Genomic DNA, 279,462 nt, shown 5'->3' with positions numbered 1-279,462 from the left:
AAGCTTGTTGTTGAATCAATGATTAAGATAGCCATACAAATTAGTGTATATTTGTGAATCATTAAGGACTGAAAGCTTTAGAAAAGTAGGAACTCTATTTAGGTATCAGCATAAATAATCCGTATCACCCAGCAGTTTACAAACAATTAATTTATGTTACTTATTTATTATTTACACAACTAAACTTGACATATAATCTGAATCAGAAGTTACCTATTTTTTGCCTCCTTTTATCTTGCAGATTTGTAATATGTTATTAGCTCACAAATTCAAAATGCTTGGAAAGTGTCATTATATTATAAATCAAAGATAAAGGGACATCAACTACTATTAATAATATAAAAATCAGAACATTTTTATTACTGTACTAGTTTACTGTGTCAAATTTTGATTTAAATTTTGATGCAATTTCATAAAGTCCTTTCACATTCTTTGAAAATTCTTTTACTCTTTTTATTGTATCAAAAGAAAAATGGGAGCTGTAGTCACTTATTTTAGATGAGTTCTCTACATAATGTAGGTATTAATAATCTGCTGACCAAAGACTTAATAAAATGGCTTTATTCAGTGAATTATATCACTTTAAGGACTAGGTTCTAGTACAAAAACAGGAAGTCAGAAGTAACCTTTCAGATGACTGTTTTGTCATTAATGCTTTTCTTCATTCGTATCTTCATTAACTCTTTCACCAGTCCTTGAACAAACTCTAGGAGGCAGAATTGAACTGGTTTGTCCTAGGTAGGTTACACAACATGGAAAAGCCATCGTCTTAAATCAGGAATGGCATGGTGATGAAAAAGACATATATATATATATATACATATATATATATATATACACACACACACACATATATATACACACACACAAGACATATACATGTATATATATATATACAATTATATATATATATAATTGTATATATATATATACACAATTCAAATGGTCAGTTGTAATATCGGCAAGGTAAGGTAATATAAATCACTTACGTATCTGTTGGCCATCAAGGTCAGGGTGCTGCCGAATCTCCTTTATGTAACTAGCTTACCTGGAGGCCATAACACTGATCCATGGACTAGATAAGCCACAAGGTATTCAACTCCTTAAAGGAAGTGGCTTTTTCATTTGTTGTTTGAGGTAAGATAATTGACATATGTAGAACTACTCTTCATTCATAAAAAAAACGTTGCATTTGATAAACCATCCACCTAAGCCCTTAAGTTACAAAATTTAAAAAGTGATTATTCTTTCCCTCAAGAAGTTTACTATCAAGTGGAGCAACTGAGCACAGAAGCTGCCTCCTAACTGATAACTGCCTCCATAATTTACCTCTCTAATATCATCGCCACACCACAGCCAAAATGATTTTTCTAAGCCACAAATCTCAACCACCACATTATCCCTTCCCATTAAAAACCTCGTTCCAGCTCCTGGAGGCCTCCCTCGCATGGTTTATACCTAAGGCTTCATGGACTGGCCCTGCTTCTGTGTCATCTCTCAGTCCTTCACCTTGAACTGGGAATTCTAGCCCAAATGAATTTTTCTTTTCCTCAAGTTCTCTCTCACTTCAAGCCTTAGGACATCTGTTCCCTCTGCTTGGGTACTTCTGCCATATTACCCCAGCTAGTGTCAACCTTCTCTGACCCATATGTGCTACCCCTAGCATCACATGTTTACTGTCATGGCTTTTACATATTTTACTTCTCTGAGTCCCCTATTACACTGTAAGCAACATCAGTCAGAGTGTCTAGCGTATGTGACACTAGCTCCCCAGCACTGGGTACACAGTAGACATTCATTCATTCATTCATTATTCATTATACAATTGTTGAGCACTTAATGTGTGACATGCTCTCTACAGTCAGTGATAGGGACATGTATCAGTGAACAAAACAGACTAGGATATGGCCCTCTAGCACTGTTGGTAAATTAACTACAGCAGAGCCAGTGCACACGGTATGGCAAAGATACCGGAAATCATCAGGGAAAGCACGTCTGTCTCCAGGTGGGAGGGAATAAGGAGCAGAGGAGTCACCCCATTAAAATAGGGTCTTACCTGAAACTTCAAAGATGAGGGTACAAAGGCGTCTGGGGAAAAGTTGAGGCACAAGTGCATTCCAGGAAGAGGAAACAACAATCAAAAGGCAATAATATAGAAAATGTTGAGCGAAGGATGTGGAGGGAAGTGGAGAATTGCATGTGGTTCAACACTACTAATGGGCAATGGGGTGACTTTTGTAGTGTAGCATTTGCCTACTAGAGTAACATGAGATGAGGCAGGGAAAGTTGAGAAGTACCAGGTCACAAATATTTTCTTATAAACAATAGGGATACATTGGATAAGTTTAAATGGGGTAGGTGAATGCAAAAGAGATTAACAAGAAGGATTTGAAATGGGAAAAAAGAGGCAGAAGGTAAGATTTGTGACTGTTTAAAAGTGGGGCCAACCAAGAGAACGGTCTTCTTATGCTTTGGGAAATATCAGGGATCAGTGTGGCCTTGGGATGAGAAAAGCTAGCTCCAAAATCTGCTAGCAATATTGTGCCACAAATAGCAAAATTTTTAAAACCTCCTTAAGATTATCTTGTCAAAGTGTAAATGTGTTTTTACCTAGCTTTTCAAACTTTATTTATTTTCCCATATGCTCACTCTTTAAGTAATCAGGGTATGCAATAACACCTATGAGTACCTGAATGTTTGTATCTGCCATAGTATTCTTATGCTCCAGGGTCTTTGGTAAACACAAAAAGAGAAGAAAACAGGCAGGAAGTATATATCCTGTTTTATGTTGTCCTAGCAGTTAGAAAGATTGGTAATGGCCTTCTTTGCTTTCAGTATTGCTCTTCAAAATAATACAAAGTTTCTTTCATTTCCTTCTTTTTTCTTTTCTGAACTTTTTTCCATATTCTTCATGAATTATTTTTATAATCTGAAGAAAAGTATATTTTAAGAACAATAATACCCCCAAAAAAATCAGTGGCGGCAAATGGGAAGTAGTAAAAACAAAAACATACCCACCAAATAACTATTATATTAAAAAATGTAGGGTAGATATGAGAAAACGTGTTTGTCATGATACTGTACACACCATCCGTATGAGCCCAGCATAAAAACAATGCCTAGTATGTGGCTACAGCTTGAACATTTCATGCTACTGAACGGAAAAAGCACCACCACTCCACTGGGTTAAGAAACGTGGCTTTTTTTTTTACAATTAAGACTTTAAGGGACACTGCAGAGAGGTGGCCTGCTTTTATTCTATGAGCTACAGCTCTCTACATAATATATGGGTAAGTTTACTCAAAGCACTTTATCAGCTGTCAATCTGTTTCTTAGTTTGCATTTGGCTACATTTCAGGTAGCAAAGGAGAAAGCAGGGATTATTGCATAGTTTTTACCCTGGCTGCGGGGTGGGGGGCTAATTGTTGCCTATTGCTTTAGTGAATTGTGTGTGGAAGTAATTGTTGTTCCGCTATGTTCTGTAGTGTTATTCACGTAACTCCCGTATTAAGCTAGATCTATATACAGTCTACTCAGTTTAGTCAAAAGTGGATGGTGTATGTATGCAAATACCTGGGTAGCTAGAAGTGGTTGTTTGAAAAACTGACAGATGTCATCCATGCTGAGACATCCATGAAGGTATGTTGAATTTTTCCTCTTGGAGCCTGTCCACTGTGTCTGTTCATATTCTACTGTGAACTAAGAATTTTATGCTATGCATTGCTTTTCTTCTCTATACATTGAACGCTAATTTCTTGTTATTCCCATATCAATATCTTACTCCAAACTCCTTTGTGAATGAGTTTCTTAAATTTCAGTGAGGATTTTCAAAAACAAAAACTATTCTACTCTCTTTCTTATCTTTTTTTAACTCTGTCACTGAGGTTATTGTAAGGGTGGCCCATAATGGTGGTAGTGGTGGGGGGGAGATACACGCATTAACCAACAGTTTTCTTTTATGAACAAGAAAATTGGCCGTTTTCTTATTAGCATATGAGAAATCTAAGAATGCCCCTTGTTGTCAAGGCAACAGCTGTTCCTTAGGTAGCTGCAATAGAAAAGAAGCCAGAAGCAATCTTTATAGGATCAAGTCTTTTTTATCATCAAATCATAGAAAGGAACCTTGAGAGTCTACCCAGCCTATTCTCCTGCCTTTAGTTAAGACCCACTAAAATAATTTGAAACCAACGCAAAAAAGTCCTGTTCTAAATAATTCTGAAGAGAGATCACATAGCTTTCCTTGGTAATTATTTGTACTGTTTTACAGTTCACACTAGTAATAGTTTTTTTTCCCAATCATTCTAACTTAAATCTTTCATACTGTAGTTTGAAATTCACTTCCTATAGTTGTATTCTCAGTGGAAATAAATGATTGTACACTTTCCTCTCAAGAGAATCTTGCTCATACTTAAAAAAATAAAAACATCACAAAATTGTCTGACTTAAACTCCTCAAAGTGAATACTGCTAAATCCTTTAATCCTTCCAGCCATTGGTATTGCAGGTGTCCTCTGACGACATCCTATATTCTGCAAAGCAATTAGGAAGCCAGTCCTGCCTTGTTATTTTTATAGAAAGCTAACCATTGGTGCCCCCAAAAGAGCAGGACACCATCCAGTTCTCAGTCTACTCACGTCTTTTAGGTTAATTTAATCCGCAGAATTACATTCATAGTAAGTTTTTTTGCACAAACTGGCAAATACCGTGTTTCCCCGAAAGTAAGACCTAGCTGGACCATCAACTCTAATGTGTCTTCTGGAGCAAAAATTAATATAAGACCCAGTCTTATTTTACTATAATGTAAGACTGGGTCTTATATAATATAGCATAATATAATATAATATAATACCAGATCTTATATTAATTTTTGCTCCAAAAGACACATTAGAGCTGATGATCCAGCTAGGTCTTATTTTCAAGGAAACACAGTCCACCTTTTATGCCTAATTTGAACATAATCACTCATTCCCTACCTGGTACTTGGGCAACTGTCTCTTTAAATAGACAACTATCCCTTTTCCTTGAGAATTGTATATTCTTGGTTCTTTCTTTCAAGATGAAGTGCACTCACTTCCTCCCTCGCACTGGCAGGTTTAATGAGCATACTTCCTATCCCACTGTTCATGTCACTAATTAATATATGCTGAGCACTAGCCACAGGAAGGTACCTGGAAATATTTTTGAAAGATACCCATATTGATCAGCCAGGCACAAAATATGTATCACCTAAGACCAGACATTTCCTTTTTCTTACTGAATTTCCTGTGTCATTTTGACTTATAACTTCAATGCTCAGCTATGTATGCTGTACTTTGTGGACCTAATTTTTTTTATCTTTCAAATGAAGAAACTACAAACAGACTAACAGTTAGCATTTATTGATCTGTTTTTCAATGCTAGGCCTTAAGCTAAGCACTCTATTTCTGTCATTTCAGCTTCACAGCAATCCTATGAAGTAGATATTTATTGTCATTCCCCTTTTACAGAAAAGAAAAGTAAAGTTTAGTATGGTCAAGGTCACCTTATCTGGCTCCATTATCCAGTAGTGATGTTATTTTGGGAAAGTTACTTGATCATGTTAAGCTTCACTTTTTTTTTCTTGAATATGTCTCTATTTTTCGTTCTTTTTTTAAATGAAGCCATATTTCTTTAGTAAATAGAAATTGTTGATTTAAAAGAAACATAAAGAGATTGTAATAGAGTGTCTCTGGGGTCTTTTTGACAGTGGGTGGTGCTTACATTGCATAAGTTTCTATTTGGTACAAATTTTAACTGGAAATCTGGTCTCCCTGGTTCATACTTTATTGACATCAGGCTAGCAAACAAGGAGGATAGTTTAATTTGCCTTAATGAAGATTTTATATGTTCTAGTGAACAACCCCCAGTTTATGAATTTGGAAAACCTTGCCTTAGATCCACCAATATGAAAAGACTTTAACTCCTTTTGCTACATCTCTGTGTTATGCTGTAGGTGATTGTTATTCCAGGATAGAGCCAAATCCCAGGGATCAAGACTCTATAAGTTGCATTCCTTATTCTAGCTGTGTGACCTTGAAATCTCTAAGCTTCATTTTGCTCATCAGTAAAATGGGGATACTAATAGCACTAAGTATACAGTACTTTTGAAAGAATTGATCTAGATAATGTGTGTAAAACACCACTGTGTCAGATATGTAGTAGTTGCTCAGTAAATGGCAATTGTTTTTACTATTACTATTTATTAGTTTAATATTCATTTAAAAAGTACATTTGAGGTTCACTAGTAAAAGTTACTGTACACTTTCTAAGTGGTAATTCCTCAGGTAATTCCTCACCTGAGGAATTTAAAATTTTCTTTCATAGGAAGATGAGAAAAAGCAGGGCATCACCTAGGATCAGATCTATTTAAACTGGTTAAACTGTCAATATTTTAAATGATCTCTGTGGTTTTCTAAGGCCAGTTTTCATAATCATTGTGATTACAATACCTATATTAATTAATAATAATTTTATGAACTATTATCCATAAGTAGAATCCACAGTCACTCTGTGATTGTTTGACTATGCCATAACTATTTGCTTTTGCATACAGTTGCAGTTTCAAATCAAGATATGGACCTTCATACACCCTCATCCTCATAAGACACCTATGCTATATTGTTTAACTACTACTGGTTTCTATGGGAAAGAAATATCAGGTCAAATTCTGTGTATTATGGACGAGAAAAATATCAGTGAGATCACTTTATCCCATAGCACTCTATGACTCTTTCCAAGAGAGGCTTCTTCCATGTTTCCATGGCAGTATAGGGAGTAATAAATGATTGCACACACATGTGCATACACACATATGCTTAAATCTTTTCCAAGAAAAGCAGTTATGAGAATGGTATTTACATCCTTCTAACACTGTCTCCTCTGGATTCAAAAGAAAGTTTTGGGAAAACTCTTGCTGTCTTTTGCCAATAGAGCTGTTAAACCAAAATCTAAACTGGCTTTTCAACTAGATTTGGTCATGTGAGTCAAAGCAGAGCTTGTGTTGCTGTATGTCTCCCTGCCTCTTCCTGGATTCCTCACATTAGTTGAGCCTCACTGCTCTTCACCATAATCCTCTCAACCCCACTCTGCACGTTGGTTGAGCCTCACTGCTCCAACAAGGAATGCACTTCTGACACAATGGGGGACAGCAAGGGCAGTGTGGGGAAAATCGGATAATGCAGATACAAGCTTGACAGACCTGCTGCCTTTCCAGTGCCACATTATGAACTGGCCAAGTGAGACATGAAGGCATTATCCTGTCTTATCTGGAGGTTGAAAGGGGTGCAGCCTCCTTTAATGGTAAGGTTTTTGGCTTGTTGCCAAAAGATTCTCCTTTTAGCTGATTCACATATTCACCCAGAGGCTGTGTCTTCACCTCTGTTAGCTGTTTTGACTCGAACCTACTTCAGGATGAGAGACAAGAATTTATCAGGACCAGGTGATGTCTCTGCCAAATGGATTACATAAAGAGCAGGTCAATTCTGAAGCCAGTTTAGAAATGTGTGCAACTGTAGACTGAGTTTAGGGACTTCGGTTGCCTTGAAGAGAACCTAGATTTCATAGGGTTTCTCACAATCATGCTCCTCCACAGGACTGGCTGTAGTCTTCTCCCAGGGAAACCTGTCATTCTTGGATCATTATCTTTCTATCTCAGAGAGGAGAGTGTAAACACACACACATGTCCTTCAGATTCAGAGTCTACATGAAATAGTTCTAGGGTTGACTTTTTCAACAAACTTCACAAGTGAATCTGTAGTTTGAGAATGACTTCCCACAGATTTCCTGTAGTCACATCTAGAGACAAACTCAAGGGCTAACTATTTACATTTATGAACCACTCTGATAGAGCAAAAACACTCTGAAGTTGAAAGTTCTGCCTACTGCTGACAATAGTTAATAATAATAAAAAACATATAGCACTAGTTTTGAAAAGATAACCAAAATGGGTGCCTCGTTTTTATTAAATGTTTTAAGTAAATGGCTTAGTTTACCAGAACCAAAAATAGTCTTTTTACATCATAATTCTACAAAGACCAGCACACAGACCATCATCCAGCTATTGTTTGTGTGACCTTAAAGAAAATTGCTTAAGGTATCTGAGGTTCAGTTTCATTATGGATAAAATGTGTTCTGTCTATCTCATAAAAAGTTTCTAAGAATTAAACATAAAGAGCCTGACCCAACATCCAATTGGTGAGTACTAGGCTTTCTTCCCTTCCCTATTTCTGTGCCTCCTTTATACACAACTAGACTTTGCATTCCACTGGATCAAAGACCTTGATTTACTTACTTGTTCATGATGCTAAATAACCACTTTATTTCAGGGCTCAGGAAAGTAATCCTAGGAATTCAAAGGTGTTTACAGGTAATATTTCATTAAACCACATAAAAGTCCAATGTTGAAAAAGGCAAAGATTCTCATGTTCATTTCACAGGCACTCGAATTTTTTGAGGTTGTGTGTTTCCAAGAAAACAACCAATCTGTGACCAAGATGTAATTAAGACCCACAATTTCTAATTCCCAGGCTTTGGCTCCAACCTCTGAAAATGCTTCAATTCAATGAACCTAATGGCACTTTGGTCTCTGGAATTAGATCCTGTTATCAATGACTTCCACATGGACAGATCATTCCAAAATGTGTAATTAACCAAGAAAATGCAAATAAACCAATTTGTACCTGCTATTTAGAGGTAGGACGTAGAAATGGCTTGAGTTCATTATTTGAAAATGTAACCTTTTTGTGTTTTGAATGTCGCTCATGTTCTCCTGTTGTCCATGTATATTTTTTTTCAAACATTACATTTTCAGTGAAATATTTTAGATTATTTGTAATTCGATTACCAGGGCAGAGCTTGGAATGAAGAGAGAAATGCATGTCATCAGGCACAATGGATAGAAAACTCTTCTTCCAGTGACCTTTGGCAATTCAATTTAAGCATTGTTTGAAGCTCTACTGTGTACCCGGCCCTGTGCTGAATGGGGTAGGAGTCAAGCTCACAGTCTAGCACACTCAGGAACACAGTAAAACATGGTCGGTGTTACAAATGAATGAACCTAGTGAAGTAGGTAAATATTTAACTACACCTTCTAAAACATAGACAGTAATCGTATAGTACCATTAGAAAGTATATTCTCATTGAGAAATAATAAAAGCCTGAACTAAGGTAGTAGCAGTGAGGGTAGGAGGAAAAGACAGATGCAAGAGATATTTAAGACAGAGAGACAAGAGTTCCCAATATTTTTTCAAAGAATTTTAAATGTGGAAGAATAGCAAGACATCTAAGAAGATTCTGAGATCAAGTTGATCCTAAGTATATATAGGAGAAAAACCTGGCTAGAAGAGAACAGATTATGTTTTATGTAAAGTGGTTATTGGTGTGAAACTAATATAATATTGTATGTCAGCTGTAACTGAAAAATAAAGTTAAAATTTAAAAAAAAATAAAGTACGTGTTGAATATTCAAGTGGAGTCATCCAGTGAGTTGAGAATACAGTTCTGGTGAACCATACGAAGGTCACAATAGATATATAGGCTTGGCGCCACTATATCTATACCCGTGTTTATGCCTCTGGAGTGAATGAGAGTGTTCAAAAACAGTCCATAAAGTGAGGAATAAAAGATGGCAGACTACGAACCCTTTAGATTTGAAAACATCAACATTTAAAGAGTAGGTCTTTGTTGATGCTCCCTCCCTCCAGACTACTCTTTTTCCTTTGTCTTCCTTATGAATGAATATCTATCTGTAACGACATGATACAATCATAACAGCTCTCTGAGGTTTTGTTGGATTTTCCATTCTTCAACTTCTAATAGAACTAAATACTTCAATCTTTGTGCCAGGTCCCTGGAAATTTGTATAATGATATTATTATTATTATTATTATTATTATTATTAATAGTTCTAATAATAGAAAAAGTGCTACATACCTCACTGCTGAATATCACAAGGGTCACCTTTGAAGTACTCCCCTTGGGAAGCTATGCGCCAATACCAGCACCTAGCACACCTTTCAAAGCAATTTTGGAACTCTTTTTCTGGAATGGCCATCAGAGTTGTCATCGTATTAGCCTTGATGTCCTGAATGTCATCAAAATGTCTCTTCCTTTCAGTATTTCCTTTGTCTTTGGGCAAAGAAAGAAGTCATTGGGGGCCGGATCAGGTGAGTAGGGAGGGTGTTCCAATACAGTTATTTGTTTACCAGCTAAAAACTCCCTCACAGACAGTGCCCTGTGAGTTAGTGCATTGTCGTGATGCAAGAGCCATGAATTGTTGACGGAAAATTCAGGTCGTCTAACTTTTTCACGCAGCCTTTTCAGCACTTCCAAACAGTAAACTTGGTTAACTGTCCAGTTGATACAAATTCATAATGAAAAATCCCTCTGATATCAAAGTTAGCAACATCATTGCAACAAGTTTGCGAACTTCATTGTCACACCTCCCATTTGTGTTGTATAGCACTGGGCACAAGCACACAGACTTCAGATTTTGACAAACCTGGGTTGAATTTCTACTCTATGATCCACTAGTTGTGTGGCCTTTGGCAAATCATCTAACCTCTTTTGAGTCATGATTTTCTCCTATGTAAAAAAAAAAAAAAAAGGAAGGAAATTACCTCCCTTACAAGGTTGTTTTGAGAATAAAGGAGAGATTTATAAGGTTCTTACTAGTATATAGAAAACACTAGATTCATAGTAAATATTATTTGTTTGTAGATCTATTTCTACTTCCCAGACTTCTTACTCATCTTTTTATCTCTGTTCTCTGACAAAATGTCAGGCACCTGACAGCCTCAGGAAATGAATACTGAGTTTAGGTTGATGCATAAGTAATTGCGGTTTAAAAGGTTAAAAATAATTGCAAATCAGTTTTGCATCAAACTAATAAAAAGGCAGAGAAGTAATAGAATAATCTCACTCATCTCTGGGGCTTTGTACATTCTAGTCCCTATGTCTAGAATGCTTTTTCTTTCTCCCTTTCCCATTATGCCTAACAATCGTTGACATCTGGTGACCCTCCAGGTCTTAGCGGAGATAGCCATTTCTGCTGGAGGTTTCCCTTGAACTCTTCTTGGTCTGTGTAATATACCCTTCCACTTGCTTCCATGGCATCCTATCATAAGCATTTATTGTATATTATGGTATCAGAAAGTATGCTAATATGGTGTACTATATTTTATCATTATGTACCTATTTGGTTCTTTGTGTTTGTTTACTTGTTTAGATTTATTTATTGTTTGGTTGGTTGGTTTGTTGGTTCACCCTAACTGTAAGCTCCTTGAAGACAAGTGCTCTATCTTATTTACTTTTATAGTCTCAATGCTTATCTCAGTGCCCGATATATAGTAGGGGCTCAGTCATATCATAGAATGAGTAAAGGGACAAATGAATGAAAGCATGTCAAAGCCAAATCAAGCTGTCTCTCGGGTTACCCACTAGACCTGGGCTAGCACAGGTAGAGAGCAGCCATTATTCCACTAGCAGCAAGGAGGACTGAGCACACCCTTTTATATAAAACTGTTTAAGAAAAGAAAGAAATGAATGTTAACTAATAAAAATGTGTTTGGCTATCTTTAAAAATATCACTCATTCTCTTTCATTAAACTAAATACCTTTCTCTTCTCTTTACAAGAATTTGAAGTCATTCATATTTTCTTTCTTGTGATTTCTTTAAATTTGTTCATTGTCTTTTCATTGCAGAGGCGATGTAGTACTTTATGACTGCAATCCCCAAAAAGACTTTCTACACACTCAGTGACCCTTGGTATGTACTGTGGACAAAAAGGGTCTGGGCCAAGTAACTTTGCAAAATGCTGCTTATTATTATTCCCTGCCCTTAAAAAGGCACAACACCGATGCACATAGTAAAGGCTGAGGAAAATTTGTTAGGTTAACTTTTGAAGCCTGAATTATCAAACCAGCTTGAGCTTAGAGCACAAGTAAAACAATTTAGAAAATGCTGATATATGGGTGGAAGACTAGATTCAAGGTCAGGAGACCAAGTTCCAATCTTGTCTGTACCTTGTAAGTCACTTCAGTTCCAGAGCCTCGGTTTCCTGATTTGTAAAATGAGGAAATTACACTAGATAGTGTTGAAGATCCCTTTCAGACTGAAAATTCTGGTTTGATCATGTCAAATAATTTGTTGATATGCTTTGCATGAGAGATACTTTAAAAATATATGTAGAAGATTATTTAATGTAATCATAGAGGACTAAATTTTATTATACTTACATTCTGCTTTTTAATTTTACATCATCGTCTAGATCTCTTGATGGACATTTAGATAACTAAAAGCTATTTGATCCTCATTCATGAAAATAAAATATAGTTAATTTGGTCCTCTATGCAATGGTACTCTTAAATACATAGTGCCATTTTCTTCTTTTCCCTTCTGATAAGTAACTGAAATAAAACTAATGGATATACAAGTACAAAGATATCATAAGGTTGGGACCTCTAAGTCTGACAAACAAAAAGCCGATTCTACGTCTGTAGTTTGCTGTAGACACATCTGGCTTACTTTAGCTCACAATGGAGTAATATGAATTGTGCTAAAAAGCACTATTTGTGAAAATGCAAATAATATTCCATCTGCTCAGGATTTTTTTTTTCTTATGTAGCTTTTGTTCCAGTGTGGTAAAAGCCTGTTTCTTTCCCCTGAAGTGCTCCTGCTGATGAAGAGTGAAGTACATGACAATGAACTAAAATCCATTATCAAACAAATACAGTGAGCTTTGCAGGAAGTCATCACAGGGAATGTTGCCTTTTTCTCTGGCATTAAGTTGAAAGCGATTTGTGCTCATGCAAATAAGACAAAGTGGGGGGGTTAAAAATGGAATTCTCTCTCTCTCTCTCTCTCTCTCTCTCTCTCTCTCTCTCTCTCTCCATACACTGTAGTTTGCTTTGTAAATCGTCCATTTTTATCTGTCTCTTGGTGGGGGAGGGCAGCAGAGAAGCATTTTGGTCGCCTTCTTTAGATTTCCTTATGGTTTGAGTAGTGGTAAGTTCTCAAAGAAGAATTTGGGCTCTGCCTTATGCCATCTTGAATAAATTACTAGGGAATTTGGGAGAACTGATTTCCCACTCCTGAGAAGAGCCCAGGGCAAGTTGAAAGGAAACTTAACCCCTGTGCTGCTGAAACCAAACATAGTAAGTTTCAAGAGATCCAACTTCAGGATTCGCTGATGGTGACAAACAAAGGTAAATCGTCCAAGTTCAATCTTCAACATTTCTGAGTGCTCATACATTCCTTTCAGTGCCCTGGGCCTTAATCTGAAGGTTTTGTAAAAGTTATACTCTTGCTGAAATTAATAGCCATTTCTCTATTTTCAGGAAGAATATAGATACGAGTGACAATTATACTACGAACTACTATGCAAGGCATTGATAAGCCAACTCCAGAGAACAGTCGGATTTGGGAAAATGTATTCAGCCTTCTTTTCCGTGCACTTGGCCCTTCGCTTTGCCCTTTGTTTCGCCTTCTTGTCCCTTCTCTTAAGATCTGTGATTTCTATTTCGACAAAACAGAGAAAAAAGCAAAAGAACTTGATCCTTTCTTACTAAGATCAGAGAAGTGGAGCAGAAGAAGATTATAAGTTGGTATGAGCATAAAAACACTTTCATTTTACACAAAAATTGAAGTCTTATTTTATAGCATTTCTAGTTGCTTTATTTATGCCTGATGATTTTATGCAATATTAGCTGGGTTGTAAATAATCCAACTAAAATTTTCTCTTTGAAATTTGAAGAATATTCTTTTACGGAACAGAATTTTGTAGGTTTGTCTTTTTTTTATAATTTTTATAGTTTATAGTTTCAGATTATGCATTTCTCTTTTAGATTTAAGTTTTATAATGCTATTTTTCAATTAACATTGATTTCTGAGCTTGAAGCACATAGAGTGGTGTTAAGATATAATGAAATAATAGATATAAAAGCATTTGAATTGTTAGAGAAAAAGTTGCTGTAGGCATCTAAATTGTTAATGCTGTAAATGCATATAATTTTTAATTCTGAGAGAAAAATAATTGCCAGAAAATGAACAGTATTTTTTTTCTGGAGTACACTGTAAACATCAACAGATGTTTTACAGATGATTATTTCCTTATAGCTTACTTTCTATACATATATTAAACTACTTTATACAGCCCAAGTAAAACCTGAAATGAAGCACTGGAAAACACAATTGTGCTACACCAATGGTCTACCTGCAGATATTTACATTATTCCCCAAAGAGTTCAATTTAATAGCTAAAAATGTGATCTGAAATGAATTAGTATTTTAGAACCAAAAGCTACTCAAATACAGCAGTTATCTTGGTACAGTGTCTATAATTATATTTACAATCTTGTGGTGTATTTTAGAGCTACTGAGAATTATAAAGAGATAAAGTAATATTTGCCCTAATAAGGCCACTTTTATCAAAGGTGATTGCCTTTTATGTTAATGCAAGATAACTTTTCACTCTTCCTGACTTCAAAGGGAAACGCATTATTCCAAATATGTTTTAAACTTTTAACATAAAATCCTTACACATTAAACCATTAATATACGGTTGGTCAGGAAAATGTCTCATTCCACTCTCAATAATGTCTTAGTTTAATTAGATCCTGAAAAGTAAAGGATTTAAATTCAAATCCTGGCCAGCATTAATTATAGAATTCTTAATATTGTAGCATGCCCTTTACTAAGTTCCTAGGATATGTCCCATGCAAAATAAAAAAGGAAATTAGCTTCTGGGGACAAAGGACTGGTTATTATAAAATATTGTATATATTGATATGTGGTACATTATCCTAAAGTCCTCTCTCCAAATTCAATGAAACAGAACTTGGAAGTCCTGGACTTTTAAAGAACTGGAACTTTGTTTCAGTGTTCATTTTCCACATGGGCAGGGAGCCAAAGACCTGCTGTTTCTAACAGCCATGAATCTTGAATGGTTTTTTTTCCAGCCTAGTTAGTAGGGAGATGACTCCCTTTGTCACTCTTCTGTGGTCCCTCCTTAATTCTAGTTAAATGGAGAGTTGGTCCACATATAGCAGCTACCGCCACTGCCAGGAAAGAAGCATTCCTGAGCCATTTCCTGGGCAGTAGAGACGGGGCCTACCATTGATGGAGAAGGAAAATGCATAGGCACATGCCAGGTCCTCTCCAGGCCTATTCTGAGATCCTTGACAACTTCTTCTCACTTCAGCTAGAGATGACCTGCTTCTTAATCAATCAATCAACAGATTTCTATGAAGCTTTCATTTTCATATCAGTTCTATAAACTGAACCCTCAGCCAGCATTCTGAAGGGCAAAAAGCACCAACTAGATTCAACATCACATCCCACTTCTGCAATTACAAGCCAACTATGTGATCTCTGTTAGTCCCTTAGTCACAATCTTCATGTGGCTCAGCTTTCTCATTTGTAAAATAGTAATAACACCTGCCCCATTTACCTCTTGGCATTGTTCTGAGAGCTAAAATCATTACATTATGGAGAGAATGCTTTGGAAATTGTAAAATACAAAGCAGACAGAAAGTAGTAGTATTTTTGGACTTCATTCTGTGAGATTAGTAAATTTCTATAACTTCTCAAAGTAGAGGTCTTAAATAATTTCAAAATTGCAGGAAAATCTATTATAAAATGCACTTCAAATAGCAAGTGAACTCTGGTAACCCTAATTTTGGTAAATAGTCAAATAATTTAAAAGTTATTATGGGACAAACAATAAATGCATTTTATTTAATTTAATATTTCATTCATTTATTTCTTAATTGCAGCCAAAAATTTAGACAATAACTCTGAGAAATCAAAAAGAAACAATTCATAGTGAATTAATACTTTGTTATTTGGTCTTAAAGGAATTACGAAAATTTAGTAGGGTGTCACTAGTGTTCATTGCAGGATTCCTTCCTGATATTCCTTAGGATGTTTTTCCAAATTTCATAGTCTGAGAAAAAAAAAATCATTGAAGAAGTTGGAATAACAGGAAAGGCATTATAATTATACTTCATGATTTAAGGCTTGACAGTCAATACAGAGATGTGGCAGGTTTAAAGGAATCTGCTGCCATCAAGTCAAAAGCAGCAGAAGCTGTATGCCTGAGCATTTTATCCATTCTGTAGCCTTCTCACCAATGCCAAAGCCAAAAAAAAAAAAAAAAAAAAAGAATGAAAGAAAGAATGTTAAGAAATCAAAATGTATATTACAACACCCAGGCAGGAAAATTTACACACTGCTTATAGGAGAGAACTTAAGTCAGTAATCAAAACCAATCTAGTCTTTAATGGATATTTCTAACTTGTTTCAAAGCCAAACTGATTTGAAGCAGCAACTTACAAAGGGAGAGAAAAACTGTGGAAGGCTATTTCCTACAAGCAGACCTTAGTTTATTAACAAGAAGTGGCGATATAGAAGAAAAAGAAAAAATAGACACATAAAAAGAATTTTAAAAAGGAAGCAGTATGGCTCCACTGAAGGATGTGGCAAATAGTCTTACACTCTTTACAGGAGTCCTCTGTAAACAGCCTACCAGACTCTTGGAAATTGTTGCTTAGTTAGTCCATAAATGGTTGAAAGCCTTACTAGGAAAATTAAAATATAACACGATATTGATTGTTGAGGGTTTAGTTTTTAGGAAGCAGTACAATTTGGCTATACAGCCTATCTCACTTGCTAAGAGTTCGGAGTGCCCAGATGTCACTATATTTTTACCTTATTTTAAAACCAGCTGAATTTGTTTTACAAATAAATGATAAATTTATTTGTCAATAAATATTATTGACTCTCTATTGATATGGAAAGCGTTTAATCTGATACTTCATGTTGTTTTGTTACTGCATACCTCTTAACTAGCAAAAGTGATCTCATTGATTTAACATTGCTTTTCCTCAATTTCCATGTTAGCACTAGCTACTCTTTTGTGGTTGTGACTGTGATTCCAAGGGTTGTGATCAATACTCTGGTCTCTGGTCATAATAACAAAAGCCACTGCATTCATAACAGTTTATCTACTAGAATAGTTTATTGCTTAGGATCTGTTTTATAATTGTTTTGACATGTTATTTCATGATGACTGTTTTCGGGGGGAAAAATTTTGTACGAGTATAGGCTTTGTTAATTTTCTTTTGTAGCAGCTCACAATTGGTACCTAACCAATGAATTGCAATGTAGGGCATTCATAAACCAAGAGGACATAAGACAACCCGTTGCCTAATGACAAGAAGTAATGAGTTTATGTTTACGTTTATCTTAAAAAGGAATAAAATAAACCCAATTAGTATTTAATACACAGTTGACACTGACACCCTAAATTGGTCAAACTGTCATAAAAGCTTTGTCAGTTTGGCTAAGGGAAGTGTGTCATTTTAGCAATGCAGAGTGGTAACAGGAAAGGCCTAATCTATCTATAAATTTTCAGCATATTATGATCTATTGTAATCTGTATGTGGGGCTAAATATACATACAGATATTACTTTAAAGAGTAGAATCTTTACAATATTGGAAGTTAATTTAGGAGTAAGCATGAAAAACCTGGTCTATTACTTATGTTTACTGGTAGTTTCTTCAAAAAGTACTTAAAAAAGTGGTTGAACTGAAAGGAGAGTTGTAACTATTTTTTAAAGACAACTGTTCAAGATTTGTTGACATTTTCTAAGATGATAAGTATTTAGCAATAGGGTGTTATCTAGCAGATACTTTTATAAAATAAATTGAATAATGGTGATACTGTTAGCGAGAAAGAAGGGTTTTCTGTAAAACAAATAAGTGAATAAAATATTCCAAAAGTAGTTATTTTATTTTTACCTCTTCCTAGTTCCTTCCGAATTTTGTGAATTTTTATAATATATATAATAATAATATGCTGTTATATATTATATCTAATATACATTTTTGTCTATATATCACATTTTTATGTACAGGAATGCATCTAATAAATAAATATATTGAAGGTGCATGCTCAAACACTTTTTGCAAATAGAGATGTGTGAACAATTAACTCGTACATAATGACAGCAACATTTTCATACCTAACAATATCTTAATTACAACAGCCACATATTGCCATGTTCCTGGTGATATTCTAAAGCACTATGGAATCATGCTTTTATTTGCTCATCACACTAAACTTGAAGAGGTAATATGTATCCATCAGGTTGCTTTCCTAACCCTAACCCTAACCCTAACCCTAACCCTAACCCTAACCTGCTAGAGGTAGTGTGGGCTTCAGGCAAAGGGATGAGGTCCAGGTTCCACTTCATGTTATTTTCTCAGCTTTTCCCTTCTCTTTGAGTCACCTTTAGTCCTCAAGCTGGTTTACCTCATAATCTTAGAATGATTGCTGGTAGTAGACAGGGAAACGGAATCCCCTGTTCATGCTTAAGGGAAGAGTATGTGTGTGTGTGTGTGTGTGTGTGTGTGTGTGTGTGAGAGAGAGAGAGAGAGAGAGAGAGAGAGAGAAAGTATTCCTACCCATTTGTGAGGTACAGGAAGCTTCTTTTCCAGAAGCCCTGAGCAAGACTTTTCTCAAGTCTTATTGGCTCAAATTAGCTTAGAGAGGAATTTATGCAAACAATCTCTGTTAAGCATAAGACCATCATAACTGGCCACTAAAGAGTTGGAGTGGAATGCATATTGAGGACTTAACCACAACGTCCACTAGATACTATTCTCCCCATTTTACAGATCCTTCCCACTTTGCTTACCACAAATGGGGTATGTAGCTTACCCAAGGTTACCTAGTAAATAAGTCATTGGCTTGAGTGAGTGATAATTCTCATCCTCATCAAATTTATCATTTATTGTAATTTTATTATTGCCAAAATAATGATAAAATAACTAAGATTTGTGTTGCATAAAGAAGCATAATATTTGGGGGAAAGTACCTACAGATAAACAGATCTAACAGAGAACTGAGAAGTAAATCAGAAAGTGTTATAAATCCATGAGGTAGGATAAAAGGTGGCCTGTTATAAGCAAAAACTAAAACTAACTCCCTGTCTCTTCATAAATAAAAAATAAATTTCAGATGGTTTGTGTAAAATGTAAAAAATAAGGCTATAAAAATAGAATTAATTTTAAGCAATAATTTTTCTACTCTCTAGGAGTGAAATATTTGGAAATAATAATTATAAAAGTATTGAAATTTATAACATTACAAACAAAGGAAATGATTTATTTTTACTATAAAAATGTAAAACTATATAAATTTTAAAACATGTTAAAAAGCCAACAATAAATGCAAAATGATAAAGGGTTTATATTTTAATATATAAATAGTTCTTATAAGTCAATAAGAAAAAGATAAACACACCAATGATAAATGTTAAAAGAATGAGAAAAGATAATTCATCAAAAAAGACAACTCGAATTCCAATAAGCATAGAAAATAAATATTCAAATTCACTAGCAATAAAACAAAGTCCTAGTAAAAACAAATATACCTTTGATTAAAAATAGCCAAAACAATAAAATTCTTTGTTTTGTTGATAATGTTCAGTGCTGATAAGGTTTACAGAAAACTGGTATTCATACACTTTTTATATAAATTAAATTTTTCAATTATTAAATTCACAAAAGTTTTGAAAAATAACATGTTTAACTTACACAAAGGCGATTTGAGAAGGACCTTCCTGCATTTTACTCGTGGGAATATAAAGTGCTCTTTTGTCATTTGGTATTAAATTCCTAAATACCTCAAAAATGTTTACATTCATTGACAATTATCTAACCTAAGAAAATAACAAGAAATTCATACAAGAATTTATGTTAAATAAATAAACTTATGTAGTAGCCCTAAATTAGAAACAACCTAAGCTTCTAAAAATAGTAAATATTTTGATAAATTATTGTTAGATCACTCAATTGAATATTTTGCAGTCTTTAAAAATTATGCCTACATAAATATTTAAGTCATGAGGAAGCACTAATGTGTTAATAAATGAAATGTGTATCAAATCTAAACAAATATAATGTGATGTCAATTTTTTAAAAATATGGATATATGTGTAGAAATAATCTGAAAAGACAACATATTCAAATGTTTTTGGAATGTGGAAAGAAAGATTTCCATTTTTCAATTTATATTGTTCTATAATTCCTAAATATTTTACAATGAGCATCTCAAGTAGTTCCTTGTTTAAGAATGTACTAAATCCTTTGTATTTTCAAAGTCCCTGTCCTCTTTTAAGGAACAAGTATGTGGAATCTAAAGAACAAAATAAACGAACAAACAAAACAGAAATAGACTCATAGATACAGAGAACAAACTGATGGTTGCTGGATGGGAGGGGCTTTGGGGGCTGGGCAAAAAAAAATGAAAGGATTAAGAAGTACAAATTGATAGTTACAAAATAATCACGAGGATATAAAGCACAGCATGGGGAATATAAAATAATCAATAATGCTGTAATAACTATGTATGCTGCCAGGTGGATACTACACTTATCAGTAGGAATCACTTCATAAATTCTATAAATGTCTAACCATTATGCTGTAGACCTGAAACTAAAATAAAATAACATTGAACATCAACTGTAATTGAACAAAAAGTCAAAAAAGAAACAAGTTCTTCTCTGCTTCATTCATGAGTGTACATACTGAGGAGTTATATGTGGAGATCATACCAACATAATACAAAAACATATATAAAATTTTAAACACAACAACAAAATATTTTTACATACCTACAACTGACTAAAAGAAAAGTTATATATGGAAATCATACCTATACTACAAAAAATGTATACAATCTGAAGCACATTTTAAAAAATCTTCCATACCTGTAGCTGACTAAATACATTAAAGAAAGCCTACTGTTTATTGAGCACCTACATACTCATAAATCAATCATTTTCATACATGATCTTATTCAACCCTCCTAACAAACTATGAGTAAGGTATTATCTCATTTTTATAAATGAAGAAACTGAGGCGTAAGTGAGGTTATGTACCTAGCCAGAATAACATAGCCATACAATGCTATAGCCAAGTTTCAAATCTAAGTCGGTCAGTTTCAGAAGTTCCTAGCTTTTCACAACCCCATTTGTGCTGCTTTTCAAGCAATTTATGGAGAAACAACTGATCAATTAAATGACAAATTAATTCAAAGCAAGCAGTCTGACAGGAAAAGCAAGCTACAGTTTTTGAGGAATCGAATAATTTGTTTTCTATTTTCAAATTAGATTTAAATTTCTTCCTAGTCTACAATCCTTAGAACTGACAAGAAGCTGTGTGTACGCAATGCCAACTATTATGCTGATACCTTCCTTAAACTGTCTGAAGGAATAGATGTTTCTCTTTTCATGCAGGTGCTAAACTTTATTCAGATGCCTAGGGAATAATGACACTTTATTTTGTCTATAATGGGATTTTTTTGGCTCAAGCCATCATTGCCAGTGTAAAAACAAGACATCTAAGAAACTTCAGCTAGTTAAACATGTTATAAACAGAGGATTAACATACCACGGTTCAAGTAGTTGCCTGATCTCAAACTCTGTATTCTGTCTTTTTGAGACATCTGACAAAACTCTATTGCTGCTAAATTTCAACTTGTAAATTTCAGAATAGATTTATTTTGAAGTCATTATAAGACCATATAATAACATGCCGAATTTTAGAATTAATAATGCTGGACACATAAATAGCCTTTTCCATCCAGTTCTCTGAAGAACAAACACTTTGCCATTAAACCTTGCCTGGAGGAGAGATGACTTGACCCTATTTGAAAAATCACCGTGATGGACCTGAAAATGATATTTTCCTCTGGTATCTTACAGCAGCAGATTTTGGAAATCATTTGTATGCCTTTTAGTTGTGTTGCTAGGTTTTGTTTGCTTGGTATTCTGTTTGAACATCAGTGTGAGTATTTTTGTTACATTACTTTGAAAGATTTCTCCCAAAGAGGAAGAAAAATGGCTGGTTTGGATTCAGGGCAGAGATGAGAGGGAGAGAAAAAAAAAGAGGTATGTGTCTCCTGTCCCCATTCCACCATACTTTCCTAAGACTGCTCCACTCCCACCCACCGCCATACACACACCATTAAGTACTCATTTGTAATTTTATTTGTATTAATGACTTAAACTATCAAGATGCTCTTTTAAAAACTCCATTTAGTTATGTACAAAACGTATACCAAAACACTATAAAGATCTTAATAACAGAAACTGATGAGGATATATTTTCCAGAATTGGGTTAAAACGCCATTTGAGTAATGTAAACATCCTCCCCAATGCAGGATGCAATTGTCTTTAAAAAAAAAATGATCCGTTTATATTGAAATTTTATGAAATGGCTTGGAAGTGTTCCTTATTTTATCTTTTTCAATATGAACTGCAGTTGAGGATGCTTTTCAAAATACTGTTTTGATAAGTCTTTTAACACCATGGCATTGAAAGGGTAGAGCCTCATCCAAGTTTATTCAATCTTCAAAGACATGGTCACCTGATACTCTCTTAAAAAAAAAAAAAAAAAACTTGTGATCATAATTGAACAAAACAAAATAGTGAACAGAAATTAGTCTAGTGATTTGGAACTTTGGACTTCAAAACCCTCTAGAAATAGCAACTTTTCACCTGTCCTTAAAAGCAAGAGGTCAAGTATTCACTGACCAATAAAGACCTCTCATCAGCTGGAAAACACACTTTGAAATCCAATTAACTCTTTCAAACAGCCCTCATTTTCTATTTTATCAGAAAGTCAAATTTGCCATTCTATACTCCAATAAAAGTTAAGTTGTTTTGATCTGATAATTGTAAGATGTACTGTATGTATCTTAATTTGTAAGTTTTTAATGCTAAAGCTCAAAGCTGTGCAGATATAACAGGAGTGCTGGAAATGAGGTACAAAATGCTGGAATTCAAATTAACCAATAAATATATTTTAATATATATCAGCAGGACTCTAGAGGATTCCATTAATGTTGAAAAATAGAAAGGATTTAGGTTAATTTGGTAAGAAGGCAGGTCAGAACGTTTACAACAGTGGTATAGAATTGTATAGAGATGCAAAATTTTTCAAGAGAGCAGAATTTTTTCAAAAACGCTGACTCTAGCTGTCACAGCCCTGCCTTGGCTAAATCCAGTGGAGAGATAGGAAGACTTTCTAATTTGCTTTCCCTCTATTTTAATAATAGCTGTGCATAAGTAATTTATGAAAGGCCAACCAGGCAGTGGGCAACAGAAAATTAAACTCATTTTATCTGAAAGCAGGTGGATTTCTATATATCATTAGCATGCATAGAATTCTCACAATGTTATTTCTCATACTGATGGAATGTAACCAAATAATATATGAGTTTTTTGCTTATGCACAAGTGAAATTTTTAGATAAAAGTGCCAGCCCCAATGGCAATTTTCTGCAAAACGAAAACTAATTCTGCGAAGCTTCTTATTACTGGAAAGACTCATTTGGCTTGCATTAGAGACTGACATAAGTGACTTTAGGATTTTACTAACAGATTAGATGAGATGTGCCACATACTGTAATATCATTAGAGAATGTAACAGCACTGGAACGCTTTAGGGTACTTATTACGGGTACTGGCACAAGTAAATTGTTTTCCTTTATGACTCAGGCTTTTGAATTTTTTTCTCTGATTAGAATGCTTTATTTTTATGGATTTTTTTTCTGACATTTAAAACAACTTTTATTTTACACTTCCCAAAGTTGCACACAAATTATGTTTTGCATGATTCAGCTCAGTGTTACTAAATGCATTATCTATGCCTTATTTCATGAATATCACCTAGGCAGAGGGTAGATATGTATTAAGAAAACAGCTTACACAATACTAAAATCAGAACTCTTCTAACAGAATATTATCCTAACTTAAAGCAAAGACTAATCTTCATGGCTTTGAGGAATTTTTTGCTATTAGTGTCTTTCACTAACTCAATGTTTGAGGGTTCTACTCTTAGCTTCTAACAAAATCTTATAATTGGATCATTAAAAGTAGTCATTATAATGTGAATACTCACTGTTCTGCTTAACTTCCACCCTAAAATTTATTCAAGTATGTGAAATATTATAGTTTTTTATTCTGATGAATCTTCCCTTATCAAAAATTATGTATCGAGCACAATATTTCTTGCTATGGTTGGCAAAAATGTAGGGTGAAGATGGAAATGCTTGTCACTTTATGACAGAAGCTAAGGGAAAAGCATGCGAGATATTTGGGGAATGATTTTATGCTCTTTTTTTTTCCCTGAGTTATCTTCTCCTGATATATTTTTACCTCTTCCTGGGTATAGAGAGTTTGTTTTTTCTTTTTTCCCCTTAAAAGTCCTTTTATATTTTATCATCAGAGAAGGAAATTAATGAGAAAATGTACACACAATGTTCTCTAGAGAACAACAGCCATAGGAATGCATTTGGGAACCAGCTATTCTGTGTCCCAGTTTGTAGAAAGGTGAGGTGAGGGGCTGTGGAGTGAGACAGATGGGAGATTAAATCTCAGCTCTGCTATTTTACTACCTGCCTGACTTTTGACCAATAACTTCCATCCTCTGAGTTTTTATTCCCTCACTTATAAAATGGGATTGTGATAGCACTGACCTCAAAGGCTCTCTGTGAGGATCACGTACCACTGGAGCACCCTGATGTTCATGTTCTACCTTCACCCTGGAAGGGCAGGCACCTGGAAACAGAACATGGCATCATTTAATGCATTGAAATTTATGTCAGACCAATTCTGGTAGATGCTCCTGATTTCTACAAGAAGAATTCAAGATTATGTTAGTTAAGAAACAGAATGTGAGAAATAATCAATGAGACAATCCCCTATGAAGCATCCTGAGCCAGGGAGGGACTCTTCAATTTAGAAATGATTCAATTAGAAATGATTGGTCATTCATTGCCATGCTCAAAAGCCACCTCCTCTAAGAACAGGGCTGGGCCGAGTTAGTTACATTCATCTGTGTCGTCCCAATGCTATTCTTATTAGCACACTTATTGCATGGGTAACATATTTATTTACTTAAATATCTTCCTCACATCTTGACTTTGTCTTTTCGACTTTGTAACTCCAGCTGCCAGCACGTTGCCTGATACTTAGAAGTCAACAAGGTGAGTTTCCAGGAGCTTTCCTTGAACTTGTAAAAATATTTGAGACCTGAAAAAAAATTAATAAAATATATTTTTAAAAAGCTTTAAAAGTAAATTAATAAGAGCTTAATTAAATTCCCACAATCTGTCATGTTAATATCTTCTTTATTACCTGTGAAATTTAATATTCCTAAAAACTTCATTACATTAAAGAAAAGTAAGAAAAGAAAAGTACTGTCCCATCATAAAAAGTTCTGATCAAATATATGGTAATGGAAGGAGAACTGACTCTGGGTGGTGAACACACAATGTGATTTATAGATGATGTATTACAGAATCATACACCTGAAATCTATGTAACTTTATTAACAATTGTCACCCAAATCAACTTTAATAAAAATAAAAATAAAATTCTGAGAATGCACAATGGTTACCAAGAAATCATAATCAATTCTAAAATAAACAAGTTATACATAGCTAAATAATCTTGCATATATAAGTAGTACAATCCTTTCAAATTATTTTTACATTAAAAAAATATATAGTTAATGTGAGATGTCAGTGCATTTTGATGTGGTATGAGTGGGATAGGGCCATAAAATGAAGAGGGCCAAGGCCCTGGGAGGTCTTTAACAGCCTGATAACAGTGGAGGAGTGGGCAGGAATTTAAACAGGCTGCCTGCAGCGTGGTGAGACTAATCAAGAAAAGCTTCTTAGTGGAAGTTTCCCTGCTCTTCAGTATAAAGTGGGGAGAGAGAGATGGTTTGGAGAAGAGGAGTTATGCCTCACCAGAACTAATCTTATAAGTAAGAAAAGTAAGAAACTGGGAGTATTTTCTGATGTGCTGGACAAGATCCCTTGACTCACCTGCACCTCCACTCCCCTGAAAAACTTTTCCAGTATGTCATTTGAGACCTACAAGTCTACCAATGAAGAATAATGTCATTACCTAAAACTTACGACAGCTAGTAAATGTAGATGTCCTTCAGACATATAACACTTTAAACAATATAATTGATTTAGACCATATGGAGTTTAGAAAGTTCTTTCTTGGAGTTAGATTTGGTATAAAAGCACTAAATGACCAAGCAGGGATGCAACTGGAGAGGAGTAGGGAGTCCAGACATCAGGAACTAAAGGTTCGAGCAGTCTGCTGTGGACTGCATTTGAGAGAGCTTGCATTTTTGGGCAGAACCCGAGATAAACACAAATTGTACTGAACTGTCTGTTGGAGAAGTATGAGTCGTATTGCATTCAAAAACCACTTAGGGCTCATGAGTTGTGGAGCTACCTGGTCAAATAGCAAGAATGGACAATTACCCGAGCCCAAGAAAGGAACAAGAATACATACAACCAACAGTAGCAGCCACATTCTTGTCGAGCCACCACACAAGAAAAACATGGATTCATCCTTAAGAATACTAAAGACAAGACAGTTAATGTTAACGTTTCTAGAGCTAGTTGTTTTATATATTTAATTCTCAGAGATTACCCATATGTCCCAACAAATAGATGGACTAAAATGGTCTCTAGGAGAAACCTAGCAATGTTTATTGGCCACTCTGAACTTGAATGCATGTGTAATTTTCAAAGTTAGTAACATCTGGGAAAACACTCTATTAAGACACCACATTTTTAAAAAGAAACTTAATTTAAGCTAACAAATAGAACAGGCAGTGTAATGCCAGGAGACTAGCAGACAAAAAGTAGTAATAAGAGTATTTGTGACTCTTCATGTGTCTCAGAAAATTCTAGAAGGCATGGAAATACTCAGACCTCACTGTTGGGGTTGACCAGGAATTCACAGCAAGTCTTTGAGCTCATAGCCATATTTCTTATTAATACCTAAATGTCTTTTAATCTTACTCTTAAAATGGAAATCTATACAGTAGTTGAGAAAAGAGCAGTTATTTTTACTTTGTTTTATATCATATTTTTATCCTGTATTTTCCATGCGTAGAATGATTGATACAAGGTAGTATCAATGAATTCCCCATTCTTCCCACAACATTCTACTTCCTAATATCCTTTCTCTGTTCTCACTATAAAATGCTAAATCCTATACCCTATCATATTTAGACAATTTCAGCTCAAACTGAGGGAAGGATAGAATTATTCTGCTACTGTTTGCCTCTAACCTATCTTTTAGATTAGAGAAGATTTGAGGAGGAGTCTAATTCCTGATCTTCAAAGGACCTTTACAAATGTTATGAAATGGGTTAATATTTATTTTCGGAGGACTCATCAAGGATCTTATTTAAAATAATTTCATCCTTTCAAAATTAGGGAATAAAAAAAAACATAATATTTTTTCCAAGTATGAATGCCAAAGGGTTTCTTACATGGATTCATTGCTTATAGATAAAACAACTTAAGCTGATTTTTGTTGTTTATAGAATAAGTGTAAAATGTTCCACCAAAATAGGTAATGACACTTTTCTGCCCATAAATGTGCATAGAAGTCCAATTATGTATTTGTTGCCGTTTAAACATCGCTACCATTATTGAAACGGAAGTGCCAGTACTAATTCTTGCTGTCACATTTTCCAAAAATGAAAATAAGGCTTTTAAGTAAAATGTTAAGGTTTTCAATGTGAATTATTTATTCTTTGCATGGCCTTAGCTGAACACTCTCAGCAAAATAGCTAAACAAAAGCCTACCAGGGTTCTGGTTTCTAATCTGGTTAAGAAATACATTATAGGATTTTTTTCTTAACTTCACAGTTAATGGAAAAGTTTTCTTTTCCTAAAACTCAGCAAAGAGTTCAAGAAACCTTCTCTAACTGCCACAGCCTCTATCTAATTGAAGCACCACGAGCAGACCTTGAAAACAGTGACATTAGTCACACAGCTAAACAAACTACCTTTGATGGTACCAGTCGACCAATCAGAACCATTCCCCAGATGATCTTTGTGGGAACAGCAATCCATTAATAATAAGTGAAGCAATGATCTTTCATGCCACCTTTCTTTCATGTGAGACCACTCCGCTGGTAATCTCTTAGGGAAACTATTAGCTACTTCAGTGTCCTTTATAGAGGGCACTCTGCCTGTTCCAACATTTATATCCACTGTAAGATTTTTTTTCTCTCTCTTCCACAGAAGTGCCTTTTAGAAATTAAAATAATTCTCACTGTGGCTCTAGCAGGTAGATAAGTGGTGGAAAGAAAGGAAGGAAGGAAGGAAGGAAGGAAGGAAGGAAGGAAGGAAGGAAGGAAGGAAGGAAGGAAGGAAAGAAGGAAGGAAGGAAGGAAGAATAAATGAGTTAAAAAGAAAAACATCTTTTCCCCCACACCTAGCCCTGAATTTCAAAATAATCAAAGAAAACTAATGCACAAAATTATATAATGCACAAATTATAATAGTGGTTCATCTACACTACTCTTTGCCATTAATGAGAATACATCTATTTGTATCTAAATGGTTCAAACTAATTATAAAGTTTGGCAGGATTTTCTTACCCCTGATCTTAATACATATAAGCTGGGAGAGTGAGACTGAGACTAATCAGAGTCCAGGTAGTACCCCCAGCTGCTAACCATACCATGGCTCTGTATATTACCATACCATTGGGGTCTGTGTATTGTTTGTTTTCTCTTGTCCAGTGCCTTGCACAGCATAGGTACTCAACAAATGTTTTATGAATAAATTCTCTGCCCTAAGAGGACAAACCAGCGATGAAGTCAGCCATTACATTGCTAAACATTCTGTAGCTTTCACAGTAGCTGCCTTTGCCATTATTGATTTTGGCATGAACATTACCACTACTTTATCTTAATACTTACTATGTTTTATACTGACCATCTTCTTTCTTTTACAGTAGCTTGTTGCATTTTCAAGAGTGTGGTTAGATCAATTTCTACAAACTCTCAGCAAATGGAGGCCATAATTTTGTTGACATTTCCCATTAGCTGAACTGTATAGAATAACTCATATTGTGAAATCTCTACCCCATTACCACCCCCAAAGTAGCTGGCAAACTGATTGATGAAAAAAAAAATCCTCAAGCCTACAAAATATTTTAGCAGTTCCCATATCACTTTCACATCTAACATGATGAATAAATAACCTAAGGATATTAGAGAAGTGTCAATGATTCACATTTTAGCTATATTAACAAGATCTCTCCCTTCCAAGAATATATTTTATTCTGAGACTCTTCTCACCTGGTCAGAATTATTCAGGGAAGGAGGGATGACCAAAAAGAATACAGAGTACAGAGACATTCAGTTTTTGTTTTCTGACTGCTATAACAGGCTCTTAGAACTCACAGCATTTTAAAAAAATATTTTCATTGTGGAAATTCTCAAACAAATACAAAAGCAGAGAGACTAGTATACTGAATTCTTATGTATGTACTACCTAGTTTCAACAATTATCAACTCAAGGCCAGTGTTTATTTATCTACACCCTTACCCATTCCACTTCTGCCCTGAATTTTTGGAAGCAAATTGCGGACATCATATAATTATACCCGCAAATATTCAGTATATGTCTCTCAAAGATAATGACTTTTTGTCATTCCCTCTTTCACACCAGTCTATTTATTGCCCAAAGTGTATTAACTGGAAGAAACTCCTTTTTTAAAAGAATATATAACCATGATACCATTATCACAGTTAAAAATTAAACAATAATTCTTTAATATCATCAAATACCTAGTCAGTCACATTTTTCTGATGTCCTCTTAAAAGAAACACCAAGCTTAAAGTATTTAAAAAATATAATCTCTAAAGGATCGGAACATAAATTTTATCCGTTAAAAAAATTGGAAGGAGACTAGGTGAAGAAACATACCATCTCACCCCAAAGGCTAGAGGTTTTCCAGACTGTGGAAAGTAAAGGGAGTGAGGGTAGGAAAGAAAGCAGTAGAGCTAGATGTTTTGAGTGGATTGGAGAATGAGTCCTGCACCCAACTCTTTGAGCCAAACCCCAGAAACTTGGTAAGTGCCAGGTAAACGCTCGATGCAAATCTGAATTAAATGGAAATTGAATTGCTGCCTCTTAGAGCAGATGTTAACTGAACCTATAGACAAATAAAGTGCTTTTTGGCACATCTGGGTATGTAGTCTATAAATTTATTCTCAATCCACTTGGTATTTTTCTTTAGGTTGAGAACTAGGAGTATAGGTTTGATCTGCTCTGCATGACTGGCCAGCCTTTTGGAAGACATATAAAAAATATTCAATGAATAGCTCTCCTGGAAAACTTGTATTCTTTCCTGAGCCCCCCAAATAAAACTACTACTACCCCTGAAAATAGTAGTAGTTCCTTTGGGCCGTATAAAATAGTAGTTCCTTTGGGCCGTATAAAAAAAGTTTCTAAATTCTAATTCCTAGGATTATTTGGTTTCCTGGTTTTAAATTCCATGTAATATCAAAGTAACAGGCAAATATAGATAATACCATATTTCCCCGAATATAAGACCTAGCCAGACCATCAGCTATAATGCATCTTTTGGAGCAAAAATTAATATAAGACCCGGTCTTATTTTACTATAATGTAATACCAGGTCTATAATATAATATAACGTAACATAATATAATACCGGGTCTAATAATATAATACAATATGATATGATATGATATGATGTGATATGATATGATATGATATAATACTGGGTCTTATATTAATTTTTCCTCCAAAAGGCGCATTAGAGCTGACTGTCCAGCTAGGTCTTATTTTCGGGGAAATAGGCTAATAGCAATAATAATAACAATGATAATTAATAATAGCTGTCTCGATAGGTTTAGGACACTGCTAAGCACGTTATGTGGGTTACCTCATTTAATTTTCATAAAAGCCCTTTGTAGCTGCTATTATCCCCAATTTATAGAGTAGAACATCAAAGTTACACAGCTAGTGAGTGGAAGAGCCAAGAGATTCACTCAGCCCAGTGCGTCACGCATTGGAGCCTACAGGTCTGGGCACTATACAACCCTGCATTCCTCTCTTGGTAGTGTTTTTAAAAATCTATGGTCTCCAGAAGTGACATTTTCTCAAACTCTTAAGTATTCATCGTTTTATCTTGAATCCTCCATTTAAAGCTTAAAGTATAGAATGAGAACAAAAGATGCTTTGAAAAATTAATCCTTCAGAATCCTAACCTATATTGGTGCTTTACTATTGTTTTTTTTTTTCAACTACAATAAGCTTTGTATTTTATTATCAAACTGCCTTTTCAAACTACAAGTATAGAATTTGACCTGGTATTCATGACCAAGGTTTCTGTAATTTCAAGTCAGAGTTATGAAAGAAAATTATGAGACAATGGTTGATAATATTGAAAAAACTCCATATTTACAGGAGATTTTTTCGAGTGACTTACTATGATGTCTATTCATGGGAAGAAAGCATTTGAAAAGACAAGTATATAAAGAAGTTATCCTACAGTGAACAGAACAAAACCCATTAATGACAATGATGCGAACATTCAAGAAATTATTAAAAGAAACTTTCACTTTGAGGGAAAATTAATTTACCCAGAATTTAGTGCAATTATTGAAATAAGAAAATCAGGGAGGCACGGAAGCAGACCTTGTGGCTAAAGTTTTGCCTAAAGCAGTAGCAGTTGTGAATGAAACAGCATCTGCTTTTCTCTTTTACATTTTGTCAAAAACCGCTGGAGGTATATACATTAAGTGACTGTTAATATTCCTATATCTTTAACAGCATAGTTTTTTTCTGTCAGAACTTAAATAATTAATAGGTATATAAACTTTTATCTTTGTTGCATCCATACATATTTTAAAACTCCTATTTCCAGCATTTTAGGGAAAAACAGCTTTATTTAATAAAATTTGTTTTTCTTTTTAAAATATTTAAATAAAGCATTGTAGAAAAGAGGTAGATGTTTAGCAGGGACACTTGCCTTGAGGTAGAGAGATGGCTTCTCTGTCTGGTTGCCTTCACGTTTAGTAACCATTTTTGTCCAGGAAATAGCTTCATAGTTCTAATTCTGCATGGGTGCTTCTCTCCCCAAACTAACCAACAAAACAACAAGGGAAAACACTGGAAACCAAGGAGGATAAAAAGAGATAGTATGCATGTCCTTTGACTTCAAATTTCATATAGTCTCCCTCACTTAGGGAAACAAATCCTATTTTCTCTGTCTGTCCATCTATGATTATATTGAAACCTTGGACTCCATTGCTCCAGGGAAGAGAGGACACAGTCAAAAAAATTAGCAAAGAAAACAAAACAAAACAAAACAAAACAAAACAAAACAAAACAAAAAAAAAAACTAGGCTAATTCTTGTGTTTTGAAGTTTGGAGTGCTCAGACCCTATCAATTTAAATGTCAATTTAAGAAATTTTTAGGATTAACACCCATATAAGAGTCAACTCTAGTGAATGAATTGAGTTGTGTGTCAAATGTTTTCTTTGGCCCATAAACAGTTCATAAGTTCAGAAAAAGATGGCCCTGTGGACTACAGTAGTAAGGAAAAGTTTCACCCTCGGTGTGCGTGAGACTTGAACTTCTCTTTACAGGATGAATTGATTTCAAATAAAAATATATTGGCAACCTGATTCAAGAATCAGTGTAAGCAGAGAGCATAGATGATACACTCAAGACCCATCGGGGCCACTCAAAACCCACCTAGAAAGAATCCATCAGGGTGACCACAAATCCCATTAAACTCCACGATCGACAGGGTATTAAGTACTGACTTCGTTCATAAATGTCACTGTGTCATGGATGGAAAACAGCTCTTAATTATAGGGTGGATTTAGCATCATTGTTTTAAGAATTTACCCCGAGTCCTTTACACCATAAAAGAGCCATATGCTCCCGTTAAGTATGTGTGCTCTTTGCTTCCAGCTAAAAATAATCTGTCCTCTAGAACTTCTACCTTTCAAGTTTCTAAGCCTTTGCATTTCTGCAAACCTTACTCCCTCAAGAATTAGCTGAACCCTTGGGGATGCCCTATTAGCTCAGTTGGTTAGAGCATGGTGCTAATAACACCAACACTGCCTGTTCAATCCCACATGGGCCATTGTGAGCTGCATCCTCCTTGGAAGGAAGGAAGGAAGGAAGGGAGGGAGGGAGGGAGGGAGGGAGGGAGGGAGGGAGGGAGGGAGGGAGGGAGGGAGGAAGGAAGGGAGGAAGGAAGGAAGGAAGGAAAGAAGGAAGGAAGGAAAGAAGGAAGGAAAACTAAGCTCAACCATAACTTTATACCTGAAATCTTCCTGACAGCTCCAATTCCTGAAATACTGCCTCTCATTCTCTGTAAGTGATATGTGTAGCTTAATTAGCATTCATACCACACAAGCATAATCATCTGTTTACCTATATTTCTCTTTCACTAGAATGGTTGTTCTTCAAGGACATAAACAATGTATTGTTTATCTTTCCATTTCTAGCTCCAAATCTAGTGCCTGACATATGTTAAATATCCAATTAAAGTTTCTCTTTTCTTGGAAAAGACCTAGGTAATGTCAATTAGGCAGATCAGAAGCTATGAGGTAAAGGTAAAAATAAGAACAGAGAAAGGAAGTATGGGAGGTGCTCCTCTGGCCAAGCAATATTAGACTGAATTGTGACTAAGGCATTTTGACTTTGAAGATTTCTCACTATGGCTTCCACCTCTAGGAACTCTGGTACCATCGTGACATCCTTGGCTATTGTGAGCTTCTCACTTGGACTTGCCCTGCCCAGGCTTGAGCCCGTGTCCCATGCCTTTCCCTGTTTGCTCTCCCCAAATCCACCATTCTAGCATCTCTCTTAGCTGACAGTTCTCTGCTAGCAAGTCTAACACTTTACTGTGTGGAAATATGTCATTATGTTTCCTGTGTTCTGTAGACCCACATCCCCTGAGATGTTTTATTAAAAAGGATTTTCCTATTAAATTTGGGAAATGTTTATACAAAACCCCTCTCTTGTAAACTCAAATTTGCATTAAGGTTTTAAAGGCTCTGGGAAGTCTTGAGCTAAAGAAACTTTATTGATTTTGTTTAATCTAGTATTTCCCAAAATTATTTTACCATGAAATCTTTTTGTAATACCACCTTTTAATGTCCCATAGGACACCTGTTCCAAAAAATATACTTTGAGAAACACCAGGTAAAGATGAAAAGTTCAAGTGACTTACTTGGAGCACAACCGGTATTTTCTAAAAACAATGTTTTAACCCAAAGGCCTGATTTTTTGGTAGGAATTTTGAGTGCTTACTTTTGATGGAGCTTTTGGGTAAATAGTCACTATGGAGCACTTCAAATGATGCATGACCCAGAAATTTTTTTACATGCTTATTAAGGGCAAAACAAGGTACTATATGTTTTCACACATAGTGAAAAACAAGGTACTATATCTTTTTCCATTAATAAAAAAAAATCCCATGAGGTAGTTATATGTTTACCCATTTTAAAAATGAGAAAACAGTTCAGAGGTTAACTAGCTTGCCCAAGTTCACACAGTTAATAAATGGTAAAGATGAGTCACATCCAGTTCTTATAGTATTAAATTCGATATTCTATCAACATCTTCATGATGCCTGAATTTCTAAGTCAATATTTCTCAAACTTTGGTCTTAAGATGCCTTTCAAAAATTCAAATTCCTAGGACCTGTTCCAGTTGTACTAAGTCAGAATTTGGGGTATGGACCATGAACAGGTGTTTAATAAGTGCCTCAGTTAATTACTATACAAACTAACATTTAAGAACCACAGTTCTAGGTACATAGTATTTTTACTACATTGCACTACGATCATCTAACTAAGTAATCCATCTAACTAAGTAATGTTGGTCTTGACTCACATTACTTGACCGTTAAGGCCCACACAATCAAGTCTCCATCCTACATTGTCTCCGAATATTACCAGCTTCGCCTGAGTAAGGCAACCCATACCCTGGAAATGAAACAGATAACATATGAATTTCCTGACATTGAAAGCAATGTTCTTGGTGATGTCACAGGTGAAACACAATGACTGGAGTTAGAATTGCCGTTTTGGGACATGAGATAAATTCAGAATGGCAGAGCAGCAAGAACACAGCAGGTGGAGTCCCTGATGATGACCATGGATGGAGTCATTATGATGATAATGGAGTCATCCCTCAACTCATTATCTCCAAGTTAATTTTACTTGAAAGAGAAACAAATGTGTAATCTTGTTCAAGGTCCTCTAACTTTGGGCTTGTCACCACATGGAGCTAAACCTGTGCTAACTGACACAGCTTCTATTCATTCAAGGTATGCATACAGCATGGTTCTGGTAATGAATTTGTTGTGATGTGAATAAATAAAACAAAAGAGATCCTATCTGTAATGCTATTATTGTTTAAAAATAAAAAGTCCTAGTTATCTTAATAGGATGTTCAATTCACAGCTATGGTTTGGTGATTCTTCAATGGAATTACCTTGAGGGCTACAAGGTACAGGAGATTGCAAAAGAAGCTGTGAACATTCACATGTGATTTAGACAACTTTTTCTTGCATAAAGTGAATGTCTAAATTGACTCAATTTTAAGTTTAAACTAGATCACTGCTATTCCTAAAGATCCTTTACCTTGACTTTTTCTCTTCCATTTTAAATATTATGTTTCTGATAGCAATTGTGACACTTGGTTAACACTGAAAATTTGGAAAACACAATCATGTTTCTTTTCCTTTGTTTTTCCTTGCCCTGTGTTTCTCCCAGGAGTACACAGCAAAGGCAAGGAAAATGCCAAAATCTAAAGGAAGTTTTAGGGAACCCAAGGGAAAAGAAGGGGTGAAGCCTCAAAATCCTTTATATACCTCAATTGTCATAAACTGGGTAGCGGTTTGAAGAGGAGCAGTTAACACGCCAGCTCTTTCAGAGCAAGCCTCACAGTAGCACCTTACTCTCTTGTTTTTCCTAAAATTTTTCAGCTCTTGCTTCTTATGTAAATATATAAGTCCTGCACCCCATTTCATGCTTTATTATTCCCAAATAGCAAACGCATTAGGCCCTTTGATTCATCTGTGGAGAATGCATTTTGAAGCAAAGCTTAATACCCTAAAATGGTTAGTTCATGGGGTTTTAATTTTAGGAATATCAGAAAAGCATTAATTCATAGTTTTCAATTGGCACAAAACTCAACGGATCTCCTCATGGAAAATCCCCCCCGCCCTCCTTTGCAGGAGACTTAATGTAAATGAAAACCCTCATAAAACTTGTATGCTACTCTCACTTCCTGGAGAGTCTGTCTGGACCACAGTCTTGAAGAAAACTGTCTCCATAACGGAAGAGAATCCTTGAAGTCTTATGGTGGTCACCCAAAAGAAAACTGATACCCTCTCTGGGTCTTCCAAAATGTTTTTATTAGAGACACAGTTTTAGTCGTATGGCCAAGGGCAAGGCCTGTAAACCCCAATCTTATTTTTATTTTCTGCTCTCTGATTAGTTGGCCTTTTTGTGAAAATGGTGTTGGCAGCTGCATATCACAGGAATATTAACTTAAAATAGATGGTGGCTCATTAAAAATTGCATAATGCAAATGGTAATTTTGAAACTGTTATTAACCAGTGGGTCATTTTTTTCTCCACCTGCATAAGTATAACTTTCAAGCAAATAATCCTACCATGAGAATAAATAGTTTCATAGTAAAGAATAGTTTGAAAATAATTACTGGAAAAAAAAAAAAACAAAAGGATTGTTACTGCTTCTCTGAATTTTCTCAATGTAAAATTAAACTTCACTAGCAAAAATCCTCTTAAACAAATTTAGGGGAAAAAACAAGGAAGGCATTTTTAATAAAGTCAGATATTGTATGTCTTTTGATTTATGTTTCTAAATGGGCTCCACGCGTATATTATTTTATCATTCAGTATAAGCCCCCTCCCTACCCCTCCCACCCCCTTACCCGCCGCTTATCAACTATAGAAACAGGGTTCCTTAGATGTTTCCTGGCCAAAGTCAGGATTGGGCTCAGCTTGTTTTAGAACTCATGCTAAGGTTGGTCTAGGTAGGGACAATTTAAAAATCCTAGTCCATTGTCTTTGGTGTTTTGTCCCTTGATCTTGGTCCCATTTCTAGTAATTAACCATCTGTCTTGACCAAGCCTCTACCTTGTACCCCTGATCTGAGTTCTGACTTCACACCTCATTCTGTGTTCTTACCTTGACACCTGTTTCATTCTCCTGTCATCCAGAGTTCTGAAGGCTTGTCCCTGAATGCCAGTCTGGAGATGGTGACCCAGCCACAGGCTTCCACTTTGGCCTCAGGCTTCTTCCTGAATCTAGACATAATTCCTAGCCTGAGATTCTCTATTGACCTCTGAAAACTCTCTTGCTACGCATATCACCTAATGTTGCTGTCTAGCCAGATTACCCCCTACTGACGTCTCCATTCTCTCTGAATATTATAGTCCATCCAGCTGGACTTCTCCAAGTTCCTGTACACTCCACAAGTCACGTAGATTTCCCAGGCCCCCTCTGCCCTGCCTGGCTGGACTCTAGGCTGCCCACCAACGTCTGGTCCTAACACTGATTCCTTAAAGAAATGTTTTTCCCTGTGTCTGTCAGTTTTTTAATTTTAGGTGTTTATTTCTACAAAGGAAAAAAATAAAAAGCTGTTATCTTAACCTAACCTCAGGATTCAAATATCTGGTACAAAAAATAAAAACAAACAAATAAAATAAGCAGAAACTAATCATTTACTTTAAAAATCTCAGAATCCCAGAAACAAGGAAATATCTTACATGTGATCTTGTCTATTTTCTTACTTACTCACTACAGACATCCTTGATAGATGAGCCAAGGATGTCTGTAGTGAGTAAGTAAGTACTGTAGTGAGTAAGTAAGTGAGTAACTTTTCCAGACAACCTGTTCCATTGGTAGGTATTTCTTCTTTATATTGAACTGAAATCTGTAGCACTAAACATCCTATCCACTAATGAAAGATGGAAACAAAGAGCCTGTGAAACTCCATAATCATTCATTCATTCATTCAATGAACATTAGTTGAGTACCTACTACGCAGGTATTTCATTACAGTTGCTAAAGAGGAGTTACAGGGGAGAAAGCTGGAGGCCAGAAAATTCTGTCAAATGAGAGGAAAAGCTAAGGTTTAAGAATGGGGCAGGTTACTTTGGGTGAGATGGGAAACTGGGAGAAGAGATCTTTTGAATCAGGATGGAGCAAGGAACTGTCCCTTTCATTTCCCAAGGTTCATAGTAATGGCAGATATTTCTACATCAAAAGCCAGACACTTCATAGGAAATTATGCAGAGCTACTGGGTTTGGGTTTTTCTTGTTCTTTGTTCCCTCAATGCCAATTTCCATTGCAAATCAGTTTTTTCATGTCATTGGTAAAGTCGTAGTTTTTAAAATGTAGATCTAATTGGCAATTTTTTTGAAGTAAAAATTACCGAAACTTCAATTTCTTCAGCTTCGAAGAAAAACAACCAGAAGTCAGAATAATAATAACTAGATCCAGACTGTAGTCCCAGATTCAGTAGGATCTTGAAAAAACCATGTAACCTCTCTGAGCCTGAATTTCTCCAACTGTAAAAAATTAGAGTTAAAATATGTCTTACCACATCATAGAGTTGTTACTAAGCTACCAAAATAAAAAGCACCATTCATGTAATTCAGACTCTGTCTGGGCAAGACTGTAAGCACCACAATTTAGGTGCACTACCTCATAAATCCTCACAACAGTACTGAATTATAAAAACCATTCTTTCCATTTTCCAGATGGATACACTCAGGCTTCCCAAGGTTCAGCAATTTTCCACTGGAACTTTAATCCACACATATCTGACTCTAAAATCCACTCTGTGAATTAGGTGCTAAACTTCAGGCAAGATTAGCAACTGTAGCTCTTCTGTAAGTACATGAAAGGAAATGTTAATAAGAACGTTTATCTTCCCTACATAATGTGCCTTCTTTATATGAGTTAGACAGGGTTTCTTGTTACTATTACTTTCACCACAAAAGAAAAAAAGCCAAATTTTCATAAAAAAATTCAAGGAATACAGAAGTATGAAAAGTAAAAACTTCACATGTACACACACACAAACATACACATACACTCTCCAACCTGTCAATCTCAGTTTTGCTCTACTTCCCATGAGTGGAGCACACCCATTTGGAGGTGTAAAATTCCAGAGTTGTTCTAGGCACTGCACACAAACATATAGAGGTTTTACATAAAAAGGATTACACTACACTTATTCTGAGATTAGACTTTTTTTCACTAATCAATGGACCTCTTTCTACCTATAGATACATCTCATTAATAAATATCCTATGTGTTGATATACCGTATTTGTAATCCTAATTTGATAATCTTTTAGTATATTTCCAATTTTCTGTTATTACAAGAAAGGTTGTCATGAACACCTTTATACGTATATCTTTCAACACGTGCAAAATATATTCATAGAATTGTTTTTAGAAGAATTGTTTCATAGAATTGAAATTTTGCTGGGTATTTTATCAATTCACATTCCACCACCGTAAATGAGTATGCTCTTTATATCCTCACTAACACTGGACATGAGCAGACTCAAATTTCCACTAGTTTAAGGGATAAAAAATGGTAACATTCTCATTTGCATTTCCCTGAATGCTAGTGAGATTTTACTACCTACTTTTAGTCCATCTTCCAGGAATGAACTGCCTGTCCATATCCTTTGTTCAATTTTCCATTGGAGTATTATTCTTTTTATTGTTGGATTCGTAGAACTTCACATATTGTGGATATTACTCTTTTGAATATCGTATGTATTGCAGATATTTTCTTCCAGCCTCTTGCTTTTCTTTTAACATTTTTTTAAATGGATCTTTGTTTACAAAAATATTTTCATTTTTATGTTGTTAAGCTTGTCCCTGTTTTTCATTTATGACTGGGTAGTTTTGTGCTTTGCTTAGAAACTTCTTTTCTGGTTAAAGATCATTAAAAAAAGTCTCCTATATTTTCCTCTATGGTTTTTATGGTATTGTTATTTTGTTGGTATTATTTTGTTTATTTATGTGTTTGTTCGTTACATTTAATTATGACTCCTTCTGGACTTTTTTGCAAACAGTAAGAATCTGATTGAATTTTTTTTCCAAGTGAACAGCTAATTATCTCAACACGTGGACTGAATAGTTCATCTATTTGACTGATTTGAAATGTGTTTTTATCATAACTATAATACATACCCATGTATTCGTTGATCTTATTCTAGACTTTATATTGAGTCCCATTGATTGCTTGGTTTACTTCTGTATCAATACCCCTCTGCATATTAGCATATCTTGACTAGCACATCTTCTTCATTTGCTACTGACAAGGCAAGTCTCCAAACATTGTTCTCTCCCTAAATTTTCTTGGCTATAAGTAATGGTGCCAAGGGGTCCATATATATCTTATGTGGTCATTTACTCTTGGAACTTTGCTGAATTCATGAGGAAAATAGAGCTGCTTCTGATGAAAACATCATTACTGCATATCATGCACACACAAAAAGAAACCCCACAACTTCTGTAGCAAATTCAAGCACTACATCTTCATACCGAAGCCATTATGTTCCTGATTGAATAAGCCTAAGAACTCTAGTCCTTACATCTCTCCTTTTTTCCCAATAATATGGTCAAGAGAATAATGTCTCTCAAATCTTGTTCCCTTGGAAAGACAGAAAATTGATTTTAAAAATCCTGATTTTCATAAGTGATAAAATATATTGACATATTGACCATGTAATTTGGAGCATTCATTTTAATACACATTTTTAAATAATGAAATCAAATAATTGATATATTTAAATAATTAGAACCAGAGAAGTCCAATGATTTAAATTATGGGCTTTATAATCCGACACTTGGACTCAAATCCTAGATTATAGTAAGTTACTTAACTTCTCTGGAGACTTGATTCCCTCATCTATAAAATAAAGATTAAAATGCCTACTTTGTCCTCTGTTTGTAAGGATTAGAAATAATGTATGTAAAACATTTAAATATTGCAGCATTTAGTATGTACCCAATAAATTGTGATTGTTTTCATTACTATTCTGTTGTATCTTTCGCATGTATATAGCAGTTTTCTCTTTTCAAAGTGCTTTTGTGGATCTTTTCTCTTCATGTTGTTTTTATGGATAAAACATGGACACAGGGACATTAAGAGGGAGGACTGATGGCAATCGTTCGCTGCTGTTGAAGGAAGCAAGGGTGAGCATGAGAAAGCTCTGTACACTATGGAATCTCAAGGACTTAGATGCCTCCTGCATCCCCAGTCAAGGCCTAAGAGGCAGAGCTCCTGTGAGAGCGTTTGGGGGTTAAAAATGTATGAGTTTTTATAAGATGATCCATTTAAGCTAGATCATATTTAATCCCATTTAGGATCTGGTTTAGATGAGCTTTTCTATATACCTATTATGAATGAAAAATACTGTCAAAATTCTAACTTCCTTACATTTACACAAAGTCAGAGAGAAAAATCATTTTGCATCATTTATTTGATCTTCATTTTAGTCCAATAAATTACATATTAAAAATCCTCCAGTGTGTCTGAATTGCTTACCTGCTAACAAATTGGTTGTGCTATAACCTTTATTGTGGGTATTGGTTATAGGTAAGCTTAAATGGCCTGATGTTGTTTTCAGTTTAAACGATGAACAATCGTATTTTTTCAACATTGTAAAAAAATTCACTTTCTATCCATTTGCTAAGAATCATTTGCCTGAATATTTTTTTCCCACCTCTAGAGCATTGATCATTATGCTTTGGTATATGTGTGATTTAGCAGAGAACAACAAGGACAATAAAGAAATAAACCTCAATTTGCTCAGAAACAGGTCATTCTGGGACCAAGACAGAGAATACGTCTTTGGGGTGGGGAGGTGTGCAAAACAAACATGGTATAGATATTAATTATTGTTTATTTCAAAGTAGAGTGTTACTTTCTGGGACTCAATGCTCAATATGGATCCTTTCAAGGCATAAGATTATACGAAAACTGACATCTGACGTAAAGTGCAGAGTGAATAATACATATTTTTGAAGTTTGCTATATAGTACCTGAAATGTATTTGAATCTATAGATCATTTTCCTTGTGAATGGTAATGTGATGAAAATATAATTTTAAGCCCGTTCTTAAATGGACAAAGCAATAACTACATTTAAATGAAAAACAAATGAACACTTTTCAAAATTAACAACACAGCCACTTGGTGCATATATAACCATATATTTTTACACTTTGCATTTGCAATAATTGAAGTCTCACATGGATTGTAATAATTGATACTGATTTTTAGTATTGGGCAAAGCACAAATACAAAATGTACTTGAAGCTCAGCTTTAAGTAGATTAAGAACATTTAATATAGAATGTTATCATAATATTCAGAACACCAAATTGCAGACTTCTGTCACCCACTTTCAAGCATGCTTCTGAAGATCATAGTTAATTCTGCTGATTTATGGTAATGCTGCAGCATTATCTGCCACAGCATCAGAAACCACTAACAAGCTTAGTATAAGCTTGGGCTGAAATGGTTTGAGGTTTAAATTTCTATAACGATTATAAAGTAGAAGGAGTAAAATCCCACTTCAGCAAAAAAAAAAAAAAAAAAAAAAAAAGCTGCATTTCTGCTCAATATCACAACCATCCCCCACCTCCCAGTAGCCTTTCCCATCTGCCTCAAGAAAAGTCACTTCTAATGGACTGGCATTTAAAATTTTCCATAGTCTTTTTGGAATGGTAATATTCCTAATTCAAATATCTACTGCTCATAGTTTTTCCTTGTTAAAAAGACTGCTCTAAAAGAGGTTACCGTACTCTATCTTCTTTTTAAAACAAATCTCATCCTGGAAGCCCCCTTCTTGAACATTAATTTACATTACATTCAATCCTCTAGAAAATGGTTAGGAATCAGAACATTTTAATGGCCATTATCCTCTTCTGACCACATGATTGTACGGTGTTAATGTGTGGCCCTTAAGCAGATGAGACCCATTTGTTGTCTTCTTGCTGGCGAAGTCAAAGGAAGCCCTAGCTTGAATAAGCACAGTGAAATGGGGGCTTGTCTACCCAACCTTCTCCGCTAAAGGTGACTGCATCTTTGCCATTGAACATAATGAACAGATGCTGATCGCAGCAAGAGATTTTAGCTCCGAGATCAGAAATACAGTACCGTCAACACCATCCCTGCCACAAGACAAAAAAAGCAATTCCCTTGGTCACAAACCGATTTCCAAGAAAGTAAACTAAAGGAAGAAGCCCTTGTCATATGCTTGTGGCCATATCCTCCTGCTTGGACTAAGAAAGAAACGGATTAAACAAGAGTTGGCCTCATGTTTTCTATAAGAAAGTAAATTTATACTACTATTCAAATCTTTAGCAAGTGTCTTCCTATGAAAAAGCCAATCCTTGCCTTTTGTTTCTTGGGAAACAGCCACAGTTGAAAACTGGAGGTTGGGATGGGAAAACCCTATGTTCCACAAAGGTGTTAATGATCTGGGGTGGGGCAGGTTTGGGCACAGATCCACCATGAATTCTTTCTGAAAGAATAAGAGATGTTCTAGCAGCATGTACCTCACTGAACTCTAATTTGAAAATCAACCAAAAAACAAAACAAACAAAAAAACAGGCTGGCACTTAGGACACAGGAAAAAGACACAAGTAAAGAAAACAGAATAATAATGTGTATTTGTTTATACTGTTCATCTCCACATCAAAAAACAAATAAGAAGGAATATCACTTGTTTTCATTTGAGAGAGAAATTTTAGTATCCCTGACCAGATTTTAGTATCCCTGAAGGCAAAATCTTGTTCAAGAAAAAAAATTTTTTCTCTCTTTTAAGAAGGTAATTTTTTTTTTTATTTGGAAGGTGGAGGTATCTCTTCAGAGTCTACCCATAAAGCAAAGAACTCTGACCCTGAGGAATAGCAGTTGATGGGAGTGAATGAGACTGAAAGAGTAAAGGGGTGAAGTACAGTTAGGTTGGTGGAGAACTAGTGAAGTAAGAAAGGAGATGGAAGGGTCTGTGGGGATTTGGTAGGATGGATACCCAACAAACTAAGCCTTTGTGAATTCTAATGATCCTACCAAGTCAGACAGGAGGTCAGTCGTGAATTTTCAGTGTAAAGTGGGTGATGGGTCAAAACAAACAAGCAAAACAAGTAAATCCACAACGGAAAGTAACTGGTAATTTCACATCTTTTAGAACCCAGAGCAAAACGGGAAACCACAGGTCTCCCCTAAGATTCGGGATGGCTCATCTTCTGAAGTTCAAACACCGACGCCTCACTACCGCTTTCTTTTCAAGATGTCATTCTCCCGCCTCTACACTCACTACCAAACAAACATAGAAATCTACTACTGTTCTCCCCATGCACTCCATTTTCTTCCAATCTGAGAGCCATTTGTGTGTATAATTGAAAATTAGCAGTGCAGCTGTTTGAAGAGAGTAATTTATCACAGCGCATTGTTCGTGCCTGACACTTTAGACCTGGCTCTAACAAGCCAGTGGTTGCTGGGGGTTGAGCTACAGAAAGTGATTCGGCTGTAATGCTGCGTTTCCCCTGCTTTGTTGCTAATTGTAGCCTCTTTTTCTCCATTGAATTGGGAGTTGAGTAAAAGAGCTTGTTTGCTCTGTGCGGTGAGGCTGCCAGGGACGCTTGGGCTATTATCACAAGATACTCTTGATCTTTTGAAAAGCAGGAAATAGAATTTTTCTCCAACAGGGAAAGTAATTTGCGATGCGTCCATTAGTTCTTCATTAAAGCAAGATTAAATTGCACAGCAAATCACATCTGTGTTTGGATGATTAAAGGGTGGCATTTTAGAGGCCAAAACTAATTACTAGTCAAAATGAATGGGAGTGAAAAAACAGTCATGTTTTTACATTAGATAGTGTGGCTTGTAATTAGATTCAAGCTAATTCCACTATTTCTTCTCTTTTAATGAGATGAGCCTGTCCTCATCTTTTTCTAGGCCATGCTAACAGCCCCAAATGTATAATTTTGATAATACTAAGAGTTTACTTTATTGAAATTTCTTTGCTACCTGCCACAAGTGACTGTTCTCTCCAGTGGTACTTCATTATATAGAAACACAAGCTACTCAGCAGTATAGTTTACAACAAAAGTCATTACTACACAAAAAAGAGTAATTTTAAATGAATATGTATATAGGTAAAAAAATGTATATTTTTAAATGTTATTGAAACCAGCCATCTCCAGAAATTTCTGCAAAACAAATCTTTCTCAGTTGGACAAGTAATACAAGTATCTTCCGCAATGAAGAGTAAGGAGTGAGGTTACATGCGAAAAGGTTTTGAAGGGCTCCAAATTCAGTGTGCATTTGGCCGTTGTTTTTTTCCTGCCTTGCAATATAATTTTTCTCATCTCTTTTGTATGTTTTCACCTTCTCCTATGATTAAGGCATGTTATGATGGATTCCCTCTGAGTTCAGTTTTTATTTTTATTAAAAAAAATAGAAATTAAAAGCTACATATACAGTCTAAGGAAAAGAAACATATACAGTCTAAGACTCTTTAAGCAACAATGCCATTTCTCAAAAGTAGATTAAATTTGCTCTCAGATATATGTTTGAGTTTTTGATGGTGGGAAAATGGTAATTTCTGAAATAACCACAGATAATATTTAGGTAAGTCAAGCAGTTATTGAAGGAAAAAAGAAGTAAGCAGACATTTACTCTGACCTAGGTGCTCTTGGGTATATTGCATTATCAGAAACACCTTAGGAGGATCAGAATCCATTTGACTCTCTGGACACAGTTTTTGACTACACCAGCTTAAGTGGCCTCGGTCAAGTAGAAGCCTGTTAAACAGGACAGCACAAAGCTTTCCCTTTCTGGCAATTAACTAAGACTTTGACATCAGAACTTCCAAATCTCTCATAATTAAGACATTATTTTAATAAAACTGTGTAGCAAAGTCTCCATTGCATCTTCAGGCTAAAGATTGCACCAGTGCAAAGATTCCCCAGTGTATTTCCAGAGCCTAGTACTTTTCATGGCAATGGGATAAGGGAATAATTGATCAAAAGGAGAGAGAATGGATGGATGAATGAATGAATGAGAAACAATCTTTGCAAATCAAATTTTCCTCAATATTTTGCAGTAAAATTTATGAGACATGGGCTGTGCTTCCTATGGTGATATAGACAGACAACATACAGCATTTTAAAACATTGGAACATGTAATTTACACGTGCTGCCAGCACAGAGATAAGAACAGGAGCAGGTTTCCTGAGATCTAGTAATTGTACCAGACACGTGGATTTTTATATTAACCACTTATTTGTCCATTTACTCATTCATTCATTACATTTGTCATTGAATTTTATTAGGTTATTGCATTTTTTTTAACTTTTCATACTATAGTGTTCAGATAACCAACACTTTAAACATGTTTCCTAGACAACAATAATTCCTGTCCCAGTTCCTATTTTGCCCTAATCTTTTGTATCTTGTCACAAAAAAAAATGTCACAATGGCACAGACAGGCATTCAAAAGACTTTTCTGGTGCAAAGCAGGAGATACACAGTGCAACAAATAGAGGCTGTCACAATAGAGCAGTTTGCATACTTGTTGTTCATGTGTTTCATGCTGTTTTGACTGTGGTACAAGTGAGTAGAGATGATTTAATTTGATACCAATTCAAGAAAATGGATAAAATCAAAGTTCATAATCCATGGTTTCACATGAACAAGTGGGTATTAATTGGTGTTCTTGTTGGCCATCTCAGGAGAAGTGGTTCCTCAATCAAATCTCACTAGAAAAAAGACTGAGGCAAGTCATCTTTACATGGATCTGTGGAGAGCTCTTTTCCCTGGTACTTTGGGAACATGTTTCTTACCTCCAAGGAATTTGAACTGAGGATCTTTGTTGGTTATTTTTTAAAAAACCCAAAAACAAAAAACCTAGCAGATTACTACACATAATATTAAAATCTCTTTTTTATGGTTGAGACCCTTGAAAGCTGTGAAGCGTCATCAGTTGTCATTCTACAAATATTTACTGAGGGCCTATTGTGTGCTAAGTACTAGGCATATAGCAGTGCATAAAAAAGTTTCTACTATCATGGAGCCTATAAAGCATAGGAACAAGTAACAAAAATGTAATTATCTTAAATAAGAACTAAGAGGCCTTTAAAACACAAGTACTGCAGATAAATATACCATGGTACTTATTAAGCATGACATATCCAGTTCATTATGGCTTCTTTATGACATCCAATTCAGGTGCAAAAGTAATTACAATGTTGTGGCTTTGTTTTCATCACTGCTGCTCACCTCAGCTCACTTGGGCTGCAGGGACAATAACTGAATCCTTAAAGAGGGAAGAAGAGCAATTGTCCTCTTACTGTGTAGTAACTGGGGGGAAGAACCATTGGTTGTCCAAAATACCCAATCCTCTTTCCGCAGAGATTGAATACTAGTTGGGAAAAAACAGATTATTATAAAGGGTAAGCCTGGAAATAGGTAGTCAACCAGAATTTTAAAAAATATATATTTTAAAGACCTGGCAAGTTACTCTGAGGCCAAAAATTGGACAGAGTGCCAGAATCCCTATTTATTCCACTCTGTAGGACTAAAACGCTCCTTGCTAGTCCTCCTTGCAACTTATTCTGGAAGATACAGGATGGCTGCCGGGAAAACCCATCCTGAAGCTTCTTGTACTGTGATTTTCCCAACTAATCTGATACTTGAAAAACAAACAAACAAACAAACAAACAGACAAAACTATTCGTTAGCTCCCAAGTACCATTCAATATCGTAAAGCCAATTTGGATGTGATTATTTTCCAATTATTGGCTTAATCAGAACTGTGAACACAAATAACTGCTCTGTGTATCCTCAAGAACAAGAGGCCGTAAACCTTAAATTGTGGCATAAGTAACTTGTTTTGAAATATTTTTTAAGTGTAGTTATTACAATGACTGGCTGTTGGGGGCAGAATTCAGTGAATGCTATGACAAAGACTACATCGCTCAGCTTGAACCTTGAGTTGTTTGACAAGACACAAAGCCAACAGACAAGGATAAAAACTTTCGAAATAAATACTTAAATTATTTCTGATTTTAAATTTTTTATTACAGTTGACATACAATATTATATTAGTTTCAGGTGTACAACACAGTGATTAGACATTTATATAACTTATGAGGTGGTCCACTCTAGTACATCTAGTACCCATTTGACACAATACACAGTTATTACAATGTTACTGACTACATTTCTTATGCTATACTTTACATACCCATGACTATTTTGTAACTACCAATTTGTGTTTTTAATTCCTTCCCCTTTTTCATCCATCCCCCCAACCTACCTCTCATCTGGCAACCCTCAAAATGTGCCCTGAACAATTGTCACCCCAATAAACTTTAATTTAAAAAACAAGTGCCCTGTATCTATGAGTTTGTTTCTGTTGTGTTTGTTTGTTTGTTTTGTTCTTCAGATTCCATATATAAGTGAAATCATTTTTCTTTCTCTGTCTGACTTACTCTACTCAGCCCAATACCTTCTAGGTCCATCCATGTTGTTGCAGATGGCAAGATTTCATTCTCTTTTTTGGCAGAGTATCATTCCATTGTATATATGTACCACCTCTTCTTCATTCATTTATCCATTGATGGACACCCAGGATACCTCCATATCTTGCTATTGTAAGTGATGTACATGTAGCTAGCTTCCAAGTAGGGTTTTGGGATTCTATGGATAAATATCCTGGAGTGGGACTATTGGGTCCTTCCTTGTCTCTTGTTATAGCCTTTGTTTTAAAGACTAATTTGTCTGGTATAAGTATTGCTACCCTAGCTTTTTTGTTGTTGTTGTTTCTATTTTCATGAAATAATTCTTTCCATTCCTTTACTTTTAGTCTGTGTGTGTCTTTTGATCTGAAGTGGATCTCTTGTAGGCAGGGTATGTAAGGATTTTGTTTTCCTATCCATTCAGCCACCCTATATCATTTGATTGGAGCATTTAATCCATTTACATTGAAAGTAATTGTAGATGGATACGTAGTTTTTGCTCTTTTATTATTTATGTTTTGGACCTTTTATTTTCTTCTTTTTAAAGAAGTCCCTCTAGCATTCCTTGTAATATTGATTTGGTGGTGATAAACTCTGTCAGCTTTTTGTTGTCTGGGAAGGTCTTTATCTGTCCTTCAATTCTAAATGGTAGCTTGCTGGGTAGAGTAATCTTGGTTGGATTTCTTGCTTTTCATCACTTTAAATATTTCATGCCAATTCCTTCTGGCCTGCAAAGTTTCTGTTGAGAAGTCAGCTGACAGTTTTATGTGAGCTCCTTCGTAGGTAACTAACTCCTTTTCTTTTGCTGCTTTTAAGATTCTTTCTTTGTCTTTAACCTTTGGCATTTTAATTATGATGTGTCGTAGTGTAGGCCTCTTTGGCTTCATCTTGTTTGGGATTCTCTGTACCTTCTGGACTTGTGTGCCTATTTCCTTCACCAGATTAGGGAAATTTTCCATCATTATTTCTTCAAATAGGTTTTCAATTCTTGCTCTCCCTTTTCTCCTTCTGGTAGTCCTATGATGTGAATGTTATCCCAGAGGCCCTTTTAACTATCCTCATTTTTTTGGATTCTTTTTTCTTTTTGTTGTTCTACTTGGGTGTTTTCTGCTACCTTATCTTCCAAATCACTGTTTCGGTCCTCTGCTGCATCTAAGCTACTGTTGAGTCCCTCTAATCTGTTCTTCATTTATCTTATTATATTCTTTATTTCTGACTGGTTCTTTTTATGTTTTCTATCTCTATTTTTATATTCCCTAACTGTTTGTTGAAGTTCCCCCTGAGATCACTTAGCATCCTTATAACAAGTGTTTGGAACTGTATATCTAGTAGACTGCTTGTCTCTATTTTGTTCTTTTTCTGGAGCTTTGTTCTGTTCTTTTATTTGGGATATGTTTCTTTGACTCCCCATTTTGGTTGCCTCCCTGTGTTTGCTTCTATGTATTAAGTAGATCTGCTATGCCTCCAGTCTTAGTAGAGGATCCTTATGTAGTAGGTGTCCTGAGGGGCTCAGTGGTGCAATCTGCCTGGACACCAGAGCTGGTGTTCCAGGTGTGTCCCTTGTGTGGGTTGTGTTTGCCCTCCCATTATAGTTGAGCCTTGGTAGCTGTTTGTACATCAATGGGAGAAACTGACCATCAGGCTGATTGGTTGTGAGGACTGGTTGTGATTACAGTGGAGGAGCTATTGTGCAGGGGTTGGTCCTACAGAGCAGGACTCACTTTAGCAGGACTCTGATGCCTTCCCAGGGTGCCCGTTGGGTGTGTCATCCTCAAGGGCAGCCACCTGATGCTGTGCCTTGGTTGCAAGCCAGCCACTTGGTGTGCTGCCCCCCCGGGACCACCTGGAATGAGCCACAAAGCAATCCAAAGATGGCCACCAACCACACTGGGCTTGGAGGTGCCTAGGAGAGGCTAAGCTGTGAACCAAGGCCAGCTGCCACTAGTGCTGGGCTGAGGGCTACTTACTAAGAGGCATGGGGCATTCTAAAGCCAGATGTTGCTTGTATGGAGCTTGTTAACCTTTGGGAGATTTTAGGAAAACCTGCTGCATGAACAAAGACTGGCCATTTTTATGAAAAAGTGAGTGGAAGGGGTTGGGGTTGGCCTTCAAGTTGGGTGGAGTAGGGTTTCAAGGAATCACCATGATGGGACAAACGTTGTTAGCCAGGTGGATAGAGACTCAGATATGGCAGCTGCCTAAGTCTGCATGCTGGGAAGGAAGAGGGTTCAACCTGGAAACTATGGCTTCTGCCAGTACTTCTGTCTGAGACAATGCTACCCCTCCAGCCCTCACCCTGTAGCTACACAATTGAGTTCTTCTCTTTATGTCCCTGGTGACTTTTGAGCTACTACCCCAGCACTGGAACTCAGAGCAATCGAGTCCATCAGCGAGTAAGTCTGCATGCAAGGTCTTTGAGAGGAACATCTGGTATTCCAGCCACCCTCTGTCTCACTCAGCCACAATCTCCACTGATTTTCAATCGGATGTTATGGGGAGTTTTCTCCTCAGCATTGAAACCCTGGGCTGTCCCCAGGTATGGGATCCCTCGCTCTTCTAAGGGGGGAAGCTCTGCATCCCAGAGACCCCTCCCAAGTTTTAACTACCGCATGCAGTGTGAGACCCAGCCAGTCGGTGTCTCCATCCTTCCTACCAGTCTCGAGCCAGGTTCTTCTGTATATGCTTAGCTGAACTCCTGTTCCGCTAGACTTCAAGTCATTCTCAATGATGGTTGTTCTGTAGGTTAGTTGTCATTTGGATGTGGTCATGAGAGGTTGCAAGCACAGTGTTTACCTATTCTGCCATCTTGACCAGAAATCTTAAATTATTTCTTAAAAAAAAAAAAGAAACTTTCTCCCTTCCACTTGTTAGTTCCCTAAGGAGTAGAGGAAGTAAAAAAGGAAATGGCAAAGACAACACCTAGGCAATGATAAGAGTTTTCCTGCCCAAACTCTACTCGAGGTAAAACTTAGTAATGAATGAAACTATTGGCAAATTTGAGAAAAAGGTTCTTAGCAAGGTTTTTCAAGGCCTGCCTGTTGGGAGGTAGGGAGGACCAGGAGAGGCAAGGAGGTTTAAACGTGTGGAATTACTTTTTTTAAGGACTGGAAGCCAAAAATTCTCCTGTAATTTTAGGTCCAGCCACCCTAGGATCAATTACACTATCTTATACATATATTACCATATATACATATATGGTAATATGACACCACTTTTAGCAAATATGTATATATATATGTATATATATGTGTATGTACATATATATATACACATTTACACACAAAATCAGATAAAGTTAAGAGTACATATGTAAATATATATAATTATATATATATACTTATAAAGGCTATATATATAAAGGCTTAAGGATATGTATAGAGGGTTCATATATACATATATATATATATACACACACATTTTAAGAAAGAAAAAAACTGTATTAAAATTGTAATAATATATACTAACAATAAAAGATGAATAAAAGTCATGTGTATACATTTTTTTGGTATCCCCCTCCCCCGTATTTATATTTTTACATATATCAACATACATTGGTTATTTCAACAGTGGGGAGGGGGACAAATATGAAAGACTATCTAGTTTGGGATTATTGTTTTTTACACGTTTGGTTTTGCATTAATATCTTGCAATGTCTATGCTTTACTTTTTTTCCTTAAGAGCAGAAGTGAGGAATTTATCTCTAGCACTAAAGTGAAGAACTGGAGAGTATCTTTTGCTCCCAGGTTTTGGCCAGGATACAACTCTAAATAGTCTGAGGCCAGGTCATTTTCTGATGCTGTGAGGAAAGCTCTCAGAAAGCCAACCTCTGCCCCTGTAAAAATTGCCCTAGAGAACCAAATTTTCTGCAGGCCCTAACCTCAACTTAAGAGTCTGGACATGGACCTGCCTGGAGAATAATACAGGGACCCAACTGCTTCCACTGTGCCGAACTGCCCAAGGACACTGCAGAGACCTCAGCTTCTTTCCAAAAGAATTCCGCAGGAGGTAACCTGACCCACCCAAATCTGTCCTGACCTTTTCTTGAAAAACAGCCTGCAGTTAGCAATATTCCTCCCCTCAAAATAACTTTTAAAATGCTTGCATAACAGAAAAAGGCAAGCGTGCACAGAATGAAAACAATTTAAGGGAGCAATGACAAGGCGGTCTTAACCATAGTGTAAACTGGTTACGTAGACAGAACTCCAATTTTATTTCTTATATATTTCACACACATTCACATGAGGACCAGAAGAACCTTACACAGACTTTAGAATCCACTAATCATTGGCACTTATAGTGAGAAATAAATGTAGAGTCAGCATTGTTGCACGTGAATGCAACAAGTGGGCTCTTCACTCCCTTGACCTCTAATTCTCCCAAGTCTCTGCTTAGCTTCTGAGGAAACTGAGTCGATAGGAGTAAAATTAACCATTTAAAGTCACAGAGTTCAACTAGGTTTAAAATCCAAATCTATCTAATGCAAAATCCCATATACATTTGCATTAACACACAATTTCTCCAAAAAGAAGCTACTGCTTTGTGATAATGGTGATGATGAGGCAATTAAATGTAATTTTTGTTATTGTTTAAACTAAATAACTGACACAATAGTTGAAGTGTTTGTCTTCTTTACAGCAGAAATACAGAACAGAACTCTCCGACATGCTGATGGAAGACTGTACATGAGACTGAGAAACCATGCTCAGCAACCTTACCAAGTGTGAGGCAGAAAATATAGCAAATTATTTTTTAAGTAATAAAACTACCTTTATTTCTGTCATCTAGAAATAAGCACTCTATATTTTGATTTATTTTCTTCTAGCCTTTTAAAAACATACGTTTTATTTATCCAAAACCAAGCTTGCAGTGTACTAACTGATTTTTGTCCTTGCTTTAAAATGTTTAAAAGATAGCATAGGCATAATTAATTAAAATAATCTAAATGTCCTTCAACAAATGATGGTACCAAAAAGAAATTTAAGTAGCTATTAAAATAATAAAATAGAACCACAGGAACTGAATTGGAAAGCTGTCCAAGATGTGTCATAAAGTGAAAAAAGTGCATATTTGCAGAACTACATGGAATGTATAATTCCATTAAAACCAAAAAAGAAACTACACTGTGTGGTTTTGTGTTTGTATATGTCCCCTTCTCATAAGTGTTTGTGTTGGCATAGGAAAAAGACTAGAACAGTGGTTGTCTCTGGGGTGGAAGTAAAAAGACAAAAGGGACCACTTTCACTATTTTAGACACTCATTTATATTATTTACATTTTTATTGTAAGTATGTGTGTTGTAGACTAAATGTATATGCTCCCCCCAAAATACATATGTTGCAGCCCTAATTCCCACTGTGGATTTATTTGGAGTAAGGAAGAAATGAAGACTACATGAGGTCATAGAGTGTGGTCCTGATCCGATAGGATTCATGTCTTTACAATAAGAGACCTTAGAGAGGTTGCTTTTTCTCTTCTCTCCTCCCACCTCCCTCTCCCTCAGGAGCATTTGTAAGCTGGCTCAGGCTGAGTGTGGGCCAAAGTTCATGGTCCTGGTGGAGAAAGAGAAGATTAACCAAAGTTTGGTTAACAAGTGTTTTGTTCTGATTGATCAGTGGGGACAAGCAGTTCAACTAGTCATTTATGAGGCAAATATAAGGAATTTTGAGAGTCTGTGTCTGGCTTTGCTACATTTAAACAAGGGAGACATCTGTGAGTCTTATTGAGTCATTTTCCAGAGCACAAAGGGTAGGGAGATTACTTAGCCTTCACTGTTTTCTGGAACGAGAGGGCTCACATAAAATTTAACACTGTCAAATTCTGCAAATGTCCTCTTTTTGAGAAGTTATTGGCTACCCTTAGTATTATGCTGGGCATATTCCATAAATATTTTTATAACTTTTGTAACATTGATTTAATTTTATAACAAGCCCTTAAAGTAAGTGCCACTGTCATTATTTTCACAAATAGAAACCAGGTTCAAGGACTGTAACGTTCTCAAGGTCACAAGACAAGCCAGTAGGGGCCACAGGTCCTAAACCCAGGTCTTTGTGACTCACTTGGTTCCCTACGCCCCACTGTTTTCATGAAGATACATGGAAGAGTTTATAACTAAAAAGTTGATGGATTCCTTGATGATCTTTAAGGGGTGCATACATTTAAACAACATTCTCTTGGAGTTTATATAGTCTGAGTGGAAGATGACTTAGAGAAAGAAACTTTATGTGACAGAAACAATACAGGTTTTCACATCAGGTTACCTGTCTCGGAGTCCTGGTGATATCTTTTCCTCAATAAGACATTTTAGATGAGTCTCTTAATTTAGTTGAGTTTCCGTTCCTCCACCTTTGTAAAATAGAGATAAGAACAGGATCATTTCAAGGTTAAATGCTTTGCAAATTATAAAGCACCAATACAAAGTTAGTTAGTTAACCTTCATTGCCCTTCCTAATGTTATCAAGCAACAAAGTGTAAGATGCTGCTATTAAGCAGATAGGACTCATCAAAGTTGGCTAGAATTTTCTATAGAGTTGTTGACATATTAAGTTGAAGCTGTCATTTACTTCTACAGATAAAAATGCAGAACATTTCCAACAAGAGAATGATCGAGGGCTAATAATGTAAACCTGACAGGGTAATTTAGGATTGTGGTGCTTCATAAGCTGAAGATGTGTTAAACAATCATATGAAAAGAAACAGGGAAACTCACCGGAGTACTTGACCAATAACACTGTGCATAAAAGCGAGGAGTGCTTTACTGAGGTAGTGAAAAGATACACTTGCAATCGTAATATAGCAATGCACTCAATCCTCATTATATAGTGTTGCTTACAAATGCTGTTAGAGTTTATTCTAACTCTGTTTCCATTATAATAAAACCCCACTTTTGAGGATTTATAATTCAGCCAAAATAATTTACCACAGGAGTGTTTCAAAAGACCTTTTTTATAACCCTTTGAATAAAACCTCAACATCAGAAATTCTAAACAATAAAGACCCTGCTACTTCTAAAGCAGTTGTTGTTGGATGAGTGTTAAATTTTTGGTCACGTGGGCTTTATTTCTTCTATTATATGAAGTTCTTCTAGATCACATCTTACTTTAGTTAATAGGCACTGATAGGAAATGGAGGGCTTCAAAACAGGTTTCTTTGGTATACTTTTTATTAAAAGAACAAACAGGAAAGGTATTTGCATATAAAGAAAGAAAGTTAATGCTTGTTTGCTAGGAAGTCACTTAGTCCAGCCCTGATAATTTAGATTTACAAAATATAAATATTTTATTTTGCTTAAACTATAGTAAAAGACGTGCTCCCGAGGAAGTTCATTAAATTTTTCAAGGTACTCAGGGGATATTACTCAGGATAGTACTCAGGGTAACAACTACTATAACAGAAAAATCACTTAATTCTAGATTTCCAAATTTTATTCTTAGGAACACCAGATGTTAATAGTTGGCCTACCCTGAAACAAAACAAACTCAATAAAATAAACAATAAATTAAATTCAGTGAGTTATGTAAATTTGGAATATTCTACAAAACAAACAAACTGAAAAAACAAGCTCTCCTTAGAAAGTCACAAAGCATCATTAGCATATTAAAAATTCTGAAAAATATATTTAAACCTATTTAATATGTTTAACTCAGCATTGCCCAAGGGTAAATTACATTTACCCTTTTCACAACCAACGACTGTTAATCACAAAACATTACAAATCAATGAATTAATCCATAAAGCAGTTTCTTTTCACAGGTGAGAGATTACTGCATCAGAACCCCTTGTTAAAAATGGATTCCAGGGCCCCAGCCCCTGACTCAGACTCTAGAGTTCAGGCCGACATTCTGCATATTGACAATCTGCCCCTGTCCCCGACCCCCATCCTTAGAATTCTTATGGCACACTAAAGCTTGACCGCCACTGAGCTGGTGTCCAATAAGACATCCCAAGGATGTAATATTGGTTTCTATCAAACCTTCAAAGACCAGATAGTACTAATGCTTCATATGTTGCTCCAGAGCACAGAAAATTAAGTAAACCTACCCAATTCTTTTAAAGAAGGAAATACAGTATTGGTAATTACATCTAAAAACAGTACACAAAATGAAAACTACACACTAGCATCAGTTATGAATATCAATACAAAAACACTAAATGAAATGTCAGCCAGCAGAATGCAAAATCACAGGAAGAAAACGACACACGTTGATCAAGTAAGATTTATTCCAGAAATGTAAGTTATGTTCCATATAGTGAAATCCATTAATACAATAGACTATATTAATAGATCTGAGGGAAAGTGTATTTGGTTGGCTTCATAAATGCTGAAGAGAAACTTTGACAAAATTTAACACTTATTTCTGATGAGAAAAGTTATTCCAGAGAATAAAAAGTGATGGATATTTTCTTAACTACCTAAAGGATATACACCTTAGCCTTAAAACATCTTACTTAAAGGGAAAAAATGAGGCATTTCCACTAAGATCAGGGATAGGCAAGGATGACAACTATTTCCATTACTAATCAACTTTGTACTAGAGGTATTAGCCAATGCAAATAGACAAGAGGAATCAACTGGAGGTATAAGAATTGTTAAAGAACAAGTAAAACTATCTTAATGACGTGGTTGATAGTATGCATAAAAACCCGTAGAAGTTCAAGATATAACTGACTCAAACAAGAAAAGAATTCATAAGTTAAGATATAAAATTAACATACAGTAATCAATAGTTTCATATACACAAATAATAACCAGTTAGAGAACATACTGGTAGAGAAAACCCCAATAACAATACCAACAAAAAAATTAAATACTTAGGAATAAACTAAACAAGAAATGTGCAAAACCTATGTGAGGAAAATATTAAATCAATCCTGAAAGATGCAAAAGAAAACAAAAACAGAACATCCAAGAACTGTGGAACAATTTGAAAGGTGTGAAATGCATGTAATAGAAGATAAAAGGAAGTGCTCAGACATAAAACACAATAATGGGAGTATGTCAACTGACACAGGAGCCAATTAATTGAAAGAATTCCCAATGGCCAAAGCTGGAATAATTTGAGCAAAACAAAGAAGTATTAGGTTATAACCCAAAATATAAATATCTACCAATCCATAATGATATAAATAAATGATTGAATAAACAAACAAACAAATAAGAAAACTAGATAAATCTCCAATAAAGAAGAATTCTAAATAATTTATATAGCTATTCAATCCTCAAAAAGGAGTGACCTTTAAGTGTGACTGGTGTATAGTGGATCTTACATAAGAACCCTTGCAGCTCAATAATAAAAACTTGAAAATAATAAACCCCCATGACTTCAGCCCAGTCATGTGAAAAACATCAGACAAATCTCAACTATGGTATCTTCTACACTATACCTGGGTGGTATTCCTCAGAATGGTCAAGGTCATCAAAAACAAGGGAAGTCTGAGAAACTGCCACAGCCAAGTGGAAACTAAGACATAACAACTAAATGTAATGTGGTGTCATGGGGAGCATCCTGGAATGGGAAAAGGACCTTAGGTAAAAATCAAGGAAATATGAACAAAGTATGGACTTTCGTTAATAATAATGTATACATGTTGGTTCATTAACTGTAACAAATGTACCATACTATTATAAGATGTTAATAACAGAATAAACCAAGTGTGGAGTGTATTGGAAATTCTTTGTACTATCTTTATAATTTTTCTGCATGTCTGAAGCTATTCTAACATGAAAAAGTTGTTTTTTAAAAGTTTTCATGGAAACACAAAGATTCGAAAATAGCCAGAAAAACACCACAAAAAAAGAAAGAAAGAAAGAAAGAGAGAGAGAGAGAGAGAGAGAGAGAGAGAGAGAGAGAGAGAGAGAGAGAAAGAAAGAAAGAAAGAAAGAAAGAAAGAAAGAAAGAAAGAAAGAAACAAAGAAACAAAGAAACAAAGAAACAAAGAAACAAAGAAACAAAGAAACAAAGAAACAAAGAAACAAAGAAACAAAGAAAGAAACAAAGAAAGAAACAAAGAAAGAAAAAGAAAGTCTATGAAGGGTACTAGTCTTACCTGATATTAAAACATACTACAGAGCAGTGTGGTACTGGTGCATAAATAGACTAAGAGCAACGAAATTGAATAGAAAGCCCAGAAATAAGTCCAAATACATCTGAAAATTTAGTATATGATAAAAGTGTCATCTTAAATGACTGAAGCAAAAATTTAACAAGTAGTGCTGGGTCAACTGGATAACCATTTGAAAGATAATAAAATTAGGTACAGACCTCACACCATATACAAGCATAAACTCCTTAGATTGTGAATTACCACTAACTTTAATAAAATTATACAAGACTGAAAAATAAGAGGGCATGAATAAATTCCTCTGCAAATCTCATTGTTGAGAGTCCTCCTAATGATGACTCAAAAATCAGTGGCAATTTTTAAAAATTGATAAATTTGAATACAAATCTTATTTTTTTTTAAATAAGCTTTTTTCATGGCAAGAACACCATTAACAATTTCAAAAGACAACTCACAAATGGGGAGAAAATATTTGAAACATAATTACAACAGAGATATCCCTAATGTAAAAAAGAAACTTTTAAAATTTGAGGGAAATATTCAGAATATATGAGAAGCCTTACAGCTCAATACTGAGAAATCAAACAATCTAATTTTAAAAAGCATTTAAACAACACCTCACCAAAAAGTATATGCAGAGGGCAAATAAGCACATGACAAGATGGTCAACATCATTAGTCATTAGAGACATGCAAATTAAAATCACAATGAGACACCATACCCATTCACTAGAATGGCTAATATTCAGAAGACTAACAATCGAAATAAAATCTTGGCAAGAATGTGGAGCAAATGGAAACCTTAGTGATACAAATGCAAAATGATACAGACCATTTGGAAGATAGCTTAGCAGTGCCTATAAAGTCAAACATATTTACTATATGATCCAGCAATCTTATTCCTAAGTATTTATCTAAGTGAAAAAAATATGGCCACCCGAAGACCTGTATGAAAAAAATATTTATACCAACTTTATTCATAATAGCTCAAAACTGGAAACAACAAAAACGTCTGTCAACTGGTAAATGGATAAACAAATTGTGGTATACACCCAGTACAATGGAATACTACTCACCAATAAAAAAGAAGAAACCTCTACTACATGTAACATGTATGAATTTCGAAATATTACGTTAACTGAAAGAAACCAAGCACAAAGGCTGCATGCTCTATGATTCCAATTGTATGAAATTCTAGATAAGACAATGTCTCTAATGTGTATTATGATGACAAAAATGAAGAATTAGAAGTAGGAGAAACGGCAAAGAGTGACACTGTGGCAACTGAGACTAAGACAAAGTTTACATTCAACAAATTTTATTTTAAATTTTGGTTGTTATTTTTCTTTTTCTCCCCCATTCACTTCATTTTTGGAGAATAAGTCCTTTCTGAACCTGCTTGACACCCAGTCCCGAACCCATAACTACTTTCTTCTGTTTTACCAAAATAATAATAGTCTCTTTAATTCTCAAGTTTTTCCTTGCTTCGTTGTAAAAATAAATAAATGAAAACCTGTAATGTGTAACTTTAAATAGTAAAATTGTAATTACTGTTTAAACAAGCTGTACTTTTAATATTCCATAACAAACTTTTTTTTATTAAATCACGTTTTGTACAAAACAGCATTATATTGCAAAGTCCATGTGTCTTTGCTTTTGAAGCATGTGTTGCGTAATTTCAATTTTGTCTATCCCTTCCCCTTTTTCTTTTGGGGGAGAGGAAGTCCTATTTTCTGAGGTTTCAAATTGTCTAAGAATTCTCACTTTGCCTTACCCTTTTTTCTCCAAATACCCACACAGCTTTCTCAGGCTAACAGATAAGGGGGAAAAAAAGTAAAACCCCAACCACATGGCACCCTAGGAGTAATACAGGTACTACCACTGCCTCTCAAAGTCTAGACTTTTTAACAATTACTATTTCTATAACAGTTATAATCTGTCATAAATGATTACATTAAAAAGCCATCTGAATTTAAAATGAAGTTTCAGATTTAAAAAATGAGACCTTTATTTAAGAGCAGTTATAAATATTTCTGTTTATGAGACTTTAATTTAGAAGTACTTGTAAATATCCCAGTTTATAGATGAAAAAATAAAAAATATAGAGTGGCTAATAGACTTAACCAGGATTCACTCTTACAGCTTTGCACCCTTTATAAATTTTAAAATTTTAACTTTTTATAAACATTTACTAGTGCCCTCTGGTGACAACATAGATAAGAATAAACAGTGTGTCACAGGCCTCTCTTATAATGCTGCCTTTCTTTTGAAAATAGATATGAGACTAAATGGATAAGCATGGAACAACCTTCATTTTTCTTTCCCTGGTCCCACTGAATGAGTCAGTGTGATTTCTTTTCAATTTTTTTCTCTCTTTCATAATTCTGAATATTGAATAATCAGATTAAAAATGGTGCAGTGATACCAGGAATATCACTTGCTACATCTTCCACCTTCAGCTTTTGTTTCTTTTTCATTCTGCTTCACCTTCTCATTTCATTCATGAGGGAAGGACAGAGGGCATGGATGTTGTTCCTCTTTTTATCCCCGCTGACTTTTACACTGCAGACCAGCCTACTGATCCCAGGCTGCCTTCATTTGAATCAATAGTGTCTCTGCCATGCACCCCTGGTCCATGCTCTATAGTCCAATCTGAGTTTTGTCTCACAACAACGAAAACAACAGCAACAAGAAAAAAAGTGCCTTAGATTTACCACACAGGAGCAGTGACAATCAATCTGGAGGAACATTATAAAGGATCTTCATTTATTTGTATTCCTTTAATAAGATGTTTGTTTTAAGATCTAAAACATCAGTACATGGTTAGAAAAGCAATGAGAGTTAAAATACCACTTGTACCATTGTAATCCTGTGGAAAACAATAATTTTATTCACCTCGTCCAATGAGGAACAAAAAATCAGATACTAGCCTGGAATTGTGAGCAGAGGGAAAATTAAAGAACGTGAGGGCCACTCATGGGATAAGCCTCTTCTGACATGGAATTGGTGTGCATTTTTTCACTCTGGCAACAACCAGTAGTATTCCATAAATAACTGTCTCACTGGTAAGAGTCACATATCTTCTGTATGCCAAGTGGGCCTGCCTCCCTGCTTTCATCTGATGCATCAGCTGAAATTACCTTATGGTTTGATTTTCTTTAGAGTGGTTTAAGACAGAATAGGGATGCGAGAGAATACTGAGGATATAAAATAGTTCTCCTATTTTTTAATTGTTTCAACTTTATATTGTTTAAAACCTGTCATGTACTTTCTTTTCTTTATTATTAAAATGATTGGGGTGACATTGTTTAGTAAAATTATATAGGTTTCAAGCGTACAGTTCTATAATACATCATCGATCTATTATTGCATTGTGTGTTCACCACCCAGAGTCAGTTCTTTTTTCATCACCATATATTTGACTCCATTTACCTTCTTCTACCATCCCCCTTTCCCCTTACACTGTGGTAACCACTAAACGGTTGTCTGTGGCTGTGAGTTTTTGCTTGTTTGTTTGTCTTGTTCATTTGTTGTTTTCAGTTTTATATGCAATATGACTGAAATCGTATGGTTCTCGACCTTTTCTAAGTTATTTCACTTAGCATGATAATCTCAAGATCCACCAATGTTGTCGCAAATGGCAGTATTTCATCTTTTCTTATGGCTGAGCAATATTCCATTGTATTCCATTGTACCACATCTTCTTTATCCAGCCATCTATCCAAGGACACTTTGGTTGTTACCATATCTTGTCCACTGTGAATAATGCTGCAAAGAACATAGGGGTACACATATCTTTACGGATAAATGTTTTCAGATATTTTGTGTAGATACCCAGAAGAGGCAGTGCTGGGTCATGTGGTAATTCTATCCTTAATTTTTTGAAGACCCTCCATACTATTTTCCATAGTGGCTGTACCAATTTACATTCCCACCAGGAGTGGATGAGAGTTCTTATTTCTCCACAACCTCTCCAATACATGATATTACTTGTCTTATTGATAATAGCCATTCTAATATGTGTGCGGTGGTATCTCATTGTGGTTTTGATTGGCATTTCCTTAATAGCTAGTGAAGTTGAATATTTTTTCATGTATCTGTTGGCTTTTTGTATGTTTCCTTGGGAGAAGTGTCTGTTCATGTCCTCTGCCCATTTTTAAATTGGATTGTTTGTTTTTTCTTGTTGAATTGTATGACTTCTTTATATATTTTGTATATTAGCCCCTTATCAGAGGTGTTATTTGCAAATATCTTCTCCCATTCGGATGTTTGCCTCTTTGTTTTGTTAAAGATTTCTTTTGCTATGCAGAAACTTTTTAGTTTGATATAGTCCCACTCATCTATTTTTGCTTTTCCCTTGCCTTACAGGTCAAATTTATAAAATCCTCTCTGAACCTAATATACATTAATTTAGTACCTGTACTCTTTTCTATGCAATTTATTGTTTCAGTTCTTATATTAAGGTCTTTGATCCATTTTGAGTTAATTTTGGTATATGGTGACACATAGTAGTCTAGTTTCCATCTTTTGCATGTGGCTTTCCAATTTTCTCAACACTGTTTATTGAAGAGGCTTTCTTTTCTCCATTGTATGTTTTTTGCTCCTTTGTCAAAATTATTTGATACACAAATACACACACACACACACACACACACACATATATGTATATATTTGTGGGTTCTCAATTCTATTCCATTGGTCTGTGTGTTTGCTGTTTTGATGATTGTTGTGCTGTAGTGCAACTTGAACTCAGGGAGTGTGATACCACCAGCATTAGTCTTTTTTTCTCAGAATTGCTTTGGCTATTCAGAGTCTTTTGTGATTACATACAAATTGATAATTTTTTTGTTCTATTTCTTTAGAAAATGCCATTGGGATTTTGATGGGGATTGCATTAAATCTGTATATTGTGTTGGATAATATGGCCATTTTAACTATGTTGATTCTTCCAATCCATGAATATGAAATATCATTCCATTTCTTTATGTCTTCTTCAATTTCTTTTAATAGTGTGTAATTTTTAGAGTATAGGTACTTCACATCCTTAGTTAAGTTTATTCCTAGGTATTTTTGCTGTTGTTGCAATTGCAAAAGGAATTACTTTATTCATTTCTTTTTTCTGAAATTTAATAATATATAGTAGAAACACAATGGATTTTTGTACATTGATTTTGCATCTTTCAACTTTACTGTATTTGTTTATTGTTTCTAATAGTTTCTTGGTAGAGTATTTAGGGTTTTTTATATAAAAAATCATATTGTGTGCAAAAAATGACAATCTGACTTCTTCATTACCAATTTGGATGCCTCTTATTTCTTTCTCTTACCTGATTGCTCTGGCTAGGACTTCCAATATTATGTTGAAAAGCAGAGGTGATAGGGGACATCACTGTCTTGTTCCTGATCGCAGAGGGAAAGCATTCAATTTTCCCCGTTAAGTATTATATTGACTGAGGGTTTGACATACATTGCCCTTATTATGTTGAGGTGTTTTTCTTCTATACCCATTTTATTAAGTGTTTTAATCAGATGGATTTTGTATCTCGTCAAATGCTTTCTATGCATCTATTGATATGATCATGTGATTTTTATCCTTTATTTTGTTTACGTGGTGTATCACATTGATCGATTTGCATACGTTGAACCATCTTTGTGATCCTGGAATGAATCCCACTGGATTGTGATGTATAATCGTTTTAATGTGCTGTTGTATTTGATTTGCTAGCATTTTATTTAGGATTTTTGCATCTGCATTCATCAGAGATACTGGTCTGTGCTTTTATTTTTTTGTTTTATTCTTGTCAAGTTTTGGTATCAAGATAATGTTGGTCTCATAAAATGAGTATTGCCTCTTCTTCAATTTTTTGGAAGAGGAGGACAGGTGTTAAATCATTTTGAAGGTTTGGTAGAATTCATTTAGTGAATTCTTTGGTGAAGCCATCTGGTCCTGTACTTTAGCTTTTGGAGAGGTTTTGGATGAATGTTTCAATTTCCTTACTATTTATCAGTATTTGGGTTTTCCAGTTCTTTGTGATTCCAGGAAGGAATCCAGGAAGGTTATATATTTCTAGTAACTTGTCCATTTCTTCGAGGTTATTCAATTAGATGGCATATAGTCCTTCATAGTATTCTTGTATGATCCTTTGTATTTCGTGGTATTCATCATAACTTCTCCTCTGTCATTTCTGATTTTGTTTGTGTCTTTTCTCTTTTTTTTCTTAGTGAGTCTAGCTAGGGATCTTACAATTTTATTAATCTTTTCAAAGAACCAGCTCTTTGTTGCCTTAATTTTTTCTACTGTCTTTTTGGTCTCTGTTTCATTTAATTCTGTAGAAGCAGCTGGAGAGGTACTTCAGGATAGAGGTAGCAGACATGATGAGCTAGAGGAAGTCTGGAGAAACATAGTTGGTTATTTGGGAATCCAGAAAGAGCAGCCAGGTAGGTCTAATGTTTACTACCACCTCACCCTTATTTATCTACTGTGGAACAACAGAGCGCTCTTGTCTGAGACAAAAGCAACAAGTGTGGAACCCTTAGCTCAGAGAGCAGGTTAGTGCCCAGTGTTGACTGCAATTCTCTGAAGGAATAAAGAGCTCCCATACCTAGATTGCTCCACTCCATCTACTGCCGATGCCACCTCTCCCCCACAATCACTACAGTCAGGTTGGAGTTAGAAAAAGAAATGCACAGCATTCCCAGATGGAACAAGAGAGATCTAAAATAAGTTTCTAAAAAAAAAAAAATACATCAAATATTTGAGAAAAACTAATTCTAGGCCCCACAACGACAGGAGCAAAATCAAATGTCCTCTGGAGGGTCATGTCTTTACCCTAAACAACTGGTGGAGTCTTCAACTTGATGAAATCAGTAGTGGTCACTGACTAAGGTGTAGTTTTAGATTTAATGTAATAATATAGTCATGACAGCTGCTGTGAAGACATTTTAGGAATACCTTACCAATTTATCTTGCTTACATTTTTTTCTAAGTATGTACAAGAGTGATACATAGTAAAATCTATTTTAAATAAACCAAAAAAGGTATTTCAATAAACAGTTTTAAAAGTCTCAGTGAAAAAAGTATTACATCAGTCTCATTGGGCAGCATTTTTGTTCTTTCACAGTGATATATAAAATAAGATTTTATAATATACAACAGATGCAAAACTAAATCTATCAATATATTAAAAGGTTAATTTATTATATCTAAGTTAGGTTTATCCAAAATTGGAAGATTGTTTCAATTTAAGAACTCATACTAATATAACTCACCATATTAGAAGATTAAAAGAAAAATAGCATTTGATCTACTAAATGCAGAAAAGTACTTTTGATAAAATTCAACATCCAGTCATCATAAAACTTATTGCAAATTAAGAATAGAAGAGAATCTCTTCAATTAATGAAGGGTATTTACAAACAAGCTACTACAAACATTATGCAGAATTTAAGCCTTACAGAAAATAACTTGAGTGGCTATTTTCTCAATTGTCCATTTTAGATACTTAGACGAGAAATTAATTATCCTATACAATGGATGCCCCAGGGCTTAATTCTCTCAAGGAACACAAGTTAAGAAGGAACCTCTCAGACAAATCCAAAAATCTTGTAAATAACTAGGCCATATTTTTTCAAATATGTTAATTACCTCCCCATCCTACCCCCCAGAAAAAGACCAAAGAAAAGACTGAGAAACTTTTTCAGATTCAGGAAGATCTATCAACTAAATCAATATGTGATTCTGAACTGAAATCTCTCCTGGAGAGAAAAAAATGTTATGAAAGACAATATTGGGACAATTGACAAAATTACAATACAGACTATGGAATAAAGTACACTATCAATGTTAAATTTCCTAAATTTGATAGCTATACTGTTGTCATATAAACAGAATATCGTTTACAGTAAATATGCACTGAAGAAATCAACTTTATTTTAAAAAATAAGTACAATATTGATGGTCAGCCTCCCTGGTTAACTTAGAAACGCAAGTTAAAGCAAGATACACTATTACATTGTTTTGTGCATCTGAAACTAATAAAAAAAAAGTTTAATAAATAAAAATTAAAAATAAAACAAGATACAATGTAACACTCAAAAACGACAAATATTAGGCAATCAGAGGTTGTTAAGGATGTGGAAAATGGTAACGCACATGTACTACTGGTGAAAGTTTAGACTAGCACAGAAATGTTAGAGAGCAAACTGACAAAACTTAGCAACTCACACTCAGATCCATTTAAAAAATTCAAATATATCAATAATAATCCCAATCACTAGGACTAAATCCTCCAGTTAACAAAAATTGTCAGAGTTGATACAATGACAAAAAAAATCTATCCATATGCTATTTAGAGAGCCATGAAATATAAGGAAAACAATGTTCGTAGCTCATCTTTTTTAATATTGGGGAAAAAATCAGAAAACAACTCAATGTCCATCAACAATCAAATAAAAAATAAATTATGTAAATTAATATCTGTAATACTTTACAGCAATTAAGATGAATCAATTATAGCTATCTTACACGTTGATATGTAAGAATTTTAAAACATTTGAGGGTAGCAAATCAGAAGAGTGTAAAATGTAATACAGACTGTGGAATAAAGTACACTGTCTGTGTACTTTGTGCTTTCTAATCCCCTCACCTTCTCCCTCATCCCCACCCCCTCCCATCTAGCAACCATCAGTTTTTTCTCTATATCTCTGAGACTATTTCTGTTTAGTTTGCGCATTTATTCTGTTCTTTAGATTCCACATAGAATAATATTGAATGTCAACTATAATTTAATATATATATGGTCACAGGATGTGGAGTACAGCACAGGGAATAGAGTCAATGGAATTGTAACAGCTATACACTATGTCAGAGGAGTAGTAGATTGGGGGTCGGGGTTATCACTTTGTGAGGGGTATAAACGTCTATTATATTATTTTGTACACTTGAAACTAATAAAAAAGTTATATTCCATTTATATAAAGTTCAAAAACAGGCAAAACTAAACAATATATTGTTTCTTATACATACATGTGTAATAAACCTCAAAAAAAAAGTGAAGTAATGGTAAAGACAAAAATTCAAGATAATTGCTAGCTCTGGGGAGAAGGAGAGGTCACAATTATGGCCACATATAGGCCAATAAAAAAAATCTCAATACATTTGAAAAGAAGACAGACAGCATACAGACTAAATTCATTTATCACAATGCAATAAAATTAGAAATTATCATAATAATAGCCAAATGTATATGTCTATTTAAAAATTATAAAATCCCATTTTAATAACTCTTGGATTAAAGAAGAAATCAAAGGAGCAATTAGAACTATTCTGATATGAACAGTAACAGCACCATATATCAAAATGTGCAACCCTTAAAGATGTCTCTGTCTTGACATAACTACATCAAACTTTTTGAATGATTTATCCATTAAATTGATAGCCATCAGGTGACTGAAAATCTCAATACATAGGAAACTTATCTTGGAATCAACATCATTCATTGCTTTTAAACATTATACTGCTGCCCTCTATATTTTCTTATTGTCTTCTGTAATTTTATTTCATTTTTAACAATTGGTGAAGGGTATAGGCGTGGTCATTGCACTGTTCATTAAAATATTCTGCAGATATGAAATTTTGAAAAATAAAAAAGTAAAGAAAAAAAGACAATGTTAAAGAAATTCATTAAATAAAATTTAAAAGTGTATGGCCCTGTGGATAGGAACTGAAATTCCACTTAATTATAGACTAAAAATATAATTTTTTCAGAATTTTAAGAAAAATTATATGTATATTAGCTTGGAATAAGGAAGACCTTAATTAAATAATACATGAATTGCAAAACCATAAAGGAAAATGTTGGTAAATACTGAAAACATGATTACATCAATATGAAAATCTTCAGTAGGATGAAAAACAACATAAAGTAATTTAAAAGACAGGTCACAAATATCAACCAAAAAAGGATACAATACTGGGAAAACTTAACAAGTAATATGCAAGCTTTATATGAGGAAAACTTTAAAATATCATCATGGAACATAACAAGAAGCATGAACAAACATGTTGGCATACCATGTTCTTAATATACGAATACTAAATTTCAAAAAGATGTTTAACACTCCCAAAAACAATCTTTAAATAAATTGCAATCCCATTTTTTAAAAAAACAACTGATAGTTTTTTTAACCAAATAAGCTCTAATTCATTGGGAAAATAAGGAAGCAAGAATTGGTAGGATTTCTTTTCTTTTTTTTTTTTTTTTCTTTTTGCAAAAGCAAGAAGACTGGTCCTACAAAACACTTACTGTAAAAATAACAACGCTATTGCACTTGCATATGGATAGACAAGCAGCTTAATAGAACAGAAAAGGATGTCCAGAAATAGACCAAAAAGCATAAATAAATTAGTATGTGATTAAAGTGGCATTTAATTATGAATTATTTAAAATGAGTGAGTCACCTGAGTACCTATTGGGGGAGGCAGTTGGGGAGCAAAGTAAATTTTAATTTATTCCTCACATCTTACTCCAAAATAGATTCCATATAAATCAAAGATTTAAATGTAAAAAATGAAGCCATGAAGAACTATAAGAAACCATAGAAATATTTTTTCATAATTGTAGAGTAAAAGGGGCCTTTTATGTTTTACAAAACCCAGAAGCTGTCAAAAAAATTAATGATTTTGACTATGTGAAAAGTTTACAATTTATTCATGGGGGGAACAAAGCAAAAGTAAAGTTAAATAAGAAATGACAAACTGGGAAAAATTATTTGTAACTCATATCATTGGAAAGAGATAAATTCCAAAACATATATTTAGGCTCTATAAATCAGTAAGAAAAGGAACCAAAAACATAATATAAAAGCCAGGCAAAAGATATCATCAATTCATTGAAAAATAAGTACAAATGGCTCTTAATATATGAAAAAATGCTCATCCTCTCATTATAAGAGAAATGCAAATTAAAACTATGTTAAAACACAATATTTCACCTATTTGTTTGGCAATGTTATAAAAAATTAACATGTTATTGAAAATACTATGGGGACAAGCCACTTTTAGACATGGCTAGGAAAATGCAACGTGGTATAGCCACTATGGAAGGCAATTTAACATCACTGTCAAAATTACAAATGCACGTATTTGTTTTTAGGAATATATCCCAGCGATATAATACTCCTAAGTGTGTAAAATGACATCTAAGCAAGGTTGTGTATTGTATCATTTTTTGTAATACAAATTACATATTGAAGACAACCCAAACATTTGCAATTCTGGCAGAGAAGGACTTGTCCACTGAGTGAATAGGCAAACTACCATGTTCCCCCAAAATATTAATTTTTGCTCCAAAAGACACTTTAGGGCATATTTTCAGGGGATGTCTTATTTTTTCATGTACAACAATCTTCATTTATTCAAAAACAGCCATGTCATCTTCTTCTGGAACATTATCATAACATACTAAATGCGTCCGTCTGGCTGACAATCTTAACTAGGGCTTATTTTCGGGGTAGGTGTTATTTTTGGGGAAACATGGTAGGTGAGTACGTTATATAGTAGTAAGAGACTAGAAAAGAAGCTTTTTTTCAAAAGGATCAGAGTGATAAACAGATTCAAATACTGATAAGTGGTCAAGTAAGATGAGAATAGAACATAGACAATAGATGTTGGGAAGATACGTATCATTGGTCATCTTTAAAAACTAGTGGTGGTTAGGACAGAACGGAATGGTGAGATCAAAAATCTCTATTGGAATAGGTTAAGAAGAGAACGGGAGATGAGGAAGTAGAGGCAATGATATGTAGGTGGTATCTGGAAAGTTTGGGTATTTTTAAAGGTGGATGATGGTATAGAAATGGAATAATGCTATAGAGACATAATAATTTACACCTCCTTCATAGCTAGTTAGAAGAAAGAAAACAAGTAAAAAAAAAAGGAAGGAAAGGAGAGAGGGAGACAGAAGAGTTTATAATTGTATCCCATTTAGATTAGAATCATTAATAGTCCTTCAAAGAAAGTTGATTCATGTTAAGATCCTTTAACTATTATTGAACCTAGATCCGTTGGACTTTTTTTTCTGATGGTCTTTTATAAACAAAGATTGTTAGTAATGAGTATTATTAGAACTGTGTATATTTCTGATTAGTAAAAATAGAAATTCTTGCTACATAAACTTTATTGTCATTCAGCTGACCTGTAGCCATTCCTCAGGTCTCCCACGGGATGTACTTCCTGTTCTTCTGTCACCATGTCAGCAGGGCCTCTCTGACATTGCTATTTTTTATCAGCAGTAAATGTAAATGGTGCTGTTTTTTAAGGTTTAGATTTGGCCTGATTTGGCCTTTGTAACTTCCTTTTTTCATTGTTGCTGTTGTTGTTTTACTATTTGCTGCACTGATTATTTAGATATTCAGTTACCATCTAACTAGTCATGTATTTAACTACTCCATGCTGAGAAAAAGGAAATCACAGCTTCCATGCTGGTGACATGCCTGCACTTCAGAAATTTATTATGGTTTGTTCAAACATGTCATCTAATAAGAGGTATGGCTTAAGTAATGTTGATGATAGTCACAGCAAATTCAAATCTTATAACTATGCAATAATTTGAACATTACTGTTTTTTTTGTAGACTGCCCTATTTGCCTGAATGTTATGCCACTATAATAATATTCCACATTTTTTTTGAAGATGGAGAAGCTCATATAAATTTTAAAAGATGACACTATTTACTCATTCTTATGGATTTATTCAAAGCTTACTTATGAAGTATCTACTCAGCATAAGGGCTATAATAGTTATTGCCCTCAGAAGCCTCATAACCTAATGGAGTAGATAGACAATGAAACAATTACTATCAAGTGAGATAGACACTTTTGGTGAAGTTCTGGATGCAACAGGAGCACATCACAGTCATCAGAGAGGGCTGCTGCAGGGCATCTTTTGTGTGTTAATATTGACATTTCACGTGATGTCATCATTTGTAGAGTTATGAGCAAAGTCCTCCTGAAAGCCATATGCAGAGGAACTAAACTGGGTAAGTCCTTAAGAGTTTATCATTTTATTATTTTTTTTAAACTTTTATTTATTTTAAGAATGTGTTTCCAGGACCCATCAGCTCCAAGTCAAATAGTTGTTTCAATCTAGTTGTGGACGGCGCAGCTCACAGTGGACCATGTGGGGATCGAACCGGCAACCTTGTTGTTAAGAGCACCGCACTCTAACCAACTGAGCTGACCAGCTGCCCCAAGAGTTTATCATTTTATTGCCATTTGGGTCTGAATGCATTTAACCCAAACTGTCCCAACATAAATGCAAAGAAATAACAGGTCACTCATCTAGTTTATGTATTCTTTACACCTGAGTATAAATACATTTATCGGATCTTGTCCAGAAAACACATTGTGAGGAGAAGGAAAAGAAAGCAACTTCAGGCCTAGGAACCTTGAGGAGATACTGGCAAGTGGGAGGAGAGGAATCAAAAGGGGAAGACAGAAGATACCTTAGACAAACACTGCTTATTCACAACTGGACCTGAAACAGATTATGGTTGTATTGCTAGATTCACAAATACTCATACATAGTGGAGTACCACTTGTGCTAGTATGAGCTCTGAAAAAATCCCTCACTACTGCGTTTCCAATTCATTCTGGGTTCTCTGCACTGCTTGGTTGAGATCTATTTCCTTTGCTTCACTCTTACTCTAGATGGCAGCAGTAGAACATTTAGAGGAGAAATACCTGTTTTCAATAAAATTTCTTCTTCTGTGTCTATTAGGTAAAAAATGTCTCAAGATATTATTTGAAATAAAATATGCCCTTTAAATTTTTTCTTTCAATGTAGAAATACATCAACAATATTTCAAGAATTAAAAACCAAAAACAACTGTCTTCACAATTGTTCAACTTGTCAGGCCACTGTTGCTAAGATATTTGCAAAGAATCTTTCTTATAATAAAAATACCTCTGTGAAGACTCACTGTTTATATTAACAAGTTTACATTTGGAAGCTGAGATGTCAAATTTTAATATCAAATATACTTTTAAAATTAATAGAACTTCATCCAATAAAGAGCCAGATAATCTCTAGCTGAATACATTAAAGAAATAAAATTTTACTGTCTTTAATAAATTTATGTTTTTAAAATTGTTTAAGATAAACATATACACATGAAAATGGTTTACATATATGTCAAAATTACAAATAGTTTATAAATATTTCAAAAGAAATAATTTTATTATAAAATGAAATTTTCCACCGTCACTCTGTAAGCTCAGATTTATGATCCCAGAACACAGTTTGTAGGTGAGATTGCAAACACATTGGAAACATAATAAAATCAAAGAGACCTGAAGAGAAGCCAGGAGATTAAAAGGAGGATGAAGTAGTAATAATTTTCAAAAAGAGGCTTCCAGAAAACATAGTCTGCTTAGATTAACATATGCATATTCTCACACAATTTTAGGGTGGATTGAATGGAGGAGTTTCAAGGAGTTGGAAAATACAATTGTCCAGGTTTTGTGTCTCATGACTCTAACGGATGTAATATATATAATATTTAGAGGGTGCCCAAAAAATGTATACATATTTTAAGAAAGGAAATAACTGTATTAATTGTAATATTCAATATATACCGATAACAAACGATGAATACTTGTCATGTTTGACTTCTGCAGTTAAAAGAGGTGCTCAAAGTGGTTACCATCAGCATCCAGACACTTCTGATTACGGCGAACTACTGCTTGAGCATAGATAACATCTCTTAAAATGTGTATACATTTTTTCGGCACCTCCTGTATATATATTTATATTTACATATAAATATATATTAATATATATATATATTTATGTATTGATTAAGTTATTTTTCCTGCAGAAGATTTAAAATATCTTGGGGAAGGGTCATTTTTTTTTCTAATTCACACAAAAGTGGCATTTGGATCAACAGTGAAGCTGTTATGAGTCAGAGGCTTCATTAATTAAAGCCCTAGAAAACTAACTTTTTTCTTGTATTAGAATTATTGGCTTGATAAATCAGAATTAATTAATCAGAATCTTTATATTACCGTTGTTCAATCATTTTTTTAAACTCCATCAATAGAGAGGCTACATAAAATTGTTTTGAGGATCAGGCTTTGAGTGGAGGTTTTAGTTGGATTTGTAGCTCTGCCATTACTCATAGGTCCTACTGATGTTTGGGTGGATTGGAAAGTAGTCTGGCACCATGTAATTGGAAACTTTATATATTTTTGTTTTCCTTTTGAGCTAATCATTGCATTCAAAGAAATCTAATATGAGGGGGAAAATCAAGAAGGTGGATAAAGCTGTATTCATCATTGTGTGATTTACAGTAGTGAAGAATCTATAAAAGGTGTATAACAGAAGAATGATTAAGTAAATTTTAAGATATATTAAGATTTAGTAATCAAACAAAGATTTATCAGCAGTTTACTAACATGCTATGTATTCTGCTAGATACTGAAGATTTCAGCAGTAAGCATGATAGATATGGTACCTGACTTTCCTATAATAACAATTTAATGTCAAATTTTTAAAAAGCAAGAAAACCCTTGTAATACTATAATATTCTACAATGCTATAAAGCCCTTATGCTATCCACTATATAATTTATTTATGTATATATGTGGAGAAAAACAGTAGAAGAAAATACATCAAAATGTTAATAACTGTTATCTCCAAGTGATGGTAACACAGTGATTTTTTTCAACAATTTTCTGCATGTTCTACAATGAGTATGTTACTGTTAAAATATTTTTTTAATTATGCAAAATGGCATTATACCAAACGTGTGCTACGATGAAGAAAATGATATCTAATAATGTACCCAAAAGTCAGGATCACTTCGTGGTAAGAAAAATCCTTAAATATATAAAGACAAATTACACTGTCTATTTTTGTGTTTTGATTTCCATCAGTGTTCTTTGCAAAGCCTGCTGCCTCTTCAGAGTTGGGAAGATCTGTTTTTAGGCAGAGAAGGAATGCTGCCAACACATTCCTCCCGGGTGACACAAGGGGGTGCACGGGCCCTGCTTCCAAATGCTTCCCTTTGTTTTATAGAAAAAAAACCCCAAGAAACTGACATTTCATTTGATTTGATTCAAATGTTTTAATAGGCTTACATATACAGTCTACAATGTGTTTCTAAGCTGAGAGACCTTTGTGGGCGTTATTGTTTGTACAAACCACCTCTATGTTCCCACATTTATTTCATAAGAAAAAATATTACAGGAGAAAGAGAGGCCTGTTAAAACACAACTAGGAAAACTGGAGACAGCCTAAATGGCCTAGAATAAGAGGTTGTTAAACAAATTATGGCACATCATAAACAAATTCGAAAATAACCATTAAAAAGAATATTGACATGGAAAGACATTAAAAAGCAATTTTTAAAAAGCAATTTAAATAAAACATGTATAACGTGGCCTAATTTTTAATTTAAATGTATTATATGCATAAATAGAAAAATCTTGAAAGATACACCCCAAAAATATTAGTAGTCATCCTTAACAGGTGAGTGACAGGTGACTTTTTTATTCCCTTCTTCCTGTATATGTACTTTTTATGTACAACAAATAAAGATTTGTTTTTAAAACAACTAGAGTAAATGAGTACTTCCAAATAAAAATAAACTCCAGGTTTTATGACCTTTGTTAATTAAATATACATAAATCACTATAAATTACCCAGAGATATGGTGACAATACTGCCGTATTTGCTGAAGAAAGTTCCACTTTATGATTGCTGTTCTGGTATCACTATTAATAGTGCTCCTTTCACTTTAAAAAGTTTAAATAAGTCACTCTACAGGTATATTTTTAAATTTTTTCCAGGAAGTTAGCAAGTCTTGCAACTTTTCCCCTTATGTCAGCAGCATGCTTCTAATCCAAAGGATCCTAATCCTTTTCTCTACCAATGTGCTAAGATGGAAGGCTGGCCCAGAAATCCCGAGATTCAGTGGGGCCAGGGTATACTCCAAGACCCATCTGGATCATAGTCAAAACAGAAAACCTTTTTGACACCCAGCTTGACCCCTTGGCTGAGGTGCCCTTAAGGCTGACTTATGCATCAAGCACCGGGAACTCTCCATGGGAGAGTGACATGACACCTACCATCACAACACCTCCTGACAAGTTTTTTGGGACAGAACGCTGGTGTTACTAGGATAGAGAGTATTTTTTCAAAGCACTGCTATATGTGTAAAACCAACAACCCTACTATCTTGCTGAAAATTCCATGGATTTAGAAGTAACACCACCACCAAAATATCAAGTAAAACTGGAAAATGTTCTAAATTAATCTAAAGGTATCTTCTGGGACTTAGAGCATAGAGCCCAGCCAAACCCTACCTAAGACCAGAGCCCAAACGGAAAGCACAGATAATTTCCTTTCTCTTTTCCTTTCTTTTTTCTTCTCTTCCATTTCCTCTTTCACTCTATGGGATCGCATATCTCTGCTTCTTTGAGCACAGAGTGTCATTCATTCTTCTCACTCTGCAGAAGTGCTTATTCTGCTAATTCATACACACCAAAGACAGCCATCCTGAGTGTCCCTGCATGTCCTCTCAGGTCTAGCTGCAATTAATTCGTGTTAGTGTCTCTGAGTTCAAATTCCAAATTCCCAAGAGACAGATTCTTATTTATATAAATGAATAGATTGGTTTATCCTGAGTCAGGTGTCCATTCTGGCTCAATCAATTACGAGTGGAATCACGGCACTAAAACTGGCTCACTCATGTGGATTAGGGAAGAGGAACATACTCTGGGTAGAAAGCCCCATGAGAATCTGCTAGCTTTCCCTCCTTCAAGGAACTTGGCAAGTTTCTCCTTTTCAATGATATTCTCTGACTAAACAGGCAGAAAAGAAAGAGCTCTTAGTGATTCACATCCACACACTACAGGTATTGTGATGAAACTTCCAATGACACTTTCAGCCATAGTTTCCACCATAGCTGCTTCATATTTTCTTAATCCTATTGCCAACTTCCAAGGGACTAGGAACATAGCCCTTACCCACTTTCTTCCACACCTTAAATCCTATGATGAAGAATCATGAGGAAGTCATGGGTCACCCATTTGGAGAGCACAATCTTTGTTGCTTCGCCTCTTCATCCATTCATTCAACTAACAAACATTTATTGCATTGCTATCATAAGTTAGGGACTGTGCTCAGTGCTGTGGGAAGAGATAAGACACACTCTTTATTCACAAGCATTCATAATGTACTGACAGAGTCAAAGAGATAAAAGAATAATTATGTTACAATGTGATATGACCTACAACAGAGGTATATACAAAGTGCGCTGAGTGCAGAGAGAAAGGGTCTAAATCATCCTTGGGGAAATGAAGAAAAGTGTTGAAAAGATTTTATTCCATCTGGGTGCTGACAGAATAAATACTTATCCTGATGGAGATGAAGAGGAAAATTCCAAGCTAAAATAACAACAATAATAAATAGCGGCCACATACTTAGCATTTACTGCATATACTCATATATACTCTACCACATGTCATACATGGATTATCTTGTTAGACCTTGCAACCCAGCTGGTCTCTCTGTCACTCCACTATGCATCTATATCTCAGGATCAGTCACTTAGAACACAAGAGCCCCATGAGGACAGAACTGAGGAACTTTAATAAATGCCAGTTGGTAAACTGACAATATTCCTTGTTAGCATTTGTGTGAGGAAACAAGCACTCTTACACAGAAGTTGTACACAAGTACAACTTTTATCAGTTGATAAAAGTACAACTTCCTGATGGACGGTTTGTCAAAATGCATCAAAACTCACTCTTAGAAATTAACCTTAAGGAAATAATTGACAATTTAGGCAAAGTTAAAACTACAAGGATGTTAATCACCATATTGTTCATAATAACAATCTATAATGTCTAACAATGTTGCCATAAAAACATTGTTAGACATGATGTTGTAGAAGTATATTTATTGAATGGAAAGCTGTCCATGACAAGTTTTCAAAAGTCAATATATAAGCAAAATATTTTTAAACATCTCAATCATTTTATTTTATGTATGTATACAAACATATTTAGTATTTATATGGGTATATAAGTAAAAATACACATACATTTTAAATGTGCATATATATGTCTATAGATGTATATGTTTTATTTAGATATATGTTTTATTTATATGTACACATATATATACTTATATGAAACACTAGAAAGATATACACTAAAATGTAACAGCGATTTCTCTGGCCAAGAATTTGAGGGTTGGATAATATTCCTTTGGTTTATCTTTTTTTTTTTAATTGTTCTACAATGAGCTCATATTATTTGTGTAAGCAAAACAAAAATGAAAGCTTAAAACGCCACTTATTTATAATTAGTTATTTAATCACTTGTTTAAATTTACCAAGTCAAGAACAAGATCTCAAGGTGTGACCTGCATTGAACATAAAATTACTTTGTATTTATATAGCAGTGGTATTTCTGAAAGTTGTAAAATTTTGCGTCTTTGAGCAATATTTTCATAGAGATTATTTACATATCCAAATTGTCTCCTATTTCTACGAAGCCGAACAATCTAAAATAGGGAATTTCCGTCTGCCACTTACCAATAATTTGAGCTTTGGTAAATCACTTAACCTCTCTGAGCCTCAGACTGATTATCTATAAAACAGAAATTAATCACCTCTCTTACTAGTTCTTATAAGGATTGAATGCACGTATCTGTGCATACTTTATAAAACTTCATAGTACTACGATTCAATGGAAATTTAACAAAGGTCAGACGTTAGGTCTTTAAGTTCTTTTGGAATGCTTCTGATTTTTAGAATGTCCAACATCTTTATAGATCACAAAGTTATGTGCAATGTGCTCTTTGTAATTCAATCATATGCAATCCATGAGGTACTGCCAACCCAGGAAAGCCATGTTGTTCTCTTTAGTAGGTTTGGCCACTGCTCTTACAGCTTTAGATCTACCATAAAGCAGGAATTTACCTTGCTAGGTGAAACTTTTGTGAAACTGATTCAAGCTTCTCAATCTACTTTATACAGCAACATACTAAGTCTGACAAAATAGCCAATAATAACGTTCACGCTAATTTTAACTCCCTGGTCTTTTTGAAACCATTCGCCAAAGAGTCCAAAAATAAAAAGTCACTCTTCTCCCTAGTATGGTCAAAAGTCAGTTATTTCAGTCATTGGAACTCCTTTTCATTCTAGCTCCTTATGACCTCCCTAATCTGAGATATCAATTTTAAACTTGCTGACCGTGTGATTTGATTTAACCCCCATTTCATCTGTTGAGTTCTATCTCTGTCTCTTATGGCTTCATTAGACACCTGTTTCCTGTACATTATTGGAAATCACAATGTAATATAACATTAGAGTCTTTACTTATAGAAAACTATTTTCCTTACTATAAAATTATTTTCACAAACAAAGTTCCTCTTTCAGCTCAGCTTTTGACAAATACAATTATTTGCATTAAATCGTATTGGCAATGCTGGCTGGCAAGCATATTCCCTTGGAGAAACTAAGGAAATCCTAATTTTGCAATCTTGAAGTCTTTTGGCATCTCCTTCTGGTACCTTTATAATACAAATGTTGGTATGCTTGCTGTTATCCCAGAGGTCTCTAAAACTCTCCTCATGTATTTGGATTCTTTTGTCTTTTAGCTGTTCTGATTGGGAGTTTTCAGCTACCTTATCCTCTAAATCGCTGATTCGCTCCTCTGTTTCATCTAATCTACTATTGATTCCCTCTAATGCATTCTTCATTTCAGTCATTGTATTTTTTATTTCTGACTGGTTCTTTTAGTGTTTTCTATCTCAGTTTTTATATTTCCTATCTGTTTGTTGAAGTTCTCCCGAAGCTAATTGAACATGCTTATAACCAGTGTTTTGAACTCTGCATCTGGTAGATTATTTGTCTCCATTTTGTTTAGTTCTTTTTCTGGAGCTTTGTTCTGTTCTTTTATTTGGGACATTTTTCTTTGTCTCCCCATTTTGGCTGCCTCCCTGTGTTTGCTTCTATGTATTAAGTAGATCTGCTATACCTCCCAGTCTTAGTAGAGTGGCCTTATGTAGTAGGTGTCCTGAGGGGCTCAGTGGTGCAGTCTCCCTGGACACTAGAGATGGTACTCCAGGTGTGTCCCTTGTGTGGGTTGTGTGTGTCCCTCTGTTGTAGTACTACAACAGGGCTGATTGTTTGTGAGCACTGGCTGTGACTTCTGTGACTAAAGTAGAGGAGCTGTTGTGCAGGGACTGACCTTATAGAGCCGGATTTGCTTTAACAGGGCTCTGGTGCCTGCCCAGTCTGCCATCTGGTGTGTCATCCTCAAAGGCAACCGGGTGATGCTCCTGCTCTTTCCAAAGCTGGCCTCCAGGCATGCCGGTTCCCAGGGCCTTGCTGTAGGCCAAGTTCAGTCACAGTCTGTGCCTTGCCCACTACCACCTGACATGAGTTGCAAAGCAATTCACAGATGGCTGCCACCCATGCTGGGCTTGGAGGGGCCTCAAGAGGCCCGCCATAAACTGAGGTCGGCTGTGGCTAGTGCTGGGCTTAGGGCTGCTCCGCAAGAGGTACAGGACATGCAGAAGCCAGATGCTGCTTATCTGGCTTTTCTGAGCCTTTCAGAGATTTTAGGAAAGTCTGCAGCATGAACCAAGGCAGCCTGTTTTTACAGAAAAGCACACATTGGAAGCGGCTTGGGTGTGCCCAAAAGTTGGATGAAGCAGGATCTCCAAGCATTACCTGAAGCAGGGTGAAAGAAGGGTTAGCCAGGTTGATGGAGACTTAGGTATGGTGGTCATCTGCGTTTGCATGCCAGGAGGTGGGAGGGCTCAACAAAGAAACAATGGCTTCCGCCAGCTCCTCCATCAGGGAGAAAGCTACCCTTCCAGCCCTCACCCTGAAGCTAGACAACTTAGTTCCTCCTTGTATGCCCCTGGTGCCTTTCAAGCTGCTGCCCCAGTGCTGGAGCTCAGAGCAAGTGAGTCCATCAATGGGTAAATCCATGTGCGGGTACTTTAAGAGGAGCACCTAGGACTGCAGCAACTCATGTCTTATTCAGCCACAATCTCCACCGGTTTTCACAGTCAGAAATTATGGGGACTTCCCTTCATGGGCTGGGAAGCCTGGTGGGGGGCTGAGACGCCTTGCTCCTCGAGGGGGTGGGAACTCTGCAACCAAAACATCCTTCCCAATTTTTAACAGTCACATGCTGGTGTGAGACCAGCCTATTCCATGTCTCCTACCAGTCTCAGGGTGCCTTAGTTGTAGGGCTTCATTTCATCTAGACTTCAGGTGATTTTCAATGATAGTTGTTCTGTAGTTTAGTTGTAATTTTGATGTGATCATGAGATGAGGTAAGCACAGCATTTATCTACTGTGCCATCTTGACCTCCCCCTTCATTTTTGGAACACAGTTGTAATAGCTACTTAAAGTCTTTGATAATAATTCCAACATATATGCCATCTTAGCATCTGTTGATTGCCTTCTTCCTTATAAATTGAGATTTTCCTGGTTCTTTGTGTGCCTAGTAATTTTGTATATTTTAATATTATGTATAAGACTTTGGGTCTTTAATTCCTAAGGAGAATGTTGATGTTTTTGTTGTAGTAGGCAGTCAACCTATTCAGGTTGCAAATTCCGATCTGTTTTCTACGAATTGTGGTTCCATTGTCAATTCCATTGTCAAAACTTTTGCCATACTAGTCTAATTTGTCCCACAAATGCACTATACAGTGACTAGTCTGGGAACCGGGCAGTGACCTACTCATGGATCAGTTCTCAAAGCCTTTGATACTCTGTGTAAGATCAGATCAATTCATCATACCCCAGAGAAGAGCCCAGGAGTTCATACACCATTTTATGGTATTACTCTCTTGAGCTCCCTTCTCTCCACAATCTATGTGACATTTTCCAGCTCACTGAAGTCCTTCCTTCTGGTCCTTTGTTGAGAAAGCTAGGGCTTTAGTTTTCTCAACCTTCCATGCACTTCTCATGACTAAGCAGCAGAGACCAAGCAGCAGTATGACAGAGAAAGGAAAAATGCCATGGAGATTTGCTCTCATGGTCTTGGACCACATTTCCTCTGGTCAGAGGGGATTCCTATATCCCTGTCTACCCACCACTATCTAATGTAAAACTAAATTGGTTCCGAACAAGGGCTTCTTTAAGAATTAATGAGTTTTACCTTCAGCCGCGGCAGCCATTGAGGAGCAGCAGCCATGGCTCTGCGCTACCCCATGGCCGTGGGCCTCAACAAGGGCCACAAGGTGACGAAGAACGTCAGCAAGCCGAGGCACAGCCGCCGCCGCGGGCGCCTCACCAAACACACCAAGTTCGTGCGGGACATGATCCGAGAGGTGTGCGGCTTTGCCCCCTACGAGCGGCGTGCCATGGAGCTGCTCAAGGTCTCTAAGGACAAGCGGGCCCTGAAGTTCATCAAGAAAAGGGTGGGGACACACATCCGAGCCAAGAGGAAGAGAGAGGAGCTGAGCAACGTCCTTGCAGCCATGAGGAAGGCAGCAGCCAAGAAGGACTGAGCCCCATCCCCTGTGTGTGTAATAAAACCTTTTCGGTGGAAAAAAAAAAAAAAAAAAAAAAAAAAAGAATTAATGAGTTTTAATAATAAGGAATTTATGCCATATCTTAAGTTGTAAAATAGTCTTATTTATGTTTTAGGACTGATTGCAGTTGTGTTATGGATAATCTAAATCTCCAGTGTTTTCTATACTAATAGGAATTACTTTTATAATCATAAACAATAAATATTATTTAAAAATAAAATAGCTGTACAGATTGTTAAGAGACTACTCCTAAATCTGTGATGCTGGTTTAATGTAGCTGCTAAAGTCACAGGCACATACTGCCACTGTTCCCACATAGACACCTGACCTTCCTAGGCTTGGTGCAACACATGACTGAGATCAAGTCAAAGTAAGCGACTCAAAGGAACCCTCTAACTTTGGGAAATTTTATGTCCTCTTTCTACCTACATTATTATGGCTGTTCACAGTGAGAAATAAAAGGTTACGACTTTAGCTTTCAAAAAATCAACTTGGACAAATCAAGATAAATACCATCCTGAATTCATTTTCATGATGGAGTCCCTTGTCAATTCATCCAGACTGATGTCCTTGAGGGGAGTCTGGCATGTGCACAAAAATATTACCATAAAATTCATCTTTAACTGCTTTTATTTTCCTGTTCATGGTTGAAGTTCAATGGATCAGAGATAGGTAAAGAGTTAATGGTTTGATCTTATGGAAACTGGTTAATAAAAGTCCACGTTTTGAGAAAGAGAAATATAATATCAAAAGAATATTTTCCTCCCTTTAAGAAAAGAACTTTAATTAAAGGGAAATCATAAAATAAAGCAATTCACTTGATACTAGCTGGCGTGTTTTTTTTCCAGACACTTTGTCATAAGGCTCTGTATTGATGAGAAAGCTAAAAGATATGGAATACCATCTAAGGCAATAAATAAAAATATTTAGACAATTCTGCCTCTGCCACAGGAATACTATTGTTATCTCAGATTTTAGGTGATATTAACTCAGATAATATATGTGAAAATTGACTAAACTACAAGGACAAAAAGTAGATCAGCGCTTGCCAGAGGTTGTGTGATCCTTAAGGCGAAATTTTTGGAGTGATGGAACTGTTCTATAATTTAATTGTGGTGCACTTGTGTGCATTTGTCAAAAGTTGCCAGGTGACTATTACTATACTTAAATTATATCTTAATAAAAAATATTTTAAGTGCCTGGCACACAGTAGATAGTCAACAAGAGAAATATAGAAGTTAGTTTTTGCTTTAGATGATGTGTTATGTTCTAGAAAATGGAATGAATGTGAAGCTCTGTTCACAAATTTCATACTCATATCTTGAAAGCCAATATGATCAGTCTCTTAAGAGTTTGGATGCCTATAAACCTTGTTTCTATTCTCTGTTGATAAGATATAGGAACGAGGTTTTAAAAGGGTGGCTCTCAGGCAGACCCTGCCAGGTCTGTCTCTAGTTTCAGAGAAGAAACAGGAATTTTTTTGAGTAAAATGATTCAGCAGGAATGTATTTAATGGGACTTTTAAAATTGAATGCTATGAGCTACAGAGTCATAACACTGGGTTATAATCCCATTGGCCAGTGACATTTGAATAAATGAAGCATGAGATCTTCCCATAGCCTCGGGCACTTTGAAAGACATGCTTCCACAGATATGTGAGTATGAAGGGGACAGAACATGAGGCATCTGGTAGCCACTGAAGTGGACAGTAGTGACACAGGGCTAAACAACAGAGTACTTTGTAAGCTAAAGTTTTTGAAATATTATAGGTTTATTCACTGCTAATAATAATAAAAATTTAACATTCTTGGGTTTTTACCTATAATGTCAGGAGCATTGCTAAGTGTTTTACATTTATTATTCAGAATAATCTATTACTGTAGGTATTATTATTGCCTCCATTTTACAAATGTGAAGACTGAAGCTAAGGGATTGAGTTACTTGCCCGAAGTCACAGAATAAGCAAGTATGGCAGAGCTGGAATTTGAATCCAGTCTCTCATACTCTCAACACGTGTGCCTAATCACTGTCATCCAATGCCTATTTGCTCAGTGGAAATGCTTCTGAGCAGGGCTTTTAATAGCAATAAAACATTTGTTGAAGAAAAACATTCCTTTCTTTTATAAATTGCTTATTATAGACAGATCTTGTGGAGGACAGATGGATTGAAAATTCAAGGTATTTTAGATTTTTAAATAAGGGCTTAAGAGCTTACATTTTTTAGTCCGAGGTTTAAATGTGGCTTTTTTTCCCCCTAAGATAAAATAGCAAAACACTGTGGAGATTGGCGCTTTCCTCTGAGGGTCCAAGGACTGAGCTTCCAACATCAACACACAGCACTTTGACGTTGCCCTGAAACACCAGACAAGGCAGAAACCAAGGGCTGGAAAGCCATGCCTTGTACAAATGGGATGGACAAGCCAGAGCCTTGAAAGATAACTGAGCAAATATTGAGGTCAAGAACACTACGCGAGTCTTATTCTAAGTTAAATTCAACATCTGGAAATCAAATTCTCTATTTCTTAAGACTAGCAATTATCCTCCGCTTCTTAAGGCCAATTTGTGAATTAATAAAGTGTAAGCATACAGACCTTTATTATTTGATGATTCAACCTTGATGAAAGAAAAGCTCTAAAGAATCAGGACTACTTTCCTCTGTTCAGAAAAAAATTAAAGTTTATTTCAGAAACTGTACTTTCTCTGGTAAAGGGACCGTTTTGAATTTGAACTCACCATGAATCATTCAATAAAATTGTATTTAACCTTGTGGAAAATAGTAGGACTAAAGTCTACAGTTATTTTATTCCCTTTCTAATAACACATAAAAGTTATTATTTGTGCCCTTGAATATATGTGGCTTAAATATCTCATTGACACTATTCTTTAACTTCCCATCTTCCCATCTTTGTTGGCCTGGCCTTAAGCTTTTTGTGGGAGGAAGAGTCAAATATTTCTTTGGCAGTGAAACATGAATATTTGCATAAAGTGGAATAAATAGATTATAAACAGTTCAAGTCAAATTTTACTGCAATCTAGTTACCAAAACCTTTTGTTTTTAAACAAATTTTTGGATTTAAGAATTACCGATACCAGTTTATGAACCTATAATAACTATGAAACAAAGGAGTTTTATTTGTGTTTACTGAATAGTAGTTATATTTTTAAAACCAATAAGTTACAACACTAGGCTTAAAAATATACACATACATGTACACATAATATGTGTACATACGTATGCATATAAATTGCAAACGGTACTAAAATAATTTTCTTATCTAAAGCCTTAAATGGTGTCAGATAGGTACTGGACTTATTGGGGTGATCACTTCACTAGTTATATAAATGTCTAATCACTATGTAATATAATATCATATGTCAACTGTAATTTAAAAATTAAAAAAATAACTAAAAAATAAGCCTTAAAAAGAGCATAGATATATGCATTCACGATATTGAATCAGAGATTTGTTTTGAGAATGTTGATGCTATTAGCAGGATAATAATCTATTACACCCGTATATTACTTTATATTCTGTCAAATAGACTGCCCTCCATAATGTGAGTGGACCTCTTCAAATCAGTTGAAGGCCTGAAATAAACAAAAAGATCAGCCTTTTTGAGCAAGAGGGAATTCTCCAGCAGACTGCGTTTGAACTTCATCTGCACCATTGCCTCTCCTAGTCTCCAGTCTGCTAGCCTTTGGACTACAACTGCACAATTGGCACTCCTGGGTCTCCAGCCTGCAGATTTTGGATTTGCCAGCCTCCATAATTGCATGAGCCAGTTTCTTATATTACATTTTTTATACACACACGCGTGCATGCACGCACACACATCCTATTGATTCTGTTTCTCTGGAGAACCTAATACAGGGTGGGGGACACAATTTAACCCATAACACAGTCCCAGGGATACCCTAACAAGTTGAAAAGAGACATACATTATAGAATTTTAAAACTTCTACCCTATTATTATAGCATACCGCCTGCAGTGTACTACAAATTAATTTTTTTTATAAATTCAGTAATCATCTTGTGAATGGTACAATTATATTGCATTGTATTTTTGGTGTTTAAATTATAAACAGATGTCTTTGAAATATACCATAAGTTTTGCAGCCTTGTTTGGAATTTATTTCTATTTTAATACTCTGGAAGTTTCAAAAATTAGAAACAGCTTAGGTCTTTCTCAACCTCTGAGAGACTCTACTTAGCTGTCACTTCTCCACTTAGTACCTCTCCCACCTGCTTCCTATTGCCAGGAAAGCCTAGCTAATTCTCACTTATTGGCCTTCACACACACTCTCCTTCCGCTTTCTCTCCACCAGGTCACGTTCATCACCTGCTCTAAAAAGTCTTCCCAAATAAACTCCAGCCTTATTTAATCATTCTTTTCATTAATTGCATGTTTAATTCATGCTAGTGTGAGAGCAATTTTCTCCTTCCGTTTTCCACACCATATTTCCCAACCTGTTTACACCTAAGAGTGATTTTGTGAAAAAGTTCTCCCCAATGGCCTATCTAAAGAATTTGGAATGTCAAGAACAGTGGTAAGCCACTAGAGAGAGTACTAGCAGCAGGTGAGTGAAAGGATTCCATTTTTATTGGAAGGGTTCCTCTGGCTTATCTGTAGAAAATGGATCAGAAAAGACAAAATGGAGTGAGAAGACAAGACAGGATATTAATCCAGATGGAGGATTTCAACTTTAACTGGGATGGTTGCAATGGAGACTGAGAAAGAAAAAAATACTTGGCAACTGGTTAGATATGGGGATTGAGGCAGGAAGGAGCTTTCAGAAATGTCTAATGGGTAAAAAATGATAGTCAACATCACCCATAATAAGATAAATGCAAATGGTATCTATAGAGAGAGAACATTTCTCACTTACTTAGGGGAAAATCCAAAATTTGGGTAACATACTTTATTAGTGAGAGTTAGGGAAACAAATATTCTCACTTAATACTGGTTGAAATGTCAATGGCACTACCTCTTTGGAGGAGAATTTAGCAACATAAGCATTTATCCTTTGATTCAGTAATCCCACTTCTAAAAATCTATCTCAAAGATATACTGGCAAACATACAAAATTGACACATGTACAAAGCTATTCATCACAGCAACATTTGTCATAGCAACCAATGAGTATACTGGAACTGGCATGCAGTGCTTACAAAAATTGATTGTTAAATTTCAGAAACTTTGCAAGCTAGTTGTTAAATATAGTGATTGTTTAAAATTAAATTATATAAACTTACAATTAAATAAATTATATTTAAAAATACTAGTAGTTAGTACTCAAAATTCATCGTGTTATTTTACCGTATCTAAGCTCTTCAGGGTATTTACATGTATTACATCTGAATGGTAGAAATAGTATATAATGATTGTATATCACTTCACAACTTCACAGCCAGTGACATGATGTTAGTAGCTTGAAATCAGCCATGGTGGCAGCATTTCACCACATAGAAATTTGCAAACACTCCAAAATAAGAGCTTTTTCCTCTAGAGAAAGCTGATTGTCAACCATTCACCAACACACAATTGGGAAAAAAATCAAACACCTATCAAAAGTGTTCTGGTTGAATAAACCATGACACACCCACTCAATAAAGTACAACACAACAATAACAGAAAATTGGGCTATTTTTATATACAGCTATAAAAGTGATTTCCACAGTATATACCATGTTTCCCTGAAAATAAGACCTAGCCGACCACCAGCAGTAATGCATCATTTTGGAGCAAACATTAATATAAGACCCAGCATTATATTAATGTTTATTATATTATATTATATTATATTATATTATATTATATTATACCTGGTCTTATATTATATTAAAATAAGACCGGGTCTTACATTAATTTTTGCTCCAAAAGATTCAATAAAGCTGATGGTTCGGCTAGGTCTTATTTTCAGGGAAATATGGCAGACAAGTGAAAAAAGCAAGTTGAAGAAAAGTATGTATAATGTACTACTTTTTATGTTTAAAAGGAGGAAGGATACAAATACATATATGTTTTTGCTAAATTTTTTAAAAATAGGCCAAAGTGAAAAAGTTGTAAAATGACTACATATAGGGAAAGGAAAGAAACTGTAAGACACATAGGGATAGATAATAGACTTCTTTAAATATACCTTCTTTGGTTAGTTTCTTTGAAACCATATAAATGCATTATATAATTAAAAATTAAAATTTTGTTAAAAAAAATCTCTAAAAATAGTAAGAAAAATGCAACAAATCAATCTATTCAATCTATTCATCTACCACGTTTCCCCGAAAATAAGACTGGATCCTATGTTAAGTTTTACTCCAAAAGACACATTAGGGCTTATGTTCAGTGAAAAATCATTCTAGGGTTTATTTTCCAGTTAGGTCTTACTTTTTCGGGGAGACAAGGTATGTGATGGCGTAATCAAATAGAGAAGAATTATTTCAAATGAATTGAAAACACAATAATTTTATTTGCCCAGTAGGATATACTCTGAGGACCAAAATAAATAAGTGAAATGTAAAAAAAATCTTGAACAATTTCTAGTACTCACATTGTTAGTGATAACATTGGTCATGTTATTCTGAAACTATGTATACAATCTAGGATAAAAAAAATGAATGATTATGTCTATACCATTAAGAAACAATATTTTTATAGTAGTAGAAAATGGCGTAAATATATAATCAAAGAAGTAAAAACATTTTAATCTTAAATTTAAAATATTGTGAACTCATATTTTCCTTAAAAAAATATTTATGTATTTCCTAGGTCTGTACACTGAATAAGCCTTGAAACAATGCAGCAGCAATGAGCACTCCTAAAATCCAGACTGTGGTCTCTAAATACCATTTAGCAATACTGGACTCCTTGGAGAAATGGATGATCTCAGTCCTGGAGAAAGAGATATCTAAGATAATCTTGGATTATTTTATCATACCAGAAAACAATGAGGTTACCACCAAAGACTACTGAGGTTTGTCAAAAGGACTCAGGAACCAAATTGAACAAGTTTCTACAAGTCAAAGGTGGAAATTTAATAATAATAATAATAATAATCACCACAATGGGTTGAAACACATAAGAACATTTTTAAAAGTTCATTGACCACTCATGAAATATGATATAGAATCAACGCTGAACACTGATAAACAAAGGAAAAGAATAGAGTATTTTATTTTTCCTATATGAAATATACTGTTAGGTAACGAAAAGTTGTGAAAGAAGTTTCTTTTATCATTTGGGGTGTGTTGCAGTGGGTGAGAGTGTAAATGAAACAAGATCCTCCAGGCTAATTGTTGGAGCCATGTATTCTCTTTATTTTTGTACACGCTATAAATTTCCCATATAAAAAAATCAAATTTAAAAATATATGACTATTCAGTTTTTGTTTGAGCTGGGGGAATGAAAATACTAATTACTGACATTGTAATGTTCTAAGGAAGACCTAATTGGGAGTGGGAAAGAGATCGAGAAAGAGGGAGATTAATAATTTAACTTTCAATTCTGAACATGATTTGAAGTATCTGAAAAACATCCAAGGGAAAATACTGTGTAGTAAGATATATACAAGTACAATGTCTGAACCTCAGAAAAGACATCTGGATTAGAGATCTAAATTTAGGGTTTACCAGCATATAGGTGGGTATTGATACAATTACTTAGGGAGAGAATATATTGCAGAATAAAAACAATTAAAACATACTCAGTACCTATTATGTACCAGGCAGTATTCTAAATTCTTTAAATGTATGTACTAATCCTCACAAGAATTCCTTGAAGTAGATATTATTATTATCTCCTTTTTATATATTAGGAAACTGAGGCACATAGGTTGTAATTCTTGTTTACAGAGAGTTTAAGCATTGTAACCAGGATTCAGTCTGACTCTGTGTACAAATAGAACAGTCCCAGGACTGTGACATAAAAAGCTCTGATATATAGAGGTAGAGAAGGAAAAGCCAGAAAAGGACTCTGAGGAAAAGCAACCAAAGAGGTAAGAGAGAAACAGTTGAGAGAACCGTCACTATAAGCCCAAATAAGAACACATTCAAGAGAGGAAGGGGCCGGTAAATTTGAATGGTACTGAGAGGTCAAGGAAAATGCATGCTGAAATGAATTATATCACTGGAATGAAGCTCAGCCAATAACTCACATTACAGTTTATTTCTGTCAGGATACTTTTCAAAAGACTTATGGTGTGATTCTAACTTGATAAATAGTCAGGAAATATTAGCTTCTATTATAGTACATATAAATATAAAGCTTCTCTTATAACATATGTTGCCTTAAAATACCTGAGATAAACAAATTCAGACACTCAAAATAAAATTTAGAGAGGATTTTTCTGTGGCTAACTACAGAATTTCTTACTGAAGTGATTAATCTTACAATTCCTTTATATGGGATTTCTCCTAATACATTTAAAATGTAATTAAATTTTCAAATCTGTTGGACATGACATTTTACAGATACATCTACTGTACACCTGATATTTATGTTTTATTGTTTGCTAAGGTTAGGAAGAATTTAAACTTTCAGTAAGAATAAAGTTTAAAAGCTGTTCAATAAAAATGATTAGCTTTTTCTACCATTCAAAAATTATCATCTTTAAAGTTTCAAATCTTATTTTCAGTTTCCATGAATAAATTGTTACCATTTATGTTCATGGGTTCATAGGAAGAATCTTCACATTCTCAAGAAATTTATATTTGTGACATGAATAATAGTGAAAAACTCCATTTTCATCTGCATATACACACTTCTTAAGGAATTTTCAAGCACCAAGTACGTTGCACATAGTAGAAAATGAGTTAGAGAGCTTCCTCTCAAATAATCTATTTATAACCAACAGTGTATTATTAGCTTATGTTTTCACATTCATGAAAGAAATACTATACCACACAAAGTATTTTTTTGACTTGAATTTTTTAAACTTTGATAACAATACTAGAAAATGGGAGGTGCTTCCTTTCCCATCTACGTTTGTTTGATTTTAAATGTTGGCCTATGAACTGAATAATCTGAGGAAGCCTAATGAAGATGAATGTACTTCTCTTCCCTAGTATCAAGTGAGAGAAAAGGAAATAAATACATTGGAGCTGCCAACTACAAGACCACAGCAGGCTCGTCACTTAGCACAGTGACAGTTACACAGCGGGTGTTCCGTAAATTAGTATAGACCAAACAAATGAATAACAAATGAAGCACCAATAATGAGAAGCAGGAGGCAGTGTGTTAAATAATAATAGTCAATTTGTACTGCACTGTTATCGTGTACCCAGCACTGCAAATAACTTTAATAGTCAAAGTTCAATTACTACTTACCAGGTGCTCTACTGCTTATGAAACCATTACTGATTGAAGCCCCAATAGGTAGCATTAGCATTATCATCTCTCATCATTTCAACTTACATATAAGTACAATGAAGCACAGAGAGGTTAAGTAATTTATCTCAAATCACAGAGCTGCGCAATTGTAATTCTGGGCTTTGAACTGTTTGCATTCAAAGCTTGGTCTTTCAATCACCAGGTCATGTTGCCTACATTTAAAAGACCCCTACTTCTTGTGTTTGTTAAAATCCTTCCAGTTCACCCAAATCCTATGAGTGCATGTTAGTACTAACCCCTTTCAAATTATCTGTGCAGACTGTCTCTACTACCACCAGCCATCTGCCACTCCTGGAATATGTTGGTCTTCAGAATCACTGACTTTCTGAGCTGAGTAGCAGCACAGAGATCAGTATAAAGCAGTGGCGAAGTCCATGGGCTTTGGCCTCAGGCTAGACCCAAATCCTGGCCTTGTCCCTGTACCAAGAATTTCTTGAAATACTATTTATGATTATCCCACCTTGGAAAAAAAGCCAAGTATAATGAGAAGAATGTACTGCTTACTGCTTTGTGTACTGCTTACCAGCAACTGACGACATTTGTTCAAATTCTTACTGTTGTTAAACTCTGTCTTACTCAGCAAGACAGAGCAATCTAGTCATTACGGAGTGGGTCCCTGCTTCTAATGAGTGAGCCTCATTGTCAATGATTCCTTACTATTGATGAAGCAGCTTTGTGGGAAATGGAGCAGTGAGATGCGGTCTCATTCTTTTTACAACAAGAGAAGGGGAAAACTCATGACTATAATAACACTGAATTTAGTCTTGCAGTTTTCTAAATGCAATCTGTATACTCCTGGGGTCTCCAAGATCCCTTCAGGAAGTCGGCAAGGTCAATGCTATTTTTATAATAAAACTAAGATGTTATTTTTCTTCTTCACTATAATAATGCTTACTAGTGGTGCAAAAGCAATGGTGGATAAAAGTGTTGGTCACTCAGGAAGAATTAAGGCAAACTGCACTGGTAGTTATATTCCTTATCATCATGCATTCGCAATAAAAACAAAATGTTAGGGTCACTTAAGAATGTCCTTTTTAAAGTAATAAAAATGATTAGCTTTATTAGATCTACACTTATAAATATTTTGTAGCATAAAATGGGAAGTATACATAAAGTACTTCTGCTGCATACTGAAATATAATGGCTGTCTCTAGGCAACGAATTTTATGCAATTAAGTTATGAGCAGAAACAACTTATGTTCTCACGGAACATCATTTTTAGTTGGAAAAAAACTGACAGACAAATGATGGATTATCAGATTGGGTATTTGGTAGACTTTTTTATTTTTTTAAATGAACAAGTGAAACTGTCACTTCAAGGAAAACAACAGATATTTTTTGCCTCTGAAACATTTTTTTTTTAAGATTTTTTTTTTCTAATTGGGGAAGGGGTACAGGACTTCATTGAGAAACAGTGCGTAATTCTAGGCCTTTTTTCCAAGTCAAGTTGTTGTCCTTTCAATCTTAGTTGTGGAGGGTGCCGTTCAGCTTCCAGCTTCAAGTTGTTGTCCTTTCAGTCTTAGTTGTGGAGGGCGCAGCTCAGCTCCAGGTCCAGTTGCCATTGCTAGTTGCAGGGGGCGCAGCCCTCTTGTGGGAGTCGAACCAACAACCTGTGGTTGACAGGATGCGCTCCAACCAACTGAGCCATCAGGGAGGCAGCTCAGCTCAAGGTGCCGTGTTCAATCTTAGTTGCAGGGGGCAGAGCCCACCATCCCTTGCGGGACTCGAGGAATTGAACTGGCAACCTTGTGGTTGAGAGCCCACTGGCCCATGTGGGAATCGAAGCAGCAGCCTTCAGAGTTAAGAGCATGGAGCTCTAACCGTCTGAGCCCCTGGGCTGGCCCCTCTCTGATAAAATTTGAGCCGTGAAGAGAAAATTAAAATTTTGGAAAACTTGAGTGTACCATGGTGAACTTTACAATTTCTCAACACTTAAAGATTTTTCTTATGAGATTGGTGGTGATATTAATAAAAAATGTTTTATATTGTGTAATGAAAGGAGTCAACATCTGAAAGATCTGAATAAGTCAGTAAACCACTATTCTCCTAATGATCAATGAAAGATGTGGCAAAACACACATTAGTAAAAGATCCATTCAAAGTTCAAGATAGAGCAGTAGATTTTAATACATTATGATTCAAATTCCACACTGCCATTAACCTTTGGGAAACTACCCCTTGTAGGGGTTTGGTATAGTATAAAAGATAAAAACAAAACAAACAACAACAAAACAACAACAACAAAAATCAGGAACAGACAGAGTAAGTGAATTGCCCAATATCAGAAATAAATTGTTGAGGGTCTGAGATGAGAACCTTGGGTCCTAAATCCCTACCTCCCAAGAAAAAGTTTCTAATAATATCACCCCTTTCTTAGTGGTAGATAACCTTATTAAGATCCTGAAGAAAGACATGTCTCCAGCCTGATCCCTAATTATCAGAACTTAAAATTTTAGAAATAGTTTTCAGCTTTTTAATGCTAAAATATTTTGAGCATGTCTATATTTAGTACTTATATTTTAAGTAGCCACTGAAAAATGCTACAAGGAATTATATTCAGTCTCCTGGCAATATGTGGTATACATTTTGATTTAAAGGACTCCTTCCAAGGATCCAAATCCTGCAAATTGGAGTTCAAAGACCTTTACTTTTGAAACAGATGATAACAGGGGTAGCCCTCAGATTCAGACTAACACTGGAGGCAATAATTTGTGCCAACAGCAGTGGAGAAATCAGAAGTGTGTGAGTTTGTGTGTGTGTGTGTGTGTGTGTGTGTGTGTGTGTGTGTGTGTGTGTGTGTGTAGAAGGGACAATCTTCTCAGGAGGAGCCTGTCTGATGCCTTCTCCAAAATTCTAGCAGTTTAGGATTGGTTGGAGAAACAGGACTCAGTTTAATCTCCCTTGTGAAGCTGGCACTACCCTGGCTTTAACTAGTGCTCCAGATACATCTTATTTCAACTCAGATATAACAGCACCATATTATTCTATTGCCAAGCTAAACCTAGAATTGAAGCAGAGAGGAGGTGCAGAGTAAAAATGACTATGTGCAAATAGAAGGTGTTTTCAGTGTTCACACTCTGCCCAACATTTAGATTCAGAGAATCTCAGATTCAGCAGAAATCTTACATATCATCTAGCCAATCCTGACTTTTCAAAGATAAGAAAACTATGGCCCAGAAAAATTAAGCAGCTTGCTCAAGTTTTTACAGTGAATTAATGCCAGAGATGGAAGTGAAAACTGCAAGCTTTTCTCTATACCATAACTTGATCATCTAATTGCTTTTCTCCTTGATTGTCAGTTCCCTATCTCTAAATCTAGACTGAGGTTTACCTAACCACAACAAAAAGGACACGGTGGGCTAAAGAATTGGCTAAATAGAATCAAGGAACACTATTTAATTTCCAAAAGAGAGAAAGGTTTGTTAAATGCTAAGAACATTTATAATAGTATAGTCAGTTGACACAAGTTCTTAGGTTTCAATTACAGGAAAACATTATTTCCAAAGTCCACAAGTGCTATCTTAATTTTTCAGATTACTTCCTTGGAAAGTGTGCTTTTGATCTGTTCTTCCAAAGAAGAACAAATGTGCAAACTTCAATGCTTAATAAAGTTGAAAGCTCCCTGGGGTAACTGAAATTTTTATCAAAGGGGCAATAGACCTGGTTGCAGCTGCAACAAAGCAGTGCCATATAAAGCCGAGTGAAAAGCAGTTATCCATCACTGGTGGTACAGAGCCATTGAGCATGGTGATATTAATTGGAATCCATTGCACAGGACATTCCACTACATGCTGAGCAAATGACCCTGAAAGTTTTGAGTCTCTCTGGTGTATAAAAAAAGTTCAGATGTAAAAATAATCACACAGATGGTGAATTCTCTATCCTTGAATGAGTATAGCTACCCTGAGATCTGGGTGGCTGGAAAATTTCTTTTTTAAAATAATGCCCTTTGAGTGAGTCCCCCATATATGCATCTTCTTTTACAACCATTTGAAAACTTGTCTTCTAATAATTTCACACAGAGCTTTCAGCACAGCAACATTCAAAAGAATAAAACCAATGAAACACAGCAACTTTTACTTTTTTACTTTTGTGCTTTGGGAAAATTCCGATTAAAAGATACGAGGCAGTTCAAGTTGGAATTTTTTTATTGCTCCCAAAATGAATAACTTCTAATCTAACAGAAAAATTAGAGAGATTTAAAGCCAAAGTAATAAGGAACATGTTTCAGATACATCAGGATGTAACTCTTATACACTTACGATTTAAATTCTTATATTTTTCCTGATTGCAGGTTATGTGTAAAGAGCAATCACCCATTGCTGAGCTTCATCACAATCTCTTTATCCTACTCTTTAAAAGTTAAAAGAAAACTCCACAATATGCAATAATATCAATGAATAATAACCTTAAAATGTCAGAAATATTGTCAGGATACAGCCAACTGATAAGAATAATCTCTTGAATTCCCAAAGTTTGCCCAATTTTATAAGTAAATTGTCTAGAATACAAATCATTGAAAATGTAAGCCCTAGCTAGATGATGGCTGGTGGACGAATGTCCTTTAAAAGTATAAACTTTCATTTACTTGAAACTGAAAGCCCCAAATTCTCCTGTACATTGGTCTTTTTCATCAAGCCATACAACACATGCTAAAACGATGCTAAGTGTATATTACATTCAAGTTTTATTTTCCCCCAGGGATCAACACATAATGTTGACTAGATTTTTGATTAACATCTTTATCTAAAACACAACATTCATAAGAAGTCCAAACATAGACATCAACACATTTACAAACATCTTTTCTTAAATTGATTAAAGCAAACAGAATAGCTATACTTTTTTCCTTCCATAACCATAACCAGTATCTCCTCCATGTTTATCCTTCTATAAACAGGTCAAATTCCAATAATATCTACCTTTCACAAAATGATCACTTGAGAATCTATTGGAGTCCCCCAAAGGTTGGCAATAATATTGCCAAGGAGAACAGGGAGAATATTTACAATAAGAACTCCTTAGATGCGAGAAATAGGTGGATAACCTACCTATTCCTAAGGGTCAAATATCAATGAATATATTATTTAAGTAGAAGAAACATGAGCTCTTGAATCACAGTCCATTGGGTAGAATAGAAATGATGAAAGACAAATGACAAATGAAAGAGTATGATATTCCACTGTGGGCTTTGTTTTCCCCTGAGTAGTGTCTTGCATCGAGCAAGAGCCAGAACCAAGATTTAATTGGAGAGTACAAAAGAGGCACGGTAGACCTTGCCAAATTCTCTCCTTATACTAAATAACTCTGGTCATTGCTAGTTTCATTAATTATTATAGTCATAATCCAATGTGATTATCACTTAAAAAAGATTAGCAGGACATTAAATTAATCATTTTCATACCAAGTCATTATGTTGTCCATAATACTTTCTCCCATAGGTCTCTACTAAAATTGATGTGGCCATAATATTATGTGAGGGGCATGAGCAAGCCCTATTCTGTAAGTGATCTCACCATAAAACACAACAGTAGGTAGAAAGTTGTAATGGGAATCTGTTTTTCCTAGATTATCTACAATTTATCTGTATGCATATTGGGTAATCAAAGTAGAGGATTTTCATCCCCAGAGTACAAAGATTTTCAGACAATCACGTTATTATTGTATTATTTTTCTTAATGAATGGTAAACCGTGATCATTTTACCTGCCTAAAAGGCCTACCAGAGAGATTTGAGGACTGTTTGATGGTCCACTTAAATAAAAATCAATCACTGACAATATAACAGAGTAGGTTTAGAATCAGATAAACCTAATTTGAATTCAGACTACAATACATACCAATTCTGCAACTTAGATCAGGTTATATAAATTCTCTAATCCTCAGTTTTTTCATTTTTAAAATGAAAATTATAATACTTTCAATATAGGGTTGGTATGATTAAATGTGATAACACATTTAAAACCTTTAGCACAGTGTCAGACACATAGTAATTACAGAGATAAATGGTAGCTATCAGGGCCACCACCAGACTTGATAGTTCTTTTGAATTAGAAAAAGCTCTGTGGGTATCAACTTGGAAAGCAGAGCATGAACTGGATTTTAGCCTTCCCTGGCCAGTTCAGCCAGGTGCTTCTGTTCAGTGTACAAACTGCACAACTCTACTCAGAGGCCTTGGGAGCTACTATCAACCTTGGGAGCTACTATCAACTATAGAACCTGAAATTTCCATCATTTAAATAATTCCGTGTTAATAATGTTTTTTTCCTCTCTCTAAGAAGCACCTGCTATTTAGACATTCAATGCAAATAAGAAGGTGATAAGATAGATAATTTCACACACACTATTTCAGATATCAATAACAGAAAAATGCTCTCTTTCTTTTCCACAAGTCGGCGGAGCAGCCTCCCCAGCAGACATAGAGATGCAGATCTTTGTGAAAACCCTGACGGGCAAGACCATCACACTCGAGGTGGAGCCCCGTGACACTATTGAAAATGTCAAAGCCAAAATCCAAGACAAGGAGGGCATTCCACCTGACCAGCAGCGTCTGATTTTTGCGGGCAAACAGCTGGAGGATGGCCGCACTCTCTCGGACTATAACATCCAAAGACAGTCCACTCTGCACTTGGTGCTTCGTTTGCGGGGTGGTATCATTGAGCCTTCCCTCCGCCAGCTTGCCCAGAAGTACAACTGTGACAAGATGATCTGCTGCAAGTGTTATGCTCGCCTGCATCCTCGTGCTGTCAACTGCCAACAACCTACACCCCAAGAAGAAGGTCAAATAAGGACCTTCCACCACCTCGGCTCACAGGGTGGCCTCCTGCCCAAACCCCTTGGCCTAGGGGCTTCAATAAAGTTTCCCTTTCATTGAAAAATAATAATAATAACAGAACAATATCTGGAAAATCCTACTAAATTTGGAAACTAAAAAACATACTTCTAAGTAACCAATGGGTCAAAGAAATCAATAGGGATATTAGAAAGTCTTTGCAACTAAAATAATTTAACATTTCAAAATAAAATATTTCCAAAAATGTACCTTAAACCGTACTTAGAGGGGAATTTATAGCATAAAACATTTATCTTAGAAAAGATAAATGGTTTCAGATCAATGACCTTAGCTTCAATAATAAGAAACTTGAAAAACAAGATCAAATGAAACCCAAAGTAAACAGAATAAAGGAGATAATAAGAAATCAATAAAATAGGAAAAAGAAAAACATTAGAGATCAATAAAAACAAAAGCTTGTTTTGTGAGAAGAGCAATAAAACTGACAAACCTATAGTCAAACTGACTGATCAGGAAAAATGAGAGAAGACAAAAATGACCAAGGTCAGGAATGAGAGAAGTGAATTAACTTCAGATTCTACAGATATTAAAAGTATAAGAAGAAGAAAACTAAAAAGAGAAGAAAAATCCTGAAAAAAAAATTTAAAGATATAAGTATAATAAAGGCATATTATGAACAACTTTATGCTGTTAAATTCAACAACTTAGATGAAAAATTTAAATTCCTAGAAAGACACAAACTACCAAAGCAGTTCTTTTAGAAATGCCATTTTTGTCCAATAGGCAAAAGCAGGTTAGCATATAATTGAAAGAGAACAGAAGCAACATGGAAAATTATAGGGCATAGTCATAATGATAGTTTTTAACACTCGAAATTTTTAGTTCCTTTATGATCACTTCTTTAGCAAAAAAAGGCATCAAAATCTGCAAATATAATTTTAAATGTGTCAGAGATGTGATGGGAAGCATTTGAGGTTTTTAAGGCCTAAAAAAAGTCACAGAATTTTATATATTTTTAATGTACAATCCTAACTAAAAAGTAATTTTAATGCAATGAATAAAGCAAAGTGAATGATTTCTCATATTCTCCAGAATTATCTTTTCCTTTAGGATAAGATATGTGCAATCTTCATAAATGTGGGATACATTTATGAAGGATAACTATGTGGCAATCTTCATAAATGACATGAAATAAATATTTATCATTATATCTATAATAAATATCTAAAATAACTCAAATATATAACAAATTAAGAAAGATAAATGAGTCTGTAGGAAAAAATGATCAAAGGATATTGATATTGTGACAATTCACAAGAAAAAAATTACAAAGGTCTACAAATTAAAAAATATTAAAACATCTTCACTAGTTGTTAGAAACATACAAAGTGAAACAATGAGATAGCATTTTTCACCTATTAGATTGACAACAAGAAAAGACCTTAATAATAATCATTGCTGACAATGAAGAAATGAGAATTTTTATACTTTCTTTTGAAAATACAAATTGCTATAGCTTGAGAAGAGCAATTTAGCGTCATCTATCAAAATTTAAAATGCACATATCCTGAAGAAAGGATATAACCCACATGATCACCTCAATGAATGTGACAAAATCAAACAACATTTCATGATAAAAAATATTCAAGGAGCGGCTGGGTGGCTCAGTTGGTTAGTGTGAGCTCTAAACAACAGGGTTGCTGGTTCATTTCCCGCATGGGCCAGTGAGCTGCACCCTCCACAACTAGATTGAAGACAATGAGCTACCGCTGAGCTTCCGGAGGAGTGGCTGGATGGCTCTGTTGGTTAGAGCACAAGCTCTCAACAAGGTTGCCAGTTCAATTCCCACATGGGATGGTGGGCTGCATCCCCTGCAACTAGAGATTGAAAATGGCAACTGGACTTGGGGCTGAGCTATGCCCTCCACAAGATTGAAGGACAATGACTTGGAGCTGATAGGTCCTGGAAAAACACACTGTTCCCCAATATTCCCCAATAAAATTTATTTTTAAAAAAATTCAAAAAACTAGAAACAGAAGAGATCTTTCCCTAGTAAATAAAGGACATCTACAAAACAAACAAACAAACAAAAGCCTACAGCTACCATCAACTTAATGGTGAAAGACTGGATGATTTTCCTTAAGATCAGAAAGAAACATCTGCTCTCACCATTTGTATTAGCATTGTACAGGAGGTTCTAGCGAGGACAATTAGGCAAGAAAAGTAAATAAAAGACATCCAGATGAGAAAGGAAGAAGCAAAACTATCTCTACTTGAAGATGATATAATATTGTATGAAGAAAGCCCTGAAGAATCCACTAAAACATTACAGGAACTAATAAACAAGTTCAGCAAGTTTGCAAGATACAAGATCAACATACAAAAATCAATTGTATACACTAGCAAGGAACAATCTGAAGCAAAATTAGTAAAAACCATTCCACTTATAATAACATCAAAAAGAACAAAATACTAAGGAATAAACTTAATCAAAAAGAAAAAGTCCAAGACTTACACACTGAAAACATTATTGAAAGAGATAAAGAACTAAATAAATGGAGACATCCCATGATCATGGATTGAAAGACTGATTATAATTAAGATTGCAATATTTTCCAAATTGATCTACAGAGTCAACCCAATCTACATCAAAATCCCAACTGCAATTATCGCAGAAGTTGACAAGCTAATCTTAAAAATCAATGTGGATGTCTTATTAGGGAGACCACTTCATAGGCAGTGTAGATGCCTGATCACTGCACTGTACACCTGAAGCTGAAGCCGAATAGTGTTGTATGCCAACTATAATTTAATATATATATATAGTCATGGGATATGGAATACAGCATTGGGATTGAAGTCAATGGAATTGTAATAGATATATATGATATCAGAGGGGCAATAGATTGGGGGCGGGGGTTTATTACTTTGTGAGGGGTGAAATGTCTAACCATTACATTGTTTTGTACACCTGAAACTAATAACAAAAATAAATAAATAAAAATAATAAAAATCAATGTGGAATTTCAAGTGACTCAAAATAACTAAAACTATCTTGGAAATATGAAAAAAGTTGAAAAACTCACCCTTTCTGAGTTTGAAGCTTACTACAAAGCTATAGTAATAAAAACAGTGTGGTACTGAAACAAAGACATATAGGTTAAGAGAATATAATTGAGAATGCAGAAATAAATGCTTGCATTTACAGTTCTTGATTTTTGACTTGGGTGCCAAAATTATTCAATGAATAAAAGAATGGAAAGAATAGTCTATTCTTAGACCAATCACTATTTCCATAGAGATGGACCACAATGATTTGTGGGGTCAAAATTAAATGTGCACTGCTGAAGTCAAGAATTCAATTCTGGAATAGACTCCTCTGACATCCACCCACACAGAGTGGGTGAGGAGCAGTTCCCCCCCACACACCCCCAAAATCTTTCTAAAATACTGGAAAGATACAAATTATGGATGTCAATTATATCAAACATAAGCATTTCTTTTTCTGGAAGTCTGACTTTGAAACAGAGTTGAGAGAGAAGTCAGTATAGCTAAAGCGGAATGCGGAGACAAGAGGTTTGTTAGATTACAAGTGACTTGAGTATGTTTAAGTGCTTGTGCACAGTAGTCACTAGGGAGTGAATAACTAAAATACAAAAGAAATGGAAGCTAATCAATGAATCCAAAGAGATCATTATTTCCAAATCTCCATCAGGAAATATATAAAAGAAAAGAGTTTCTCCCTGGGTCCTTGGAAGATAATCCAGGCTCTCCCTTAACTTTCCTCTTCATGTTTGGATAATACAAAGTTGAACCACCACTTTAAATTACATTATACAGCCATTGGGACCTGAAATTCCAGTGTCCAGGCCATTATGTTAATCAGTACTTTAATCTTCATTAATAATAGGATCCTCTCCACTCACCACTTTACCAAGCGAGGGCATAATTGCAGGCAGGTTACCTGTCTTTACAAAAAGGGATTTGGTAAACTTCCTTGCTTGTTCACCTCCCACATTGTCAGCTACTGTTGCTGACTCCTCTAAGTTGAAGTACTATGAAGGAGGAGAGAAAAGGAAGGCAGAAAACTTCTTCCATGATTGGTACTATTTTAAGATGACTTTGCACTCTCTGTTTTGGCAGATGTTTAAAGCTGTCATTCTTAAAGATAGTTTTATGGATTCTTTGGAGATTATCCTTCCAATTGCAACTCCCATGACAGGTTATTCTTTCTCTACTTATAGCTACTGATCCACCCTTAGCTGCCGCTGGATACAACAGCCCACTTCTCAGATTCTCTGTTGGAGACCATCACCTTCCCAAGCAATCTTCTTGGAAAACGTCTTGCGATGTAATGTTAGACATTTTCTTTAAGACAATTGAGATAATTTTTAGGTTATCTGCAAACAAGTCACCTTTACTGATAATAGTGACTTAAATTGTATTCTCTTCTTCCTTGTATCCTGCTTATTTTGTGGGAGGCGAGTTGCTGATTGTGTGTGAGTTCTCTTTAGGAAATTTCCCTGATCCTAGTTTGAAAGCCCTAAGCTTAGTGCCTTCAGAGCTTCAGAGAATACTGAGAAAATTAATGAATTATGATTACGAGTAAAAATTATAATAAAGAATTGTTTTTAAAGGTCTTGAGTGCCTTATCCCAAAACAAACTAAGGGCAAGATTCCCAGACCTCTCTCCTTAGACATCCCTAAGTGATTTTTTCTGAAATCGACAGGTTTTATTTTCACCATATTTTGGAAATTAGAATGCCAGCATGTTTTAAGCAGTAACTCTAGTATACTTGCCTTAAAAACTGAGAAGCCAAAAGAACTAGAACAAAGAGCACTAATTTTGTGCCCAGCTGCATGCTAACAACACAATGAACCAATCTGAACCCAAATGTAACTGCTATTTTCAGATGTTTGTTTAATTTCATAAGTAACACATAAATATATTCTATTATTAAAGATTCAAACAATCTCACATTTCCTTTCCTTTTTGTAAGTATTTGAATACATATACCCATATAACTTTAAATATTTTACATAAATGGAGTCATTGTAAATACATTGTTATGTGGCTTGCATTTTATTTAATAATTTGTTTGGAAAATTTTTCCAAGTCAGTATACAGAGCTCATTTTAACAACTGCATAATATTCAATAGTGGTGTGCATATAATTTATTTAACCATATATATTAATGGATTTAGTTTCCTTCCAATTTTTAGTCCTTAAAAACAATACTACAATTAACTATAAACATTCCTATACTCATATTTTCCTATAGCATTTTTAAAAATCAATTGAGACATATATACATGGAACATCAAAATATTCTCTGAATCAGTCCCATATGTTTGCTTAAAGTTCTTGCTTCAATTACATATAGAGAATTGTCTAATGGGTTGTAATAATATACCATTTGAACAAATAGATCACTGTCTGCATGGACATTACCTAAAATAGCACGCTTAATAAATGTCTCATGTCTCAAAATGGAACTGCAACAGACAAGTTCACGAGCTGACTAATCTAATTGGAAATGCAAGCTGACTTTAGGCACGGTTTATTAGACCAAATTTCTTTCCTTCCTTCCCCTTCCTCCATTTCCTTCTTTCCTTACTTTTGCTAACTGAAAAACAATATTGACTAGGTGTTTCATTACCAAAAAGGATTTATTCTGGAAAAATAAAAGGGTTGCAACCCATGCAGACATGGCAAGTCACGTGCATACTCTAGCCTGAATGCCAACATGGAGGAGTATTTATAGAAGGCAAAAGGAAGTTAAGGGAAGGGGAAGTTAGAACCATAAAGCTTTATTATAAACATACAGTTCTTCCTGTAGATGTTTCTTGTGTAGAGTTCTTGTGATTACTTAGAGTGGGAGAAAATGCCTAAGCCCTAGTGTCATCCATAGACCTTCCCAAGTGATTATGTTTGCTTAGAGTTCCAGTTCATCTTCCTTCCTTCCTTCCTTCCTTCCCTCGTTCCTTCTTTCCTCCTTCTTCTCACATTTGTAGATATCAGTTATTTATGAAATATTTTAGATTACACCTTTCAAGTCTTGGTACTTCCATTACCCATTGAGGTATAACGATTACATATGGGCAACTACTTAGAAGTGTTCTAATTTTCACAACCAGTTAGAACACTAAAGGATCAGTTTTGAAAAGTGGTCCTCTCTTAAGCAGTTACAGAATTACACTTGTCAAGCTGTTTGTGTTTCATTACAAGGGAAGACTTGCATTATATTTTTATTCCTGAAAGAAAACCCTGCCGTGCTTTTTATATTGTCATGTAGTCTATAAATAGATTTTCTCATTCAGCAGAAAGGAACCCGAAATTTGATAAGTTTTATATAAGGTATCAAATATTCCTGTGGTTCATGGATCAACAAACCAAACAACACCAAATCTCCCTCACATATTACCATCTGCATTAGCAGTAATTCTTAGTTTGGCAACCTAAGAAGAATATTGTAACAGAATCAAGGTCTGAAGGCATCAGCAGGTATTTTTAGACTTCTGCAGGGTCATGATCTGCTTTTTTTAGGTGTGGATTTCATGTATTAAAATTCAATAACTAGTTTTCCCAACTTCAGAAAGCCCTTAAGGCAAAATGCATTATGAAAATTTCTGTGGGGTCCAGAACATTAACAAAAGATATATTTATAATTTTAATTCCAATATCGTTTTCAGTAATTATTCAACTAGTTTACTGTAGTGACTTGGGTCTTCCTAGGTAGCCAGTTGTAAAAGGCTTCTGTGATTTGGCAGTATAAGAGCCCATAGAGGAATGAACACTAAGTTATTCCAATTAGCACAAATACCAGATCAGATATCAATCAAGTGCAGACATAGATAACATTCCTTGTGTGTGTAAGGAATTTTGTTAAACAAAACTTCCTTCCAGGTTGAATTTAAATTGACCATTCTAAATAAAGAAAATTTTTGGAGACTTTGTAAATAGATTTCTTAGAAGCCTATACAATTTAATTAAATATGTCAATTGAGTCCTTTAAAAAATCTTAATTATTTTCTCTCAGCATTTTCATGCTAACATCCAAAGCAAAATTAGTCTTCTTATTTTGACTAAAAATTGTTTTAACATGTAACAAGTTAAACCAAAAATAAAGCAAAACAAAGAAACAAAACAAAATATTAAAAAATACATAAATAAATAAAATATAATGAGTTAGGATCAAATTTGCATTTGTATCTGCAAAGGCTCTTATGAAATTAGGGAAAAAATTTTAAATGCATTAGTAAATCACAGAAGATTTTCATTCTAATACTGATTCACTGTAAATAATCTTAGGTAGCTATCATAATTATTTCATACCATTTGTGATTTATAAATCATAAATGCTTTCTCAAATTTTGATCATATAACATAGCATTCCATTATTATTCAAATTTTTGAAGTGTGTATTTAAAATGATTTTATTAAATTACACATAAAAAAGGGACTATAGTCATCTCTTAATTTTGTAGCATACGCAATTTATTGGATTCTTGCTCGGTGATGTATGGGATTGGATCCTGAAAGGTGGCAATTCCATTCATTATTAATTTTGATGACCAAGATCTGCCAAACATTCACCACTAACCCGCTGGCTACTTCCATTTTATAGACAAGGAATATGAAGCATGGAGATGTTATTCACATAACACTTTAATAACAAATCAGACTTAGCTTTCTGGAAATTTCAGGATGTGAAAATTTACCAAATGATCTTAAAATATCAATTCAATGATTGAAGATAGAAATGAATTACGTATAGCTGCTGCCATAGAGCAGTTGTGTGGAAGCTTGTTGTATTTCACATTTTTCCTAAGAGGAAAAAAGGCAAAGTATATAAACAGAATAAGAGATATAAATAGCCAATTAACATACAGAAACATATACCCTCACTAAGAACTAAAAAAAAGTAATACACATAGGAAAAGGTCTGGATACATATCACCTAACAGTAGTTATTTTGGGGAACCAGGATTGTGCAAGGAAAGACTTTTATTTCCAAATTTAAACATTTTTGTATTGTTTATATTTGTCACACCCAAAAAATATGACAGTCAACAATTATTGGACTTCTACAGTGGATCACAACTGTATTCGGAATGTATCAGTGAACAAAACAAAACTTCCCATTGCTATGAAGCTTGCATTTAGCTTCTGTTACACTAGAGTTCAAAAAACAGCTGAGGAACCTGTAAGTTTAATTCAAACAGCTGCAGCATTATAATTTAACAGAGGGAACTCCTGTCTCAAGCAACGTAAGTTATATCAAGGTGGACTTGTTCTGTTTGTTGTTTTTAATGACTAGGAGAACAAAAGACCCATGTGAAGGTTGGGAAAATGGGACAAAACAAACAAAAACAGAATATAGTGATAGACAATATAGCAATATCTTTATCTCTAATACTAGCCATGTTTTTTTATTTCAAAAAATTATCTAAATCATGAATCACAAATTTTAAAGTGAACCAAGAATAGGAATTAGAGTTTTATATTTAATAGAATACGGTTTCTGTAGCACATTTGGAAGAACTTTTATCTTTTTGTAACTTGGGTATTAGATGACGGGAGGAAGAAATCTATGAAGAAAATGAGTGAATCAAAATACAATCTGAATTGGGACTTTAATCCTAGCCCAACTAGTTCAGCTAATTTGCTGAACAAGGTATTGTAAAGGTTCCAGAGCAGGAGTATTTACTACATTGCAGCTGAATAAATCAAGGTTAAAGTGATTGCTTCAAAATCTCCCTTTAATTAAAAATTAATGCCCTTCTTACAAGGATGATTCACATTTCTGATTAAATATTTTCAATTATCAAAAAGGTATTTATGTTTTAGAAGGCACTGATTCTTATTTATGAGCACATATACATTTTTCAAATGTCTTTCAGACATATATTATACATGAATACCATACCATTCATGGTGTGGTTTCAATCATGTTTAATTGTTAAAGGTTCTTAAAGTTATACTTGAAGATTTTTTTCTGCTATATGATACATTTTATTTGAATTTGATTTTGGATGCTACAACAAAGTTTTCAAAGTGCTGTACCTGTACTTTATCAGTCATACTGAAGAAAACACTAATTTCCAAGTACTCAGCCATAACAATGGCTACATTCTGTTGAATACAATAAATTACACTATAGAGAGTTATTGCACATATGAAGGAAAATTCTGTGTCATATATTCATTCACCTTCCATTCTGTCAATCTTGGATTCTTGGAAATATATATTTTCATATATTTATATATAATATATATTATTAGAGAAGTATTTTATATAGCTATATATCACTTACATTATTTGTATATTGTATGTATATAGTTTTTTTTCTTAAATTATTTAACTAGTAAATAAGATAAGAGTCAACATAACACCAGTGGAGAATGATTTCTTAATAATTAGAAGAAAGCAATAAATATTCTTGGTGTATTTAATATTGTTATTCCTTAAGTGTTAACAGTTACCAGTTAAGCATTGCACATTTTAAAAACTACATTTTCCTGGGAGTAAGGTGAATTCTTTATTATAAAGTGAATCAAAATACTCTTCTTTTACACATGATTCTTCTAAAAGTTTCTTGGTAAAGTCAAAGTCATCTAAGAATTTGTAAACAGGTTGTTTGGAATTCTCCATAATACTTTATTGTTAAGTTGACTTTTATTTTTACCTTCTCAAACCAGAAGTGCTATTTTATGGAGTATGAACTAAATTAATATTGAAAATCTCGAATTCATGCCTAAAACTCTGAATTCATGAAACACAAGCACTTGGACTGGTTGGAATGATTAATTTTTCTGCGGTGTTAGGAATCAGAAAGAGTAGATTTTAATTATCTTTCAAATTCTAAATTAATGCAATGTCAATGAAAATACACACAAAATAGTTACATGTTGTTTTAGTAGTCTTCAATAAAGGGCAAAGGAAAAAAGAAATAAGTAATAATTATTGAAGACTGCAATTCTCTGAAGGAATAAAGAGCTCCCATACCTAGATTGCTCCACTCCATCTACTGCCGATGCCACCTCTCCCCCACAATCACTACAGTCAGGTTGGAGTTAGAAAAAGAAATGCACAGCATTCCCAGATGGAACAAGAGAGATCTAAAATAAGTTTCTAAAAAAAAAAAAATACATCAAATATTTGAGAAAAACTAATTCTAGGCCCCACAACGACAGGAGCAAAATCAAATGTCCTCTGGAGGGTCATGTCTTTACCCTAAACAACTGGTGGAGTCTTCAACTTGATGAAATCAGTAGTGGTCACTGACTAAGGTGTAGTTTTAGATTTAATGTAATAATATAGTCATGACAGCTGCTGTGAAGACATTTTAGGAATACCTTACCAATTTATCTTGCTTACATTTTTTTCTAAGTATGTACAAGAGTGATACATAGTAAAATCTATTTTAAATAAACCAAAAAAGGTATTTCAATAAACAGTTTTAAAAGTCTCAGTGAAAAAAGTATTACATCAGTCTCATTGGGCAGCATTTTTGTTCTTTCACAGTGATATATAAAATAAGATTTTATAATATACAACAGATGCAAAACTAAATCTATCAATATATTAAAAGGTTAATTTATTATATCTAAGTTAGGTTTATCCAAAATTGGAAGATTGTTTCAATTTAAGAACTCATACTAATATAACTCACCATATTAGAAGATTAAAAGAAAAATAGCATTTGATCTACTAAATGCAGAAAAGTACTTTTGATAAAATTCAACATCCAGTCATCATAAAACTTATTGCAAATTAAGAATAGAAGAGAATCTCTTCAATTAATGAAGGGTATTTACAAACAAGCTACTACAAACATTATGCAGAATTTAAGCCTTACAGAAAATAACTTGAGTGGCTATTTTCTCAATTGTCCATTTTAGATACTTAGACGAGAAATTAATTATCCTATACAATGGATGCCCCAGGGCTTAATTCTCTCAAGGAACACAAGTTAAGAAGGAACCTCTCAGACAAATCCAAAAATCTTGTAAATAACTAGGCCATATTTTTTCAAATATGTTAATTACCTCCCCATCCTACCCCCCAGAAAAAGACCAAAGAAAAGACTGAGAAACTTTTTCAGATTCAGGAAGATCTATCAACTAAATCAATATGTGATTCTGAACTGAAATCTCTCCTGGAGAGAAAAAAATGTTATGAAAGACAATATTGGGACAATTGACAAAATTACAATACAGACTATGGAATAAAGTACACTATCAATGTTAAATTTCCTAAATTTGATAGCTATACTGTTGTCATATAAACAGAATATCGTTTACAGTAAATATGCACTGAAGAAATCAACTTTATTTTAAAAAATAAGTACAATATTGATGGTCAGCCTCCCTGGTTAACTTAGAAACGCAAGTTAAAGCAAGATACACTATTACATTGTTTTGTGCATCTGAAACTAATAAAAAAAAAGTTTAATAAATAAAAATTAAAAATAAAACAAGATACAATGTAACACTCAAAAACGACAAATATTAGGCAATCAGAGGTTGTTAAGGATGTGGAAAATGGTAACGCACATGTACTACTGGTGAAAGTTTAGACTAGCACAGAAATGTTAGAGAGCAAACTGACAAAACTTAGCAACTCACACTCAGATCCATTTAAAAAATTCAAATATATCAATAATAATCCCAATCACTAGGACTAAATCCTCCAGTTAACAAAAATTGTCAGAGTTGATACAATGACAAAAAAAATCTATCCATATGCTATTTAGAGAGCCATGAAATATAAGGAAAACAATGTTCGTAGCTCATCTTTTTTAATATTGGGGAAAAAATCAGAAAACAACTCAATGTCCATCAACAATCAAATAAAAAATAAATTATGTAAATTAATATCTGTAATACTTTACAGCAATTAAGATGAATCAATTATAGCTATCTTACACGTTGATATGTAAGAATTTTAAAACATTTGAGGGTAGCAAATCAGAAGAGTGTAAAATGTAATACAGACTGTGGAATAAAGTACACTGTCTGTGTACTTTGTGCTTTCTAATCCCCTCACCTTCTCCCTCATCCCCACCCCCTCCCATCTAGCAACCATCAGTTTTTTCTCTATATCTCTGAGACTATTTCTGTTTAGTTTGCGCATTTATTCTGTTCTTTAGATTCCACATAGAATAATATTGAATGTCAACTATAATTTAATATATATATGGTCACAGGATGTGGAGTACAGCACAGGGAATAGAGTCAATGGAATTGTAACAGCTATACACTATGTCAGAGGAGTAGTAGATTGGGGGTCGGGGTTATCACTTTGTGAGGGGTATAAACGTCTATTATATTATTTTGTACACTTGAAACTAATAAAAAAGTTATATTCCATTTATATAAAGTTCAAAAACAGGCAAAACTAAACAATATATTGTTTCTTATACATACATGTGTAATAAACCTCAAAAAAAAAGTGAAGTAATGGTAAAGACAAAAATTCAAGATAATTGCTAGCTCTGGGGAGAAGGAGAGGTCACAATTATGGCCACATATAGGCCAATAAAAAAAATCTCAATACATTTGAAAAGAAGACAGACAGCATACAGACTAAATTCATTTATCACAATGCAATAAAATTAGAAATTATCATAATAATAGCCAAATGTATATGTCTATTTAAAAATTATAAAATCCCATTTTAATAACTCTTGGATTAAAGAAGAAATCAAAGGAGCAATTAGAACTATTCTGATATGAACAGTAACAGCACCATATATCAAAATGTGCAACCCTTAAAGATGTCTCTGTCTTGACATAACTACATCAAACTTTTTGAATGATTTATCCATTAAATTGATAGCCATCAGGTGACTGAAAATCTCAATACATAGGAAACTTATCTTGGAATCAACATCATTCATTGCTTTTAAACATTATACTGCTGCCCTCTATATTTTCTTATTGTCTTCTGTAATTTTATTTCATTTTTAACAATTGGTGAAGGGTATAGGCGTGGTCATTGCACTGTTCATTAAAATATTCTGCAGATATGAAATTTTGAAAAATAAAAAAGTAAAGAAAAAAAGACAATGTTAAAGAAATTCATTAAATAAAATTTAAAAGTGTATGGCCCTGTGGATAGGAACTGAAATTCCACTTAATTATAGACTAAAAATATAATTTTTTCAGAATTTTAAGAAAAATTATATGTATATTAGCTTGGAATAAGGAAGACCTTAATTAAATAATACATGAATTGCAAAACCATAAAGGAAAATGTTGGTAAATACTGAAAACATGATTACATCAATATGAAAATCTTCAGTAGGATGAAAAACAACATAAAGTAATTTAAAAGACAGGTCACAAATATCAACCAAAAAAGGATACAATACTGGGAAAACTTAACAAGTAATATGCAAGCTTTATATGAGGAAAACTTTAAAATATCATCATGGAACATAACAAGAAGCATGAACAAACATGTTGGCATACCATGTTCTTAATATACGAATACTAAATTTCAAAAAGATGTTTAACACTCCCAAAAACAATCTTTAAATAAATTGCAATCCCATTTTTTAAAAAAACAACTGATAGTTTTTTTAACCAAATAAGCTCTAATTCATTGGGAAAATAAGGAAGCAAGAATTGGTAGGATTTCTTTTCTTTTTTTTTTTTTTTTCTTTTTGCAAAAGCAAGAAGACTGGTCCTACAAAACACTTACTGTAAAAATAACAACGCTATTGCACTTGCATATGGATAGACAAGCAGCTTAATAGAACAGAAAAGGATGTCCAGAAATAGACCAAAAAGCATAAATAAATTAGTATGTGATTAAAGTGGCATTTAATTATGAATTATTTAAAATGAGTGAGTCACCTGAGTACCTATTGGGGGAGGCAGTTGGGGAGCAAAGTAAATTTTAATTTATTCCTCACATCTTACTCCAAAATAGATTCCATATAAATCAAAGATTTAAATGTAAAAAATGAAGCCATGAAGAACTATAAGAAACCATAGAAATATTTTTTCATAATTGTAGAGTAAAAGGGGCCTTTTATGTTTTACAAAACCCAGAAGCTGTCAAAAAAATTAATGATTTTGACTATGTGAAAAGTTTACAATTTATTCATGGGGGGAACAAAGCAAAAGTAAAGTTAAATAAGAAATGACAAACTGGGAAAAATTATTTGTAACTCATATCATTGGAAAGAGATAAATTCCAAAACATATATTTAGGCTCTATAAATCAGTAAGAAAAGGAACCAAAAACATAATATAAAAGCCAGGCAAAAGATATCATCAATTCATTGAAAAATAAGTACAAATGGCTCTTAATATATGAAAAAATGCTCATCCTCTCATTATAAGAGAAATGCAAATTAAAACTATGTTAAAACACAATATTTCACCTATTTGTTTGGCAATGTTATAAAAAATTAACATGTTATTGAAAATACTATGGGGACAAGCCACTTTTAGACATGGCTAGGAAAATGCAACGTGGTATAGCCACTATGGAAGGCAATTTAACATCACTGTCAAAATTACAAATGCACGTATTTGTTTTTAGGAATATATCCCAGCGATATAATACTCCTAAGTGTGTAAAATGACATCTAAGCAAGGTTGTGTATTGTATCATTTTTTGTAATACAAATTACATATTGAAGACAACCCAAACATTTGCAATTCTGGCAGAGAAGGACTTGTCCACTGAGTGAATAGGCAAACTACCATGTTCCCCCAAAATATTAATTTTTGCTCCAAAAGACACTTTAGGGCATATTTTCAGGGGATGTCTTATTTTTTCATGTACAACAATCTTCATTTATTCAAAAACAGCCATGTCATCTTCTTCTGGAACATTATCATAACATACTAAATGCGTCCGTCTGGCTGACAATCTTAACTAGGGCTTATTTTCGGGGTAGGTGTTATTTTTGGGGAAACATGGTAGGTGAGTACGTTATATAGTAGTAAGAGACTAGAAAAGAAGCTTTTTTTCAAAAGGATCAGAGTGATAAACAGATTCAAATACTGATAAGTGGTCAAGTAAGATGAGAATAGAACATAGACAATAGATGTTGGGAAGATACGTATCATTGGTCATCTTTAAAAACTAGTGGTGGTTAGGACAGAACGGAATGGTGAGATCAAAAATCTCTATTGGAATAGGTTAAGAAGAGAACGGGAGATGAGGAAGTAGAGGCAATGATATGTAGGTGGTATCTGGAAAGTTTGGGTATTTTTAAAGGTGGATGATGGTATAGAAATGGAATAATGCTATAGAGACATAATAATTTACACCTCCTTCATAGCTAGTTAGAAGAAAGAAAACAAGTAAAAAAAAAAGGAAGGAAAGGAGAGAGGGAGACAGAAGAGTTTATAATTGTATCCCATTTAGATTAGAATCATTAATAGTCCTTCAAAGAAAGTTGATTCATGTTAAGATCCTTTAACTATTATTGAACCTAGATCCGTTGGACTTTTTTTTCTGATGGTCTTTTATAAACAAAGATTGTTAGTAATGAGTATTATTAGAACTGTGTATATTTCTGATTAGTAAAAATAGAAATTCTTGCTACATAAACTTTATTGTCATTCAGCTGACCTGTAGCCATTCCTCAGGTCTCCCACGGGATGTACTTCCTGTTCTTCTGTCACCATGTCAGCAGGGCCTCTCTGACATTGCTATTTTTTATCAGCAGTAAATGTAAATGGTGCTGTTTTTTAAGGTTTAGATTTGGCCTGATTTGGCCTTTGTAACTTCCTTTTTTCATTGTTGCTGTTGTTGTTTTACTATTTGCTGCACTGATTATTTAGATATTCAGTTACCATCTAACTAGTCATGTATTTAACTACTCCATGCTGAGAAAAAGGAAATCACAGCTTCCATGCTGGTGACATGCCTGCACTTCAGAAATTTATTATGGTTTGTTCAAACATGTCATCTAATAAGAGGTATGGCTTAAGTAATGTTGATGATAGTCACAGCAAATTCAAATCTTATAACTATGCAATAATTTGAACATTACTGTTTTTTTTGTAGACTGCCCTATTTGCCTGAATGTTATGCCACTATAATAATATTCCACATTTTTTTTGAAGATGGAGAAGCTCATATAAATTTTAAAAGATGACACTATTTACTCATTCTTATGGATTTATTCAAAGCTTACTTATGAAGTATCTACTCAGCATAAGGGCTATAATAGTTATTGCCCTCAGAAGCCTCATAACCTAATGGAGTAGATAGACAATGAAACAATTACTATCAAGTGAGATAGACACTTTTGGTGAAGTTCTGGATGCAACAGGAGCACATCACAGTCATCAGAGAGGGCTGCTGCAGGGCATCTTTTGTGTGTTAATATTGACATTTCACGTGATGTCATCATTTGTAGAGTTATGAGCAAAGTCCTCCTGAAAGCCATATGCAGAGGAACTAAACTGGGTAAGTCCTTAAGAGTTTATCATTTTATTATTTTTTTTAAACTTTTATTTATTTTAAGAATGTGTTTCCAGGACCCATCAGCTCCAAGTCAAATAGTTGTTTCAATCTAGTTGTGGACGGCGCAGCTCACAGTGGACCATGTGGGGATCGAACCGGCAACCTTGTTGTTAAGAGCACCGCACTCTAACCAACTGAGCTGACCAGCTGCCCCAAGAGTTTATCATTTTATTGCCATTTGGGTCTGAATGCATTTAACCCAAACTGTCCCAACATAAATGCAAAGAAATAACAGGTCACTCATCTAGTTTATGTATTCTTTACACCTGAGTATAAATACATTTATCGGATCTTGTCCAGAAAACACATTGTGAGGAGAAGGAAAAGAAAGCAACTTCAGGCCTAGGAACCTTGAGGAGATACTGGCAAGTGGGAGGAGAGGAATCAAAAGGGGAAGACAGAAGATACCTTAGACAAACACTGCTTATTCACAACTGGACCTGAAACAGATTATGGTTGTATTGCTAGATTCACAAATACTCATACATAGTGGAGTACCACTTGTGCTAGTATGAGCTCTGAAAAAATCCCTCACTACTGCGTTTCCAATTCATTCTGGGTTCTCTGCACTGCTTGGTTGAGATCTATTTCCTTTGCTTCACTCTTACTCTAGATGGCAGCAGTAGAACATTTAGAGGAGAAATACCTGTTTTCAATAAAATTTCTTCTTCTGTGTCTATTAGGTAAAAAATGTCTCAAGATATTATTTGAAATAAAATATGCCCTTTAAATTTTTTCTTTCAATGTAGAAATACATCAACAATATTTCAAGAATTAAAAACCAAAAACAACTGTCTTCACAATTGTTCAACTTGTCAGGCCACTGTTGCTAAGATATTTGCAAAGAATCTTTCTTATAATAAAAATACCTCTGTGAAGACTCACTGTTTATATTAACAAGTTTACATTTGGAAGCTGAGATGTCAAATTTTAATATCAAATATACTTTTAAAATTAATAGAACTTCATCCAATAAAGAGCCAGATAATCTCTAGCTGAATACATTAAAGAAATAAAATTTTACTGTCTTTAATAAATTTATGTTTTTAAAATTGTTTAAGATAAACATATACACATGAAAATGGTTTACATATATGTCAAAATTACAAATAGTTTATAAATATTTCAAAAGAAATAATTTTATTATAAAATGAAATTTTCCACCGTCACTCTGTAAGCTCAGATTTATGATCCCAGAACACAGTTTGTAGGTGAGATTGCAAACACATTGGAAACATAATAAAATCAAAGAGACCTGAAGAGAAGCCAGGAGATTAAAAGGAGGATGAAGTAGTAATAATTTTCAAAAAGAGGCTTCCAGAAAACATAGTCTGCTTAGATTAACATATGCATATTCTCACACAATTTTAGGGTGGATTGAATGGAGGAGTTTCAAGGAGTTGGAAAATACAATTGTCCAGGTTTTGTGTCTCATGACTCTAACGGATGTAATATATATAATATTTAGAGGGTGCCCAAAAAATGTATACATATTTTAAGAAAGGAAATAACTGTATTAATTGTAATATTCAATATATACCGATAACAAACGATGAATACTTGTCATGTTTGACTTCTGCAGTTAAAAGAGGTGCTCAAAGTGGTTACCATCAGCATCCAGACACTTCTGATTACGGCGAACTACTGCTTGAGCATAGATAACATCTCTTAAAATGTGTATACATTTTTTCGGCACCTCCTGTATATATATTTATATTTACATATAAATATATATTAATATATATATATATTTATGTATTGATTAAGTTATTTTTCCTGCAGAAGATTTAAAATATCTTGGGGAAGGGTCATTTTTTTTTCTAATTCACACAAAAGTGGCATTTGGATCAACAGTGAAGCTGTTATGAGTCAGAGGCTTCATTAATTAAAGCCCTAGAAAACTAACTTTTTTCTTGTATTAGAATTATTGGCTTGATAAATCAGAATTAATTAATCAGAATCTTTATATTACCGTTGTTCAATCATTTTTTTAAACTCCATCAATAGAGAGGCTACATAAAATTGTTTTGAGGATCAGGCTTTGAGTGGAGGTTTTAGTTGGATTTGTAGCTCTGCCATTACTCATAGGTCCTACTGATGTTTGGGTGGATTGGAAAGTAGTCTGGCACCATGTAATTGGAAACTTTATATATTTTTGTTTTCCTTTTGAGCTAATCATTGCATTCAAAGAAATCTAATATGAGGGGGAAAATCAAGAAGGTGGATAAAGCTGTATTCATCATTGTGTGATTTACAGTAGTGAAGAATCTATAAAAGGTGTATAACAGAAGAATGATTAAGTAAATTTTAAGATATATTAAGATTTAGTAATCAAACAAAGATTTATCAGCAGTTTACTAACATGCTATGTATTCTGCTAGATACTGAAGATTTCAGCAGTAAGCATGATAGATATGGTACCTGACTTTCCTATAATAACAATTTAATGTCAAATTTTTAAAAAGCAAGAAAACCCTTGTAATACTATAATATTCTACAATGCTATAAAGCCCTTATGCTATCCACTATATAATTTATTTATGTATATATGTGGAGAAAAACAGTAGAAGAAAATACATCAAAATGTTAATAACTGTTATCTCCAAGTGATGGTAACACAGTGATTTTTTTCAACAATTTTCTGCATGTTCTACAATGAGTATGTTACTGTTAAAATATTTTTTTAATTATGCAAAATGGCATTATACCAAACGTGTGCTACGATGAAGAAAATGATATCTAATAATGTACCCAAAAGTCAGGATCACTTCGTGGTAAGAAAAATCCTTAAATATATAAAGACAAATTACACTGTCTATTTTTGTGTTTTGATTTCCATCAGTGTTCTTTGCAAAGCCTGCTGCCTCTTCAGAGTTGGGAAGATCTGTTTTTAGGCAGAGAAGGAATGCTGCCAACACATTCCTCCCGGGTGACACAAGGGGGTGCACGGGCCCTGCTTCCAAATGCTTCCCTTTGTTTTATAGAAAAAAAACCCCAAGAAACTGACATTTCATTTGATTTGATTCAAATGTTTTAATAGGCTTACATATACAGTCTACAATGTGTTTCTAAGCTGAGAGACCTTTGTGGGCGTTATTGTTTGTACAAACCACCTCTATGTTCCCACATTTATTTCATAAGAAAAAATATTACAGGAGAAAGAGAGGCCTGTTAAAACACAACTAGGAAAACTGGAGACAGCCTAAATGGCCTAGAATAAGAGGTTGTTAAACAAATTATGGCACATCATAAACAAATTCGAAAATAACCATTAAAAAGAATATTGACATGGAAAGACATTAAAAAGCAATTTTTAAAAAGCAATTTAAATAAAACATGTATAACGTGGCCTAATTTTTAATTTAAATGTATTATATGCATAAATAGAAAAATCTTGAAAGATACACCCCAAAAATATTAGTAGTCATCCTTAACAGGTGAGTGACAGGTGACTTTTTTATTCCCTTCTTCCTGTATATGTACTTTTTATGTACAACAAATAAAGATTTGTTTTTAAAACAACTAGAGTAAATGAGTACTTCCAAATAAAAATAAACTCCAGGTTTTATGACCTTTGTTAATTAAATATACATAAATCACTATAAATTACCCAGAGATATGGTGACAATACTGCCGTATTTGCTGAAGAAAGTTCCACTTTATGATTGCTGTTCTGGTATCACTATTAATAGTGCTCCTTTCACTTTAAAAAGTTTAAATAAGTCACTCTACAGGTATATTTTTAAATTTTTTCCAGGAAGTTAGCAAGTCTTGCAACTTTTCCCCTTATGTCAGCAGCATGCTTCTAATCCAAAGGATCCTAATCCTTTTCTCTACCAATGTGCTAAGATGGAAGGCTGGCCCAGAAATCCCGAGATTCAGTGGGGCCAGGGTATACTCCAAGACCCATCTGGATCATAGTCAAAACAGAAAACCTTTTTGACACCCAGCTTGACCCCTTGGCTGAGGTGCCCTTAAGGCTGACTTATGCATCAAGCACCGGGAACTCTCCATGGGAGAGTGACATGACACCTACCATCACAACACCTCCTGACAAGTTTTTTGGGACAGAACGCTGGTGTTACTAGGATAGAGAGTATTTTTTCAAAGCACTGCTATATGTGTAAAACCAACAACCCTACTATCTTGCTGAAAATTCCATGGATTTAGAAGTAACACCACCACCAAAATATCAAGTAAAACTGGAAAATGTTCTAAATTAATCTAAAGGTATCTTCTGGGACTTAGAGCATAGAGCCCAGCCAAACCCTACCTAAGACCAGAGCCCAAACGGAAAGCACAGATAATTTCCTTTCTCTTTTCCTTTCTTTTTTCTTCTCTTCCATTTCCTCTTTCACTCTATGGGATCGCATATCTCTGCTTCTTTGAGCACAGAGTGTCATTCATTCTTCTCACTCTGCAGAAGTGCTTATTCTGCTAATTCATACACACCAAAGACAGCCATCCTGAGTGTCCCTGCATGTCCTCTCAGGTCTAGCTGCAATTAATTCGTGTTAGTGTCTCTGAGTTCAAATTCCAAATTCCCAAGAGACAGATTCTTATTTATATAAATGAATAGATTGGTTTATCCTGAGTCAGGTGTCCATTCTGGCTCAATCAATTACGAGTGGAATCACGGCACTAAAACTGGCTCACTCATGTGGATTAGGGAAGAGGAACATACTCTGGGTAGAAAGCCCCATGAGAATCTGCTAGCTTTCCCTCCTTCAAGGAACTTGGCAAGTTTCTCCTTTTCAATGATATTCTCTGACTAAACAGGCAGAAAAGAAAGAGCTCTTAGTGATTCACATCCACACACTACAGGTATTGTGATGAAACTTCCAATGACACTTTCAGCCATAGTTTCCACCATAGCTGCTTCATATTTTCTTAATCCTATTGCCAACTTCCAAGGGACTAGGAACATAGCCCTTACCCACTTTCTTCCACACCTTAAATCCTATGATGAAGAATCATGAGGAAGTCATGGGTCACCCATTTGGAGAGCACAATCTTTGTTGCTTCGCCTCTTCATCCATTCATTCAACTAACAAACATTTATTGCATTGCTATCATAAGTTAGGGACTGTGCTCAGTGCTGTGGGAAGAGATAAGACACACTCTTTATTCACAAGCATTCATAATGTACTGACAGAGTCAAAGAGATAAAAGAATAATTATGTTACAATGTGATATGACCTACAACAGAGGTATATACAAAGTGCGCTGAGTGCAGAGAGAAAGGGTCTAAATCATCCTTGGGGAAATGAAGAAAAGTGTTGAAAAGATTTTATTCCATCTGGGTGCTGACAGAATAAATACTTATCCTGATGGAGATGAAGAGGAAAATTCCAAGCTAAAATAACAACAATAATAAATAGCGGCCACATACTTAGCATTTACTGCATATACTCATATATACTCTACCACATGTCATACATGGATTATCTTGTTAGACCTTGCAACCCAGCTGGTCTCTCTGTCACTCCACTATGCATCTATATCTCAGGATCAGTCACTTAGAACACAAGAGCCCCATGAGGACAGAACTGAGGAACTTTAATAAATGCCAGTTGGTAAACTGACAATATTCCTTGTTAGCATTTGTGTGAGGAAACAAGCACTCTTACACAGAAGTTGTACACAAGTACAACTTTTATCAGTTGATAAAAGTACAACTTCCTGATGGACGGTTTGTCAAAATGCATCAAAACTCACTCTTAGAAATTAACCTTAAGGAAATAATTGACAATTTAGGCAAAGTTAAAACTACAAGGATGTTAATCACCATATTGTTCATAATAACAATCTATAATGTCTAACAATGTTGCCATAAAAACATTGTTAGACATGATGTTGTAGAAGTATATTTATTGAATGGAAAGCTGTCCATGACAAGTTTTCAAAAGTCAATATATAAGCAAAATATTTTTAAACATCTCAATCATTTTATTTTATGTATGTATACAAACATATTTAGTATTTATATGGGTATATAAGTAAAAATACACATACATTTTAAATGTGCATATATATGTCTATAGATGTATATGTTTTATTTAGATATATGTTTTATTTATATGTACACATATATATACTTATATGAAACACTAGAAAGATATACACTAAAATGTAACAGCGATTTCTCTGGCCAAGAATTTGAGGGTTGGATAATATTCCTTTGGTTTATCTTTTTTTTTTTAATTGTTCTACAATGAGCTCATATTATTTGTGTAAGCAAAACAAAAATGAAAGCTTAAAACGCCACTTATTTATAATTAGTTATTTAATCACTTGTTTAAATTTACCAAGTCAAGAACAAGATCTCAAGGTGTGACCTGCATTGAACATAAAATTACTTTGTATTTATATAGCAGTGGTATTTCTGAAAGTTGTAAAATTTTGCGTCTTTGAGCAATATTTTCATAGAGATTATTTACATATCCAAATTGTCTCCTATTTCTACGAAGCCGAACAATCTAAAATAGGGAATTTCCGTCTGCCACTTACCAATAATTTGAGCTTTGGTAAATCACTTAACCTCTCTGAGCCTCAGACTGATTATCTATAAAACAGAAATTAATCACCTCTCTTACTAGTTCTTATAAGGATTGAATGCACGTATCTGTGCATACTTTATAAAACTTCATAGTACTACGATTCAATGGAAATTTAACAAAGGTCAGACGTTAGGTCTTTAAGTTCTTTTGGAATGCTTCTGATTTTTAGAATGTCCAACATCTTTATAGATCACAAAGTTATGTGCAATGTGCTCTTTGTAATTCAATCATATGCAATCCATGAGGTACTGCCAACCCAGGAAAGCCATGTTGTTCTCTTTAGTAGGTTTGGCCACTGCTCTTACAGCTTTAGATCTACCATAAAGCAGGAATTTACCTTGCTAGGTGAAACTTTTGTGAAACTGATTCAAGCTTCTCAATCTACTTTATACAGCAACATACTAAGTCTGACAAAATAGCCAATAATAACGTTCACGCTAATTTTAACTCCCTGGTCTTTTTGAAACCATTCGCCAAAGAGTCCAAAAATAAAAAGTCACTCTTCTCCCTAGTATGGTCAAAAGTCAGTTATTTCAGTCATTGGAACTCCTTTTCATTCTAGCTCCTTATGACCTCCCTAATCTGAGATATCAATTTTAAACTTGCTGACCGTGTGATTTGATTTAACCCCCATTTCATCTGTTGAGTTCTATCTCTGTCTCTTATGGCTTCATTAGACACCTGTTTCCTGTACATTATTGGAAATCACAATGTAATATAACATTAGAGTCTTTACTTATAGAAAACTATTTTCCTTACTATAAAATTATTTTCACAAACAAAGTTCCTCTTTCAGCTCAGCTTTTGACAAATACAATTATTTGCATTAAATCGTATTGGCAATGCTGGCTGGCAAGCATATTCCCTTGGAGAAACTAAGGAAATCCTAATTTTGCAATCTTGAAGTCTTTTGGCATCTCCTTCTGGTACCTTTATAATACAAATGTTGGTATGCTTGCTGTTATCCCAGAGGTCTCTAAAACTCTCCTCATGTATTTGGATTCTTTTGTCTTTTAGCTGTTCTGATTGGGAGTTTTCAGCTACCTTATCCTCTAAATCGCTGATTCGCTCCTCTGTTTCATCTAATCTACTATTGATTCCCTCTAATGCATTCTTCATTTCAGTCATTGTATTTTTTATTTCTGACTGGTTCTTTTAGTGTTTTCTATCTCAGTTTTTATATTTCCTATCTGTTTGTTGAAGTTCTCCCGAAGCTAATTGAACATGCTTATAACCAGTGTTTTGAACTCTGCATCTGGTAGATTATTTGTCTCCATTTTGTTTAGTTCTTTTTCTGGAGCTTTGTTCTGTTCTTTTATTTGGGACATTTTTCTTTGTCTCCCCATTTTGGCTGCCTCCCTGTGTTTGCTTCTATGTATTAAGTAGATCTGCTATACCTCCCAGTCTTAGTAGAGTGGCCTTATGTAGTAGGTGTCCTGAGGGGCTCAGTGGTGCAGTCTCCCTGGACACTAGAGATGGTACTCCAGGTGTGTCCCTTGTGTGGGTTGTGTGTGTCCCTCTGTTGTAGTACTACAACAGGGCTGATTGTTTGTGAGCACTGGCTGTGACTTCTGTGACTAAAGTAGAGGAGCTGTTGTGCAGGGACTGACCTTATAGAGCCGGATTTGCTTTAACAGGGCTCTGGTGCCTGCCCAGTCTGCCATCTGGTGTGTCATCCTCAAAGGCAACCGGGTGATGCTCCTGCTCTTTCCAAAGCTGGCCTCCAGGCATGCCGGTTCCCAGGGCCTTGCTGTAGGCCAAGTTCAGTCACAGTCTGTGCCTTGCCCACTACCACCTGACATGAGTTGCAAAGCAATTCACAGATGGCTGCCACCCATGCTGGGCTTGGAGGGGCCTCAAGAGGCCCGCCATAAACTGAGGTCGGCTGTGGCTAGTGCTGGGCTTAGGGCTGCTCCGCAAGAGGTACAGGACATGCAGAAGCCAGATGCTGCTTATCTGGCTTTTCTGAGCCTTTCAGAGATTTTAGGAAAGTCTGCAGCATGAACCAAGGCAGCCTGTTTTTACAGAAAAGCACACATTGGAAGCGGCTTGGGTGTGCCCAAAAGTTGGATGAAGCAGGATCTCCAAGCATTACCTGAAGCAGGGTGAAAGAAGGGTTAGCCAGGTTGATGGAGACTTAGGTATGGTGGTCATCTGCGTTTGCATGCCAGGAGGTGGGAGGGCTCAACAAAGAAACAATGGCTTCCGCCAGCTCCTCCATCAGGGAGAAAGCTACCCTTCCAGCCCTCACCCTGAAGCTAGACAACTTAGTTCCTCCTTGTATGCCCCTGGTGCCTTTCAAGCTGCTGCCCCAGTGCTGGAGCTCAGAGCAAGTGAGTCCATCAATGGGTAAATCCATGTGCGGGTACTTTAAGAGGAGCACCTAGGACTGCAGCAACTCATGTCTTATTCAGCCACAATCTCCACCGGTTTTCACAGTCAGAAATTATGGGGACTTCCCTTCATGGGCTGGGAAGCCTGGTGGGGGGCTGAGACGCCTTGCTCCTCGAGGGGGTGGGAACTCTGCAACCAAAACATCCTTCCCAATTTTTAACAGTCACATGCTGGTGTGAGACCAGCCTATTCCATGTCTCCTACCAGTCTCAGGGTGCCTTAGTTGTAGGGCTTCATTTCATCTAGACTTCAGGTGATTTTCAATGATAGTTGTTCTGTAGTTTAGTTGTAATTTTGATGTGATCATGAGATGAGGTAAGCACAGCATTTATCTACTGTGCCATCTTGACCTCCCCCTTCATTTTTGGAACACAGTTGTAATAGCTACTTAAAGTCTTTGATAATAATTCCAACATATATGCCATCTTAGCATCTGTTGATTGCCTTCTTCCTTATAAATTGAGATTTTCCTGGTTCTTTGTGTGCCTAGTAATTTTGTATATTTTAATATTATGTATAAGACTTTGGGTCTTTAATTCCTAAGGAGAATGTTGATGTTTTTGTTGTAGTAGGCAGTCAACCTATTCAGGTTGCAAATTCCGATCTGTTTTCTACGAATTGTGGTTCCATTGTCAATTCCATTGTCAAAACTTTTGCCATACTAGTCTAATTTGTCCCACAAATGCACTATACAGTGACTAGTCTGGGAACCGGGCAGTGACCTACTCATGGATCAGTTCTCAAAGCCTTTGATACTCTGTGTAAGATCAGATCAATTCATCATACCCCAGAGAAGAGCCCAGGAGTTCATACACCATTTTATGGTATTACTCTCTTGAGCTCCCTTCTCTCCACAATCTATGTGACATTTTCCAGCTCACTGAAGTCCTTCCTTCTGGTCCTTTGTTGAGAAAGCTAGGGCTTTAGTTTTCTCAACCTTCCATGCACTTCTCATGACTAAGCAGCAGAGACCAAGCAGCAGTATGACAGAGAAAGGAAAAATGCCATGGAGATTTGCTCTCATGGTCTTGGACCACATTTCCTCTGGTCAGAGGGGATTCCTATATCCCTGTCTACCCACCACTATCTAATGTAAAACTAAATTGGTTCCGAACAAGGGCTTCTTTAAGAATTAATGAGTTTTACCTTCAGCCGCGGCAGCCATTGAGGAGCAGCAGCCATGGCTCTGCGCTACCCCATGGCCGTGGGCCTCAACAAGGGCCACAAGGTGACGAAGAACGTCAGCAAGCCGAGGCACAGCCGCCGCCGCGGGCGCCTCACCAAACACACCAAGTTCGTGCGGGACATGATCCGAGAGGTGTGCGGCTTTGCCCCCTACGAGCGGCGTGCCATGGAGCTGCTCAAGGTCTCTAAGGACAAGCGGGCCCTGAAGTTCATCAAGAAAAGGGTGGGGACACACATCCGAGCCAAGAGGAAGAGAGAGGAGCTGAGCAACGTCCTTGCAGCCATGAGGAAGGCAGCAGCCAAGAAGGACTGAGCCCCATCCCCTGTGTGTGTAATAAAACCTTTTCGGTGGAAAAAAAAAAAAAAAAAAAAAAAAAAAGAATTAATGAGTTTTAATAATAAGGAATTTATGCCATATCTTAAGTTGTAAAATAGTCTTATTTATGTTTTAGGACTGATTGCAGTTGTGTTATGGATAATCTAAATCTCCAGTGTTTTCTATACTAATAGGAATTACTTTTATAATCATAAACAATAAATATTATTTAAAAATAAAATAGCTGTACAGATTGTTAAGAGACTACTCCTAAATCTGTGATGCTGGTTTAATGTAGCTGCTAAAGTCACAGGCACATACTGCCACTGTTCCCACATAGACACCTGACCTTCCTAGGCTTGGTGCAACACATGACTGAGATCAAGTCAAAGTAAGCGACTCAAAGGAACCCTCTAACTTTGGGAAATTTTATGTCCTCTTTCTACCTACATTATTATGGCTGTTCACAGTGAGAAATAAAAGGTTACGACTTTAGCTTTCAAAAAATCAACTTGGACAAATCAAGATAAATACCATCCTGAATTCATTTTCATGATGGAGTCCCTTGTCAATTCATCCAGACTGATGTCCTTGAGGGGAGTCTGGCATGTGCACAAAAATATTACCATAAAATTCATCTTTAACTGCTTTTATTTTCCTGTTCATGGTTGAAGTTCAATGGATCAGAGATAGGTAAAGAGTTAATGGTTTGATCTTATGGAAACTGGTTAATAAAAGTCCACGTTTTGAGAAAGAGAAATATAATATCAAAAGAATATTTTCCTCCCTTTAAGAAAAGAACTTTAATTAAAGGGAAATCATAAAATAAAGCAATTCACTTGATACTAGCTGGCGTGTTTTTTTTCCAGACACTTTGTCATAAGGCTCTGTATTGATGAGAAAGCTAAAAGATATGGAATACCATCTAAGGCAATAAATAAAAATATTTAGACAATTCTGCCTCTGCCACAGGAATACTATTGTTATCTCAGATTTTAGGTGATATTAACTCAGATAATATATGTGAAAATTGACTAAACTACAAGGACAAAAAGTAGATCAGCGCTTGCCAGAGGTTGTGTGATCCTTAAGGCGAAATTTTTGGAGTGATGGAACTGTTCTATAATTTAATTGTGGTGCACTTGTGTGCATTTGTCAAAAGTTGCCAGGTGACTATTACTATACTTAAATTATATCTTAATAAAAAATATTTTAAGTGCCTGGCACACAGTAGATAGTCAACAAGAGAAATATAGAAGTTAGTTTTTGCTTTAGATGATGTGTTATGTTCTAGAAAATGGAATGAATGTGAAGCTCTGTTCACAAATTTCATACTCATATCTTGAAAGCCAATATGATCAGTCTCTTAAGAGTTTGGATGCCTATAAACCTTGTTTCTATTCTCTGTTGATAAGATATAGGAACGAGGTTTTAAAAGGGTGGCTCTCAGGCAGACCCTGCCAGGTCTGTCTCTAGTTTCAGAGAAGAAACAGGAATTTTTTTGAGTAAAATGATTCAGCAGGAATGTATTTAATGGGACTTTTAAAATTGAATGCTATGAGCTACAGAGTCATAACACTGGGTTATAATCCCATTGGCCAGTGACATTTGAATAAATGAAGCATGAGATCTTCCCATAGCCTCGGGCACTTTGAAAGACATGCTTCCACAGATATGTGAGTATGAAGGGGACAGAACATGAGGCATCTGGTAGCCACTGAAGTGGACAGTAGTGACACAGGGCTAAACAACAGAGTACTTTGTAAGCTAAAGTTTTTGAAATATTATAGGTTTATTCACTGCTAATAATAATAAAAATTTAACATTCTTGGGTTTTTACCTATAATGTCAGGAGCATTGCTAAGTGTTTTACATTTATTATTCAGAATAATCTATTACTGTAGGTATTATTATTGCCTCCATTTTACAAATGTGAAGACTGAAGCTAAGGGATTGAGTTACTTGCCCGAAGTCACAGAATAAGCAAGTATGGCAGAGCTGGAATTTGAATCCAGTCTCTCATACTCTCAACACGTGTGCCTAATCACTGTCATCCAATGCCTATTTGCTCAGTGGAAATGCTTCTGAGCAGGGCTTTTAATAGCAATAAAACATTTGTTGAAGAAAAACATTCCTTTCTTTTATAAATTGCTTATTATAGACAGATCTTGTGGAGGACAGATGGATTGAAAATTCAAGGTATTTTAGATTTTTAAATAAGGGCTTAAGAGCTTACATTTTTTAGTCCGAGGTTTAAATGTGGCTTTTTTTCCCCCTAAGATAAAATAGCAAAACACTGTGGAGATTGGCGCTTTCCTCTGAGGGTCCAAGGACTGAGCTTCCAACATCAACACACAGCACTTTGACGTTGCCCTGAAACACCAGACAAGGCAGAAACCAAGGGCTGGAAAGCCATGCCTTGTACAAATGGGATGGACAAGCCAGAGCCTTGAAAGATAACTGAGCAAATATTGAGGTCAAGAACACTACGCGAGTCTTATTCTAAGTTAAATTCAACATCTGGAAATCAAATTCTCTATTTCTTAAGACTAGCAATTATCCTCCGCTTCTTAAGGCCAATTTGTGAATTAATAAAGTGTAAGCATACAGACCTTTATTATTTGATGATTCAACCTTGATGAAAGAAAAGCTCTAAAGAATCAGGACTACTTTCCTCTGTTCAGAAAAAAATTAAAGTTTATTTCAGAAACTGTACTTTCTCTGGTAAAGGGACCGTTTTGAATTTGAACTCACCATGAATCATTCAATAAAATTGTATTTAACCTTGTGGAAAATAGTAGGACTAAAGTCTACAGTTATTTTATTCCCTTTCTAATAACACATAAAAGTTATTATTTGTGCCCTTGAATATATGTGGCTTAAATATCTCATTGACACTATTCTTTAACTTCCCATCTTCCCATCTTTGTTGGCCTGGCCTTAAGCTTTTTGTGGGAGGAAGAGTCAAATATTTCTTTGGCAGTGAAACATGAATATTTGCATAAAGTGGAATAAATAGATTATAAACAGTTCAAGTCAAATTTTACTGCAATCTAGTTACCAAAACCTTTTGTTTTTAAACAAATTTTTGGATTTAAGAATTACCGATACCAGTTTATGAACCTATAATAACTATGAAACAAAGGAGTTTTATTTGTGTTTACTGAATAGTAGTTATATTTTTAAAACCAATAAGTTACAACACTAGGCTTAAAAATATACACATACATGTACACATAATATGTGTACATACGTATGCATATAAATTGCAAACGGTACTAAAATAATTTTCTTATCTAAAGCCTTAAATGGTGTCAGATAGGTACTGGACTTATTGGGGTGATCACTTCACTAGTTATATAAATGTCTAATCACTATGTAATATAATATCATATGTCAACTGTAATTTAAAAATTAAAAAAATAACTAAAAAATAAGCCTTAAAAAGAGCATAGATATATGCATTCACGATATTGAATCAGAGATTTGTTTTGAGAATGTTGATGCTATTAGCAGGATAATAATCTATTACACCCGTATATTACTTTATATTCTGTCAAATAGACTGCCCTCCATAATGTGAGTGGACCTCTTCAAATCAGTTGAAGGCCTGAAATAAACAAAAAGATCAGCCTTTTTGAGCAAGAGGGAATTCTCCAGCAGACTGCGTTTGAACTTCATCTGCACCATTGCCTCTCCTAGTCTCCAGTCTGCTAGCCTTTGGACTACAACTGCACAATTGGCACTCCTGGGTCTCCAGCCTGCAGATTTTGGATTTGCCAGCCTCCATAATTGCATGAGCCAGTTTCTTATATTACATTTTTTATACACACACGCGTGCATGCACGCACACACATCCTATTGATTCTGTTTCTCTGGAGAACCTAATACAGGGTGGGGGACACAATTTAACCCATAACACAGTCCCAGGGATACCCTAACAAGTTGAAAAGAGACATACATTATAGAATTTTAAAACTTCTACCCTATTATTATAGCATACCGCCTGCAGTGTACTACAAATTAATTTTTTTTATAAATTCAGTAATCATCTTGTGAATGGTACAATTATATTGCATTGTATTTTTGGTGTTTAAATTATAAACAGATGTCTTTGAAATATACCATAAGTTTTGCAGCCTTGTTTGGAATTTATTTCTATTTTAATACTCTGGAAGTTTCAAAAATTAGAAACAGCTTAGGTCTTTCTCAACCTCTGAGAGACTCTACTTAGCTGTCACTTCTCCACTTAGTACCTCTCCCACCTGCTTCCTATTGCCAGGAAAGCCTAGCTAATTCTCACTTATTGGCCTTCACACACACTCTCCTTCCGCTTTCTCTCCACCAGGTCACGTTCATCACCTGCTCTAAAAAGTCTTCCCAAATAAACTCCAGCCTTATTTAATCATTCTTTTCATTAATTGCATGTTTAATTCATGCTAGTGTGAGAGCAATTTTCTCCTTCCGTTTTCCACACCATATTTCCCAACCTGTTTACACCTAAGAGTGATTTTGTGAAAAAGTTCTCCCCAATGGCCTATCTAAAGAATTTGGAATGTCAAGAACAGTGGTAAGCCACTAGAGAGAGTACTAGCAGCAGGTGAGTGAAAGGATTCCATTTTTATTGGAAGGGTTCCTCTGGCTTATCTGTAGAAAATGGATCAGAAAAGACAAAATGGAGTGAGAAGACAAGACAGGATATTAATCCAGATGGAGGATTTCAACTTTAACTGGGATGGTTGCAATGGAGACTGAGAAAGAAAAAAATACTTGGCAACTGGTTAGATATGGGGATTGAGGCAGGAAGGAGCTTTCAGAAATGTCTAATGGGTAAAAAATGATAGTCAACATCACCCATAATAAGATAAATGCAAATGGTATCTATAGAGAGAGAACATTTCTCACTTACTTAGGGGAAAATCCAAAATTTGGGTAACATACTTTATTAGTGAGAGTTAGGGAAACAAATATTCTCACTTAATACTGGTTGAAATGTCAATGGCACTACCTCTTTGGAGGAGAATTTAGCAACATAAGCATTTATCCTTTGATTCAGTAATCCCACTTCTAAAAATCTATCTCAAAGATATACTGGCAAACATACAAAATTGACACATGTACAAAGCTATTCATCACAGCAACATTTGTCATAGCAACCAATGAGTATACTGGAACTGGCATGCAGTGCTTACAAAAATTGATTGTTAAATTTCAGAAACTTTGCAAGCTAGTTGTTAAATATAGTGATTGTTTAAAATTAAATTATATAAACTTACAATTAAATAAATTATATTTAAAAATACTAGTAGTTAGTACTCAAAATTCATCGTGTTATTTTACCGTATCTAAGCTCTTCAGGGTATTTACATGTATTACATCTGAATGGTAGAAATAGTATATAATGATTGTATATCACTTCACAACTTCACAGCCAGTGACATGATGTTAGTAGCTTGAAATCAGCCATGGTGGCAGCATTTCACCACATAGAAATTTGCAAACACTCCAAAATAAGAGCTTTTTCCTCTAGAGAAAGCTGATTGTCAACCATTCACCAACACACAATTGGGAAAAAAATCAAACACCTATCAAAAGTGTTCTGGTTGAATAAACCATGACACACCCACTCAATAAAGTACAACACAACAATAACAGAAAATTGGGCTATTTTTATATACAGCTATAAAAGTGATTTCCACAGTATATACCATGTTTCCCTGAAAATAAGACCTAGCCGACCACCAGCAGTAATGCATCATTTTGGAGCAAACATTAATATAAGACCCAGCATTATATTAATGTTTATTATATTATATTATATTATATTATATTATATTATATTATACCTGGTCTTATATTATATTAAAATAAGACCGGGTCTTACATTAATTTTTGCTCCAAAAGATTCAATAAAGCTGATGGTTCGGCTAGGTCTTATTTTCAGGGAAATATGGCAGACAAGTGAAAAAAGCAAGTTGAAGAAAAGTATGTATAATGTACTACTTTTTATGTTTAAAAGGAGGAAGGATACAAATACATATATGTTTTTGCTAAATTTTTTAAAAATAGGCCAAAGTGAAAAAGTTGTAAAATGACTACATATAGGGAAAGGAAAGAAACTGTAAGACACATAGGGATAGATAATAGACTTCTTTAAATATACCTTCTTTGGTTAGTTTCTTTGAAACCATATAAATGCATTATATAATTAAAAATTAAAATTTTGTTAAAAAAAATCTCTAAAAATAGTAAGAAAAATGCAACAAATCAATCTATTCAATCTATTCATCTACCACGTTTCCCCGAAAATAAGACTGGATCCTATGTTAAGTTTTACTCCAAAAGACACATTAGGGCTTATGTTCAGTGAAAAATCATTCTAGGGTTTATTTTCCAGTTAGGTCTTACTTTTTCGGGGAGACAAGGTATGTGATGGCGTAATCAAATAGAGAAGAATTATTTCAAATGAATTGAAAACACAATAATTTTATTTGCCCAGTAGGATATACTCTGAGGACCAAAATAAATAAGTGAAATGTAAAAAAAATCTTGAACAATTTCTAGTACTCACATTGTTAGTGATAACATTGGTCATGTTATTCTGAAACTATGTATACAATCTAGGATAAAAAAAATGAATGATTATGTCTATACCATTAAGAAACAATATTTTTATAGTAGTAGAAAATGGCGTAAATATATAATCAAAGAAGTAAAAACATTTTAATCTTAAATTTAAAATATTGTGAACTCATATTTTCCTTAAAAAAATATTTATGTATTTCCTAGGTCTGTACACTGAATAAGCCTTGAAACAATGCAGCAGCAATGAGCACTCCTAAAATCCAGACTGTGGTCTCTAAATACCATTTAGCAATACTGGACTCCTTGGAGAAATGGATGATCTCAGTCCTGGAGAAAGAGATATCTAAGATAATCTTGGATTATTTTATCATACCAGAAAACAATGAGGTTACCACCAAAGACTACTGAGGTTTGTCAAAAGGACTCAGGAACCAAATTGAACAAGTTTCTACAAGTCAAAGGTGGAAATTTAATAATAATAATAATAATAATCACCACAATGGGTTGAAACACATAAGAACATTTTTAAAAGTTCATTGACCACTCATGAAATATGATATAGAATCAACGCTGAACACTGATAAACAAAGGAAAAGAATAGAGTATTTTATTTTTCCTATATGAAATATACTGTTAGGTAACGAAAAGTTGTGAAAGAAGTTTCTTTTATCATTTGGGGTGTGTTGCAGTGGGTGAGAGTGTAAATGAAACAAGATCCTCCAGGCTAATTGTTGGAGCCATGTATTCTCTTTATTTTTGTACACGCTATAAATTTCCCATATAAAAAAATCAAATTTAAAAATATATGACTATTCAGTTTTTGTTTGAGCTGGGGGAATGAAAATACTAATTACTGACATTGTAATGTTCTAAGGAAGACCTAATTGGGAGTGGGAAAGAGATCGAGAAAGAGGGAGATTAATAATTTAACTTTCAATTCTGAACATGATTTGAAGTATCTGAAAAACATCCAAGGGAAAATACTGTGTAGTAAGATATATACAAGTACAATGTCTGAACCTCAGAAAAGACATCTGGATTAGAGATCTAAATTTAGGGTTTACCAGCATATAGGTGGGTATTGATACAATTACTTAGGGAGAGAATATATTGCAGAATAAAAACAATTAAAACATACTCAGTACCTATTATGTACCAGGCAGTATTCTAAATTCTTTAAATGTATGTACTAATCCTCACAAGAATTCCTTGAAGTAGATATTATTATTATCTCCTTTTTATATATTAGGAAACTGAGGCACATAGGTTGTAATTCTTGTTTACAGAGAGTTTAAGCATTGTAACCAGGATTCAGTCTGACTCTGTGTACAAATAGAACAGTCCCAGGACTGTGACATAAAAAGCTCTGATATATAGAGGTAGAGAAGGAAAAGCCAGAAAAGGACTCTGAGGAAAAGCAACCAAAGAGGTAAGAGAGAAACAGTTGAGAGAACCGTCACTATAAGCCCAAATAAGAACACATTCAAGAGAGGAAGGGGCCGGTAAATTTGAATGGTACTGAGAGGTCAAGGAAAATGCATGCTGAAATGAATTATATCACTGGAATGAAGCTCAGCCAATAACTCACATTACAGTTTATTTCTGTCAGGATACTTTTCAAAAGACTTATGGTGTGATTCTAACTTGATAAATAGTCAGGAAATATTAGCTTCTATTATAGTACATATAAATATAAAGCTTCTCTTATAACATATGTTGCCTTAAAATACCTGAGATAAACAAATTCAGACACTCAAAATAAAATTTAGAGAGGATTTTTCTGTGGCTAACTACAGAATTTCTTACTGAAGTGATTAATCTTACAATTCCTTTATATGGGATTTCTCCTAATACATTTAAAATGTAATTAAATTTTCAAATCTGTTGGACATGACATTTTACAGATACATCTACTGTACACCTGATATTTATGTTTTATTGTTTGCTAAGGTTAGGAAGAATTTAAACTTTCAGTAAGAATAAAGTTTAAAAGCTGTTCAATAAAAATGATTAGCTTTTTCTACCATTCAAAAATTATCATCTTTAAAGTTTCAAATCTTATTTTCAGTTTCCATGAATAAATTGTTACCATTTATGTTCATGGGTTCATAGGAAGAATCTTCACATTCTCAAGAAATTTATATTTGTGACATGAATAATAGTGAAAAACTCCATTTTCATCTGCATATACACACTTCTTAAGGAATTTTCAAGCACCAAGTACGTTGCACATAGTAGAAAATGAGTTAGAGAGCTTCCTCTCAAATAATCTATTTATAACCAACAGTGTATTATTAGCTTATGTTTTCACATTCATGAAAGAAATACTATACCACACAAAGTATTTTTTTGACTTGAATTTTTTAAACTTTGATAACAATACTAGAAAATGGGAGGTGCTTCCTTTCCCATCTACGTTTGTTTGATTTTAAATGTTGGCCTATGAACTGAATAATCTGAGGAAGCCTAATGAAGATGAATGTACTTCTCTTCCCTAGTATCAAGTGAGAGAAAAGGAAATAAATACATTGGAGCTGCCAACTACAAGACCACAGCAGGCTCGTCACTTAGCACAGTGACAGTTACACAGCGGGTGTTCCGTAAATTAGTATAGACCAAACAAATGAATAACAAATGAAGCACCAATAATGAGAAGCAGGAGGCAGTGTGTTAAATAATAATAGTCAATTTGTACTGCACTGTTATCGTGTACCCAGCACTGCAAATAACTTTAATAGTCAAAGTTCAATTACTACTTACCAGGTGCTCTACTGCTTATGAAACCATTACTGATTGAAGCCCCAATAGGTAGCATTAGCATTATCATCTCTCATCATTTCAACTTACATATAAGTACAATGAAGCACAGAGAGGTTAAGTAATTTATCTCAAATCACAGAGCTGCGCAATTGTAATTCTGGGCTTTGAACTGTTTGCATTCAAAGCTTGGTCTTTCAATCACCAGGTCATGTTGCCTACATTTAAAAGACCCCTACTTCTTGTGTTTGTTAAAATCCTTCCAGTTCACCCAAATCCTATGAGTGCATGTTAGTACTAACCCCTTTCAAATTATCTGTGCAGACTGTCTCTACTACCACCAGCCATCTGCCACTCCTGGAATATGTTGGTCTTCAGAATCACTGACTTTCTGAGCTGAGTAGCAGCACAGAGATCAGTATAAAGCAGTGGCGAAGTCCATGGGCTTTGGCCTCAGGCTAGACCCAAATCCTGGCCTTGTCCCTGTACCAAGAATTTCTTGAAATACTATTTATGATTATCCCACCTTGGAAAAAAAGCCAAGTATAATGAGAAGAATGTACTGCTTACTGCTTTGTGTACTGCTTACCAGCAACTGACGACATTTGTTCAAATTCTTACTGTTGTTAAACTCTGTCTTACTCAGCAAGACAGAGCAATCTAGTCATTACGGAGTGGGTCCCTGCTTCTAATGAGTGAGCCTCATTGTCAATGATTCCTTACTATTGATGAAGCAGCTTTGTGGGAAATGGAGCAGTGAGATGCGGTCTCATTCTTTTTACAACAAGAGAAGGGGAAAACTCATGACTATAATAACACTGAATTTAGTCTTGCAGTTTTCTAAATGCAATCTGTATACTCCTGGGGTCTCCAAGATCCCTTCAGGAAGTCGGCAAGGTCAATGCTATTTTTATAATAAAACTAAGATGTTATTTTTCTTCTTCACTATAATAATGCTTACTAGTGGTGCAAAAGCAATGGTGGATAAAAGTGTTGGTCACTCAGGAAGAATTAAGGCAAACTGCACTGGTAGTTATATTCCTTATCATCATGCATTCGCAATAAAAACAAAATGTTAGGGTCACTTAAGAATGTCCTTTTTAAAGTAATAAAAATGATTAGCTTTATTAGATCTACACTTATAAATATTTTGTAGCATAAAATGGGAAGTATACATAAAGTACTTCTGCTGCATACTGAAATATAATGGCTGTCTCTAGGCAACGAATTTTATGCAATTAAGTTATGAGCAGAAACAACTTATGTTCTCACGGAACATCATTTTTAGTTGGAAAAAAACTGACAGACAAATGATGGATTATCAGATTGGGTATTTGGTAGACTTTTTTATTTTTTTAAATGAACAAGTGAAACTGTCACTTCAAGGAAAACAACAGATATTTTTTGCCTCTGAAACATTTTTTTTTTAAGATTTTTTTTTTCTAATTGGGGAAGGGGTACAGGACTTCATTGAGAAACAGTGCGTAATTCTAGGCCTTTTTTCCAAGTCAAGTTGTTGTCCTTTCAATCTTAGTTGTGGAGGGTGCCGTTCAGCTTCCAGCTTCAAGTTGTTGTCCTTTCAGTCTTAGTTGTGGAGGGCGCAGCTCAGCTCCAGGTCCAGTTGCCATTGCTAGTTGCAGGGGGCGCAGCCCTCTTGTGGGAGTCGAACCAACAACCTGTGGTTGACAGGATGCGCTCCAACCAACTGAGCCATCAGGGAGGCAGCTCAGCTCAAGGTGCCGTGTTCAATCTTAGTTGCAGGGGGCAGAGCCCACCATCCCTTGCGGGACTCGAGGAATTGAACTGGCAACCTTGTGGTTGAGAGCCCACTGGCCCATGTGGGAATCGAAGCAGCAGCCTTCAGAGTTAAGAGCATGGAGCTCTAACCGTCTGAGCCCCTGGGCTGGCCCCTCTCTGATAAAATTTGAGCCGTGAAGAGAAAATTAAAATTTTGGAAAACTTGAGTGTACCATGGTGAACTTTACAATTTCTCAACACTTAAAGATTTTTCTTATGAGATTGGTGGTGATATTAATAAAAAATGTTTTATATTGTGTAATGAAAGGAGTCAACATCTGAAAGATCTGAATAAGTCAGTAAACCACTATTCTCCTAATGATCAATGAAAGATGTGGCAAAACACACATTAGTAAAAGATCCATTCAAAGTTCAAGATAGAGCAGTAGATTTTAATACATTATGATTCAAATTCCACACTGCCATTAACCTTTGGGAAACTACCCCTTGTAGGGGTTTGGTATAGTATAAAAGATAAAAACAAAACAAACAACAACAAAACAACAACAACAAAAATCAGGAACAGACAGAGTAAGTGAATTGCCCAATATCAGAAATAAATTGTTGAGGGTCTGAGATGAGAACCTTGGGTCCTAAATCCCTACCTCCCAAGAAAAAGTTTCTAATAATATCACCCCTTTCTTAGTGGTAGATAACCTTATTAAGATCCTGAAGAAAGACATGTCTCCAGCCTGATCCCTAATTATCAGAACTTAAAATTTTAGAAATAGTTTTCAGCTTTTTAATGCTAAAATATTTTGAGCATGTCTATATTTAGTACTTATATTTTAAGTAGCCACTGAAAAATGCTACAAGGAATTATATTCAGTCTCCTGGCAATATGTGGTATACATTTTGATTTAAAGGACTCCTTCCAAGGATCCAAATCCTGCAAATTGGAGTTCAAAGACCTTTACTTTTGAAACAGATGATAACAGGGGTAGCCCTCAGATTCAGACTAACACTGGAGGCAATAATTTGTGCCAACAGCAGTGGAGAAATCAGAAGTGTGTGAGTTTGTGTGTGTGTGTGTGTGTGTGTGTGTGTGTGTGTGTGTGTGTGTGTGTGTGTAGAAGGGACAATCTTCTCAGGAGGAGCCTGTCTGATGCCTTCTCCAAAATTCTAGCAGTTTAGGATTGGTTGGAGAAACAGGACTCAGTTTAATCTCCCTTGTGAAGCTGGCACTACCCTGGCTTTAACTAGTGCTCCAGATACATCTTATTTCAACTCAGATATAACAGCACCATATTATTCTATTGCCAAGCTAAACCTAGAATTGAAGCAGAGAGGAGGTGCAGAGTAAAAATGACTATGTGCAAATAGAAGGTGTTTTCAGTGTTCACACTCTGCCCAACATTTAGATTCAGAGAATCTCAGATTCAGCAGAAATCTTACATATCATCTAGCCAATCCTGACTTTTCAAAGATAAGAAAACTATGGCCCAGAAAAATTAAGCAGCTTGCTCAAGTTTTTACAGTGAATTAATGCCAGAGATGGAAGTGAAAACTGCAAGCTTTTCTCTATACCATAACTTGATCATCTAATTGCTTTTCTCCTTGATTGTCAGTTCCCTATCTCTAAATCTAGACTGAGGTTTACCTAACCACAACAAAAAGGACACGGTGGGCTAAAGAATTGGCTAAATAGAATCAAGGAACACTATTTAATTTCCAAAAGAGAGAAAGGTTTGTTAAATGCTAAGAACATTTATAATAGTATAGTCAGTTGACACAAGTTCTTAGGTTTCAATTACAGGAAAACATTATTTCCAAAGTCCACAAGTGCTATCTTAATTTTTCAGATTACTTCCTTGGAAAGTGTGCTTTTGATCTGTTCTTCCAAAGAAGAACAAATGTGCAAACTTCAATGCTTAATAAAGTTGAAAGCTCCCTGGGGTAACTGAAATTTTTATCAAAGGGGCAATAGACCTGGTTGCAGCTGCAACAAAGCAGTGCCATATAAAGCCGAGTGAAAAGCAGTTATCCATCACTGGTGGTACAGAGCCATTGAGCATGGTGATATTAATTGGAATCCATTGCACAGGACATTCCACTACATGCTGAGCAAATGACCCTGAAAGTTTTGAGTCTCTCTGGTGTATAAAAAAAGTTCAGATGTAAAAATAATCACACAGATGGTGAATTCTCTATCCTTGAATGAGTATAGCTACCCTGAGATCTGGGTGGCTGGAAAATTTCTTTTTTAAAATAATGCCCTTTGAGTGAGTCCCCCATATATGCATCTTCTTTTACAACCATTTGAAAACTTGTCTTCTAATAATTTCACACAGAGCTTTCAGCACAGCAACATTCAAAAGAATAAAACCAATGAAACACAGCAACTTTTACTTTTTTACTTTTGTGCTTTGGGAAAATTCCGATTAAAAGATACGAGGCAGTTCAAGTTGGAATTTTTTTATTGCTCCCAAAATGAATAACTTCTAATCTAACAGAAAAATTAGAGAGATTTAAAGCCAAAGTAATAAGGAACATGTTTCAGATACATCAGGATGTAACTCTTATACACTTACGATTTAAATTCTTATATTTTTCCTGATTGCAGGTTATGTGTAAAGAGCAATCACCCATTGCTGAGCTTCATCACAATCTCTTTATCCTACTCTTTAAAAGTTAAAAGAAAACTCCACAATATGCAATAATATCAATGAATAATAACCTTAAAATGTCAGAAATATTGTCAGGATACAGCCAACTGATAAGAATAATCTCTTGAATTCCCAAAGTTTGCCCAATTTTATAAGTAAATTGTCTAGAATACAAATCATTGAAAATGTAAGCCCTAGCTAGATGATGGCTGGTGGACGAATGTCCTTTAAAAGTATAAACTTTCATTTACTTGAAACTGAAAGCCCCAAATTCTCCTGTACATTGGTCTTTTTCATCAAGCCATACAACACATGCTAAAACGATGCTAAGTGTATATTACATTCAAGTTTTATTTTCCCCCAGGGATCAACACATAATGTTGACTAGATTTTTGATTAACATCTTTATCTAAAACACAACATTCATAAGAAGTCCAAACATAGACATCAACACATTTACAAACATCTTTTCTTAAATTGATTAAAGCAAACAGAATAGCTATACTTTTTTCCTTCCATAACCATAACCAGTATCTCCTCCATGTTTATCCTTCTATAAACAGGTCAAATTCCAATAATATCTACCTTTCACAAAATGATCACTTGAGAATCTATTGGAGTCCCCCAAAGGTTGGCAATAATATTGCCAAGGAGAACAGGGAGAATATTTACAATAAGAACTCCTTAGATGCGAGAAATAGGTGGATAACCTACCTATTCCTAAGGGTCAAATATCAATGAATATATTATTTAAGTAGAAGAAACATGAGCTCTTGAATCACAGTCCATTGGGTAGAATAGAAATGATGAAAGACAAATGACAAATGAAAGAGTATGATATTCCACTGTGGGCTTTGTTTTCCCCTGAGTAGTGTCTTGCATCGAGCAAGAGCCAGAACCAAGATTTAATTGGAGAGTACAAAAGAGGCACGGTAGACCTTGCCAAATTCTCTCCTTATACTAAATAACTCTGGTCATTGCTAGTTTCATTAATTATTATAGTCATAATCCAATGTGATTATCACTTAAAAAAGATTAGCAGGACATTAAATTAATCATTTTCATACCAAGTCATTATGTTGTCCATAATACTTTCTCCCATAGGTCTCTACTAAAATTGATGTGGCCATAATATTATGTGAGGGGCATGAGCAAGCCCTATTCTGTAAGTGATCTCACCATAAAACACAACAGTAGGTAGAAAGTTGTAATGGGAATCTGTTTTTCCTAGATTATCTACAATTTATCTGTATGCATATTGGGTAATCAAAGTAGAGGATTTTCATCCCCAGAGTACAAAGATTTTCAGACAATCACGTTATTATTGTATTATTTTTCTTAATGAATGGTAAACCGTGATCATTTTACCTGCCTAAAAGGCCTACCAGAGAGATTTGAGGACTGTTTGATGGTCCACTTAAATAAAAATCAATCACTGACAATATAACAGAGTAGGTTTAGAATCAGATAAACCTAATTTGAATTCAGACTACAATACATACCAATTCTGCAACTTAGATCAGGTTATATAAATTCTCTAATCCTCAGTTTTTTCATTTTTAAAATGAAAATTATAATACTTTCAATATAGGGTTGGTATGATTAAATGTGATAACACATTTAAAACCTTTAGCACAGTGTCAGACACATAGTAATTACAGAGATAAATGGTAGCTATCAGGGCCACCACCAGACTTGATAGTTCTTTTGAATTAGAAAAAGCTCTGTGGGTATCAACTTGGAAAGCAGAGCATGAACTGGATTTTAGCCTTCCCTGGCCAGTTCAGCCAGGTGCTTCTGTTCAGTGTACAAACTGCACAACTCTACTCAGAGGCCTTGGGAGCTACTATCAACCTTGGGAGCTACTATCAACTATAGAACCTGAAATTTCCATCATTTAAATAATTCCGTGTTAATAATGTTTTTTTCCTCTCTCTAAGAAGCACCTGCTATTTAGACATTCAATGCAAATAAGAAGGTGATAAGATAGATAATTTCACACACACTATTTCAGATATCAATAACAGAAAAATGCTCTCTTTCTTTTCCACAAGTCGGCGGAGCAGCCTCCCCAGCAGACATAGAGATGCAGATCTTTGTGAAAACCCTGACGGGCAAGACCATCACACTCGAGGTGGAGCCCCGTGACACTATTGAAAATGTCAAAGCCAAAATCCAAGACAAGGAGGGCATTCCACCTGACCAGCAGCGTCTGATTTTTGCGGGCAAACAGCTGGAGGATGGCCGCACTCTCTCGGACTATAACATCCAAAGACAGTCCACTCTGCACTTGGTGCTTCGTTTGCGGGGTGGTATCATTGAGCCTTCCCTCCGCCAGCTTGCCCAGAAGTACAACTGTGACAAGATGATCTGCTGCAAGTGTTATGCTCGCCTGCATCCTCGTGCTGTCAACTGCCAACAACCTACACCCCAAGAAGAAGGTCAAATAAGGACCTTCCACCACCTCGGCTCACAGGGTGGCCTCCTGCCCAAACCCCTTGGCCTAGGGGCTTCAATAAAGTTTCCCTTTCATTGAAAAATAATAATAATAACAGAACAATATCTGGAAAATCCTACTAAATTTGGAAACTAAAAAACATACTTCTAAGTAACCAATGGGTCAAAGAAATCAATAGGGATATTAGAAAGTCTTTGCAACTAAAATAATTTAACATTTCAAAATAAAATATTTCCAAAAATGTACCTTAAACCGTACTTAGAGGGGAATTTATAGCATAAAACATTTATCTTAGAAAAGATAAATGGTTTCAGATCAATGACCTTAGCTTCAATAATAAGAAACTTGAAAAACAAGATCAAATGAAACCCAAAGTAAACAGAATAAAGGAGATAATAAGAAATCAATAAAATAGGAAAAAGAAAAACATTAGAGATCAATAAAAACAAAAGCTTGTTTTGTGAGAAGAGCAATAAAACTGACAAACCTATAGTCAAACTGACTGATCAGGAAAAATGAGAGAAGACAAAAATGACCAAGGTCAGGAATGAGAGAAGTGAATTAACTTCAGATTCTACAGATATTAAAAGTATAAGAAGAAGAAAACTAAAAAGAGAAGAAAAATCCTGAAAAAAAAATTTAAAGATATAAGTATAATAAAGGCATATTATGAACAACTTTATGCTGTTAAATTCAACAACTTAGATGAAAAATTTAAATTCCTAGAAAGACACAAACTACCAAAGCAGTTCTTTTAGAAATGCCATTTTTGTCCAATAGGCAAAAGCAGGTTAGCATATAATTGAAAGAGAACAGAAGCAACATGGAAAATTATAGGGCATAGTCATAATGATAGTTTTTAACACTCGAAATTTTTAGTTCCTTTATGATCACTTCTTTAGCAAAAAAAGGCATCAAAATCTGCAAATATAATTTTAAATGTGTCAGAGATGTGATGGGAAGCATTTGAGGTTTTTAAGGCCTAAAAAAAGTCACAGAATTTTATATATTTTTAATGTACAATCCTAACTAAAAAGTAATTTTAATGCAATGAATAAAGCAAAGTGAATGATTTCTCATATTCTCCAGAATTATCTTTTCCTTTAGGATAAGATATGTGCAATCTTCATAAATGTGGGATACATTTATGAAGGATAACTATGTGGCAATCTTCATAAATGACATGAAATAAATATTTATCATTATATCTATAATAAATATCTAAAATAACTCAAATATATAACAAATTAAGAAAGATAAATGAGTCTGTAGGAAAAAATGATCAAAGGATATTGATATTGTGACAATTCACAAGAAAAAAATTACAAAGGTCTACAAATTAAAAAATATTAAAACATCTTCACTAGTTGTTAGAAACATACAAAGTGAAACAATGAGATAGCATTTTTCACCTATTAGATTGACAACAAGAAAAGACCTTAATAATAATCATTGCTGACAATGAAGAAATGAGAATTTTTATACTTTCTTTTGAAAATACAAATTGCTATAGCTTGAGAAGAGCAATTTAGCGTCATCTATCAAAATTTAAAATGCACATATCCTGAAGAAAGGATATAACCCACATGATCACCTCAATGAATGTGACAAAATCAAACAACATTTCATGATAAAAAATATTCAAGGAGCGGCTGGGTGGCTCAGTTGGTTAGTGTGAGCTCTAAACAACAGGGTTGCTGGTTCATTTCCCGCATGGGCCAGTGAGCTGCACCCTCCACAACTAGATTGAAGACAATGAGCTACCGCTGAGCTTCCGGAGGAGTGGCTGGATGGCTCTGTTGGTTAGAGCACAAGCTCTCAACAAGGTTGCCAGTTCAATTCCCACATGGGATGGTGGGCTGCATCCCCTGCAACTAGAGATTGAAAATGGCAACTGGACTTGGGGCTGAGCTATGCCCTCCACAAGATTGAAGGACAATGACTTGGAGCTGATAGGTCCTGGAAAAACACACTGTTCCCCAATATTCCCCAATAAAATTTATTTTTAAAAAAATTCAAAAAACTAGAAACAGAAGAGATCTTTCCCTAGTAAATAAAGGACATCTACAAAACAAACAAACAAACAAAAGCCTACAGCTACCATCAACTTAATGGTGAAAGACTGGATGATTTTCCTTAAGATCAGAAAGAAACATCTGCTCTCACCATTTGTATTAGCATTGTACAGGAGGTTCTAGCGAGGACAATTAGGCAAGAAAAGTAAATAAAAGACATCCAGATGAGAAAGGAAGAAGCAAAACTATCTCTACTTGAAGATGATATAATATTGTATGAAGAAAGCCCTGAAGAATCCACTAAAACATTACAGGAACTAATAAACAAGTTCAGCAAGTTTGCAAGATACAAGATCAACATACAAAAATCAATTGTATACACTAGCAAGGAACAATCTGAAGCAAAATTAGTAAAAACCATTCCACTTATAATAACATCAAAAAGAACAAAATACTAAGGAATAAACTTAATCAAAAAGAAAAAGTCCAAGACTTACACACTGAAAACATTATTGAAAGAGATAAAGAACTAAATAAATGGAGACATCCCATGATCATGGATTGAAAGACTGATTATAATTAAGATTGCAATATTTTCCAAATTGATCTACAGAGTCAACCCAATCTACATCAAAATCCCAACTGCAATTATCGCAGAAGTTGACAAGCTAATCTTAAAAATCAATGTGGATGTCTTATTAGGGAGACCACTTCATAGGCAGTGTAGATGCCTGATCACTGCACTGTACACCTGAAGCTGAAGCCGAATAGTGTTGTATGCCAACTATAATTTAATATATATATATAGTCATGGGATATGGAATACAGCATTGGGATTGAAGTCAATGGAATTGTAATAGATATATATGATATCAGAGGGGCAATAGATTGGGGGCGGGGGTTTATTACTTTGTGAGGGGTGAAATGTCTAACCATTACATTGTTTTGTACACCTGAAACTAATAACAAAAATAAATAAATAAAAATAATAAAAATCAATGTGGAATTTCAAGTGACTCAAAATAACTAAAACTATCTTGGAAATATGAAAAAAGTTGAAAAACTCACCCTTTCTGAGTTTGAAGCTTACTACAAAGCTATAGTAATAAAAACAGTGTGGTACTGAAACAAAGACATATAGGTTAAGAGAATATAATTGAGAATGCAGAAATAAATGCTTGCATTTACAGTTCTTGATTTTTGACTTGGGTGCCAAAATTATTCAATGAATAAAAGAATGGAAAGAATAGTCTATTCTTAGACCAATCACTATTTCCATAGAGATGGACCACAATGATTTGTGGGGTCAAAATTAAATGTGCACTGCTGAAGTCAAGAATTCAATTCTGGAATAGACTCCTCTGACATCCACCCACACAGAGTGGGTGAGGAGCAGTTCCCCCCCACACACCCCCAAAATCTTTCTAAAATACTGGAAAGATACAAATTATGGATGTCAATTATATCAAACATAAGCATTTCTTTTTCTGGAAGTCTGACTTTGAAACAGAGTTGAGAGAGAAGTCAGTATAGCTAAAGCGGAATGCGGAGACAAGAGGTTTGTTAGATTACAAGTGACTTGAGTATGTTTAAGTGCTTGTGCACAGTAGTCACTAGGGAGTGAATAACTAAAATACAAAAGAAATGGAAGCTAATCAATGAATCCAAAGAGATCATTATTTCCAAATCTCCATCAGGAAATATATAAAAGAAAAGAGTTTCTCCCTGGGTCCTTGGAAGATAATCCAGGCTCTCCCTTAACTTTCCTCTTCATGTTTGGATAATACAAAGTTGAACCACCACTTTAAATTACATTATACAGCCATTGGGACCTGAAATTCCAGTGTCCAGGCCATTATGTTAATCAGTACTTTAATCTTCATTAATAATAGGATCCTCTCCACTCACCACTTTACCAAGCGAGGGCATAATTGCAGGCAGGTTACCTGTCTTTACAAAAAGGGATTTGGTAAACTTCCTTGCTTGTTCACCTCCCACATTGTCAGCTACTGTTGCTGACTCCTCTAAGTTGAAGTACTATGAAGGAGGAGAGAAAAGGAAGGCAGAAAACTTCTTCCATGATTGGTACTATTTTAAGATGACTTTGCACTCTCTGTTTTGGCAGATGTTTAAAGCTGTCATTCTTAAAGATAGTTTTATGGATTCTTTGGAGATTATCCTTCCAATTGCAACTCCCATGACAGGTTATTCTTTCTCTACTTATAGCTACTGATCCACCCTTAGCTGCCGCTGGATACAACAGCCCACTTCTCAGATTCTCTGTTGGAGACCATCACCTTCCCAAGCAATCTTCTTGGAAAACGTCTTGCGATGTAATGTTAGACATTTTCTTTAAGACAATTGAGATAATTTTTAGGTTATCTGCAAACAAGTCACCTTTACTGATAATAGTGACTTAAATTGTATTCTCTTCTTCCTTGTATCCTGCTTATTTTGTGGGAGGCGAGTTGCTGATTGTGTGTGAGTTCTCTTTAGGAAATTTCCCTGATCCTAGTTTGAAAGCCCTAAGCTTAGTGCCTTCAGAGCTTCAGAGAATACTGAGAAAATTAATGAATTATGATTACGAGTAAAAATTATAATAAAGAATTGTTTTTAAAGGTCTTGAGTGCCTTATCCCAAAACAAACTAAGGGCAAGATTCCCAGACCTCTCTCCTTAGACATCCCTAAGTGATTTTTTCTGAAATCGACAGGTTTTATTTTCACCATATTTTGGAAATTAGAATGCCAGCATGTTTTAAGCAGTAACTCTAGTATACTTGCCTTAAAAACTGAGAAGCCAAAAGAACTAGAACAAAGAGCACTAATTTTGTGCCCAGCTGCATGCTAACAACACAATGAACCAATCTGAACCCAAATGTAACTGCTATTTTCAGATGTTTGTTTAATTTCATAAGTAACACATAAATATATTCTATTATTAAAGATTCAAACAATCTCACATTTCCTTTCCTTTTTGTAAGTATTTGAATACATATACCCATATAACTTTAAATATTTTACATAAATGGAGTCATTGTAAATACATTGTTATGTGGCTTGCATTTTATTTAATAATTTGTTTGGAAAATTTTTCCAAGTCAGTATACAGAGCTCATTTTAACAACTGCATAATATTCAATAGTGGTGTGCATATAATTTATTTAACCATATATATTAATGGATTTAGTTTCCTTCCAATTTTTAGTCCTTAAAAACAATACTACAATTAACTATAAACATTCCTATACTCATATTTTCCTATAGCATTTTTAAAAATCAATTGAGACATATATACATGGAACATCAAAATATTCTCTGAATCAGTCCCATATGTTTGCTTAAAGTTCTTGCTTCAATTACATATAGAGAATTGTCTAATGGGTTGTAATAATATACCATTTGAACAAATAGATCACTGTCTGCATGGACATTACCTAAAATAGCACGCTTAATAAATGTCTCATGTCTCAAAATGGAACTGCAACAGACAAGTTCACGAGCTGACTAATCTAATTGGAAATGCAAGCTGACTTTAGGCACGGTTTATTAGACCAAATTTCTTTCCTTCCTTCCCCTTCCTCCATTTCCTTCTTTCCTTACTTTTGCTAACTGAAAAACAATATTGACTAGGTGTTTCATTACCAAAAAGGATTTATTCTGGAAAAATAAAAGGGTTGCAACCCATGCAGACATGGCAAGTCACGTGCATACTCTAGCCTGAATGCCAACATGGAGGAGTATTTATAGAAGGCAAAAGGAAGTTAAGGGAAGGGGAAGTTAGAACCATAAAGCTTTATTATAAACATACAGTTCTTCCTGTAGATGTTTCTTGTGTAGAGTTCTTGTGATTACTTAGAGTGGGAGAAAATGCCTAAGCCCTAGTGTCATCCATAGACCTTCCCAAGTGATTATGTTTGCTTAGAGTTCCAGTTCATCTTCCTTCCTTCCTTCCTTCCTTCCCTCGTTCCTTCTTTCCTCCTTCTTCTCACATTTGTAGATATCAGTTATTTATGAAATATTTTAGATTACACCTTTCAAGTCTTGGTACTTCCATTACCCATTGAGGTATAACGATTACATATGGGCAACTACTTAGAAGTGTTCTAATTTTCACAACCAGTTAGAACACTAAAGGATCAGTTTTGAAAAGTGGTCCTCTCTTAAGCAGTTACAGAATTACACTTGTCAAGCTGTTTGTGTTTCATTACAAGGGAAGACTTGCATTATATTTTTATTCCTGAAAGAAAACCCTGCCGTGCTTTTTATATTGTCATGTAGTCTATAAATAGATTTTCTCATTCAGCAGAAAGGAACCCGAAATTTGATAAGTTTTATATAAGGTATCAAATATTCCTGTGGTTCATGGATCAACAAACCAAACAACACCAAATCTCCCTCACATATTACCATCTGCATTAGCAGTAATTCTTAGTTTGGCAACCTAAGAAGAATATTGTAACAGAATCAAGGTCTGAAGGCATCAGCAGGTATTTTTAGACTTCTGCAGGGTCATGATCTGCTTTTTTTAGGTGTGGATTTCATGTATTAAAATTCAATAACTAGTTTTCCCAACTTCAGAAAGCCCTTAAGGCAAAATGCATTATGAAAATTTCTGTGGGGTCCAGAACATTAACAAAAGATATATTTATAATTTTAATTCCAATATCGTTTTCAGTAATTATTCAACTAGTTTACTGTAGTGACTTGGGTCTTCCTAGGTAGCCAGTTGTAAAAGGCTTCTGTGATTTGGCAGTATAAGAGCCCATAGAGGAATGAACACTAAGTTATTCCAATTAGCACAAATACCAGATCAGATATCAATCAAGTGCAGACATAGATAACATTCCTTGTGTGTGTAAGGAATTTTGTTAAACAAAACTTCCTTCCAGGTTGAATTTAAATTGACCATTCTAAATAAAGAAAATTTTTGGAGACTTTGTAAATAGATTTCTTAGAAGCCTATACAATTTAATTAAATATGTCAATTGAGTCCTTTAAAAAATCTTAATTATTTTCTCTCAGCATTTTCATGCTAACATCCAAAGCAAAATTAGTCTTCTTATTTTGACTAAAAATTGTTTTAACATGTAACAAGTTAAACCAAAAATAAAGCAAAACAAAGAAACAAAACAAAATATTAAAAAATACATAAATAAATAAAATATAATGAGTTAGGATCAAATTTGCATTTGTATCTGCAAAGGCTCTTATGAAATTAGGGAAAAAATTTTAAATGCATTAGTAAATCACAGAAGATTTTCATTCTAATACTGATTCACTGTAAATAATCTTAGGTAGCTATCATAATTATTTCATACCATTTGTGATTTATAAATCATAAATGCTTTCTCAAATTTTGATCATATAACATAGCATTCCATTATTATTCAAATTTTTGAAGTGTGTATTTAAAATGATTTTATTAAATTACACATAAAAAAGGGACTATAGTCATCTCTTAATTTTGTAGCATACGCAATTTATTGGATTCTTGCTCGGTGATGTATGGGATTGGATCCTGAAAGGTGGCAATTCCATTCATTATTAATTTTGATGACCAAGATCTGCCAAACATTCACCACTAACCCGCTGGCTACTTCCATTTTATAGACAAGGAATATGAAGCATGGAGATGTTATTCACATAACACTTTAATAACAAATCAGACTTAGCTTTCTGGAAATTTCAGGATGTGAAAATTTACCAAATGATCTTAAAATATCAATTCAATGATTGAAGATAGAAATGAATTACGTATAGCTGCTGCCATAGAGCAGTTGTGTGGAAGCTTGTTGTATTTCACATTTTTCCTAAGAGGAAAAAAGGCAAAGTATATAAACAGAATAAGAGATATAAATAGCCAATTAACATACAGAAACATATACCCTCACTAAGAACTAAAAAAAAGTAATACACATAGGAAAAGGTCTGGATACATATCACCTAACAGTAGTTATTTTGGGGAACCAGGATTGTGCAAGGAAAGACTTTTATTTCCAAATTTAAACATTTTTGTATTGTTTATATTTGTCACACCCAAAAAATATGACAGTCAACAATTATTGGACTTCTACAGTGGATCACAACTGTATTCGGAATGTATCAGTGAACAAAACAAAACTTCCCATTGCTATGAAGCTTGCATTTAGCTTCTGTTACACTAGAGTTCAAAAAACAGCTGAGGAACCTGTAAGTTTAATTCAAACAGCTGCAGCATTATAATTTAACAGAGGGAACTCCTGTCTCAAGCAACGTAAGTTATATCAAGGTGGACTTGTTCTGTTTGTTGTTTTTAATGACTAGGAGAACAAAAGACCCATGTGAAGGTTGGGAAAATGGGACAAAACAAACAAAAACAGAATATAGTGATAGACAATATAGCAATATCTTTATCTCTAATACTAGCCATGTTTTTTTATTTCAAAAAATTATCTAAATCATGAATCACAAATTTTAAAGTGAACCAAGAATAGGAATTAGAGTTTTATATTTAATAGAATACGGTTTCTGTAGCACATTTGGAAGAACTTTTATCTTTTTGTAACTTGGGTATTAGATGACGGGAGGAAGAAATCTATGAAGAAAATGAGTGAATCAAAATACAATCTGAATTGGGACTTTAATCCTAGCCCAACTAGTTCAGCTAATTTGCTGAACAAGGTATTGTAAAGGTTCCAGAGCAGGAGTATTTACTACATTGCAGCTGAATAAATCAAGGTTAAAGTGATTGCTTCAAAATCTCCCTTTAATTAAAAATTAATGCCCTTCTTACAAGGATGATTCACATTTCTGATTAAATATTTTCAATTATCAAAAAGGTATTTATGTTTTAGAAGGCACTGATTCTTATTTATGAGCACATATACATTTTTCAAATGTCTTTCAGACATATATTATACATGAATACCATACCATTCATGGTGTGGTTTCAATCATGTTTAATTGTTAAAGGTTCTTAAAGTTATACTTGAAGATTTTTTTCTGCTATATGATACATTTTATTTGAATTTGATTTTGGATGCTACAACAAAGTTTTCAAAGTGCTGTACCTGTACTTTATCAGTCATACTGAAGAAAACACTAATTTCCAAGTACTCAGCCATAACAATGGCTACATTCTGTTGAATACAATAAATTACACTATAGAGAGTTATTGCACATATGAAGGAAAATTCTGTGTCATATATTCATTCACCTTCCATTCTGTCAATCTTGGATTCTTGGAAATATATATTTTCATATATTTATATATAATATATATTATTAGAGAAGTATTTTATATAGCTATATATCACTTACATTATTTGTATATTGTATGTATATAGTTTTTTTTCTTAAATTATTTAACTAGTAAATAAGATAAGAGTCAACATAACACCAGTGGAGAATGATTTCTTAATAATTAGAAGAAAGCAATAAATATTCTTGGTGTATTTAATATTGTTATTCCTTAAGTGTTAACAGTTACCAGTTAAGCATTGCACATTTTAAAAACTACATTTTCCTGGGAGTAAGGTGAATTCTTTATTATAAAGTGAATCAAAATACTCTTCTTTTACACATGATTCTTCTAAAAGTTTCTTGGTAAAGTCAAAGTCATCTAAGAATTTGTAAACAGGTTGTTTGGAATTCTCCATAATACTTTATTGTTAAGTTGACTTTTATTTTTACCTTCTCAAACCAGAAGTGCTATTTTATGGAGTATGAACTAAATTAATATTGAAAATCTCGAATTCATGCCTAAAACTCTGAATTCATGAAACACAAGCACTTGGACTGGTTGGAATGATTAATTTTTCTGCGGTGTTAGGAATCAGAAAGAGTAGATTTTAATTATCTTTCAAATTCTAAATTAATGCAATGTCAATGAAAATACACACAAAATAGTTACATGTTGTTTTAGTAGTCTTCAATAAAGGGCAAAGGAAAAAAGAAATAAGTAATAATTATTGAAGACCTAAATTTGCCAGGAATTGATACAAATGGTTTTTCCTTAATCTTTAATAACAGTATTATGATGCAGGGAATGTTATTTTCAACAATTTAGAGATGGGGAAAAGTAATCTCTCAATGTCACACAATTAGTAAATGGCTGTGGTTCAGTCCAGGATTGGTGACATCAAAAACCCATTCCTTAAGAATTATACTCTGCTGCCCATCTAATTGATTTTAACTTCCTTTGTCTTCTGTTAATTTCTTATTTTCATCCTTCTTCTTTTTATCCCCCACACTCTTCTTTTTTCCTTTCCCAATAGAAATGGAGAAATACAAGAAAACAACAAATCTTGCTTCACTGTTTTGGGAAAACTACATTATGGTTATTCTATATATTTTACCTCATTTATTTTTAATTTTTTTAGGGTAATGGTCAAAAACAGCAGAGTCCTAAAGGGTTTTTATCATTTAGGGCCTGGCAGGAAATAGATGGCATACTCAAATTGGATAATTTGAGGAGTTTTTAAAAGAGACTGTTAATAAAAGTGCAATCAGGATATAGGGAAAATACAATGAGATTGTGCAATAACAATTGGGCTTCCTTGCCACTGCGAACCAGGCCTGCAGTGCAAAGGGAATTTGTGGTTTCCAGAACTTGGAGACTCAGAAAGCTCTGTGCAGAGGATCATCTGACAGCTACTCTGATATTCAATCAATGGATGCCAACAGATGTGAGATGATAGAACCAGTTCCCATGTCTCTCCACCGTCCTACCATCTCTTGCTGAGCCTGTCTGTTGGTTTTATCCACCCAAAGCTACTAGGCAAATGTCCTGCTGATGCAATCTATACAGTCACTTTCCCAGGGCATAGAGCACCCTAAAGAAGAGTGGAGCGAGGGCCTAGATGGGCAAACAGAAAATATCCAGTACGATGTCTAAATTGTGGTGAAAAGAGGCAGTGCAGCTACTCCAGCTGGGGGTATTTGGAAGACAAGTAGCTCGTCTTCTAAAAGCTTTCATTTTTGCTAATATCAGAAATAGCTTCCCCTGATTGATCCCATTGGAATTCATGTAATTTCTTTGTACAAACCGCAGTGACACTAAATATTTTATTTATTTCATACATATCAATGTGCCTAAGTTTTTGCAACATGTATGTTATATATGAGTATGCTACAACTGAATGGTAGAAACAGGCAGGCCTAGGCTTCCTAGGTCAGATGGGTGGGCCCTGGAACTAGGAAACACAATGTTGAGAACTGCTGTGGTCCCCAGACCATATTGCAGCCTATATCACACAATGCTTAAGAGTAAGGGCTCTGAAGCCAGACTCTGCTGCTAGCTAGCTGGAAGATATTGGGCTAATTACTTCTGCCTTTGTTGCCTTTTTATAAAATAAGAAGTAATGACACTACATATCTCCATAAGTCATTGCAAGGTTTAGATGAATGAATATGAGCAAAGTGATTACAACTATGCCTGACACATGGTAAGCACTGAACAAATGTTAGCTTTTATTATTACCTCAAAAATTAATGTTTTGGTCTGACACAAATTGCTGATTATAAGAAGACTATGTGCAAAAGTAAAGACAGATTAGTATAAATTACAATTAGTAAAGCAACTCAGTGATTTTGAGACCACATAAAGAAACATCAGGGTAGAAACCACATCTAAATGACCCGTTTGCTGGCAAACAACATAATACCAGAAACCAGTTTTGCATTATGGGGTCTCACATCAAATCTGTTTTGTGTTTAGGGACAATTATAGATCCTTCAATCCATAATACTTCATCAAATATTTTTGGGTCATTCTAACTGACCACAAGCTTAGGTAAAATTACCCCCCCCTCCTTAGTTGATCCTACACCTCAAATGTCTTGAACCAACCACTTTCCCTATGTCTTCAGCTCTGCTCTTGTTTCATTTAATGCCACTTTATTTACCCTGCTCCGAGGGAAAATGCTTTTTCACCACTGTCCTTCCCACAGTTCTCTAGTTAACTTTGCCTAGTTTACACCCTGGATTATTCTCTACAGAAACAGGTAGCTTTATTAACTTTATTCCTGTCAAACAATTCTGCCTTATACAAGATGATTAGCTTTGACAAGTCATTTTATATATTATCCATAACTTTTGTGAATCCAAAAAGTGAACGCATAGAAGGCACGTTATTATAGATAAAGAATATTATTAGCACCCTAATAAGCTCAATGTTTTCCAAACTGCAGGCCAAGTCCCATTATGGGTCATAAACTAAGTTTAGTTGGCAGAGTCCAGAATTTTTAAAATTAAACAAAATATAATGAAATACGATAGAACTGAAAAATCAGAATGCAACCATAAAATAAAAGTACGCATTGTTTCATGAAACTTTTTTTAGTTATTCATGTGTATATATGCTTGCTCACCGTGTAAAATGTATTTTTTACTCTGGCTCAAGATATAAAAAGTTTGCAAGCCACTTTAATACAGCACATTTACTTGTGCGTTGTTTTCAAATCCTTTTAGTTCTTTCTATAAGGACATTTATACATTTCTAATTGGATTGTAAGTTGCTTGAGGGAAGGGACTCATTCTCATTGAACGTTTATATAAAAGCTCCACAATTCAACGGAACCAACATTATTGAAAGCCTTAACACATTCAATACACTAAGTATCCAATACACTAAGTATCAATACACTAAGAAATATTGACCATCTTGACATCTATATAAACAAAGAAAAATGAAGGCAGTGATAGCTGAAAACAAGTCTGTAAATGAAATTTCCAATTATACTAGCTTTCCAATTTATCTTGTTATTTATAGGAAACCTACTATTACTTGTTCAATACCATTAAATTAAATTTTAAAATTGGCTGTATACCGTATCCCAGACCAGGCATTTTGTTAGGTGTTTAAGTAGACATGTGGTCCCTGCTCCCAAGAGTTCATGATGTATAAAGGATATGTGTTTTTAGGAGAGGGGATTGAATTATAAGTTTTAAGTGCTTTTGTCTCACATTTTACTACAGTGCCATTATTCTCACTTTAAATAAGAGGAAACATGTTTAGAGATGTTAAAGTATCGTTGGGATTTTAACCCCTCTGAATTCAAAGCTCATGGCCTTCTTACTATATCCACTACAGTAGGCCTAGGATTTTTATGTGGCTTACTTTACCAAATTCTAGAATATGGAGAGGCACAGGACTGTAACATTCATATTTATCAACTAATCAATAATTATATTTTGAGTGCCTACTATGTTCTAGAAAGAAGATAAACATGTGAAAACTTAGGACAAATACCGTGTGTCCCCCCCCCCCCAAATAAGACCTAACCGGAAAATAAGCCCTAGCATGATTTTTCAGGATGATACCCCCTGAACATAAGCCCTAATGTGTCTTTTGGAGCAAAAATTAATATAAGACCTGGTCTTATTTTCAGGGAAACATGGTATTAACCACTGAATTTAGGGACTCCCATCATACTGGAAAAAATTAGTTGCCAGAGAAATGTACTTTATGAAAACCACTATAGAGTCAAATTGGAAATCAACTCAAGTTAGGCCTGGTTACACAAAGCATTTCAAAGAAGTCATGGCTTTCATATCATAACACAAATTTGGAACAGCCCTCAGAAACATTGCTTGTATGCTTCCCCAACCCCCACCCCACCCATTGACTCTAAAATGTGTAAATTTGGGCCAAACTTTCTGAGAATAACACTACCAAGTAACTACGGTTTATTGCAATGGTTTTCCATGTTTTACAAAATTAAATTTCCTCTGTGATAGGCTTACAATAAAGTCTAATATGTAGAAGAAATAAAAACAGAGCTGATCATGGAGAGACAATTGGTGACTCAGAACAACCCTTTTCCCTTACCAACAGTGTCCAATTGTCATATAATTGGAAACAATTCAATAGGGCAGATATTCGTTGATTACTTTATTATTTAAAAGCATTGGTCCCAGCTGTCAGGGAGCAAGAGAAAGTTGGAGAAGAGTAAATTTAAAGAGCCTTTAGGAGTTTACAAAGCAAATTGTCACATTTCATTTTGCTTGCAAAATCCTATGTAGTAGTTTCCCTCAGAGATTTTAGCTAACTTGGCCAAAACTGTAGAGTTCCAACATATTTTTTTAAATTGGTTTTTCCTTCAGGGGTACTCATACAAGTGGCTTTATAAATAAATATGTTCTCAAAATAATATTGAAATAAAAAAAAAATCTGAAATATAGGATTCCTTGGCAATGCCAAAAATCACTTGCCTTTTTATCTCAGAATAGTGATGGTGAAATGAGTCTATACTTATTCATTGTCTTGTTCAGTATGCTTTGAAATTTCCTGAATAACTGAACATTTCACATTCTTGGTTCTCTTGATTTTAAATTGACTTGTAAGGAAGGCTTAAACTTTTTATGTCAACCATTATATATTTATACCTTTTTTAAATATGCGTAAACTCCATATACATTGATGCAAGAGACTAGAATTCCAATTATACCTTAACATCTTTAACATGTTTCCTCTTCTTCAAACTGGGGATAAAGTTGCCCGCCTAATGATCATCTGTTTGTAAACTAGTTTGTAAAATTAACCACCTGTCAAATGTCAAGTTTTTGAAGGCTTATGGATGTATCTTTAAGTATTATCATTATAATTCCCATATATCCCTGCTATAGATGCATAGTATAATTTCTTATTATAAGATCTCAGCTTAAACCTCACTTCCTCCATGAAATACTGCATTGCCTTTCCCGGTGATTATGTTATGATACCCTGCTCTGGGCTCTAATAGAACTCAGTTCTTTCTCCCATCTGAAACCTGTCCCATTTTACTGTTATTGCTTGTTCAGTCATCTTCCTTGCCTGATGAAATGAAAACTCTTAGGCAACAAGGACTCTTGCTCACCATTATAACTCACTTGTACCAAGCAAAATAAATGACACAGTAAAAAATCTGATAAGTACTTGTATAGTGAATGAAAAGTCAAAGTTGGAACTTTTTCTCTATTTTACTGAAAATTTTATTTTCAGTATTAAATATTAATACTTTTAATATTAATACTTTTAAAAATAATTGTATCAGTAATGCAATCCCCTAAGATTCTGATCACTTTACTCTTCCTCTAATCCATTAATATGAACATTTTTGCATGAAAAATGCAAGAATAATAATAATAATACATCATTAAAATGTGTTTACAGTATATTTGCCTAGAAAACTGGTGTTTTCGAATGAGGGATCATCAAGAAGATAAAATTCAGAGTTATCACACTTGCTAAGTTGCTGTGAAGTAATTACATATTATTCTCTAACAACGTCATCTTACCAAGGAGACTCTTTTTTCCAAGAAGGTAATTCCTAGTAGAAAAGAAAAAATATGTTTCTGGTTGTGGTAGATCAGAAAAATAAATAAAATAAAGCTATAAGCCACTTTCATTAAAAAAATTGAAATAAAGTATCAAGACTGCTTGGGTGCATTAACAATTTTTTTAAGTTCCCAAGTCATCTCCTAGATGAAGTCATATATTATTTGGTCTTTCTCTTGAAAAATACCAAGCCAATCTTCATTTAAACAAACAATATGACCTATGAATAAGAGTTTTATGGTTACTACCTTGGTATTAAAGCTTATGTAAATTTTAATTAACAAATTGGAGAATTCAAAGGAAATTGAGGATCTGAGATTAAACTCTTTTTTCTCCTCTTTTCTCCCACTCTTTACTCTCTTGGGAGAGGATGGGGAATTCATATATTTTTAAAATTTTACTCAGAATATAGCCATCAAAAGAATATGAGGTTTAAAGAAATTGACCGTGTCTTTTTTTGCTCTTTATAATACTTCGCACTTAGAAAATGCTTAAAATGTTGTATATATTCCAGAAATATGTAATTTTCCAGAAATACTTAATATTCCAAAAATGTTTAATTGATGAATGAATGAAAAGCTGTTTTTATAATGTTATCCTGATGTTACCAAATGTGTATTTGGTAATATTGATGATGTTAACCAATAAATATATTTAATAATGCCTTGCAGAGGAAAAATCTATTGATGCATAAGAACCTAGTATATTCAATGGATCGAATCCAATGCACCCTCTTCATTGCCTGCTCTTATGGTTTCTTAATAGCAGTGTGTCATTAGAATTACAGCAACTCCTTTTTAAAAATCATTGTCTTATTCACCAGGAACAAAATAAAAAACTCAAAAAGAAAACAATTAAACCAGACCAAATGATTCATCAAATCTAAGAAAACAAAAAAATGTTTCTATGTACTCTCAATTAGAGCAGATGTCTTCTTTCCTATTTTTGCCCAACCGCATCTACCTGATTTAATGTTCTTTTTACATATATGTATACATATATATATTCGTATATATAATCTTCTGCTCAACATCACCAGGTATAGATTTAAAGCAAAACAATTTTAATCAAATTCACATGCAGATTAGGGGCTCCAGCCACTTCCCCTTATCACAATTGACCAGAATGGTGGTACTGCCGTGCTTTATAGAGTTTTAGAATAATTTTCTTTGATGCACATTTTATATCATTATAAAATGATATGGCCTGTTTAAAAATGTTATATAAAACCAATTCCTTCTCCTGTCTTAATAACTCCTGAGAGTATTGGACAGTAAAATTTTTTAGTTATTTATTTCCATCTTTTGGCTTTAAATTTCCTTTATATTCAAAACTGGAGAAAACACTATTAAATTTCACTTGTGTTTCAAAGCAGTTTTACTTATTCCAAATATATATTTAAAAGTTCTACAAAGTATATGTCATCCACAGTTATCTTTCAAAATGCCTTATAGAAATGGTAGTCAAAATTAGCCAAAGCAGTTAAATGCAAAATACAAAGAATTTTATGGTAAAATTGAAAATACCTATCATTTTTCAGTTTGCAAATCATTTTTTAAAAAATGTAGGTGTGTCATACATTCATATAAGCATGTAAATATCAAGCAGTCGAGACAATAAAAATAATTAGAATGAACACCCATTAACCCATTAGCCTAATATAGAAAACATTATTAGGACCTTAGAAGCTGTTTTTATGCCCTCTCCCAGATTGAAAATCTTCCTTTTTTTTTTTTTTTTTCAGGGAGAACACAGCTTTATTAAGCCAGCGGGCTCAACGGGATTCTTCCCAAAAGACTGAGCCAAAAATCTTCCTTTCTTCTATCCCAGGAGGTAACCGTCATCCTGACTTCTGTGTTAATTATTCCCTGGCTTTTCTTTATAATCTGTATTACCTATCCCTAAGCAGTTTTGTGCTTGTTTAGTTTTGAAAACCTAAGTAACAAATCCAAAAACCTAGATGTATACAGAAAGGGCTATATTGCCAATGTTACATATACCTTCCAAAGAGAGTAGAAACTGAAGAGAGTTTGTATGTTACAGTCTTGCTTTAGCTTCCCTGAGAGTTTAAATGAGCCCTTTTCAAAGAAGTCCATGAAAAAGGCCATAAGTGAGTAGGCAGAACATTAGTCAGGACAGTACTGTGGGTCAACTTGGAGAAGATAGACAATGCAAAGAGGACAAACTTACAAAAGAATGACCTTTACTCAATAAGGCTGTTAACATAACCAAAACACAACAGGAATACATTTTATTTTCTGAAGTGTATGAAAATGTACATACACTTTAGTGCGTACATGCAATGGACTGAATGTTTATGTCTCCTCAAATTCATATGTTGATATTGTAACCCCCGAATGTGATGCTTTTAGGAAGTGGGGCATTTGGGAAATGATGAAGTCCTGAGGTTGGAGCCCTCGTGAATGGGATTAGTGCCCTGATAAAAGAGACCCCAGAGAGATACCTTGCCCCAACTACCATGTGAGGTTAGGGTGAAAAGACAGCTATCTATGAGGAAGTGACCCCTTACCAGACTCTAAATTTGCCAGTATCATGATCTTGGACTCCTTAGCCTTCAGAACTGTGAGCAATTAATTTCTATTTTTCATAAGCCACCCAGTCTGTGGTATTCTGCACTAGCAATCCAAATGGAGTAAGACAATCATATATTTATTTACTTTAGAAAATTAGAAAGAGCTTCTGGAAGTTAAAAAGATGATAGCAAAAATGAAAATTCAACAGAGAAGTTGAAGATAAAGTTGAGAAAATCTCCCAGGAAATAGAGCAAGAAGATTAAGAAATTAACACTAAGACAGAAAAGATGAGAAAATTAGTATACCAGTTTAGGAGATACCACATCCAATAGAAGCATTCTAAAAGGAGGGAGAGAAATCATGAATGATTCAGGAACATGGACCAAAAAGAAAGATATGAAGTATAAGATTAAAAGACCCTACCTTTTGCTCAAAACAAAGATTTAAATAGACCCACACTGATGCAGATCATCAAGCAATTCCAGAATACTTGAGATGAAATTAAGATATGATAAGCTTCCATAAATAATGACCCCATACAAAAGATAGAGGATAGGATTGCTTTAGACTTTTCAATGGCAACATTGCAAACAAGAAGTTACTTGAATAATGAATTTCAAATATCTGAAGAAATATGATTTCCAACTTAAAATTTTATAACCAGACAAATTATCATAAGTTATGAAGTAGAATTAAGATATTATAAGACATATAAAAATATACAAAAATTTACTTCCCTGTGTTCTTTCTGAGGAAGCAATCAAAGATTGATCCTTTATGAAAAAAAAAATGAAGCAAACAAGGGACTCTTAACACAGGAGAAAAGTGAAGTGAATCCCCAAGATGGTTGTGAAGGAAGATCTCAGGAGGACAGCTGTATATCTAGTGAAGAGTATAACTACTCCAGTTTTGAGTAGATGAATCTGTTAGAATGCTTGTTGTGAATGGATTTCTTGAAAGGAAATTGAGACAACTAGTGAAGAGTTTAGGATTGAATTGTTGAATTGTTGATGAGTAGTTAGAACATTAAGCAAGTAAATAAAAATTAAAACCTCCAAAAGAAATATGAAGTCATCCCAGACTCTTAATATATGTGTATACATATATATATATATATATACACATATATACATATATATATATATATATATATATATATATATATATATGTATTAATCCAACCTAAATTCTAATAAGACTAATTTGGAGGAAGAGCAATTGACGGGGTTCATTTGTAGTGTAAGCAGTAAGAAGGAGTTAAGGTCTCCTCTTCCATAGTGGGAAGTTGATAAATAATGCCCACATATTATTTAGAGATATAGAAGATCACAAAATAATGAGCTAAAAAGTTAAAAGTGGTTATCTTTTGGAGAGGGGAAATGATTGTAGATGGGAATGGGGCACTGCAGTTTTCTAAAATTTCTTGAGAATTGATTCTTTAAATGAGGCATAATTTTTGACAAAAAAACTTAAGAGGAGATATATAATTTTATACACACAATAATTACATATAATTATATATAAAGAAAAAAAGTATCCTGTATGCTCTGCAGAGAATCCAGAACGAAAAGTCTGAGATCTGATAGCACGAGTGGTGACTGGGAGAAGTGGAAAGATGTTCAGAAGGTCTGTAGTCAACATTTGGTTCTCAAGCTCAGGTCCCTATTCCAGGTTCACAATAGCAAACCAGTTATCCACTCTTAATCTGACTTCCCCCGACCACTCACTTTAGGCGACTTTCGTCTTCATTTATGCCCATTGTGCCTTAATTAGGTTGCTAGTGGTACTAAGATGCTGTGATGTAGCAGTTAACACATGAACTTTAGAATCAGAAAGAGAGCTTGAATTCTGACTTGATCCTTTGTTTGTCATATGGTCTTTGGTGAGTTAGTTAACATCTCTGAGCTTTAGATTTCTCTTGTGGAATGAAAAATAATAATGGCCACCTCTAAGAGCTAGTGAGAGGATTAAGTGAAGCAATATATGTAAAGGTACTGACACAGTGTCTGGCAAGTAATGAATGCTGTTATTATTAAAGTCCAGAAGAATACTACTGTTAGAAACAGCATTTTAATTTAAGTCTGAGACTCATTTATTTAAAATCCCTATGGGTACTTGGTGATTTTTAAAATTATTGGTCATGACTCATTGTTGGATCATGGAATCAATTCAGTGGGTTATTATCACATATTAAACACTAAAACAAAGTAATAATTAATAGACTAGAGTACTTTGCATTAATAAGGGTTTCTTTAAATGTTTGAGAAATATTGACTTAACTCTTGATGAGAAGGAAGCATACTCTTTGAAGATAGTGACAGTTCTCTTCTTTTCGGTGAAAGCATGTCTATAAAAAAATTGCCTCTGGAAGAGGTTAAACAGGGTCTAATATATGGTGATAGAAAGAGAACTGACTCTGGGTGGTGAACACACAATATGAGATATAGATAATGTATTACAGAATTGTACACCTGAAATCTATATAACTTTACTAACAATTGTTGCCCCAATAAACTTTAAAGGAAAAAAATTGCCCATGTTTATAATAAGGTAACTCCTACTATTCAGGACTACCAAAGTCCAAAAAAGTACTTTTTGGATCCATTGTATCCTAGCTCATCTTTCATGCCTAAGAATAAAGTTCTGCAATCTTATAAAATAAATTTAGTTTATAAAAATGTTTTTGGGTTTCGAGCCCCGCCCCTCGACTCGCTGCCCCGTGGTCCGGCTCCGCGGACCCAGAACCCACCGACCCACAACCGACTAACCTGCCAGGCTCTCGCCTGCGCTGTCTGGTTCCTCCAGCGTCACCGCTAAAAAGAAAGTGGTTCAACAGCTGCGGCTGGAAGCCAGGCTCAACCGCGTGAAGGTTTCCCAGGCAGCTGCAGATTCAAAACAATTCTGTCTGCAGAATGCTCAACATGACCCCCGGCTGACTGGAGTATCGTCAAGTACAAATCCCTTCAGACCCCAGAAAGTCTGTTCCTTTTTGTAGTGAAACTAATCTTTGGAGGTTTTCTAAACCACTTTTCATGAACCAGTGAATATTCACTGGAGAGCTAAGTCTGATGCCTGTACAAAAAGCTTCTGCCTATAACATGTGCCATACTATATACAAACTTCTGCTTTTGTCAGTCCTTAACATCACCTCTCTGAATTTTCATGAATTTCTATTTCATAAAGGAAATTATTTTATATACACTGGTAGCAACATACAATAAAATACTTAGTATTAAGTGGGGAAAAATGTTTTTGATAAAATGTTGTATTTTAAAAGAAGCAGGTATATATTTATCACCCAGATCTCAGTTTCTAAATACAATTTCCCAATAAAAGGAATCAGGCTTCCTTGGAGAAATGGCTGATTACACAACAGGGGATAGAAAGTATAAGATGGACCTGGAACATCTTGTGCAAGAAAGTACACATTGCTTAAATATTGATGAGCCATGTTAAAAGAACTCACAAGCCCTGGCTAAATATGCAACTCAAAGTGAACTCAAAAGGAATATTTGGAAAGATAAGTTATTCTTGGGCTGGGTAGGAAAAATACAAATGAACCTACAGCATCTTGTAGTAATAGAAAGCAAGTAAGTACTCAAAAAATAAAGTGATGGGAGTTTATTAAAAGATGCAGGAGCCAACCTGAAAGAGCTTCTAATAGCCAAAGCTGGAACAACAAAATAACACAGTATTGTATTATCCAAAATAAAATAAATAACCATGAGTCCATGTGCATATAAATAAGTCATTAAATAAATAAATAAATAAATAAATAAATAAATAAGAATGGACAGATTTTTGTTATTGAAGAATTCCAAATCATGTATGTAAATACTGTCCCCTCTTGGAAGTGGAGCTTAATCCTGCTTCGCCCGCTCCATTCCCCCTCGACCCCTGATCTTGAATATAGGTTGGATTAATTGACTTCCAAAGCACACCATATGGATAATGAACAATTACAGTGAATTAACCTGAAAAACACTACTTTAGCCAAGTGATAAAGGCTAATATTGCCAGTAATAAGTCATGGTGATGGCATTTTACCTCTGTGATATTACGTGATGAAGACACTTCACTTCTGTGATATTGTTCCCCAAAATCCTTAACTCCAGTTTAATCATGAAAAACCATCAAACAAAACCATATTGAGGGACATTCTAAAAAATATCTGACCAGTACTACTAACTGTCAAGGTCTTAAAAGGCTAAGAAACTGTCACAGACCAGAGGATACAATGGAGGCATGACAACTGTATGCAATTTGGTATCTTCAATTGGAACAGTAAAAGAACATTACTGGAAAAACTGCTGAAATTTGAACAAGTCTGGGGTTTAGTTCATAGCCATATACCAATGTCAGTTTCTTGGTTCTAACGAATGTACAGTAGTAATGTAAGATGTTAACATTAAGGGAAAGTAGATGAAGAATATATGAGAACTCTCTAACCTCACAACATTTCTATATATTTAAAATTATTCCAAAATAAAAATTTATTTAAAAAAGAACAAATATAATTTAATAACAACAACATTTATAAAGAACTGAAAGCAAAGAGCTCTAGAAAAGGAGAATCATAATTTTCTATGCAAATTTTGGAAAATATTCAGAGCAATGTGGAGAGGAGCAAGTTTTTATTAGGTTGGTGAAAAGCTAATTGTGGTTTTTGCAATTTTTTTAACCTTTTAAACCACAATTACTTTTGCACCAATCAACAGTAAGTTGATCACAGTTCCCAGATGATAAGAATTTGATATAATCAATTTTCAGTCCTCATACCTGGAGAAGTTGAAAATCTTGCTAATGTTACTTGGCCAGGTAAGTCATATGAACAGCTATTTTATGACAGTCTATGCTCTATATTTTGATGAAACCATTTGCATTGTAACATGAACTTCTGGTGTTGCAAGAACCACATCTTTGCTTTATGCTACTTTTAAAGGGTTCCCATTATCCTTACTACAAAATTTAACCTTCTTAACAATTACAGTGAAGAAACCTGAAAAACACTACTTTAGCCAAGTGATCAAGGCTAATATTGCCAGTAATAAGTCATGGTGATTGCATTTTACCTCTGTGTATTTTATAAGAAGGTAAAATAAGAAGGCATTTTACCTTCTTAGTTGTTTGCTAGGGATCTCTAGCTCTAGTCATTCTGCCCTTTGGGGGCCATCACACAATCTTTTTTCTCTGACTCGAACACTGTCCCCTTTACTACTGTCCCCATTCCACCTGGTTAAATCTGGAATCATCTTTTTCAGGTTTCAGCATAATGACACTCTCTCATAGAGGTGAACTGACTACCCTAAAGTTGCCATAATAGAATCCGCCAATCATAGAGAACAATTCTTTTGCCTTCTGGTCAAATGTATTTTAACAGTTTTCTTTCTTATTAAATTACATTACTAATGGAAATCCAAATAAATGTCGAAAAAAAGCAGCATTTCAATCACCCTAACATACTAAACTATGTTCCTGTGTTTAAACTTTTGTTTTTCTTATCTATTTGCACATATAAATTTTACATAGTTGTAATCATTGTGCAGATCGACAAATATATCCTGCTTTATTTTTATTCACATATTGTTAAGCATTTCCCATGTTGTCACATAGATCAGGCATTTGTTTTTATTATTCCTATCTTATGAATATTTCATTCATTTTTGAAGAGCCTACAATATATTAAGTACCAGGCAAGATAATGTGCAGACACAGAAATAAATCTTTACTCAAGGGGAATTTATGTCTCGTTTACATTAGTCAGACACTTTGCTTTCTTGTGTTAATATTATTATTATTAAGTACTCTAGTCTACATTAATAAGATAATATATTAATATTTTTTATACTCTGTAAATGCATAGTGCTGTATAGCCTCTTATTCCAAGTAGTCTTATTTATAAATTGCATTTACTCTTATTCTACTTTCTCTTCTTATGAATTTTCCCCAGGAAATCTCATCAGCTTTCCTGATCTTAAATGTTAAATATTCACCACAGATTCCCAAAACTTAATCTTTATCCTACACTTGTACAAAAATCTTCACTGAATGTTTTCAAGATACCTCAAATGCAATACTTCCCGAACAGATCTCATTTCTTTCCACAAATCTTCTCCTATGTTCTAAATTAATGGCATCTTTATGTACCCAATCGTACAAGAACTTAAATTTATCGAGTCTCCTCATTTCCCATCACATCTCTAGCTCCTAGATTGTATTGCTTCAACATTTTAAACATCTCATTTTTTATCTCTTTTTCTCTACTCTTGTTGCTTTCATTCAGGCTTCTCTACACTTGCAATAGCCTTTTAACTGGTTTCTGCCTTCTCTATTTTGATTTTTAAGTCTTTCTTTCTCTCTAAACCCATACCTGGTCAAGTGATTGACCTACTTCTTTATTATCTGGTACCATTACCACCCATCATTTCTTGAACACATAATATACACCAGGCATTCTTAAGTACTATTTATTTCCTTTAATCCTCACATCACCCCTTTTCTAGTAGCCACTATTTTCATCTCAATTTTATGTGTGAGAAAACCGGGGCACAGAGAGTTTAAATAATTTCCCCAAGGTTATAGCTCCCGCAAGTGGCAGAGCTAGCTGTTTGACTCTGGACTCATTGCCCTTCACATTACATTAAAATTGTCTTTCAGAAACACACTAATTCCAAACTTCTTAATGTGGTTTATAAGATTCTTCCCACTTGGATCCAAAATCCATCCATCCATTCATTAAATATTTATTAAATACCAAGTATAGTTGGGTATAAAAAAACTTCCTTCAAAAAGCTGATGGGGTTAGTGGGAAATGATATGAGAAAAATATTAAATAAATTTCATACCAATGTGAAAATGATGAGTGTAAAATCTTACAATTAAGTGGATAATACTATTAAATAGAAATATTCCTAATTCTGTGTGAATGCAGTGAAAAGCTTCAAATGAGCTGAATTTTCCTTTTTCGTACTTTGGTCGTTTTTCATGTTTTCTTTGGAATGTCTCCTTCCTTGACTCCATGACAAACTAGTTTCTTCAAGATGCCACTAAATTGTCTTCTACCTTGTGGAGGCGTGCGGACTTCTCAGCACAGAATTGGCATTCCTCCTTTGAATGTCCATCTTACACAGGGCAGAGTTGTAATACTATATAATCTGTTGAATATCAGTGTTTATATTTGGGGCTGTCCGCTACCTCAACCCCAGACTATAAAAAGAGATCAGTCTGATTTTTCTTTGTATTCCCTTCTACCACACCTAGCATTGGACGTATAGTATCAATAATTATTTAAAACATAAAATTAAAATGATGGCAGCCAGCACTTTAATGTTTACTATGTGCCTGCTTTTCTTCTAAATGCTTTACGTGAGTTAGATTAATGAATAGATGAATGAATGAATAAATATAATAAATAGTCTAGAGAGAGTTTGGCTGTTTGTAGGTGAGCTTCACAGATTCTCAGAGTCACCAGTAGTTTCTATGCTCTTCACATTGTGGTAGGCAGAATTCTAAGATGGCCCTTGTAATTCTTGCTCCCTGGTTATCTATGTTACTTGCTCCCTGGTTATCTATGTTTTTGTATGGGCAGAACCTATAACTTGCTTCTAACCAATAGAATACAGTAATCCCCTCGTTTGTGGTTTTGCTTTCCTCAGTTTACCCAAGGTCAAAATACTTGAAATAGAAAATCCCATAAATAAATAATTCATGAGCTCTAAATTGCACACCTTTCTGAGTAGTGTGATAAGATCTTGTGCCCCACCCTGCTCAGAACTTGAATCATCCCTTTGTTTTGTTCAGCATATTCATGCTGTATACACTGCCTGCCTGCGAGTCACTTAGGAACTCCCTTGGTTATCAGATAGACTGTCATTATATTGCAGTGCTTGTGTTCAAGTAACACTTATTTTACTTACTAATGGCCCTGAAGCACAAGAGTAGTGATGCTCGCAATTCAGATATGCCAAAGAGATGCTGTAAAGTGCTTCCTTTAAGTGAAAATGAAAAGGTACTTACGAATAGGAAAAAAAACATAGTCTATATAGGGTTCAGTACTATTCATGGTTTCAGGCATCCCCTGGGGGTCTTGGAACGTATCCTCCGTGGATTAGGTGCAGGAGGCGAATGTATGGCAAAAGTGAAGGAGTTTCACAGATGCAATTAAGGCTCCTAATAAAATGACTTCAAGTTAATCAAAAAGGAGATTGTCCTGGGTGGAGATGAAATCAGGTGAACCCTTTAATGAAATCAGGTGAGCCCTTTAAAGGAAAGTCTAGAGGTCAGAGACTGTGATGGTTAATTTTGTCAACTTGGCTAGGCTCTATGGTGCCCAGCTGTTTAGTCAAACATCAGTCTAGATGTTGCTATGAAGGTATTTTAAAGATATGATTAACATGTAAATCAGTAGATTTTGAGTAAAGCAGATTATCCTCTCTCGTGTTTTTTCCAACACCACCAAAGAATTCTCCAGTTCTCAGTAGACAGAGAGTGGGTGTCTTACACATTTAGCTAAATTCTGATACAATCTACCTGGAAATAGCATCAAATCCCACAGGTTAAGGGCTCAGTCCCACAAGACTGCCCCTACTTCAGAGATAATCTCCAAATCCAAGTTGTCACCTGTGCTTGACAGACCTATAAATTGGAAGTTCCCACAACCCCCTCCTCAGGTTTGATTAATTTGCTAGGGTGCATGACAGAAACATTTACTTGTGTTTACCAGTTTATTATAAAGGATATTATGAAGGATACAGATGAACAGCCACATGAAGAAGTACAAAGGGTGAGGTCCGGAAAGGTCCGAGTGCTGGAGCTTCTGTTCCTATGGAACTAGTGTGCACCACCGTCCCAGCATGTGGATGTGTTCACCAACCTGAAAGCTTACCAGATCTTATTGTTCAAGAGTTTTCAAAGAGACTTAATTTCCAGCCTCTTCTTTCCTCCTCTCTCTTTCTCAGAGCTCAAGAGTAGGGCTAAAAGTCCCACCCCTCTAATTCCTTGGTCTTTCTAGGGACTAGCCCATCCTGAGGCTACCTAGAGGCCCCGTCCTAAATGACATCATTAGCATAAACTCGGGTGTTCTCAAAAAGGCTCCTGATGACCAAAGACACTCCTATCACTCAGAAAATTCCAATTCAACGGTGGTGGAGGAAGAGAGAGATTGATTGATTGAAGTTAAAGAATTGGCTCACATAATCCTGAGGGCTGACCAGTCTGAAATCTGCAGTATAGCCAGCAGGTCTTAAATTCTGCAAATAGTTGATGTTGCAGTCTTAAATGAAGGCAGTCTGGAGACAGAATTCATTCCTTTGGGGGTGGGAAGACCCTCAGTCTTTTTTTCTTAAGGTCTCAACTGATTAGATAAAATCCACCCACATGAGGATGTGGTATATATCCTGAATAGATAATATGTGTTGTTTTAAGTCTCTAAATCTGTGGTAATTGGTTTTTTATGAAGCAATAGAAAAATAATACAAATTTTAAATACCTTACCATACCCAGGTGAGAATCTTGATGACTGATGTTTTGATTATTGTTTTGGGGAGATACGTCATTTTATTTAGAAACTTTTACTTTTTAAAAAATTATAAAGGGTAATATATGCACATAAAAGAAAAAAAGTAACAAAAAATATACGTAACTAATCCCTCCTCCCCCCCATAAATAAATTGTTCTGCAGCTTATTTCTCCTAATGATATGTATAGAGGAGCTTTCTATATTTTCAGATAGATCTACTTCTATCCAGAGGTTCCCTAAATTTCTTGTATCTTAGCATCCTTAGTATCTTAGTACTCAGTACACTGCCCACATAAATACTTAATAATTCTGTTTATTAAGTAGTTAGAGCTAAACAACTTAAGAAGCATTTATGTCCTCACAATTTAAGACATGTGAAAAATGAATAAATATAAAGTAGTAAAAAATATTTTAACCTCATTCTTAAGTAATCCAATTACTTACTAATGGAATGTGCATACCCATAGGTTATTACACACCTCTCTTGGAATCACAGTAGACACTGCCACCCTTATTTTCTGTTCCACATTGATTTTTACTTTTTTGTTACATCAATTGTTGAAAACCCATGCTTGCAAAGATAAGAAACCATCATATGGAATGTAGCATCTTCGAATAGTGCAACTGTGAACTCTCTTGAGACAGGAGTGTGTACTATGTCTGACAGATACCAAGCATCACTGTGTTTACCTCAAAAATGTAAAATATCCTGAGGCCCTCTTGTGAATTCACTGCTGTGTCCTGGGTACCTGTCGGTGCACAATTTGGGAACTCTGGCCCTATCCCATTCCTTGTAACAGGTGCATATTAACCACTTGTTTTAATGACTGCTCTATTTATGGTTAATTTAGGCCTTTTCTGGTTTTACTTTCCTTTGCTCTTTTATTTTTTTCTTAGTTATAACTGGAAATGCTTTCCATCAATGAAAAATCTTTATGAACAATCTTGCAACTTTATTGAATATATTTGTAGGATAAATTCCTCTAATTTAAAATGCTGGCTTAAATGGTATGATTAGTTTAAATGTTGATACCATTGAAAAATATGTCTCCAAAGAGGATAAATTAATTTACATATTTTATGTATCAATATGGCTGTTCTCCCAATTTTTTTCTATTTGTTTTATCAAAAATTTAAATGTTTATCATTCAGAGAGGAAAAAAGTAGAATGCAAACTATGTTTTAATATGTGTTTCTTTTGTTGAAAGTTTTAGTTGTGAGCAGTTTTACTATGTTTATTGACCATTTATATTTAGTTTTATGTCAACTGTTCATGTCCTTTGTCCATTTTTCTGTGGGATTATTTGTGTTTCCTTATGATATGAGTAAGATCTTTGGTTAGTAACAAATTTAGTCATTTTTTTCCTCCAGGCTATCTTTTTTTCCTTTGAGATGTTTTAAATGTTCATGTATTCAAATTTAGAAGTCTTTCCCTGTGGCTTCTGGGCATTTTGTTATGGCAGAAACAATCAAACAATAGTTTAAAATTTACCCATATTTACTTTTAGTATTTTCAACATTATTTTTACACTTAAATTTTTATTACAACTGGAATTTATTTTGGTGTAAGTGGTAAAGTAAGGATATATATTTTTCAGATTAATCAATGCTAACTGCTATATTAAACAACCCTAAAATCTTTGTGATTTAACATTAACAAAAATTTTTTTCTCATTCATGCATAGGCCAAATTAAAAAAAAAACACACAGCCAGGCTTGAAATGGGCAATCTATATTCGAGTCCACACTCTTAACTCTATAAATTATTCTTTAAGTGGGTATGTGATCTAGTCCTTTTTGCTTTAAGTTCCACTTCACATGGGGCCTAGGGAGGAATGAAGCTCAGTTTCTGACTTGCAAAGTAAAATCAGTATGGTTTTGTTCTTCCTTCACCCTCGGTTGCTTACATCATAAGAAATAATCAAGGGACTCTCCAATATCAAGACAACTAAACTCAGTAGTTGGGTTTAATTTAATTTTTATTTTAATGTTCTCATACTCAATGTCTGCTTATATTTTGCCATAAAAATCAGAGCAGCCTACGGAACAAAAGTTGAAATATTCTAAATTATGACTTGAGTCTTTCATCAGCTATTTATAAAATAGGGCACAATCGGAAACTGTTGGTTGAAATATTATGGTTGGTTGAAAAGTTATTTTAGACTTTTTAAATCTTTGCTTTTTGAGGAAAAAAAACTCTTACAGTCTTACTTTAGTCAAGTTAAAATTATTTTTAAGTGCATTACTTTGAGGAGATTTAAAATGATGATAGCCTGTTTCCACATCACATTTCATTAAGACAACTCATACTAAATATAGTACCACAGAATTGTTCAAAATATTAAGTTCTTAGTGTTCCAGTACCTGTTTTTTGCAAGGCTTTATTACCTGTGTATTTAATTCTATTTTTAAAGAACATTTTCCTATTTAATTTATAATTTTTTAAAATTGGAAATAGTTCCACTTTCCAATGCAGAAAACTTGGAAAACATAGAAAACACAAAGAAAAATAACCATTCATATTATCACTGCCTTAAGATAACTGCTGTTAACATTTTGGCAAAAATCTTTACAATATATTGTCATGCAATATATGTGTACACTTTTTGTACAAAATTAATTCCACATACAGTATGACAGTCTTCTTTTTTATAGTTACTATGGGCATTTTCTCATATCAATATCTATTGTTCTAAAACTTCATCTCTAATGGCTGCAGAGTATCTCCTGATAATGTTTAAAAAATGAAAATACTTTCATTTGTGAAAATCAAGTGATGTGCTCATTCTAAAACAATCAGACTGTGCAAAAAAAGACAGAAATTATAAAACTTATGTCAGCCATACGTCCACCTTCTGGAAAGATACACTATTAATATTAACTTCCAGATTGTCAATCTATCTATCTACAAACACACACACAAAATGTTTTAAATGTGATTATGCATACTGTCTTGTGACTGTTTAAATTTTTCTTTTTTACTTTTACTTTTTCCCCAGTTTTTTTTTGAGATAATACTGGACATTCTCTTCCTTTTAATAATGAATATCTGTTCAAGATGATGTAGATAAAAACAGAGATACATCAAGATTTTGAAGTTTGTGATTTGTGTAATTTTCCATTATGAATGTAACATGGGGTCAGCAAACAGTAATTGATATGGGCTATGGAAATGGAAAGAGGAGGACTTCAGTACTAGTTTTGCTACTTAGAAATTGTGTGATATTAGACAAATGATTCATTGCTATAAATCTCACTTGCTTAATGGAAATCAGGAGGTCCCCCTAGCAGGAGTAGTAAAGAGTTAGTGGGAATTGGGGAAGGGTCCAAACAAAAATATTTTCAGCATGTAAGGCCTGAAGAGGACCAATCTTTATTCTTCAAAGTTCAGATAATATGAAATATGTTGACTTGTGTACAAATGGAACTTCAACAGCCCTACCCAAAGTCACTCACATCGAGAAACAAAGTAAAACAATACACTAAAGATTAAAACAAAGAGAGAGAAAGAAAGGGAGGGAAAGAAAAACCCATAAAGCAAAGATGGCGGAGTAAAGTCTGTGGCTACATCCTTCTGTGAACATATTAAAATTACAACTAAATTACAGAACTATCAGCCTGGAGAACCATCTGAAGTCTAGCCTAATGGAAGTCCTGTAACTGAAAATATAAAGAAGCCACGTGGAGACTGGTAAGAGGAATGGAAACACGGAACGGGCCCCACACCTGCATGTGGCTGTTGAGAATCAGGAGGGATATCTCAGCCACTGAGTTTCTCCCAGAGAAGCAATGGACCCCAGCCCCCCATAACAAGCTCCCCAGGCAGAGTATTGGTCCTGGGAAGAAGAGCACCGACAACATCTGGTTGTGAAAAACAATGGGGATTCCAACCATTCGGGAAGGCTGCAGGAATCCCAGACATCCTCTTAAAAGGCCCATGCAGACTCGCAAAAGGCACTCACCTTGGGCTCCAGCGGAGAGACAGTGACTTGGGTGGCCTTGCAGACTTACAGGAACAGACTGAGGAGTGTGCCTTCAGGGGTAAGACTGAAGACTGGAAGGCAGTTGGCATTTTCTCAGTGAAGGGGGTCCTCTTCCCAGGCAGCCGGCAGGTGGGCGCCATCTTACCCATGTTTAGCCCACTCCCACAGGCCAACTCTGAATCCGATTGGCTTGGAGAGCTCTGCTGTTCCACCCCGCTGACTCAGCTGGGACCCCACCCCACCCAACTTACGAACCTCTGGAGGAATTTTCTCCCTGAGCAACAAACCCCCTCATTCATTGCACTCTTTCTTGGAAAACTATCAGAGTCTACAAGCCCCAGACAGGCAGAGACTGGCCTCATATACTCTGAGACTTTTACTGAGTCCCTCCAGGCTCAGAACTAGCACCAAACCACAGTCTATGTTAACCTGGTGACCAAAACTCTTCCCACTCTAGTGACTCTTGAGACCCTGCCTCACCCAATTTGCATACCACAAGAGGCTTTATCAGTGGCTGAACCTTAAGGGAGCTGGCAGGTCTCAACTGCCGGGTGCCCTGGCTTTTTTCAGAGTTACACAAGGACCAGTAGTGGAGGCAGCCATCCTGGGTTCACAGCGTGGCCTCCATATGCCTCAAGGTTTAGCACAAGCAGCGAACAACTGTGGATCGCTTTGTAGCTACTACAAGGTAGCCCCTGGCTGGTAACAGGCAGTGGCTAACTTGGGCCTACACCAGAGCCCCCAAAGAGGCCCCAGAACTAAATACTTGGAGGTTGGCTTCAGACCACAGCAGAGCACTGCCCAATTAGCCCCACAAGTGGCACAAAGGATGGTCTCAACAGGAACCAGAGCCCCTGGGGCGAATCCCACTCAGTGGGGTAAGCCTCCCCCACAGTAGCCCATAAGCTGTGGATGTGGCCAAACCCCACAGCTTGTCAGCCTGAAGGTCAATCCCACAAACTGACATGCCAACAGCAATCAAGTCTCAACTATCACTGAGCTCACACACAGCCCACATAACGAACACACTTGGAGTACCCGGCTCAGGTGACCAAGTGGATTGTGCCACTGGGCCCCACAGGACACCTACATAAGGCCACCCAGCAAAGACTGGGAGACATAGCAGATCTACCTAATACGTAGAAACAAACAGAGAGGCAGCCAAAAAGATGAAACAAAGAAATGCATCCCAAATGAAAGAACAGGAGAAAAGTCCAGAAAAAGAACTAAATGAAATGGAGGCAAGAATCTACCAGAGACAGAGTTCAAAACAATGGTTATAAGGATGTTCAATAAACTTAGTAAGGATTTCAACAAATAGATAGCAAGCATAAGAAAAGGACATAGAAACCACTTTAAAAAAGGACAAGTCAGAAGTGAAGAATACAATAACTGAAATGAAGAATGCACTAGAAGGAATCACCAGCAGACTAGATGAAGCAGAGAATCAAATCAGCGGTTTGGAAACAAGGTAGCATAAAACACCCAATCAGAAAAAATGAGAAAAAGAATCAAGAAAAATGAGAATAGTTTAAGATGCCTCTGGGACAACATCAAGGGTAACAACATTTGCATCACAGCTACACATTTATCAACAATTACTTTCATTATAAATGGATTAATTGCTCCAGTCAAAAGACATAGGAGGGCTGAATGGATAAGAAAACTAAACTATTACATATGCTGCCTAAGAATCACTTCAGATTGAAAGACACACACACAGGTGGAAAGCAAAGGGATGGAAAAAACATTTCATGAAAATGGAAAAAAAAAAAAAACTGGGGTAGCAATACTTATACCATACGAAGTAGACTTTAAAACAAAGGACATAGGAAATGAAGGACCCAGTAATCCCGCTTAGGGTATTTATCTGAAGAAACCCCAAATGCTACTTCGAGGGGACGTAGGCGTCCCTATGTTCACTGCAGAATTGTTTATAAGGGCCAAGACATGGAGGCAGCCTCGGTGTCTGTTGATGGAAGAATGGATAAAGAAGAGGTGGTACATATATACAATGGAATATTGACCAGTCATGGAAGGGAATGGGTTCTTGCCATCTGTGGAAGCATAGATAGACCTGGAGGGTGTTGCGCTGAGTAAAGTATATGAGACAGATGCAATGTGATTTTGATATGTGGAATCTGAGAACAAAATTAACAAACAAACCAGAAACAAACTCATAGATAAAGAAAACATTTTGATGATTACAGATGGGAGGGGGTTTGGAGCTGTGGATGAAAAAAGGGGAACGGATGAAAAAGTACAAATTCGTTGTTACAAAATAGTTATGGGGATGTAGGGTATAGCTTAAAGAATATAGTCAATAATATTGTAATAACTATGGGTCAGATGGGTACTAGTTTGTTGGAGTGATAGATGAGAAGGGGATGGAGGGGAAGGTTAAAAAGGTGAAGGGTTTAAAAAGTAGAAATTGGTAGTTACAAAATAGTCACGGGGATGTAAAGCATAGGGAATACAGTCAGTAATATGGTAACAACTATGTAGAGCACCATGTGGGTACTAGTCAATGTGATCACTTTTTAAATTATATAAATGTCTAACCACTATGCTGTACACATGAAATTAATATAAAATAATATTTAATGTGAACTGTAATTGATAAATTTAAAAAGGAGGGAAAAGGGGAACAAGAGGTCCAAATTTCCAGGTATAAAACAAATAAGTCATGGGGATGCAATGTACTGCATGGGGAATATAGTCAATAATATTGTGATAGTGTGGTACCGTGTCAGATGGTTGGTGGTATGATGATCACTTCTTTAGGTCTATAAATGTTGAATGACTATGGTGTACCCCTGAAACTAGTATAGTATTGTATGTTTGCTATATTTTTAATAAAAATCTTAAAAAATAAAACCATAAAGATAAACTAGGACGCTCATACGTTGCTGGTGGGAATTCAAATGGAGCAGCCATTTTGGAAAAGAGTCTGGCAAGTCCTCTAAAGGTTAAACATGGAGTATTTGTGAGCCAACAATACCAATTCCAGGTGTATACACAAGAGAAATTAAAACATACATCTGTCTATACAATAAGTTATACAGTACTCTTCACAGTAGCATTATTCCTACAGCCAAAAAAGTGGAAATAACACACGTGCCTATCAAGAGATGAATGAATAAATAAAATGACATTGGTATATCCACATGATGGTATATTTGACAATAAAAAGGAATGAATAGTGATGTTACAACATGGGTGAAACTTGAAACATGCTACAACATGGGTGAAACTTGAAAACATTACGTTCTCTCAAAGAATAAAAGGCCATATTGTAGGATTCCATTTATATGAAATGTCTAGACTAGGCAAATCTATAGAGACAGAAAGTAGATAAGTAGTTGTCTAGGGCTTGGGGGGGTTCGGGTGAAATGAGGAGTGACTGCCAATAGGTACAAGAGTTCTTTTTGGAGTGATGAAATATATTCTAAAATTGATTGGGGAGATAATTGCACAATTCTGAATATACAAAAACAATTGAATTGTGCAGTTTAAATGGATGAATGGTATGGTATGTGAATTATATCTCAATAAGGCTGTTGGGGAAAAAAGCAAACCAGGGCGTTATTATTCTGAAGGATCATACAGGATGGTTTATAAAGTGTTAGATACATGAAGCCCATCATTGACGGGTATTTAGTTCTCCTCACAATAATCAACATTTTTAAAAGAACATTTTGTACATAGCAATACAATACTGAGCACTTTTGCAGCCACCATTTCTGTTTGGAGCCTCTGGAGATGTAGAGTTGCTGATCAAATGTACCTTTTTTTTTTTTTTTTTAGGAGCCTGCCCTCTTTCCCCACAAAGGCTGGGGCAGTGGGCATTTCCTTGCGAGTATGAAGCATCTTTTTAGAATTTTTCTGTCAAAATGGTAACACAAGACACACATAAAAAAGTCCTAGTATTATTTCAAAAGGTCTTGCTTTTGGAAAGAGTTTTAATATTGTTAAAATATTCAAAGTAGCTCTGTCATAATGCTTCCAGTAGTGGTGTAGGTGCTGGTAGACAAGCCACGCAAGTTGATTCCGCTTTGATCCTACTCGTGGAGGTTCGCACGCGTTGCCGCAGGGGAAAACATGGTCTCCCGCTCGGTTCAGTTTCCCTGACTACTTCCAACAATGGATATTAACCTGAACTCTGTCGCAGTTTGTTAACACATCTAAGTTGAATTCAAAATACCTAGTTTTAAACAGCCAAAGGGCTAACCGATGGGGAGAGGGCTCCTGAACTGTGTGAGGAGTGGAAATGTGGAATTTGAGTCAAGAGAACGCCACCGATTTTTTTTTTTTTAAAAGAGCCAGGCGAAAGAATTTGGAGCACACAGTACAATTTTATGCTCCCTTCTTCCCTCAAAATGCTTTGTCAATGGGCAATGGGAGCCCCCAAGGTGGCTCTTCCCTGGGTGAAGAAGCGACTCCAGGGCCGCCAGCACGTCAAGAAGTTTAAGGGCAGGATGCCCACGAGCACTGGAACGCAGATGCAAGTGTCCGAGCAGTTCATTCTGGGGCGGCTAGAGGCACCGACCGGCAGGAACCGGCAGGCAGCGGGCGCTGGGGGGCGGGGACGTAGGCCGGGTCAGCAAAGGTCAGGCGATTGTTTCGGTGGGAGAACCCGGCAGTGGCGGCGGCGGGCGGGGCCCAGAGCGGGTGATGTAAGGAGCGGAGGGATCCCACTAGGCGAGTCGGTACTGCTCGGTGAGACCCCAGGAGTGTGGGGCGGGGGAGCCCAGTCCCCGCCCTGTGTCCCCGCCCCTCCCCCTCCTCCTTCACGCCCCTCCCCCTCCTCCCCTCTGGTTGGAAAGTTTCTAGAATCTCTTCCCAGCGGCCTTTGCGGTTCCAACATGGCGGAGCTGACGGTGGAGGTTCGCGGCTCCAACGGGGCTTTCTACAAGGTACTGCCCCTTTTGCCGCTTTGTCGGGTCTTCTTGGGGCTGGGGCAGGTTTGAGGGAGGGTTGGTGGTCCCGGAGAGTGAGGTTTGGGGTCGAAAAGGACGCCTAGGCCAAAGTCCGAGGCCGCTGGGTTCCTCGCTTCTCCCCCCTCAACCCCGCGGTTTAACGGTCTCGGGGGCCTGGGCTCCGTTATGTTTTGAAACAACACGTCGGAGACCTCTAGCGTTTTCCTACTTGTGAATCTTTTTGGGTGCTAGTCAGGTCCTTGGCGGGCCGCTGAGGAGAAGCCGAGTCGCTGCTGGGCGGCGAGGAGCTCCTTGGGAGCAGGCCTGAGCGCCGGGAGGTGGGGGAGCCGTGCAGGGAGGCGGTGGGATTGTGTGGTCGCAGCCGCTCCCCCGCCCCTCGGGCTGGGCCGTGCGGGAGTGCCTCGGCCCGCCGCTCCGACCCTTCCCCACCCCCTAGGTGGGGCGCGTCGCGGAATCTGGAGAATTCACCTTTGTAGAGGGTTTGAGGCCAGTCAACTTCGGTGTCTGAAAGAGGATTGGGTACCGGATTGAGGGTTAGGATCAAAGAGAGAAAAATTAAAAAACCTTGAAATGTGGCGGGTTGAATTCTTTGCGGCCTGGGAAATTGGGCGGCGCCTGTGCCCCTCTATTACGGAAGAAAAGGCGAGAGTTGTAGGCTTCTAAAGTACGATTTAAAATGTGAAATGGATCAGGTAGGGAGGTGACTCGTTTCTTTATATCATTTACCTAGTGTGTTTGGAAGGTACTGGTTTTTATTTTTCTCCCCCACGAGGTGTTTTGTCTGTGTCCCTCGAAAGGAAGGAGATTCATTGTATGGGATCGGGGCTGGAAAACGGAAGAGGAGTCCGCGAGTGGAGGAATTTAGTGGGGGCTTCCAGTGTGGGTGGTCACACAACTGAAAGTGAAATCCTCACAGTTTAGTTTTGCCATTGTAACGGTCTCTAATGCGGATCCTTCCAAAGTATGCCAGGGTGTTACTAGATCAATACAAAATCTCCACAGCTGTTGTCTGTCAGTCAATCTCACTAAGCCGGCATCTCAAATGTTTGAGAGTCTTGGCTATTTTTATGAAGGGGCCTTCTTCTAATACAGGAGTATTGTGCGTGCGCGGAATGTATTTTCACTGGGTTTCATTTCAGCGTGTCTTTTATCCCACGGGATGTTAATTTATTTGGTGGCCATAATTTCCTATTTTCATTGTTTTTTCCTTTCTTAGTGTACTGATGAGCTATGTGGATTTGTTTTGTCACGTGGTACTAGCATAGTGGGAAATCACAGTTGGCATCTAAAAAGATCTCCCTAAGCTTTTTACAAGTTTACATCTCCTTAGTGGTCAACATAAAGTAAAAGCAGTGACTGGTGGGAAGGAGTCTTAATGCGTGACTAATTATATTAGCAGCCTAGGTTTAAAACTTAGTGTCAAAGGACCTATGTAAAATTTGAGTAGATATTTCGCCGACTTCTGTTCTTACTGAAACCTAGTGATTGCCTTCTCTGAACTACTGCAGATTGAGTTGGGGCACAGTGAACAAAGAATGGGCGTACCATACTTTTCATATCAAGGGTAAATAAGGTTCAACATGTTTGCATCAACACCCCTGCCCCCGTGCAACAGTTTCAAATTCTGTTTGACTATACAGTTCTTGTGTAATGGAGACATACATTTTTTTCTGTGTCATATTGAAAATTAGAATTACTTTGTCTTAAAGTTTTACAGCAAGCTGATGGTAGATAGAACACCATTTTGTAGCCAAGTATGCTTTCTTCATTTCTTTTTAAATAAGATTTATTTAAGATTATTGAAAGTTTTAGTAAAGACTGTTACACAATCTTATTTTGATTCCTTAGTATTTTTTTTAATCAAGTCACAATAAATCATTGTCTCCATTTTGGAACTCTAAAGTGTTTATTGATTTCTATCACATCAGCTTGATTTTACTTATTTAGACTTATTTAGACTTGGACTCCATCACTCATTGTTACCTAAAAGTCTAAGGTGGTTCTTTGACAAAGGTTGGGAAGAACCCCTAGCCACATTTTTGTGTACTAAAATAATTGCACTTGAACGTTTGGAATTTTATGTTCTGCCATAATCCACTTGTATGTGTACTTGGTGGAAAGTGGTTTTCAAAACTTTGGAAGAGTGAGAATGGTGAAGTAGAATAAGCCCAGGATTTTGTAGTTAAATGGGAATTCTAGGTCTGTACTTCTGCTTAACCGTTGTCAATCTCGTCATGGACCCTAAAATCTCCCTGGGTGTGTGGTGTGTGTGTCTCTCTCTCTCTCTCTCTCTCTCTCTCTCTCAAAATGAGAGGTTTGAAATAGTTGTACCCAGAATTTTTATCCCATGAAACTTCCCACTTGGAAAAAAATTGACTTACTGCACAAATTATTTTAACTATGAATTGAGATTTACATATAGTAAAATTTACCTTTTTAATACACAATTATATGAGTTTTGATGAATGCTAACAATTTTGTAACCATCACCACCAGTATGAAGAGGTAGAATGGTATTTCACTATCCCAGAATTTGCCTCATGGTCCTTTGTAGTCAACCAACCTCCAGACCCTAGGGTGTTTTCTGTCCCCATAGTTTTGCATTTTTCAGAATGTCTTGTATATAGAATCATATAGTTTACCTTGTAGCCTTTTGATTCTGGCTTCTTTCATTTAGTGTAGTAGTAATTTTATTTTATGTTTTTTCTAATTTAAATAATATGTGGTTAGGGAATTTTGAAAAAAATTTCCTTGAGATAACAGCTGTTACCGTTTTGGTGTATTTTTTCTTTCAGTTGTTTTTTCAGTATACAGGTGATTCTGATTTTCCTCTTCCTTTTCTCCCTTTCCCTTCCCGTAAAACACAGACACACATTTGGTTTTAAATGTGAGTTACCAGTGAAGAATTTCAAAGTCATGGGGTTAGTGGCCAATATCATGCCTTTTGGCAATGCTCTGTAGACATTCATTAAAAATTTTCTGGTGGAATTGAAACTTCATTCCACAGATTAATTGGAACCAGTAAAAAGCTGATGATTTCACCTAAAGTTAATAGTCTTTTTTTAAAATATTGACACAAATCATGTGCTGCATCTTGCTTTTTAAAAATTTAACAGTGGGTCAACGGGGGTGGGGGGGGGTGTCCTGAAAAATGCATATTACATGACTTGTGTTCATCTTTTGTTATCAGTGTATATTGAGTATTACAATTTTAATACAGTGTTTTCCTTTCTAAAATGTGTATACATTTTTTTGGTACCCTCTGTATAGTTGTTAAAGAAATGAAAACTTGATATGCTGCTGTTTGCAGCCCTATAAATATATGTGGATTGGAAAACATGGGCAACATAATGTTAATTAAGCATTTGATAAAGGACATAATTTTATATAAAAATTGCTTTTATAGCCTTTTTTACCTGGAACATGACATTTTAGGATTTATATTACTAGCCATATAAAGTGCTCTTTTATTTTTTTAAAGCTGAGAAGTGGAATTTACATTCTGTGATTGTTAGTGTATTTACAGAGTTGTGTAACCATTACCACAGTCTTATTTTAGAACATTTTCATTTACTCTTCGCAAAACACCTTGTGCCCATTTGGGGTCATTAAAATGCTGTTTAACTGATGTATATGATACTAAGCTTTGTAATAACATTGAAACTTGCATAGCCATGGGTAGGATATGATTTTAAATATAAGTTGAAAGTAGGTCGCTCACTTTTTGGCTTATGTAGAGAAAAGTTTCAGTGGTGTTCAAAAAAAATATGTGATTTCTAAGATAGTTGAGAGGTATTAGGTCTTCTTTGTAGAAGATAGAATTAATTGCTTTTAGAGCTGTACGTTTTCTCCTTTGACTGTGATGACTACAAAACATTTTAAAGTATTACAACATTTCCAAACTTTTATTACTTGGGCTTAATTTAATACAATTAAATTTGAGAATAATTAAATTATGCAGGTTTATTCATCAGAGATGATGACTTACTATGAAGCTGTGTTCTGAGAGAGTACTGACTTCAAAGGTCGTATAGTTTATTATTGATTTCTTTGTGAAGATTAATAATTGAGGAAAAGACGATGGCTGTCTTAACAGTATTAGGGACACTGTTAAGTTAAAAACAAAGTTCCACATATTTTAAAGACAATTTTTAGTTGCACGTTTTAAAATGGGCAATTTTTATAAATGTGTAAAAACTAAGATTTAAGTAAATGAAAAGGCCACGACTTTTCTAAAAATGAAATACTTTTCCTGTAGTTTTTGTCTTTGTATTAATAAAGTATGTAATTAAGAAAAACCTGAAAACAAATTTAAAAATAATCCTTTTTTTCTAGAGATATATTGTCAAGGTCTTGGTTTTACATAATTGTAGAAAACATAATTTTTTTGACATTTTTACTTTTATGCACGTTTATATTTTCTACATCGTATATTTGTGTGTCTTTGAGTTAGATAATAGTTTTCTATGCTTGCCTGTTGTTTACTAGATGTTCTATGACGCTTGTACATGTATTTCCTGATTTTGTTCTCAAGGACTCCATGAGGTACGTGTTTTTATCCCCAGTTCACATATTAGGAAACTGACAATGGTTAAGTAACTTGTGCTGAAGTGAGATTTAATTTTAGGGCTTCTCACTTCCAATTGTCTCCTTTGCATAGCATTAGAGGTTCTTCAAAGGAAATTTGGGTGTTAGTGAGCTTACATTTTAGTTAGGAAGACAGGACAGACACTAGACTGGATAATAACTCAAGTGAGTTCGCTATAATGTTAAGGATGTAGCAAACAAGCTTTTTTGGAGTGGATGGAGGGATATGCGTTCCATGACTGACCACCTAGTTCTTGTACTAGCTAGTTGCGAGACCTTGATTTTTTCATTCGCAGTATGAGACGGTTTTAATAGACAATTTATAAAGTGATAAAATCCGCCAAGTTGTCTTAGTTCACTCAGGCCCCCACCTAGCTCTACAACAATAACAGCTATTTATTGAGCATGCAGACTGTCAGACTGTGCAGGTACTTTACTTGAATTTGTCTCATTTAGTCCTCTCAATCACGATGAAGGGGATACAGTGTTACTATCAATTGAGGAAACTGAGGCTAAGTGAATCTTGGTCCATAAAATTAGTAAGAGGCTGATTCAAGATTCAGACCCTGATCTTTCAGACTTCAGAGAGCCTGATCTCTACAAACATTGTAGTGTGATTTTTTTTTTGAAGTACAAAATACATGGTTTATCAAGTTTTTAATCATAAATTACTATTAATTAACGCACTGGAAGTCAAGAGGACTGAATTAGGATTCCTAGAGAAATGAGTTATGTCTTCACTTTACAAAAATTGACTCTTTACAGTATGGTAGCCACTATTCATGGGGCTGAAATACGGTAATCTGAGTTGAGATGTGCTTCAATTATAAACTACACACTATATTTCAGAGACTTAGTATAAAAAAATGTACATCGTAGTTTAAAAAGATTGATTACATGTTGAAATCATTTTGGATATATTGGATTAAATAAAATTAAAGTTTTACCTGTTTCTTTTTACTTATTTTAATATGGCTACTAGAAAACTTAAAACTAGATATGTGGCTCAAATTATAATTTGTGCTGGATATAACCTTCCATATATTTCTATCATTTTCAATTGTGAACTTTATATTGATTATGTAAAGTACTTGGTTAATACTTGAAATACTTTATATGTGTGCATATATAACTTATTTAAAATTTGTTATGATGTGGCTCTTGGAAATCTTGCCATGTAGCTTTTTTTTTTTTTTTTTTTTTGAGAGTGCCAGAGCCTTTTTTAAAATTTATTTTCCAATTACAGTTGACATACAATATTAGTTCCAGGTGTACAATGTAGTGGTTAAACATTTACATACTTTACGAAGTGATCATCCTGGTGAGTAATCACCCATTTGACACCATACATAGTTATTGCAGTGTTATTGACTGTATTCCCTATGCCAAGTAGTATTTTTGAGAATCAGAAGGCTTTAGAAGATTCTTTGGCACGTATTTAGCAAATAGTAAGAAGCTCTGTATTGATGGTTGTTAAATTTTCTAGGACCAAATCTTCATAAACAGTTCAAGGAAAACAAAATTAAGCAGTTATTAATCTGAATATATGTATTAACATGTATAACAATCCTTTTATTTATCCTTACATTAAAGAGGTTGAAAGCCATGGAAAAATTGAACCATTAAATTTCAGTTATATCAGTTGTTTTAATTTGTCTCTTAATACTCTAGCCTCAGCATTTTTTGCTTAGCTTTTTTGGGAGGGTGAGTAGAGGTTTCCAGTAATAACTGATGGAGTTTATAGATACTGTTGGCAAAGGACTATGCATTCCCATGTAACAATTTCTTCAGAATAATTAATCATATTAAAACTTTTCTTCCCATATTATAACTTGTTGCTCTCATAGTTTTTTGGGTTCTTTTCAAGTTTTGCAGTGATTCGATGTGTGTACTTTGCACATAGTAGGACTTGAATACACATTGAATGAACAAATGACTCAGTCATTCTTGCCTTTTGGACACTGATGCATTGTTAAACTTAGTGTAACTGCATATATACAAAACTACATTTTTGATTTTGATGCACTGAACTTAATTATTGTAGGTGGTATATATTGATTCTGGTCAAGTTCAGATATTGTCAGAGAACTTTATGAATAAAGAGGAAAATGATAAGGAGCTTCAGCTCTGCAACAGGAAAGTCATCGGTGTTTTCGGTGGCCATTTGGAACTACTAAATCATTCTCTTTCAAGGAGAATTATTGGATATTATAAACTTGTGAAATTAACAAGCCAAGAACATTGTTGCTATGTGAGCATTAGTTGATATTAATGGGTGTTTTTTTTTTAATGGTGAAAGAGTAGTTTATTAGAAGAGATGGTACACTCCAAAGAAATAGGAGTGGACCCAAGCAGCAGAGAATGACTCAAGAGCCCAAGCTGGCATTATTGGGAAAAATAGTACACTCCAAAGGATTTGAAGAGGGCCCAGAGCAAAGGCAAAGCTCAAGAGGCTCAAAGGGCTAATGTGATCTTAAGAAATTCTCACACTTTCATTGTTACTCTTTTATTCAGAACTGTTAACTGGTCAATACTAAAAAATGATGAAGGCTTGCTGAATAACTTTTTTCGTTAATAGAACTTAATTCCACAGCGATGCAATAATTTCTGTAATGTATGAGGTCTGATAATTAAGTTCGCAAACTTATCCTAGAAAAAGCACTACATACCTCATTGCTGAATATCATTATGGTCACCTTTGAAGCGCTCCCCTTGGGAAGCTCTGCATCCACGCCAGCGCCTTAGTCCACCCTTTAAAGCAATTGTAGAACTTTTCCTGAAGCGGCCATCAGAGCTGTTGTTGTATTACCCTTGATGTCCTGAATGTCATCAAAATGTCTTCCTTTCAACATTTCCTTTATCTTCAGGTAAAGAAAGAAGTCATTGGGGGCCAGATCAGGTGAGTAAGGAGGGTGTTCCAATACAGTTATTTGTTTACTGGCTAAAAACTCCCTCACAGACAGTGCCCTGTGAGTTAGTGCATTGTCGTGATTGCAAGAGCCATGAATTGTTGGCGAAAAGTTCAGGTCATTTAACTTTTTGACGCAGCCTTTTCAACACTTCCAAATAGTAAACTTGGTTAACTGTCCAGTTGATGCAAATTTATAATGAATCATCCCTCTGTTATCAAAAAAGGTTAGCAACTTCATTGCAACAAGCTGGCGAACTTAATTGTCAGACCTTGTATAATTAGTGAATTTGCACACTTCTTTAAAAAAGCTTGAAGACATTTTTTGATTGCTGTAGCTGTCTTGAATATTTGTGCTTATTGGAATCAAATTACAACTCAGATCTTTTAGGTGTTGTAAACATCAAACAAACAAGTTCATTACTTAGAATGTAGATTTGAGATCCCTAGAGATGGAAAAATTGAAACGATGTGGGGAATGGTGATGTATATACATATATGCTGTGTGGAAAATGTACTGGCTGACAAAGTGTTTAAGATATTATCTCAATTATTTAAAAAATATTTATATACATCTACATATGTGTAATTTCAGAAATGTGTAAATATATAAAAACTTGCTTTATTGCAATTTGTTTTTCCATTTTCTCTCTGCTCTCCTTTACCACCTGATCTCTTCCCAACTTCATTTTAGGTAACCCGTTTATAACCAAGTATTTATTGTACCTGATATTTCTCCATATTCAGTAGAGTGGTACAAAGAGACGCATTCAAATAAATTGTAGGTTTTTGTCCGTACAGTATAACTGGATATATACAAAAAACTACATTTTTGATTTTGATAGAAATTGAACTTAATTTTTTTAGGGGGTACGTATTGATTCCGGTCAAGTTCAGATAATTGTTGCAGAACTTGATGCATACAGAGAGAACTATAAAGATAAGGTAATCTACATTTTGGTTATTTTCACTTGGAGTATTAATTTTTCACTGGTTACAAAATATTTCGTAGTAAGAATTACTGTGAAACCCAGCCATTCCCCAGTTAACAGTCATTTTGTTTGCAAGTTTTTGCTGCTCCACATCTGTTTCCACTGGATCTGTTTCAAAGAATGGGATAGCAAATGAAGCTAGGAGTCTTACATTTAACCTTACTGCCCTAGGCCCTTTCTTTTTTTTCCTATCACATAGTAAATAGTGGATGAAACCAATCTTAATAGTGAAACTACTGTACCATAGTGTCTTCAATAAGTGAGATTTATCCCCTCTTTCCCTAATGTGTTCTTTTTGTATCTGTTAACTGTAGATGTAATCCAGAAACATAAAGTGTTTTGTTATAAATTATTTAAATTACCTGACACAAAAGCTCCAGGAAGGTTTACCATGGTGTGGGGGAAGGGAGTAGCTTTACTTCTGGCACACCTATGCGTGCCTGCTATTTCCTTAGTTTAAGAAGCTTCAACTCCTTCCATTTGCGATTGACATATAGATACAGATGTAGGTATACTTACTTAGGTTATGATGATCTGCATCTGGGAGCCTCTAAGTTCATTTTCTCAACCTGATAGTTTCTCATTTGAATTATAAAACAATTTTTTCTCGGTGTTTCAAGGATGGCATACAGCTAGTACCATTCTAGATGCATGGGAAAGAAGTTAGTTCATTACATGAAGTGAATGCCTTAATGATTGGGCTGTATTGTCTTAGAACTCTATTTAAGAAATACCATTTGCTGTATTCAGTTTTCTGTTATTTCATTTTGTAAATTGGATGATGTATGCATAAGGTACACAGTAGGACGACAGGTGATTCTGACTGTTGACATACTGACGAGATATAAAAGTAAGCAAAGGTGGAGATGTCTTTATAGTTGGAAGTTGGGTTTATAGTTTTTTAGAACAGTTTTTTTCATTGTATGGAGAATGGTATCAGTTTTAAAAGGTACTAAGTAATGTAGTTTGACTGTGTTTCTTCTCACAATATCTTTCTCAGTGCCATGGAGAGCATTGATGTTGCAAGCATTCTTTAAAAGAGCTCTCCTGTATTATCTCCAGTATTTTCTTCCAAGAATTTTCACCCAGTCTGCAAATTTTGATGCTGATGCTTTCTTGATTTTATCAGAAGGTGTCAACAGGACAACCTTCTGGTAAGAAACCTCAAATCTTTCCTAAATGGTTTGCTGAATGAAATGTTTAGGGGTTACAGTCAAGTGTCAGAGAAATTCAAGCAAACCAAGTTTGGGCATGCTTTAATCAGTGACATTTGTATCCTGACTGCCATTTGGCTATCAGCTCTTCTAAGAAGCATCCTCATTTCGGAAATGTTAAATTGTTAGAATTGATGGAGTAGGAAGGTAGTCTGGGGCCAGAGAATGAATCTGCAGATAAACTGATAATTGATCAAAGGTAACAAGTGATAAATCCATTATGACAGTTGTTGAAAAATAAAAACCTGAGGCAAATTTTACGTAAATTATGCTATTTCCTTTCTCATGGTTATGTTTTTGAATTCACATTTGTCCACAGCAGTAAACTTTCCCTGATGTAGTTAGGGAAAATGGAGACTTAATCCAGTCAGAGAATATGCCCAATAAGATATTAACAAATTGAGTCCAATGCCTCTAATACCGTTTACCCGAAAATAAGACCTACCCGGACAATCAGCTCTAATGCGTCTTTTGGAGCAGAAAATTAATATAAGACTTGGTCTTATATTAAAATATATACAAAAATAAAATTTTTACTCCAAAAGATGCATTAGAGCTGATTGTCTAGCTAGGTTTTATTTTCGGGGAAACAGTATATAGAGAATTCTAATCAGGTTTTAGAGAACAGTATTTTATCATGAGTTTGCTTCCGTAATTAAGCCATCAGTTGTAATATTTCAACACATTGGAGAAGGCATCAAAAATATAGTTATTTCACTGTTGTGCCAAATAAATTGAAAAATAAAATCTCTGAATTTCATACCAGTGATCCTGAGAAAGACTTAAAGAAGAGAAAGTGACAGGTCTTACAGCTGGAGGGAATCTTACCTAAGAATACTTGGTCAAGTTTGAAGGAGGCAGTAAGTAATGTGTGTGAAAACTTTTTGCTTGCGTAAGAGAATAAATATGAATTAGAGGTTTGATTCTTGATGGATCTCTTGCTTATACCACTTAAGGTTGGAGTCTTTAAAAACCTATCCTCCATTTAGGAAGATTGCATTGTTCCTTGCTCAATCTATTGGCAATCAGCAACTTTTTAAGAAGAATTTTGAAATTTAAGAGTTACAGCTTTAGGGTATAAATCTTGGGTTTTTGGATCTGGTCTTCCTTTCTGAATCTTACTTTTCGTTGAGGATTCAGGCTGTCTAGTTTCTGTTAGTAGTTTGCTGAGTATTAAGGTTTTTTAAGTTTCTGTTTCCTTTTATAAGGAGTGTAAATTGGTGGTTGTAATGAATTGCGTGAGTAGGAAGTCTGGATTTTTGAAAAACCTAAAGCAGTAGATGAATTTGAAATGATAGTTACTTTGCAGTTAAAGGAATTTCTCTAGGCTAGGATGGTATGTCCTTAATGAATTCAGTGGGAAGGTTCTCAAAAGGGATTCATGCATCTCTATAGATTTGTAAGCCATAGTTTAAGCAAAGTCTATGGTAAATGGATCAATACTTTAAACATTAAAGTTTTATTTTAACTTGAATGTATGTTTTGGACAAGATAGCTGTCTTTCCAACATCTAGATTTTGATTTTAATTCTGGAACATTACCTTAACTAGACTTTTTTAGGAAAAGTGCCGTATTTTTTTTAAATTAGTATTGCTACCAGACTTTCTAATCTTCTGGAGTTTAAAACTATGAATTAGCAAAAACATTTTTACATTTGATTGATAATTTAATGAAAAGAGCTCCAGACAAAAAATGAAGCTTTACATTCGGTATTTTTAATGTCCTAGGGAGTGAAACTTTGGTGTTATATACGGTAGATGTGTATGGTTTCAATTTCCTTTGTCTAATTTAATGAGGGGTCTGGAAGGTCTATAACAAATTTTGTCTTCAGAGTCATTAGCCAGGATCCATAATTCATCTATTCTTATTCTTGACTGTATTTCAGTCTTTGAATTCCTGAAATATATTCATACTATGTTTCTTTCTGTTTAACCAGTAGGATTCCTACCCCCACCTTCCCATTACTGCTTTCATCAAGTTGGAAAAAAACTTCTGTTTTTTAGTTGTAGTGTTCTGTAACTTCAAAAATTTATCCTTAAATTAGGCAGGTACCCTGTGCACCTGTTCTTTCCATAGATCAGTTAAACTCCCACCTCAAAATTGCCAAACACCTTATGCAAATGTTTAAAAAATGAAATTGATCTTTATAGTCTCACAAGGATCTAAAAAATGTACTATGGGAGGAGAAAAGCAAAGTTCAGAACAAATTGTAATAAATGTATAATGTGGATTTATATATTACTCAAATTACAACTCGTTTTTGTGTATGAATTACTTGTTCAAGAAGTTCATACCCATTCTTCCCTTATCAGTTCAGCTTGTTCTTACTAACTCATCTGAGAATATTATAAATTGGGAACTTTGTTGTTTGTTGTTTCACTCTCCTTCCATTATTTTGTATTGACGTGGTTTTACTATCTTAGCTCTTAGGTAGTATGTTTATCACACTTTTTGTTTGTGGCTTTTGGGTTTTGTATTTTTGGTTACAAAGTCCTTCCTTAGTGCAAGGTTATAAATAATTTACTGTGCTTTCTTATAGAATCTTTATTTTTTTTAAAAAAGTTTGAATATCTCATCCACTGATTTTGTGTGTGTGTGTGTGTGTGTGAAGAAATTCATTTTTATTTTCCTCAATTATTTAAATGTCCCAATGCTGTTTAAAAATAATCCATTTGTTAATTTCCTCAATGATTTAGACCTATTTTTGGGATCTATGTCTGTTCCCTTTAAATGTCTTTTTTGTCTCGGTTAATGTAGCTTTAAAATAAGCTTTAATATTTGGGTAGGGAGTGTATTCTCGTTATCCTCTACCACATTTAAAGGGTTCCTTTTTGAATGCTTTCTTGTATGTTTTTAAGATAGACTTTGGTGTAATTTTTTCAAACAAGAGTAACCCTGTCCCCCCAACAGAATCATATCCTCCCTTAGTATTTTAGTGGAATCCCATTAGGGATTCCATTCACAATATCAAGTCCCTCTAAGAATGAAGTGGTTTGCATTTTTCTAAATATTATATTCATTAGCCAAGTTTCTAAGATTTCTGCTCATAGGTCCTACATATTTTTGTGGTGGTTGTTGAGGGCATTTCTAGGGTTTTATTTTTTGAATGCTGTTGATAGTAAAATAATTTCATCTGTTTTATTTTCCAGCTGCTTACAGTTTTTGTCCAGGGAGCTTAATTGATTATTGAATCTTTGAATTTTTTAAAAATGTTGTTGTAGGCTAGGTTAGGCTTTTGAAAAATCAATTCTTAAAATAGTGCTTTCGCTACTTAGGATTCCTGCTATTCCCTTCATCCCCCAGTTTACACATAATTTATGGCATTCTTGCATTTTTTACCCTATGATGCTGTTATTTTGTCCAGCAGAACTTTCTAAGATACTTTGGTCACAGTTCATATGTATTACACTGTCTTGTAACTTACTGATGATTATTTTAAAGTTATTAAGAGTTTCAAATACATATTTTGGACTGTGAATGAATACCATTCACAGAAACCATTTTATAAAGATGCCTTAGTATCTTACACATTTGCATATGTACGCGAAGAAGAAAAAGAAATGTGAAAAGTGTTCTGAGAAATACGGTTTCTGGGCTAGATGAATGTGAATAAGAAGAGAGCGATAACATCCGCAAAGGATGGACTAACACCAGGAGGACAAAGTTATGGAGACTGGAAGTTATAAAGCACCCCATATACCTTTCAAACAAATATGGCCATTGGTATCTGACTCACAGATTTGGGTAATGATCCAACCCTGACATTTAGGGTCTCTTGAACATAAAGGGACCCATCATTCTGATAACATGGAGAGTATAGACTGAGTCCTGCATCAAATGGACACAATTTACTAGAGTTCTGGCCACTAGAAGTACCTTATCCTTAGAATCTATGGTTTGGAGATTGAAACATATTTTCTAATTGTTCACTACAGTCCAAATGCACTTTAAGGACCCATCCTTAATCCATTTAACCTTATACCTGAAGGATATTAGCAATAAGAGTGGGGGTCCAGAACTGTATTTTTCCTTGAAGTTTGTGAAAAATGCACCCAAATAAAGCTGATGCTGATGTGGTGGAAGTAAAGTGGGGATGGGGTAGGTTTTCATTATATGGAGAGTAAAATTTCCCAGTGACTTGGAGCTCTGATTTGAACTAATCCACCTTATTAATTATACATAAATGATAAGGATTAACTAACAAAACATTCCAAACTCTCAAAGTTGTGAAAGACTAGTGAAAGTTGAAAGTATGACTAACCTCTGGTGGCAAGGTAGTTTTACTCTAATATTCATGAACTTGAAAATTCAGTTTCTGAAATGTTTCTTAGAAATGGCGAGGGTATAATAAAAATAGATATGCTGGTAACATAACTATGGAAGTGCTGACCAAAAATGACTGCTGAAAGTGGATGTGTGGGTGAACTACTAGAAATAGAGAAACTGACCAGGAGGTCATTATTATAGCATGGTCAGGTAATCAGAGCTTGAACTGGAATCGCAGCATTTAATTTTTATGTTTGGGAGGAGAATGTAGAGTAAAAAAAGTCTCTAGAATTGCAAGACAGAGCTACTATGGAACTTTTGAGAGTACAGTATGTCCTCAGTGTCATCGATAGGTTCTTGGAAACTGCAACTAAGCAAAGCAACCTACAACTAAACCAATTTTATTTACCGTAGGCTAATTGGTATATAAACAAGAGTTGAGTTCCTGAAGCATATTTTTAATCACAAAAACGTCACCAAACTTGTAAATAAAGACCCCAAACACTTCTAATATTAAACATTGAAGTAAATGTTAGCTATACAGACATTTAAGAAAGATTAATAAAAACAAGTGAAAGAATTATTTTCTAACCCGCTTCTTCCATTTCAGTGTCATGGAGGGCTGGAACCCATCCTTGTAGTTCAGGATGCAAGATGGAAACCAGCCCTGGACAGGAAGCCCTTCCATTGCAGGGCACACTCACCCACAGTCACTCAGACAGGGACAACTGAGACCTGCCTCTTCACCTCACGTGCACATCTTTGGGATGTAGGAGGACACCCATGCAGGCATGAGAATGCACAAATCCACGCAGGATTTCCCATCCAACCCTGAATGGGAATTGATCCTCCCCTCCCCCCCCCCCCATCAACGTTTCAGTGAGATGACATTATTCGGGGACCTGCTGTACTGATTTTTAGGCCTCACATGAGGATATTTGCATTGAAATGTCCAAAAGAAAATAAAGTTATTTCTAGCCCCATCTGTTATCCTGTCCTCTCCATGTTACAAAGATTTTCTGGGGTTATAATGCTGATCTTGCTTTAAGGTTTTTCCAGTGCCAGTTTGTTTCACAGTTTTTGGTTTGCTCATTTGTTTAGAACAGGGGTGTCCAAACTGTGGCCCGTGGGCCAACTGCGGCCCGCAAGCCATTTTTAATTGGCCTGCAGCAAATTCCAAAAATATATTTAGTTTACTTAAACCAGGTGAGGCAGTACAAATACGTACTTCACCTCGAGTGAGTGGCCCGGCTGTTTGTGTATTTTACCATATATGGCCCTTGGTAAAAAATGTTGAAAAAAGTTTGCACACCCCTGGCTTAGAATAATGTCTAAGGCATAGTTAGTAGTTGTTGCTTTGGGTTTGTTTTGTTTTATGGTTTGTTTTTTTAGTTACTCTTCTATTTGCTTTGTAAATTTCCCAAGGTTTTTTTTTTTTTTTGCAGTTCTTTTCTCTTTATTGTCTTTTTTCTTGAGGGTTTATGCCTTAAAAATCCCTTTTACTATTTAATGGACTTCTGGGAGACCTGAGGTAAATAGGTACGTTCATTTTTCTGCCATGTTTTAACCAGGTACTGCCAAGTGTGTGTGTGCTTGCTCAGCTAGTTGGTAGTGCACATTGTAGAGTCAAGTGTGATAAGATGTTTTAGAAAAGTATTTACTGAGTGTTTTGTGTTTGAAAGTGTGTATGAAAGCATTTGACTAAGGTTGAGAACTTTGCAGTTCTGATTGATAGAAAATAAAGTGTCATTTAATGTCACTTGTAATCGTACAAGTGCCAAGGACTGCTTCGCATGGTTACTTAGTTGTGGAGCTATTCTGCACCCAAGTCCTTTGCTCTTTCTTGAATATGTCCTGTCTTAACGGTTCTTTTAGCTGCATTAGTCAAATGAAGACAAAGTAAAAACACTAATTTCAAAATTACTTTCAGGGCTAGAAAATGACTACTGATTTTTTTATTGAGAATCTATATTTATTCCAAAATGGTTTTGAGGCAGTGTACTCAGTATAGTTCGATTTTTTTTTTTTTTTTTTTTAAACAAAGGAGGAAGAGAAGTTGTAGGAAAAGTAAGATTAATGGCAAGGTTAGTATTCAAAATGTAGTCATGCCTTTTATTAAAGATGGGTTATAATTTAATATTATAACTAATGTTTGTGATAAATTTGAGTCCTGTCTTCATGACAATTACTGTGGTAAACAATTATTTCTCATAATTTCATGGGATATGACACTGTAATGAATTGTTAGGTTCTTAAAGCTATGTTCAAGAATATGTAAGTGATAAGAGCCTAGGATGTGAATCCTGGCATCCCAACCCTAGAGCCTGAACTGTTACAGTACTAAATACTGTCTCAGTTGAGTATTGACTAATACCTATGAGGTTTCAGGTGTGTAGATTTCTTTTTCCTAATTCCAAGGTAGGTGTGTGAAACTGAGGTTATGGTATCATGTGAAAACTAAGGTTCAGAGAGTTTAAGTAACTTCCAAGGTCATAACGTTTTACAAATGATGGAGATGGAAATCAAACCTATATTTGTCTAATTCCAAGCTTTGTTCTTTTCAGTACCCCGTTATTATCTTTGTATCTTTAATATCACCTTTTAGAGTTAACGTTTAATTGAATATTGATATGCTTTTAATTATGTTCCTGTTTTTTTTCAGGGCTTTATCAAAGATGTTCATGAAGACTCCCTCACAGTTGTTTTCGAGAACAAGTAAATTATTTTTTATTAATAGAGATCTTAATTTTAAAGATGGGTAGTCCCAGACTGTTTCCTTTTGGGTGGGGTCTTTGATGGTTTGACTATCTTGTGAGTTCACGTAATTCTCGTTTTGATAACTCTTCCTGTTTTTCTTCCCACATTTTATTTGTAACCTTTTTCATGACCCTTTTGTTTGCCAAAGCACATGAATATGAATCAGTAAGTAGTTTTTGTAAAAATAGATGGCACAAATGGGATTATAATATGCTTAATTCTTAAAAATGCAAAATGTTTAAATGATGTAGCAGGCCTTCCACATAGCTACTGGTAGTCAGAATAAATAAGTAGCAGGCCACTTTTATTTGCTTGATATTAATAAGGAATAATAAGGAATAATATCAATTTTATAAATACTGTAAGGGCTAGGTGATCTGAAAATGTGGATGGTAGTATGCTAGGCTTGGTTAGGAGAGTTATAAAGGAGCACTGCTGTATAACTGAACATCAGAAAAGAAAAGTGTAAGTTCAACTTACACTTTTAAGCTGCTTCAGGAACTGCCTGAAAAGGTATCTGCCCAACAGCTGTTTTTTGTAGAAACAAGTGTGATAATTTCTGTCTCTGACAGATGCCATTTAGATAGTAGTGGTGGAAAGAAAGCGCTCAAAACTCTTTTTACTTGCCTCCTACTGTTTTACCGCCTCATTAGCAGATAGAAACTATAGGAACATTTTATGTGCTGGTATACCTCCCTGGCATATGAATGTCCTGTTAGAACTTGAAATTACTCATCAAAGCAGCTTATAAAATACAACACAAAAAATGTCAATTAAGCTATAGCTAAATTAGTAGTTTTGATACATATTTGCCTCAAAAATTAAAAGCTTTTTTTATAGGTTTTCATCATGTATATGTTCATTGTAGAAAAAGATAAATTCTATGTGAGAAAATTGAATCTTATAATTCAACTATTCAAAATAATTGAATAATTTTCTGTATTTCTGTGAATGCGCACTAAAAAGGAATTAAGCAGTTTATATTGTTTTTATAATCTCTGAAATTATGTTGCTTTAATGGGTCACATAGTTGTAAATGTGTTTGAAATAAGTTGATCCCATTGCTGTTAATTTGGCAGCGGTGTAGATGGGCCTATTTCATTTGCAGAATGTATGTACTGTTCCCTTAGGATGAGTAATTTGGCAGGTAATATGTAATTATTTTTAATGATCTTAGTTATTTATAAGCTTCATCAAGAGTAATGCAAAATCTGTTACACCTCAACAAACTTAATTAGTTGGAAAAATATATAACATGAAAATGGTTTTTCTTTAGGGAAAAATGATTCATTTGAAAAATATACAGCACTAACAAACTATATACTAGCTTCCATATATGGGCTATTAGAATAATGCATTACAAAATTGTTAATTTATTTTCTAATCCTTCAGTTGGCAACCAGAACGTCAGGTTCCATTTAATGAAGTTAGATTACCACCACCACCTGATATAAAAAAAGAAATTAGTGAAGGAGATGAAGTAGAGGTATGTATTCATAAGCTTAAGCTTATTTTCTTGTGTTCCTTTTTTTTTTTTAAATATTCTTGTAGGAAAATCTATTTAACTGATGGAGAATAAATCAAATTCATTTTCTCTCTATGTTGGTAATGGTTATGTAATGTAGCAATGCTTGAATTTTGGAGTCAACTGGGATTCATGTCTCAGCTCTACCATTTTTAGATTTGGTTGGTCAAGTTTCCTTTTCACTAAAATGAAAATAATGAAATAACATGAGAGATGAGGATGGAAGACATTTGAATTGCTTTGCAGATTCTGGCACAGAGAATTGTATGTAGTTGGTCCCTGTTTTCCTTCTTTTTTGCTAATTTAGTATTTGTCTTGTGTTTTTTCCTTAGTATCTTTATAAAATAGTATTCCTTTATTATAGGTATAGAACATTAATATAGTTTATATGTACTTTGAAATACTGTTATTAGTATACTGCCTTGTTGAATATTCTAGAAATATCTGGAAATTTTTTAAAGTACAGAAAAACAAAATGAAAAAAAAAAATCACTGCCCAGAGCTTAAAAACCACTGTTCACAGGCTGCATATCATTCCCAGGCTCTCCTTCCTCTCTTTTTAAAAATAAGAATGAGATCATATTGTACTGCTTCTTTGTATCTTTTTTATACCCAGTAGATCTTGAATGTTTGACTTCAGTATGTTAATATTGTGGGTTAATAAGCCTGCTGTTCTGTAAGAAGAAACTTGACAATTATTGTTAAATAGAGGTGTAATAACTTTGTTGGAGATAGAAAATTTGATTTTCAAGAAATTCATACAACCTCTCCCAGGTGCTCAAATGTGCTAAATATGTTTCTCACAAGGAGTTGGCTTGATAGTATTGAAGGAGACTGGTTTTCAAATCTCATTTGTACCCAGTTTACGTGCGGTGGGTTCGGGGAACTGGGGCATAGGAGAACCTTTACTGATGAAATAAATAGCTGTTATCTGAAGGTGTTTCTAAACACTTAACAGTGCATGTGTGCCAGACACTTCTGAGCACTTCGGAAATGAACTCATTTAGTTAACCTACTTTTGTTCGTATGTTTTTCTTATGGTAAATTTTCTTGGAGTACAAATTAATTGTAGATAATATGCTAGGAAACCAAAGAATTGTGGTTTAGTTTTTTAACCACTGACAGCTTGAATTTCCATTTTAAAATTCTACCTAGATTTTAATTGCTTGCCCTTAAGTTTACTGTCCAGTCTTGTGTCTTTGCTAAATCAAAGCATGTTATAACTTAATTGTATCAGGACATCACGAGCCCACTCCCTAATTTTACAGTATTCACTTTACTCACCCTTTTCTTTTGTAGTTGATTTGACCAAAAGTGGGTATTAAGAACTTCTAGTACCTTCTAGTAGTCTACTTGTGGTGTATGTTTGTGACCTTGAGGGAAATGTCTCAGATGGTATGGGAAGACATGGAGGAAACAACGTTGCAAAATGACTCTTGAAAATTAAGTGTGAAGTAGTGGCGTTTGGTGGTGGGTGCTATGACTTGAGACAGTGATGCTGCTGATTACTACTGTACTGTGTTCACTTGGACTTTTGACTCCATTGCAAATATTTTTCTCACTATTACATCCTTTTCTAATCAGTATCTTTCTTGGAGGATGGATGAAAGAGTTTCATTTGTTTGCAATTTTCAAAATTTATTTAGAGGTTTTTTTTTCTTCTGGAATTCTGGTGATGACTCAGGTCAAGCAAGGAATGACTTAGTTTTGGAAATGTTCTAGAATTAGAAATATGAGGTGGTTAATTCTGAGAGTAGTACTTTTTGTATTTTTTAAATTGTGGTTCAGACACTTACTGGTAGTGTGAAGGCTCAGATTAAAGGAGAAACTTCGTGAAGTGCTGAGGGTGTTGATACAGTGTGCTTTCTCCAGTCTCAGTCAAGGAAAGTCTTCTCCAGTTTCTGGACCATTTTTGTGACCCATTTGGAAATTGATGATTACAGTTTTATGGGTCAGTCTTGGTGAAATTTGCTCCTTACAGTTGTGAGAATCATCTGAAATTAAGATGTTGTCTTTTTCTTTTCTGTCTTTTTTTTTTTTTTTTTACTTTTGAAAAATTTGAAAATTCACATAAGGAAAAAGCTGAAAGTTAATTTTGCTACCCATGGAATTAACGGGCTTTTTTTGGCTACCAGTAGTTAGGAATCTATACAGATGAACTGAAATGTTTAGGAATTGTGGTTGTTAGGCTTTATATTTCAAACTTAATAACTTTTTGAAAGCCCTCCCCCTTTAAACTCTAAGCATTGTTTAGTGTAAAATATGAAATGATACAGAATTACATAAAATAAAAAGTGAACCTCTCTTAGTGTAAGTGTGTAGGTATGATTGTTGTCCACACAGGTTAAATCTCATTTACCAGAGTTGAGTGTCTCTTCATATTTTTTCTTAATACGTTATATATTTGTGATTTTTGTTTTCAGTTACTGAAGACAGTTTCATGTCTGAGCATACAGATTTACCTCATTTTTTCTAACCACACCATAGTATTCCTTAAAATACAGATGTATCAAAATTAGAAGATCGTGTAGTTATTGACAAATGTTAAAAAACAAAATTAACAGTATTTTTTTTATTTTATTTTTTTTATAGTTTTATTTTATTTTATTTTTACATCCCTCACACCGTGAAACCCCCTCCCCCCAAACGGTATTTTATATAAATCTTCTGATAACATAGATCTAAGTGGTTCAATTGCTGAATCAAATAGCATATATATTTAAAATTTTGATAGTAACAAAATGTATCATTTTTGTCCTTTAAAAATGTTGTTTGAATCACTACTTCATAATTTTGCTAACACATGAAAGTATTTGTTTTCTCATTGATTGGTTGGGTTATTCCTAATCTGTAAAATTTTATAAACCTGAAAGAAGGAAGCTGATGTCTTCGGAATCTTCATTTCCTTGATCATCACTAGTGATACAGAGCATCCTTTAAATTAGTTTATTGGCTATTAGTCTTGTTCTGTGAATTGTCTGTTTTTATTGTTTGTCCATGTAGTTTTTTGATGTAGAAAATCTTTGTATTTTTTGGATAAGTTTTTATATTTTTCTTCCAGGCAATTAAAAAAAAACTGTTCAGTGACTTTTGCCATTAACAAGTTATACTTTCACTCATTCAGATCTGCTATTTTTTTCTGTGTTGCCTTCAAAATACTCATTTTAGTATTTCTACAGACTTGGCACCTTTTTTTTAAGGGGGTACTTAGTTTTTTAATCTAACTTGATAATTTTCTGGCCACTGTTTCCTTTTTCTTAGTCACAGATATTGTATAATAGCAGTAATTACAGCTGACACTTGCATAGCAGTAACATGTATAAATATACAACTAACTGGCTCTTTAAACAGGTTATCTCAGTTTAACATAATCTCTTGATGTCCTCTTCTAAACTCTGAAAACTTCACTAACCATTCTGAGGTCATATAGCCAGAAGGTTGGGAAACTGATGACCAGTTTCAGTTTTTGTCTTACATGTTATTCTTTAATATATCACGCTGTATTTACAGGGTGTTGTCAGTTTTGTGCCAGACTCACAACTCTTGTTCTTTTGCCACTGTGGGAACCCCTCCTCTTTGAAGAAAAGAAAGGTGATTTTGATTTGGACATTAGTAAATTTAGAACAAAAAAATGATCCAGGGTTGAGCCTTCCATTGAGCTCTTCAGGCATTTATTTAAAGTTCAGCCATATGAAATTTCCATATAGTACAGGAATGGTTGAATATTGATAATTTCATATGGTTTACACTGAAATTTTATTACTTTAAAAATATGGCTACTTGAGATTCGCCTTCCTGCCAATTTATGAGTTATAGAACGTAAATTAATGTCATGTCATGGTCTAGTAATTAATGTCATAGTCCAGTAATGGTCTCAAGAAGACACTATAATTATACTAGAAAGTTGGTTTTGAAAGTTCTAAAATTTAAAGATTTGTTTTTAAACTTAGTGTCTTTTTAATTTGACTTTTTAAAAAGTGATGGAATATGTTTTAAAATCTTTATACCATTTAATAGAATTAATTTATTTCAACAAGTATTTGCTTAATGGTTGATTTTGCTAACTAATGATTGCTGAAACAATGCTCAGCTTATCCAGTTGGAGGACATGGGAAAATGAAGAGTTCTTTAGCTTCTCTTGAGCCGGTTATATAACATGATGTTCTGGGATATTGGAAGGGCAGTAGAAAACTTTTCCCCCAGTGATTTCACATAAGGTGTACCTTGTTTTTTGTTATAGGTACTGGTCTTGTTCAACAAGTTACACACACACACACACACACACACACACACGTTACATAGGAAGCCTCACATCTCAAGCCAATATATAATTTTACACGGTTTTCAAGGTTTTCTTCTTCGGTTTGACATACTTGATAATAAAAATAATTTTTTTTTTGAATTATGAAGTTTTTGGGTTGAGATAAGAATTGGCAAGTTTTGGTTCTTGTGACATAAGCTGTTTCTTTCATCTTTTATGGCAGATTGTCAGACATTATGGAAATACATCTTTATGTTTTAACTATAATGTTAGAATAGGTACCTTGAGAGAAATTAAAGGAGATAGGAATAATTTGAGATAGGACACTCTTACCTTATTTTTTTTCAGCATTTTGTTTATACAAAAGATACTCTATACATATAAGATACTCTATACATACACTTTTACATATACCTTAAAAATGTTTCCGTTTGATTCTTGTTACCAATCTGAAAATGTCAGCTGTCTATATAGTCTTTCTCATAATACCAAGTTCATTATTAGTCTTAGTCGTAGGAAAAGCTTATACACTAAAGAAAGAGGTGAACATACTCTTTACTATTTTTATCTTTCTCTTTTGGAAAATGGATAGTTTTTAAGACTTATGAAACCCATTATTTAGAGTATCAGCCACAAGTATGAATGAGATAATATTGTATAGGTAGATAAATTATATTAGTATGTTCCAGATGTTAACCTTCCTTAATGTACATTTTCTATTCATAGATTGTAATGAGATGAAATGGTGGATACAGGGGAACGGTTTTCAATAAATGTACCCCATGTAGTTGTAAAATAGGTCATAATGATTAAGTATTCAGTTTAGTGATTAACATTATTTAGAATTTTTCTTTATAGTTTGGTGAAAACTGATAAAAATGTCTATCTGTGGTGTTTATTATCTCTATTTGGTTGTGACTTTGAAATGCATAGTTGAACATTATTATTAACATGAATGAGAAGTTGGTAACATTACGATCCAGACTGGAATTCCATTTAAGTCACAATTTGGTCATGTGCTAGATTTTGAAGACCATTTGGTAATAAAGTTTGACTTGGAGTTATTTGGTAGAAAGAATCCTTAAATAGGCTTTTGGAATTTGATTCTTCATATTCCATCCTTCACTCCATGAAACTGTAACCTTCAGTCTGAGTACTGTTGTGTTTTTAGGTCTCCCTTGGGCACTTCTTAGTCTCCTGTTTTTTAAAGCTCTTCCTTGGATTTGAAGAAACTTGGAATCTTACATAGCAATGAAAGCCATTGCTTTAGAATGTGAATTGCTCCTTGTAATAGTTTAGAGGTTTAAGTGAAATCTGAAGAAAGGGAATTTTTTTTTATGAGATGCTCTTATTCCAATGATATAGTCATAAATAAATTCAGTAATCAACATTTGGAACACAGTATATTAGGACACAGTTTTAATTCTGGGTTATTAAAGTGATTTTATTGTATGAGGTGCACTGTCCATTTTATAAAGGATGTGATTTGACCCACAGCACTCGCTCAAAGGGAGCCACATTCGTAGTTGGCTTTATGAGAGTGGCTTTGTCTTTCAGATGTAAAGTTACTGATGAAGTTTACAGAGATGGATGTAGGTATAAAATGGGATCCAGCATTTCAGTGTTCAATGAGAAATAAAGCCTCAGGGTAGTCCAACATGGTTCGTTTTCTCTCTCTCTCTCTCTCTCTCTCTCTCTCTCACACACACACATAGGAAGCCAGATTCTTAGAAGGTTGTACTTTGGTGAAAATAGAATAAGAAAAAAAGGATTTAGGTAGTTTTAAAATCAGTCTCTTTCAGCATTGAAACTTGAGGCACCCTTCCACTAAAAAATCTCGGAGAGATCCTCCAGTGGAGCTGAACTGCCTTTCTGAGGTAGTACTTGTGATCGGCAAGAACTCCTTATTCTTAGGGTTTCCTTTTTGTTTTTCTTAATCCTCAGTATAATAGGGAAATAGTCATCATCATTTATCATTTGGGCCCAATAAACCACATTTACTGGTTTTAAAATTTTTTAAAGTCATTTTACATATAATTTTATGGAAGTAGAAATAAAAGAATAGTGATGGTCAACATCCTTAGATATCTTAATAAGCATTTAAACATAGCACATACAATTTTTTATTACGTATTTTCATGGTTTTGATAATACATATACCTAAAATAAGTCAGGTTCTCTAAATATTACTTACTGTTCCTCCGCTATCAATGCAACAACCCCAACCATACCTATCTTATAAACACTGATAATCAAATTTAAAATACATCTCTAATAAATTCTAGTTTGTCATTTCTTCTGGTTCATTTTACACTTGAGTTATCAGTGTACTACTTTAAGAATATTTGGAACTTTTGGTGGCTTATAATTTTACTGAACAGAGTATAGTCATCTTGGTGCTATAATTACACCATTTCCATATTTAACCAATTGAATTGACTAATCCATTGAATTTTTTGCATTTCTTCTTCATCTTTTTCTTTCTAGTAATTTTTGTATACACAGCTGCCTTTGGCATTTGGCCACCTAGGAACTGTATCAAGTACATTTTGGTATGCAGACATAAAAGATGCAAGAATGCTGTTAATGTGTCCTTTTAGATAAACAGAATGGTCCAGAGTCTTGTTGCAGGATATTGTATAATGAAGTCCCAGTTGAATGATTAACTGGGTGAGAATACTAAATTTCCTTTTTCTCTTTAGAAGTATATTGTTTGGGCTATTCATCTAGGGTGTCATCATCTGGAGACTTCATAGTCTGAGATTCCACTTATAATTTCACATTGATCATTAGAATCTAGAGTGATGTTGTCTGTCTCTCTGCATCAATCGATTCCTCTAATAATCATGAAAGTCCTTCCTCTGTAAATTTTCTTTTTGCAATTTTGAGTGGAACATAAAAATTCTGAAATTCTTAACTATTCAACAATAGCTAAAAGCAGACTACAAGAATGGTGTTTCCAGTCTTTTATTTTCTTGAAACACTATGCAGTAAAGAAACTAGAGGATGATGCAGTAGTAATGATATATTTTACTGTTGGGTCTTTACAGGTGATACCATTATTCTTCTGTTTACTTTAGATTTTTGTTTCCTTTTTTTTTCTCAAAGTATAGTTGGGAATAACTGATGAATGATGATGAAATAGCAAAGTGTTTCAAGATAATAGGAAAAATAAGATCACTAGATTCAACCTTATAAAAGGGCACACTGGATGCCCAATTGCAAAATACACCAATTGCAAAATGAATATACCAATTGCAAAATAGAGTGAGTTTTATTGTTTTTAAAAAAGTAAAATTTATTGTTTTATTTTGGAAGATCTGTAAGAAAGAATAAAAGTCATGAAATAGATTTGCTCATAAAAAAATGCAAAAGCTAAAATTGAGTCCTCTGTAGCCTAATTTGCCTATCTTTTTTTTCCTCATGCTTTTTTTTCCCTAATTATTGTATACAATAAAGTTGATCATGTGGCTTTGGCTTATTCATATTTAACGGTTTTGATATTCCCACCACTTCGAAGATCACTCTGAGATCATTTTGATAGAAGCTTCAGGCTTTCCGAAACTATTTGCCTGTCAGTAGCAGTTTGCTTTTGTCTCACAGATAGATGGCTGTTAACATGTATTGGTGGATTTCTCTGCCCACCTCTGTACGGGCAACCTTAGTTTATAAAACCTAGATTTTTGTGGGTACTTCTTAGTCATTTCTGCTCAGGCCTCCCCCACCCCCTGCCCCATTTCCCTTGTGTTGAAAATACATCAAAAAAGCTGCTGTGTCATAAATAATCCTTAATAGAAACTTATCTAATGGATTATGTTAAAAATTTCCTGATAATTACAGATACAGAGCATATACGATTTTTTTAGATAGAAGGTTTTATAAGATATGTACTCTGCTAGATGGACTAATGTGTATTTTTTTGTTGTTCAGCTAAACTTCTAGTACATTTGATCTAGGTTTCTCAGCAAGGGATGTAAGAGTCATATCCTCGAAGGAATTTCAAAATTGGGGTTATCGTTTTCTGAAAACAGTTCTTGATATCAACATGTTATAGATATCAGATTTAAAATACATCCCCAGTAAGTTCTAGCTTATCCTTCTGATACTTGAATCATCAAAACACAGTGCTTGAAATGAACAATGCTAACAAAGTGAAAGATCTATGTTTTGTACTATGTAATAAAAACTGCTTTGTAAGAAGCATTTCTTTAAAATAATATTTATGCTTAGTAAAGCTTCGTGAATTTGAGTTCAATTGTCAAGAGCCAATTTGCCCCCCAAAAAGCCTGTTTTATTTTTCAATAGTAAAATTTAAGCTACATAACTCTTACTTAAACTACATTTTAACACACCAGTTACAATAATATTTTTGATTCTTGAGTTTAATGGGGCTTGTTATTATAATAAATCATTATTTACAATGTGAAATCTTTTGGGATGAATGGATGAGGGCCCTTTCTTTTCCTCTACAGGTATATTCAAGAGCAAATGACCAAGAACCTTGTGGATGGTGGTTGGCTAAAGTTCGAATGATGAAAGGAGAAGTAAGTGATATTAACACTTGGTTTGTGACTAATTTCCAAGGAAACACCTCAACTCTTGGTTTCTGTAAATGTTACTCCAATTCTGTTTTGTTTCTAAAGTCTACTTCAGAAATAGTTGATCACACATTTCAAAAATTCTTCACACCATTAATTTTCGTTTGTATTCTGAATTTGCAAACACCAAAGCTGCTCTCCAGAGGTGTGCCCTGAGCATGTGAGAACCATCAAGGATTCATGCTCCTAAGAACCTATAATCTAGGCAAATCAGATTGTTGTAACTAAGCAGTGCTTAGTGTTGTGCCACAAAGGGGTGGGGGGGGGCTGCTATTGAAGCTGAGCAAGGGAATTAGAACTTCATTTAAAGCTCATTATTTTTGTTCACATGAGATTTTTAAAGTATTTTGATGTCTTTTAGTTTTATGTCATTGAATATGCTGCTTGTGATGCCACTTACAATGAAATAGTCACATTTGAACGACTTCGGCCTGTCAATCAAAATAAAACTGTCAAAAAAAATACCTTCTTTAAATGCACAGTGGATGTCCCTGAAGATTTGAGAGAGGCGTGAGTAATTTTGTTTACTGTTGAATTGCTTTGTGAATTAAGAGGATTTTTCAGTGCTGCAAAAATCTTTTTTCCCCAAACACCTAATCAAAAACTTCTGATAGAACATCTTTTTAATAAACAAAAGTTTTAATGGGTGGTGTCAAAATGAAATACCGAGTTTGCATTATAAATGCCCTCTAATTTAATCTATTATTTAGGTCTTAAACATGAATTAATTTTTCCCTAGGTGTGCTAATGAAAATGCACATAAAGATTTTAAGAAGGCAGTAGGAGCATGCAGAATTTTTTACCATCCAGAAACCACACAGCTAATGATACTGGTAAGATAACTCCATATTTTAAGGTACATAATAGATACTGCACAGATTTTATAATTAAATATTTCAGAAAATAAAAGCTAACTTGGTGTATTGGTGTATAGTGGATTTATTAATAACTGGGGGAAAGATTTTGTAGTTATAAAATGCTAATTTTTTTCTTCTGAAGTAAGGAGGAAAAATATTTCGACATTCTTAACCTAAAATTCTTAATGTGTTGGGTTGCCCCCCCCATCATAATATGAATAGCAGAATTTCATAAGGGAATTCAGAAAGGAAAGTAAGATTACTTGGGGTACGAGGTGTGTTAGATGAGAAGTGTAGTCAGTGAGAATCAAGGAAGACTTAGATTATGAAGGTCTCATTTGTATTATCTTGAAAAATGATTAAGTTTTTGAGTGATTAACTTGTTTCTTTATAGTCTGCCAGTGAAGCAACTGTGAAGAGAGTAAATATTTTAAGTGACATGCATTTGCGAAGTATTCGTACGAAATTGATGCTTATGTCCAGAAATGAAGAGGCCACTAAGCATTTAGAAGTAAGTGGGTTTACTCATAAAAGGTTTTTTGTATGTCCCAGTTTCATAAGTATATTCAAATTCCCTGGCTCAAACTACTTGACTATTAGGTAAGACAACTTAGGACCTGTTTTGTGATGTCCTTGTTTTCTTAGAAGAATCGATTTGTTTCTATTACTTTTTTTAGACATAAATGCCTGTTGAGTTCTTTTTTAGGACTAGATGACAGGTACCAAAGAACTTAGAAATTCACTAGGGATATCCAATAGAACTGTATTGCTAATTCTTCTTTATTCTTAATCTGTTTTTACTACCTTGATACCTGTCAGTCACAACACACTTCCATTAGTAAATAGATTATCACAACTTTTGCGTAAGAGATGAGGAGGACAAACAGCATGTAGTTTTTAAAAAGAGCCTAACATTGCTTTTCTGTCCTGTCCCTAGAGACTATTTGTCACTGCCACACTTGTTAAGAGATTGGTTCCTCCCACCCTCCCTTAAACACACATGCACCGATACACTGTCTTAAGAGAAATTGAGGTATTATTTAGGACAAATTTGCGAATGCCCTTACTAATTTTAAAGTTCAAAACCCGGGGTATGCAAATGAGTTTTGAAACATAAATCCTTTGAATTGAACTGCCTATATTAGTATTACAGAAAATTGTGTTAGAATTACTGTTTTCTGTGATCATGACTAAATAGACTCATCAGACTATTTTCTCCCCTTCCAGTATGCCCCCAAATGAGTTTATACCTCACAAAACTTAAACTATAACCACTAAATGATGGCCTCCCCTTCCCCTAGCCTTAGGCAGCCACCCTTCTACTTTCTGTTCTATACATTTGACTACTCTAGATACCACATATAATTGGAGTCATATAGTATTAGTTGTTTTGTGACTAGCTTATTTCAGTAAGCATAACGTCTTCAGTGTTTATCCATGTTGTAGCATATGTCAGAATTTTCTTTTTAAGATTGCATTGTATGCATGTATCACATTTTGTTTATTCAGTCTGGATATTTGGGTTTCTTCTACTTGACTATTGTAAATAATGCTATGAATATGGGTATACAAAAAATATTTTTGTTTTTGATTTTTATAATTCTAATTTACCTCTTTTATTAGTGCACAAAACAACTTGCAGCAGCTTTTCATGAGGAATTTGTTGTGAGAGAAGATTTGATGGGTCTGGCAATAGGAACACATGGTAGTAACATACAGCAAGCTAGGAAGGTTCCTGGAGTTACCGCTATTGAGCTAGATGAAGATACTGGGACATTTAGAATCTATGGAGAGGTAAGCCGTTTTTTTGTCCCCCACCTATTTACGTAACTTTGCTATAACATTAACTGTTATTTGATCATATTTATTTGGAATTTAAGTTTACCAGTGAAACACTTTAAAATCAGTCAGCCTAGTAATTAATTACACATATACATATGGACTTAAGGTGATATTATATGGGGCAGTGAAAGATTTACTGAATAATGGGTACTATTTTCAGAAGTTTCTTTACCAATGGCTTCTGAATTTAACTCAATTTATGTGCATTACAGTTTATCAAATATTTTTTGCATATATTTACTGTGTGTCAGGCACTGGCAACTGTAAATAGCATATAAAAGAACAGCTTTGGTAAAACTTAAATTTAGATAATATCTGTCACTGTTAATTGTGAAATTTGTGTGGACAGGAAGATAATCTAAAAAGTAAATAATTCAAACTTTTCATTGGGATCATCCACATTCGAATAAACGGATGAGATTATTTTGGGTGATAAGTTCAAGTCTTGACTTCTCATACATAGATAACTTTTATGAAAAGCTTGAGTCATAAAGTAAATTGACTAGAGGCCTGTTTCTTATTTCTGAAAGCTTTAGAAGTGGGCAGTATAACAAAGTAATTAAGATGAAAGGCTCCTCCTGGATTGGAATTCTGTGTCTACCACGTTAAGTTGGCTTGGAGAGAGTTAATCTCCCTGCATAATTTTCCTCAGGGTAAAATGAGAAATATGCGTAATAGTGCTTACCTTATAATTTATGAGAATTAAGTACGTTTTTAAAATTTTTATTGTATGTGGAATATCATGAGCACACACAACCAATACACTTGATCTGTGGTTAGTTATTAAAGAACAAACATTCAAAGTGGAAGTTAATTAACTTATCGAGACCTGTGAATTTCCTTTAGAAAACCCTTTTCTCCCATCTTTCAGTCTTAAAAAGTGTACCCATTAGAAATTATGAATTTCAGTGATCTTATGTATAGTTAACGTTTTTTCCTAATGCATCTCTATGAAAACAGCTTTTTGAATCATTTGTTTTGTTGAGAATGAGAAAAACAATGCAGACAATATAGACAATATGAACAGTTTGTTTTTAATATTTACCTGGAGAAATTCAACATGGGAAAATCGACCAAATGTGTTTAGGACGTGGTTAAAATTTGGCCGACATAAATTAAGCTCTCTTGCTAATTTTCTCAGGAGCTTTTGGGACCTTAGAGATGTCTAATGTGTTTTAGTTCTAACTGTACTTTTTTCCTAACTTTTTAATGATTGGCTTTTTTTTTTTAAAGTACTTCATGAATTATTTGACCTGTAATGTCACTAGTGAACTGAGCAGAATCTGTACAAGAGCATAATAATTCAGATTTTTCTTGTGTTTTTGTTTTGGAATGTGAGTTTTCTTCAGGTTTTATCTCATGTTTGTTTTCCCCTTTCCTCCTGCAGAGTGCTGATGCTGTAAAAAAGGCTAGAAGTTTCTTGGAATTTGTGGAGGATTTTATTCAGGTTCCTAGAAATCTTGTTGGTAGGTACTTCTACATGTTAAGTGTTACTTAATTACATATGGTGACTTAATTGAAAATTAGTCTTGTCTGATACGTTATTTATGTGGAGTATTTTGATAGTGATACTTATTTCTATTTTTTCAGTAATAACATTGTATGTGACTTGTATCTCGTTATTGTCATGTTAAAAAATAAAGATGTCTGTCTTTTTCTGTACAAGGTGACCTAATCAGAGCCGTGATTTTTATAACAGTTGTCATTACAATTTTTCTTAAACCGTTTTATGCCTTGGGCTCTTTCTTAACTATTCATATTCACTTAATGTCTTTTTCGTCACAAACCTATTAAAATTATCAGTACTTTTTGAGAAGATGTGATAATTTTTTTTTCTTTAGTGCAAAAGAGAAAGAGTGAACTAATGAACTAACAAAGGGCAATACAACTTTTATACACAGTAGACCCTGAATAAATAATAATTGCTTTTTGCAAAGGTATGGAATAAGGTAAGATGTCATGGACAGGAGAAGAGGATGGTGATTGATGATATGATATAGCAGGTTTCACCATTAAGTTTTTGAAATCATTAATGAAAACTATTGTACTCATGGGTTATTAGTAGTGACAAAAAATTTTGAGTTTAAAGCTGTAAATGAGCATTATAGCTTGGGATGAGTTGTTCAGTAGCTTTGTTATTAATATCCTCTACCTTTGTGCTGTTTGTCCTTTTAAATACTATTTGAGACAAATGGGAAGCTTTTGTCACATGTTAAATACTCAGTAATTACCCTAGAAGTTTAATATAAAAATAGCATCAACGTAAAGTATTGAAGTTCACTAGGTGGGAGATGAGTTTTTGTCACTTGTTCTATTTCATCAGTTTGTTTTTTACCTTATTGAAATAGAGCTGCTTGGGCTCCATTTGAATATACTTAGACCTGTTCTGCCTTTAGAAAACGATTTCTTTGTTATAGGTGTTCTATTTGTCAAATTTTGTAAAACAGTGGGAGAAAATTTAAAAACTTGCACTGTAAAAAGATTGTTAGTTTTAGCCAATAACAAGTAGTATATATACTCTGGCATAATAGTCTACAACACAAGAATTTGGACAGTTCATTGATACTCAGCTTTTATATAGAAAACTTTTCAATTTTGCCCGAACATTTGTGTAGGTATGACATACTGTCAATTAAGTAAGCTCCACTTTATCTGTTCTTGGGAACCATTGTTAACTGTAGACTGAACTGCTGGAGAGATGAGATGTTAAAATTGAAGAATTGTTTATAGTTTTAATAAACATTATGATACAAAATGTTATCAAATGTTTATTGTCAAATGAAATTACCTTTGATAAAAGAAAGCTGCTTTTGAAAATGACCTTTTTTTGTTTAGATTATACTCAGTTATTGACATCTATCAGTACTAACATTGGGGTTGTTGCTTCACAGAACATAATTTAACTTAGATTTCTTCACTTGTAAAAATGATTTGGATATATTTGTAGTTCTCTGATTCTCTCTCTATTCATTTATCAGTATGTGGGTGCCTGTCATGTCTCTTTTCTTCCTCTATGTGTCATGGTTGGCTTTGGTGATTTGGATTATTTGTGTATTCTTTAGGAGATGTACATTAGCAGCAACTATTACACATCGGTGAAATTCTTAGAACAAAGATTTCAGTTGGTTGTTGTGTATAATAATACTGCATTTTCTTCCAAAATGTTTTGTGGGTGAAGCAGTCTTTTAAAAAATAATACATTCTTAGTCGAAGTGAAAGAGAAAAAACGGACTGAGGAGTAAAAGGGAATGAGGACTACTTGGTGGGTAAGTTCCAGAGAGGATTTTCTTATTCAGTTTTCAGGAGTTATAGAACTTGACCATCCATTCCCATCCCTCCCAAATCTAAAGAAAGAAATGTGTAAACATTGATTTGAAAATAAATCAAAATGTTTCACCTCCCAGAAGCCTTCCTTAATCACTTCCCTGTCCTGTCCCTTCAGCGTTTATGTTCAGTGCTTGATTTATACTGCAGGTCTGCTTCAGTTTGTCAGTATGCTTTGGAATTTAAACTGTGGAAATGATCAAAATATTGACAATCTCTGTTGGGATTAAATAAAACTTGCAGGTAGGTCCTTTCCACGGACCCCAGAAAGGTGATAGATGTTCATGCACCACTGTATAGTTCACAAGAAGAAAAGGACAAAGATTGTGGGTGGGGGAGATTATGATATACCAACCTGAATTTTGTTTTTTCGAAGATATTTGCTTATTTTTAGCAGGGTGAAGGATGGAGTTGCTGCTTGAGCCTCACTGTTAACAATGAAGGTTGCTTTTATGTGCTGCTGCTAGGGCACATGCAAGAGAAGACATGCGCCATGTGAATTCCCTGACCTCTTTTTTTTTTTTTTTTTTTTAACATGTTCAATTGCTGTTGCTTTTAAATGTGGGGTTATTAATGGGGAAGGAGGTTTGAGAATAGGGATAGAAAACCCTATGATCGTGTCTCTGCTGTATTTCCCAGCTTACTGTTGCCATTGTTCCTTTATTTATTCTTTAATGGAAACTGTTCTTTCAAGCATTCAATAGGAAAGACTTCCATTTTAACCCCTTTCAACCACAATTAATTTATTGTGAAATAGATTGCTGATTTAGTTTAAAAAATATTATTGGGGATTTGAACTTAATAACAAATGTGTTGCTATTAACTTTATAAGGGATAACATCTATTCCATGTAGTGAAGGTTATCTGTTACCAGGTAACACTACCCTCTATTGTGTTGTTATTTTACATGAGTGTATGTTGTCTTTATGACTAGTAGGTTCCTAAGGGAAGAGAGTCTTCATGCTCCCTTTGTAGGTTCTCCTTTAATTATTGGATACTCAATAACTGCTGTTTGATAGACTTACAGGTTAAATGTGGAGAACGTAAACAATTTGGATTTACGTCCTATTACAGTATTTCACATCTAGGGAGACAGCATACCATATATACCGTATTTCCCTGAAAATAAGACCTAGCTAGATCATCAGCTCTAATGTATCTTTCGGAGCAAAAATTAATATAAGACCCGGTTTTATTTTAATATAAGATGCAGTCTTATTTTAACATAAGACCGGGTTTTATATTATTTGCTCCAAAAGAGGTCTTATATTAATTTTTGCTCCAAAAGATGCATTAGAGCTGATGGTCCGGCTGGGTCTTATTTTTGGGGAAACACGATAAATGCTGTGTGTATTTGTATAGTTGTAAAGTATTTTAAAAGCTCATTGGTGTTAAATGTTATACTTGTTAAATGTAAATATTTAATTTCAGTGAATAGAATATTCATTTTAAAAGTAGCTTCAAGTCAGATGTCTTTTGTACAAATAGAAACTGGAAAATAAAGCAAGATTGAATTGTTTAATTGAATAATTATATAATATAAACAAACAAATTGATATGATTAATGCCAAAATAAGTTTTCTTTTTGCCAAGCTTTTGAAGTGAGTTGGACTTGATATTTTAAAAAATGTTTAGACTTTGAAAATGGCTTACACGTAAGCAGTATTGTCTGTCACAATTAATAATAATAATAGCCTTAGGCATACTGAAGAGAAGGAAGTTTCAGACCAAGGATGAAATTTCTCAGTGGTCTTTCAGGTGTGAATTAATTGAAAGTAGAAATGTGGAGCATTGGTTGGTTTTTATAATTTGATTACAAGTCATAAATTATTTGGACATGTGTTAAAAGGATAGAGGTATTGTTTTCTAACTTGCTGTTATATTTGTTTTCTCTTATTAAAGGAAAAGTTATTGGAAAAAATGGCAAAGTTATTCAAGAAATAGTGGACAAATCGGGTGTGGTTCGGGTGAGAATTGAAGGAGACAATGAAAATAAACTACCTAGAGAAGATGTAAGTATTTAAAATGTAATTTAACTGGCCTGGGTTTTTTTCTTGTTCTTTTCTTGGCTGATTTATAATGTTATATTTTGGAAATTGATTTATGAAATTATATCTAGTGAGCTACTTACACTCTGGTATAGTGGTTTTTGTTTTTTTTAAATTTTGTTTCTTATAGTACCTCCTGACACACTTAGAAAACAAGTCATCTTTTAACTATGTCTTACAGTTGCCAAGGTTCTTGGTTGGTTTCTTAGTACTTCAGTAAAAAGCCAATTTTTGATAAAAAGTCCTCAAGTTGATAATCTTAACAGTTCTTTTTTGTACTTAGAATGTAAAGCTGTATAATTTGATACTCAATACAAGTCTGTGTAAAGGAATTCTTGATAAAGAACATTCTTCTTCACATTTTTATAAACTTGAAAGCACTGACCATTTCTTAATTGAAATTATTAAGCTTTTATATTGCTGTTAATTTTGATATCAACTTTCTGAAATTTTCCATCATTCTGCTCACATGTTGTTTTGCCCACAATGCTGTTCTTGATTCTTTATGCATCACTTGAAGGATCTCTTAACCTTTGTGGCTCTAGTTGGCAACTCTGTATAGTTGACTCAAACGTTGTAGGTCTGAATATAAGGCAAGGATTTTCCCCAGGTTATCTCCCAGGAAGCAGTACACTCATAACTTCTGTTTTGCATAACTACTGTTTGGAATGTTTGTTAGCGTGTTGAATAAAATCAGTCTCACAAAACAAAAAACAGTAGAAATAGACATTTAGCCCATTTAAATATCCTCACATCAAGGACACTGTAAAGATGTCTATTAAAGATAGCCATTTCCTTTATTTTAATTAGTTAGACTGTAGAGGTAAATACACACTTAAAATGAATGAGGAAAAACAAATGACTTAGTATTATACTACAAATGAGTGCTTGTGGCTCTGATAGATTTCAGTGTTGCACTGTTGCACTGTTTCAAAAATTGCTGTAAATGTCAAATAACTTCTTATTTTTAAGTAACCTTCCTATCTTTCATGATTTTAAGATGCCTTTGAGATAAGGAATAAGATCAGTGGTGTCATACTATTATAATTGGCACATTCCCCCTAATGCGTAATATGTAAAACAGTAGTGATCAGTTTGGTATACATCCACTGCCTGAAATTGGTCTGAGGATCAAGATGTGTACTGGCCAAAGCCATTAATTAAATAACTCTCAGCTTGACTAATATCTACTTTTCCCTGAGCTTGACTTATCCCAATAGCGTTCCAGTATTTACCATCCTGTTGCAAGCTAATTCTTTTGGGTCCTCGATTATAAATAACAACTTAACACTTTTCGGTGTTTGGTCATTATTACCGCCATTTCTGTGCCAGGGTTAAATTTAAATGCTTACAGAAACCAAGCAGATTATGTAAATGATTAAGCAGGTTGGGCTGTACAACACAGGGATGGGAGGGCACCAGGAGCCTCTTTAAAAAAGAAGCACATTCTCATCTTAAATCTGGTTGACAGATTGATGTGGGAATGCTGCATTATGTGTTGTTGTATCTTCCCATATTTTTAAGAGAAGCTGAAAATCTATAATGTACAGAATTTTTTAACTTTCAAAACATTGCATGATCTGGGGCCACCATTTCACAATTTAAGCTGTCTAAATGTCCTGGGAACTCAGTTTATAACTTGCTTACTCTGAAATCTTTGGTGACCCACCTCTAGCCTGAGATGACCTGTCCCACTTGTATTCCATAGTAATTATTGTCTATATAATTGGGCGTTGAATGATTTTCTTTCATCCTTATGTATTTTCTGAATTATCTTATGTCTCCAAGCCAAATTATGAACTTCTTGAAGTCAAGAAATCAAATCTGAATTCTCATTTTCTTCATTCTTCCCTAGCACTATCAGTTATATAGAGTAGACATTTGATAAATATTTTAAATCAGTTAAGATTTTTAAAGATTAGATTTGAGTTTTTAATTGTAAAAGAAATATGCATGTGTAAAAGAATAGGACAGAAGGGTTTAGTATGAAAAATAAATGTGTATCTATGTCCTGAGTCCATGTCTCCTCTCCATCATGCCTAATAGATTTTAGACTGTTGTCAGGTTGCCTTTTCTTTCAAGTCTTTGTTTGGCTATTAAAAACAGTGCTGCAGCAAACATCCCTGTGACTGGAGACTAATTTCCTGGAAATGGATTTGTTAGATCAAAGGGTATATGGCTTTAAAATCGTAAGATTTTGTCAGTTTTCCCACGCATTCCTTCTAAAATAGGAAATGTGTCTGTTTTCCACGTTATTTGCCAATACTGAGTTTTGATCATACTTTAGTGCCATTCCAGAAGTTGTAAATGTTATGTTTCCATATGTTCAAAAGACATTTAAATTTTCCTGTAAACATCTTGTTCATCCTTTACATATTTTTTGTCTTTTTTATTACTGAGTTGTAAGAGCCTTTTGCATTTTAAGGATGTTAGCCTTCTGTCTTTTCATATGTGTGACAAATATTTTGTTTCCTTTGAGGTTTGTTGTTTTTTTTTTTCATGCAGACATTTAAAATTTTTTACATTGTTGGATTTTTTTAGACTTATGCTTTATGACTTCTGTACTTTGTGACATGTTTGGCAGGACCTTCCCTACAGTTAGTTCATTTAGAAATCCATATAAATTCTCTAGTTTTATTTTTTTGGTATGTAAAATTTTCACTCATAAGATGAAGAAGCCTGATATATAAATTGATATTTAAAAATTAAGTTTTTAGCATACTTCAGTGCTAAGTTGTGTAAATGGGAATTTTTGTGGCATAAGGTATCAGGAGGAAGGATCCCGCCTTATTTTTCCTGAGTGCTCGTTGGTTGTCTCAGTATCATCTAATAAATACAAGTAATCAGTTCTTAGCAAATTTAAACAATTAGAAATTTCACTGAAATAATTCTTACAAATGAACTCATATTCAGTAATAATTATTCTGTTTCTTACCATGGCTTTACAGTAGCCATTAAAATATGTATCTTTTTACCTCTCCTTTTTTTTAAATTTTATTTTATTTTTTTGGCAATAACTTGTTGATAACATTTCCAGTTCAGGGTCAAAGCATTGTATTTCTTTTATTCCTTACAGATCATCTGTTTGGAATGACTTTCCCTTTATCTATTTGGTAAAATCCTATTTGCTTTTTAAAGCCACTTTAAATAACAATAACAATATTCTTAGGAATTCTCATAAATTTCCACACCTGGGGTAATAACACCTTTTAATCTAATATTACTGTGTTTTTTATTCATATCACTAATGGCTGTACAAAGAGATTATTATAGGAATGTTTAGTATCTTTTCTGAGATTGTGATTGCCTTTAGAGCAGAGACTTCATCCTTATTCCTTAACATAGATTCTGGCAATTAACAGGTAGATTTTATTTGGAATTAGGTTAACTGGATATGAAATTGGCTGGCTAATTTTGTGATTTTGGGCTAATTGTTTTCTTAATTATAAAATTGGAATTTTTTTTGAGGTTACTTTTTAATGAACATTAAATAAGATACAGATATAGAATAGTCCCAGAAATATGGTATGCGCTCAAATTTTTTAGATCTCTTATTTCCCCCTTCTCTGGTTTTTATTCACTTTGCATCCTCTTAACTGCCTGTGAATTCCTAGGGACAGGGTCAAGACTTCCTCACTTCTTAAGCTTAAGTTAGATTTCCTTGTTTCATGCCTTTATAGTTGTATTTACTTCTTTGGAGTCACTACAGTTTTCTGTAAGCTTCATAACAGCTTGCTTTCGGCTTCCTTAACACCTGCCCTGTGTGTTTCTGTTTTTCTTTTAATTTCCCGTATCTAAAATTCTCTAATTAATTTTTTTAATTAGTTGGAAAATAAGTTGTAGTTTCTTATATAGAATAAAAACTTTTAAGCTATGCTTAGTTCCATAACTGTTAGGAACTATTTTGTAAAATCAAGAAATAAAGAGAGGGACTAAAATTGATTGGGTGAGTTTATTTAGGCTTTATTCATTCTCCTTAGCCAATAGTAAGCTGGAAGTGTATTGCTTTAAACAAAAACAATCCATCAATTAGTTATCTTGTTTCTCTTCCTACTTTTTCTAAACCTTCCTCTTGAAATTCAGTAAAGTAAACCAAGGCTGAGTTAATCTTTTGATTTGCTTTAATACCTGTGACTAAGTATATGTCCTTACCGATAATCCCTTTACTTTGTGTAAGTATTTATACTCTGTGGGTGATAATTTATGTTAATGGTCAGGAAGCACTCCCTCCAACACACAGACCTTTGAAGGTTTTGTTGTCTTAGCACATACAGAGATAGCCTGGCTGATGTGTTCTGTTGTTCTTAAAGCATTCACTGCTAAGGTAATAATGATATATCTAGTCTATAAATGCATGACAGTTTGAAGGGAAATGTCTTCAAGTTGGTTTATATACTTAGAAAATTAGATTGAATTCGAAATTAGAAAACCTGGTATAAACTGATACTTAGAAAGTAGTTTCTTACGTTTTTAGCACACTTAAATGCTCAGTTGTAGTGCAAATGTGACAAGTTACTGAAAATCTCAGTATTTCAAATTACTAATCTTTTTAAGTTTACTTTTAAATATTGAAGTTTAGTACATGTAAATTGCTGTGTGTTTTAGAAAAGTTTTCCAAATTATATATTGGTATGTCAGATTTAGGCTCGAACTTTGTTCAAATATTAAATGCTTGAGGACACTGTGTTTTCTTACAGGGAATGGTCCCATTTGTATTTGTTGGCACTAAAGAAAGCATCGGAAATGTGCAAGTTCTTTTAGAGTATCATATTGCTTATCTGAAGGTTTGTATACTGTTCATATTTACAGCATTGTTGTTCCAAACATGAATCTTAAAGTTAAATGAATTTTATATTTGTCTGTAGTAAATTTCAAATCTCAACATATTTTTAATTCGGTTTCAGATATGCTCTATTTTTTTTTCTACACGAGAATTTAAAAATAAAAGGTCCTTTGCCATAATAAAATGATTGGCCTCATGTACATTGTTTTCTCTTTCCCTTTCCTCTGAACTTTTGCATTTCTTTCCTCACTGTTTAAGAAATGATTACTCTTGTGTTCCTGTAATTTGACTGTCATTACTCATGTACCTACATGTTCTGTACTGGAACCGTTTTGTTTTTACCTTAATGTTTTACACGCAAATAGGGCATAGAACCAGGAGTGAAGATGGACTTTCTTGGTAACTCGTATTATCTAAATCAGATGTACTATTCCCATAGAAATCATTTGATACTTCTTAACAATTGTTTCTAATGTAGTCTATTTGAGTTAATAAGTAAAGAGCAAGGGTTTTAGAAAAGAAATGACCTATAAATTATTAAAAGTTGCATTTATCATTTTCTACTCTTCCTTTTTTATTCTATATTCTCTTGTTCAGGGTGTAGTAATACCCTCATCTGCTGTCTCTTATAGATTTTCCTTTTAGTCACTCATGTCATTGCTACTATGTTTATATTTTGAAAGTGCCCCTGATAATGTCATTTCCTCCTTTTAAAACTCATCTTTATGTGATAAGTCTCAATTCAATCTGGCATTCTAAACTCATGTTTTATTTTCCAGTACTCTAGTACCTTTTAACCAAGAGCTTTGTCTAGACACCTTACCATTACATCTTGTAATGACATCAGTTTCTGAATGACCAAGCCTACTTGTTCATCTAGGTCACAGCTGAGGTGTCACTATTTTTATAAGGAAATCAGTTATTAATAGTACCTCTCATAGATGATGCTTTTAATAACTTCATTTAGCAGAAGTTATTAACAGCATCATCTATGAGATGCTTGAGAGCTAAATCTAGTAATATTGTGTAATTACTAGCTATTTAATAAATAAGTAATTTTAACAGTGGTCTGTTAAACATCCCCCTGAAAGAGGAGAGTCCTTGTCTTTTTTTACATTGTATGCCGCTAGCACTTAGCATGGTTGGTACACAAACTAAGGCATTCAGCTAAGGCATTCAGTGAATTGAATCAGCAAGTGACCTTGTAAATGGTTTACAAAGAATACAATTGTACTTTACCACATGCCCAAGATCACAGCTTTTTTCATCGATGGAAGTACAGCTTTAGCTCTAGGCTTTATTACAAAAAGTTACAAATAAGATTTACCCTTTTTTGTTTTGATTACAGGAAGTAGAACAGCTAAGAATGGAACGCCTACAGATTGATGAACAGCTGCGACAGATTGGTATGGGTTTCAGACCTTCTTCCACCAGAGGGCCTGAAAAAGAGAAAGGATATGCCACTGATGAAAGTACCGTCTCTTCTGTACAAGGTTCTAGGTCTTATAGTGGAAGAGGCAGAGGTCGTCGGGGCCCTAATTACACCTCCGGTTATGGTAAAACACATTTTTTTGGTAGTAGTTTTAATTTAGGTGCTCCAATACCTTTTGCTTATTAGTTAGTTCCTTACTTTATCTTGACTTTGAAGGCAGTAGATAGTTGTGAGGTATATGTCTTAATGGTAGTGACGGCACAGTTTATATTGATGACAATGAAGGGTATATATAATGTTCAAGCAGCTACGTAATGAAATGAAACATGTTTTTGTTAAGTTGGTAGGTCATGGTCATGTTCTGAATATTTAGAATAAATATATATGAAACTTCCATATATTTCTCTTGTACGATTGTATAAATTTTGTAATACAAACCTAGTAATGGTAGTGATGCTGCTAGAAATCATCTTTTGCTTACCCTTTAGGAGAAGTAAAAATGACAAATATGCTAATACTGTGCCAAAATTGCATATAGCAAATCTGTTACTAGTTTTTAAAATGTATTTTATTGACTCTTGGCAATTTTGAATATTAATATATCTGGAATTATTTTGTGAAATAACAGCATTTCACTAAAATGAGGACTTTTAAAAGTCAGAACCTAATTAACATTTTATCAGTGAACATTTTCTAAAATGAATTTATTTTTCTGTGAGGATGTGAAATAAATAAGATGGGGCCTAACCCACTTAAGGTAGGGCCAGTGGTTGGTTTGATGATCATATGCTCTAATCCTGAATTCTCACTCTTCAGCTTTGCAGTTTCGTTTTTTTTCATTTGGACTTGGATTTTAGCAGTGACCTGGTTTTTTTCCCTCCCTGGTTCTTTCTTTTCTCTTCCCTTCCTCTTCTCCACTCCCCATGCTCATCCTAACTGCTTTGGGAAAATATTTCATAAGCGTGAAAGCTTACAGTGTGCAGATTCCATATCCAAATTTCATGTTTGACTAAAGGGTCATTTAATGGTGCCAGTTATATTGAATTTGGACTATCTTCCAATTTTTTTTGTAGAGGTGGAAGGTTAGTTATCTCTTCCCTTTCGTATCATCATGTTTCTGTGTTCTCATTTTTTGGTATTTTTTATTTTAAAGTTAACCCTGTATTGAAACCTAAAAAGCAAAACTGTTAAATAAAATTTTAGCATGTGAAAGTCTGAAAATTGAGAACTGTTATCATATTCCTGAAAATACATTAATACAAAAGACAACCTGTAGTTAAATAGAAATGAAGTATATACTGAATGATTTTAGAAGTACAAATTACGAGTACAAATAATCATTTAGCTTTTGGATGATAAAGATGAATTCACTGAAGAATTTTAAAAGCCTCTGGGAAGTCAAGTCAGCTTATTGATGAGGTCACTGGAAAAATGCATTTGTTGGCATATAATTTATATGAGCGTGGTAGAGGAGTATCAGAATTGAAGAAAGCTGTGCAAATTGTTCAGTAGATGGCACTCTTACCTCTGAATCTTTGCAGGCTAGTAACTGTATTTTTTGAAATAGCTGTCTATCTTAAGTGGGCTTGAGAGAAACATCATTTGAATTTGGTTATATATTTTCTTGTCCACTTAATATCAGGATTCTTAGGAGATAATATATATAAATTGTATAAGAAACCTTTTCTCAATATAACATACCTGAAGTTGGCGTGTGTCTTACAGTGGATGATGTCTTCCAACTTTGCTTGGCAGCATTTTCTTTAATGGCACACAAAATACTGTCTCTTATAATGGATGGCCTGTTGGATTTGAAAAATGTGGTACTTCATCTATTAATTTTAGCATACATGATCAGTGAAAAGAATGTGAACCGTCTTCATAAGGTGATTTTAGAAGTTTTAAAGGGGAAATCTGATATAAAATTCTGTTAAAAACAGGTCTTTGTTGGTGTCATTAAAAAGTTGAAGCAGTTTCATGAATCATTTTTAAAGCTTTTTAAATTTTTTTTGGATTTATTAACTTAGATTTTACAAAGTTGAGAGATTGGAATGGTTGCAGTGATTTCAATAGAGTATTAGTTTTATATTGGTGCTGTAGCAAATTATCAACTTGGAGGCTGGAACAACAAATTTATTATCTTACAAGTTCTATAGCTCAGAAGTCTGATATGAACCTCATTAGGCTTAAGTGTTGGCAGGGCTGTCGTCCTCTGGAGGTTCTAGGGGAGAATCTGTTTCCTTGACATTTCCAGTCTCTAGAGACCACGTCCATTCCCTGGCGTAGGGCCCCTCTCCCTCCATTTTACGAAGTCAGGAACTCTAGAGAAGCCTTATGCGGCCATCTCTGGTTCTCTGCAGTTGACAGAGGTTCTCTATTAAAGATCCTTGGGATTCGTTTGGCTTCACTTGGATAATCCAGGATAATCCCCCCATCTCAATATTCTTAATGTTGATCACATCTACAAAATCCCTTTTGCCATCTTAAAAATGTTTAAGGGTTATTTAAAATGAATAAAGAGGAACACTAGCCAATTCATTAGCCTTTTTTTGTGTTGGACCTTGGTATCTGTCTTAACTATTGCAATCTATGATTTTGACATTCTTGAAATATTTTGAATACTGTGTGTAAGTTAAATTAAAGAAGAATTTCGTTGCTTATGAAACTGAGTTAAACACTACAGTGTACATCTACAGAGAATTCAATAGGAACCTTTGTTAAAATCTTTACAAATGAGATATTCATCTACCTTCAAATTTTGGTAATGTTTTCAGGCAGAGCAGAGGTTTGTAAATAAATTCAGAACTTCTTTTTTTTTTTTTTTTCCAGAACTTCTTACACATTCCAAAGGTGTTCTTCACTACTCATGAAATGATAAATTGCCCTTCTAACCGTGACATCAGTTAATGAAGTTCTTTTTTGTTATTGGAGAAATAAGTGTTTAGGAGATACATTCTCTTCAGTGAGACTCTTACTCCTAACAAAGACTCAAAGAAACTTGCTACATTCTTCCTAAAATATACTTCCAGCTAATTATTTAATCTATCCTTATGTAATTGACCAGTTATATTCATATTTGACAGCTTGTGGAGAGAAAAAATGCATTGAAGAGTTAGCTTTTAAAGGAGAAAGGAAATTGGTAGGCTCCTTCATTTGTTAAAATTCACATTTTATTCCCTGCACTTTGTTCATCTACAGTGCTCTTGTGTTTTGCTCTTATCACCAAGTGACGGAGTTTAAATGTAGGGGATTTTTGGTTTCTTGACTCACTATTTGAGGATGAGGAGTTAGAAAAGAAACTTCAAAATCTTGCAGTAAATTTACTTAAGAAAAAATTGTTAGGCTCATTGGTAGACATCGGGGGGCACTTAGAGGTTTGAGACAGAGCTCCACTCTTTACATTTATGATAGACCAAGTGAGAAGTAGATCCAAAGGGATAAAAAGAGAAAACAACACATGACAACACTGCATGATAGGTATACATTGCTTCTAAGGAAATACGGTGAGAGGTCTTTTTTCAGTTAAATTGGTCTGAACCTAGAGATTGAACTGGGCTTTGAAGGGGATGTGTTTGGATATATGATCAAAGAAGGGTGGAAGTGGCATCCCAGTACTACCAAAGAGCAGAAGTGGGAATGAGTATGTTAGTAATTGGGTCACATAAATCTGACACTTTGTGATACAATGATGATGATATTGTAGGGTTCTATAGAATATTTGCAGTGTTTAAATTTTTAAAAGGTCATTATTAAAATAGATTATTGGACTGTTAGAAATGGTCTGTAAATTTTGAAAGTCATGCTGAATTTCTTTTTCATTAATAATGGCTTCAATTGTATTGTCAGGTTGAAGCTGTCTTTTCTCAGGATAACCTTAAAATTGGTTCAGTAATTTAAAATACTGTCTTCTAATTTAAGATACTATTGCTCATAAAACAATTTTATGTACAACCAGTATAAATACACTCCCAGTTTATGAATAGAGTTTATAAATACACTCCCAGTTTATAAGAAACATCCTAATTTCAGAGATGTTAAAATGGGAAAAAAATGTGCCCCCTAGAATTAGTGAAATGGTAGAATGCACTATATAATTCAATTATTTGTTTTTCTAAATGTGATTTAAGTTTGCTTCTAAATATTGGATAGCAGTTTCATTATACTAGTAATTTGATATTAAAACCTGAAAATGGCCAAAAATTTTTGAATATTATCCCATATTAAGTGCATTTCATATTACATATGTTTTATATGTTTTCTGTAATATTGGCTGTGGTTTTGCACATCCAAACAATTTTAATTTTTAATCTATTTGGTAGATACTATATTACCAGTTAATTTCATTTTTTAGTTAATAAGTTTCAAAATCATTTTAATCTTTAGTTTTTTTGAAGCAACCAATCAATGTGGTTAATTTAAACAATGATTTGCAGGAAGTAATTTTGAAAAATTTGGCTCTTTTTAAAATAGGAGTCTAACTTTGTTTATGTTATCTTCTTTCCCAAGGTACAAATTCTGAGCTGTCTAACCCCTCTGAAACAGAATCTGAGCGTAAAGATGAGCTGAGTGATTGGTCATTGGCAGGAGAAGATGATCGAGAGAACCGACATCAGCGTGACAGTAGGAGACGCCCAGGAGGAAGAGGCAGAAGTGTTTCAGGGGGTCGAGGTCGTGGTGGACCACGTGGTGGCAAATCCTCCATCAGTTCTGGTAGTCTTTTATATACTATGTCAGCATCCTTTCTTTGTAAACAGTGTAACTTTATACAAGTTAATTCATTTCCCAGGACCACCCATTTTTGGATGTTTCTCTTACTGTCTGAGAAAAATAGAACATACAGCAACATGAGGAAAAGCTCTGTAGAGTGTTTATCAGTGAAGGTTTAGCTAGAATGTTCAGGTCAGAAAAACTTTAGTTGGCTAAGTTTCTATGTTCAGATGTTTATCCCTTCAATTTTGGAGGGCTTAATATAATTGGAATGTTCTCTCCCTCTGCTCCCCCAGAATTTGTGGGTATTTTGGTCCAGAGAATTCTCATGCTTAGAAAGTTCTAAATACCTTTTTATACTGAATATTAAATATTAACTGAAAAGCGTTCTTTGCTACAATTTGAGAATGGGAAATTTGTGAAATCAACGTAAAATTTTTTTATTGTTTGAAGAATCGGGTTATAGAGAAGAATGTTTACAAGAATGAAATTTGAGGTGTACAAGCAACTTTCTACTTTTTTTGTTTTGTTTTAAAAAATTTTAAACTAATGGAGTTGTTGAAGTTGCCAGAATGTTCTTGCTTAGCATAATGGGCTAAGGGGAGGATTGTCAATGATAGGTGGACTAGATTATATCAGGGATGTAACCTTAATATATCATTAAGAAAACCACTCTTTTCATGGAAGTTCTATAGTATTTTAAATGTTATAGAACATATGTGTATATATAAATAAATAAATATATAAATATATAAATATATATATATATATATATCAATCAAACATATTTACAAATTAGGGAAAAACTGGAACAAAATCACAAAATTTAGGGACTTTTTAAAAGGTACTCTAGTTCCAGTGAAATTCTTTGAGCCCTTAAGTTTAGTTTTACAGGCTTTCAGGGAAATAGTTTTCATATTAGTAGTATATTGCTAAGTGTTATCAAGGTTTATAAAATTATAGTGTGCTGAATTGCAAAATAAATGTACTTAGTGTTTATGATTAATGGATAAACTTAGTGTCTTTTGCAAAGATGCTAGCTTGCTAGCTGTTACCAAAGGAAACTTAGAAAGGAAAATTCGTGATTAGGTGAATTTCTTCTATAATTTGATTGGTGGAGGCAATAAATGCACATAGGTAAGATGGGCATTTTTTTTCTTAAAATTGTATCTTAAAACTTTTCCTTTCCCACCCTCACCCCACCTTACTTCATCTTCACTCTTTGTTTCTGGAGATGGGAATACCAGTCAACATTCATTTCCACATTTTCCTATAACCAGTTAGAATTTCAACTTTTCCAGTTTGCTTTTTTGTGTAGATTTGTTTTGATTGCTTCATTTCATAGTAACATTTCTGGTAAGTCATGGAGTGAAGGTGTTGAGTATTGTTTGGAAATAGCCCATTAATATTAGCAGAAAGAAGCAGGGGACAAAAGTTCTTAGAATTAATTCATATAGCTGAATATTTCGCCTTTTATTTCTCTAACATCTGGGCAGGATTAGCTAGGAATGTGAATGTCAAAAATAGCATATATTATTTTCTAACATTTTCAAACAAGTCAGAGAGACATAATTGGAAGCTGAGGTGTCTGCTCATCATCATCTTTAATATTTCATTGCCATTTAAAGTTTTTTCATGTTATTTTCCAGGTAAAATAGTGATACAGAAAATATTTGAAGACAATATGTTTTTATTGGGGGAAAATTGAAGTTTCTCTATCATTAATTGGTATAGTTCAATATAGATCAAACATTCCTAATAATTTCAGCTCTCTTAAACGAATATTTCTTGCCTCTGACATGCGTATAGTGCTCAAAGATCCAGACAGCAATCCATACAGCTTACTTGATAATACAGAATCAGATCAGACTGCAGACACTGACGCCAGCGAATCTCATCACAGTACTAACCGTCGTAGGCGGTCTCGTAGACGAAGGACTGATGAAGATGCTGTTCTGATGGATGGAATGACTGAATCTGATACAGCTTCAGTTAATGAAAATGGGCTAGGTATGTAAGCACTTAGGGAAAAGATATATATTGTATAGTACTGTTAATGTATGACACTTTTTTCAAAAAAAACAAAACAAAACCCAAACATACGCAATTCTCAAGTTGAATTTTTTAGTGCTTACTTCAAACAAAGTAGATCGCTCTGTCTTAAATGTCTAGTTCTTAAGAATTGTATAGCCAAATTATTTGAAACTGCAAGGGTTTATTTCAAGTGCCCTTTGATGCCATTACATCAATACAAATATTCAGACTGCAGGGCACTTAATATTATTGTTCCTAAACCAAAATTGGGCTTTCATCTTCTTTAAAAATTATTATAAATGATGCTAGTGAAGGTATGTATATTGAGTAGGCATTAATTTCCAAAGGGCTAAAAATGTCATTAACTTGGGTAAAAACTAAACTGCATTAAAGAGGAAAACTTTATCTTTGAATGATGATAAAGTAAGTCTCAGAGTTTGTTTATAGTCAATTAAAACCCTCTTAATTTCCAGATGATAATTCCATTTTTTATCTATTTGGAATGCTTAAAACTACAAGTATATTTTTCCTGTCAGTATGTGTGTTTTATCTTCTCTGTTTAACTAAAAGGCTCTCTTTCCCTTCCTTAAATCTTTGAAGGAAAGAAGTTTTTATTTGTTTTTTTTATTGTTTTTGTCAGAATAGTTCATGGATGGTAAATTTTGCAATTACAGATGATAGTGAAAAAAAACCCCAGCGACGCAATCGTAGCCGCAGGCGTCGTTTCAGGGGTCAGGCAGAAGATAGACAGCCAGGTAACTTGAGTGGACCTGTTGACAACACCAGGTCATAAGCATGAAAAAATATGTCATGTGTGCATATACATTCAAGATGTGCATTGCATAAATTGTTTACTCAACTAATAAGACTACTATTAAGAAAATGCATTCTTCCTTCACACCCTAAATGTTTAGTAACCTGTCTAATTGAACTAATGTGTGTCTCAATTTTTTTACATGGAAATACTGTTGAGAAGACCATTATTTTGTCCACTTGGCAGATTCTTCACACTTGAATTGGGGCCTGCCATCCCAGAGATTATGTTGTAGATTGTGATTGAGGTTGATTGGCAAAACTGGGCAGCTTTTGCATGGTGCCTGCTTACTCTGTCTGCATTCAGCACCTCATTTTTGTGGGAATTGTAGTGATACCCACAGGAAAAAAAAAAGTACAAATGAGAAAAATACTTGAAAGTGTCTTTTTCCTAATAAGAGGAATGCATGTTATGTTTCTTATTGTAGAGTGATGCCTTTTCCCTACACCTACTAACGATTCAAATTAATAGTACTTACTTAGTTTTAGAATGTTAATTTTTAAGTAGTCATAATTTTTAGTAACTTCAAAGAAACTTGTTTGCTGTGTCTATATTATTTTGAACATAATTCCATTTCCTGTGTACAGAGAATCACATGTATATTCACAATGAAGAAATTGTGTGCACCAGAAATAAACCCCTTTTAAACTATTCCATTTTTGCATTTTTTCCAAAGCAAATTCTTTCACGTGTTTTCCCCAAATAAAGAATGTAAATTCCAGTATCTTTAGTATTTTAAGTTTACTGGTTATAGAGACACTTGGGAAAACCATTTCAGGGTATTAGCTACCTTTCTTGAAAAAATCTCATGTTTTAAAGACAGGTGTAAATTTAAAAGGAATTAAACATTGTCTATTTTTGTCTATTTTCCCTTCTCCTTTTCCCTCTCTCTTTAGTGTTAGAAATATATTTTAGATCAAGAGATTGTATTTATTTTGTTTTTTGAAGCTGGCACAGCAATAAATATAATCTCTGGCCATACTTTATAACTAGGAACATTCAAGCTGTCAATATGGGCCTAACAAAGAGGATAAATTACAGTGTAATTTATTAACTAGATGGACAGTGGTTTATTTCTAAGTCAACAGACATAAAAGGAATAATATTAATATAATGTGTTTGTTAAAGAAGAGGTAGCGCGATTTCTGCATGATATTAATTGAAACCCTCCTAATTTGTAGTTTTTCAGTAACTTGTGTTCCATATCACATTTATTTCTATTTTACTCTGTTCTTTGGGATTACTGCTTTTCATCTTGCTCCTCATCTTCCCCAGCCTGTTCTCCTACTTCCCACAAAAAAAAAATACCCAAGATAGGATAGGTTGAACAAGCACATCATTTTTTTCCTTGCCCCCGACAGCAGCCTCTATGTAAAGAATAACAACATTCTCTTAAATACACAGTCATTTAATTCTCTTTTGCTCAAAATCTCTTGTCCTTGATATAAATTAAGCAATGAATATTTATTGGACTTAGAATGTGACAGTATACTGGTGTCCAAAAGACTGGCTATAAGCAGATTATTTTTTTTTTGAATCAGCTGAGGTGGTTTTTGATTTTACCTCCCCTTGAGGAGGGGAGGGGCACTGGTAAGTTTTTACCTTTCTAGCTAAGTGCCTTTTAATTTAATTGATAAACTATATCAAAGTATATGATTCTGTACATAGTGGATGAAGCGTTCTAAGAATTGTCACATACTCAAATTTAGCAGTATGTCTGTCTGTGTAGCAGGGTTTCCAAGGAGATGAGTTCTTCCAGATGTCACTGAGGGCTAAACTATGGAAACATTGAATTTATTAAAGTGCTCCCCAAACTAGAATCATTCCTAGAATGGTTATGCCACTGCATAATGTAGACCTAATAATGAAGTGGATTTGATAGTATCCCCCTCCCCAATTTTGGAAACCACTATTAAATATATTTATAAATCCATTAACAGCTAATTTAAATGATTTTTAAAATCTCTAAAATGAGCAGTACACTGAGTTTCTTATAATTTGGAAGAGGCAGTTTTAGACACGAAATATTTAGTGGTGTTTCTAATGAATGATGTTTATTAGTTCTGAATTGTTCCTTTAGATGTTAAAAAAGATTCATTTAATAGTTCTAAAGTTCCTGGATCTTACAAAAGTGTTTACATGTTAATTCATGATTAAGAAAAATCAATTGCAAATATATTAAGCTTCATATTATATCAAAATGATTTATTTTCGTATAATTTGAACCTGATGGGCCAATTCTCCCCATACCTAGTGACTTAATTTGAAATTTACTTGAACTTTCATTCTTTACATAATTAACTTGTTCCCATAATTTAAAATACATTGTATTTGATATAATCAGGGATTTTTCTTTACCAATTTCTGATAAAAAAAAATTCTTTGAAAGAAAGAGGGTGATTATTTTGATATTTCCTCAAACCAGTGAATTCTAAACTGCAAGTCCTAGAAGAGAAAGGAATGAGATATGAAGTGAGGCCAGTCTAGAGTACCTACCTGTAGACCAGTGGTCTTTTGTTGTAGGCTGGCAGTACTTGGGTTAATATTTTGCCCTGTTACTACTGCCATCCACTCACTTCCTTGCAAACACAACACAACACTCACAAACACAACACTCTAATCAGTCCCTCAAAAGACTGAATGGCAAAGTGGGGAGGGAGTGGTTAGTGAATTCTTGGCCCTTTTCACCACCACGATCAATGTCCACATTCTTAGGGTGGTATTCTGTCATCTTTAGTTTGCTTGTAGTTTTTTATTGTAGATTACTCAGAATGGTTTCTAGTGTGGAATGTTAAAAAGGAACCATAAAATATCACTCTTGGATTTCTTAATTGTACTATTTTTCAAAACTAAAAACAGAATACTTGAATTAATCTTTTATATCTTTGATTGAAATTTTCAAATTGAAGTTTACCACTCTTAAGATTTACACCAAATTCGCCCCATTTTTCCCCCACTAATAATTGTGAACTCTGGGCTTACAATGCTGCATTTCCTATTCTTGGTTGTGGATTTCTGTATTAAATTTATGCCACAGCCGTAGACTCAACCAGAAGCAAATGGCTGGATTCTTGTGAAAGAGGACTTGAATTTAGGTTTCCTCGATCTCCAGCTTAAATTTTTTTTATTGTCATCACTAAGTCAAAGGCACATTTTTCAAACTTTGTTTTTGGTTGGAGGTGGTACCCAGCTTAAGAAAATTTTGAAATTGGGTAACCCACCGTTAGTTTACTTTAAAAGTAAAATTACTCATTATCCATAAATAAACTTTAGAAATATTTTTTCAACACCTGTAATTTTTTTCTCATCTTCAACAGTCACAGTTGCAGATTATATTTCTAGAGCTGAGTCTCAGAGCAGACAAAGAAACCTCCCAAGGGAAACTTTGGCTAAAAACAAGAAAGAAATGGTAAGGAGAATTTAACCTGTAGGTTTTGTTGCTTTTTTTCTTTTTCTTTTTTTTTTTTTTTTGGTATGGTTTAGCTTTATTTTTACTTCTTAACTTTCTGTATGATCACTTGTTTCCCCAACTAGACGAGTAATATTTTAAAGACTACTCTGGAGTTTGTTGTTGACCCGCAGGTAGCTGAAGAAATGCATGTTTGAGCCTGAAATACTTTTCCTAAAATAGCATTTGCAAAATTTAGTCTGCCCAAAGATACTGGGTATAGAAACTGTTGCTTTATTTGGGGAGCAGTAGGCTAGATAGATACGTCTTCCCAATGATGGATATAGACCTTTAAGTTTCACTTATTTTAAATGTTTTAAAGGATTTGATATGTAAATGTGAGTTTAAAAAAAAGGTGAGTAAAGTAGGTGATTATTTGTTTAACTTAGGGTATTAACTGTTTATATCTTTTACATGGTGAACTATCCAGTGGTTAAAATAAAATTAGGTACAAGTTTTCAGTAAACAAATGCAGATTCTTCCTGTGGTTTAGGCACTGCTAGGTACTAGAGACTATTGAAGGACCCAAAGAAGTGGAGTACATTGATATTTATTTTGAATTTTAAGAATGTTTGAATTATTTGAGCCATTGTGGTACATGAAACTAAAATTATTTATTAGCTAATTAATGTTTACATAGCTATTTTCCTCCTCAGCTATAGATTTCATTTATAAAGAAGTTGAAAAAGTTGTCTCCCTTTGGCAGGCAAAAGATGTGATTGAAGAGCATGGTCCTTCAGAAAAGGCAATAAATGGCCCAACTAGTGCTTCTGGCGATGAAATTTCTAAGCTACAGCGTACTCCAGGAGAAGAAAAGATTAATACCTTAAAAGAAGAAAACACTCAAGAAGCAGCAGTCCTGAATGGTGTTTCATAAACTGAAGAAGTTCCTAGTTTACAGTTCTTTTACATTACATTTTACAATAGTGCTTGTACAAGCTTGCCAAAGATAGAATATGGATCGCCAGTCTTTACATCGCACTTTCAGTTCCTCCATTTGGAATTCAGAAAGGGGAGGGATCCTGAAGAAATCATATGTTAAACATACTTTGACACCTACTGTGTTATAAAATATATCATCAGATGTGCCTTGAGAATAGTATATGTAACATTAAAAAAGTTGCTGGCTATAGGAAATGTTATTTTGTTTTCAAAATATGGCAGAGATGGGGGGAGGTGGGTGGGGTGGGATCCCTGAGGTAATATTCTTTATGAAAGCATTAGCTGCTTTTGTTACATTTTTAATAATATGCAACCACTTCTTCACCTGAGGAAAACTAGAGTGAAATGCAGTCTAAAATATTTTGCACTGAATTGTAATTTCTTCAATAGTTTAGTCTGGAAACTGGTCTGTTTTAATGTGTTTTTAAAATGCTGTATGTAGAAGAAAATCTGCAGACCACTGGAATACATTTGTTAAAACTCATCTGCAGGGACACTGGGTGATATTGGCAGTGACTGTTCTACATTGAGGCTTTGTTTGGTTTATTTATTAAAGTGTACAGTATTTAAAAATCAAACATAGCTTTAGTTAAAACACTAAGCTGAATTAGTCATGTCCATTCAGACATAACCTGAACTACTGAAAAGATCAATTTCCAGAAGGTTTATTCTGTATAAACTACATGTTAGTCTTCAGTAGAGTATACTTTTCCTTTTCTTACTTTTTTTTTTTCCTTTTTTCGATTTTGGTTGTTTGATGTGCAATATGTTTTTGTATGCAGGTAGTAAATAAACTTTGATCTTCCAGTTGCTGATTTTTAACTTTCTACTTTTTATACCAACTGTTGCAAAGTAGTTGGAGCTACTTAGAGGCCTAGAATAGTATCCTGATTGCTTTCTAAAAAGCATTTATACTTACTCATAAATAGTACTAAACTATTGGTCAGTTAATCATTTTGTAATGAATCTGAAATCTTAGTACTTAAAATTTAGTCTGTTAGAATGACTTAGGGAATTGATCATACATTTGATATTAGGAAAGTCTTTGTAACAAAATTTTAATCAAAGGCAACTTTTGGAAGGCAGTGGAGTAAAATCTAGAATTTTACTCTTGCCTTTGATTATTAAAATTTTTTATTGGGAAGTATGAGCAATTTTAAAGTATGGAATCGGCTAGTGATTGGCTTTTTGATTCTCAAGGAAATAATTTTGAAGGTTCTCACAGTAATGATTATATATTTTAGCCTAATGGCTTAATTTTAGAAAGATATTTTCAGTTTTCTAAAAAGTAACAATAATACAATTTATGCAGCTAATTGTGAGGTTATATAAAATAACTGGCTCTATAAGAGGGTTTGGCTCCACGATATTGTATAGACCACTGAGCAAAAGAAAGAGCCCTTTCTGTCATTTGGTGTCTTGGTGTGTTTTTTATGTGCATAATTTCTGTTAATTTATGTGCATAAAATGTTAAGTGATTTTAATTTATAATGACTGAAGGAAAACTCAGGGTATAGTAAAAAATATAGTAATTGCCAGGTCAGTGTACATAACCCTAGCCCTCAGATTTATTATTGCTGAAGTTAAGATGTGGTGGTATTAAATGCTTGTGCATAAAACTCTAATAGAATTCTTAAGTAATCTGTGTTGTGAAAGTGCATTACGTGCACCTTGAATAACAATATCAAGTAATTTTCATATCCTGATTTTTAAAAATTTACCCACAAACGTATTTTTATCCATCAAAGTTAGAAACAAGTAAAATAGTTGGTCTTTTTATTCTTAGTTCTTTTCAGTAATAGGTTTACAGATCATAAGGTATGAGAATAATGTTCATTACTCCTGAAATTCGTGAATATGGTATAAAGAAAAATATTTTTTTCACGTAGAACAGATTCACTAAACTTCTTCCATAAACATTGTTTCAATGAGAAAGACAATTCTTAAAAAGTGGGTGTAGCCCAAGCAGTTCATTAGACTAGAACTAATAACCATATTCTAGGAAATAAGTATTAAGATTCATTATTTACAAATGACTAAACCCAATGTTCTATCCTTTAAAGAAATATAGGCTCTTTTGGGAGTAAATAGTACATGTTCAGATTCAGAAGTGAAAAGCCCACTCCCCAAAGATAATCGTTGGTTCGGGTAACCTTCCAAACTTATTCTGAGGGATGCATCTTCAGTCTTACATTAGTTAGATGTTACTATGGGAGAACTTGCCAGTACACATTAAACAAAGACACTCAAGCAAAACAAATCTAAAGGTCTTGTGCAACTCAAATATTGAGTCAGCATACATAATGTGAGATGATACATGGAATCTGAACTAAATCCTGGAATAGGAGTTGAGGTTGCGTTGGGGCAAAAGAGGTCTGCTTTTCCTGAAACTTGGAAAGCCTTGAATTCTTGGATTTGGCATCACTTTTTTTAAGCTTTCAGTGGGCCTAAAACTGGTGAGTCTGTTGACAGGTCAGTCACCGTTGGTAAAATTATAGTAGGGATACAGAGAAATCTTAAGTAGTGAGTTATTTTTATATGGAGTTGAGAAATAGTAACATCAAACTGGTGAGTTCATGAAAACAGACATTAGGACAAGTTTGAGGGAAGTTGCTTAAATGTAACTTTTTAAAAAGAAAGTACAGGTATATGTAGGCAAGCAAAATAACTGAACGGAAGCACTAAGCTAGTGAGGCAAAAGTAGCTGGTATTTTGCTCCTATATTCTGGATCTCCATTCTGTGGCTGAGATCCATCACCTTCATGTTAATAGTATTTTTGTAGCTGTGAGTTTAATGTTTAACCTGAGAAGGGTCTGTTGCAAAGTTGGCATGTTAACTGAATGTTGCAGTTAGATTGGGAAATAGTACTATTTGTGTCTTCTACAAATAGATTTATATTTTTTTGAAGTTGAAACCAACTAGATATTCTCGTAGGCTGTGCCTACAATGAGCTCAGTCTACTAAGGACAGATGAATGGAAAACTGACTATAATGCAGTAAGTCCTATGTCAGATGATTGGTTATTGGAAATGAGAGTAAAAGAAAATTACTTGGATTTTCTTAGAAGAAAAGCAAAACACTTGGATTTTTTAGGCTTCAAGGAACTTGGATTTGAACTGGATCTATGGGTTTGGCAAAATTACTAAAGGCCAAAAAAGGATGCTTGTAAAGTCCCAATCTTACTATCTTCACTATTATGGTTTGACTCCTCTCTACCGTTTTATAAGGATATCCGGTATAGTGTATTGGCTGCGTGCTTGAATGCATAGTAGTCACTTAGAACCCATGATTAACATTTGGGTGTTATTTCAAGAACTGTTGCAATAAATCAGTAATTGCAATTTGCTGTAAACCTTTGGCAAGTGATGGTAATTCGAAACTGCACTCAACTACTGGTTGAAAATAAGTCAATTATGTTGAACTACAGGAGATTGCCAATAGTTGACCATTTTTGATCCACAAAAATGGCAATTTCCTATGGTTCAACTTGATACATTTTTTAAGTACATTTTTAAGTATAATAATTTACTTTGAAAACCCAGGTCAAAGGTCTAATCCAGAAAAACCCAAACTACTGGATGAGGGAGTTACATATAATAAGGAAATACAAATTTTGTTTTTTAAAAGGGTTTTATCAGTGGATCACTCAAGTCAGATTTATCTGTTACTATTTCATGTACTAAAGTAAGGTGCGTAATAATGCTCCTGGATAAACTATAATGCAGCTTTTTATAAAAAAGATTTCCATTAGTCTGTTTGCTTGCCTATTGAGAATGTGAAAAGATGTTTATAGGTGTAAGTACAGAATTGGGAGTTACTATCTTCCGACTTTTTCTGTATTCCATTTCATCTCAAGAGGTCTGGACTCTGATCTAAAGACCTTTCCAATATTAATGTAACTTGAGTCTATTTGTACATGGGACCCTGGGTAACAACCATATTCCCAAGTACTCAACAGTTAGTATGTGAATTAAAATGTTTGTTTTATATATGTATCCATCCCAGACATTTCCAACTACGCCATATGTAATCTAAAGGATATCAAAAGCAAGGGCAAAATTATTTTTCACTGACATTCTCAGTTTTGAAGCCCCATTATTTGTGTTTCAGGGATTGGTATGTATTCAGGGGCGGGGGATTTAGAGATATTTTCTGAATGTTTTGTACCCTTTTTACTTTATTGTCAAATGTAACTGCTCATTTTCTAATTTAGAGACTTTATTACAAAAAATTTCCCATAGTTTTCTACATGACTCATTTTATACTTAATTGTTGCAGTTCCAGTTTTCAACTTGCTGTTTGCAGGTTGTAAAGAAAAAATGTCACTTAAACATTATTTGAAATCCCATTAATTGAAACTACTAAGGTAACAGCAAGTGTTAAATGCACCAGATTATAACTTAACACTAGATACGTCTTCCTCACTGGGTCAGGTAACACTGGATAGAAGCTCTTCCTGTATTTTGTTGCTAAGGCAACAGTTGGTTCCAAGCAGATACTACAGCACTCTAAACAATGTCAACACAAAGCAGAGCTTATGTCATTTTCCTGGTACTCAAGATTACCCTCAATCCAGGATTCTTTATGTAACCAAAAAAGCTAGCGTTCTAGTGTTTTTCACTTTACCTCAAATTTACAGATTTTTTTTTCCTATATTTTGTCCTTTGAAGTTTTTGAGCCAGTTTCTAAATTTTCATTGGAATTAACGTGCTTGATGGGGGATAATTTATGCTCAGTAAAATGTGATCTCCCTGCACAATTCGGAACTGCAACAAAACAACTTATAGGTCATTATCAACAGATGCCTTAAATTCTCATTGAAACTAGAACTCAGTATTCCAGCCTAAAGTGTTGAAATTTAAGACTTAACTCCAAACGAAGCATTCTGCCTAGTTTCTTTAAAATACTTCTGGTGCAAGATTTTAAAATAGGGCACACATTTTCAGTATGTTGCATTTAGTATACTGAATGATGGTATTCCCATCTTTTTTTGCTTAAAATTCTTAAAGGGTGGGAAAAGGTTTAACTTCAAGGACCACTTATTACTGGTCAAACCAGCACTTTCACCAAACTAGCAACGTCGCCAGTTTTTATAAGTAGTGAGGACTCAAGAGCAATGTCAAACCAGAGATTGGGTTTCATCAAACCAGCAAAGCAGTTTTTATAAAGCAGTGTATGACTCATCTAATGTCAACCCAGAGGCCCAGTGAAGGCAAAGGGGCTAGGTAGGGAAATTAAACCCCCAGTATGCCAAATTATAAACAAATGTAATAAATTGGAGACCCCTAGGGCTTACAGTTTCACTAGCTGTGTAACCTCAAATGATTTGCTCTGGCTTTGTTTCCCTGTCCATAAACAATTTTCAAGTTGGCCATTATTTTTACTTTTAACAGACGAAGCAGAGCCCTAAGCACTCAGATAGCTTGCTCCGAGTTCCCTGGCTATTGCAAGAAGTTTGACTTGAAACCAGCATCTCCTATTCCCTAGTGTTGTGTTCAACAATACTTCTCTCCCCTTTTCAAAGTATCTGTAAGCACCAACTGACAAAAAGGCCCCAAGCTAGATATGTAACTACAAGTACTAGACTGCAGTACAACCAAGGAAAACATCTGGGTTATCCGATTTGTGAAAGGTACCACAATGCAGAGGTTAACAGAACAGAACTTGGGTTTGAGAAAGATCAGCCTTGTCACCTAGCATGCTGCTTAGGGCAAGTTACTAAGCCTCACTCAACTTCAGTTTCCGTACTGAATAATAGCTACTACTGAGATACAGTAGGTCCTCAATTAACATTTTGTTCAATGTCATTACATTATAATGATGAGATGCCTCAGGAACTCAGCTCTTGTTTATATCAATAGCCTATGGTATAACTGGTTTTGTTACATGTCATTTCACTTAAAGTTGCAAAACCTCAAGACGTTAAGTGAGGACTTTACAGGAAAAATGCTTAACAATGCTGGCACACTGTAAGTAGTTAATAAATGTTAACATTAGACATCAAGTATTTTGTTTGAAAATACCATTAAAAAGATACTTTTTTACAGATCATAACTTGCATCAGTTACCCACTAAGCCCTCACATAGATGACCTTTTTCACCAAGAAAAATGGTAGGTTTACCTAATAGCCATCAATGAAATGGATTCTTCTACTTGAAAAAGGTAAGCCTAGAGGAAACAAAACTGATTGCTATCAAAGAAAAATCTGCTATTTCGCTTAATACTACAGTGGTTTCCATTGTCTTAATACTCTTCAAACAGGTATGCTATTTACATTAAACACTCAAAAATACTTTCACCCACTACCTGAAGTTTCCCTTTTTATAATTAATGCTTGGTTGCCTATCAGCATATTATAACACTTTATATTTGTCTTTGAAGCTCAGTTTTGCTTTTAAGTTTTAATTGATACTATCATCTTTTTAATTACAGCTCTTGTTCATAGAAACATTTTATTAATCCAAAGGACTGAAATAAAAGGTCAGAAAGCCAAAATATAGCTGGTCCTCATTATTAGATTCCTTATTTGCAAATTCACCTCCTCACTGAAATTTATTTGTAACCCCTAAATCAACATTTGTGGTGCTTTTTTTGGTCATTTGTGGACATGCAGAGTGGTGAAAATTTTGAGTCATCTGATGCCCACAAAGTGATGCTCTGCTTTGTTTTCATACTGTAAATGTAAACAAGTATCCTTTCATGATCCATTTAGTGACAAGTTTTTCAATTTTTGTGGTTTTTACTGGTGATTTCCCTGTTTAAGATGGCCCCCAATCTTAGTGAAGTGCTGCTAATATTCCCAAACTTGAGAAGGCTGTAATGTGCGGGCATGAGTTACTGATGTTGGCTGAGTTCAATGTTGAGGAATCAACACGATGTCTCAAATAAGGGTTCTTTAAACAGAAATACACATAATACATGACTATATACTGATGGGCTTACAAAAACGTTGTGACTCACGTAAAGCTGTATTTCCCCTAGGAACAATGGTTCACTGGCTGCTAATTGAGTGTTCTCAGTGACTTTATAAAACTACTTCGAATAACAAAAAGCAACTGTACCTTTATACTCCCTTCCCCCTGGAAATAACTAAAGATGGATCCTACACAAAAGTCATGGCTACTTTACGGCTCATCACATTCTAAACCTTAACAAATGGGCTTGACCAAATTTTAAACAAGGAAACAGGATGGGAAATCAAGAGCAGATACACCCCAACTTTGAAATGCCCCCAAACACATTCCAACACTAAATATGACCACCACCATTATTCTGACCTCGAAGGTCTCTGTTCTCCATTAATAACAAAGAACTTGAATAAAGTTTAGATGATAGGTACGTAGTATAATCTTAAAGCTAAAACACAGTAAGTACTCCTGCTGAAGACCACAGACTAGCAATTTACTGTGGGTGTTTTATACAAGTCCTTTGGTTAAGATCCTTACTTAATGTTAGACCAATAGTAAGCCATTGTCCCCCTAAGTGTCATTAAAATATATCAATGTATAAATTCTCAGAGTTCAAGCTAAATTTTTTGATAACTGAGGGCATTTCAGTTTATTGTGTTTAAGCTAGGTCATAACAAATGCAAAACTTTTGATTATGTAAAAAAATAATTTATAAATGGTCAGTTTCTTTCAGGAGCTAGCTGAATACAATATAAATACTTTCTTGATTAAAAACAAGACCTGTACTCAGATCTTTTATCAGTTTTTAACGTATGAAACCTGAATTTTGTTGGTGATATATACATAACCTAGATCAATTTTCTTGTGGCAAAGTTGTGGCTCAATTCACTTTTTAAGTTCAGTGTTCCAAGCAGCTGGGCCAGTTCTCTGTACCTTGACAGTCTTTCCTCCCAACAAGATGAGTCCCTACTATATCCTGTGCTAATTCATTCCATCATAGTCATCACATTGTAGATAATGACCAGTTTACGTTTCCCACCCCACAGACTGTCATGTTTCCTTTGTCTTGAAGTAGGTACTAAATTACTTGCTAAATGAGTAATGAACAGTATTTCTATTCAAATGGCTATGTATGTATCCATAATAATTGAGCATTAATCTCCAAATATTCTATAATCTTATTTAAAATCCTCAAAGTTAAAACAAGAAACTTTTACCAAGGCTTTTAGTTTGTGCTTAATCATTTTTAAAATTTGTAGCTTTGAGGCATTTTATTATAAAAATCTTGTACTCATACACATAAACTAATAAGAACTTAAAATTCACCATACATTTACTTCATTTTTTAGCTTGACCTTCTAGTAAATCTTTAGCTTCATTGATTTTGGCTGCTATATAAGGAGATCCTCCTACAGGAAGAAAGAAAAAAGGAATAGTTATAATAGTTATAATATGGATTCTCAATTTATGCTTGGTGAAAAGCTATTATCTTGTTTCAAGGATCCCTGTGCTAATCTGAGGTGAGATTAGCAGCAATAGTATTCCAGTTTTTAAAAATAAACAACCCTGCAACTGGCTAACCAAATATATGACCACATATTTGACTGATGGGAAGTGAAGTAATTCTGAGGGAGATTTCCACAAAAATGGCACCTTTTAAAAAAGCTTTAACTGATGACAGGAGTAGTATTTTTTAAAAAACCCACAGACTTACATAACTGAACTACTGTAAGTTATCTATTCATGATAATTACAAGTCATAAATGAATATCGATTTATTGTAGTGTGTTATTTAGAAACCATGATATTGTCAGAGGCTTCTGAGCTTTGTTGGGAAGACCCCACTTTGCTTTAGATCCTTTTTCTGCCATTCATAGTTTTTCTCTTCCTGTTAACAATTGTCCCTTCACAGTGTCATCTACAGCTGCTTTCCTACCAGTCTTGGAGCAGTGATTCTCAAAGTGGTTCTCAGACCAGCATCAGTCAGATTAGTAGAAATGAAAATATAAGGGCTCCATCCTTTACTTGAATCAGAAGCCCTCCAGTTAATAAAAGCTAAATTTCACAAAAGAAGCTATGCAGTCAGACAGTAAACAATTACAATCCTGTTTAAACTCAAAACCCTCTCTTTCTTAATGAAAGGACTTTTAAGAAAAGTAAAAGGATTTGAGCACTGGAACATGGATTTTATGGTCTATATTTTGGTATTTCACGGAATTATTTCCTTTCAACACACTAAGGCTGCTTAGAAGTGTATCAGAAACTAATAAATACATCCTGTAGGTTTCTAACTAGGTAACATCTAGTACAAAGGTCTAAATGGAAAGGAAAATAATTACATTTTTAGTTTCGTTAAATGAAGTCAAACGTGTCCTTTAAGAATGTAGACCAAATTTCAATCCCCCCACCAAAGAGTAGGATTAGCAGTATTTGACTATTAGAAATAAAATTTTATCACAATTGTAGATATCGAAACATTGTTAATGCTTATCACTACTTCTAAATTATAGTACTTATTAGATACCTGCTCATTATTCTATAAATTTTTCATTCAATTCTTTTAAGACACCAAAAACGACAAATGGATCCAGGCTGGGAGAGTGTTCACACACAGATTTAGGCATTTTCCTTACTATAGCCAAAAATTAGATACAAAATCATTCTATTAATAACAATTACATAGTCACTTCAACAACATGTATTAACTAGTTTACTACTTACCCTTGTCTGGGTGATTTAAAAGCATAATTCGTCGATGAGCATCTCTTATTTTTCCTTTATTGGCAGTAGGGCTAATTTTAAAAGGAAAAGGTATTGTTTACTTCAGAATAGTACTCGATCACATAAAAAAATTGTACATAAAGGCTAGTTAAAGATGGGAAACTGGAGTAAGTCAACACAACAGTAAAAGCTGTTTAGAAACTTTTTCCCTAACATACAAGGAAGATGAATACTCTGAATCAGAACTAAACAGCTCCTTAGAAAAATAAAGAATTTTCAAACAAAATTTAATTGAACTTGATAATATTCATTACAACAGTCCTTTTATTGAAAAGGAAAATATGTTTAAGTATTTGGAAATTACAGAATTTCCCCACCAAAAATGTTAGTTATACAAACATTGAGTACTGTGATTATCTGTTACAAATATATCAATGAATTAAAAAGTGCTTCAGTGCCAATGTCCCTTCTCATTGGACTTTTGTAGGGAGAGTTTCAGTGTTAAAAATGTACATAATACAAATAACTCCCTCCTAATGAAAGGTCTTTCTTACATTTGCTGATAGCTCTAGAGTTGTAGAAAATACTAAAAATATTAGAAATTATTTTACCTCACACCTAAAATTAATGCTGCTTCTCGTTTTGTCATTTTGGGTTCAAACCCACCTCTGTAATAGCCACCACTGAAGGCCTGAAAGAGGAAATGCATTAAAAAGAAAAGATTAGAATAAGCTGCAAGTTGCGAAAAAATGTAAGTGTTCACAGAATTAGCAGAAAAACTAAGTCATTTCACACAACTTTAAGTGTAATTCCCATGGCATTTTACCTTTATAAGTGCAACAAATATTTTAATTACTAGATCAGTTTTTTCCCCCCTAAAAAACCTAAACTGTTTTGAAAATGCAAAAGAACAGTACCTAACGCTAGTTTTTCTGGGAGTGAAGGGAAGATTAATCCAGGTTAGCCACATTCTACATAAAAATTTGATCTCCTAGTATGACTATATGTTGTAGAACAAGAAGTGCCTAAAAAAATTTAGAGGTCGTTTGAAACAAGTGGTTCATGGGGGTTTAAGGCAACTACTAAAACAAGACTGATATATATGGGCAAAATCAGGCTATTAGGTCTTCTGATCTTGCCATGTCAGAAATCATATTGGTAAAGCCTACCATCCTGTTCTGTCACATTCAATCACAACAAAATAAACACTCAGCAGGCTGTCACAGCCATATTCATTCTGAACTGTGACCACAGAAGGTCTGAACATCACATCCAGTCACACTCTAGAGCCTAATGAACTGCAGTGCTACCTAAGCATGTTAGCCAGTTGCCAGGGCTAAGAATGGGTCACTTCAGATCCTTAGATCCCGTTGTGCCTGCGATGCAGGGTAGATGGGGGTGTGGGCAACAAGAATGTTGACAATGCTTAATAGTATGTGAACAATCAAGTGATACTAACTTTCCCAATCCTAGAATTGTTCAAGTCTCTACCCCAATTGTGTTGGACATAATGTGACTTTAGGGTAGCACTACTACAAAGTTCAGAACTTCTAAACCCTCCTTGTGGAAAGCAAGAGAAGGGGCCCAAAGCAATCACTTAGAATTTAAAGGATATTTGGAACTTTACCCTCTTCAACTGTAGTTATAAGCTTCATGTATAAGCAGCAAAGAATTAGCAAAAATGATTAGTAAGCCTTACAGATTTTGGTAGACTTTGAAAAACTTGTTTTACTTGAGGCTCCACATGCTTCATGGCTTGCAAAACATAACGACCTAAAAACAGAAGCAAGAGAATAATTACAAAGTTCCCAACGTCCCCTAGTTCCACCCCCAAACCACAAACCAACCTGCAAATCCTGCAGCAGCAATGGTCAGTCCAACTGCTACCACTGTACTGGCCTGGTAAGGGGAAGCAGAGGGAACGTTAACTTCAATAATTCCCCACCTTCCCTATCACACCCATTCTCCCATCCGAACTCATACCAAGTTTTATTTCCACGGAAGAAACAACTTTCTGAGGGAAAATACCCTGCCCAATGATCCTTTAAAACGACTGCAACTTTAATGTCCAATGCATTGTAAAGGTGCCGGAATTTCCCTATGGAAGAAAAGGATGATTTCCCTCCGTTTGAAAAAAAACCTCTCTTTAGCCTCGGAGCAAATGAAGTCATATTCAAGTTCAATCAAAGTAAGGGAAAGTGTCTGCGAGAAAAGGACCTGTTTACAGAGGGGTCCAAGCCTGATACCGCATTCGTCGGCTTAACCAGGAAAGTAGTTACCGGAGCACCTTCGGCACTGTCCCGCCTCACGATTACAAAACACGACAGAAGCACACACATGTTTCAAGAAGAGATGTGTCAGCAAGAGCCAAAGGCACGGACAGAGCAAAGCACGGGGAGTACGCTGAGGATGTGTCGGGGGAAGGCAGTTAGGAGCTCACGCGTTTCCACCAATGCCCGCGCGCCGCGGCCGGCGGCCCGGGGCTGGGGCCCCCCGCAGAAAGGCTGGGGAAGAACACGCAGGCCCGAGGCGGCTGGGCCAACAGCTTCGTGTCCCGGAGTGTGACTCCCCGAGGCCCCGCGGCCCCCGCCGGGTCACCCTGGCGGGACAGCCGAGGCCGAGGGCCGAGGTGGAAGCGCGGGCCTCAGTCTGTCCCCAGGACCCCGCACGCCGCACTCACCATGGCTCCGGCTCGGCTCCCCCGCCTCCACGGAGAGCGCGGCTCATCCCAGCCCACAGGCCGCAGCCACCGACTCCACGCCTTTACCAGACAGCCACGCGGACACTGCGAGCAGGGACACACCGTCCAGCCGCGGGCGCCCCAGGAAACCGGCAGTGGCGGCCGCAGTCTAGGCCGCAAAACTGTCGTAAAAGGGGACAGCCGAGCGGGAGGGAAGGTCGCTCAGGCCGCGGGCAGGTGCGGAGCGCGCCTTCGGATTGGTCGGTGGGCGGGCAGGTCGCCGCCTGCCAGGGCGCCCAGGTGGGGCTGTCAGGGTTTCGCCGTTCGCTGCTGAGACGAGGGTGCTTGGGGCCTCCCTCAGGGGAGGGTGTGGGTACGCGGGGGCGAGAGGAAATGCTGTGCAGCCTTACTCAGAACCTCCCTTTGGCATGTCTTTTGTTTATAATTGTCAAGGGCCGTGATGTCCTGAAACATGCCCTAACAGTTCCACCAGGCAGGAAACCCAACGGACAAACCACACTGCGTTTCAGCGGTTTGTCGGTAACATTCTTTGATTTGAACGAATTTGATTTAAATGTGTGACTGGACAGGACCTTGTGTGCACGTTTGGGGTTTTGTTTTATAGAATGGAATTAACACTTCAAAGACAGTTGATACTCTGATCATGGGATTTCACAATCCCCACAACTTAAAAATGCTATTTACAATTTCTCCACCTGTCCTAAAATAAAAAGTAAGATTTGGTTTTGCCCTTACATAAATGCTTGAGAAGATAAAAGTAACGGAGAGAATAGTGGAAGTTTTACAACGCAATGTTTGGATGAGCAAAATAAGTTTGGCATTACTTCCCACGTAGGTCTTACATAGTATTAGAAATATGTTTACATTGCAATGAAATTTTGCTTTCATGAGCTGATTGGTTTTTAGACAAATAGGCAAATTTGTTGGCTTTGTTTTCTTCATCTATAAAAAGATTCTGCATTTGTATTTCCAAGAGCTCTGCTTATCCTGAGATTTTTTTTTTTTAATTTTTATTGGGGAATATTGGAGAAGAGTGTGTTTTCCCAGGACCCATCAGCTCCAAGTCAAGTCTTCGTTTTCAGTCTAGTTGTGGAGGGTGCAGCTCACTGGCCCATGTGGGAATCCAACCGGTGACCTGGGTGTTTTGAGCACTGGGCTCTAACCAACTGAGCCAACCTGCCACCCGACCCTGAGATTTTTGTAATGTAATTTAATGTCAACAAATGATCCAACACTAAGACACTAATTTTTATTTAAGTGTACATCTTCCCTTTTTTTTTTTTGCCTCTCTTTTATCTAGCTTTAACCCAACAACTATAAAAGAAATACATGAAGCATAAGACCTTGGACCAAATTGACCAGAAACAAGCTCGACTGCTGCCTGTAAAAACTTACTATTGTGTGTTTTTTTTTTTTTTTTTTTGGTATGTACCAGCTATGGCATATGCAGTTTGCTTAAGGAACAGGTTACCATACAGAAGCCCAGCCCCAGGAAACCAGAGATGGTCAATGCAGGGAGACACTTGAAGTGGAGGTAGCTCTCTTTTGGGAGGCAATTCACATTAGATGTATAACCTGGCTCTGTCATTAACCAGTTGTATGACTTTGGACAAGTTATTTCTGACTCTGAGTTTTTTCATTTGTAAAACAAGGGTAATGATGACTACTTTGCCGAATTTTTGTGAGACTAGAGATTATGCACATAGTGTGCTCTGCTCTGCACATAATTATCATTTGGTGTATGGCTATTATTTTTATGAGGCCTTCCCAATTCTCATGACACCTCACTCATGGATATAAATCTGGTATTCCGTTCCCTACCCACTAAGAGCATGGAGAGAACCTTTAAAAGTAATCTTTTTAAATGTCCATTGAATGATTGATGAATGGATAAACAATCATTCCTTGCTTCTTCTAGTTTCTGGTGACTGTCAGCATTCCTTGATTTGTGACTACATCACTTCAATCTTCAAGGAAGGTCAGTATCTTGAAATCTCTCTCGACTCTGTCTTCACGTTGCCTTTTCCCTCTGTGTGTAGAGTCTCCTCTGCCTCTCTCTTAAGGATGTATACATATAATTGCCTTTAGGTCCCACACCTATAATTCAGGATAACCTCTCCATCTCAAGATCCATAGTTCAATCACAGATCTTGATATAATAGCTGCAAAGACTTTGCCATAAGGTAATATTACAGGTTCTAGGTTTTAGGACCTGATGTCTTTGGGGGCCATTATTTAGTCTACTATAGAGAGCAAAACGGGACTAGCAGGGACAAGAGAAAGGAATCAAGCACATCTGCTAATTTTTCCTCTCAGGTATGTTAATCAGGTAAGTCACTTCTTGGGGAGGAATAAGTGAAAGGTGAGAGGGCATAGCCAGAAGTGTTCTTGCTATTTCTTAAAAATTCATTAAGTTCATAGCACACTAACTGATCATGATCTGAATTTTGGAAAGCATCTCTCATAAAAATCCACACTCAGAAATATGCCAAGCAAATAAGAGTTGTTTTTTTTTGTTCCCCTAAAAACTGTGTGGCAGACATTGTACTAAATGAATTATGTAAATTATTTCAATTCACTCTATGATAGTAATATTTATTTATGTTTTGCATATGAGGATATTTTGTCAGATACACTTGTTTTCCTTTCCAGATCTCTTCTCTATTGTTTTCCATTCTGCTCTGTGTCCCAGACAAGCACAGATTAGGAGGCTGACCTTAAAAGACTGCATCAGTGGCTTTCTTGTTGTCTGGCTTGGGGTTCATTTATGTCTGTGATCAGATCAGAAAGCAGGAAGAAAGTGAGTTCACGGACTTCATTTCTCCAAATTCCTTCCTGGTGGTTTTCACTGATGAATACAGTGTCTGGTGTGTGTGTGTGTGTGTGTGTGTGTGTGTGTGTGTGTGTGTGTTTGTGTGTTTAGGTAATTTTGACCCCGTTAGGTCGAAAGGTAGTAATGACTCCAATGGCCCTTGCTGCCTTGATAGCCACAGGACACTTGACTGTCTTTTGCTATTTTCCCTTAATCCTGTCCACACCTTTGTAAATAGTCCATTTATTAAATTCTCAGTTATTCCATCTGGGTGTGCCATCTGTTTCCAGCATGGATGGTAACTATTATGAGAGGCTATTGCAATTATTCAAGTAGGAGATGATAGTAACAGTGGAAGTGGAAAAAATGACTGGACTCCTGTTTATATTTTGAAGGAAGAGCTGATAGAATTTGCTGATGGACGAGATATAGTATGTGAGAGAAAGAAAAGATTCAAGGGTGACTCCAAAACTGTAGTTAGAGAAACTGGAAGAATGGAACTGCCATTTAATAGGACTGGAAAGAATTTAGGAAGAGAAAGCTGAAAGTGGGAACTTTGTCATGTTTAGTTTGAAATAGATAGTTAAGGAGTGTTTTCAAGTAGGCATTTGGATATACATGTCTGGCATCAAGAGAGAGGTCTCGGGTGATCAGCATAGATAGTCTTTGAGGCCATGTAACAGGTGAAATCATCCATTGCATGAGAGGAGAGATAAAAAAGAGGAATAAAGACTGTGTTTAGGGCTCTTCCATATTTGGAACTTGGGGAGATGAGGAAAACCAGAAAATCAGACTGAAAAGGGGTGACCAGAAACCAGGTGCGTGTGGTATACTAGAAGCTAAATGAAGAAAGTGTTTGATGGAGGAACTGTGCAAAATGCTGCTAATAGTCAAATAAAAAGATAACTGAGAATTGACTAGTAGAGCTCATCGGTGGTATTTTTGAGAAGAGTTTCTGTGATATCATGGGGACAGAAGTCTGACTGGAGTGGTTGAGAGGAGAAAGAGTGAAAACATGGACTTTCTCTTTCAAGAAATTTTGCTGAAAAGGGAATTAGAGAGATAGGGCAATGCCCAGAGGGTGAAGCAGTATAAGGAGAGTCTTTTGTTTTTGTTTTTGTGTTTTCCCCTTCTTCCCCCTCCACTCAAGCCGGTTCAAGCCGTTGTTTCTCAGTCTAGTTGTGTAGGACACAGCTCCCTGGCCCATGCTGGTATTATGAGCCCCGTGACAGCTCGTGTCGACCCGGCCGCTCATGGCAGCCCAGCTCCAGGGAGAGCTGTTTTTCACAATCTTAGCTGTAAGGGTGCAACTCACTGGTCAATGTAGGAATCGAACTGGCCACCTCGACGTCAGCAGCACGGCGCTCCAACTGCCTGAGCCACCGGGCTGGACCCTGTTTTTGTTTTTTTAAGATGAAAGAAGTAAAAACATGTTTATCTGCTGTAGGAATGATCTTATAGAGGGGAAAATTTGACAAAATCCATTGAATTATATAATTTAAGAATGAGAAGAAAATGTAGAGACTATTTTGCCCCCAATAGCTTTGTTTTATAAATGAGGAAATGGGGGCTTAGAATGGTTGACTGACTTTTCTAAAGCCCTGACCAACTCCAGTAATCATTCAACCTTATTGTCTACTTTCCAGATGTGTATAATGTCAGGGTCCCAAGATGAGAAGGCCTTGGAATTGCCTTTCCCTATATTTCCTTACCACTCTGTGTAGAATTAGCTCAGATGTGGATTAACGTAGTCTAAATTTCTGACCAGCAGGTGTTTAGCCCAGAGAATCTTTTGTAGGCAGCTGCTCACATAATGACATATGTAAAATTAAATGGCACTCAATATTTTCTTCCCTTGTTGATTCCACCCCTTTTTATCCTCTTCCTTCCCTTCTTTCCTCCAATGAGCCTGCTATGACTGACAATCTACCACTGGTAATTTATCCTTTTGTCTCCTGTTTGGACATAATATTTTTGCTAAGTGATCATACTGAGATATGATCAACAGATTTGTCTATGAAGTGTTTTAAGAGATCCTTTTGGTGTTATAACTAGTAAAAGAAATACTTTAATTGGGGTGCGGAAAGGAAGGAAGGAAGAAAGAAGAGATTTAGAGCAAGAGGACTGAGGACAGGCCTGGGTAGGAATCATATGAGGGCCTAGGGCAGTGGGAAGCAAAGGATATGCTGAGAAACAGGGAAGGGAAGACCAGAGGTCCAGCTACTCTGGCTAGAGGTCCAGTCAGCCTCACCTGCATCTAAGTCAGGTGACCCCGCCCTACCCTGTGACTATTATAAAGTAATTTATAACTATTTCTCCTGTGATTTTTCTCTCCTCTTTCCTCAATTTGTTTCTTTTTTTTTTCTCACTACATGTATTTTAGTCTGACTTGCTACTTTCCTTTCTAATTACAACTGTTGTTCTTATTTAGTCTGGAGCATGTGAATAGATGGCCAGTGAGAATTGCAATGTGTTTGACCAGAGTAACAGCACCCAGGAGGCATGTATTCCTGGATAAAGGCTCTGCTCTCTTCTCAGTATGTGAAGAAGGAAAATTGAGGCACTCAGGATTTCAGGGGAAACTTGGAAATTGGGGTAGCTTAGGTGTCTTTTCCTAAATAAGGATTTCCCAACCAACCCTCCATTTCATTCCATCTTTGCATGCCTTTTCCCGTTGCTTTTCTGAGTCCTTTCCCCCCCACTTCCCTAGCCAGGATTCCACTTGTATGCAACAGCTTTATGCGTTGAATAAATCAAGCCCTCCCTGCTAAGCTGTCAGCGAATGAAAGTGACCAACAGAACAGTCTGTGTAAGTGCATCTTGTGCCTGGGCCAGACAGACAAGCACAATTATTTGATTGCTGGAGATTGCCACTAAATGAGGGTGAAATAGCGGGTCTGAGACTTGTTGGTGAATATTATTAATAATATAGTGTCATGCATTAATAACATAGTGTCATGTGAAACAAAGCTACACTGGAGGGTCTGTCTGAAGTCCCATTTTAAATCACATTTTCAGGGAGCTAGATGGTGAAGGAGATGAGAAGTAAAGCAAGGTGTATTTAAGCACTGTTGGGGAGTTTCAGTTTGACCTACGCTGAGGTTAAGAGAAGACATATTGCTGTCATGAGTTATTAGGTGGCCGTAATGAAGCATGGGATTCATCCCTGGCTAATTGTCATAAAAATCGTATCACTATAGTGCTGTACTGTGAAAAATCATCTTCATTTTCATCATTAGAGTCCTTGAAGACAGGCCATTGCAAAAACTCCATGAAATTCATTTTGGCAACTGTGATGTCCTCAGTTACTGCCTAGTCAACTTCTTTAGCCCACATACCACAGACAACCCTTCCAGACTCCTCCACTTCTCCCTTCTTAAACCCCATAGTCCTGTGAAATGGGATTTGTCACCTTTGTTTTCCAGTTGTGGCCTCAAGTCCTGTGCTCCTGGGCTTTTTTACAAGTCATTGTCTCCACTTCAAGTGCCTTTCTCCCTCCCCATCTCTGTCCATCAGTTAAAGCCCAAGATCAAATGTGCCCTGGTGTAGCCTTCTTTGTTAATCTGGAAAAGGTGTACGCATACATTTTTTTTTTAATTGGGGAAGGGGAACAGGACTTTATTGGGGAACAGTGTGTACTTCCAGGCCTTTTTTCCAAGTCAAGTTGTTGTCCTTTCAGTCTTAGTTGTGGAGGGAGCAGCTCAGCTCCAGGTCCACTTGCCTTTGCTACTGGGGTGCTCAGCCCAGCATCCCTTGTGGGAGTTGAACCGGCAAATTTGTGATTGAGAGCCCACTGGCTCATGTGGGAATCGAACCAGCAGCCTTTGGAGTTAGGAGCACAGAGCTCCAACCACCTGAGCCACCGGGCCGGCCCTACGCATACATTTTAAATAAAGGAACCAATACAAAAAATTTTAGTCTTTGCAGGCCACATATAGTCTCTGTATTTTTCTTTGTTTTATCAAAATGTAAAAATTATCGATAGCGTATGGACCATTAAAAAAAAAAAAGCCACAGAGTGAATTGAGCTCATGGGCCATAGTTAGTCAATCCATGGTCTAAAGTGATCTCTCCTTTCTCTGAACTCCTGTACAGTTTCGTTTGTGTTACACATGCCATTTATTACACCTAGCTATGTATAGAAATCATTGGTATGTAAGTATTTTCTGTATTGGACTGAAGATCCTTGAGAGTACAAATCATGTCTCATGTACTTTATTTACTCCCTACAGTGTCTATTACAGCATCTGAACATAGAAAGTGTTCAAAGGTATTTGTAAAATGAATAAATTACTTATAATGTCTTTTAACTAGAACACAATTTATTTCCAAACTTTTCCAAGCCCTACCTATACCCCAACCCTGGACCCCTTAATAAGGCCATGTGTACTATAAATGCAGCTAGTAATTACACACAGAATACTGTTTTCATTGAGCTCTTACGTGTAAAGCTCTGAGAAAACATCAATAGACAACATAGAAACCTCAGCCCCTGTGGTGCTTGCAGTCTAGGCTGGGAAACATGATCTTAATATGAGCTTTTCTCCTGATATGTCTCAACTTCACTTTTCTATTTTTCAGATCATTGACTTAATAATAATATTTGTCACTTGGTTTGCCAGGGTACAAGAAATAATAAAAACTAAGCTGACACTTATTGTATGCCTTAGACAGTTATAGATATCGTTTTTAATATGCATAACCACATACAGAATTTAATGAAGCAATTAACTGCATTTAGTTATTTTGTTGTCAATCTAGATAAACTAGTGATCACAGCTGTCACTTGACTAGATTACAGGACATAAACCAGTCAACTAGAGGCAATATCTTGATCAAAGCTAAATTAAGCAACATCGGTTAGAATAGGCGTATAGTGCTTAATAATTGGTGGTGGTTTAAAAAAGTAACTTAGCTAGTAAGTGAAGGAGTAGAGATTTAAGGTCTGTTTGAAACCTAAGCCTGATCTTTCCAATGTAATCAAAATAATGTTGGATCATGTTGAGTTTCATTGTGAGCACAGATTTGCATTAAAATGAACAACAGTGAAGCAAAAAAATAAAAATGAGAAACAAAAACAATTACACAAATTACACAATTACACAAAAACTATTACAATTAGTTGAAAGAAATTAAGATATTTTATGGCAGTTGCTAAAGAAAATAGCCAAAGAGGGAGTAAGTTCTTAATAGTCAGAAGAATTTCCTTAAGATCTTCTTTCCTTGTTTTCTCTTTTTTACTGTCTGCCTCGCACAAAATCCATTGCCAGACAGAAAACTCTCCCAGTTCTCCCCCAATGCCATTTGCTTATCTCTTTTTCCTCTTGTCACCAGTCCTCAATCTATTTCATTCCCCTCTCCCAGTTACTCTCTACCTGTTCAATATTTCCCATTCCTTTGTATTCTCTCTCTCTAAACTACACACGGTGATTGATCAGATTCTAAGATGGTCCCCAAGGTTCCCAGCTACTGGTGTGTGCTCCCTGTATGATTCTGTCCTCGTGGGTGTGGGCTGTACCTGTGAATATGGGCGGTGGGTTTGGGGGGGTAGTCATAACCCCTTGATTAGATTATGTGATATGGCAAGGGTGCTGATATGGTAGTCATTCCTATGGTTACATTATTTAGAATACCAACGCAGCAGACTGGAGTCAGATTCTCCTGTTTGCTTTGAAGAAGTAAGCTGCTATGCTTTAAAAGGCCCTGTGGCTATATTTTAAAAGGCCTCTAGGAGCTGAGAATAACCTCTAGGAGCTGACAGCCAGTGAGAAAATGGGGCTTCAGTTCTACAACTGCAAAACGGATTCTGCCAACAATGTCAGTGAGCTTGGGAGAGCCCCCCACGCCTCAGATGCAATTGGAGCCCTGGCCGACACCTTGATTTCAGCCTTGTGAGACCCAAAGCATAGAACTCTGTTACCATGTGCCTAGACTTCTGAGCTAGTGAGGTAAAAAATAAGTGTGGTTGTTTTTTAAAGCCAATATATTTCTGTTAATTTATTATACAGCAATAGAAAATGAATATATAAATGTTAATTTGGATTTGGTTTGTGTGATGAGGTCCAGAAATATCTCAGGAAAGGGAAAGGAGTGTATATGTGTGTATATATGTATATGTATATTTTCCCCCTCCCACCCCCCCAACTCTGATTCAGGCCATTGTTGTTCTCAGTCGAGTTGTGGAGGACGCAGCTCACTGGCCCATGTTGGTGTTCACTGGCCTCCCCTGGTCGGTTGCTCACGGGAGCTCAGCTCCAGGTCGAGCCATTGTTCACAATCTAGCTGTAGAAGATGCAGCTCACTGACCCATGTGGGAATCGAACTGTCGACCTCCCTGTTAGGAGCACAGCCCTCCAACCACCTGTGCCACCTGGCCACCCAAGTGTATTTATATTTTTGTTCCATGCATTTATATTTTTGTATTTGTTTCATCAGTGTTCCAATGTTTCTAACCTTTTTTTTCTCCCACTACAATACACAAACAATACACATGAAAAATGCAACATCCTTCTATCACAATAGTGGCTTCTAATACCCATTAATCTCCAAGGGTCAGGCTAAGGCTTATATAATTTGTCAAAGTCCCCAGGTGGCTTAGATAGGCTTTGGGTTGGATAAAATATTGCACTGCAATATTTTAGGGATTGCTAAAACAATCTGCCCTGCATCTCTGGACTAGATAATACATTGACTTTATTTTATTTCAATGACCTGGAAATTTGAAATTACCTAAAGGTAGAGACCAGTGGTCTCTTCCTCCTCCTGATAAAATTCAGTGCCAGACATTACCTAGATATAACCGGCCCTGTCCAAAGATGGGGTTTTTCAATCATCATATCAGTTCTGGTCTTCCAGGAAAGGTATTATGGCTTTGTTGGTACTTATACGTAGCTGATGGTGGGGTGGGTGGGGATACCGCCAAGCATCCACAGACCCAGTTGTCTACTACTTGAGAGAGGTGCTGGGGCATTATGGCTCCTTTCATTAAATTTTCTTAGGGAGAAACATTGTAAACTAAGGTGACATCTAACATAATTCCTCTGTCTCGCTGAAGATATAAAGATGTGTGTTTCTCCCTATTTTTCCCCTCTTCTTTTCTGTCAATGTTCACGTAGAGAATTATATTGATTTCTTAATGTTAACGCAGTTTTGCATTCCTCAACTGGATCATTTTATATATATATATAGATATATATATATCTATATATATATCTATATATATATAGATATATATATATATATACATATACATATAGATGTATATATATATACATACACACACACATACACACACAGAGGGTGTCAAAAATGTATACACATGTGAAGAAAGGAAAAAACTATTAAAATTATGTTGACGGTAACCACTTTGAGCACCTCTTGTAATTGCAGAAGTCAAACGTGACTTATATTCATTCGTCTTTTGTTATCGGTATATATTGAGTATTACAATTTTAATACAGTTTTTCTTTCTTAAAATGTGTATACATTTTCTTGGCACCCTCTGTGTATATTTTATGTATTGCTGGATTTGATTTGCTAATATTTATTTAGGGTTTGTACCTTTGATCACTTGTAACATTGGCTTGTAATTTTCCTTTCTCATAATGTCATTTTCAGGTATTGATGTCAAAGTTATTCTAGCTTCATAAGATGAATTGGGGAGGGTGGGAGGCAAGAAAAGTGTCCCTCCCCCCTGCCTTGCAAGTGACTTTCATGCCTTAATTCCTGGATTCTGTTAATGTTGCCTTATTTGGAAAAAGGGTCTTTGCAGATATAGTTAACTTAAGGATCTTGTGGAGAGATTATCCAGATGGGCTATAAGATACCATCACATGTGTCCTCATAAGAAAGAGGCAGAGGGAAGTTATACACAGAAGAAAAGACGACGCTGTAAGATGGAGACAGAGATTGGAGTGACGTGGCACAACCAAGGAATGCCAGCAGGCCCCAGAACCTGGATTAGGCAAAGAACAAATTCTCTCAAAAATTCCAGTGGGAGTGTGGCCCTGCTGACACTTTTGATTTGGACCCAGTGAAACTGATGTTAAACTGGTCTCCAGCACTGAGAAAAAATAAATTTCTGTTGTTTTAGGCCAGTTTGTGTTAATTTGTAGCCGTAGGAAACTTATACATGCAGTTTTCCCGATTTTTTGTTTTAATTCTCTGGAAGAATGTGAAAAGTTGATATTAAGTCTTCCTAAAAAATATGGTAGAATTCACTAGTAGAATTCACCGTTGGTAGAATTCACCTTTGAGCTGGAGTTTTCTTTTTTAAAGGTTTTAATTATAGATTTAATTTCTTCAATAGTTATAGGAATGTCAATTTTTCTGTTTCTCCTTGGTAAGTTATATATATTTTTAAGAATATTCCCCTTTACTCTAAATTTCCAAATTTAATATCATAAAGTTATTTAAATATACTCTTAATATCTTTGAAGTGTCTGAATCATCTGTAATTACGTCCTCTTCTTCATTCCTCACTTGGGATAGCTACACCGACTTTCTTATTTCTTGATCAGTCTCATTAGACATTTATCAATTTACATAGTTTTGTAGAGAACCCAAATTTGGCTTTATCTTCACTATTATATGTTTGTTTTTTATTTCATTAATTTTTGCTCAAATTTTTACTATTTATTTTGTAAATCCTTCTATTTATTTTGTGTTATTTTGCTTTTTTGTATTCTAACTTCTTGATGTTTGCTTAACTAGTCAATGTTCCACCTTTCTTCTTTTCTAATGTATGTACTAAGACTATAAATTTCCTTCTAAGCACTGCTTTAGCTACAAGGTCTGACAATTAAGTTTGCAAACTTGTTATAATGATGTTGCTACCCTTTTTTTTGAAATCAGAGAGATTATTCATTATGAATTTGTACCAGTGGGACAAAGAGTTAACCAAGTTTACTATTGGAAGTGCTGAAAAGGCTGCGTGAAAAAGTTAGACAACCTGAACTTTTCACCAACAATTCGTGGCTCTTGCATCACCACAATGCACCAGCTCACACGGCACTGTCTGTGAGGGAGTTTTTAGCCAGTAAACAAATCACTGTACTGGAACACACTCCTTACTCACCTGATCTGGCCCCCAATGATTTCGTTCTTTACCTGAAGGTAAAGGAAATATTGAAAGGAAGACATTTTGATGACATTCAGGACATCAAGGGTAATACGATGACAGCTCTGATGACCAATCCAGAAAAAGTTCCAAAATTGTTTTGAAGGGTGGACTAGGCTCTGGCGTCAGTGCATAGCTTCCCAAGGAGTGTACTTAGAATGTGAACTTAATTGTCAGACCTCGTATATCCCCCCAATTTTGATATGTAGCATTTTTATTATTCAATTCCAAATTTTTCAATTTCTGTTGTGATTTCTTCTTTGATCCATTGATTATATAGAAAATAATTTATTCATTTTCAAACTTACAGAGTTTTTATGTTATTTCTTAAAAAGTGACTTTAGCTGAATTGCAGTAGGGTCAGAAAACATTCTTTATTATTTGATTTTTTGAAATTTCTTGAGACTTGCTTTATGGCTTAAGATATGGTCACTTTTTAAAACAAATTTTAAAATAAATTTTATTGGGAAATATTGGGGGACAGTGTGTTTCTTCAGGGCCCATTAGCTCCAAGTAGTTGTCCTTCAATCTAGTTGTGGAGGGCGCAGCTCAGCTTCAAGTCCAGTCACTGTTTTCAATCTTAGTTGCAGGGAGCGCAGCCCACCATCCCATGCAGGAATTGAACCTGCAACCTTGTTGAGAGCTTGTGCTCTAACCAATTGAGCCATCTGGCCACACAGGATATGGTCACTTTTAATAAATATTTCTTCTGCTATAATTGTGGATTTCTCTATTTCAGGTTTTGGTTCTTTTGATTTTTGCTTTATGTGTTTGGAAGCTATGTGGGCATACATAGAAATTCAGAATTATATCCTCTTGTTGTATTGACTTCTTATCCTTATGATTTTTTTTTAATCTCTAGTAATATTTATTGCCTTAAAGTTTTCTTTTCTGATCTTAGCATGCTATACCATTTTTTTTTGGTTAGCTTTTGCATGTTGTATATTTTCATATAATTTCACTCTTACTTCTTTATATTCGATCTACTCTTGTAAGCAGCATAAACTTGAGGATTTTTAAAAATACAATCTGATTGTATTTTGTATTGAACCATTTTGTATTTGAACCATTGAATTTTGTATTTGAACCATTGAAATATTTTGTATTGAACCATTATTCTCCTGCAGTCTCTCTCCTTAGGTTGCAGTCAAGACATTGGCCAGAGCTGTAGTCATCTAAAGGTTTGAATGGGGCTGAAGGAATCTCTTTCAAGATGGCTTACTCACATGGCTATTGAAAGGACATGGATGGTTCCATAAGACTGCTTGAGTGTCCTCATTATATGGCACCTCGCTTTCCCCAGATTAAGTGAAACGAGAGAATGTAAGGAAGAGACTGAGTGCTGTATGTGATTTAGTCTTGGAAGTCATACATTGTTCCTTCTGTTACTTATGCCCTATTCTGATTTTTTTATTATAACATTTTTTATTAGTTTCAGGTGCACAAAACAATGTAATAGTTAGACATTTATTATTTATATCACTCACACAGTGACAACTCCCTCCCCCCATCCACAACCCCTCTGACGTCACACAGAGCCGTTACATTTCCACTTTCTATTTTTAATGCTGTACTCTGCTTCTTGTAACTATATACATACGTATATAGTATATATATATGTATATATATACACATATATATGTACATATGTACATATATATGTGTATATATGTATATATGTGTATATATGTATATATGTGTATATATGTATATATGTGTATATATGTATATATATGTGTGTATATATGTATATATATATATATACAAACTATATATATAAACTTGTAGTTGACATTCATTATTGTTCAGCTTCAGCTTCAGGTACAGTACAGTGATCAGGCATCTACATCATCCCTAACAAGACAAGTGTCAATCGGATACCCTACAAAATCTTTACCACATTATTTATTACATTCCCAAAATTGACTTTCGTTAACTCCCTGGCAATCTTGTGGTTACTGACTGTTTTCTAATCCCCTCACCTTCCCCCTTATCCCCACCCCACCTCCCATCTAGTAGCCAAGTGCTGGCGCGGATGTGGAGAAAAGGGAACGCTTGTGCACTGTTGGTGAGATTGCAGATTGTTGCAGCCACTATGGAAAACAGTATGGAGGTATCTCAAAAATCTGAAAATGGAACTACCTTATGATCCAGCAATTCCACTCCTAGGTATCTATCCGGAGAAATCCAAAACTCTAATTCAAAAAAATTTATGCACCCCTGTTTATTGCAGCACTATACACAATAGCCAAGACATGGAAACAACCGAAATGTCCATTGGTAGACGACTGGATTAAGAAACTGTGGTACATTTATACAATGGAGTATTATGCAGCCATAAAGAAGAAAGAAATCTTACGTAGAGAGCCATATTCTGTTTATTAGAAGTGATTTAATAAAGCCAGACCATACTCTAGGGGAGAGGAATTACGCTCTACCTTTTGAGGGGATGAGGGTCAAATAATTTTTGGCTCACACTCTGAATTCTGTTTTATCCATTCTTTTCTATTTCTCTGCTGTATTCTAAAAGGTGTTTTTTTTTTTCCTTACAAATTCTCTCTTTAGCTGAGTTTAATGTGCTATTAAACACATCAATTGAGTTCTTAATTTGGGATCTTATCTTCTTCAATTCTAGAATTTTTGTTTGGCTCTTTATAAATTTCCCAGTCACTGTGTATAGTTTTTAGCTCTGACAAAATTCTCAATCTTTTCAATAAAAAAAGCATAGCTAAGTTCATATCTGATCTATGTCTCTTGTTTGTTGTTTATACTTTCTTGTTCATGTTGTCTGGCCTCCTCTTGTATCTGCTTATACTTGATTTTCTGCTGGACATTTTTGGGGACAGAGCCCCAAAAAGCAGTTTCCAGGCTCTCAGCCTCACATAGAAAGGTGCTGGCTCGGGTAGTAAATGGCCATCAACTGTGATTGGATGGCCATCAGCTGTGGCTAGTTGGCCGTCAGCTGTAACCCGTAAGCCATTGTCCACTAATATAACTGCTGTGGCTACGCTAGCAGAAAAAAATGGGGGGGCTAGCAAAGAGCGGATTGCAGAGAGGCGGATGCCGCTGATGAGAATATAGTGATGTGACTCCCCTACTTATCGCTCCGTGGGTGTTCCTTTTTGGCCTCACCATGTCCTGCGTTCTTATGTGGGGAGCGGGACCAGAGACCCCGCCTGCCGCCCCGCACGACACATGGCATAGTCGGCAAGAGGAAACGCTTGCTGAGTCCTCCGTGGGAAATGAGGGTGAGGTCAAGTTCGTCCCTCACCCCCAGGACAGCCCTGGTGAATAACTATGTACTATGGGGAATTGCCTTCCATCCCTAATTTAATGGACTGCTTGACTATTTGTTTGGGAACATACCACCATGTAGTGGAACTGGCGGATGTTTGCTTTTGTGTCTTGACTGGCCGCCATCGAGAATATGTAAGCACCTTGACTGTGAGCCGCTGTTGTTCCAGCACGGTACCCTGAGAGGCCCAGAGAGAGTGGCAGTGCCCTGAGAGCCCTGGCTGTGCTCAGAGAGCCTGGCTGTGTCCAGGATATTGCATTCACCTCCAGGCTCCTCGCACAGGGACCCTCGCGGAAGACGCTTGTCGCTTAGATTGTGAGGCAAGACCCTGTAGGGGTGGAGTGTAGGGACAGAGCCCCAAAAAGCAGTTTCCAGGCTCTTAGCCTCACATAGAAAGGTGCTGGCTCAGGTAGTAAATGGCCATCAACTGTGGTCAGATGGCCATCAGCTGTGGCTAGTTGGCCGTCAGCTGTAACCCGTAAGCCATTGGCCACTAATATAACTGCCGTGGCTACGCTAGTAGAAAGAATTGGGGGCTAGCAAGAGCGGATTGCAGAGAGGCGGATGCAGCCGGTGAGAATATAGTGGTATGACTCCCCTACCTATGGCTCCGTGGGTGTTCCTTTTTGGCCTCACCATGTCCTGCGTTCTCATGTGAGGAGCGGGACCAGAGACCCCGCCTGCTGCCCCGCACGACAACATTTTATTTGAAACATTATTTAGGAACTTGAAAGAGGTTACCTTCTTCCAGGGGGGATTTTTTCCCCCCGCTTCCTCCACATCTCTACAAGCACTAACCTTTGGGTTCACATTAATCCAACTTCAGAGACTGGTAGTTTCTGGCCTATTCAGATGACTTGAAGCAGGGATTTCATTCCAGTTTTCCCAGTTCATAGGGTATGGCTCTTTGGGAGTGCCACTACAAAGATGGAGGCTTTACTAGAGTCCTTATCATTGGAGGCCTAGACTCAGTTTTGTCATCCTTGCTGCATAAGCTTGTCAATAAAGTATTCTTTGGTATCTCAGGCACCTCAACCTGAATTAACAAATTCCATCAAGGTAAAACGCCAATGTTTAGCTAACCATTTTGGATTTGTGACTTCTTCAATATCTCAGACAAGTTAGTCTTTAATCTTGTTAGCTCTCTGACCCACCCAGATCAATGTTTTATATACGTTATCCATCCTTTTAAGTTTTCCTTTGTTGGTAGGATGATCTGAATTACTTAGTCAATCATGACTGAAATCCAGTCTCCTTGTTCTTTATGGCAATATAAAAAACTGGCAAAATCTGATTATAAATAATTAAAGGCTTTTAACAAAGAGTGTGCAGAAAAAATTACGTGCTTCCTCTTTGTTGCAAAAATATCACTCATGAGAGAAAACTCATATATATATACATATATGTATATATATGCATATATATGTGTGTATATAGTTACAAGAAGCGGAATATTTTTTGCAACAAAGAGGAATGGACAGAAAACCTTGCATACCTTGCTTAAAAGCAACAAACAATAGTCATCCCATTTACTTCCAATGAGGAGGAACATTAGTTACATGGGAGTGAGAGATATCTGGCCTCTTGGATATCATTTTCCTTGGGAACTGTTATAGCACATTCTATAAATGGAATGGACAAGCTTATGTGGCATTTTGAATTTAGTTGATAAGGAGGGAGGAGAGAGAGAGAGAGAGAGAGAGAGAGAGAGAGAAACTAGATTGGTGTTGCTATTACTGCAGGCCTAAACACATTTACTTGTAGGCTTATGGGATGAACTGTCATGGGTATTAACTGCATAAGGGTTGTGGCTGGATTTGATGAGAGATGAGGAGGATTTGGATTTGTAGTAGAGAGAGCTCTTGGAGAGAGAGGAACTTCAGGCAGAAGCTGAAGGAGTTGCTTTAATGATGGGCTTGTTGAAATGTGGGCACTGGCAAAGCCATTCTAGTTCCCAGCGACAGGTGAGACATAGAAAGGGCACAAGAAGGTTTGGCACTGGAAATTCTGTGGGAATAACATGCCATTTCAGTAATTTGATACTGTGACAATGAAACATCTAATGAGAGGTCAGTAGGCGACTGGGATTATGGTATGGAGTGCTGGTTAAAATTGCGTAGGCAAAATTCAAACTTGGCAGTCATCAGTTTAGAGGCAGAAACAAAGATATTGTTAAAAATAGTGATTTTATATAAACTATAAAAGTTCTATTGTTTAAAGATATTTATTTATGCATGCATTTCTTTATTCTTGGACATATCGCTGAGTTGAGATGCTTTGGATCATTCAAAATCAAAGGGGGTGTGTATATGGAATATAAATAACAGTGAAGCACTGACTCCCCTGAAAAGAATCTGTCAGATAACAGAGCAGGATTAGCTTGCAGGGTTAAGGAAATGAAAACAAATTAAGAACTGAATCATTCATTCTCCATAAACTGGAATATGGTTTATGATAAACTAACTGCAATAGTTAGACAAATGGGCTTAGTGTCAAATACTAAAAAGTATTCAGCAGACAGATTCAGGGATAAATTTGGAGTTGAATGATTTCTGCAAACTTTTCTTTTGACCTTGCTTAAGTCACCTTTCAGACAGTGGTGAATTCACTTCCTGGGACAGTAGGAAGTCTGCTTCTCTTTTGTTCTGCTCTCTTCTTCCCTTTCTACCCATCTCCCCACCAGCCTCCTGGCTTGCCCTGGATCTTTCCAGGCTCAACAGTGGAGACCTATCAGACAAACTGCTCTTGGTGCACAGTTAATGTATTATTATGGTAAATTCTCTTCTTTCCACTGGGTGTGAGCATAGGGCAGTATGAAAAGATAAAGGGGAAAGGGAACCCTGTCCCACCTTTCCGGTGAAGATAAGGTAGGACATAGGTAGGAAGGAGACAGAGATTCCAATTCTGTCTCTTATGTGAATTATGAAAATATATATTCTAGAATTAAAATGCTCAATAAATGGCAATGTATTAGAGACGACCTTTAATGTTTCAGATGCTATTTTAAGATTATCAGAGGTAGATGTAGTCACAGTCAGGGAGGGTATAGAGATATGCAGAGCAAGCTAGAGAATTGAACACTGAAAGAAAAGTGGTCATGAAGAATATAATGAAAAATGAGAAAAGAACAAAACAGTTCCATTTAGATTTCTAGAGAATATTAGAATAAGAGCAAAGACAAAACTCCAGAACTTAGCAGTACCTTGACCTTTCAACCCCTTTAATGGCAGCCATACATTGCACACATGCTCTAAGTATAAAACATGGCTGTTCAGGAATGCCCTTTGATCCTGGCATCCAGGATTCTGCCTTAAGACCCATGCTTTAGAGGGCTCCATTCTGGCTGTGCTTCTCTGATGGGTGATGAGTTTGTGGGGCCCAAATGTGCTCACTTGAAGACTGTGTTCCCCTTTCTAGGCCACACTGGGAACCCTCAAGCAGAGGCTTCTCACTGAGCAGGAAAAAGGGTAGTCATGGGAAGACAAGGTAGAATTGAATGGTGCATTGTGCACAGCTAGGAGCCTCCATTTGTACTGTTGCCCAGGGCCCCACAAAAGTTAGTACTGGGCCTATACTGTTGATGCTCCAGTCTATTTTCTTTACTGTCTCCATTCTCAGCTCCTCTCTTAGATCTGTTCCATCAGGCAGGTTTCTATTTTTAGCTTTATCCTTAATCCGGAGTTCCCAGCATGCAAAAGTTCTGTGAATTTGAATGGGAAAAATTTACATTTTTATTTTCACTAACTTCTAATTGAAATGTATCATTTCCTTGTATTGTGAATGTAGGCACAAAACACAGTAATATTAGTAGTACTCGTAACTTGGTCACCAGTAGAAATCAGAGATATATTTATAGTACATTAAAGTTATAATAAATCTTAAAATATTGTGTGTACTTATACTTCAAAACAGTATTTTGAAATAATTCATATTTAATGTGTTCATAAATATGCGTACTTATTATATATTACAAATTAAAAAACAAATTTCAATAGCTTTATTTTAGTATGATCTATTTTCTTCATAATCCTGTATATTTTCTTTGACATATTTAAAAACTTTATTCTGAGAATGAGTTCATAGGCTTCAATAGACAGGCACATGGGATGTATGGTACAAACAGGGTTAAGAACTTCTGAAACTCTGAAGTTTGGATCTGCTTGTCTCTTTTTCCCCCCACCATCTCTGCTCACCTCAGGTAGGAACATCCCCACTAGCTACAGGCCCATAGAATCCAAATGTCTCCTGGTTCCTTGCTCAGAATTTGGCCAGGACAGCTCTGCTAAGACCTTGACCTCTTTGCTAATTTCCCAGAAATCCCATTGCCTAGCTTTGGGCATTGTTTCGTGCAGCCCTTACTTTGAGTTGGGTTCACTTCCTTAGTATGTCACTTAGATGTATGTCTGTCACGGGAAGACACTGTTCCTTAGGAGCCACTGTGGCCTCCACCCCTGGTTAATTCCACACTGTCCTGGTTTATCTAGGTTGTCTTCTTTTTTCTAAGCACTTCTACTGTACAGCTCTGTCCAGAGGACACGTCTGTGACTATGTGGTTTCATGAGAATTATGCCCCCTCCTATCTCCATACCATGAGTTTTAAACTTTGTGTTCTCATTCGAACACATGGTGCTTTTACCTCATCCCTATTTTGACTTTATGGCCATAATCTCTTGATACCCAATCTCTCTGGTCTAAACAGAGTGTCAGTGATACTCAGCTGCTGGTCTGCTCTGTCTTGTTGTCTTTTCCCCCAATCCCCACATGTAAATTGGTCACTACATTTTGCCAATTGTGAGTTTGAATTTTCTTCCCTTTCCTTCATCCTTGCTGATACTGCCTTAATCTAGTCTCTCATCAACTCTTGGCTGGATTATTAAGGTGGCTTCCTAGTTGGTGACTTAGGCCAGTCTGCATGTTTATGTGCATTGACAAAATTAAATTTTTCCAGGCCCATGTTTGCATGACACACATTACACAGGAGTGGAAAGAGCATTGGAATGGAAGTTAGGAGACCTGGGTACTAGCTAAAAAGGTAAGTGACCTATGGAAATGATGTGGTGAAGTGAGGTGGGATTTTTCTGAAGGAAATAGACTTTCCCTACTTGAACTAGAAAAAGGAGTATTTTCTCTTTTCCTTTTCTTGTATTTCTGACTAAAGAGCTATTGAACACAAATTCAGAAGTATGGGATTACATGGAGATTCCACTGATGTGAATGGAGTGGCTCTTTCTTCACAGAGACCTGGCAAAGCCAGTCATGGATTCAAAGTCACACGGTACCATATGATTTCTAACAGCTGTTCTAGTTAAACTACATTCTGTGTTGTACTTCTTTACCCTCAGTTCTTTCATCAAATCTTTTAAAAGTGTTACTGTACTATGGAATTGAGGGGAAGCATGATTTCCGGTTCAAGGCTAGGCTATGGACATCAGCAGGATCTTCAATGAAATATAATGCTCAACAGAGCAGCTGTCTCCAAAGGAGCAGTCCTGGAAGAAGCTGTGCTAAAGTGAAGAGATGACAGGGCAGAGCACAGACATGGAGGAAATTATTCTGCACCATGCCCATTGCAACTCACTGGGAAACTCCCCCAAATCATGCTGGGGGTGGCAGCAACAAGAGAAACACTTTTCACTTCCAGATAGTAGGTCAGTGGGGCTAATGTTGTAATAACTTTAGTAGTAACAGAGTCATTTCTGATAATACGTGCTGGCTGGTGACCCATGGGTTATTTTTTAGTGTATAATTTTGAATTACTTTGGATCTCTTAAAATGGCTATAGATTCATCATGGCTTATAATCAGAGATGTGCCTATTTACAAATAATCCATCTATTGTTAACTGATATCTTAGTAAGAAAAAACAGCCAATTCAAATCCTTCTCCCCCTTTTGGGAAATATGGTAGGTATAAAAATAAATTACTGTGTTTCCCCAAAAATAAGACCTAGCCAGACTATCAGCTCTAATGTGTCTTTTGTAGCAAAAATTAATATGAGATCCAGTCTTATTTTACTATACTATAAGACTGGGTCTTATATGATATATGATATGACATGACATGACATGACATGATATGATATACCAAGTCTTATATTAATTTTTGCTCCAAAAGACGCATTAGAGCTGATTATCTGGCTGGGTCTTATTTTCGGGGAAATGGTATAACAGGGTGTAGCAAACATCTGTTTATAAATTGGCCACAGAGTTGTCAGATTTGAACAATTTCTCATTTTCTCTGTGTCAATAAATCTACTGAATCAATAGGTTTCTTTTATAAATATGTTTCAAAAAGCATCATCATTTCCTTGTAGTCATTTCTGATAATATTGTAAATGTATTTTTTAAATTTTTAAAATTGGATAATTCACATGCCATAAAATCCACCATTTAAAATTGTACAAGTCAGTGGTTTTTAGTATATTCACAAAGTTATGCAACTATCACCATTAATTATCATCCCAGAAAGAAACCCAGTACCTATTAGCAGACCCTTCCTATTCTCTCCTCTCCCAAACCCCTGGCAACCACTAATCTACTTTCTGTCTTATAGATTTGCCTTTTCTGTATATTTTATACAAATAGAATCATGCATTATTTGGCACTTTGTGTCTTGCTTCCTTCACTAAGTTTTCAAGGTTCACTGATAGGTAACATGTATGAGTTCTTCCTTTCTTTTTATGGCTGAATAATATTGTATTGTATAGCTACACCATATCTTGTTTATCCATTGAGTTGGTGAGATTTTAATTGTCTCTACTTTTTAGCTATTATGAAAAATGTTGCTATGAATATTCCTGCACAATTTTTGTGTTAACATATGTTTTCAATTCTTCGGGGTATTTACCAAAGAGAGGAATTGCTGGATCCTATAGTAACTGTGTTGAACTTTTTGAGGAGCTCTCAAACTGTTTTTCACAGTGACTGCAATATTTTACATTCCTAATAGCAACGTATGAGGGTTCCAATTTCTTTGCATCATCACCAACACTTATTATTTTGTGTTTTTTTTCTTTCATTATGTCTATCATACTAGGTATAAAGTGGTATCCCATTGTGGTTTTGATTTGCATTTCATTAATGACTAATGATGTTGAGAATTTTTTCATATGCTTATTGGTCATTTCTATATCTTCTTTAGAAATGTCTATTCAAATTTTTGCCCATTTGAAAAACTAGGTTATTGTCTTTTTATAATTCCTTATACATTCTGATATATTCTGGATACTAGACCTTTATCAGATATAAAATTTGTAATATTTTTTCCATTCTGTGATTATCTTTTCACTTTCTTGGTAGTATCTTTCAAAGCACAATATTTTAAAATTTTGATGGATTTCAATTTATCTCTTTTTTTCTTTGTTTACTTTGCTTTGGTGTAATATCTAAAAAACATTATCTAATCCAAGGTCATGAAGATTTATTCCTATGTTTACTTAGAAGTGTTTTATAGCTTTAGTTCTTACATTTAGGTCTTTGATCCATTTTGAGTTCACTTTTATATGTGGTGTGAGGTAGGACTCAGCTGAATTGGTCTGCAAGTGGATGTCTTGTCCCAGAAACATTATTTGAAAATACCATTTTTCCCTTAGTGACTTGTTTTGGCACTCTTGTCAAAATCAATTGACCACAGACATATGGGTTTATATCAGGACGCTCAGTTCTATTATGCTGATTATATGTCTGTCCTTGTCATTATGCTAGTACTACACTATCTTGATTACCGTAGTTTTGTAACTAGGAAGTATGAGTCCTGCAACTTTGTTCTTTTTCAAGTTGTTTTTTATTTGGAGGGGAAGCAGGCTATTCTGGGCCCCTTGTAACTCGACATGGCTTTTCGGATTGGCTTTTCCATTTCTGTTAAAAAGTTGGTTGGAATTTTGTTAAGGATTGTGTAGAATCTGTAGATAAATAGGTGTATTGCCATCTTAACAATGGTACATCTTCCAATTCGTGAACATGGGATATCTTTCCATTTATTTAGGTTTTTTTTAACTTTGTCCAACATTTTTTTTTATAGTTTTCAGTGTACAAGTCTTGAACTTTTGATTACATTTATTTCTAAGTATTTTGTTCTTTTTGATTTTTTGTAAATGTAATTGTTTTTAATTTCATTTTTGGATTGTTCATTGCTAATGTATAGAAATACAAATAATTTTTGCATATGGCCTTATATCCTGCAAACTTGCTGAACTCATTTAGAGCTTCTAATAGGGTTTTGTGTGTGTGTGTATGTGTGTGTGTATTCTTTAGGATTTCCTATATATGAGATCATGTCATCTGCAAATTTAGGTAGTTTTGTTTTCTCCTTTCCAATATGGATGCCTTTTATTTTTTTTTCTTACCCAATTGTGTTGCTAGAACCTCCAGTCCAATATTGATAGAAATGGGCAGAGTGTACATCCTTCTCTTATTTCTGATCTTATGAGGAACACTTTCAGTTTTTCACTATTAAAAATGATGTTAACGTTGGGTGTTTTTGTAAGTACCCTTTATTGGGTTGAGGAAATTCCCATCCTTTCCTAGACTGTTAAGTGTTTTTATCATGAGTGTTAGATTTTGGCAAATGCTTTTTCTGCATTTATTGAGATGATTGCATATATTTTCCATTTATTAACATAGCATAATGCATTTATTAATTTTTATATGTTGAAACATACATGCATTCCTGGGGTAAAATCTTATCCTCATAGAATGAATTGGTAATGGTTCTTTCTCTTTTATTTTTTGGCAGAATTTCTGAAAGATTGGTGTTCATTCTTTTTTAAACATTTCATAGGATTCACCAGTGGAGCCATCTAGTCCTGGGCTTTTTTTGATTCCTAACTCAAATGTGTTACTTCCTATAGTCTATTAATATTTTCTATTTCTTCTTGAGTCTGTTTAAGTAGTTTGTTTCTTTCTAGAAATTTGTCCATCTCATCTAGGTTATTTAATTTTTTTTTTTACATACAATTGTTTTTAGTATTGCCTTATACTCCTTTTTATTTCTGTAAGGTTGGTAGTAATGTCTTCTCTTTCCTTCCTGATTTTAATAATTTGAGCATTCTCTCACTCTCTCTCTCTTTCTCTTACTCTCTCTGTTTGGCCAGGTTAGCTAAAGGTTTGTCAATTCTGTTGATTTTTTCAAAGAATCAACTTTTGGTTTCATTGATTTTCCCTACTATTTTTCTATTCTCTATTTTATTTATTTCTATCTAATCTTTATCATTTCCTTCGTCTGTTTGTTTTGGATTTAGTTTGCCTTTTTTCCCTCTAGTTTCTTAAGGTGGAAAGTTAAGTTATTGATTTGGGATCTTTCTTCTTCTTTAATGTGGGCATTTAAAGCTATAAATTTCCCTCTGAGTCATGCTTACACTGAATTCCACATTTTCATATGTTGTGTTTTTTGTGTTTCATAAATCTCAAAGTATTTTCTAATTTTCTTTCTGACTTCTTCTTGGACCAATTGGTTAGTTTGGAATCTGTTGTTTAATTTCTCCAATTTCCTTCTGTTATTGAGTTCTAGGTTCATTCTGCTTCTATTTCATTGCTGATCTCTGTCTAACTGTTCTATCCATTATTGAAAATGAGGATATTAAATTTCCAGCTATTATTGTGGAACTGTCTATTTCCTGTTTTAATTCTGTCAGTTTTTTATTCATGCTTTTTGGCTCTATTGTTAGATGCATATGTATTTTCAAGTCTTGTATCTTCTTGGTTGATTGACCTTTTTTATCATTATGAAATGTCATTCCTTTTTTTTTTTTTTAAGTTAGACGACCTGAACTTTAAAAAAAAAAATTATTGGGGAATATTGGGGAACAGTGTGTTTCTCCAGGGCCCATCAGCTCCAAGTTGTTGTTCTTCAGTCTAGTTGTTGAGGGTGCAGCTCACTGAACCATGTGGGAATCGAACTATTGTTCAGGGCTAGCGCTCTAACCAACTGAGCCATCCGGCTGCCCTGAAATGTCATTCTTTGTTTCTAGAAACAATTTTTGTTTTAAATTCTATTTTGACTGATATTAGTATAGCTACTCTAGATATTTTTGTTAACTTTTTCATGGGATATCTCTTTCCATTTTCTTACTTTTAACCTGTTTTTGTTTTTGAATCTGAAGTGTGTGTAACATTTAATCAGATCATGTTTCTTTGTTCATTTTGCCAATTTCTACCTTTTAATTGGAGAGTTTAATCTCCAATTAAAACTGTATTACATTATTATATTTAATGTACAGTTAACCCTTGAACAACATGGGGATTGGGGTACCAACCCCTGTGAAGTGAAAATCCATGTATAACTTTTGATGCCCCCAAAACTTCCCTGCCGTTGACTTTTCAAGTCCACAGTGTCAACCAACTACAGATATGAAGTACTGACTATTTATTGAAAGAATTCTTTGTATGAGGAGACCTGCACCGTTCAATCCTGTGTTGTTCAAGGGTCAACTGTAATTACTGATAAGGTAGGAATTACATCTGCCATTTTGATATCTATTTTTAATATACCTTATGTCTTTTTTGTTCCTCCAATCTTCCATTATTGCCTTCTTTTGTGTTAAATAAAATTTTCTAGTATAATATTTTAATTCTTTTGTCAGTGTTTTTACTATATATATTGTAAAGTTATTTTCTCAGTGATTGCCTTTGGGATTACCCTCAACGTCTTAATTTTTAATAATCTAATTTCAATTAACAACAACTTAATTTCAGTAGTATACAAAAACTTTGCTACTATATAGGTGCACTCACCCCATGCTGTTATTATCACATATTACATCTTTATAATTTGATGTGCTCACCAACTTAAATTTATAATTATTGCATTATGCAGTTGTCATTTAAATTGGATAGAAAAAAGTTATAAACAAAAATACCTTTATACTACTTTTTATATTTACCTATGTAATTACATTTATTGATGCTCTTTATTTTGTGTTACTGTTTAGTATACTTTTATTTCAGTCTGGGAAACTCCCTTTTGTATTTCTTGCAGATCTGCTGGAGAACTGCCTTAGTGTTTTACTCTCTGGGACTGAATTTCTCCTTTATTTCTGAGGGTTAGTTTTGCAGGATATAGAATTCTTGGTCTGTCAATTATGAGAGAGGAGTGCTAAATCTACAATTATAATTTTAGATTTTTCTGTTTCTTTTAGTTTTATTATATTTAGTTTTACGTGTTTTGAAGCTCTGCTATGAAGAGTTAACATAATTAAGATCATTGTTTCATGATGATAATATTCATTATTCCAACATTTTTCCAAAGAAGACATACAAATGACCATCAAGCATATGAAAAAGTGCTCGACATCACTAATCATCAAGAAAGTGCAAATTAAAACCATAATGAGGTATCACCCCATGCTTGTTATGATGTCTATTATCAAAAAGACAAGAGGTTAATGCTCGAGAGGATGTGGAGAAAAGGGAACACTTATACATGTTGGTAGGACTATAAATTGTACGGACTACAAACAGTACGGAAAGCAGTAAGTAGAGAGTTTCCTCAAAAAATTAAAAATTAAAAATACCATGTGATCCAGCAGTCCCACTTCTGGGTACATACCCAAAGGGAATGAAATCAAGATCTTGAAGAGATATCTGCACTCCCATGTTCACTGAAGCATTATTTACAATAGCCAAGACATTCCTCACATACCCCCATCTCCACACATGCACAGCACCCCCTATTATCAACATCTCCCAGAATGGTACATTTGTTACAATTGATGAATCTACAATGACACATCATAATCACCCAAGTCCATAGTTTATGTAACAGCTCACTCTTGGTTTTATACTTTCTATGGCTTTGGACAAGTGTTTAGTGACATGTATTCACTCACTATGGTATCATACAGAGTATTTTCACTGCTTCACATATTTATCCCTCTCCTGACCTGACCCCCTCCACCCTCCAACCCCTGGCAACCACTAGTGATTTTATTGTCTCCATAGTTTTCCTTTTTTAGAATGTGAAATAGTTGGAATTACACAGTATGTAGACTTTTCAGGTTGGATTCTTTCACTTACTAATATTCATTTAAGGTTCCAACGTGTCTTCTCATGTCTTGATAGTTCATGTTCTTTTAGGACTGAATAGTATTCCATTGTGTGGATGTGCCACATTTTGTTAATCCATTCACCTACTGCAGGACATTTTGGTTGTTTCCAAGTTTTGGCAATTATAAAAAAGCTGCTATAAACATAGCTGCACAGGTTTTTGTGTGGACAGAAGTTTTTTTTCATTTGGGTGAAAAGCAAGGAACACAACTATTGGATCGTGTGGTAAGAGTGTGTTTAGTTTTGTAAGAAACTGCCAAACTATGCCAAACTTCCAAAGTGGCTGTACTCATATTTCCACCATCAGTTAATGAGAAAGTTTATGTTGCTCCATATCCTAGTCAGCATTTGGTGTTGTCAATGTTATGGAATTTGGCCATTCTGATTGGTGTGTAGTGGTATCTCATTGTTGTTTTAATTTACATTTCCCTGATGACTTAATGATGTGGTGCATCTTTTCATATGCTTATTTGCCATTTGTATATCTTCTTTGGTAAGGTGTGCATTCAGATATTTTTCCCATTTTAGTGGGGTTGTTTGTTGTCTTGTTGATTTTTAAGAACTCTTTTTATATGTGAATAAAAGTCATATATCAGACACATGTTTTGCTAATATTTTCTCTGAGTCTGGGACCTGTCTCTTCACTCGCTTAACAGTGTCTTTCATGGAGCAGTTTTAAATTTTAATGATTTCCAATTTATGAGTTGTTTCTCTCATGGATTGTGCTTTTGGTTTTGTATCTAAAACCTCAGTCAAATTCATGGTCACCTAGATTTTTTTTCTTGTAATATTATATTTTCCTATATATATTCTACATATAGCTTTGTGTTTTAGGTTTAGGTCTATCACTCATTTTAAATCAATGTTTTTGAAAGTTGTGAGGTCTGTGTCTAGATGCATTTTTTTTTTTTTTGCATATGGATGTATAATTGTTCTAACACCAATTCTTGAAAAGACAATTTTTTTTTCTCTATTGTTCCTTTGCTCTTTTGTTAAAGATCAGTTGGCTACCTAAATGTGGGTCTATTTCTGAGCTGTCTAATCTGTTCCATTAATCTACTTGTATATAACAATAACAATTGTTATTTCTTGTCTTTTTGATAATAGCTCTCTAACAGGTGTGAGGTGATATCTTATTGTGGTTTTAATTTGCATGTCCCTTATTATTAGTGATGTTTCCTGTGTCTGTTGGCCATCTGTGTGTCTTCTTTGGAAAAATGTTTTCAGATCTTCTGCCCATTTTCTTAATTAGATTATTTCTTTTTTTTTGCTATTGAGTTATATGAGTTTTAAAAATATATTTTGGATATTAATTCCTTATTAGATATGTGATTTGCAAATATTTTCTCCCATTCAGTAGGTTGAGTTTTTATTTTGTTGCTGGTTTCCTGTGCTGTGCAGAAGTTTTTTAGTTTGATGTAGTCCTACTTGTTTATTTTTGCTTTTGTTACTTTTACTTTTGGTATCAGATTTAAAACATCATCATCAAGACCTATGTAAAGGTGCTATGTTTTCTTCTAGAAGTTTTATGGTTACAGGTCTTATGTTCAAGTATTTAATTCATTTTGATTCATTTTTGTAAGATACTGGTCCAATTTCATTCTTTTACGAGGCCATCCAGTTTCCCCAGCATTGTTTAGTGAAGAGACTGTCCTTTCCCCATTGTATATTCATGATTTCTTTGTTATAAATTTATTGACCATATTCTGAGCTCTCTATTCTGTTCCATTGATCTATGTGTTTTTGTGCCAATATCATACTGTTTTAATTATTATAGCTTTATAATAGAGTTTGAAATCAGGGAGCATGATATTATTCCAGCTTCGTTCTTTGTTCCCAAATTTTGGCTATTCAGGGTCTTTTGTGGTTCCATACAAATTTTATGAAAAATACCATTGGAATTTTGATAGGGACTTCATTGAATTTGTAGATTGCTTTTGGTAGCATGGATGTTTTAACAATATTAATTCTTCTAATGAAGAATTAATTAATTCATGAATTAATTAATTCATTAATTCTTCATGAAGAGAGAATATCATTACATTTATTTCTGTCTTCTTTAATTTCTTTCCTTAATGTCTTATAATTTTCAGTATACAGGTCTTTCCTCATCTCTTTGGTTAAATTTATTGCTATTTTATTCTTTTTGATGTAATTATAAATGGGATTGTTTTCTTAATTTCTCTTTCCTAGGGTTTGTTATTAGTGTATAGAAACACAACATATTTTTTTTGTATATCGATTGTGTGTTTTGCAATGTTACTGAATTTGTTTCTTAGTTTACAACTAATAAATGAACTGTGCTAAAGTTCATAAAACATAAAACTCTCCACTTTAACTATGTAAAAGTTTATTGGCACTTAGTATATTCACAGTATTGTGTAATATCTAGTTCCAGAACATTTTCTTCACTTTAAAAGGAAACTTGTACCAGTTGATGACTCACTTTCCAGTCTTCCCATGTTCCCATCCCCTGGAAACCATGAATCTGCATTATTTCTCCATAATGCCTACTCTGTATATTTTATATAAATAGAATAATACAGTATGTTGCCTTTTCTGTTTAACTTTTTTCATTTAGCATTGTTTTTAAGGTTAACCCATGTTGTATCAAGTATGATTATTTCATTCTTTTTATGGTTGAATAATATTCCATCATATGAATATGCCACATTTTATTTATCCATTTATCAGTTGATAGGCATTTGTGTTATTTCTACCTTCTGCTATTGTGAATAGTGCTGCTGGAAACATCACATACAACTTTTTGTTTGAACACTTGCTTCCAATTTTTTTGGCATATATACCTAGGAGTGGAATAGTTGGGTTATATGTTACTTCTTTGTTTAAATTTTTGAGGAAATGCCAAATGTTTTCCAAAGGAGCTATACAGTTTTATATTCCCACCACTCTTAAGCTCTGAGAAAGCTCCATAGTGTGTGGGGGTAAGGAGAGAGTAGACAAGCCCCTAAGCTGATCACGCAGGGAGGCACGAGGTAGGTCAAGTTACACAACCACAATTTTTTGAGAACAGGTCCATATTGCTACCTCTAGCCCTAGCAACCTGCACCAGGAATCTGGGACATTGTCTTCATGGTTGCCACCTGAGCCGGGGTTGGGGTGGGGAATTTCAGCTGAATAAGATAATATGACACAACGCACTCACCAAAATTCAATAATTTGAGGGGACACAATTCCCCTCAAAGTGCAGAAGAGCATTGTCTTGGTCTTGTGACATACCTGAGATCAAGGAGGACTGTGCTTGTTTCTTCTAGGCAGGCATGTAAAATTTAAAAATAAAAAAGATACATTCTATAAGGGGTTAATATCCAAAATTTATGAAGACTCACTTACTCAACACCAAAAAACACCAATAATCCAATTAAAAAATGGGCAGAGGACCTAAATAGATATTTCGCCCAAAAGGACATACAGATGGCTAATAGACATATGAGAAGATGTTCAACATCACTAAACGTCAGGAAAATGCAAATAAAAACCACAATGAGATATCACTTCATAAAAAAATCATAAAAAAATCAACAAACAACAAGTGTTGACGAGGATGTGGGGAAAGGTGAACCCTCATGCAATGTAGTAGGATTGTAAATTGGTGCAGCCACTATGGAAATCAGTATGGAGGTTCCCCAAAACATTAAAAATAGAACTACCTTATGACCCAGCAGTTCCACTTCTGGGTATTTATCCGAAGAAATCCAAAACACTCATTTGAAAAGATGTATCCACCCTTATGTTCATTGCAACATTATTTACAATAGCCAAGATATAGAAAGAACCTAAGTGTCCATTGATGGACAATTGGATAAAGAGGCAGTACATATATACAATGGACTATTACTTGGCCATAAAAAAGAATGAAATCTTGTCATGACAACAACATGGACTGACCTAGAGGGTATTAGGCTAAGTGAAATAAATCAGACAGAGAAAAGCAAATGCCATGTGATTTCACTTATATGTGGAATCTGAAGAAAAACAAATGAACAAACTGATGGTTGCTGATGGGATGGGGGTTGGGAGGTTGGGTGAAAGTGAGGGGAGTAAGAAGTACAAATTGGTAGTTATGAAATAGTCAAGGTGACATAAAGTACAGCATAGGGAATATAATCAATAATATTGTGATAACTATGTATAGTGACAGGTGGGTACTAGACTAAATCGAGGTGGGGGGAAATCACTTCATAAATTATATAGATGTCTAACCGCTATGCTGTACACCTGAAACTAATATAAAATAATATTGAATGTCAACTGTAATTGAAAATAAGTAAATAAATAAATACTATAAAAAAAGAGAAAGATTGAAAATCAGGTTCCCAGAGAAAATACCTGAATTGTGAGTGTCACTGGCCACTCCTGGCTGGCTAAGTGATAATTATAAACTAGAGCTCTCCTTGGATTTGCTTTCTTGCTAACAAAAAGAAAAGCTTGTCACTCGGTAGCAATCGACTAAATATTTCCAACTAATTACTCGGCCGCTTTAAAAGCAAAGAAGTGATAAAAAAGTTAAAGTTGACAGATTTTGTACCTCTCTTCCTAAGAGCAACAAATATAAGTTCTGTTAGCAATGAAGAATCTAGAATGCATAGGAGTTATTTTACAGGGAGAAATGAAATTGTTTTATAAATATCAGTTTCCTTATAGATGGTGCTTGTGGGTGCCCATAGTGCCTCAATTGGAGAATGTTCTTTGAACACAAGTATTTCAGACAGTGGTGTCAGAATTGTCGTTCTGTAGCAGATTTATGTAGTTATGGTAAAGCTAGTTAAGTGCAATGTCTTCAGAAATGGGAGTGTACTCTTCACTCCATGGCCAGTAAATTCATAATAAGATGTTACCTTGCTGTCTATTGATCCTCTTTCTAAGAAACTGGCTTCCACATGATGCTAACCAGGAACTCATCTTTAATGCCAAATTTTAGGCCTGCTTCAAAGATTTGGGAGTCCCCAAATCTTTGGTTCACTTTTGTGCCAAGTCAGGGAGATCATATTTCCCTAGCCAAAATATGGGGCCTTATGATTTGATAATGGGATAGAAAAATTGAGATTGAGACCATTCCAGCAAATCTACGGTATATGACAACTATAAGGAGAGGCCTGAAATGCCCAGTAAAGAAAGCCCGAGTATAGCATACTGCCTACTGGTTGAACTGTTCCTAGAGAGGAACCCCTATGGGAATGGGTTGATACTGGGTATCCTGTAAGTCAGGGGTGTCAAAACTTTTTTCAACGTTTTTTTACCAAGGGCCATATGCGGTAAAATACACAGACAGCTGGGCCACTCACTCTAGGTGAAGTACGTATTGCCTCACCTGGTTTGTTTAAGTAAACTAAATATATTTTTGGAATTTGCTGCGGGCCAATTAACAATGGATTGTGGACCGCAGTTGGCCCGTGGGCCGCAGTTTTGACACCCCTGTAAGTCTTCAGAACAATTTCAGCAAGAAACCAGAAGATTCTGGTTCAGTTAGGACTTTGATTGAATTGAATTGATTAGAATGTCCATGGGAAGTCCACAGTTTCCACTGTACTTTTTGAAATCCATGACCAGTATGAACTTTGTTTTTCACCTGGTTTGCTAAAACCTTTTAAGCAAACTAAATGGATCTTTCTTTTGATTGTATTTCTAACTGAATTACCATCTGCTGTTTGGAAATCAAAATAGTTTTGAAATTTACATTTAAATGTAAATTGTGCACTGTCACACTGATTGATCTGAGTCTAGGATAAGGAGAAGAGAATTATTCTTATAGTTTGGTCTTATTATTCATTCCAATGCTTCATCTATTACATGGAATCCCAAACGTATCTTAAAAACCCTGACTGGTGTATAGAGGCTTCAACTGCTTATTATTCTTTCCTCAGCTCCTCATATTTGCAGCCTCCCTCATTCATTTAGGACACAGTTTTAATTTCCAAGGCCACTGTGGCTTTTCTGTGCTCTCTTAAAGGAAAACTGCCAAGGTTGATAGGTTCAAATTTGACTTTTCTTCCTAAGTAGATTTATGCATTGCCAAGATCTTTCTGCTTCCTTACATGCTTTTCATGTTAATGGTTGATTTCACTGCCAGTTGACTCAAGGACCAAGCAATTACAACAATGTCAGCCCTCAAATCTGATTGTATAAATCCAGAATGGTATGCTGCTTTTCTTTGTACTTAAAAAACGTAACAAGAATAGTGCCCAGGAATCAATTTAAGAACAATAGGCTGTTGAGTTAAAGCATCATTACCATTAAAAGATATTTTTACAGGATGTGGCATTTTTCAATGGAGGCAAGGATTCGATCTAGATTCTCAACCCACTCCTACCATGACTTATTAGGTGACCTTGGGCAAGTCACTGTAATGCCTTGGAGCTACCTCATTTGTCAGACTGAATGTTTTTCCAGGTTATTTCAGATTCTTAAATTTATGATTAATAAAATTATTCTGCTGAATACTTTTCAAGTTAATCCCACTTTTATGAATGAAAATGGAACCACAGTAGTTCGATAAAACTCTGAGGGTTATACAGTAAGTCTTTTACCAAACAGATTTGAATTCCTAATTCTTGATCCACATTTACATTACTTTATTGATTTTTAAAAACTTCAATAATATAAAGACAACTTTTAGAGGAAAAACTATTTCAGACTCCTGATGTTGACTTAAATTATTTACTGTAAATTATGTAAATACTTAAGAACATAAAATTAGTCATAGATTTCTAATGCTTGTGACTTCTACAATATTGAAAGAAATTGATAAATTAAACATAAACAAAACCAAAAATTTAATTTAGTAAGCTGAATGATGTCTTGCTGAAACCAAATAATCTATTGATAGTCTCATTTAATCTTATCTGTTATGTGGCTGGTTTCTTTGAACTTGGCATACCTAGTTAATAGGACCATGTCATGACTCAACTATTTAACCAATTTCCTTTATTCATTTGTACAGTAAACTGGGATGTTATTTGGCCCCTACTAAGTGCAAGTATATGGTTTACTTACTTAATCTACCTTTCTCTTTTCTCCTTAGCTTTTGACAATTAAAGCAGTAAAACTTAGTGCCAGTGTGACTGTAACACAAGCATGTACACTAAAGTCATGTTACAGAAATTAGTCACTCGTTTGTTCATTAACAATTCAGATGCCAGTACTTCTATGTATCAGGCCCTGTTCTAGGCAGAGTGAATAAAAAAGCAAAAGGCTCTGCCCTCACAGAGCTTATATTCTACTAGGAGTCATCAAGATGATTTAGAATATTAATTTTAGATTGTTATAAAAGAAAACACTCCTATAAGGAACTGGTTGACCCTTGAGAATAAGTCTGTGGCACATTTTTAAGAGGTTCATGGATCCAACTTTGAGAAAGTGTTTTTTGTATTATGAACTTCTTAACTTCTGTAATACATTGAACATAGATTAATTTATCCAGTTCTCAACTTCGAGAATTTTAATTTGCAAGGATTTGCAACCTGGGCCATACTGCCCAGCAAGCTAAGTTAAGGCAGCATGGCAAAGTGGAAAGAACATCTGTTCAGAGATCAGAAAACTGGGATTCTTTTTTTTTTTAATTAAAATTTATTGAGGTGACAATGATTAATAAAACTACATAGGTTTCAAGTGTACAATTCTATAATACATCATCTATATATGGCTTTATGTGTTGACTACTCAGAGTCAGTTCTCCTTCCATCACCTTTACCCTCTTCAACCATCCCCCCGACCCCCTTACTCTCTAGTAACAACTAAACGGTTGTCTGTGTCTATGAGTTTTTGTTTATTTGTTTGTCTTGTTCCTTTGTTGCTTTCAGTTTTATATCCCACATATCAGTGAAATCATATGGTTCTCAACTTTTTCTGTCTGACTGTTTTCACTTAGCATAATAATCTCAAGATTCATCCATGTTGTCCCACATGGCAGTATTTCATCTTTTCTTATGGCAGAGTAGTGTTCCATTGTGTATATATACCACATCTTCTTTATCCAAGCATCTATCAAAGGACACTTTGTTATTTCCAAGTCTTGGACACCGTAAATAATGCTGCAATGAGATATCACCTCACACCTGTTAGAATGGCTGTCTTCAAGACAAATAGTAACAAGTGTTAGAGAGGCTGTGGAGAAAAAGGAATGCTTATACACTGTTTGTAGGAAGATAAATTAGTACAGCTGCTATGGCAAATAGTATGGAGTTTCCTCAAAATTTAAGAATAGAATTACCATATGACCCAGCAATTTCTCTCCTGGGTATCTTTCTACCCCAAATTTCTGAAAACATTTATCCATAAAGATATATGTACCCAGAAGACTGGGATTCTTGCCATGTTTTGTCATTAGCAGACTGCTGTGACCTTGAAGAGGGCACTTAACCTCTCGGAACCTTAGTTTCCTTATCTTGAAAATTACAAAGGGGCCCTGTTCATTCATTATACCCTTTTTTGGGAACTATAACCCTTTGAGAACCAGATGAACGCTATGCAGGCTATGCATACTGAATGACTATACACAAAATTTTGCTTACAAGTTCAGAGGATTTATAAACCCCTGCCAAGGTACCTACAATAATATTTGTTGTAAGTATTTGCTATTAGTGACTGCTTTTCCCCTATCTTAACAATATATTATGAAAACTTTCCGTGTAAAAATATCCTTCAACATAATCTTAATAGATTTATCATAATATATTTAAGCAATGACTTATCACTGGACGTCATAGTAGATAATTATATCTATTGCCTAGAATCAATTTTCCCT

General features: G+C 35.0%; 5 protein-coding genes and 2 pseudogenes across 18 annotated transcripts; 6 read left to right on the top strand and 1 right to left on the bottom strand.

The window, feature by feature from the left end:
• The first annotated feature begins 81,767 nt into the window (after window positions 1-81,767).
• Window positions 81,768-82,142, top strand: LOC308487402 (large ribosomal subunit protein eL36). Its single transcript, XM_081025556.1, has one exon. The coding sequence runs from the start codon at window positions 81,795-81,797 to the stop codon at window positions 82,110-82,112; it is 318 nt and encodes a 105-aa protein (XP_080881682.1). The 5' UTR covers window positions 81,768-81,794; the 3' UTR covers window positions 82,113-82,142.
• A 15,804-nt stretch (window positions 82,143-97,946) lies between these two features.
• Window positions 97,947-98,310, top strand: LOC308487380 (ubiquitin-ribosomal protein eL40 fusion protein-like; annotated as a pseudogene). Its single transcript has one exon. The product of its transcript is annotated as a ubiquitin-ribosomal protein eL40 fusion protein-like (transcript).
• A 26,614-nt stretch (window positions 98,311-124,924) lies between these two features.
• LOC308487399 (large ribosomal subunit protein eL36) lies at window positions 124,925-125,300 on the top strand. The gene has a single exon (XM_081025539.1). The coding sequence runs from the start codon at window positions 124,952-124,954 to the stop codon at window positions 125,267-125,269; it is 318 nt and encodes a 105-aa protein (XP_080881665.1). The 5' UTR covers window positions 124,925-124,951; the 3' UTR covers window positions 125,270-125,300.
• A 15,803-nt stretch (window positions 125,301-141,103) lies between these two features.
• On the top strand, window positions 141,104-141,467 carry LOC308487376 (ubiquitin-ribosomal protein eL40 fusion protein-like; annotated as a pseudogene). Its single transcript has one exon. The product of its transcript is annotated as a ubiquitin-ribosomal protein eL40 fusion protein-like (transcript).
• Window positions 141,468-145,033: 3,566 nt separating this feature from the next.
• On the top strand, window positions 145,034-162,317 carry LOC308510152 (guanine nucleotide-binding protein G(I)/G(S)/G(O) subunit gamma-5-like; the record flags this gene model as incomplete). The annotated part of the gene is made up of 3 exons (XM_081079203.1): window positions 145,034-145,048; window positions 145,735-145,823; window positions 162,098-162,317. The coding sequence occupies 3 exons, from the start codon at window positions 145,034-145,036 to the stop codon at window positions 162,315-162,317; spliced, it is 324 nt and encodes a 107-aa protein (XP_080935329.1).
• A 15,097-nt stretch (window positions 162,318-177,414) lies between these two features.
• On the top strand, window positions 177,415-231,911 carry FXR1 (FMR1 autosomal homolog 1). 10 transcript variants are annotated; one of them, XM_081025383.1, is made up of 18 exons: window positions 177,415-177,541; window positions 177,649-177,738; window positions 194,392-194,444; window positions 195,879-195,972; window positions 204,745-204,816; window positions 205,232-205,380; window positions 205,610-205,703; window positions 206,122-206,238; window positions 207,351-207,521; window positions 208,957-209,035; window positions 212,796-212,905; window positions 217,639-217,725; window positions 219,073-219,280; window positions 223,663-223,866; window positions 225,673-225,873; window positions 226,572-226,652; window positions 230,029-230,120; window positions 230,866-231,911. In XM_081025383.1, the coding sequence occupies exons 2-18, from the start codon at window positions 177,688-177,690 to the stop codon at window positions 231,034-231,036; spliced, it is 2,034 nt and encodes a 677-aa protein (XP_080881509.1). In that variant the 5' UTR covers window positions 177,415-177,541; window positions 177,649-177,687; the 3' UTR covers window positions 231,037-231,911. The 10 variants fall into 10 exon arrangements, with proteins under 10 accessions (XP_080881509.1, XP_080881507.1, XP_080881511.1 ...); XM_081025385.1 differs by having other exon boundaries at window positions 177,445-177,738; window positions 219,073-219,130; window positions 219,218-219,280; XM_081025381.1 differs by having other exon boundaries at window positions 177,431-177,738.
• Window positions 225,304-243,595, bottom strand: DNAJC19 (DnaJ heat shock protein family (Hsp40) member C19). 3 transcript variants are annotated; one of them, XM_081025510.1, is made up of 7 exons: window positions 243,413-243,595; window positions 242,580-242,631; window positions 242,432-242,505; window positions 241,344-241,423; window positions 240,733-240,803; window positions 239,343-239,420; window positions 225,304-226,667 (listed from the first exon to the last, which is right to left on the bottom strand). In XM_081025510.1, the coding sequence occupies exons 1-6, from the start codon at window positions 243,413-243,415 to the stop codon at window positions 239,350-239,352; spliced, it is 351 nt and encodes a 116-aa protein (XP_080881636.1). In that variant the 5' UTR covers window positions 243,416-243,595; the 3' UTR covers window positions 225,304-226,667; window positions 239,343-239,349. The 3 variants fall into 3 exon arrangements, with proteins under 3 accessions (XP_080881636.1, XP_080881637.1, XP_080881635.1); XM_081025511.1 differs by having other exon boundaries at window positions 225,438-226,667; window positions 239,349-239,420; XM_081025509.1 differs by lacking the exon at window positions 225,304-226,667 and having other exon boundaries at window positions 232,863-239,420.
• Window positions 243,596-279,462: the final 35,867 nt, after the last annotated feature.

This window comes from Rhinolophus hipposideros (assembly GCF_964194185.1).
Source record: "Rhinolophus hipposideros genome assembly, chromosome: 2".
Classification (NCBI taxonomy): domain Eukaryota; kingdom Metazoa; phylum Chordata; class Mammalia; order Chiroptera; family Rhinolophidae; genus Rhinolophus; species Rhinolophus hipposideros.
This window is presented reverse-complemented; position numbering and strand designations above follow the sequence as displayed.

Coding starts and splice junctions, on each gene's coding strand:
- FXR1 (XM_081025383.1), top strand. CDS start 177,688: ATGGCGGAGCTGACGGTGGAGGTTCGCGGCTCCAACGGGGCTTTCTAC. Junction 205,381..205,609: donor CCTGAAGATTTGAGAGAGGC/GTGAGTAATTTT, acceptor ATTTTTCCCTAG/GTGTGCTAATGAAAATGCAC. Junction 207,522..208,956: donor CATTTAGAATCTATGGAGAG/GTAAGCCGTTTT, acceptor TTCCTCCTGCAG/AGTGCTGATGCTGTAAAAAA.
- LOC308487402 (XM_081025556.1), top strand. CDS start 81,795: ATGGCTCTGCGCTACCCCATGGCCGTGGGCCTCAACAAGGGCCACAAG.
- DNAJC19 (XM_081025510.1), bottom strand. Junction 241,424..242,431: donor TTCAAAGTCTACCAAAATCT/GTAAGGCTTACT, acceptor TTCCTCTTTCAG/GCCTTCAGTGGTGGCTATTA. Junction 240,804..241,343: donor GCATTAATTTTAGGTGTGAG/GTAAAATAATTT, acceptor TTTTAAAATTAG/CCCTACTGCCAATAAAGGAA.
- LOC308487399 (XM_081025539.1), top strand. CDS start 124,952: ATGGCTCTGCGCTACCCCATGGCCGTGGGCCTCAACAAGGGCCACAAG.